Source organism: Phyllobates terribilis, unplaced genomic scaffold, assembly GCF_046119375.1.
Source record: "Phyllobates terribilis strain yellow unplaced genomic scaffold, ASM4611937v1 Scaffold_1__5_contigs__length_1240528914, whole genome shotgun sequence".
NCBI lineage: Eukaryota > Metazoa > Chordata > Amphibia > Anura > Dendrobatidae > Phyllobates > Phyllobates terribilis.
This window is the reverse complement of record NW_027362761.1, coordinates 1233362859-1233651216: the sequence shown is the minus strand read 5'-3', so window position 1 is coordinate 1233651216 and position 288358 is coordinate 1233362859. Positions and strand designations below refer to the sequence as shown.

Below are 288358 nucleotides of genomic sequence, written 5' to 3'. Positions count from 1 at the left end.
AAGGGACAGGGGCAATCGTGGAAAAGGGACAGGAGCAATCGTGGAAAAGAGACAGGGGCCAATCGTGGAAAAGGGACGGGGCAATCGTGGAAAAGGGACGGGGGCAATCGTGGAAAAGGGACAGGGGCAATCGTGGTAAAGGGACAGGGGCAATCGTGGGAAAGGGACAGGGGCAATCGTGGAAAAGGGACAGGGGCAATCGTGGAAAAGGGACAGGAGCAATCGTGGAAAAGAGACAGGGGCCAATCGTGGAAAAGGGACGGGGCAATCGTGGAAAAGGGACGGGGGCAATCGTGGAAAAGGGACAGGGGCAATCGTGGTAAAGGGACAGGGGCAATCGTGGAAAAGGGACAGGGGCAATCGTGGAAAAGGGACAGGGGCAATCGTGGCAGAGGAACAGGGGCAATCGTGGCAGAGGAACAGGAGCAATCGTGGAAAAGGGACGGGGGCAATCGTGGAAAAGGGACGGGGGCAATCGTGGAAAAGGGACAGGGGCAATCGTGGAAAAGGGACAGGGGCAATCGTGGCAGAGGAACAGGAGCAATCGTGGAAAAGGGACAGGAGAAATCGTGGAAAAGGGACAGGGGCAATCGTGGAAAAGGGACGGGGGCAATCGTGGAAAAGGGACGGGGGCAATCGTGGAAAAGGGACGGGGGCAATCGTGGAAAAGGGACGGGGGCAATCGTGGAAAAGGGACGGGGGCAATCGTGGAAAAGGGACGGGGGCAATAGTGGACAAGGGACGGGGCAATCGTAGACAAGGGACGGGGGCAATCGTGGACAAGGGACGGGGGCAATCGTGGACAAGGGACGGGGGCAAGCGTGGAAAAGGGACGGGGGCAATCGTGGAAAAGGGACGGGGCAATCGTGGAAAAGGGACGGGGCAATCGTGGAAAAGGGACAGGGGCAATCGTGGCAGAGGAACAGGAGCAATCGTGGAAAAGGGACAGGGGCAATCGTGGCAGAGGAACAGGGGCAATCGTGGAAAAGGGACAGGGGCAATCGTGGAAAAGGGACAGGAGAAATCATGGAAAAGAGACAGGAGCAATCATGGAAAAGGGACAGGAGCAATCATGGAAAAGGGACAGGAGCAATCATGGAAAAGGGACAGGAGCAATCATGGAAAAGGGACAGAAGCAATCATGGAAAAGGGACAGGAGCAATCATGGAAAAGGGACAGGAGCAATCATGGAAAAGGGACAGGGGCAATCATGGAAAAGAGACAGGAGCAATCATGGAAAAGAGACAGGAGCAATCATGGAAAAGAGACAGGAGCAATCATGGAAAAGGGACAGGGGCAATCATGGAAAAGGGACAGGGGCAATCATGGAAAAGGGACAGGAGCAATCATGGAAAAGGGACAGGAGCAATCATGGAAAAGAGACAGGGGCAATCATGGCAGAGGAACAGGATATGACATAAGACACTCACAAATTCACAGTAAGGCCACGGCCCCTCTATCAGTATTTGGTCAGTATTCGGTCAGTATTTTTCTCAGGAGTGGGTGATAAATGCAGAATTGGTGACTTGTTTCTATTAGACCTTTCCTCTGATTGTTCCTCACCTGGTTTTAGCTCCGACTCCGGAGAAAAAACACTGACCGAATACTGACCAAATACTGATAGAGGGGCCGTATCCTGATACTGATAGTGGGGCCGTATCCTGATACTGATAGTGGGGCCGTATCCTGATACTGATAGTGCGGCCGTATCCTGATACTGATAGTGGGGCCGTGGTCTGATACTGATAGTGGGGCCGTATCCTGATACTGATAGTGGGGACGTGGCCTGATACTGATAGTGGGGCCGTATCCTGATACTGATAGTGGGGCCGTATCCTGATACTGATAGTGGGGCCGTATCCTGATACTGATAGTGGGGCCTTATCCTGATACTGATAGTGGGGCCGTATCCTGATACTGATAGTGGGGCCGTATCCTGATACTGATAGTGGGGCCGTGACCGGATACTGATCGTGGGGCCGTGGCCTTATCTGTAATGACTGAAGTCAGCAGTCTGAAACGTGTTTGCTTTCTTAGAGCGGGTTCTGGACCCGCAATTTTTTAATCAATAAAGAGAGTCTTTTTGAAGATTCGGACACTGGAATATCTTTTCTCCGATTGTTTTGTGCGGCCCCTCACGTTTCCGTACATTAATCCTTCATATATGGATGAGCTGACGTTCCCCCCCCCCCCCTTTCCTTCATTAGCACTACACGACTAGTAAATGTAGTATGGTCCTCCATATTCATGTGGTCTGTATACTCCCACCGTCTGGCAGCTTTCTGCCTATGCACAGGGTACACAGAGCTGTCAATCAGTGGTTTGAGTTTTACAGGGCTCAGCATTCAGAGAACTGGTATTTCTGCAGCAAATAAAACTGATTTTATGTAAACTGCAGCAAGCAGCCCAGTGACTGATACATCGCAGGAATCAGGGTCTCTGCCTCTACATCGTGCTGCTCTCAGATGGGGAAGCAAAAACCTGGTGAAAGATTCCTTTTAAGTCCTTCATACATATTAATGTCACCTTCCTCTAACCCTGGATAGAGTTGGAGGACTTTGTTTACCAGTGGGGCCGCTCTTGCCTGTTGGGGTCACTCTGGAGTGTGGGGGTCACCCGAGCACCGCTGTTTGAGTAGCCCCCTTGTAAGGATATTGCCAGCTTCCCTCATTTCCTTCCCTTACACTCTATTATTGTAGACCCCCCACCGCACCGCGCAGCTCTTGACCCCGGCTCCCAAGAGAGATTCTCATAAACTTTTATCAATTATCAACATTTATGGCTACAAGTAATTAATGGTGTCACCCGGTTACTCCTCTCCTGCCGAGAGCTCGTGAAGAAGAGGTCCGGTGAGGTGCCAGCTTTGGACCCTTCCATCTCTCTGAATAGGTCCGGTTGGTACAGACGTACAGGCAAAAAAATGTGGGTGGGTTTTCTCAGTGACAGGGCCATGAAAAAGTATTCATACCTGTGAAATTTTCCACATTTTTTTCCAGTTACACCGTCCTGTACCAACACAATGTAGCGAGTATTTGTGACGTGTAAAGGAAAGGATACAAGCTTTTCTAATTAATAAATATAAATATGATAATTGTGCCGTGCATTAGTATTCAGCCCCCAGTAGTCTGATGCCCCTAAATAAAATCCTGAGTGACCAATCACCTCCAAAAGTCACATAATTAGTACATTGCGTCCACCTGGGTGTGATACTACTCAATATATCTACAGCTATTCTGTGAAGGTCTCAAGAGTTTTTGTGAGAACATTAGGGATCAAACAGAATCATGAAAACCAAGGAGCCCACCAGACAGGTGTGGGATAAAGCTGAAAACCAAGGAGCCCACCAGACAGGTGTGGGATAAAGCTGAAAACAAAAAGGAGCCTACCAGACAGGTCAGGGACAAAGCTGTGGCAAAGAGGAAAGCAGGGTTAGGTCCTAAAAAATAGCCCAAGCTCTGAACATCTCACGGAGCACTGGGCAATCCATCATCTAAAAATGGAAGGAGTATGGTACAACTGCAAACCTACCGAGACATGGCCGTCCAGCTAACCTGACATCCCAAACAAAGAGAGCGCTAATGAGATAAGCAGCCAAGAGGCCCATGGTTATTGGAGGATCTGCAGAGATCCACAGCTCAGTGGGAGAATCTGTCCACAGGACGACTATTCGTCATATACTCCACAAATCTGGCCTTTATGGGAGAGTGGCAAGAAGAAAGAAAGACATAAGTTTCATGTAGGGGACACAGCGAGCATGTGGAAGAAGCATCTCTGGTCAGATGAGAACAAAGAACTTTTTCGGCTAAATGCAAAACCCTATGTGTGGCGGAAAACTAGCACTGCACATATCCCTGAAAACACCATCCCTACCATCATACATGGTGGTGGCAGCATCCTGCTGTAGGGAGGCTTTTCTGCAGCAGGGGCAGGGAAGTTGGTCAGAGGTGATGGAAAGATGGATGGAGTTAAAACCAGGGCAATCCTGGAGGAAAACCTGTTAAGAGTCTATAAGAAACTTGAGACTGGGGCGTAGGTTCACCTTCCAGCAGGACAACGACCCTAAACATCCTGCCAGAGCCACAATGGACAAGATGTGAAAAATTGCTGCTCACAGACATCTCCATCCAATCTCACTGAGCTAGAACGAGCGTGCAAAGAAGAGGGGACAAAATGTCACTTCTAGATGTGCAAAGCTGGAGAGACAGACCCCAAAAGACTGCAGCAGTAATTGCAGTGACAGGTGGTCCTACAGAGTACTGACTCAGGGGGGGCTGAATACAAATGCACAAATGTGACAATTTTCAGATTTATATTTCTAAACTAATTAGTAAACCTCGTATCATTTCCTTTACATGTCACAAACTCTTTGCTACTTTGTGTCGGTGTCACATAAAATCCCAATAAAATACATGTAAGTTTGTGAGTGTAACGTGAAAAATGTGGAAAAGTTCACGGAGTATGAAAACTTTTTTCCAGGCACTGTATGAGATACAACCACAGGTCATGTCTTGGCACCACCCGGTTCAGTTTAACCCCTTAATAACATCTGACGTACTAATACGCGTCTGTGCCCTGGGACTTAAGAGCCAGACCCGTATTAGTACGTCATCGCGATCGCGCGCGCACACAGGCTGTGCGGGCGCGATCGCCGCCGGGTGTCAGCTGATTGTCACAGCTGACACCCGGTACTATGTGCAGGGAGCGGTCCTGCACCGCTCCCAGCACATTAACCCCCGCGATGCTGCGATCGAAGTCGATCGAAGTCGATCGCGGCATTGCGGGGGCAAGGGGAGGTGATCGCAGATACTCACCTCCTCTTCCGGCTTCCAGCGCAGTCTGCAAAGGCTTCCCGGGTGTTGCCATGATGACCCGATGTCGTCATGACAACATCCGGGTCACCAGAGAGCAGGAAGATTGCTTGGACATGCGCAGTGCATCTCCAAGCAATCTTCACACTGTGCACTTCTGACAGCCTTCATGGCATAGGGATGGTGCTGCATTCCTGTGCCATGCAGGCGATCAGAAAAAAAAAAGTGAAAGTCCCAGAGTGGGACAAAGTAATAAAGTGTATAAACTGTGTGAAAGTGGGAAAAAAAAAAAAGTGCAAAAATATTATAAAAAAATAAAAAAAATAATACACCAAAAATAAAAATATAATGTACCCATCAATAAATATTATTATAAAAAAAATAAAAAAAAAACAATAAAAGTACACATATTTGGTATCGCCGCGTCCGGAACAACCTGACCTATAAAACTGTCCCACTAGTTAACCCCTTCAGTGAACACGGTAAAAAAAAAAAAAAAAAAACGAAGCAAAAAACAATGCTTTATCACCATACCGCCAAACAAAAAGACGCATATAAATAAAAATGATACCGCTGAAAACGTCATCTCGTCCCGCAAAAAACAAGCCGCCACACAGCTCCATCAGCCGAAAAATAAAAAAGTTATAGCTCTCAGAATAAAGCGATACTAAAAAATATTTTTTTCTATAAAATAGCTTTTATTGTGTATAAGCGCCAAAACATAGAAAAATGATATAAATGTGGTACCGCTGTAAACGTACTGACCCGAAGAATAAAGCTACCTTATCAATTTTACCACACGCGGAACAGAATAAAAAAAAAAAAAAACAATTCCTGAATTGTTGGTTTTTGTTTATTCTGCCTCCCAAAAATCGGAATAGAAAGCGATCAAAAAATGTCACATGCCTGAAAATGGCACCAATAACAACGTCAAGTCATCCCGCAAAAAACGAGCCGTCACATGACTGTCTGCCAAAATCTGGAAAAATTATAGCTCTCAAAATATGGCGATGCAAAAACTAGATTTTACAAAAAAAGCGTCTTTTAGTGTGTGACCGCTGTCAGTCATAAAAACCCCATATGATTCTGGCATTGCGTAATCACACCGACCCGAAGAATAAAGTCGTCTAATCACTTATACCGCACGAGGAACGGCGTCAAAAATAAACTCTAGGGTTAGGATTGGGCTAGGTTTGGGGCTAGGGTTGTGCTGGGGCTAGGGTTGTACTAGGGCTAGGGTTGTGCTGGGGCTAGGGTTGTACTAGGGCTAGGGTTGTGCTGGGGCTAGGGTTGTGCTGGGGCTAGGGTTGTGCTAGGGCTAGGGTTGTGCTGGGGCTAGGGTTAGGGTTGGGATTTTTTTCAAAAGTAAAAAAAAAAGATGACGATATGGCGACTAGTGTTGAGAGCAAGTGCTCGCTACTTGAGTGTGTATCGGGTGCTCTGGTATGCATTGAGTATCGTGGGTATTTGAGTGACATGCTCGAGTCTCTGCCCCATATGCTTCGCGGCCAAAAAACTTTACGGGGATTGCCTGCCATGCACGAGCGATCCCCGCATGTTTTTTTTTTGGGTGTCTAATAACCGTGAAACATGCGGGGCGGGGACTCGAGCATGTCACTCGAGCACACGCTGTACATGGTGCATACCTGAGTACCCGATGCAAACTCAAGTAGCGAGCACTTGCGCTCAAGAATAATGACAACTTATTCAATATGATGACCTAATGTAAACAAATTCTGTGCCGTACCTCTGGGTTCAAAATGTTCACTATACACCTTAATAAAATCCTTGAGGGGTATAGTTTCCAAAATGGGGTCACTTGTGGGGGAGCTCCACTGTTTAGGCACATCACGGGCTCTCAAAACGCGACATGGTGTCCGCTAACAAATTGAATGGAAAACCGGCTCAAATTGTTAGCGGACGCCATGTTGCGTTTGGAGAGCCCCTGTGTGCCCAAACATTGGAGCTCCCCCACAAGTGACCCCATTTTGGAAACTAGACCCCCCAAGGCACCTATCTAGATGCATAGTGAGCACTTGGAACCCCCAGGTGCTTCACAAATTGATTCGTAAAAATGAAAAAGTGAAAAAAAAAACACTTTTTCATTTTTATGAATCAATTTGTGAAGCACCTGGGGTTCCAAGTGCTCACTGTGAATCTAGATAGGTGCCTTGGGGGGTCTAGTTTCCAAAATGGGGTCACTTGTGGGGGAGCTCCAAAGTTTGGGCACACAGGGGCTCTCCAAACACAACATGGCGTCCGCTAATTATTCAAGCAAATTTTACAATCAAAAAGTCAAATGGCGCTCCTTCCCTTCCGAGCCCTGCCGTGCACCCAAACAGTGTTTCTTCCCCAAATATTGGGTATCTGTGTGCCCAGGGGAAATTGCACAACAAATTTTGGGGTCCATTTTTTCTTGTTACCTCTGTGAAAATAAAAAAAATTGGGTCTGAAGTAACATTTTTGTGAAAAAAGTTAAATGTTCATTTTTTTCTTCCATATTCAAAAAATTCCTGTGAAGCACCTGAAGGGTTAATAAAGTTCTTGAATGTGGTTTTGAGCACCTTGAGGGGTGCAGTTTTTAGAATGGTGTCACTTTTGGGTATTTTCTGTCATAAAGACCTCTCAAAGTGACTTCAAATGTGATGTGGTCCCTAAAAAAATGGTTTTGTAAATTTTGTTGGAAAAATGAGAAATTGCTGGTCAACTTTTAACCCTTATAGCTCCCTAACAAAAAAAAATTTGGTTCCAAAATTGTTCTGATGTAAAGTAGACATGTGGGAAATGTTATTCATTAACTCTTTTGTGTGACAGATCGCTCTGATTTCAGGGCTTAAAAATTCAAATTTTGAAAATTGCAAAATTTTCAAAATTTTCGCCAAATTTTCGTTTTTTTCACAAATAAACGCAAGTGATATCGAAGAAATTTTACCACAATCATGAAGTACAATATGTCACGAAAAAACAATCTCAGAATCAGGGGGATCCATTGAAGCTCCAGAGTAATTACCTCATAAAGTGACAGTGGTCAGAATTGTAAAAATTGGCCTGGTCATTAACGTGTAAACCACCCTCGGGGCTTAAGGGGTTAAGCAGATAACATCCCAAGATTGAGAACAAGACATGCTCAGTAGGGTTGAGCGAGTATGTTCTATTAACCCTTTCGGTGAGTATGCTCGGGCGAGCACCGAGTATTTACAGCTGCTCGGTGATATGGTTGAATCGCTCCCCATGATTTCCAACTGTTTGACAGTTTTAATACATGTGAGGAATGTGTAAGAAGTAGACATCTGCATTATGGGGATTAATGTAGGATATCATATAATCCTTGTGACTGCTCATATAACCTTGAAGATTTATTAAAAGTAAGTGAACCCTACGACCTGCAGGTGCACTCCATGAGAGATCCCCCGTTTACTGTACGTCAATACTAAAACTGAAAAACACAACTAAAAAGGGGCAGCAGTGTTACCCGTCCAGGTCTCCGAACTACCGGGATGCAGGAAACCCATATAATAAAGACGGCGGCGGCAACACCGGTGCAAAATACTGATGAGACAACCACTCACGACCCGCCAGGACATGGAGGAGGCGATTGCGAAGTATTAAAATTACACACAAAAAAAGCTGGTATAGGGCGCTGGTCACACACAGGTAGTGCACAGTGTTTGGCTTACAGTCTATTAGAGACACTATTTTGCACCTGTGTTGCCGTCGTCTTTATTATATGGATTTGCTGCATCCTGATAGATCTGAGACCTGGACGGGTAACAACGGCTGACATTTTTTGCTGTTTTTTCTTGAATCTCAGGGGAATTTTAATTCCTCTTACTGCGGCTTTTGCTTTTAGTTTAAAACTAAAACTGCTCTAAGACTGCCCCCTATGTACAAGAATATAACTACTATAATACTGCCCCCTATGTACAAGAATATAACTACTATAATACTGCCCCCTATGTACAAGAATATAACTACTATAATACTGCCCCCTATGTACAAGAATATAACTACTATAATACTGCCCCCTATGTACAGGAATATAACTACTATAATACTGCTCCTATGTACAAGAATATAACTACTATAATACTGCCCCCTATGTACAAGAATATAACTACTATAATACTGCTCCTATGTACAAGAATATAACTACTATAATACTGCCTCCTATGTACAAGAATATAACTACTATAATACTGCCCCCTATGTACAAGAATATAACTACTATAATACTGCTCCTATGTACAAGAATATAACTACTATAATACTGCCCCCTATGTACAAGAATATAACTACTATAATACTGCCCCCTATGTACAAGAATATAACTACTATAATACTGCCCCCTATGTACAAGAATATAACTACTATAATACTGCCCCCTATGTACAGGAATATAACTACTATAATACTGCTCCTATGTACAAGAATATAACTACTATAATACTGCCCCCTATGTACAAGAATATAACTACTATAATACTGCTCCTATGTACAAGAATATAACTACTATAATACTGCCTCCTATGTACAAGAATATAACTACTATAATACTGCCCCCTATGTACAAGAATATAACTACTATAATACTGCCCCCTATGTACAAGAATATAACTACTATAATACTGCCCCCTATGTACAAGAATATAACTACTATAATACTGCTCCCTATGTACAAGAATATAACTACTATAATACTGCCCCCTATGTACAAGAATATAACTACTATAATACTGCCCCCTATGTACAAGAATATAACTACTATAATACTGCCCCCTATGTACAAGAATATAACTACTATAATACTGCCCCCTATGTACAAGAATATAACTACTATAATACTGCCCCCTATGTACAAGACTATAACTAATATAATACTGCCCCCTATGTACAAGAATATAACTACTATAATACTGCCCCTATGTACAAGGATATAACTACTATAATACTGCCCCTATGTACAAAGATATAACTACTATAATACTGCTCCCTATGTACAAGAATATAACTATTATAATACTGCCCCCTATGTACAAGGATATAACTACTATAATACTGCCCCTATGTACAAGAATATAACTACTATAATACTGCTCATATGTACAAGAATATAACTACTATAATACTGCCCCTATGTAAAAGAATATAACTACTATAATATTGCTCCTATGTACAAGAATATAACTACTATAATACTGCCCCTATGTACAAGAATATAACTACTATAATACTGCCCCCTATGTACAAGAATATAACTACTATAATACTGCCCCTATGTACAAGAATATAACTATAATACTGCTCCTATGTACAAGAATATAACTACTATAATACTGCTCCCTATGTACAAGAATATAACTACTATAATACTGCCCCTATGTACAAGAATATAACTACTATAATACTGCTCCTATGTACAAGAATATAACTACTATAATACTGCCCCTATGTACAATGATATAACTACTATAATACTGCTCCTATGTACAAGAATATAACTACTATAATACTGCCCCCTATGTACAAGAATATAACTACTATAATACTGCCCCTATGTACAAGAATATAACTACTATAATACTGCCTCCTATGTACAAGAATATAACTACTATAATACTGCCCCCTAAATACAAGAATATAACTACTATAATACTGCTCCTATGTACAAGAATATAACTACTATAATACTGCCCTCGTGTACAAGAATATAACTACTATAATACTGCCCCCTAAATACAAGAATATAACTACTATAATACTGCTCCTATGTACAAGAATATAACTACTATAATACTGCCCTCGTGTACAAGAATATAACTACTATAATACTGCCCCCTATGTACAAGAATATAACTACTATAATACTGCTCCTATGTACAAGAATATACATACTATATTACTGCCCCCTATGTTACAGAATATAACTACTGTAATACTGCCCCCTATGTACAAGAATATAACTACTGTATTACTGCCCCCTATGTACAAGAATATAACTACTATAATACTGCCCCCTATGTACAAGAATATAACTACTATAATACTGCTCCTATGTACAAGAATATAACTACTATAATACTGCTCCTATGTACAAGTATATAACTACTATACTGCCCCCTATGTACAAGAATATAACTACTATAATACTGCCCCTATGTACAAGAATATAACTACTATAATACTGCCCCTATGTACAAGAATATAACTACTATAATACTGCCCCTATGTACAAGAATATAACTACTATAATACTGCTCCTATGTACAAGAATATAACTACTATAATACTGCCCCCTATATACAAGAATATATCTACTATAATACTGCCCCCTATATACAAGAATATCTACTATAATACTGCTCCCTATGTACAAGAATATAACTACTATAATACTGCCCCCTATGTACAAGAATATAACTACTATAATACTGTCCCCTATGTACAAGAATATTACTACTATAATACTGCCCCCTATGTACAAGTATATAACTACTATAATACTGCCCCCTATGTACAAGTATATAACTACTATAATACTGCCCCTATGTACAAGAATATAACTACTATAATACTGCCCCTATGTACAAGAATATAACTACTATAATACTGCCCCTATGTACAAGAATATAACTACTATAATACTACCCCTATGTACAAGAATATAACTACTATAATACTGCTCCCTATGTACAAGAATATAACTACTATAATACTGCTTCTATATACAAGAATATAACTACTATAATACTGCTCCTATTTTACAAGTATATAACTACTATAATACTGCTCCTATGTACAAGTATATAACTACTATAATACTGCCCCTATGTACAAGAATATAACTACTATAATACTGCTCCTATGTACAAGAATATAACTACTATAATACTGCTCCTATGTACAAGAATATAACTACTATAATACTGCTCCTATTTTACAAGTATATAACTACTATAATACTGCTCCTATGTACAAGTATATAACTACTATAATACTGCCCCTATGTACAAGAATATAACTACTATAATACTGCCCCTATGTACAAGAATATAACTACTATAATACTGCCCCTATGTACAAGAATATAACTACTATAATACTGCTCCTATGTACAAGAATATAACTACTATAATACTGCTCCTATGTACAAGAATATAACTACTATAATACTGCCCCTATATACAAGAATATAACTACTATAATACTGCCCCTATGTACAAGAATATAACTACTATAATACTGCCCCCTATGTACAAGAATATAACTACTATAATACTGCTCCTATGTACAAGAATATAACTACTATAATACTGCCCACTATGTACAAGAATATAACTACTATAATACTGCCCCCTATGTACAAGAATATAACTACCATAATACTGCTCCTATGTACAAGAATATAACTACTATAATACTGCCCCCTATGTACAAGAATATAACTACTATAATACTGCCCCTATGTACAAGAATATAACTACTATAATACTGCCCCTATATACAAGAATATAACTACTATAATACTGCTCCCTATGTACAAGAATATAACTACTATAATACTGCTCCTATGTATAAGAATATAACTACTATAATACTGCCCACTATGTACAAGAATATAACTACTATAATACTGCTCCTATGTACAAGAATATAACTACTATAATACTGCCCACTATGTACAAGAATATAACTACTATAATACTGCCCCCTATGTACAAGAATATAACTACCATAATACTGCTCCCTATGTACAAGAATATAACTACTATAATACTGCCCCCTATGTACAAGAATATAACTACTATAATACTGCCCCTATGTACAAGAATATAACTACTATAATACTGCCCCTATATACAAGAATATAACTACTATAATACTGCTCCCTATGTACAAGAATATAACTACTATAATACTGCTCCTATGTATAAGAATATAACTACTATAATACTGCCCATTATGTACAAGAATATAACTACTATAATACTGCTCCTATGTACAAGAATATAACTACTATAATACTGCTCCTATGTACAGGAATATAACTACTATAATACTGCTCCTATGTACAAGAATGCACTATTATACCGCCTGTATGGTTAAGTCTATGATGTGTGAATCTTCTTAGATGGTAGAAGTCTTTCGGGCGCATGAAGTAGTAGAGAAGTGACGGCACACGTAGATAACCATAGAAAAGTTTATTTGTGTTTGCAGGCAGCTGGAGGCAGATCTCTGTTACTATCGATCATGTAGAAAGGTTGCATCAATATAAAACACAAAACATTACAAACAGCCCTTATTTTAGGAAAAAAAGTTCTCTACCCCCTCAGCTCCACCAGCCATGAGAAGGTGAGGGAGAAGTCACATCCTCCGGCCATGCTCATCCCCGCGCAGCACGCCACAGGTCTGCCCTTCACAACACCACAGTCGTCATGCAGCATATCCTCCACCCTTCCAGAAGGAGCCTCTGTGGGGGGAACCAAGCGGACCCCAACACCAGAGCAAGCGCTGGACATACAATGCACCATCCATCTCTATCTGATGGGGAAGCAGAGGAAATGGATTGCACCAATACATCCAATCTGATGGGAGAGACTCCTCGTAGTGCCGAACCCTCAAGAGAAAGAGTGATGCGGACCATTGTGTTCTACCCAGGTGGATCGAGGCACGGAGCTCATCATTCAAGAGGCACTATATCATCTATTCCAAGATTTGTCCTGAGAAGTGATGGACACGTAATAAGGCCATCATCCCAAGTAATGCTGTCATTGTACGCCTTGCCCCATATCACATCTCATGAAAAGCTCAGGTCCTACCACGCAGTCCGAGGCGCAGGAGCTTCTACAGAACATCACATTCAAAGGCACCGAAAACACACGGAGGAGAAGAGTGGAGCCATCAGGTTGTCCTGTCACCAATGACTGAGAAATTAAAGCTGAAATCTGATCTACTACTCCACCATACTCTAGCTCAAGCTTTCATACATCGCTCTGGGTACGCAGCGTGGACCAGGCAGACCGGGACCATACAATTGTCACTAAGGCGGTACAGGGGGACGCACAGGAAATCATGACTATCTCTACGATCAGCCCGATGAGAGGAACGAGAAAGCAATCCAATCACGACACTCAGCCTGACGAGAGAAACGGGAAACCCAGCCCATATCGACACTCAGCCTGACAAGAGGAATGGGAAACCCATCCCATAACGACACTCAGCCTGACGAGAGGAAAGGGAAACCCATCCCATAACGACACTCAGCCTGACGAGAGGAAAGGGAAACCCAGCCCATAACGACACTCAGCCTGACGAGAGGAAAGGGAAACCCAGCCCATATCGACACTCAGCCTGACAAGAGGAACGGGAAACCCAGCCCATATCGACACTCAGCCTGACAAGAGGAACGGGAAACCCATCCCATAACGACACTCAGCCTGACGAGAGGAAAGGGAAACCCATCCCATAACGACACTCAGCCTGACGAGAGGAAAGGGAAACCCATCCCATAACGACACTCAGCCTGACGAGAGGAAAGGGAAACCCAGCCCATATCGACACTCAGCCTGACGAGAGGAACGGGAAACCCAGCCCATAACGACACTCAGCCTGACGAGAGGAAAGGGAAACCCAGCCCATAACGACACTCAGCCTGACGAGAGGAAAGGGAAACCCAGCCCATAACGACACTCAGCCTGACGAGAGGAAAGGGAAACCCAGCCCATAACGACACTCAGCCTGACGAGAGGAACGGGAAACCCAGCCCATAACGACACTCAGCCTGACGAGAGGAAAGGGAAACCCATCCCATAACGACACTCAGCCTGACGAGAGGAACGGGAAACCCAGCCCATAACGACACTCAGCCTGACGAGAGGAAAGGGAAACCCAGCCCATAACGACACTCAGCCTGACGAGAGGAAAGGGAAACCCAGCCCATAACGACACTCAGCCTGACGAGAGGAAAGGGAAACCCAGCCCATAACGACACTCAGCCTGACAAGAGGAACGAGAAACCCAGCCCATAACGACACTCAGCCTGACGAGAGGAAAGGGAAACCCAGCCCATAACGACACTCAGCCTGACGAGAGGAACGGGAAACCCAGCCCATAACGACACTCAGCCTGACGAGAGGAAAGGGAAACCCATCCCATAACGACACTCAGCCTGACAAGAGGAACGAGAAACCCAGCCCATAACGACACTCAGCCTGACGAGAGGAAAGGGAAACCCAGCCCATAACGACACTCAGCCTGACGAGAGGAACGGGAAACCCAGCCCATAACGACACTCAGCCTGACGAGAGGAACATGCAACCGATCCCATAACGACACTCAGCCTGACGAGAGGAATGGGAAACCCAGCCCATAACGACACTCAGCCTGACGAGAGGAACATGCAACCGATCCCATAACGACACTCAGCCTGACGAGAGGAACGGGAAACCCAGCCCATAACGACACTCAGCCTGACGAGAGGAACATGCAACCGATCCCATAACGACACTCAGCCTGACGAGAGGAACGGGAAACCCAGCCCATAACGACACTCAGCCTGACGAGAGGAACATGAAACCCAGCCCATAACGACACGCAGCCTGACGAGAGGAACGGGAAACCGAGCCCATAATGACACTCAGCCTGACGACAGGAACGGGAAACCGAGCCCATAACGACACTCAGCCTGACGACAGTAAAGGGAAACTGAGCCCATAACGACACTCAGCCTGACGAGAGGAACGGGAAACCCAGCCCATAACGACACTCAGCCTGACGAGAGGAACAGGAAACCCAGCCCATAACGACACTCAGCCTGACGAGAGGAAAGGGAAACCCATCCCATAACGACACTCAGCCTGACGAGAGGAAAGGGAAACCCAGCCCATAACGACACTCAGCCTGACGAGAGGAACGGGAAACCCAGCCCATAACGACACTCAGCCTGACGAGAGGAAAGGGAAACCCAGCCCATAACGACACTCAGCCTGACGAGAGGAAAGGGAAACCCATCCCATAACGACACGCAGCCTGACGAGAGGAACGGGAAACCCATCCTATATCGACACTCAGCCTGACGAGAGGAAAGGGAAACCCAGCCCATAACGACACTCAGCCTGACAAGAGGAAAGGGAAACCCATCCCATAATGACACTCAGCCTGACGAGAGGAAAGGGAAACCCATCCCATAACGACACTCAGCCTGACGAGAGGAAAGGGAAACCCATCCCATAACGACACTCAGCCTGACGAGAGGAACGGGAAACCCAGCCCATAACGACACTCAGCCTGACGAGAGGAACGGGAAACCGAGCCCATAACGACACTCAGCCTGACGAGAGGAAAGGGAAACCCAGCCCATATCGACACTCAGCCTGATGAGAGGAACGGGAAACCCAGCCCATAACGACACTCAGCCTGACGAGAGGAACGGGAAACCCAGCCCATAACGACACTCAGCCTGACGAGAGGAAAGGGAAACCCATCCCATAACGACACTCAGCCTGACGAGAGGAACGGGAAACCCAGCCCATAACGACACTCAGCCTGACGAGAGGAACGGGAAACCCAGCCCATAACGACACTCAGCCTGACGAGAGGAAAGGGAAACCCAGCCCATAACGACACTCAGCCTGACGAGAGGAACGGGAAACTCAGCCCATAACGACACTCAGCCTGACGAGAGGAAAGGGAAACCCAGCCCATATCGACACTCAGCCTGACGAGAGGAAAGGGAAACCCAGCCCATAACGACACTCAGCCTGACGAGAGGAAAGGGAAACCCAGCCCATATCGACACTCAGCCTGACGAGAGGAAAGGGAAACCCAGCCCATATCGACACTCAGCCTGACGAGAGGAACGGGAAACCCAGCCCATAACGACACTCAGCCTGACGAGAGGAAAGGGAAACCCAGCCCATATCGACACTCAGCCTGACGAGAGGAACGGGAAACCCAGCCCATATCGACACTCAGCCTGACGAGAGGAACGAGAAACCCAGCCCATAACGACACTCAGCCTGACGAGAGGAACGAGAAACCCAGCCCATAACGACACTCAGCCTGAAATGGGATCGGTTTGCTGTTCCTCTCAGCGACGCTCAGTGTGATGAGAGGAACAGGCATCTGATCCCATCACAACAAGCAACCAGATGAGAGGAACAGGAGTCCAACTCTTACACAACAAACAGTTTGATTAAATGGAACAGAGCTTCTATGAGAATAAAAGAAAAATTGGCGCCTTTTCCAGTTTCAAGGCCCTTCTGGAACTAAATTTGTGTTAGAGCTTAGCACTACTCAAATGGATACCAAACCCATCCCATGGGCAAGAGTGGTGCCATTTGTAGTGAGGCAGACTTTTGCGCTTTCAAGGTGGATCATACTACCCACACCACGTGGTTATTGGTAGTACAGAGGTGGTGGGGGGTCCGTGACATGCAGTCAGGATATAGTAGCTGAGCAGAATTAGCAGAAACAATGGACCATACCATTCATGCAGTCAACAAGGGGTAACATGTGAGATTGGTGGAGCTCGAGGGGTTGAGTCAGGATTTTTTGCTATCAGAATACAACAGTGACAGGATACTACTTGTCCAGATCCCATTGGGTTGGTAAAGGCACAAAAGGTTGTGAAGCAGGTTAGGTTTTTTTTTGCAGGACAGGTTTTGTGCTGTAAACATGTGAGATTAGCCGTGATGGAAGAGCCTCCCTACATGGCTCCCTCACGACCAGGAGAAGGACCCCTCACGACCAGGAGAAGGACCGTGGCTGCTGTTTTGGCATCTTGGGTGAAGGACTGAGGCAATTAGCATATAAAAGTCCAAACAACAATAGAAATAAAAGTGTCCCATTTCCCTTGCGTGCTGGGAAGTCAGGCTTCTGGTGAGAGTTGTAGCACGGAGACTGAAGAAGTTTCCCAACGTGTGCGTGAAAGATAGAGGCTGCAGGAATGGGAGTAAAGGCCGAGGCAACTTCTAAAATCCCATCGAGCAAAGATGATAAAAAATAAAATAATGTCACTGAAACGTCTCCATCTGACGTTCACCGCATGCTACAATGACACCGGAGTCAGGCCTCCATCACGTGACGTGACTGGAGGTCACAGTTGTGGAGTCACTCATCGTACACTGGACTGTATCCTCCATGCTTCAAGACTGGACCATCCAAAAAAATACATGGTGATGGCAGGCTGGACCTCACAGGAGAGATGTTCACTGGCTGGAGGTCACCATAGATTAGAATCTGATGGAGGACTTTGACCATTAGAAGAAATGCTGAGCAGTCCAGGAAATCGCTGCCCTGTCCATCAAAGAGTCACTGGTGCATCGCGTGACACATTCTGGATGTAAGGCTGCACCGGGAAGATGTAAACATTGCGTCGCCACTCTCCTCCACATCCCACGGAGAAGACCCCAATACTGAATACGAGAGCTAAGACCTTTTAAAATTGGCCCACATTTGGTGTAAGGCATCACAACGTGGAGTGGTATGGCGTGCGGCGTCACAACGTGGAGTGGTATGGCGTGCGGCATCACAACGTGGAGTGGTATGGCGTGCGGCGTCACAACGTGGAGTGGTATGGCGTGCGGCGTCACAACGTGGAGTGGTATGGCGTGCGGCGTCACAACGTGGAGTGGTATGGCGTGCGGCGTCACAACGTGGAGTGGTATGGCGCGAGGCGTCACAACGTGGAGTGGTATGGCGCGAGGCGTCACAACGTGGAGTGGTATGGCGTGCGGCGTCACAACGTGGAGTGGTATGGCGTGCGGCGTCACAACGTGGAGTGGTATGGCGTGCGGCGTCACAACGTGGAGTGGTATGGCGCGAGGCGTCACAACGTGGAGTGGTATGGCGCGAGGCGTCACAACGTGGAGTGGTATGGCGCGAGGCGTCACAACGTGGAGTGGTATGGCGTGCGGCGTCACAACGTGGAGTGGTATGGCGTGCGGCGTCACAACGTGGAGTGGTATGGCGTGCGGCGTCACAACGTGGAGTGGTATGGCGTGCGGCGTCACAACGTGGAGTGGTATGGCGTGCGGCGTCACAACGTGGAGTGGTATGGCGCGAGGCGTCACAACGTGGAGTGGTATGGCGCGAGGCGTCACAACGTGGAGTGGTATGGCGTGCGGCGTCACAACGTGGAGTGGTATGGCGTGCGGCGTCACAACGTGGAGTGGTATGGCGTGCGGCGTCACAACGTGGAGTGGTATGGCGTGCGGCGTCACAACGTGGAGTGGTATGGCGTGCGGCGTCACAACGTGGAGTGGTATGGCGTGCGGCATCACAGAGGGTGGTACGTTAGGCAGCATCATGAAGAGGGTGGTACGGAGTGTGGCATCACGAACACAGGTGGTACAGCAGGCAACATCACAATGTGGGATGGTATGATATAGAGTAATGATGAAAGTACAGAGTGAGGCATCACGACAAGGTGCCACACGGTGTTGTATTATGACGGTTTAGAGTTCATGTCTCAGGCTTGGGATTTCGTTATTTTAGCCATTCCCTCCTGTTCTGTAATATCCAATCATAATGCGATTACCGGAATTATTGAGCAACACAGCGCGGATACTGAGCGTGCTACTGAAACGCCACACACCAAATCACCCCTGGCGCCACACACCAAAATCACCCCTGGCGCCACACACCAAAATCACCCCTGGCGCCACACACCAAACCACCCCTGGCGCCGCACACCAAACCACCCCTGGCGCCGCACACCAAATCACCCCTGGCGCCGCACACCAAACCACCCCTGGCGCCACACACCAAATCACCCCTGGCGCCACACACCAAATCACCCCTGGCGCCACACACCAAACCATCCCTGGCGCCACACACCAAACCACCCCTGACGCCACACACCAAATCACCCCTGGCGCCACACACCAAATCACCCCTGGCGCCACACACCAAACCACCCCTGGCGCCACACACCAAATCACCCCTGGCGCCACACACCAAACCACCCTTCGGCGTGATGCCATAATCAGGATCACCCTTGGTAAAAAGTCATGTAATGTCGCCCCCATCATTGTGACAGCAGTATACTGTCTCACGTAGCACCTGTCATCTTGACGCCATAATGTGTCCCCATTCTCATAATCACGGCACCAGTACGGCACAGCATGGTCATCACGTGGCCATTAGTGCCAGGCACATCCTGCATTATTCCCGCTTTGCTTTAAGTCCTAGTGGGGTTGGTGCCCGCACAGCCTGAAATGTAAGACCCGGCTAAAATTGTTAATACTGAAATCTCACCGTACAAAATAATAACGCCAAGCGAGAAATCGATCTCACCCGAGCGCCGTCCATCACAGCAAAACCTCCGGTAATGCTACGAGGTACCACCATGATGCCAACCTAATACATAAAAGAATCATGAAATGTGGCACAATCCTAAAGTGCGTGCACATGCGTGTAACACCGCGGCATACATGCATGTAATGATGTAATGGGGGAAATGTTCTGACTGTTCCAAGGGCGTACATGTAACCCAAGAAAGCCCCTCACGGAGCCGGCTACGTGTAGCATGTAAGCAGGTCACGACCCCACGTCCACCCCTGGTCACAGCCCTCCTCCACTATATCCCCAATCACAGCTAATACTGACAGTGTAACAGGTGCCATCGCTCCAGGCCCCGCACTCCACCACCAGGGGGCAGGTCATCACACTCCACCATCTACAATCCTGGGCAGACGCTCAGTGGTCAGGATTTTACTTGTGACGTCTCCCGGTTTTGGAAGTTTCCAAGTGGCTAATATTGTCATGGTCTTGTGTGGTGCAACAGCAATTCAGAACAAGGCTCTGCGGAAGCAGAGCAATAACCTAGCCTCAGACTAAGTGGAACACGTTCATCTTCTCCACCAAGAAGGCACAGGAGCCGCCGGCCTCAGGACACAGACGATGAGGAGGATGAGGGGCGCCAGAAGCACCATTTACTCTTGCTGTGCTGTTTACGGATCACCTCCTCTTCGCGCTCGCGCTCCTTCTTGCAGCGCAGGTAGCGATCTTCCTCCTTCAGGTACCAAACAGGTGGCCAGCGACAGCGCTCAAAGTGGCTCTTGTTATCTGAGGAGAGAGCAGAGAAAACCTCGTCATAGAGAACCAGACGCCCGAACTAGTGCTCCTGTGCCACAGTGCAACAGTCACCTGGTGACATGTACTTCATTTCCCGGGGGAACTTCCGGCACACAGAATTGTAGTTGGTGCAGATGTAGTGTAGGCACCAGTCCGTCAGCTGCTTGGCGTTGTGAAACTAGGAAATAAAAAAAGGACACGGCGGCTGAGAGTCATCCAAAAACGGCCCACAGAAGAAGACGACCCACCAAGGAAGACAGACCACCAAAGAAGGCCCACTGAAGAGGATGACCTACTATAGAAGCCCCACCGAAGATGACTCACCAAGGAAGACGGCCCACTGAAGAGGATGACCTACTATAGAAGCCCCACCGAAGAGGATGACATACCATAGAAGGCCCACCAAAAAAAGACGGCCCACCGAAAGTAGATGGTCCACCAAAGACAACCCACCAAGGAAGACAGCCCACCAAAGAAGGCCCACCGAAGACGGCACACTGAAGAGGATGACCTACTATAGAAGCCCCACCGAAGAGGATGACATACCATAGAAGGCCCACCAAAAAAAGACGGCCCACCGAATGTAGACGGTCCACCAAAGACAACCCACCAAGGAAGACAGCCCACCAAAGAAGGCCCACTGAACAGGATGACCTACTATAGAAGCCCCACCGAAGATGACTCACCAAGGAAGACGGCCCACCGAAGAGGATGACATACCATAGAAGGCCCACCAAAAAAAGACGGCCCACCGAAGGTAGACGGTCCACCAAATACAACCCACCAAGGAAAACTACTTTGGTGGGCTGTTTCCTTGGTGGTTAGACGACCCTCCAAGGAAGACAACCCACCATAGCCGGCCCGCCGAAAGAAGACGACCCGCCTGCCAAGGAAACAGCTTACCAAAGTAGACGCCTAAGAAGATAGCCCATCAAACAAACAGCCCACCGAAGTAGATGGCCTGCCCAAGAAGATGGCTCACCTGTGCTATGTCCAGATACATGAGGACTTGTCCATCGATATCTGCTCCCTGTACATAAGACGCCAGGAGCTCGTCCACAGCGTGTTGTTCTAGAACAGGACACCGACATGTGACAAGTAAACGACTGCACGGAAGAAACCTCCACCCCAGAGAGACTGCCCAGGGGGCAGTAATGGGGCCAATATCAGGGGGGGTGTATTATTAATATAGCGCCATTCATTCCATGGCGCTCTACATGTGAAAGGGGTATACATAGCAAATACAATTACAATACATTGTTAACAATACAAGTCAGTGACTGATACCGGAGGAGCGAGGACCCTGAGCGCGAGGACTCCCAATATTATACAGGTATTATACTACACATATATTATAAAGGGTACGTACGCCCACCACCACCACCTCCGGGGGCTTCTCTGTCCTCATCTACATCCATAGACATTAATATGGAGGAAAGTATGTGCCCCCCACATCCACCTCCAGGGGCTTCTCTGTCCTCATCTACATCCATAGACATTAATATGGAGAAAAATATGTGCCCCCCACATCCACCTCCAGAGGCTTCTCTGTCCTCATCTACATCCATAGACATTAATATGGAGAAAAGTATGTGCCCCCCCACATCCACCTCCAGGGGCTTCTCTGTCCTCAAATACATCCATAGACATTAATATGGAGAAAAGTATGTGCCCCCACATCCACCTCCGGGGGCTTCTCTGTCCTCAAATACATCCATAGACATTAATATGGAGGAAAGTATGTGCCCCCCACATCCACCTCCAGGGGCTTCTCTGTCCTCATCTACATCCATAGACATTAATATGGAGAAAAGTATGTGCCCCCCACATCCACCTCCAGGGGCTTCTCTGTCCTCATCTACATCCATAGACATTAATATGGAGAAAAGTATGTGCCCCCCACATCCGCCTCCGGGGGCTTCTCTGTCCTCATCTACATCCATAGACATTAATATGGAGAAAGTATGTGCCCCCCACATCCACCTCCAGGGGCTTCTCTGTCCTCATCTACATCCATAGACATTAATATGGAGAAAGTATGTGCCCCCCACATCCACCTCCAGGGGCTTCTCTGTCCTCAAATACATCCATAGACATTAATATGGAGGAAAGTATGTGCCCCCCACATCCACCTCCAGGGGCTTCTCTGTCCTCATCTACATCCATAGACATTAATATGGAGGAAAGTATGTGCCCCCCACATCCACCTCCGGGGGCTTCTCTGTCCTCATCTACATCCATAGACATTAATATGGATGAAAGTATGTGCCCCCCACATCCACCTCCGGGGGCTTCTCTGTCCTCATCTACATCCATAGACATTAATATGGAGGAAAGTATGTGCCCCCCACATCCACCTCCAGGGGCTTCTCTGTCCTCATCTACATCCATAGACATTAATATGGAGGAAAGTATGTGCCCCCCACATCCACCTCCGGGGGCTTCTCTGTCCTCATCTACATCCATAGACATTAATATGGAGGAAAGTATGTGCCCCCCACATCCACCTCCGGGGGCTTCTCTATCCTCATCTACATCCATAGACATTAATATGGAGAAAAGTATGTGCCCCCCACATCCACCTCCGGGGGCTTCTCTGTCCTCATCTACATCCATAGACATTAATATGGAGAAAAGTATGTGCCCCCCACATCCACCTCCGGGGGCTTCTCTATCCTCATCTACATCCATAGACATTAATATGGAGGAAAGTATGTGCCCCCCACATCCACCTCCGGGGGCTTCTCTATCCTCATCTACATCCATAGACATTAATATGGAGAAAAGTATGTGCCCCCCACATCCACCTCCGGGGGCTTCTCTATCCTCATCTACATCCATAGACATTAATATGGAGAAAAGTATGTGCCCCCCACATCCACCTCCGGGGGCTTCTCTGTCCTCATCTACATCCATAGACATTAACCCCTTCCCGACCCGTGTCACACCGTTTGTGACATGGAAAACAGTTCGTTCCCGACCCATGTCACAGCGTCTGTGACATGGAGGGAAAGACCCCCTGCAGCGCCTGCGAGCGGGGTCGCTCAGGTGTCACAGTTGCTACTGCAACTGGACATCCTGAAGTCGACCCCCCGGGGGGTGGATTAACCCCCCCGTGCCTGGGACCCCTCCGATTGGCTGTTTCATTTTCACTTTTAATGAAACTGCCAATCGGTATGAATTAAATATTTCACCAATGAAAATTGGTGTAATATTTAAATCTGGGCATGGCCTGATGCTTACAGCATCAGCCATTGGCTGGGGGGAGTGTCACCTCTGTCCCCCCCTCCCCCCAGATCTGATTGGGGGGCTAGCGTCACATGGATACTAGCCCCAATCAGATGTGGAGGGAGTTTTTAATGATGGCCGCAACTGCCCGTCCATGGATCGGGTGCCGGCCGTTGTGGACCCTCTGCTGCTGCCTCCTGTGGACCCTCTGCTGCTGCCCCCCCGTGGACCCTCTGCAGCTGCCCCCCCGTGGATCGCCTGCTGCCGCCGCTGATCGCCTGCTGCCGCCGCTGATCTGCATCAGGTAGTATTGCCCCCGCTCCCCCCTCCACTCCACCCTGCCCCCCCCTCCACCCCCGACCCCCCCTCCACTTTCATACCTGCACCCCGACCTCCGCTCCCTCTCCCACGTCTTCATCCACCGGCTGCTGCTCTCCTTCTGACAGCCGGTGGACTGTGATCACAGCAGCAGCAGGCTCAGTGTAAATGCCCTGCTCCTGTGATCAAACCCACCATCCCCCAGTCCCAGTGATATCACCCCCCACCTCCCAATAATCACCCCTCCCCCAGTGTTCACCCCCCCTGTCCCCAGTGTTCACCCCCCCTGTCCCCAGTGTTCACCCCCCCTGTCCCCAGTGTTCACCCCCCCTGTCCCCAGTGTTCACCCCCCCAGTGTTCACCCCCCCTGTCCCCAGTGTTCACCCCCCCTGTCTCCAGTGTGCACCCCCCCATCCCAGTGATCATCCCCCCCCCCCGCAAACCCAGTGATCACCCCCCTTGCTGCTGCCGGCTCCTGCCCCAGTGATCACCCCCCTTGCTGCTGCCGGCTCCTGCCCCAGTGATCACCCCCCTTGCTACTGCCGGCTCCTGCCCCAGTGATCACCCCCCTTGCTGCTGCCGGCTCCTGCCCCAGTGATCACCCCCCTTGCTGCTGCCGGCTCCTGCCCCAGTGATCACCCCCCTTGCTGCTGCCGGCTCCTGCCCCAGTGATCACCCCCCTTGCTACTGCCGGCTCCTGCCCCAGTGATCACCCCCCTTGCTGCAGCTGCTGGCTCCTCCATCTCTTCAGCCCCCCCCCTACGCCTGACAGCCCCGTACGCCTGACAGCCCCCGTACACCTGACAGCCCCCGTACGCCTGACAGCCCCCCTACGCCTGACAGCCCCCTACGCCTGACAGCCCCCTACGCCTGACTGCAGAAGGTTACACCAAGCACACACACACACACACACACGTACACTCACACTATAATAAAGTTTCGATTTTTTTTTTTTTTTTTTTTTTTTACACACGCACACAGCACACAAAATGTCCCGCCCGTCCCACTCATCCCAGTCTAGGGCGTACTCAGCTTAGTAGGCTATGTCAGGTTGGTGTGTGTGTTGTAGTGTGTGTGTGTGTGTGTGGTGTATACACTACAATATACCACACCGCACACCAACCTGACATACACTACACAATGGTGTCCACTAACAAATTGGAACCATGTTGCGTTTGGAGAGTCCCTGTGTGCCCAAACATTGGAGCTCCCCAACAAGTGACCCCATTTTGGAAACTAGACCCCCCAAGGCACCTATCTAGATGCATAGTGAGCACTTGAAACCCCCAGGTGCTTCACAAATTGATTCATAAAAATGAAAAAGTGGAAAAAAAAACACTTTTTTATTTTTACGGATTAATTTGTGAAGGACCTGGGGGTTCCAAGTGCTCACTATGCATCTAGATAGGTGCCTTGGGGGGTCTAGTTTCCAAAATGGGGTCACTTGTGGGGGAGCTCCAATGTTTGGCCACACAGCGGCTCTCCAAACGCAACATGGTGTCTTCTAACAATTTGAGCCGACAATTTGTTAGCGGACACCATGTTGCTTTTGGAGAGCCGCTGTGTGCCCAAACATTGGAGCTCCCCAACAAGTGACCCCATTTTGGAAACTAGACCCCCCAAGGCACCTATCTAGATGCATAGTGAGCACTTGGAACCCCCAGGTGCTTCACAAATTGATTCATAAAAATGAAAAAGTGGAAAAAAAAACACTTTTATTTTTACGGATTAATTTGTGAATGACCTGGGGGTTCCAAGTGCTCACTGTGCATCTAGATAGGTGCCTTGGGGGGTCTAGTTTCCAAAATGGGGTCACTTGTGGGGGAGCTCCAATGTTTGGCCACACAGCGGCTCTCCAAACGCGACATGGTGTCCGCTAACAAATTGTCGGCTCAAATTGTTAGAAGACACCATGTTGCGTTTGGAGAGCCGCTGTGTGGCCAAACATTGGAGCTCCCCCACAAGTGACCCCATTTTGGAAACTAGACCCCCCAAGGCACCTATCTAGATGCATAGTGAGCACTTGGAACCCCCAGGTGCTTCACAAAATGATCTGTGAAAACAAAAAAGTACTGCCCAAACAGTGGTTTATGACCACATATGAGGTATCAGTGTACTAAGGAGAAATTGACCAACAAATTTTAGGATGCATTTTATCCTGTTACCCATGTGAAAATTAAAAAATTTAGGCTAAAAGAAAATTTTTGTTAGAAAAATAAAAATGTTCATTTTTTTCTTCCATGTGGCTTTAGTTCCTGTGATGCACCTGAAGGGTTAATAATCTTCTTGAATGTAGTTTTGAGTAGCTTGAGGGGTGCAGTTTTTGGAATGGTGTCACTTTTGGGTGTTTTCTGTCATGTACACCCCTCAAAGGGACTTCAAATGTGATGTGGTCACTAAAAAAAATGGCTTTGCAAATTTTGCTGGAAAAAAGAAAATTTGCTGATGAACTTTGAACCCTTCTAACTTCCTACCAAAAATTTTTTTTTTTTCAAAAATTGTGCTGATGTAAAGTAGACATGTGGGAAATGTTATTTATTAACTATTTTGTGTCACATCACTCTCTAGTTTAGCAGAATAAAAATTCAAAATTTGAAAATTGCAAAATTTTCAAAATTTTTCCCATATTTTTGATTTTTTCACAAATAAACGCAAATATTATCGACCTAAATTTAATACTATCATGAAGCCCAATATGTCACGAAAAAACAATCTCAGAATCGCTAGGATCCGTTGAAGTGTTCCAGAGTTTTTACTTCGTAAAGGGACACTGGTCAGAATTGACAAAAATGCCAAGGTCTTTAGGGTCAAAATAGGCTGGGTCCTGAAGGGGTTAATATGTCCTCATCTACATCCATAGACATTAATATGGAGAAAAGTATGTGCCCCCCACATCCACCTCCGGGGGCTTCTCTGTCCTCATCTACATCCATAGACATTAATATGGAGGAAAGTATGTGCCCCCCACATCCACCTCCGGGGGCTTCTCTGTCCTCATCTACATCCAGAGACATTAATATGGAGGAAAGTATGTGCCCCCCACATCCACCTCCGGGGGCTTCTCTGTCCTCATCTACATCCATAGACATTAATATGGAGAAAGTATGTGCCCCCCACATCCACCTCCGGGGGCTTCTCTGTCCTCATCTACATCCATAGACATTAATATGGAGAAAGTATGTGCCCCCCACATCCACCTCCGGGGGCTTCTCTGTCCTCATCTACATCCATAGACATTAATATGGAGAAAAGTATGTGCCCCCCACATCCACCTCCGGGGGCTTCTCTGTCCTCATCTACATCCAGAGACATTAATATGGAGGAAAGTATGTGCCCCCCACATCCACCTCCGGGGGCTTCTCTGTCCTCATCTACATCCATAGACATTAATATGGAGGAAAGTATGTGCCCCCCACATCCACCTCCGGGGGCTTCTCTGTCCTCATCTACATCCAGAGACATTAATATGGAGGAAAGTATGTGCCCCCCACATCCACCTCCAGGGGCTTCTCTGTCCTCATCTACATCCATAGACATTAATATGGAGAAAGTATGTGCCCCCCACATCCACCTCCGGGGGCTTCTCTGTCCTCATCTACATCCATAGACATTAATATGGAGAAAGTATGTGCCCCCCACATCCACCTCCGGGGGCTTCTCTGTCCTCATCTACATCCATAGACATTAATATGGAGAAAGTATGTGCCCCCCACATCCACCTCCAGGGGCTTCTCTGTCCTCATCTACATCCATAGACATTAATATGGAGAAAGTATGTGCCCCCCACATCCACCTCCGGGGGCTTCTCTGTCCTCATCTACATCCATAGACATTAATATGGAGAAAGTATGTGCCCCCCACATCCACCTCCGGGGGCTTCTCTGTCCTCATCTACATCCATAGACATTAATATGGAGAAAAGTATGTGCCCCCCACATCCACCTCCAGGGGCTTCTCTGTTCTCATCTATATCCATAGACATTAATATGGAAGAAAGTATGTGCCCCCCACATCCACCTCCGGGGGCTTCTCTGTCCTCATCTACATCCATAGACATTAATATGGAGAAAGTATGTGCCCCCCACATCCACCTCCGGGGGCTTCTCTGTCCTCATCTACATCCATAGACATTAATATGGAGAAAGTATGTGCCCCCCACATCCACCTCCAGGGGCTTCTCTGTCCTCATCTACATCCATAGACATTAATATGGAGAAAGTATGTGCCCCCCACATCCACCTCCAGGGGCTTCTCTGTCCTCATCTACATCCATAGACATTAATATGGAGAAAGTATGTGCCCCCCACATCCACCTCCGGGGGCTTCTCTGTCCTCATCTACATCCATAGACATTAATATGGAGAAAAGTATGTGCCCCCCACATCCACCTCCGGGGGCTTCTCTGTCCTCATCTACATCCATAGACATTAATATGGAGGAAAGTATGTGCCCCCCACATCCACCTCCAGGGGCTTCTCTGTCCTCATCTACATTCATAGACATTAATATGGAGAAAGTATGTGCCCCCCACATCCACCTCCAGGGGCTTCTCTGTCCTCATCTACATCCATAGACATTAATATGGAGAAAAGTATGTGCCCCCCACATCCACCTCCGGGGGCTTCTCTGTCCTCATCTACATCCATAGACATTAATATGGAGAAAAGTATGTGCCCCCCACATCCACCTCCGGGGGCTTCTCTGTCCTCATCTACATCCATAGACATTAATATGGAGAAAAGTATGTGCCCCCCACATCCACCTCCGGGGGCTTCTCTGTCCTCATCTACATCCATAGACATTAATATGGAGAAAAGTATGTGCCCCCCACATCCACCTCCAGGGGCTTCTCTGTCCTCATCTACATCCATAGACATTAATATGGAGAAAAGTATGTGCCCCCCACATCCACCTCCAGGGGCTTCTCTGTCCTCATCTACATCCATAGACATTAATATGGAGAAAAGTATGTGCCCCCCACATCCACCTCCGGGGGCTTCTCTGTCCTCATCAACATCCATAGACATTAATATGGAGGAAAGTATGTGCCCCCCACATCCACCTCCGGGGGCTTCTCTGTCCTCATCTACATCCATAGACATTAATATGGAGGAAAGTATGTGCCCCCCACATCAACCGCCGGGGGCTTCTCTGTCCTCATCTACATCCATAGACATTAATATGGAGAAAAGTATGTGCCCCCCACATCCACCTCCAGGGGCTTCTCTGTCCTCATCTACATCCATAGACATTAATATGGAGAAAAGTATGTGCCCCCCACATCCACCTCCAGGGGCTTCTCTGTCCTCATCTACATCCATAGACATTAATATGGAGAAAAGTATGTGCCCCCCACATCAACCGCCGGGGGCTTCTCTGTCCTCATCTACATCCATAGACATTAATATGGAGAAAAGTATGTGCCCCCCACATCCACCTCCAGGGGCTTCTCTGTCCTCATCTACATCCATAGACATTAATATGGAGAAAAGTATGTGCCCCCCACATCCACCTCCAGGGGCTTCTCTGTCCTCATCTACATCCATAGATATTAATATGGAGGAAAGTATGTGCCCCTCACATCCACCTCCAGGGGCTTCTCTGTCCTCATCTACATCCATAGACATTAATATGGAGAAAGTATGTGCCCCCCACATCCACCTCCGGGGGCTTCTCTGTCCTCATCTACATCCATAGACATTAATATGGAGAAAGTATGTGCCCCCCACATCCACCTCCAGGGGCTTCTCTGTCCTCATCTACATCCATAGACATTAATATGGAGAAAGTATGTGCCCCCCACATCCACCTCCAGGGGCTTCTCTGTCCTCATCTACATCCATAGACATTAATATGGAGGAAAGTATGTGCCCCCCACATCCACCTCCAGGGGCTTCTCTGTCCTCATCTACATCCATAGACATTAATATGGAGGAAAGTATGTGCCCCCCACATCCACCTCCAGGGGCTTCTCTGTCCTCATCTACATCCATAGACATTAATATGGAGGAAAGTATGTGCCCCCCACATCCACCTCCGGGGGCTTCTCTGTCCTCATCTACATCCATAGATATTAATATGGAGGAAAGTATGTGCCCCCCACATCCACCTCCAGGGGCTTCTCTGTCCTCATCTACATCCATAGACATTAATATGGAGAAAGTATGTGCCCCCCACATCCACCTCCAGGGGCTTCTCTGTCCTCATCTACATCCATAGACATTAATATAGAGAAAGTATGTGCCCCCCACATCCACCTCCGGGGGCTTCTCTGTCCTCATCTACATCCATAGACATTAATATGGAGAAAGTATGTGCCCCCCACATCCACCTCCAGGGGCTTCTCTGTCCTCATCTACATCCATAGACATTAATATGGAGAAAGTATGTGCCCCCCACATCCACCTCCGGGGGCTTCTCTGTCCTCATCTACATCCATAGACATTAATATGGAGGAAAGTATGTGCCCCCCACATCCACCTCCAGGGGCTTCTCTGTCCTCATCTACATCCATAGACATTAATATGGAGGAAAGTATGTGCCCCCCACATCCACCTCCAGGGGCTTCTCTGTCCTCATCTACATCCATAGACATTAATATGGAGAAAGTATGTGCCCCCCACATCCACCTCCGGGGGCTTCTCTATCCTCATCTACATCCATAGACATTAATATGGAGGAAAGTATGTGCCCCCCACATCCACCTCCAGGGGCTTCTCTGTCCTCATCTACATCCAGAGAAATTAATATGGAGGAAAGTATGTGCCCCCCACATCCACCTCCAGGGGCTTCTCTGTCCTCATCTACATCCATAGACATTAATATGGAGGAAAGTATGTGCCCCCCACATCCACCTCCGGGGGCTTCTCTGTCCTCATCTACATCCATAGACATTAATATGGAGAAAGTATGTGCCCCCCACATCCACCTCCAGGGGCTTCTCTATCCTCATCTACATCCATAGACATTAATATGGAGAAAAGTATGTGCCCCCCACATCCACCTCCAGGGGCTTCTCTGTCCTCATCTACATCCAGAGACATTAATATGGAGGAAAGTATGTGCCCCCCACATCCACCTCCAGGGGGCTTCTCTGTCCTCATCTACATCCATAGACATTAATATGGAGGAAAGTATGTGCCCCCCACATCCACCTCCAGGGGGATTCTCTGTCCTCCATCTACATCCATAGACATTAATATGGAGGAAAGTATGTGCCCCCCACATCCACCTCTGGGGGCTTCTCTGTCCTCATCTACATCTATATACATTAATATGGAGGAAAGTATGTGCCCCCCACATCCACCTCCGGGGGCTTCTCTGTCCTCATCTACATCCATAGATATTAATATAGAGAAAAGTATGTGCCCCCCACATCCACCTCCAGGGGCTTCTCTGTCCTCATCTACATCCATAGATATTAATATAGAGAAAAGTATGTGCCCCCCACATCCACCTCCGGGGGCTTCTCTGTCCTCATCTACATCCATAGACATTAATATGGAGGAAAGTATGTGCCCCCCACATCCACCTCCGGGGGCTTCTCTGTCCTCATCTACATCCATAGACATTAATATGGAGAAAAGTATGTGCCCCCCACATCCACCTCCGGGGGCTTCTCTGTCCTCATCTACATCCATAGACATTAATATGGAGAAAAGTATGTGCCCCCCACATCCACCTCCAGGGGCTTCTCTGTCCTCATCTACATCCATAGACATTAATATGGAGAAAAGTATGTGCCCCCCACATCCACCTCCAGGGGCTTCTCTGTCCTCATCTACATCCATAGACATTAATATGGAGAAAAGTATGTGCCCCCCACATCCACCTCCGGGGGCTTCTCTGTCCTCATCTACATCTATAGACATTAATATGGAGAAAAGTATGTGCCCCCCACATCCACCTCCGGGGGCTTCTCTGTCCTCATCTACATCCATAGACATTAATATGGAGGAAAGTATGTGCCCCCCACATCCACCTCCGGGGGCTTCTCTGTCCTCATCTACATCCATAGACATTAATATGGAGAAAAGTATGTGCCCCCCACATCCACCTCCAGGGGCTTCTCTGTCCTCATCTACATCCATAGACATTAATATGGAGAAAAGTATGTGCCCCCCACATCCACCTCCGGGGGCTTCTCTGTCCTCATCTACATCCATAGACATTAATATGGAGGAAAGTATGTGCCCCCAACATCCACCTCCGGGGGCTTCTCTGTCCTCATCTACATCCATAGACATTAATATGGGGAAAGGTATGTGCCCCCCACATCCACCTCCGGGGGCTTCTCTGTCCTCATCTACATCCATAGACATTAATATGGAGGAAAGTATGTGCCCCCCACATCCACCTCCGGGGGCTTCTCTGTCCTCATCTACATCCATAGACATTAATATGGAGAAAGTATGTGCCCCCCACATCCACCTCCAGGGGCTTCTCTGTCCTCATCTACATCCATAGACATTAATATGGAGAAAAGTATGTGCCCCCCACATCCACCTCCGGGGGCTTCTCTGTCCTCATCTACATCCATAGACATTAATATGGAGGAAAGTATGTGCCCCCCACATCCACCTCCGGGGGCTTCTCTGTCCTCATCTACATCCATAGACATTAATATGGAGGAAAGTATGTGCCCCCCACATCCACCTCCAGGGGCTTCTCTGTCCTCATCTACATCCATAGACATTAATATGGAGGAAAGTATGTGCCCCCCACATCCACCTCCAGGGGCTTCTCTGTCCTCATCTACATCCATAGACATTAATATGGAGAACTGTTCCCACAAGGCTGAAGATGTAGATTTCCCTTCTCTGGAGCTGAGGGTCCGCGGCCGCCCCCTGATAACAGCCCATAGCATTATCCCCCTCACCATCTGTACAGGGGGCACAATGCAGTCAGGGGGTAACGTCCTGGAATCACCAGACTCCTCCATCAGACGCAGATAGAGAAGTGCGATCCGTCACTGCACAGGACACGTCTCCTCCAGAGTCCAGTGGTGGCGGCTTTACACCACTCCATCCGACGCTCGGCATTGTGCTTGGTGATGTACGGATGCTATGAAGCTCCCGGTGAGGGCACAGTGTTTCTGCTGATACCAGAGGTCTGGACTCTGCAGTTATGGGGTCAGCAGAGCGGTGGTGATTTTTTCTGCCCTCTGCAGTCACCCACTGCTCTGTAACGTTATGGGGTCTTCACTTTGTGGCTGAGTTGCTGCGGTTCCTTCCACTCCCAGTTGCCACGGTGGGTCCTAGTACAGGACCACTCTGGTATCGGTGAGCTCTTTACCAGCAGTTATGTGAAGTCAGTAAAGGCAGACAGCATGGTTTCTCAGGCCCCCAAGTAAATACCCGAGGACCGCAGGGCTCGGCCGGCAGCTGCGTTTTGAAGGCTGCCAGCCCTTTCATTTCTTCTTGCTCTGCTGAACGCTGCCGTGCGTGCAATGAAAGATTACGCCGTGGCCAGAGTTCAGGACTTACTCTGGGGGCCAAGTTAGCGAGTGCGCTACTGTCCCATAGAAGACTGCAGCGGCAGCCCCCGTGTCATGCGCATACACAGCAGGCTCGGGGGTCTCCTGTGTGCCGCGCATACACACCAGTCTCGGTTCTCCTATACACACATTACATAACAGTTTTGGTGTCTCTTCTGCGATGTACACACACGTGGTCAAAATGGTTGATGCCCCTCGTTTAATGAAAAAAACCCACAATGGTCACAGAAATAACTTGAATCTGACAAAAGTAATAATAAATCTATGAAAATGAACAGATGAAGGTCAGACATTGCTTTTCTGCCTCCACAGAAGTTTTATAAAAATTACCGTATTTTTCGGACTATAAGACGCACCTAGGTTTTAGAGGAGGAAAATAAAAATGTAAGCAAAAAATGTGGTCATGATGCACTTTTAAGGGGGTCTTCTGATGACACTGGTATATATGCTGCCCCCCTTCCTTTTATATGTGGTCCCCATCCCCATCCTGGTATGCGTGGCACCCCTCATCCTTATCCTGGTATGCGTGGCACCCCTCATCCTTATCCTGGTATGCGTGGCACCCCTCATCCCTGTCCTGGTATGCGTGGCACCCCTCATCCTTGTCCTGGTATGCGTGGCACCCCTCATCCCTGTCCTGGTATGCGTGGCACCCCTAATCCCTGTCCTGGTATGCGTGGCACCCCTCATCCTTGTCCTGGTATGCGTGGCACCCCTCATCCCCAATCCTGGTATGCATGGCACCCCTCACCCCCAATCCTGGTATGCGTGGCACCCCTCACCCCCAATCCTGGTATGCGTGGCACCCCTCACCCCCAATCCTGGTATGCGTGGCACCCCTCACCCCTGTCCTGGTATGCATGGCACCCCTTATCCTGGTATGCATGGCACCCCTAATCCCCATCCTGGTATGCATGGCACCCATCATCCCTGTCCTGGTATGCATGGCACCCCTCACCCCTGTCCTGGTATGCATGGCACACCTTATCCTGGTATGCATGGCACCCCTAATCCCCATCCTGGTATGCGTGGCACCCCTCACCCCTGTCCTGGTATGCGTGGCACCCCTCATCCTTGTCCTGGTATGCGTGGCACCCCTCATCCTTGTCCTGGTATGCGTGGCACCCCTCATCCCTGTCCTGGTATGCGTGGCACCCCTCATCCCTGTCCTGGTATGCGTGGCACCCCTCATCCCTGTCCTGGTATGCGTGGCACCCCTCATCCTTGTCCTGGTATGCGTGGCACCCCTCATCCTTGTCCTGGTATGCGTGGCACCCCTCATCCCCAATCCTGGTATGCATGGCACCCCTCACCCCCAATCCTGGTATGCGTGGCACCCCTCACCCCTGTCCTGGTATGCGTGGCACCCCTCACCCCTGTCCTGGTATGCATGGCACCCCTCACCCCTGTCCTGGTATGCATGGCACCCCTTATCCTGGTATGCATGGCACCCCTAATCCCCATCCTGGTATGCATGGCACCCATCATCCCTGTCCTGGTATGCATGGCACCCCTCACCCCTGTCCTGGTATGCATGGCACCCCTAATCCCCATCCTGGTATGCGTGGCACCCCTCACCCCTGTCCTGGTATGCGTGGCACCCCTCACCCCTGTCCTGGTATGCATGGCACCCCTTATCCTGGTATGCATGGCACCCCTAATCCCCATCCTGGTATGCATGGCCCCCTCATCCTTATCCTAGTATGCACGGTCCCCCTAATCCCCATCATGCTGCACATATAAACACTCCTACTCACCTTTCTTCTCTCCTCCAGCGCTGCGTCCGGTCTGCCTGCACTGATCTCTCCATGTGAGCCGCGCATGACGTCACTGCCATGCGCGGCTCACAAGGAGAGATCAGCTGCCAGAAGGCACTGCTCCCCACGCCGGGTCTGTGTGCGCAGGGAGCAGTGACTTCACTCTCCTTCATAGCCGGCACACAGCGGAGCCGCGCTGCGGCTGCTGCTGGCTATCTCCTGTGCCCGCTCATTAAATGGCATGAATATTTACCCCCTCCCCACGCCCATGGGCGTGGAGAGAGGTTGAATATTCATGCCCTTTAACAGCAGGCACAGGAGATAGCCAGCAGCAGCAGCAGCAGCGCGGCTACACTGTATACCGCTATTAAGGAGCATGAATATTCAGTTCTCCCCACACCCCATGGGCGTGGGGAGCAGTGAATATTCATTTTCTTTAGCAGCGGGGACAGTGTAGGCTGCAGAAGGCGGCTGCTGCCTCCTGTGCCCCGCTCCTCCACCGATACCGCTCCCCCCCACACCACACATAAATATACACACCCCCCCCCCCCCCCCCCCGCAACATTCGGACTATAAGACGCACCCCCCATTTTCCTCCAAAATTTTGGAGGAAAAAAGTGCGTCTTATAGTCCGAAAAATACGGTAACCTCAATAAATCAGCCTGGACAGAAATGAGGGTTCCTCTTGACTGAATATTTTGTTGAACCTTTTGAGGCGATCACTGCAATCAGACGATTCCTGTAACTGTCAATGAGACTTCTGCGCCTCTCGACAGGTATTTTGGAGACTCCTCATGAGCAAACTGCTCCAGTTGTCTCGTGGTTGAAGGTTGCCTTTTCCAGACGGCATGTTTCAGCTGTTTCCAAAGATGCTCCATAGGATTTAGGTCAGGGCTCATAGAAGCCACTTCAGAATAGTCCAATGTTTTCCTCTTAGCCATTCTTGGGTGTTTTTAGCTGTGTGTTTTGGGTCATTATCCTGTTACAAGACCCATGACCTGCGACTGAGACCAAGCTGTCTGACACTGGGCAGCGCATTTCTCTCTAGAATCCCTTGATAGTCTTGAGATTTCATTGTACCCTGCACAGATTCAAGACACCCTGTGCCAGATGCAGCAACGCAGCCTCAGAACATAGAGCCTCCACCATGTTTCACAGTAGGGACAGTGTTCTTTTCTTAATATGCTTCATTTTCCCATCTGTGAACATAGAGTTGATGTGCCTTGCCAAAAACTTCCATTTCTGTCTCCAGTCTGTTTTTTTTTATGATTTTTTTTTCCAACAATGGTGTTCTCCTTGGTTTTTGCCCATGAAGTCCACTCTGGATCAAACAATGACGGATGGTGCGATCTGACACTGATGTTCCTTGAACTTGAAGTTCACCTTTAATCTCTTTAAAAGTTTTCCTGGGGTCTTTTGTTACCATTCGCATTATCCTTCTCTTTGATTTGTCATCAATTTTCCTCCTGCAGCCATGTCCAGGGAGGTTGGCTACAGTCCCATGGATCTTACATTTCTGAATAATATGTGCAACTGTAGTCACAGGAACATCAAGCTGCTTGGAGATGGTCTTATAACCTTTACCTTTAACATGCTTGTCTATACTTTTCTTTCTAATCTCCTGAGACAACTCTTTCCTTTGCTTCCTCTGGTCCATGTTGAATGTGGTACACACCATGTCACCCAACAGCACAGTGAGTATCTGTAGCCCTATATACAGCACAGTGAGCATCTGTAGCTCTATATACAGCACAGTGAGTATCTGTAGCCCTATATACAGCACAGTGAGTATCTGCAGCCCTATATACAGCACAGTGAGTATCTGTAGTCCTATATACAGCACAGTGAGTATCTGTAGTCCTATATACAGCACAGTGAGTATCTGCAGCCCTATATACAGCACAGTGAGTATCTGTAGCCCTATATACAGCACAGTGAGTATCTGTAGCCCTATATACAGGCACAGTGAGTATCTGTAGCCCTATATACAGGCACAGTGAGTATCTGTAGCTCTATATACAGCACAGTGAGTATCTGTAGCTCTATATACAGCACAGTGAGTATCTGTAGTCCTATATACAGGCACAGTGAGTATCTGTAGCCCTATATACAGGCACAGTGAGTATCTGTAGCTCTATATACAGGCACAGTGAGTATCTGTAGCCCTATATACAGGCACAGTGAGTATCTGTAGCTCTATATACAGGCACAGTGAGTATCTGTAGCTCTATATACAGGCACAGTGAGTATCTGTAGCTCTATATACAGCACAGTGAGTATCTGTAGCTCTATATACAGCACAGTGAGTATCTGTAGTCCTATATACAGCACAGTGAGTATCTGTAGCTCTATATACAGGCACAGTGAGTATCTGTAGCCCTATATACAGCACAGTGAGTATCTGTAGCTCTATATACAGCACAGTGAGTATCTGTAGCTCTATATACAGGCACAGTGAGTATCTGTAGCCCTATATACAGCACAGTGAGTATCTGTAGCCCTATATACAGCACAGTGAGTATCTGTAGCTCTATATACAGCACAGTGAGTATCTGTAGCTCTATATACAGCACAGTGAGTATCTGTAGCCCTATATACAGCACAGTGAGTATCTGTAGCCCTATATACAGGCACAGTGAGTATCTGTAGCTCTATATACAGCACAGTGAGTATCTGTAGCTCTATATACAGGCACAGTGAGTATCTGTAGCCCTATATACAGGCACAGTGAGTATCTGTAGCCCTATATACAGGCACAGTGAGTATCTGTAGCTCTATATACCGGCCACTGACTGATTACAAGATTGTAGACACCTGTGATGATGATTAGTGGACACAACTTGATTTAACATGTCCCTTTTGTGACATTATTTCTGTCCAGGCCTATTTCATGAGTTTAATTTTTGTGGAAGCAGAAAAGCAGTGTCTGACTTTCATTTGTTCATTTTCATAGATTTTTAATTTATTATTGCTTCTGTCAGATTCAAGTTATTTCTATGACCATGGTGGGGTTTTCTTTCATTAAACGGGGGGGACCAACAATTTTGACCAAGTGTGTATACGGCAGTCTCGGCGTCTCCTATGTGATGCATATACGGCAGTCTCGGCGTCTCCTATGTGATGCATATACGGCAGTCTCGGCGTCTCCTATGTGATGCATATACGGCAGTCTCGGCGTCTCCTATGTGATGCATATACGGCAGTCTCGGCGTCTCCTATGTGATGCATATACGGCAGTCTCGGCGTCTCCTATGTGATGTATATACGGCAGTCTCGGCGTCTCCTATGTGATGTATATACAGCAGTCTCAGTGTCTCCTATGATGTATACAGCAGCCTCGGTGTCTCCTATGTGATGTATATACGGCAGTCTCGGCGTCTCCTATGTGATGTATATACAGCAGTCTCAGTGTCTCCTATGATGTATACAGCAGCCTCGGTGTCTCCTATGTGATGTATACGGCAGTTTTGGTATCTTCTCATGAGCAGTGAGGAGACCTGCAGTGTCATATACATCTGTGTTTGCAACATCTTACGGCTGTGAGTTCACAAAACTTATCGCAGAGAGTGAGTGACCTGTGCTCCAGATCAATGCAAATCTGGAAGAGCAGCTGTGAGTGCAGTGGCATGTAAAAGTTTGTGCACCCCTGGTCAAAATCCCTGTTATTGTGAACAGTTAAGCAAGTTGAAGATGAAATAATCTCTAAAAGGCCTAAAGCTAAAGATGACACATTTCCTTTGTATTTTAGGCAAAAAACCCCCCACAAAATAATAATATACATATTGTCAGGGAGATATTGATGTCAGGAAAATGTTCTCCCATATTTCCCTGACATGGATATTGACCATTTCTCCCTTTTGTCAGTACCAAGAGGTCTCCATAAAAATCTCAGCATAAAGCCCCAATTAACACAGTCCAGAGATGACAATCTACAGTGTCTTCCTGCAAATTATCACCCACAGCCAAAAGGCCTTACACAAAACAAACTGCGGGCAGCCGAGAAGTGTTATAACTTCGTTAAGATGCAAGCATCTTGTCCCTGGCACATGCAGGGGGGGGAATTAGTGGCAGGATCACACTAATTTGCGCGTATCTGGGAAAACTTGTTTCCTGAGCTTCAAAAAGAAGTTTATAGACACTTCCGACTCCGAAACGAAATATGAAATATTGTAAGTTTCATACGTCCGACAATAACGAGACCTATATTTTTAGTGGTAGGGACAGCTGAGGAACGTATACATAGTTTTTCATTGCTGTAAGCAAAATCAGGGAGCTGTAGCACAAAAACACCACAATAGCAGACTGCAGCTATGCAATGTGTGGTCTCTAAACGCAGGTAAAATCATAATGGAAAAAATGTCGTAGTTTGCAAGATTCCTGCGATAACTCATCGTTCGTTGATCGCAAAGTTAGTGTTTTTAATAAAAATGTGCAGGCTGGAAACCGGCCCACATGATGTCACCACAAGGGGCGTGTGGCCAGATCTCCCCTTAGGTATAAGAGAATCCATGGAGAAGACAGGAACACTCATTGCCAGGGGGGGGGGAATAAGGATTATAAGCAACGGGTCGCGTTCGATAACGCTCAAATCAAACTGGGGAGCCCCTCCTCCACCTATATTGAATCGTATCCGCGATCGTATAGTGTAAGTTTTTGTTCTTTTATCCTGTTTATTTCATGTAACTGCTTATGTATTTTAATGTCCCCTTTGTAACATCCTTGTTTATATATTTTTCCTAAACACTGCCTTCCTTTTGGATTAAATATAAAATTTAATAGTCCTGTTTCTTTTGTCCTGTAATTGTTCACTTCCCCAGAAGCCATATACGCTACTAAAACTCAGGCGTCCAGCCAGGCCTGTATTATATTTCAAACTCGGACGGTGGTAGCAGAGAATAATAATAATTGGGCTATCGTGAAGCTGACAATGAAGGTACGGGGGCGTAAACCCTGATTCCAGGCTTTGGAACCCAGAGGTGTGACGCCATACTCTCCCTGGTCGCTTGCCGATACCTACGTAGTGAGTAGTCTGGATCGTGTGCTCGCGTTTCCGGACGAAATACTGACAGCGTGACGGCAAGATATTGCATGATCTCCCCGGTGTCGTCGCTGTGGGAGTTCCTGACACATAGTGTAATTTTTTGCCATTTTAAAAATTACAAAAAGGAAGATGTGACAATGCAAATGGGTACCCTTGGAGGTTTGTGTGCTCAAGTAACTTTGACCGAGATTTCAGACCTCAACCCCTTAAGGACTGAGACGCTTTGTAGGTTAATGACTGGGCCTCATTGTTTAAATCTGACCAGAGTCACTTTATGAGATAATAACTCTACAAAGCTTCAACGGATCCCACTGATTCTGAGAAGGTCGTGTCATATTGTACTTCATGATTGTGGTAAAATTTCTGCGATATCACTTGCGTTTATTTGTGAAAAATTTGAAATCCTGGCAAAAAATTTAAAAATTTTCAAAAACTTTGAATTTTCATGCCCTGAAATCCAAGATATGTCACACAAAATAGTTAATAAATAACATTTCCCCCCCTCAAGTGACCCCATGTTGTAAATTCTACCCCTGCCAAACATGTGGGTGCTAAATGTGGTTTAAGCCCACTGGGGCTCAGAAGGTGGGGAAAGGATTTGGATCTGGGAGAGTAGAATTTGCTAAACTTGTTTTGGAGGGCGAGGAGCCAGTTTGCTTTTCCAGAGTTTTTGTACTACCAGTAATGGGGAAAGCCCCCTATATTTCCGATAACACATGACGGACCTCAGTGGGGATTTGCTTTTTTTGTGGATTGAGTTGAAGCTTTTATTGGGAAAATTTTACATAACATTTTGGATCACATTTATCCTGCGCTCTACGCTGAGCACTTATATCGGGGTTTCCATCTAAATCTCTGAGTGAAGTGATTTTGATGAAACCCATGAGGGATCCATTCACTATGAGGCAGCAGAGTTACTCTGGACTCCGTGTGGCCTCTGTTCGGTGGTGTTCTTTTCAAAAGTGCACAAAAAACTGTGGCCGACTGCACTTTTATGCACTCCTAATAGACGGACACTGCTGGATCACAAGTCAGAGTCCACAATGCCTCATTACAGGAAATCCCGTATTTCAGAGATTTACACGGAAATCCCGGTGGAAGCGCTCAGCGCAGAGTGCAGGATAACTGAGTCAAGCCTTACTGCGATCTTTGGGAGGCAGAATGAACAAATCAGCAGCCGGTGAAGAATTGGATTTATTTATTTTTTTTACGCCGTTTCTCATGTGGTATAAGTGATTAGGAGACTTTGGGCTGGTGCGATTACAGCGATACCAGATTTATATCGTGTTTTTAGGTTTATGTTTGGCAGCTGTCACATACAAAAAGACGCTTTTTATTGCAAAAAAAGCATCACCATATTTTGAGAGCTATAAATTTTTCCATATTTCGGCCGACAGTCATGTGACGGCTTGTTTTCTGTGGGACGAGTTGACGTTTTTATTGGTGCCATTTTTTGATCGCTTTCTATTCTGATTTTTGGGAGGCAGAATGAACAAAAAAAACAGCAATTCAGGAATTGTTTTTCAGGTTTTTTTTTTTTATGCTGTTCCGCGTGTGGTAAAGTTGATAAGGCAGCTTTAATTCTTCGGGTCAGTATGTTTACATCGGTACCACATTTAAATAGTTTTTTTTACGTTTTAGCGCTTTTTACACAAACTTTTTTTTTTCCGAAAAAAAAAAAAAAATTTTGCATCGCTTTATTCTGAGTTCCAACTTTTATTTTTCGGCTGATGGAGCTGTATGGTGGCTTTTTTGCAGGACAAGATGAAGTTTTCAGTGGTACCATTTTTATTTACATTTGTCTTTTTGACGCGTTTTATTCCACTTTTTTCGTGTATGACGATAAAGCATAATTTGCTACCTCTTTTATTCTTTACGGCGTTCACTAGGGTGACACTTTTATAGATTGGGTTGTTCCGGACGAGGCAATACAAAATAAGTGTAGTGTTTGTTTATTTTACTGTGCGCAATCACAGCAATCTGGGTGCAGGAACCCAACGGCGTGGGTCCCCGCACCTCTTCCCGTGCCGTTGAGCTGTCGGCACTGAACTGTCATTGTGAGTTTACACGTAGTGACAGTTTAGAGTAATGAGGGACATAGCATGACAAGGAATGGGAACTGACACCCACTCATGACGTGCCACGTCCATCAATGGCTTGTTCACCATAGCGCCGGCTTCTCTGCCTTCTGCCTCTCCCCGGCAGAGACATCGATCCCCTTACCGCTGTGGTCCCGGTCCTGTGCGCGCCACTCCTCCATCGGGTCTCCACGCTGTGCCTGCCCGGGGTGCGCGAGCCACGCGCGGATCCCCGGGCACTGTGCTTAGGGCGAGCGCTCCCTGTCTATAAAAGGGGCCATGCGTGCACCATCTTAAGATGTCCCCAGCCAATGGCCGGAGGGCATCTATTATATAAGGCACCTTCCCCAACATGGAGGTGCCTGAGCAACGCTGTAAGTTTGTTGCTCAACTTTCTTGTTAGTTCCCAGTGCTGCTCGCCAGCCTGTCTACCAACCGTGCCAATCTGCCGTGCCAGTCAGCACCTGTCATCAGTCCCGTGGGAGTCGCTTGCTCTCACACGAGGTTGGTTGCAGAGTAGCACCTGGTCCACCTTCCTGGTCCTTCCTTGGTTCAAGGAGTCGACTAAGCCATCGTATAGCTAAGGCCGGTATAGGGTGAGGTCCCTAGTTACGCCCCTCCGGTCCCTCCTTGTACTACGGCACAGTGGTTTCACCACCCGGCATCGTAACATTCACTATCATCATTAGGTTTTTATAAAGCTGGGAAATTTGCACCTAACTCTAACCTTGTGCCAAAACCAGCAGCCATGGGTTCTTCTAAGCAGCTGCCGAGCTCTGAAAATGGTGGATGAGACAAAGCAGGAGAAGCTACAAGAAGAGAGCAAAGCGTTTACAAGTTGCCCTTTTCTCAGTTCGAATTGCCATTTTTTAAATTAAAGTTACCAGGAACAGTGGAGGTCAAGGTAAGGTCGGGAAGACCAAGCAAAATTTCAGTGAGAGCTACTAGTAGGATTGCTAGACCGGCAACTCAGAAACCCGCGTGACTGCAAAAGACCTTCAGAAAGATTTAGCAGACTCTGGATTTGCGGTACATTGTTCTACTTTTCAGAGAAACCAACACAAATATGGCCTTAATGGAAGAGTCATCAGAAGAAACACTCTCCTGAGATCGCACCATAAATTGCAGCATCAGAAGTGCAAAAGAACATCTAAGCAAGCCGGATGCATTGTGGAAACAAGTCCTGTGGACCGATGAGGTAAAATAGAAGTCTGTGGCCACAATGATGAAAGGTATGTGTGGAGAAAAAAAAAAGTGAACAGAAAATCTCGCCAACCATTAAGCATGGTGGAGGATCAATCATGCTTTGGGGTTGTGCTGCAGCCAATGGCACGGGGAATATTTCACAGTAGAGGGAAGAATGGATTCAATGAAATTTCAACAAATTGTTGATGCAAACAACACCATCTGTAAAAAAGCTGAAGATGAAAAGAGGAGGATTCTACAAATGGATAATGATCCTAAACACACGTCACAATCCACAATAGACGACCTCTAAAAGGTGCAAGCTGAAGGTTTTACAATGGCCCCCACAGTCCCCTGATCTGAACATCATTGAAAATCTGTGGCCTCAAAATAGCAGTGGATGCAAGACGCCCCAGGAATCTCACAGAGATTTGTATTTTGCCTAAAATACAAAGGAAATGTGTCATCTGTAACTTTAGGCCTTTTAGATCATTTCATCTTCAACTTGCTTAACGGTTCACAATAACAGGAATTTTGACCAGGGGTGCACAAACTTTTACATGCCATCAATACCAATTAATATCGCTCCTCACCAAAGATAAGCAGCTCCAGCCGTTACATTACGGCAAGGTAATTAAATTTTTGACACATATAACAGGGTAATTTTTCAAGTGGATAATGTTGCACAACCCCAAAATATGTTATAAATATACAAATGGCCCCGGCAGAAAAAAAAAAATGTTCCCCTCCCTGATGTAGAGCATGTGCTGCCAGGAGGTTTGCATTGATCCTGATCTCATTCTGGAGGTCACATTGATAATCTATAGAGGACGGGGAGCATCGCGTCCTTCACGCGTCATCCCACGTGAAGAGCAAGGACACAGCTCGGTGCAGATCGGGGGGGGGGGGGGGGGAACTCTCTGCGGCCGCCTGTCCTACACAAGAAGACCCAAGACTCAGCCGACTGACCACACTGGCTGAGGGTGTCCTGACTTCAGTGTCACCACAACCGGCCCTTACTACTTTTGGGGCCGGTTGCGTGGTTCGAGGTGGCCTCTCGGGGCGCCATTTTTCCCAATTTGGTGTTACACCCCAGTAACTGTATGGTGTGACCCAGCGTGTCTATAGTATGTGAACCCCCCCCCTTTTCGTCTTAGGTCATGCATGGTCAAGGGCGGCTTGACTGCTCACCGGTCAGGGCCTGCAGATGCGGAAGACACAGCCGGTTGCTCAGGATGAGGAGGTCCATACAGTCCAGCTCAGGTTTTGGAGAGAAGTGTCCCAGATACAAATACTCCAGGACCGCCCGTAGGCAGGAGGACGACGTGCCCGGCAGGGAGACCTGTGGGAGAGGGACAGAGAGCTCCGTGATTACGTCTTGGTGGACACTGCTAAATCAAATCAGTGAGAATCCACCTGTCTGAGATACAGAAGCCACTAGAAAAGTCCCAGCAAGCCCCGCAGTGACCATCGGCCACACCGAGAACTAAGGGCCGATTCATCAAAGCTTTCAAGTCAACATTCTGCTCTAAAAAAATATATATTAAAAGTTGCTAAATGTTGGCACAACGTGAGGCTGTGGAAAACTTTACAACTTTTGGTGTTTTCATGACATTTTCGCCCAACTCCAAGAGGGTGAGCAAAGCTGGGGTTGGGATGAGGGCATGGTGACCCCCCACTCCTCAAATTCATGACGGTCAGCGTAAGACATGATACAACAGCAGAATAGTGAGCGCAGCTCTTGAGGTGTCTCAAGATCAGGACGAGATCTGTAAAGCACAGATTTCACCTATCTTCTCTGTGTGGAGCAGAGCTGTATGAATGAGATCTCCTGATGGCTGGAGCTGTCATTCACATCATCAACCCCCCCCACCCTCCCTGTCTGACTACAAACACACACATCCTCCAGGTAATACACACTAAAAGCACAAGATGTTACCCCTCGGGTGCAGCTCTCCCGGAACGAGCCCCGGAACATGGCCACCATCCAGTCACAGTTTGCAATCAGAAGCGGCTTGTGTGCCGGCACAGGCCCATCATCCACTGTAAACACCACATCTGACGGGAGGACAGAGCCATATTTAGTGGAGGAGACGACCTAACCCCCCCCCACCACCACCACTGGAACTAAATCCAGTTCACCCCTGGGAATTCAGTCCTCCATTCCAAACCCCAGGAACCCAATCCTTCTATCAACCCATTCCCCGGGGAAATCCAATCCTCTAATCCAGGCCCAGGAACCCAATCCTTCCATCAACCCATTCTCCCCAGGAATCCAATCTTCCGATTCACCCTACCCCCCCCTCAGAATCCACCTCCACTTCCCCCTGGAAATCCAATTCACCGTGCCACCCTCCCTTCCCTCTGGAATCCAATCCTCCCCATTTACCCTCGGAAGCCAATCCTCCAATCAACCCCTCTCCCAGGAATCCAGTCCTCCCAACCAACCAACCCACCCCCAGGAAATCCAATACTCCCTCCACCCCGGGATCCAATCCTCCAATCCACTCCGCCTTCCCTGATGGAGTCCATACCAGAGAAGAGACCTCGGTTCAGACACTCCCGGATCCGGTTGGCTCTCCTGACATGGAAGGCTTTTGTGATCTCCTGATTCATGAAGCCTTCTTTGTTCAGCAGGTTGGAGACCATCATACGAAGGTCGAAGACTTCTAGGGCCTCTGCTATGGTGGCGATCTGCATGAGCTCTGCCCTGCTCTGGTTCAGGTGTCCTGTATATAAGTACTCCAGTACTGCCCGCAGCGGCTGCTCCTGAATCAGGGCATCCATCTGGACAACCATCATTGGTCTCCTGCGACGTGTTAGTGGATCGTCTACAATATCTATCTGTACACTGACAAAGCCTCTGCCCCAATCTGATAACTTCCTACCCCAACCAAGAGGCATACTGCCCCCACTACCCACATCAACACAACAATCATCATCATCCTCCCCTTCGCCTGGAGTCCTAACAGAAAGCAGATGTCTACTTAAGGCCTCATGATTCTCATCCTTGATGAGGCTCCTGGTCCATAAAGGTTCAGTCACCCTCGAAAGCCGACATGTTGCCGTCGCATCAATCATCTCTGCAGGAAGCAATTCCAATGTGAAGAGGTCGTAAAATTTGGAGCAGGCAGTGGCCAGATAAACCTTATGGGCAAAGATCTTCTGACCACTCAGCAGCAGGAACACCACATCAGCACATAGCGGAGTGCAGAAAAGGGCGGCCGGGCCTTGGCCATTACATTGTGGAGTATCTGGGAGGTGAATGATGGGTGGTGGCGGCTTCGGAGGTAAGAACGGGGCTTGGAGTAATGGACGTTGAACTTTCTTCAGGTGAGACTTCCAGAACTGCAAGTGTCTTCTGGAAATGAGGGCAGCTCGGATGGCATTGTCAAAGACGTCCTTCACCCCAAACTGTGCCACCACGCTGGTTTCATAGTATGGGATGCCCAGCTCCTTGGCCACCTCGTGACCATTCTCTGGAGACAGGATGTCAGTCGGCTTTATAGGTCTGAGACAAAATAGACAAATAGTGTTAAGACTTGGACTGTAGGTAATAGATGGCAAGTGGCCGTCAAATCACTCACTTGGCCAGGGGCCGACGGGCTCGGTTCACAGCATCCAAATCAGCGTATCTCAGGTCCAGCTGACATCCCACAAGCACCACGGGTGTCCGGGGGCAAAAGTGTTTGATTTCCGGCAGCCACATGCTCTGGACGTGACGCAGAGAATGAGGGTTAGCCAACGAGAAGCAAAGCACCACCACGTCGGACCTGCGAAAAGACAACTCAGAGCATCAGGGCAAGAGACAAAGTCTGAGTATCAATGTGTGGATACCACCCCTCACACCTGCTAAAATCTCCATACATTCACAACCCTCCGCTCAGATTCATATGCATCTCCTGAAGCCCTCCCTGTGAGCGCGGCCGTCTCCACCGCGCGACAAGACAACGTGTGGCTACCACCCCTCAAACATTTACAAATCTCCATCTACACCCGACCCTCCTCTCACATCTACCTCCTCCATGTACCCAGCACAAGGCGGTCGTCTCCTACCATGGCCGGTACACAGTATACAATGCTGTACAGTGGACGAGTCTGATAAGTAATCACCACAGTCCTCGACAGTAGATACCCACAGGAAGCCATGACCCAAGTCAGAACGTGACTGAGGAAGCCACAGTGTCCTGCGCGGTGCAGGTGTCAGTACAGCATTGTGTGGGGCTCATGCAATATGACGAACTATAGGTGCTGGTAGGAGGAGCTGTGTCTATGGTGGGGTCCGGAGAGGAGTCACCTCCTGGAGAAAACAAACAAACTTCAAGCACTTCACAAAGTCAGAACTTTATCGACACCAGGGAGGGTGTGATACATAGGTCACTTCACATCACACCCTGCAGAGTCACCCCCATACACCACACCCGGCGAGGCCACCAGCTTGTACAGTGGCTTGTGAAAGTATTAGCCCCCCCCCATCCTTGGCTTTTTACACACAGGTTGCAATGTATTTTTGTCGTCATCCGATTTGTGTGTGATGCATCAGCACTAAATAGTCTAAAAGGTGGAGAAGTGAAATACAGGCAAGAATTACTGCTTTTGCGACTAAGCCCCTAAAAATTTCTGGTGCAAGCAATTACCTTCATAAGTCACACGCTTAGTGACAGGACGTCCCGCAGTGTGCAACCTAATGTCACATGTCTGTCACTATACACACTTTACCTTTTCTGAAAGGCCACAGAGCCTGCAACACCATTAACAAGAGGCACCACTAACCAAACACCACCGAAGACCGAGGAGATCTGCAAACACCACCGCGAAGACCGAGGAGATCTGCAAACACCACCGCGAAGACCGAGGAGATCTGCAAACACCACCGCGAAGACCGAGGAGATCTGCAAACACCACCGCGAAGACCGAGGAGATCTGCAAACACCACCGCGAAGACCGAGGAGATCTGCAAACACCACCGCGAAGACCGAGGAGATCTGCAAACACCACCGCGAAGACCGAGGAGATCTGCAAACACCACCACGAAGACCGAGGAGATCTCGAAACAAGTCAGGCACAAAGTTGTTGAGAAGTACAAGTCAGAGTTGGGTTATAAAGTAATCTCCCGGAGATCTATCAAATCCATTATCATCATATGGAAAGAACAAGGTACCACTACAAACCTGCCAAGAGCAGACTGCCCACCAAAACTCTCAGCCTGGGCAAGGAGGGCATTAATCAGAGACAGGCAGCACAGAGACCAAAGGTAACCCTGAAGGAGCTGCAGAGTTTCCAAGCAGAGACGGGAGTATCTGTCCATACGACCACAAAAAGCTCCATAGAGGTGGTCTTTACGAAAGAGTGTCCAGAAAAAATAAAAGCCATTTTTCCGTTTAATCAGGGTTTTAAGGGAGTCTCTAACCTCGGTTTTGATTATAGATATTAAATCCATGGCAAAAGTGGGGGTTTCTTCTGATATGCTCTTTTGATTACACCCAGGGCAGAGTCTCTAGGTGCATGTGCTGGGTAGATTAACCCCACACAGCGCACATTCTTTGTTTTTGTTTGGCGCTACATTTCGTGGGCCTTCCCGTAGATGGAGGCTGGATCAGTTCACATGATCGCTCTCTCCTGGAGGTGGAGGACTAATGACCTGCCCTGTTCCTCTGGCCGGCCTTGGTGCCGCTTATCCACACTATTGATCAGGAGCAGCAGTCGGATAACAAGTGCAGGCACCGCCATTCCGTGGCTGCCCCTCCATTTTATATCTAAGGGACGCCATTCCACCACCAGTCCGACCCTCCCCCGGATATCCGGGTCAAACGGTGGAAATGTCACAGCCCAGACCTTAGCTCATAGAGACTTATCCCAAGCGAATTGCAGCTGTAACTGCCGCAAAAGGAGGCTCCACAAAGTACTGACTTTAGTGGGGTGAATAGTTATGCACACTGAAGTTTTCAGTTATTTTGTCCTATTTGTTGTTCGCTTCACAATAAGAAGAAAACAAATGTTCACAATTGTCGGCATGTTCTCTACATGGACTGATGAAAATCCTCAAAAAAACAGTGAAATCCCAGGTTGTGATGTAGCAAAGCACGAAACATGCGAAGGGGGTGAATACTTTTGCAAGCCACTGTATATATACTTTACACAGCTGCCATCATCAGAGAAGCCCCCCTCTTTTTTGCAATCTGCTTACCATCGCACCATGCTTTCCTCACCCACCATGCCTCCATCTTCTGCTCTCTTGTCGGACCGCGCTCCCCCACATTCTCCTCCCGTGCTCTGCTCTCCTGAACCCCTGCATGAGAGTGGGAGCCCATAAAAGCTTCTCACCTTCCATAGGCAAAACGTCTGTCCTTGTGGTGGTCTCCAAATGTGTCCCACAGGCGTAGGGAGATGCTGACCTCGTCCACCACATCACGGGAACGCTCCAGAACCTGCAGGCGATAGAACGGGACTATGTGATGACACCCATCATTAACTCTTGGTAGGATGCCATATGATCCACCACTAGTTTAGGCAACCCCTCCGCCCAGCCTTCCTCCACTGCCACCTACTTCTTGGCAAACTCTGTACTGGTCAATGGCCCACACCGTGGGGACGTGGGTGGCGAGGAGCTGGTACTGGGTGAGCGTGGCGTTGCAGGCTCGAGCACAGATCAGTCTGGTCTTCCCCACGGCGTTGTCTCCCACTACCACACATTTAATAGTTTCCACATTAGGCCGCTCATAATCCAGGTCAGTATCCATGAAGATGAGTCTGCGGAGAGATGAAGAGTTACACATGTACCCGGGAGGCTGAGGACCCCTAAGCTGCTCTACTGGAGGCCTACAAGAGCGCCCAAGTCTTCTTCTGGATCACACGTGGCCCGGCGCTCCCATGAATTGTCAGTGGCGGCGGTCTGCCAGCTCGGTGCGTTAGCTCCGGGTCTATCTCAGAATGGAGGATGTGAGGAGCCGGCACAGAAGATCTGGCTCCACCGATTCTGCAAGTCTGGTGCGCCGGAGACCGGATGAGGCCACCTGTCAGAGGAGGAGCCGGACGCCACAGTGGTGGGAGACTACTGAGAGGTGGATTGGGGGACCCCTGGATGTCGGCCACTGCTTCCGGTGACTTCTTTGGAAAAGCTTGGGTTATAATTATACCCGTAATGGGGGCTTTGGTTGCCACTAATGTGAGGGGGCGGGAGATGGATGCGTTTCCCACAGTCAGAAAGGTTGGGGACCACCATCATAGGGGGGGGGGGGGGGGGGAGCAACCAGACGCCCCCCCCCCCCCGGACAAACGGGGAAAGCGATCAGAACCCCCCCACCGGACAAGCGGGGAAAGCGACCAGACGCCCACCCTGGACAAGCGGGGAAAGCGACCAGACGCCCCCTACTCCGGGGAAGAGGAGGCGCCTCTTTTACACGTGCCCGGCTCCTCCTCCCCCGGGGGCCCCCTGTACACGTGCCCGGCTCCTCCTCCCCCGGGGGCCCCCTGTACACGTGCCCGGCTCCTCCTCCCCCGGGGGCCCCCTGTACACGTGCCCGGCTCCTCCTCCCCCGGGGGCCCCCTGTACACGTGCCCGGCTCCTCCTCCCCCGGGGGCCCCCTGTACACGTGCCCGGCTCCTCCTCCCCCGGGGGCCCCCTGTACACGTGCCCGGCTCCTCCTCCCCCGGGGGCCCCCTGTACACGTGCCCGGCTCCTCCTCCCCCGGGGGCCCCCTGTACACGTGCCCGGCTCCTCCTCCCCCGGGGGCCCCCTGTACACGTGCCCGGCTCCTCCTCCCCCGGGGGCCCCCTGTACACGTGCCCGGCTCCTCATCCCCCGGGGGCCCCCTGTACACGTGCCCGGCTCCTCCTCCCCCGGGGGCCCCCTGTACACGTGCCCGGCTCCTCCTCCCCCGGGGGCCCCCTGCACACGTGCCCGGCTCCTCCTCCCCCGGGGGCCCCCTGCACACGTGCCCGGCTCCTCCTCCCCCGGGGGCCCCCTGCACACGTGCCCGGCTCCTCCTCCCCCGGGGGCCCCCTGTACACGTGCCCGGCTCCTCCTCCCCCGGGGGCCCCCTGTACACGTGCCCGGCTCCTCCTCCCCCGGGGGCCCCCTGTACACGTGCCCGGCTCCTCCTCCCCCGGGGGCCCCCTGTACACGTGCCCGGCTCCTCCTCCCCCGGGGGCCCCCTGTACACGTGCCCGGCTCCTCCTCCCCCGGGGGCCCCCTGTACACGTGCCCGGCTCCTCCTCCCCCGGGGGCCCCCTGTACACGTGCCCGGCTCCTCCTCCCCGGGGCCCCCTGTACACGTGCCCGGCTCCTCCTCCCCCGGGGGCCCCCTGTACACGTGCCCGGCTCCTCCTCCCCCGGGGGCCCCCTGTACACGTGCCCGGCTCCTCCTCCCCGGGGGCCCCTTGTACACATTCTCGCCTGTATCGGTGCGGCGTCCTCCTCCCGGGGCTCCTGCCGGCTCTTCCGCCGCCTTCCCGTCCGGCCGCTCGCTCTCATCGTCCCCGGGCTCCGGGCTGTGTGTAGCATCCAGCAGCCGCAGCCCCGTTACAATCGACGACCAACCAATCACAGCGTTCCTTTCACGAAGGACGTACCTTCTGCCAATCACAGGACGCCCAGATGACTTATGCCCCGCCCTCCAGCTGCGGATACGCCCTCAAATTAAATGCTAAGGAAAAGCTCCGCCCACCTTCTGACGGAAGCCAATTAGCTGGCGGTAAATTTCTGACAGGACGCCCGGGAGTTTCCTGGCCCCTCCCTCTCCTAACACAATTCTGACGCCACCTTTAAAGTGTTAACTACGCCCACTCACGTGACCTCCGTCTTAAAGGGCCCACGACCCCCTTTTATAGTGTGCTTTACCTGGAGGCGCAGCATTGTGCGGACGGAGTGTGAGGGAGTGGAGAGGGGCGGCACTGCTCTGCTACTGTGGCCGCTATGGGTCACCGCTGCCCGGTGCGTGGCCTGTCTCCTGGTTACTATGGTTACCTCGTTATGTAAACATTACGGTAATGTTATTATATGTGAGCGGTGTGCGAGGAGTGGGGGGCCGTCTGCGGGAGACCGGGGCATCCTGAGGCGCGAGGTGACCCCAGAAGGAGGGGAACATGGCTGCCACACAATCGTCACCGCCAGGCGCCACCCCGGGACCGCAGACGTCACCGCCAGCCGCCACCTCCGGGACCGCAGACGTCACCGCCAGCCGCCACCTCCGGGACCGCAGACGTCACCGCCACCTCCGGGACCGCAGACGTCACCGCCAGCCGCCACCTCCGGGACCGCAGACGTCACCGCCAGCCGCCACCTCCGGGACCGCAGACGTCACCGCCAGCCGCCACCTCCGGGACCGCAGACGTCACCGCCAGCCGCCACCTCCGGGACCGCAGACGTCACCGCCAGCCGCCACCTCCGGGACCGCAGACGTCACCGCCAGCCGCCACCTCCGGGACCGCAGACGTCACCGCCAGCCGCCACCTCCGGGACCGCAGACGTCACCGCCAGCCGCCACCTCCGGGACCGCAGACGTCACCGCCAGCCGCCACCTCCGGGACCGCAGACGTCACCGCCAGCCGCCACCTCCGGGACCGCAGACGTCACCGCCAGCCGCCACCTCCGGGACCGCAGACGTCACCGCCAGCCGCCACCTCCGGGACCGCAGACGTCACCGCCAGCCGCCACCTCCGGGACCGCAGACGTCACCGCCAGCCGCCACCTCCGGGACCGCAGACGTCACCGCCAGCCGCCACCTCCGGGACCGCAGACGTCACCGCCAGCCGCCACCTCCGGGACCGCAGACGTCACCGCCAGCCGCCACCTCCGGGACCGCAGACGTCACCGCCAGCCGCCACCTCCGGGACCGCAGACGTCGCCGCCGCCTCCGGGACCGCAGACGTCGCCGCCAGCCGCCGCCTCCGGGACCGCAGACGTCGCCGCCGCCTCCGGGACCGCAGACGTCGCCGCCAGCCGCCGCCTCCGGGACCGCAGACGTCACCGCCAGCCGCCACCTCCGGGACCGCAGACGTCACCGCCAGCCGCCACCTCCGGGACCGCAGACGTCACCGCCAGGCGCCACCCCGGGACCGCAGACGTCGCCGCCAGCCGCCGCCTCCGGGACCCCAGACGTCGCCGCCAGCCGCCGCCTCCGGGACCCCAGACGTCGCCGCCAGCCGCCGCCTCCGGGACCGCAGACGTCGCCACCAGCCGCCGCCTCCGGGACCGCAGACGTCGCCGCCGCCTCCGGGACCGCAGACGTCGCCGCCAGCCGCCGCCTCCGGGACCGCAGACGTCGCCGCCAGCCGCCGCCTCCGGGACCGCAGACGTCGCCGCCTCCGGGACCGCAGACATCACCGCCAGCCGCCAGCCTGGCGTCACTGGGACCGCAGACGTCACCGCCAGCCGCCACCTCCGGGACCGCAGACGTCACCGCCAGCCGCCACCTCCGGGACCGCAGACGTCACCGCCAGCCGCCACCTCCGGGACCGCAGACGTCACCGCCAGCCGCCACCTCCGGGACCGCAGACGTCACCGCCAGGCGCCACCCCGGGACCGCAGACGTCGCCGCCAGCCGCCGCCTCCGGGACCCCAGACGTCGCCGCCAGCCGCCGCCTCCGGGACCCCAGACGTCGCCGCCAGCCGCCGCCTCCGGGACCGCAGACGTCGCCACCAGCCGCCGCCTCCGGGACCGCAGACGTCGCCGCCGCCTCCGGGACCGCAGACGTCGCCGCCAGCCGCCGCCTCCGGGACCGCAGACGTCACCGCCAGCCGCCGCCTCCGGGACCGCAGACGTCGCCGCCGCCTCCGGGACCGCAGACGTCGCCGCCAGCCGCCGCCTCCGGGACCCCAGACGTCGCCGCCAGCCGCCGCCTCCGGGACCCCAGACGTCGCCGCCAGCCGCCGCCTCCGGGACCGCAGACGTCGCCACCAGCCGCCGCCTCCGGGACCGCAGACGTCGCCGCCGCCTCCGGGACCGCAGACGTCGCCGCCAGCCGCCGCCTCCGGGACCGCAGACGTCACCGCCAGCCGCCGCCTCCGGGACCGCAGACGTCGCCGCCGCCTCCGGGACCGCAGACGTCGCCGCCAGCCGCCGCCTCCGGGACCGCAGACGTCACCGCCAGCCGCCACCTCCGGGACCGCAGACGTCACCGCCAGCCGCCACCTCCGGGACCGCAGACGTCGCCGCCAGGCGCCACCCCGGGACCGCAGACGTCGCCGCCAGCCGCCGCCTCCGGGACCGCAGACGTCGCCGCCAGGCGCCACCCCGGGACCGCAGACGTCGCCGCCAGCCGCCGCCTCCGGGACCGCAGACGTCGCCGCCTCCGGGACCGCAGACATCACCGCCAGCCGCCAGCCTGGCGTCACTGGGACCGCAGACGTCGCCGCCTCCGGGACCGCAGACGTCACCACCACCCTGGGACCGCAGATGTGACCGCCAGCCGCCACCCCGGGACCGTAGACGTCACCGCCAGCCGCCACCCCGGGACCGTAGACGTCACCGGCAGCCGCCACCCCGGGACCGCAGACGTCACCGGCTGCCACCACCCCGGGACTGCAGACGTCACCGGCTGCCACCACCCCGAGACCGCAGACGTCACCGCTAGCCGCCACCTTGCAAATAGGCACATGTTACCACCCGCCGTCACACCGTGAGGACACGACACCGCCTGCCACCACACTGCGAGGAGACACATCACCGCCACACGAGGAACACAGACTTCACTGCCCGCTGCCACTCGGCAGCATGAGGAACACAGACATTACCGCCCGCCGTCACACCACGAGGAGAGGGACATTAACGCCCGCCGTGACCCCATGATAAGAAACACATTATCGCCACTGCGACACGAGGAACACAGACTTCACCACCCGCCTGCACGTCGTGATGAGGCACGTCACCGCGACACGAGGAACACAAACGTCACCACCTGCTGCCACACCGCGAAGAGACACTTCCCTGCCACCTTGAAGAGAGAGCCGCCACCGCGACACGAGGAACACAGACTCCTGCTGAGGAGAGACGTCACCCCCACCAGGACCAAAGACATCACCGCTGCCACACCGTGAGGAGACGTCACCGCCACTGCAACATGATTAACACAGATGTCACCACAACTGCAAAGAGAGAGACATTACTGCCCTATGCCACATTGGGAAGAGAAACGTTATCACCACCTTGAATAGAGTTATGACCACCCAACACCACACTGGGAAGAGAGACGTGACCGCCACCTCGACACTAAGAAGAGAGATGTCACCACCATCGCAAGGAGAGAGACGTCACCGCTCTATGTCACACTGAGAAGAGACGTCACCGCCACCGTAACACTGGGAAGAGAGACTTTGCCGCTAGAAGACACCTCACCGCCACTAGGAACACTAGAAAGAAAGATGTCACCATATCCATGAGGAGAAATGTCACCGCTCAACGCCGCAGCGGGAAGAGAGACGTCACCACCACTGCGGCACCAGGAAGAGGGAAACATAGAAAGGTAGAGTTGGAAGGGACCTCTAGGGTCATCGTGTACAACCCGGTGCTCAATGCAGATGTGAAGAACCGGGGTCTTCCGTGGGCATATTACTTCTCAGACAACACAGGGTGAGGGTAAAACAGTGTGGCAATACTTTATTGAACCACAAAACGGACAATAAACAGATGGAACAGTCCCAGCGAATACCCAAGATGGTGCAACATTACACAGTTCTCATCCTTCCACTGGCCCACCTGGAATAGAACAGCTGCGACTCTGGGACTTCCAGGGCCAACTACCTAAACCAGTGGCCCCTCGCTTCTGGCGGTCCCCCACAGAGAGAAGGTAGCGGCAAGCTTTGGAAGCTAGCAGTCCATCGAGGAACAAGGCCAGGAGACCCGAGTGTCCCACCCTGGCCTCTCCGAGAGTTTCTGTGAGGCCAAATGACCGGCTGGTCTCAATCTGGCTTCTCCAAATGTCTCCATGGGTTCCAGGTGACCGAAGGGTCCTGCCTGGCAACCCCAAACAACATATCCATGGGGCCAGGTGACTTCATCATCCCAACCTGGTCTCCCAAAATGTATCCATGGGCTCTCTGATGGTCAATGGAGCAGATCCGTATCTTTCCAGTCAGGGCCATATACCCTTAGGCTGGAATCATGTAGAATCCAAATCTGTGTCTCTTTGGATGGAGCTGCCATGCTACCCACCTACTGTCCTGAAGGATGTCTCTCATTCTCCTTGTAAAGTCTTTACGATTCTCTCTTTCAAGTCTGACTGCTACAGAAGCATATCTCCTTTTTAAGTACACATCCACAGGTCAAGGGTTAGGGATGATATCATTTCACAGGGCTCAGGTCTCATTGTTTGTGCATTTAATCAATTTACATAGTTGGTATAAGAGGAGGGGGCTCTTTAAATCAACATCTAGCTGGCTTTTAGTACAATAAGTCATTAGCATATTAACAAACATTGTTTCCAAATGAAGAGAAGTCAACATTCAGTTTTATACAAATAATAGTATGTCCTTCTTGACCAGCCACAGATATACACATACATTTACAAGTCAACACAAAGATAATAGTGTATTTCTCTTGGATTAACAAATCTAAACGTCTGGCTGATTAAGATTATAAGATGTATCGTCACAGCAGGATTCACTAATCATCTCAGACAGATGTCTGTCCAGCTTCTGTTTGAAGACTTCCATTGAAGGAGAACTCACCACCTCTCATGGCCGCCTGTTCCACTCATTGATCTCTCACTGTCAAAAAGTATCTTCTAATATCTAATCTGTATCTTCTCCCTTTCAGTTTCATTCCATTGTTTCTCGTGTTTCCATGTGCAAACGAGAATACGGATGATCCCTCTACAGTTTGACAGCCCTTCAGATATTTGTACACAGCTATTAAGTATCCTCTCAGTCTTCTCTTTTGCAAGCTAAACATTCCCAGATCCTGTCTTTTCAGGAGTGAAGCATTCCAGCACCACACCATATATCCCATATGCTGATCACCAGGCAGTGTCTCAGTATTTATATGCTCTTGTGCTTCTTATGGTGGTGCATATAGCCAAGTCCACACAATGACAAAGATAAGGAAATATTGAAAGGCAGCACTCACCTAATCCTTAGTAAAACAGTCCTTTATTTCTCAGCGATGGGACTCCATAGTGGTCAGCAGGATTACGGGAATGATACACGGGGGAGAAGTGTACGGCCGTTTCTCAACTTTCCGGTGCTTCAGCAGGTGCAAGGACCCGTTGATATTTCCTTATCTTTGTCATTCCCAGATCCTGTAACTGTTCCTCATAGGACATTGTTTGTAGACCGGTCACCATTCTGGCCGCTCGTCTCTGAACTTGCTCCAGCTTCTTCATGTCTTTTTTAAAACGTGGTGCCCAGAACTCAACACAGTATTCCAGATGAGGTCTGACCAAAGAGGAGTAGAGGGGGATAATTACTTCATGTGATCTAGACTCTACGCTTCTGTTAACGCAACCCAGAATTGTGGTTTGCCTTTTTTGCTGCTGCATCACATGGTTGACTCATGTTCAGTCTGTGATACAGTGGGTACGGAAAGTATTCAGACCCCTTTAAATTTTTCACTCGTTTCATTGCAGCCATTTAGTAAATTCTATAAAGTTCATTTTTTTTTCTCATTAAAGTCCACTCTGCACCCCATCTTGACTGAAGAAAAAAAACGAATGTGGAAATTTTTGCAAATTTATTAAAAAAGAAAAACTGAAATATCACATGGTCATAAGTATTCAGACCCTTTGCTCAGTATTGAGTAGAAGCCCCTTTTGAGCTAGTACAGCCATGAGTCTTCTTGGGAATGATGCAACAAGTTTTTCACACCTGGATTTGGGGGTCCTCTGCCATTCTTCCTTGCAGATCCTCTCCAGCTCCGTCAGGTTGGATGGTGAACGTTGGTGGACGGCCATTTTCAAGTCTCTCCAGAGATGCTCAATTGAGTTTAGGTCAGGGCTCTGGCTGGGCCAGTCAAGAATGGTCACAGAGTTGTTCTGAAACCACTCCTTTGTTATTTTAGCTGTGTGCTTAGGGTCAATTGCAACCAGTCGTCCTGTCCCTGCAGCTGAAAACCACCCCCATAGCATGATGCTGCCACCACCATGTTTCACTGTTGGGATTGTATTGGGCAGGTGATGAGCAGTGCCTGGTTTTCTCCACACATACCGCTTAGAATTATCACCAAAAAGTTCTATCTTCGTCTCATCAGACCAGAGAATCTTATTTCTCATAGTCTGGGAGTTCTTCATGTGTTTTTCAGCAAACTGTGCGGGCTTTCATATGTCTTGCACTGAGGAGAGGCTTCCGTCGGGCCACTCTGCCATAAAGGCCCAGCTGGTGGAGGGCTGCAGTGATAGTTGACTTTGTGGAACTTTCTCCCATCTCCCTACTGCATCTCTGGAGCTCAGCCACATTGATCTTGGAGTTCTTCTTTACCTCTCTCACCAAGGCTCTTCTCCCACAATTGCTCAGTTTGGCTGGACGGCCAGGTCTAGGAAGACTTCTGGTGGTCCTAAACTTCTTCCACTTAAGGATTATGGAGGCCACTGTGCTCTTAGGAACCTTGAGTAATGCAGAAATTCTTTTGTGACCTTGGCCAGATCTGTGCCTTGCCACAATTCTGTCTCTGAGCTCCTTGGGCAGTTCCTCTGAGCTCATGATTCTCATTTGGTCTGACATGCACTGTGATCTGTGAGGTCTTATATAGAGAGGTGTGCGCCTTTCCAAATCAAGTCTTATCAGTTTAATTAAACACAGCTGGACTCCAATGAAGGAGTAGAACCATCTCAAGGAGGATCACAAGGAAATGGACAGCATGTGACTTAAATATGAGTGTTTGAGCAAAGGGTCTGAATACTTATCACCATGTGATATTTCAGTTTTTCTTTTTTTAATAAATTTGCAAAAATTTCTACATTTGTTTTTTTTCAGTCAGGATGGGGTGCAGAGTGGACTTTAATGAAAAAAAAATTACTTTTTAGAATTTACCAAATGGCTGCAATGAAACAAAGAGTGAAAAATTTAAAGGGGTCTGAATACTTTCCGTACCCACTGTATATCGGTATACCTAAGTTTTTTTCACACGTGCTGTTGCTTAGCTCTATTCCTCCCATTCTGTATATGCTTTTTTCATTTTTGTTGCCAAGATGTTGAACTTTGCATTTCTCCTTGTTCAAAAACCATTCTGTTAGTTGCTGCCCACAGTTCCAGTCTGTTTAGTTCTTTTTGAATCCTCTCTCTTCTCTGGTATTAGCTATCCCTCCTGGCTTTATGTCCTCAGCAAATGTAATCAATTTACTCTCAATTCCTTCACCTAAATCATTGCATACATGTTGTTTAATAATTTGTTCAAATATCTTTCCTGGTATAGAAGTAAGGCTCACAGGCCTATAGTCCACCTTCTTCCCCTTTTTGAAGTTGGGGACTCTTTCCCAGTCTTCTAGGACTTCTCCTATTTTCCAAGAATTTTCAAAGATTATGGAGAGCGGTTCAATAATTTCCTCTGCTATCTCCTTCAGTACTCTGGGGTGTAATTCATCTGGACCTGGAGACTTGAATTCATTTGTTGGCTAAGTTTTCCCTCACTATCTCTCTGTTTATAGATAGTGTGGATTCTTCTATTCCTTCAATAGTACAGTGAAGATCAATTAATGTTACATATACTTTCTGAGAGGAAACAGATGCAAAATTGGAATTTAATAGTTCGGTCTTCTCAGCATTATTTTTTACCACTTTACCATTTTCATCCTGTAAAAATCCGATAGCATCTTTGACTTTTCTTTTACTTTTGACATATCCCCAAAATCCTTTCTTATTCCTTTTGACATCTCTTGCAAGCCTTAATTCATTATCAGCTTTAGCTAATCTGATGCGTGCCCTACAGGTTCTGCAGACAGCATTATATTCTTTAGCTATTCCTCCCTCTTTCCATTTGATAAATATTTATTTTAAGCATGTTTTTGAGTTCTGTGTTCATCCATCATGGTTTCCTCAAATACCTCCTATTCTTCCCTCCTTTAGGGATTGTTAACGATTGTGCTTTGACAATCTCATTTTTCAAAATTTCCCATCCTTCCTGGACATTTTTGTCCTTAAGGACATCCAGCCATTGGATCCCTCCTATCCTCTTTCTGAGTCCCTGAAAATCTGCCTTTCTGAAATCTAACCTTGAAGTCTGACTCTTCCTCCTCTAGTTATCCAGAATTCTATAATCGCATGATGGCTGTCTTCTCAACCATTACCTCCCTGTTTGAGGATTAGATCCAAGGTAGCAGATTCCCTTGTTCTCTCTTCTACCTTTTCGAAGATTAAGAAAAAACACAAAATTTGAGCTTGGTTTAAGTTGGTATACATACAGCACATAAATGCATGTTTGCAATGGCCATAAATCAGAAACAAACCTACAAGAAGCAAAATGAGCATAAGCCCTGCTGTAAATAAAAAGCAAAAGTGCATTTAAATAAAATAGAGTTCTTTGTAACACTGTTTTTGATCAAAAATAGTATGAAAACTATCCCACCACAGCAAGGTGCACCCATCTTGGATAGTCCTACGCTGTCTAATATTAAAAACCTTACCATGTGTCAAAGTTGACCTCAGTGTGTGAATAAGAGCAGACAAAGGACACATGTCCAGCTCACAGTGACCCAACCTATTGCCCTGCTGGGAGTACAGCCAGTTTACTATCCCGAATGGGATCACCGTGCTGTGGTGGGATGGCATTTATGCTATTTTTGATCAAAAACAGTGTTACTAAGAACGCTATGTTATGTAAATGCACTTTTGCTTTTTATTTACAGCAGGGTTTATGTTCATTTTGCTTCTTCTGTTTTTTTTCTGATCTATGGCCATTGTGAACATGCGTTTATGTGCTGCAAGGTTACCAACTTAAACCGAGCTCAAATTTTGTGTTTTTTCTTTGTATTTTTTGCATTCTGTGCAAGCGAGGGTGTGGCTTCCCTTCCTAGAGCTGGATAATACATTTAAGAAGCTTCCCTTGGCTGGTGTCCACAGTTCAGGACCCGGTCCTTGGCTGTCCTTATTCACACACTGAGGTCAACTTTGACACATGGTAAGGTTTTTAATATTAGACAGTAGGACTATCCCAAATGAGTTCACCTTGCCGTGATGGGATAGCTTTTGTGATGATACAGCTTCTTATCTTAATCAGCCAGATGTCTAGATTTGTTAAACCCAGAGACATACCCTATTGTGTTTCTGTTGACTAGTGAATGTATGTGTATTTCTCTGGCTGGTCAAGAAGGACAGACCAGTATTTGTATAACCCTGAATGTTTACTTCTCTTGGTTGTGAAGCAATGATGTTTGTTACTATGTGTGAAGGAATGGCACCAGAGGGACCCCGCAGAATCCCGCTGTCGCCTCTTCTTACGGTGGTTCCATACCATGCCACCCACCTGATGTCACACTATGCCACACGGAGCACGTTATACTTATCTACCCTTTGCACCAACATGACGTTCCGCACCCCCTCAAGGACGCGTAAGGTCAGATCGGCACAATTCTACACAGTCACCTCCTGTCCACGCTGGTACAGAGAGGCACCAGGGGGTGAGACAAGGTGGTCCACTCAGACACTGATGTGGCCCCACACTCTTCCACACTCCTGACAGGCTGAGAGGCTCCTTCACTACTCCAGTGAAGCAGTTCCTTGTCGGCTTGGATAGAGCTGCCACCACTTTCTGTTTCATTTAAAAGACTTATATCGGGCTAGAAACCAGCCCGGTAGCGTATCATTGACCGAACAACAGACGTGAGATTCGTGGTTCGAGAGAGAAGACCAGCCCAAGATTAAATTATATGTTTAATCGCCATAAGGGCTCACTAGACAATCTACTATATACAGTGGTCAGAGTTACAAATACAAAAGCATGGTACATCAAGCATAACAGATCTTAAAGTCAATTACCGGTTAGTGGAAAGCATGGCTCGGGGGTTTGGCGACCACACGGGGAAAAATGTGTGCCCTGCTTGCTTGCTGGACTTGTCCCTCACGTCTGCATGTCACAAGCTTCCCCAGGGAAAAGACAATAGGCTTTTGCTACACAGACCTTCCAACTCTCTGGGAACTCCCACTACCTGCCCCCTGTTCAGCCCAAGTCTCCACCCACTATTCCTTCCTGGCTAAGAGACTCCCAGAACTAATGTCGCCCATACTCCTTACTGGATGGTCCCAGCGAACCAGTTTTGGTGTCAACGGACTCGGCCGGGCCCCTGCTACGTGTGGCTACACGCTAGAGTGGGCTAGGATGCAGTCTGGCGTTCGCTATCTTCCCCCTGAGGTAGAAAATCCATTTTGTGAAGAGCTGGGACATATAGTTCTTTTACAGCTCGGTATTGAAGTATAGTACCTTACACAACATAGCACATGTTGAGAACAAAGAGAGGATCTCAGCAGGGGGCTTGCCTGTCAGCTCAGCTCACGCTGCATAGGGACACTCACACTGAAGCCCCCCTCCCTTCTCTCTTACAGCTGGGAGTCGGGTTACGCTGTGCTCGGAGACCTGACAACCAGGGAACATGTGATTATTCTAGAATATTCTTCACACTATTCTAATTATATATTGTACTAAAGCCAGCTAGATGTTTATTTACAAGAGCCCCATGCTATACCAACTATGTAAATTGATTAAATGCTCAAACAATGAGAACTGAGCCCTGTGGAATAATACCCTCCCTAACCCTTACCCTGTAGATGTGTACTTGAAAGAACAAATGGATACATGTTGGGACGATGAAGTCACCTGGCTCCATGGATATGTTGTTTGGGGTTGCCAGGTGGGACCCTCCGGTCGCCTGGAACCCATGGAGACATTCGGAGAAGCCAGATTGGGACTAGCTGGTCATCTGGCCCAATGGAAACTCTCGGAGAGGCCAGGATGGGACCCTCGGGTCTCCTGGCCTTGTACCTCGATGGACTGTCAGCTTTCTAAGCTTGCTGCTACCTTCTTTCTGTGGGGGCCCGCCAAAAGCGTGGGGCCACTGGTTGAGTTAGGTGGCGCTGGAAGTCCCAAAGTTGCAGCTGTTCTATCTCAGGCGGGCCAGCAGAAGGGTGAGACTGTGCAATGTTGTACCATCTTGGGTATTTGCTGGGACTGTTCTGTTTGCCTGTTTTATGGTTCAATAAAGTATTACCACACTGTTTTACCCTCACCCTGTGTTGCCTGAGTAGTCTTATGCCCTCGGAAGACCTTGTGTCTTCACAGCTTTCATACTATTTTGATCAAAAACAGTGTTAATAAGAATCCTATTTTATTTAAAGGCACTTTGCTTTTTATTTATTTACAGCAGGGTTTATGCTCATTTTGCTTCTTGTAGGTCTTTTCTAAGATAAAGTTGTCAACAAGAGAGGATAAGAATTTCCGTGGCTTGTTACTTTTGCCTGAGAGAGATTCCCAACAAATGTCTGGATAGTTAAAATCTCCCATGATCACTATGTCATGTTTTTTTTGATAACTTGGCCATCTGATGCATAATGAGTTCATCCATATCTTCAGCTTGCCCAGGTGTCCTATAGTAATTGCCTACAATGGTGTCCTTTCCGTTGTTCTCTCCTTTCATTCTTACCCAGTTTCCACAGAACTCCCAGTCTCCGAAGCTTCAATCTCTGTGCAGATATACGCTTTTCTAACATCTAATGCGACACCTTCTCCCCATTTATTAAGTCTTTTTCTTGCAAATAAATTGTATCCTTCTAGCCTTGTGTGAAGACATCGCTTCTAATCTTAATCAGCCAGACTTCTAGATTTGTTAAGCCAGGATGTCTGGATCGACACCGGCAAGATTATACAATATCCCACCGCTGCCACCAGTTTGTCGGGGATTATGCACACACACAATCCCGATTACTCACTACGTAGCTATCGGCAAGCGAGCAGTGAGCGTATGGCGTACACACCTCCAAATTCCAGCACATGGAATATGTGTATATGCCCCCGTATGATCACTGCCAGCTTCACGATAACCCAATTAAGATTATTCGCTGCCACCACCAAACAGTTTTAAAATATTCAAATACACGACATGCCTGATTGGACATGTGTTTCTGGTAGCATATATGGCTTCGGGGATTACAGAGCACAAGAAACAACTATTAAATTTTATATTTAATCCAAAGGGAGGCAGTGTTTATGAAAAAATATACAAAAGATTTTACAAAGGGGGATAAAATAGTACAGCATATACAGTTACACAAAATTAAAGGGATTAATAGAGGAAACTGACTAGACCAATTGCAGAGACGATTCAGTTTAGCTGGAGGGAAGCACTCCAATTATGGCCATTATGTAACGGGACCCCTGCTTACACAAATATATGTATCTCTCGACATGAGTATAGACCAATGTTCGGCTTGATATTTTATGCTTAATGGGGCCCTGCCCACACACTACCCTGTGGTGACCTCGCGTGGGCTGGTCTCCACCCTTCATGGTTTTATTAAACTTCTAATTTCTGCAATAACTCCTCGCTGGTTGATCGCAGAAGTTAGCAAGTGATGCCATATTTTTTATTGTGAATTTACCTTTTTTTAGAGGCCAGACATGACCTGGTTGCTGTCCGTTATTTTTGTACTTTTATAGCTCACCGGGAGGGCTCACAGATACGGAAAAATATGCATATTGTTCCTTAGCTAACCCTGCCGCTAAAAATGTGTCCCATGGGAATTATAGAACTTCCGATATTTCATGTTGGTGCCTACGAGACTGCAGATTAAACATACATGCAAATGTGTCAGTATTTTTGAATGCATTTGTGGCTCCCCGAGGGTTCGGTTGCCACAGGGGTATTGCACCTCAACCAGAGGTGTGATATTCCACTCCCAGGTAAGGATGGAGTGTGGACCTGGGCTCAGTTAGCTGCATACACACACTCACCCCATTTCCGGGGGACAGCTCGACGGTGCTCCCATTTATGCAGGCACGATTGACTAGGCTCGACGGTGCTCCCATATAATTGCAGGCACAACTGACTATGTCCCTGGCTGGAGTGGGGAGGGGAGAGAGAACCCAGTGATGTAGGAGCAGGAGGGGACGGTTTCTGGAGCACAAGAAGGAGCTCATTGGGTGCTGGTCACCTGAGCTCAGACACAGAAAAGTAGATAAAAGGTGGGAGCCATCTTAGTCTAGCGTGAAGTTCAGAGAAGAAGTTCAGTCAGAGCTGACAGGGAGCTGTGGCTCAGCCTGAGCTCAGCTCCACGAGGCAGGCCTAGAGAAAAGGCCGGGCCAGAGAGGAGAAGAGGAGAAGGAGAAGGAAGGAAAGAGGAGAGACAGAGGAGTAGAAAGGCTCCAGAAACAAGAAGGCAGAAGGGACCCTAAGAGAGCAGAACTGACAGCAACCGTTGCAAGCCCGCGTTATATCGGGTGAAGGGTCAGGCCGTGGAAGGGTACCGGATTCCCAAGTTGGTGGAGGTAAATCATCCCTCAGCCAAAAACTGGAGGTCGTGATCATCTATTGGTGCGACCCCCTGCTACACCCGCTAGGAAGGCACCACATAGGGTCAAGGAAACTGGCGCCATGTTTTACCAGAGAAGGCCCGAGGCAGCCAGACAGAAGCGTGGTCACTGGTGGGGCACGAGAGGCCAGAGAAAGGATAGAAAGGGGTCCTGTGCCACACTCCTGAATTGCCTGGGGGTTGACCGAGCCCCTCACCTGGTGGACGCAGCACGGCTTGGGCAGTCATTGCTGACGGAAGTGACTTGGATATCAACTGTGAGTAAAAGGCCTGAACTGCACCATTGTGTGATTTATGCTGCGCCTGCACCATCACCCTCAGCATCCACCTACATTGCCCTGAGGCTATACTCTTCCCGTGGGGAGTTATCCTATCCCTGTGCTGCCCACCAACATCAGCCTCAGCGGTCTGCCTTGCAGCGGCGGTCATTCCTGACCGCAATCCACGGGTGGCGTAGTCAGACATTCAAAACACCTATAAATAGACTGCCACAGCATTTGGTCTGACCACCCTGAGCCACGGGATCGGGTTGCCACTACTACCCCCCAGCATCGCACAGAAGCCCGGTTCCGGGTGCCCCACGGTCCAGGGGGCGAGTCACATTTTTCAATAAAATTTCTTATTTTATGGTATCTTCGAAGCTGGATTTTTCTACAATGCATTCCATGATCCAGAAATCCAAATCTTTGCTGATGGCACTATCGACCTAGCCAGTTGTTTACCTCTAGAATCTTGTTCCATCACCTTATTCCATGGCCATCCACTGGGAGGATGGATGAGAAGACCACCTGCGCTCCTAGGCAAAAAAGTAAAAGAACTAAGTCTTCAAAGTCACTGCAGATGGTTTCCAGGTCCTTTCTTGCGGTGTCATTTGTGCCCACATGTATTAGCAGAAATGGGTAGTCAACTGAAGAGTCCTGATATCCTAACAGACACAGCTTTGATTTTTGCACCTGGAAGACAGCACATTTCTCTTGAGATTAAAACTCACATGGTTTTCTGATGTCATCCTTTCCGCTGCAACGGCCAAAATCCGGTGTTCCTTGAGATCGCGGGGACTCTTCATTTATCGCAGAATGCACTGGGAATGTTAAACAAAAAACAAATTTCTGTGGAATAACCATACTGATGGCGCGCGGTTTGACGATTGCCTTCAAGCAGTTTGATCCAGCTACACCCAAAGATTATCAGACTTGCGGTGAGTCTTCACTCTTCCCAGAATGCACCAGGAATATGTAAATTATCTCCCTTGAGCTTCAATTCCTGGTTTGGCGATTGCCTTCAAGAGAGACTTCACCATGAGGAGAGGCATCACCGCGACACTAGGAAGAGAGATGTCACTGCCCGATATCAAAAAGCGATTAGAAACATCACCGCCCGATGCCACCTAGGTAAAAAAGATGTCACCGGGACACCAGGAAAAGATACTTTGCTGCTACCGTGACACCAGGAAGGGAGACGTCACTACCTGACACCACACCGCGAGGAGAAACGTCACTGCTTGCCGCAACACTGTGAAGAGAGACCTCACTGCTACTGAGACACTAGGAAGAGAGTTGTCACCACCACCGCAACACTAGGAGGAAAGACGCCGTGAGGAGAAACGTCACCACCACCACCAGGAACAGAGAAGTCTCTGTCACTGCACCATCATGCGAAGAGAAGAGACATCGCCACCCGATGCAAGTAAAAACTTCACCGTCTGACGCGAGGAAAGAGAAATCACTGCCCTATGTGAGGAAGAATGTCAGTCTGATGCGAAAAGACAGACAGCGTCCAAAAATGGGTGAAAAATTTCAAAGCTTCTTTATTCTGCCATAAAATGCATTTTTGACCTTTGGTAGGTCGAAACGTTGCAGTTGATGGCAGAATAAAAAAGCTTTGAAGTTTTTCACCCATCTTTGGACGCTGTCTAATTCTCACCAAGTGGGCTCCTTGGGGCTTCTTTGACAGTGCATCCATATAAGGGCAACTGCCCTTTTTAGCAAGTGTCCATACTGGAGTGCTGCAAGCAATTTTCCCTACTTATATGCTGCAAAAAGGAGACATCATTGGCAATGGGAGGAGAAACTCTACTGCCTGATGCAAAGACAGAGACGTCATCACCCAATTCGAGGAGATAGTCCTCACCGCCCGGTGTGAGGAGAAACCTCACTGCCTGATGTGAGGAGAGAGATGTCACCGCCCGACTTGAGAAGAGCGAAGTCACCCCCCCCCCCCGTAGCGAGGAGAAACGTCACCGATACCGGAAAAGAGGTCACCGATCGCCATAAAGAGGAGAGACGTCACTGCCCCATGAGAGCAGATATGTCACCGCCTGATGTGAGGAGAGAGATGTCACTGCCCAATGTGAGGAGAAACATCACCACCCGACACGACGAAGAGAAGAGATGTCACCTGCCGCAGCGAGGAGAAGAGTCACTGCCATCAAGAAGGGAGATGTTACACTGGGAAGAGAGCCATCACCTTTCCACGAGGTGAGAGACGACGCTGCGAGTGAGAGACGACACGAGTTGTTAGATGTCACCTCCCAAGGCAAGGAGAAACATCAATACCTGACTCGAGGAGAGATGTCACCACCACCTCAATACCGAGAAGAAAGAAGACACCACCCACCATGAGGAGAAATGTCACCGAGAACAGAAACGTTACTGCCACAGCGACACTGGCAAGAGAGTCACCACTAGTGATGAGCGAGCATGCTCGTTACTCGAGATTTACGAGCATGCTCGGGTGTTTCCCGAGTATCTTCAGCGTGCTTGGACGTTATGTTTGAGTGGAGCTGTGTGCATGATTTCAACAGTTTGACAGCTTTAATACATGTGAGGAATGCCTTTTTCTTAGGCATTCCTCACATGTATTAAAGCTGTCAAGCAGTCACAAATCATGCACACAGCGTGACTCAAACATACAGTGAAGGAAATAATTATTTGATCCCTTGCTGTTTTTATAAGTTTGCCCACTGACAAAGACATGAACAGCCTATAATTTTAAGAGTAGGTTAATTTTAACATTGCGAGATAGAATATCCCCAAAAAATCAAGAAAATCATATTATATAAATTAGATCAATTTATTTTGTATTTTGCAGTGAGAAATAAGTATTTGATTCCACTGGCAAACAACACTTAATACTTGGTGGCCAAACCCTTGTTGGCAGCACAGCAGTCAGAGGTTGTTTGTAGTTGATGATGAGGGTTGCGCACATGTCAGGAGGAGTTTTGGTCCACTCCTCTTTGCAGATCATCTCTAAATCATTCAGATTTTGAGGCTGTCGCTTGGCAACTCGGATCTTCAAATCCCTCCATAAGTTTTTTATGGGATTAAGGTCTGGAGACTGGCGAGGCCACTCCATGATCTTAATGTGCTTCTTTTTAAGCCACTCCTTTGTTGCCTTAGCTGTATGTTTTGGGTCATTGTCTTGCTGGAAGACCCAGCCACGACCCATTTTTAATGTCCTGGTGGAGGGAAGGAGGTTGTCACTCAGGATTTTACGGTACATGGCTCCATCCATTCTCCCATTGATGCGGTGAAGTAGTCCTGTGCCCTTAGCAGAGAAACACCCCCAAAACATAATGTTTCCACCACCATGCTTGACAGTGGGGATGGTGTTCTTTGGGTCATAGGCAGCATTTCTCTTCCTCCAAACACGTCTACTTGAGTTAATACCAAAGAGCTCAATTTTTGTCTCATCTGACCACAGCATTCTCCCAATAACTCAAGAATCATCCAGGTGTTCATTGGCAAGCTTCAGACGGGCCTCCACATGTGCCTTCTTGACAGGGGGACCTTGCGGACACTGCAGGATTTTAAACCTTTAAGGCGTAATGTGTTACCAATGGTTTTCTTGGTGACTGTGGTCCCAGCTGTCTTGAGATCATTAACAAGTTCCCCCCGTGTAGTTTTAGGCTGATCTCTCACCTTCCTCATGATCAAGGATACCCCACGAGGTGAGATTTTGCATGGTTCCCCAGATCGATGTCGATTGACAGTCATTTTGTATTTCTTCCATTTTATTACTATTGCACCAACAGATGTCTCCTTCTCACCCAGCGTCTTACTTATAGATTTGTAGCCCATTCCAGCTTTGTGCAGGTCTATGATCTTGTCTCTGACATCCTTAGAAAGCTCTTTGGTCTTGCCCATGTTGTAGAGGTCAGAGTCTGACTGATTGAGTCTGTGGACAGGCGTCTTTTATACAGGTGACTATGTAAGACAGTGGTCTGTAATGCAGGTAGTTGATTAGGAGCCAGAACTCATAATGGTTTGTAGGGGATCAAATACTTATTTCTCACTGCAAAATGCAAATACATTTATCTAATTTATACAATGTGATTTTCTTGATTTTTTTTGGGGGGTATTCTATCGCTCAATGTTAAAACTAACCTACCCTTAAAATTATAGACTGTTCATGTCTTTGTCAGTGGACAAACTTACAAAAACAGCAAGGGATCAAATAATTATTTCCTTCACTGTAACACCCGAGCACGCTGAAGATACTCGGCGAAAGGGTTAACAGAACATACTCGCTCATCACTAGTCACCACCTGAGGAGAGAGACTTCAGCGCTTGATGCAAGGAGAGATGTCACTGCCACTGCAACACTGGGAAGAGAGATATCACTGCCCACTGAAAGGAGAAACATCACCACCACTAGGAACAAAAACACCACAACACCGGGAAGAGACGTCCCTGCACGCTGCAAGGAGGTGAGACATCACCGTCTAATGCGAGGAGAAATGTCACCACCGGACGCGACACTGAGAGATATCAACAACACTGGGAAGAGAGATGTCACCACGAGGAGAAACATCACTGTGACCAAGAAAAGAGACCTCTCTAACACCGCCATCCACTCTGAGGAGCACAGACGTTACTGCCCTCACAAGGAGAGAGATGTCCCGCCACTGCGATACCGGGAACAGAGATGTCGTTGCCACTGTGACACAGGGAACAGAGACGACACTGTGAGGAGATGGGTCACCACCCTACGCGACACTGGGAACAGAGATGTCACTGCCTGCCGCGACACTGAAAACAGTTGTCACCGCCTGCCATGACACTGGTAACAGAGCTATCACCTCCACTGCAAGGAAAAAGTCACCTCCTGACAAGAGAAGAGAGACGTCACCACCCAATGCAACACTGCGAGGGTGGGAAACGGCCTTGCCACCATGAACAAATACCCGCCGCGACACTGCAAGGAGAGATGTCACCGCCATCGCAACACCGGAAACAGAGACGTCACCGTGAGGAAAGATGTCATTTTCACCTCAAGGAGAAACATCACTGCCCGATGCGAGGAGGAGAGATGTCATCGCTTGACGTGAGGAGAGAGATGTCACCACCCGCCGTGACACTGGAAACAAATGTCACTGCCTACCTCAACACGATGGGGAGCGAGACGTCACCGCACCCTGTGACACTGGGAATAGAGATGACACCACCCGACATGACTTTGTGAGAAGAAAAATGTTACTGTCCGCCTTGAGGGGAGAGATGTTGCCACCTGCCGTGAATCTGGGAACAGAGAACAGAGACATCACTGCCCGCCGTGACACCATCTAAAGAGATGTCACCGCCTGTATTGACACCTGAAACCTATCCTATGTTATTCCGCCGCGACACCATGAGGAGCGAGATGTCACTGCCTGCTGCAAAACTGGGAACAGAAATGCCAATGCCCACTACGACACCACAGAGAAAGAGATATTACTGCCTGCCCTCACTCTGGCAACAGAGATGTCACCGCCTGCCTCGACACCAGGAATAGTGACATCACCATCCCCACGACACTGCGAGGAGAAAGAAGTCATCGCTCGCCATGACACTGGGAACAGAGTCGTCATTGCCGACGCGACACCAGAAATAGATGACACCACCCGACATGACTCTGCAAGGAGAGAGATGCCATCGTGACATCAGCAACAGAGATGTCCCTCCCCACCGCGACACCGGGAACACTGTGAGGAGAGAGGCGTCGCAGCGAGGAGATTTGTCATAGCCTGCCACAACACTGTGAACAGTAACGTTGCCGCCCGCTGTAACATTGGGACCAGAGATGTAGTCTCCCGGGGTGGGAGGGAGTGTTTGTATTACACTGTGATATTAGACGGGTGGGGTGTCTTTATTACATGGGGGTGGAGTTTCACATTCTGTATTACACGAGGTGATAATACACGGGGGTGGAGTTTCTGTATCACACGTGATATAGTGGCCCCTAGTCAAAATAGTTTGGGCACCCCTGGTCAAAAGTACTGTTATTGTGAACAATTAAGCAAGTTGAAGATGAAATGATCTCTAAAAGTGCTACAGTTAAAGATGACACAATTAGAGTACTTTGTATTTTGGGCACAAAAAAAATGAAATTTTTTACATTTTTAAAAATTGCAAAAAGGAAAATGGGCCTATGCAAAAGTTTGTGCACCCTGCATGGTTAGTACCTAGTAGCGTCCCCTTTTGTAAGTATCACAGCTTATAAATGCTTTTTGTAGCCAGACAAGAGTCTTTCAATTCTTGTTTTAGGGAATTTCATCCATTCTTCTTAGGAAAATTTTTCCAGTTCTGTGAGATTCCTAGGTCGTCTTGCACGCTCTGCTATTTGAGATCTATCCACAGATTTTCCATGATGTTCAGATCTGGGGACTGTGAGGGCCATTGTAAAACCTTCATCTTGTGCCTTTTGAGGCCGTCTATTGTGGATTGTGACGTGTGTTTAGGATTATTATCCATTTGTAGAATCCTCCTTTTTTCAACTTCAGCTTTTTTACAGATGGTGTTATGTTTGCATCAAGAATTTGTTAACATTTAATTGAATTCATTTTTCCCTCTACTCATGAAATGTTCCTTATGCTATTGGCTGCAACACAACCCCAAAGCATGATTGATCCCCCACCATGCTTAATGGTTGGTGGGATGTTCTTCTCCTTACATTCTGTGCCCTTTTTCTTCACACATACCTTTGATCATTGTGGCCACAGAGTTCTATTTTACCTCATCGGTCCACAGGACTTGTTTCCAAAATGTATCAGGCTTGTTTAGATGTTCTTTTGCACTTCTGACACTGAATTTTATGGTGAGGACGCAGGAGAGGTTTTCTTCTGATTACTTTTCCATGAAGGCCATATTTGTGCAGGTGTCTCTGAACAGTAGGACAATGTACCACAAATCCAGAGTCTGCTAAATGTTTCTAAAGGTCTTTTGCAGTCAAGCAGGGGTTCTGACTTGCCTCTCTAGCAATCCTGTGAGCATCTCTCACTGAAATTTTGCTTGGTCTTCCAGACCTGATCTTGACCTCCACTGTTCCTGTTAACTGCCATTTCTTAATTACATTTCGAACTGAGGAAAGGGCAACTTGAAAATGCTTTGCTATCTTCTTCTAGCCTTCTCCTACTTTGTGGGCCGCCACCATTTTCATTTTCTGAGTGCTAGGAGGCTGCTTAGAAAAACTCATGGCTGCAGTTTTTTGGCACAGGGTTAGAGGAGGTTTTTATAAAGCTGGAAAATTTGTATCAGCTGGCCTGTCCTAACGATGATAGTGAACAAGCCATAACCCTAACAGGCTAATTAAGGTCTGAAACCATTGTCAAAGTTACCTGAGCACACAAATCTCCAAGGGTACCCAAATTTTTGAATGGGCCCATTTTCCTTTTTGTAATTTCTAAAAGGTAAAAAATAACTATATGTATTTTTTTTGCCTAAAATACAAAGGAAATGTTTCATCTTTAACTTTAGGCCTTTTAGAGATTATTTCATCTTCAACTTGCTTAACTGTTCACAGTAACAGTAATTTTGACCAGTGGTACCCACATTTTTACATGCCACTGTATTACATGGGGGTGTGTCTGTATTACTCTTGTGATATCAATAGATGTATTGGCTTCCTATGAGACAGGCTGAGAGATGACTGTGGGCTCCTGGGGACAATGTACAATGAGCTTGTGTAGACGGTTATGGCACAGATCCGAAGGTAGGGAGATTTCTTCCAGTAGAGAGTTAATTATAGACAGTTAGTTCTCTGTGTATGTGATGGCAGATCTCCAGCAGAAGATCACTTGTCATAGAGAAAAAATGAAAATCCATAAAAACATCTCCGGAGAGGGGACTTATCTCCCTTACATTGAACATATGGGATTAATTGTGGCAGGGGAAAACAGAAACTAATCATAACAGTGGAAGTGAGAGAGCTGAAACTTACATCTCCATTGAAGCAAGGGCCTTCTGAAATGATCAGGTTATTACAGAGGGAGATTTGCTGGGAAGAAGACACCAAAGCTGAGATTTGTTTACACAGAGGCGGGGAAGTATGCTTCTTCTGATCAAAGAATATTTCTGAGATACTTTGGAGTCAGTGATGAATATAGGGGTCTGCATCAATCCGATATTTATGGGAGACATATTTTCAGCATCGTAGAAAAATCCTTAAATTGGAGTAAAAGTGGGACACCATTGTTCTCAGCAGCGATCTGGACGTCAGAGATGCTTCCAGGGGTTTTCCCCATGCTGTTCTCCTTCCATTCAGCAATTTTTCCATCCATTTCAACATCCCTACCTCCTTGTAGGGTCTGCTGGAAAAATGCTTGGATTTCCCATTGACTCCCATTATATTCGTCACTCAAAACGAGCACCCGAGCATTAGGAATTGGTCAGTTCGAGCAACAGGCATCCGAGCATTTTAGTGCTCGCTCATCTTTAATACACACCTTTTCTGAAAGGCCACAGCGACTGGAACGCTATTAAGCAAGAGGCACCACTAATCAAACAACACCATGAAGACCAAGGACATCTCCAAAAAGTCAGGGATAAAGTTGTTGAGTAGTACTGTACAAGTCAGGGTTGAGTTATAAAAAAAAATATTCCAATCTCTGATGATCTCCTGGAGCACCATAAAATGGAAAGAACATGGTACAACAACAAACCTGCCAAGAGAGGGCGCCCACCAAAACTCTCAGCCCGGCCAAGGAGGGCACTAATCAGAAAGGCAGCACAGAGACCAAAGGTAATCCTGAAGGAGCTGCAGAGTTCCCAAGCAGTGGCTGGAATATCTGTCCATATGACCACAATAAGCCGCACACTCCATAGAGTTGGCCTTTATGGAAGAGTGGTCAGAAAAAACATTTACTTGTAGACAAAAATTGTAAGGCTCATTTTGAGTTTGCCAAAAGACATGGGAGATTCACCAAATGCATGGAAGAAGGTGCTATAGTCAGAGGAGACCAAAATGTAACTTTTTGGCCACTATGGTAAACACTCTGGCGCCAAACCAACCCAGCTCATCACCTCAAGAACACCATCCCCACAGTGAAACATGGTGGTGGCAGCATCATGTGGTGGAGGTGTTTTTCGGAAGCAGGGACAGAGAAAATGGTCCAAGTCGAAGGGAAGATGGATCGTTTAAGGTGGCTGCCGGATACATAGTTGATGGGAGGTATGTATCACGGAGGTGGTTGTCCTCTGTGATGTAAACCTGGGGTAATTCTCTAGTGCATAGTACTAAAAGGCTTGTTTTGTGCATCTTGGCCAGGTTTTTACGGGCAGCCTGAGAGATGGACGGGTCTTTCTGCCCATATACCCACCCCTGGGTGTGTTACACAAGGTAAAATGAAGTCTGTTTGTTTGACACATGGAATGTGTCTGGAGGTAAGAAAACCTCCTGTTTAATATCTCCAGACTGAGCCGATATACTGGATGCTATCCAGCCTGTGTGTCCTGGACTGTCTCTAAAGTGACTGTGTTGGAACTGTTTACTTTTTTTGCCTGCACTGAAAGGCCGTTTATATTCCTTTGCTTGTGGCATGTGTGAAGACACATGCCACAGTCCATCGAGGTACAAGGCCAGGAGACCCGAGGGTCCCACCCTGGCCTCTCCAAGAGTTTCCATGGGGCCAGATGACTGACTGGTCCCAATCTGGCTTCTCCGGATGTCTCCATGAGTTCCAGGTGACCAGAGGATCCCACCTAGAAACCCCAAACAACATATCCATGGGGCCAGGTGACTTCACCGTCCCAACCTGGTCTCCCCAAATGTATCCATGGGTTCTCTGATGGTCAATGTAGCAGATCTGTATCTTTCCAGTCACGGCCGTATACCCTTAGGCTGGAATCATGTAGAATCCAAATCTGTGTCTCTCTGGATTGAGCCATGCTACAACCTACTCTCCTGAAGAGTCTGTCTGATCTTTGATTCTCCTTGTAAAGTCTGCCTGCCACAGAGGCCTTATTCCTTAAATATTTCACATTTGTTTTTTCAAGTGCACATCAACAGGGCAAGGATTAGGGAGGGTATTATTCCACAGGGCTCAGGTCTCATTGTTTGTGCATTTAATCAATTTACATAGTTGGTATAGCAGGGGGGACTCTTTATATCAACATCTAGCTGGCTTTAGTACAATATGCAATTAGCATAGTAACAAACATCATTGTTTCACCTGGAGTCACTGTCCTTGACCAGCCACAGAAATACACATTCACAAGTCAACACAAACACAATAGTGTTTTTCTCTTGGCTTACCAAATCTAGACGTCTGGCTGATTAAGATAAGAAGCTGTTTCATCACAGCATGGTTTATGAAGCACTAATAAACCAGCCTGGACATTTAAATGGAAACAGTTCCTGTGTTACCTCACCACGCACCCAAGTAAGTAGCATTGCCACAGGGAAAACGTGTAAATGTTCTGGAGTGGTCTAGTCAAAGCCCAGACCTTAATCCCATTGAGAATCTGTGGTCAGGCTTGAAGATTGCTGTTCACCAGAAGAAACCATCTAACTTGAAGGAGCTGAAGCAGTTTTGCCTTTCTTGTTTTGGAAGTGCCGTCAGTCTTTTCTGTTTCTATGTTTAAGCTTTGACTGAGCACTCCGCCTTTATGCCACAGGTGGTTTTAATTGCAATAGGATATCTTACTTTCCCACGCATAAGCAGATGGATGCCCCTTAGAGAGGTATTCACATTGGTAGGGTCCTGGTATTTTGAGAGATGCCTTAACGTGGCTACCAGGTACACATGAATTGGCCAATTTATGCGCTAAGAATTCTCATTTATTTCTATTTTCTACAGCAGTAATGCTGTTCATATTTCATATATTTCATGTTCGAATACCTAGGGTTACATTGTGCTGCTTTGTTTGTTATTTATTTATGTTGATCTCTAGCAGTCATCAGAGTAAAAAGAGAGAAAAATAATCACTATTACATGAGAGAAGAGTAAATTACCAGCAAGGGCTAGGGTGAAGGGCTATAAAAGAAGAGAGGAAACAGCAAGGGCTAGGGTGAAGGGCTATAAAAGAAGAGAGGAAACAGCAAGGGCTAGGGTGAAGGGCTATAGAAGAAGAGAGGAAACATTGATCAGGAAATATCACAAGTGAAGGTTTCAGTCCGTGATCTCTGGTATCACATCAGAGAAGAGTGATACACACGTAGTGGAACAATAGATCTCTATCAGGAAAGGGTGATCTTCAGCATTGGATCAGGGAAGAGATGTCTGACAGGGAACAGATTTCTGGCAGATGTAGACCAGCAGATTCACCCTGATCGCAGACCTCAAGCCAGTGGACAGTGCTGACTGTCATGGGAATCACAGAAAGGCAGCGCACTCAGCAGGTTCTAGTGCTGAATATCTGGACATGAAGGCTAAATCCTGCATGACTGTGGCCTGTCAATAGGGCACTTATTGGTGATAGACGATGGTCTTTCGATGGGGAAGTTACCTGGCAGTGGACGATGGCCCATACATAGGGCAATTATCTGGTGATGGACATTGTCTCATGTATAGACCAATTACCTGGTGGTGAACAATGGACCATTCATGGGGTTTTTGCCTGGCGGTGGACATAGGATTATAGATGTGTCAGTTACCTGGTGGTGGACATTGGTCTGTAAATGGGGCTATTACCTGGTGGTGGATCTTGGCCTGTAAATGCGTGGTTACTGGTGGTGGACATTGGTCTGTACACGGGGCAATTACCTGTTGGTGGACGTTAGTCTATAGATGGGGCCGTTGCCTGGTGGTGGATGGTTGTCTGTAAATGCAGTAGTTCCATGGTGTTGGATGATAGACTGTACATAGGGCAGTTACCTGGTGGTGGATGTTGATCTGTAGATGGGGCTGTTACCTGTTGGTGGACGTTAGTCTGTAGATGGGGCTGTTACCTGTTGGTGGACGTTAGTCTGTACATGAGGCAGTTACCTGTTGGTGGACGTTGGTCTGTAGATGAGACAGTTATCTGGTGGTGGATGTTGGTCTGTAAATGAGGCAGTTACCTTGTGGTGGATGTTGGTCTGTAAATGGGCAGTGTGAAGACACTGAGTCTTCCTTGGGAATAATACTACTCAGACAACACAGGGTGAGGGTAAAACAGTGTGGAAATACTTTATTGAACCACCAAATGGACAATAAACACATAGAACAGTCCTAGCAAATACTCAAGATGGTACAACATTATACAGTCTCACCCTCTCGCTGGCCCACCTGGGATAGAACAGCTGTGACTTTGGGACTCCCAGGACCAATTACCTCAACCAGTAGCCCCCCCGCTTTTGGCAGGCCCCCACAGAGAGAAGGTAGCGGCAAGCTTAGGAAGCTGACAGTCCATAGAGGTACAAGGCCAGGAGAACCGAGGGTCCCACCCTGGCCTCTCCGAGAGTTTCCATGGGGCCAGATGACCGGCTGGTCCCAATCTGGCTTCTTTGAATGTCTCCATGGGTTCCAGGCGACCGGAGGGTCCCACCTGGCAACCCCAAACAGCATATCCATGGGACCAGATGATGTCATCGTCCCAACCTGGTCTCCCCAAAATGTATCCATGGGCTCTCAAATGATCAATGGAGCAGATCTTTATCTTTCCAGTCAGGGCCATATACCCTTAGGCTGGAATCATGTAGAATCCAAATCTGTGTCTCTTTGGATAAAGCCATGCTACCAAGCTGATGGTTTGAAGAGAGTCTGATCTTTGATTCATTCTCCTTGTAAAGTCTCTTTCAATTCTCTGTTTCAAATCTGCCTGATACAGAGAGATATGTTCCTTAACTAGTTCACATTTGTTCTTTCAAGTACACATCCACAGGGCAAGTGTTAGGAAGGGTATTATTCCACAGGGCTCAAGTCTCATTGTTTGAGCCTTTAATCAATTTACATAGTTGGTATAGCTGGGGGCTCTTGTAAATAAACATCTAGCTGGCCTTAGTACAATATGCAATTAGCATAGTAACAAACATCATTGTTTTAGAACCAAGAGAAGAAAGAAATTCAGGGTTATACAAATACTGGTCTGTCCTTCCTGACCCACCAAAGAAACACACACAAGATCTAAAGTCAACACAAACACAATAGTGCATTTCTCTTGGCTTAACAAATCTAGACATCTGGCTGATTAAGATTACAAGCTGTTTCGTCACAGGTAGTGGATGTTGGTGTTTAGATGGGGCAGTTACATGGTGGTGGATGTTGGTCTGTAGATGAGGCAGTTACCTGGTGGTGGATGTTGGTGTGTAGATGGGGCAGTTATCTGGTGGTGGATGTTGCTCTGTAGATGGGACAGTTACCTGGTGGTGGATGTTGGTCTGTAGATGGGGCAGTTACCTTGTGGTGAATGTTGGTGTTTACATGGGGCAGTTACCTGGTGGTCGATGTTGGTCTGTAAATGGGGCAGTTACCTGGTGGTGGACGTTGGTGTTTAGAAGGGGCAGTTACCTGGTGGTGGATGTTGGTGTTTAGATTGGGCAGTTACCTGGTGGTGGACGTTGGTCTGTAGATGGGGTAGTTACTTGGTGGTGGATGTTGGACTGTACATGGGGCAGTTACCTGGTGGTGGATGTTGGTATGCAGATGGGGCAGTTACCTGGTGGTGGATGTTGGTCTGCAGATGGAGCAGTTACCTGGTGGTGGACGTTGGTCTGTTGATGGGGCAGTTACCTGGTGGTAGATGTTGGTGTATATATGGGGCAGTTACCTGGTGGTGGATGTTGGTGTTTAGAAGGGGCAGTTACCTGGTGGTGGATGTTGGTGTTTAGATTGGGCAGTTACCTGGTGGTGGACGTTGGTCTGTAGATGGGGTAGTTACTTGGTGGCGGACGTTTTTTCTGTACATGGGGCAGTTACCTAATGGTTGTTTTTTGTCTGCAGATGGGGCAGTTACCTGGTGGTGGATGTTGGTCTGCAGATGGGGCAGTTACCTGGTGGTGGATGTTGGTCTGTAGATGGGGCAGTTATCTGGTGGTAGATGTTGGTGTATAAATGGGGCAGTTACCTGGTGGTGGATGTTAGTCTGTAGATGGGTCAGTTATCTGGTAGTGGATGTTGGTCTGTAGGTGAGGCAGTTACCTGGTGGTAGATGTTGGACTGTAGATGAGACAGTTACCTGTTGGTGGACATTGGTCTGTAGATGGGGCAGTTACCTGGTGGTGGATGTTGGTCTGTAGATGGAACAGTTACCTGGTGGTGGATGTTGGTCTGTAGATGGGGCAGTTACCTGGTGGTGGATGTTGGTCTGTAGTTGGAACAGTTACCTGGTGGTGGATGTTGGTCTGTAGTTGGAACAGTTACCTGGTGGTGGATGTTGGTCTGCAGATGGGGCAGTTACCTGGTCGTGGATGTTGGTCTGCAGATTGGGCAGTTACCTGGTGGTGGACGTTGGTCTGTAGATGTGGCAGTTATCTGGTGGTAGATGTTGGTGTATAAATGGGGCAGTTATCTGGTGGTGGATGTTGGTCTGTAGATGAGGCAGTTACCTGGTGGTAGATGTTGGACTGTAGATGAGACAGTTACCTGTTGGTGGACATTGGTCTGTAGATGGGGCAGTTACCTGTTGGTGGACATTGGTCTGTAGATGGGGCAGTTACCTGGTGGTGGATGTTGGTTTGTAGATGGGGCAGTTACCTGGTGGTGGATGTTGGTCTGTAGATGGAACAGTTACCTGGTGGTGGATGTTGGTCTGTAGTTGGAACAGTTACCTGGTGGTGGACATTGGTCTGTAGATGGGGCAGTTATGTGGTGGTGGATGTTGGTCTGTAGATAGAACCGTTACCTGGTCGTGGTTGTTGGTCTGTAGATGGGGCAGTTACCTGGTGGTGGATATTGGTCTGTAGATGGAACAGTTACCTGGTGGTGGATGTTGGTCTGTAGTTGGAACAGTTACCTGGTGGTGGATGTTGGTCTGTAGATGAGGCAGTTCCCTGGTGGTAGATGTTGGACGGTAGATGAGGCAGATACCTGATGGTGGAAGTTTAATTATAGATTGGGTAGTTACTCGGTGGTAGGCGATGGTCTTTCAATGTGACAGCTATCTAGTAGTGGACGTTGGCCTGTTAGTGGGGCAGTTACCTGGCGATGGACATAGGATTGTAGATGTGACAGTTACTTGGCGGTAGTCGATGGCCCGTAGATGGGGCAATTACCTGGCAATGGACGATGGACTGTGCTGTCCAAGTGACTCCAGGCAGACAAGGCCCTGGCTTATGATGTCTCTGTCCTGCAGATCCCCCTCATTTATAGCAATCAGCTGATAATGGGATCATGTCGTGTGATTCTCTGTCCCAGGTCCAGAACTTGATCCACATACACAAGGGAAGTGAGCGCTCAGCATATCCCAGGGGTCACAAGCAAGCGCAAGAAGAAAATACATGGGTAGAATTTAGTGGACACACAGCGAGCTCTACAGCTCTGCTACATCAGCAGCTCCTATTATATACCAGTGCTACACATTCATTATATTAACCCTTTCTAAATCAGACACTATAAGGACTCAATGTATATTTTGCAAACAAAAGAGATAAGAATATAGGAATATAGAGAAAGCAGATATAGGATGAGGCCGGATATCTGTACATTATAGGATGTAGGATATAGAATGAGGCCCGATATCTGGACATTATAGGATGTAGGATATAGAATGTGACCGGATATCTGGACATTATAGGATGTAGGATATAGAATGTGGCTGGATATCTGGACATTATAGAATGTAGGATATAGAATGAGGCCGGATATCTGGACATTATAGGATGTAGGATATAGAAAGTGGCCGGATATCTGGACATTATAGGATGTAGGATATAGAATGAGGCCGGATATCTGGACAATATAGAATGTAGGATATAGAATGAGGCCAGATATCTGGACATTATAGGATGTAGGATATAGAATGAGGCCGGATATCAGGACATTATAGAATGTAGGATATAGAATGTGGTCGGATATCAGGACATTATAGAATGTAGGATATAGAATGGGGCCGGATATCTGGACATTATAGGATGTAGGATATAGAATGAGGCCGGATATCTGGACATTATAGAATGTAGGATATAGAATGTGGCCGGATATCTGGACATTATAGGATGTAGGATATAGAATGTGGCCGGATATCTGAACATTATAGGATGTAGGATATAGAATGAAGCCGGATATCTGGACATTATAGGATGTAGGATATAGAATGAGGCCGGATATCTGGACATTATAGGATGTAGGTTGTAGAATGAGGCCGGATATCTGGACATTATAGGATGTAGGATGTAGAATGAGGCCGGATATCTGGACATTATAGGATGGAGGATATAGAATGAGGCTGGATATCTGGACATTATAGAATGTAGGATATAGAATGTGGCCGGATATCTGGACATTATAGGATGTAGGATATAGAATGAGGCCGGATATCTGGACATTAAAGGATGTAGGATATAGAATGTGGCCGGATATCTGGACATTATAGGATGTAGGATATAGAATGTGGCCGGATATCTGGACATTATACAGTCATGGCCAAAAGTTTTGAGAATGACACCAAAATTATATTTTCACATGATCTGCTGGCCTCTGGTTTTTATTAGTGTTTGTCTGATGTTTATATCACATACAGAAATATAATTGCAATCATATTATGAGTACCAATAGGTTACATTGACAGTTAGAATGAGTTAATGCAGCAAGTCAATATTTGCAGTGTTGCCCCTTCTTCTTCAAGACCTCTGTAATTCTCTCTGGCATGCTCTCAATCAACTTTTGGACCAAATCCTGACTGATAGCAGTCCATTCTTGCATAATCAATGCTTGCATTTTGCCAAAATTTGTTGGTTTTTGTTTGTCCACCCGTCTCTTGATGATTGACCACAAGTTCTCAATGGGATTAAGATCTGGGGAGTTTCCAGGCCATGGACCCAAAATCTCTATGTTTTGTTCCATGAGCCATTTAGTTATCACCTTTGCTTTATGGCAAGGTGCTCCATCATGCTGGAAAAGGCATTGTTTGGCGCCAAACTGCTCTTGGACGGTTGGGAGAAGTTGCTCTTGGAGGACATTCTGGTACCATTCTTTATTCATGGCTGTGTTTTTAGGCAAGACTGTGAGTGAGCCGATTCCCTTGGCTGAGAAGCAACCCCACACATGAATGGTTTCAGGATGCTTTACAGTTGGCATGAGACAAGACTGGTGGTAGCGCTCACCTCTTCTTCTCCGAATAAGCTGTTTTCCAGATGTCCCAAACAATCAAAAAGGGGATTCATCAGAGAAAATGACTTTGCCCCAGTCCTCAGCAGTCCACTCCCTGTACCTTTTGCAGAATATCAGTCGGTCCCTGATGTTTTTTCTGGAGAGAAGTGGCTTCTTTGCTGCCCTCCTTGAAACCAGCCCTTGCTCAAAGAGTCTCCGCCTCACAGTGCGTGCAAAAGCACTCACACCAGCCTGCTGCCATTCCTGAGCAAGCTCGGCACTGCTGGTAGTCCCATCCCGCAGCTGAAACAGTTTTAAGATACGGTCCTGGCGCTTGCTGGTCTTTCTTGGGCGCCCTGGAGCCTTTTTGACAACAATGGAAGCTCTCTCCTTGAAGTTCTTGATGATGCGATAGATTGTTGACTGAGGTGCAATCTTTGTAGCTGCGATACTCTTCCCTGTTAGGCCATTTTTGTGCAGTGCAATGATGGCTGCACGTGTTTCTTTAGAGATAACCATGGTTAACTGAAGAGAAACAATGATACCAAGAACCAGCCTCCTTTTAAAGTGTCCAGTGATGTCATTTTTACTTAATCATGACTGATTGAACGCCAGCCCTGTCCTCATCAACACCCACACCTGTGTTAATGGATCAATCACTAAAATGATGTTAGCTGCTCCTTTTAAGGCAGGACTGCAATGATGTTGAAATGTGTTTTGGGGGTTAAAGTTCATTTTCTGGGCAAATATTGACTTTGCAAGTACTGTAATTGCTGTTAAGCTGATCACTCTTTGACATTCAGGAGTATATGCAAATTGCCAATACAAAAAATAAAGCAGTAAACTTTGGAAAAATTACTATTTGTCTCATTCTCAATACTTTTGGCCATGACTGTAGAATGTAGGATATAGAATGAGGCCAGATATCTGGACATTATAGGATGTAGGATATAGAATGAGGCCGGATATCTGGACATTATAGGATGTAGGATATAGAATGAGGCCGGATATCTGGACATTATAGGATGTAGGATATAGAATGTGGCCGGATATCTGGACATTATAGGATGTAGGATATAGAATGTGGCCCGATATCTGGACATTATAGAATGTAGGATATAGAATGAAGCCGGATATCTGGACATTATAGGATGTAGGATATAGAATGAGGCCGGATATCTGGACATTATAGGATGTAGGATATAGAATGAGGCTGGATATCTGGACATTATAGGATGTAGGATATAGAATGTGGCCGGATATCTGGACATTATAGAATGTAGGATATAGAATGTGGCCGGATATATGGACATTATAGGATGTAGGATATAGAATGAGGCCGGATATCTGGACATTATAGGATGTAGGATATAGAATGTGGCCGGATATCTGGTCATTATAGGATGTAGGATAAAGAATGAGGCCGGATATCTGGACATTATAGGATGTAGGATATAGAATGTGGCCGGATATCTGGACATTATAGGATGTAGGATATAGAATGAGGCCGGATATCTGGACATTATAGGATGTAGGATATAGAATGAGGCTGGATATCTGGACATTATAGGATGTAGGATATAGAATGTGGCCGGATATCTGGACATTATAGAATGTAGGATATAGAATGTGGCCGGATATCTGGACATTATAGAATGTAGGATATAGAATGTGGCCGGATATCTGGACATTATAGAATGTAGGATATAGAATGTGGCCAGATATCTGGACATTATAGGATGTAGGATATAGAATGAGACCGGATATCTGGACATTATAGGATGTAGGATATAGAATGTGGCCGGATATCTGGACATTATAGGATGTAGGATATAGAATGAGGCCGGATATCTGGACATTATAGAATGTAGGATATAGAATGAGGCCGGATATCTGGACATTATAGAATGTAGGATATAGAATGAGGCCGGATATCTGGACATTATAGAATGTAGGATATAGAATGAGGCCGGATATCTGGACATTATAGGATGTAGGATATAGAATGAGGCCGGATATCTGGACATTATAGGATGTAGGATATAGAATGAGGCTGGATATCTGGACATTATAGGATGTAGGATATAGAATGAGGCCGGATATCTGGACATTATAGGATGAAGGATAAAGAATGTGGCCGGATATCTGGACATTATAGGATGTAGGATATAGGATGAGGCCGGATATCTGGACATTATAGGATGTAGGATATAGGATGAGGCCGGATATCTGGACATTATAGAATGTAGGATATAGAATGAGGCCGCATATCTGGACATTATAGGATGTAGGATATAGAATGAGGCTGGATATCTGGACATTATAGGATGTAGGATATAGAATGTGGCCGGATATCTGGACATTATAGGATGAAGGATAAAGAATGTGGCCGGATATCTGGACATTATAGGATGTAGGATATAGGATGAGGCCGGATATCTGGACATTATAGGATGTAGGATATAGGATGAGGCCGGATATCTGGACATTATAGAATGTAGGATATAGAATGAGGCCGCATATCTGGACATTATAGGATGTAGGATATAGAATGAGGCCGGATATCTGGACATTATAGGATGTAGGATATAGAATGAGGCTGGATATCTGGACATTATAGGATGTAGGATATAGAATGTGGCCGGATATCTGGACATTATAGAATGTAGGATGTAGAATGTGGCCGGATATCTGGACATTATAGAATGTAGGATATAGAATGTGGCCGGATATATGGACAATATAGGATGTAGGATATAGAATGAGGCCGGATATCTGGACATTATAGAATGTACGATATAGAATGAGGCCGGATATCTGGACATTATAGAATGTAGGATATAGAATGAGGCCGGATATCTGGGCATTATAGGATGCAGGATATAGATTGAGGCCGGATATCTGGACATTATAGGTTGTAGGATATAGAATGTGGCCGGATATCTGGACATTATAGGATGCAGGATATAGAATGAGGCTGGATATCTGGACATTATAGGATGTAGGATATAGAATGATGCCGGATATCTGGACATTATAGAATGTAGGATATAGAATGAGGCTGGATATCTGGACATTATAGAATGTAGGATATAGAATGAGGCCGGATATCTGGACATTATAGAATGTAGGATATAGAATGAGGCCGGATATCTGGACATTATAGGATGTAGGATATAGAATGAGGCCGGATATCTGGACATTATAGGATGTAGGATATAGAATGAGGCTGGATATCTGGACATTATAGGATGTAGGATATAGAATGAGGCCGGATATCTGGACATTATAGGATGAAGGATAAAGAATGTGGCCGGATATCTGGACATTATAGGATGTAGGATATAGGATGAGGCCGGATATCTGGACATTATAGGATGTAGGATATAGGATGAGGCCGGATATCTGGACATTATAGAATGTAGGATATAGAATGAGGCCGCATATCTGGACATTATAGGATGTAGGATATAGAATGAGGCTGGATATCTGGACATTATAGGATGTAGGATATAGAATGTGGCCGGATATCTGGACATTATAGGATGAAGGATAAAGAATGTGGCCGGATATCTGGACATTATAGGATGTAGGATATAGGATGAGGCCGGATATCTGGACATTATAGGATGTAGGATATAGGATGAGGCCGGATATCTGGACATTATAGAATGTAGGATATAGAATGAGGCCGCATATCTGGACATTATAGGATGTAGGATATAGAATGAGGCCGGATATCTGGACATTATAGGATGTAGGATATAGAATGAGGCTGGATATCTGGACATTATAGGATGTAGGATATAGAATGTGGCCGGATATCTGGACATTATAGAATGTAGGATGTAGAATGTGGCCGGATATCTGGACATTATAGAATGTAGGATATAGAATGTGGCCGGATATATGGACAATATAGGATGTAGGATATAGAATGAGGCCGGATATCTGGACATTATAGAATGTACGATATAGAATGAGGCCGGATATCTGGACATTATAGAATGTAGGATATAGAATGAGGCCGGATATCTGGGCATTATAGGATGCAGGATATAGATTGAGGCCGGATATCTGGACATTATAGGTTGTAGGATATAGAATGTGGCCGGATATCTGGACATTATAGGATGCAGGATATAGAATGAGGCTGGATATCTGGACATTATAGGATGTAGGATATAGAATGATGCCGGATATCTGGACATTATAGAATGTAGGATATAGAATGAGGCCGGATATCTGGACATTATAGAATGTAGGATATAGAATGAGGCCGGATATCTGGACATTATAGAATGTAGGATATAGAATGAGGCCGGATATCTGGACATTATGCGATGTAGGATATAGAATGAGGCCGGATAATTGGACATTATAGGATGTAGGATATAGAATGTGGCCGGATATCTGGACATTATAGGATGAAGGATATAGAATGTGGCCGGATATCTGGACATTATAGAATGTGGCCGGATATCTGGACATTATAGAATGTAGGATATAGAATGAGGCCGGATATCTGGACATTATACGATGTAGGATATAGAATGAGGCCGGATATCTGGACATTATAGAATGTAGGATATAGAATGAGGCCGGATATCTGGACATTATAGAATGTAGGATATAGAATGAGGCCGGATATCTGGACATTATTGGATGTAGGATATAGAATGAGGCCGGATATCTGGACATTATAGAATGTAGGATATAGAATGAGGCCGGATATCTGGACATTATAGGATGTAGGACATAGAATGTGGCCGGATATCTGGACATTATAGAATGTAGGATATAGAATGTGGCCGGATATCTGGACATTATAGGATGAAGGATATAGAATGTGGCCGGATATCTGGACATTATAGGATGTAGGATATAGAATGTGGCTGGATATCTGGACATTATAGGATGTAGGATATAGAATGAGGCCGGATATCTGGACATTATAGGATGTAGGATATAGAATGAGGCCGGATATCTGGACATTATAAGATGTAGGATATAGAATGAGGCCGGATATCTGGACATTATAGGATGTAGGATATAGAATGAGGCCGGATATCTGGACATTATAGAATGTAGGATATAGAATGAGGCCTGATATCTGGACATTGTAGGATGTAGGATTTAGAATGAGGCCGGATATCTGGACATTATAGGATGTAGGATATAGAATGAGGCTGGATATCTGGACATTATAGGATGTAGGATATAGAATGTGGCCGGATATCTGGACATTATAGGATGTAGGATATAGAATGTGGCCGAATACCTGGACATTATAGAATGTAGGATATAGAATGAGGCTGGATATCTGGACATTATAGGATGTAAGATATAGAATGAGGCCGGATATCTGGACATTATAGAATGTAGGATATAGAATGAGGCCGGATATCTGGACATTATAGAATGTAGGATATAGAATGAGGCCGGATATCTGGACATTATAGAATGTAGGATATAGAATGAGACCGGATATATGGACATTATAGGATGTAGGATATAGAATGAGGCCGGATATCTGGACATTATAGGATGTAGGATATAGAATGTGGCCGGATATCTGGACATTATAGAATGTAGGATATAGAATGAGGCCGGATATCTGGACATTATGGAATGTAGGATATAGAATGAGGCCGGATATCTGGACATTATAGAATGTAGGATATAGAATGAGGCCGGATATCTGGACATTATAGGATGTAGGATATAGAATGAGGCCGGATATCTGAACATTATAGGATGTAGGATATAGAATGAGGCCGGATATCTGGACATTATAGGATGTAGGATATAGAATGAGGCCGGATATCTGGACATTATAGGATGTAGAATGAGGCCAGATATCTGGACATTATAGGATGTAGGATGTAGAATGTGGCCGGATATCTGGACATTATAGGATGTAGGATATAGAATGAGGCCGGATATCTGGACATTATAGGATGTAGGATATAGAATGAGGCCGGATATCTAGACATTATAGGATGTAGGATATACGATGAGGCTGGATATCTGGACATTATAGGATGTAGGATATAGAATGAGGCTGGATATCTGGACATGATAGGATGTAGGATATAGAATGTGGCCGGATATCTGGACATTATAGGATGTAGGATATAGAATGAGGCCGGATATCTGGACATTATAGGATGTAGGATATAGAATGAGGCCGGATATCTGGACATTATAGGATGCAGGATATAGAATGAGGCCGGATATCTGGACATTATAGGATGTAGGATCTAGAATGAGGCCGGATATCTGGACATTATAGGATGTAGGATATAGAATGAGGCTGGATATCTGGACATTATAGGATGTAGGATATAGAATGAGGCCGGATATCTGGACATTATAGGATGTAGGATATAGAATGAGGCTGGATATCTGGACATTATAGGATGCAGGATATAGAATGAGGCCGGATATCTGGACATTATAGGATGTAGGATATAGAATGAGGCTGGATATCTGGACATTATAGGATGTAGGATATAGAATGTGGCCGGATATCTGGACATTATAGGATGTAGGATATAGAATGAGGCCGGATATCTGGACATTATAGGATGTAGGATATAGAATGAGGCCGGATATCTGGACATTATAGGATGCAGGATATAGAATGAGGCCGGATATCTGGACATTATAGGATGTAGGATATAGAATGAGGCCGGATTTCTGGACATTATAGGATGTAGGATGTAGAATGAGGCCGGATATCTGGACACTATAGGATGTAGGATGTAGAATGAGGCCGGATATCTGGACATTATAGGATGTAGGATGAGGCCGGATATCTGGACATTATAGGATGTAGGATGTAGAATGAGGTCGGATATCTGGACATTATAGGATGTTGGATATAGAATGAGGCCGGATATCTGGACGTTATAGGATGCAGGATATAGAATGAGGCCGGATATCTGGACATTATAGGATGCAGGATATAGAATGAGGCCGGATATCTGGACATTATAGGATGTAGGATATAGAATGAGGCCGGATATCTGGACATTATAGGATGTAGAATGAGGCCGGATATCTGGACACTATAGGATGTAGGATATAGAATGAGGCCGGATATCTGGACATTATAGGATGCAGGATATAGAATGAGGCCGGATATCTGGACATTATAGGATGTAGGATATAGAGTGAGGCCGGATATCTGGACATTATAGGATGTAGGATGTAGAATGAGGCCAGATATCTGGACATTATAGGATGTAGGATATAGAATGAGGCCGGATATCTGGACACTATAGGATGTAGGATGTAGAATGAGGCCGGATATCTGGACATTATAGGATGTAGGATGTAGAATTAGGCCGGATATCTGGACATTATAGGATGTAGGATATAGAATGAGGCCGGATATCTGGACATTATAGGATGCAGGATAAAGAATGAGGCCGGATATCTGGACATTATAGGATGTAGGATATAGAATGTGGCCGGATATCTGGACATTATAGGATGTGGGATATAGGATGAGGCCGGATATCTTGACATTATAGGGTGTAGGATATAGAATGTGGCCGGATATCTGGACATTATAGGATGTAGGATGTAGAATGAGGCCAGATATCTGGACATTATAGGATGTAGGATGTAGAATGAGGCCGGATATCTGGACATTATAGGATGTAGGATATAGAATGAGGCCTGATATCTGGACATTATAGGATGTAGGATATAGAATGAGGTCGGATATCTGGACATTATACGATGTAGGATATAGAGTGAGGCCGGATATCTGGACATTATAGGATGTAGGATATAGAATGAGGCCGGATATCTGGACATTATAGGATGCAGGATATAGAATGAGGCCGGATATCTGGACATTATAGGATGTAGGATATAGAATGAGGCCGGATATCTGGGCATTATAGGATGTAGGATATAGAATGAGGCCGGATATCTGGACATTATAGGATGTAGGATATAGAATGAGGCCGGATATCTGAATATTATAGGATGTAGGATATAGAATGAGGCTGGATATCTGGACATTATAGGATGCAGGATAAAGAATGAAGCAGGATATCTGGACATTATAGGATGTAGGATATAGAATGAGGCCGGATATCTGTACATTATAGAATGTAGGATATAGAATGTGGCCGGATATCTGGACATTATAGGATGTAGGATATAGGATGAGGCCAGATATCTGGACATTATAGGATGTAGGATTTCGAATAATTCCAGATATTTGGACATTATAGGATGTAGGAAATAGATTGAGGTGGATATCTGGACATTATAGGATGTAGGATATAGAATGAGGCCGGATATCTGGACATTATAGGATGTAAGATATAGAATGAGGCCGGATATCTGGACATTATGCGATGTAGGATATAGAATAAGGCGGATATCTGGCCATTATAGGATGTAGGATATGGAATAAGGCCGATATCTGGCCATTAAAGCATGCAGGATATAGAGTGAGGCCAGTTATCCGCACATTATACTACGTAGGTGTAGCATCGGCGTCTCTGCCCCTGCCCGGCAGAGACGCCGTCCCCCTTACCGCCGTGGTACTGCACCGGCGTCTTCTGACCTCCCTGCAGCTGCTGCTGGTGCACGCAACCTCCTCGGCTCTTTGCTTAAGGCGCGCACGCTCCCTCCCTCTTAAAGGCCCCGGCCAATGGGGAGGGCTTCCCCTATAAAGGGCACCTCCTTCAATATGGAGGTGCCCGTGCAAGGTTATAACTTTGTGTTTGATACTCTGCTTCAGCCCTCTGGTCCCGCTGCTAGCCTGACTACTTGTCCAGCCCGCTAGCCAGACTACAAGTCCTGCCCGCCAGCCAGACTACAAGTCCAGTCCGTCTGCTTGTCTACTCTCGAGCCCGACAGTCTGTCTGCAGTCCAGTCCGCCAGTCTGTCTATGGGCTTTGTCCGCCTGCTTACCTGGAAGCACCTGCCTGTTACCTGCCGTGCCTACCAGCCAGCCTACCTGGAGGCGCCTGCCTGTGTCCTGCCGTGCCTGCCAGCTCGCTTACCTGGAAGCACCTGCCTGTTACCTGCCGTGCCTACCAGCCAGTGTGGCGCCCTGCTGCGCATTGGTGCCACAGATCCCGGATAGATGCATGGATGGATTTCTCCACAAGAGGCCCTCATAGCATTCACACACCTCCACCCTACCACCTCAGACCACCAGAGGGAGCCCGGATAGGGATATATATACTGGAGTGTGGAGTTAGGCAGGCAGTCTAGAGAACAGTTTCCTCAGGGGACAGAGTTAGTTCCAGTTCCTGCAGAAGACGAGCCTGAGAGAGGTCAGTCTGCAGTGGAGCTCAGCTAGTTCCTCTAGAGAGAGTTCAGACTCAGTGAGCTCAGATTAGTGAGCCAGGAGCGTGCCGATGCTCAGAGAGCGGCGAAGAGTAGCGAGGCCTACTGCCCGTGTGTAGCCTAGTGTAGGCCCCGAGCGTGGCCGAAGGTGAGTGGAGTAAACAAGCAACATAGGGGGCAGAGGAGCTTAACCAGCTCACCCCAAAACCATTTACCGGACACCGGGTCCGCGCCTAAGGGGGGCCTATATCCCCAGCAGGAATAACCGGAACCCCTGGAGAACTATACTTCCCAGTTTCACCAGAAGCTGACTGTAATACCAGGGTCAGGAGTCACGGAGGCCCCAGAGACCAGGGAGTGTGAACTCCAACAGAAGGCCCTACCACCAGGTCAGCAGGTGCAAGACAGAGACCAACTTAGGCCTAGCTCCAGGCAGATCAGAAACTTATCAAGGAAAGGCAAGGAACAGAAGGCACCACACCCGCTCACTGGGGAGAGTCCTGATATGCACCCTCCACCCTGAAGTACCCTGGACCGTGCCAGAAACACCACCAGTAAAGGTACTGAAGTGAACTGTTGTGTGTGTGCCTATTCTTCCTCTGACCCGGCTGGGTCCCCTCTGTCCTGCATCCTTCACCTACACTGCCCTGAGGCCCCGCTCCACCTGTGGGGAGTCGTACCAACTAAGCTGCCTAAACACCGGCCTCAGAGGACTGTCGCAGCCACAGGTGGCGTCACGAACATCCCTATCCCATACAACTTCCCTCCTTCTTTTAAGAGTGACCCCAGGGTACAGGCCCGGGAGCCGACCACCGTGACATCCCTCAAGATCAGGCAACAACAAGGCCCGGGCGCCGAGTCGTCCCCATCCCCCGGGCGCATCATCTCTTCCTGGCGTCACGAACAGGATTCCGTGCCCGCTGCAACGACGGAGTGTTGTGCCCGTTGCAACCGGGTACTGTGCGCCTTTAATCAAAACTATGTATTTAACTGTGGTGAAGATCGCCGCCATTGTTGTGCCGCCGAGCGGGAAGAAGGGCGTAACCACGGGAAACTGAGAGGCGTACCTGCTGAAGCGCGCGAAGCCCCGGACACGCCCCACGCCTCGACGTCAAACCAGGAAGTGCCAGGTCCTGGAAGGAGCCCCAGTGAGCGATCTGACGTAGGACGCAAGCGACGCAAGGTCCTGAAGGAAGACCGTCACCTGCGGAGCTGCGGCCTACCGGAAGAAAAGAAGGTAGGCCACGGTTCACTAGGGGGGCGCCAGAATGTTCGGAGAACAGCACAACGCCGGATACCGGTTAACGACCCTGATCAACCCGCGCCCGGCGCCGAGCAGGCCGGAGCAGCCGCTCCACCAGCAGGGCTTGTAACCCCTGTCATACCCATGGCCCTACCGTACATCCCTGGAGCGAAGTGGCTCCCCCAGTACAGCGGCAAACCAGATACCCTGTCTGGATTTAAAGGGAAAATATGCGGTATACTGACCATGTACTCTATGACGGGCAAGCAAAGAGCCGCTGTTGTATTGGGACAATTGACTGGTGCTGCGGAGCGAGAAGTAGAAACCTGGTCGGCCGCAGACCAGGTGTCAGTGTCCGCAATCTTTAAAAAGTTACAGACTGTCTTTGAGAATCGTACTGAGACAGACCTCCAGATGAGGTTCTACAACTGCTCTCAGCAACCGGGGGACAGTGTTCGGGACTATGCCTGGCGTTTACAAGGGGCCCTGCGAGCTCTGAAACAGGTTAGCCCAACCAGCATCAATGATGAAAATAGAATGCTGAAGGAACAGTTTATCCGGGGACTGAGGTCCCAAGAGGAGAGCAGGACTGTGCGTTGGTGGTCACTGGATCATGGCTATAAGGACATGGCTATAAAAGGACTGCAGCCCCTGGAAACAACTGCTACCCAATGTTACCAGGGTGGAGCCACCCCAGTGCCCGCAGCGTCCACCTTTTCCCCGGTGGATGTGACTCGCCCCCTGGGCCGTGGGGCACCCGGAACCGGGCTTTAGTGCGATGCTGGGAGTAGTAGTGGCGACCCGATCCCGTGGCTCAGGGTGGTCAGACCAAATTGTGGCAGTCTATTTGTAGAGCTATGAATGTCCGACTACGCCACCCGTGGATTGCGGTCAAGGATGACCGCCGCTGCAAGGCAGACCGCCGAGGCTGGTGTTAGTGTGCAGCACAGGGATAGGATAACTCTCCACGGGAAGAGTGTAGCCTCAGGGCAGTGTAAGAGGATGCTGGGGGTGATGGTGCAGGCGCAGCATAGATCACACAGAGTCCAATGGTACAGTTCAGGCCTTTTACTCACAGTTGAAATCCAAGTCACTTCTGTCAGCAATGACTGCCCAAGCCGTGCTGCGTCCACCAGGTGAGGAGGTGAGGGGCTCGGTCAACCCCCAGGCAGTTCAGGAGTATGGCACAGGACCCCTTTCTATCCTTTCTCTGGCCTCTCGTGCCCCACCAGTGACCACGCTTCTGTCCAGCTGCCTCGGGCCTTCTCTTGGTGAAACTTGGCGCCAGTTTCCCTGACCCTATGTGGTGCCTTCCTAGCGGGTGTAGCAGGGGGTCGCACCAATAGATGATCATGACCTCCGGTTTTTGGCTGACGCATGATTTACCTCCACCAACTTGGGAATCCGGTACCCTTCCACGACCTGACCCTTCACCCGATATAATGTAGGTTTGCAACGGTTGCTGTCCGTTCTGCTCTCTCTTAGGTTCCCTTCTGCCTTCTTGTTTCTGGAGCCTTTCTACTCCTCTGTCTCTCCTCTTTCCTTCCTTCTCCTCTTCTCCTCTCTGGCCCGGCCTTTTCTCTAGGCCTGCCTTCTGAGCAGAGCTCCTACAGAGCCCCTGCTCCCTGTCACTTCTCCACTGTACTGAACCGACTGAACTGAACCCTGACTAAAGATGGCTCCCACCTTTTATCTGCTTCTCTGTGTCTGAGCTCAGGTGACCTGCACCCAATGAGCTCCTTCCTATGCTCCAGAAACCATCCCCTTCTGCTCCTACATCACTGGGTTCTCACCCCCCTCCCCACTCCAGCCAGGGACATAGTCAGTTGTGCCTGCAATTATATGGGAGCACCGTCGAGCTGTCCCCCGGAAATGGGGTGTGTGTAAGTGTATGTATGCAGCTAACTGAGCCCTGGTCCACACTCCATCCTTACCTGGGAATGGAATATCACACCTCTGGTTGAGGTGCAATAACCCTGTAGCAACCGAACCCTCGGGGCACTACAGATGCTGAAGGCAAGGTGCAAGCAACGTCCCCTAGTGAGCTGGACAGCCTGCGCTCTGAAGTGCGTCAGTTGAGCAAAACCCTGACCACTGTACTGAGTGCCCTGCAGCTGCGGACGGAGCCCAGGGAGGAAGGAAGGATCCTGCTAGCCGACAGCCCTGAGGATGTCCCCTGGATGAGAAGGAGGAGGACAACGCCACCCCCTGGGAGGACCAGCGACCAACGCCGCTCGCGGAAGGACCCTGTCTGCCACCGCTGCCACAAGACAGGTCACGCCGTCCGGAGCTGTCCTTTAAATGAGCAAACCCTGGGGCCGAGGGCCAACACCCAGGAGTAGACCCCTCAGGCCCATCAAACTGATACCATCGGTTCGTGGGAGGAAGACCTTTCCTGTCCATCGTGCTGGACGGCATCGCGACACCCGGTCTGCAGGACACAGGATCTCAGGTAACCATAATGCCTGATGTCCTCTACAAAAGGTTTTGGTCCATAGACGAACTTCACCCACCAGATCCAAACCTTTCCGTGTATGCCTCAAACGGCCTCCCCCTTAACCTAGTCGCGGTTAAGGATGTGACAGTAAAGGTGGGAAGAGTGGAACTGAAGGACCAGGGACTAATTGTAGTAGAGACTAATCCTGATGATACAGACTTGTATATGAAACTTGGTACAAATATTGTTGGTAACTGTTTGGTAGAAGTGTTGTTCTTGCTCCAACAGATGGCTGACACCGCCAGACCAGGGCAGAGAAGGGCGCTCCAGAGAGAGATCCGAGCCCTTATGTACCAGCAACAGGTAAAGCTAACAGGCGCTGAAATTGGTAATGTACGGGTGACAGACCAGGTATCCATTGTGATTCCCCCGATGAGTGAAATGCTGATTTGGTGTAGAGCAGCAATAGCTCTCAAGGGACAGAGCTACCAGGCGGTAGTAGAGCCCATTAGCTCAGAGCATAGACCTAAACTCTTGACTGCCAGAGGGGTAGTGGATGAACGCAATGGGCGGGTGCCCGTACGCCTCCTAAACTATGGGGAGGACGAGGTTAGATTACCACGCTACGCCACTGTTGCCAAACTGTACACAGTAAATAACAACTCCATACACACGGCGGAGTCCTTAACCTCACCAGATGAAGTGGAGGATAATGACCCGGGAACCCAGGTGGAGGACTGGTGTCAACAGCTCCATGTTAGGACAGACACCACCCCTGCCCATCAGAAACAGGGTGTACACCGGGTGGTTCAGGAATACGAGCAGGTATTCAGTAAACACCCACTTGACTTTGGGAGGATTAAGGGAGTTCAACACCATATCCCCACAGGTGACCATCCACCCATCAAAGAACGTTACAGGCCTATACCACCAGCACACTACCAGAAGGCGAAGGAGATGTTGCACGACATGAAGAAGGCAGGGGTAATAAGAGATAGCTGTAGCCCCTGGGCAGCTCCCCTGGTCCTGGTCAGGAAAAAGGATGGAAGCATGAGGATGTGTGCAGATTACAGACAAGTAAATCGCATAACACATAAAGATGCATACCCTTTACCACGTATAGAGGAATCCCTGGCTGCCTTAAAGTCTGCAAATTACTTTTCCACCCTTGACCTCACTAGTGGGTACTGGCAAGTAGCTGTTGCTGAGGAGGATCGGGAGAAGACGGCCTTCACCACCCCGATGGGACTCTGCGAGTTCAACATCATGCCGTTCAGACTCTGCAACGCACCCGGAACGTTCCAGAGATTGATGGAGTGCTGTTTGGGACACTGCAACTTCAAGACCGTATTACTATACCTGGATGACGTGATAGTGTACTCCAAAACGTACGAGGACCATTTGAAGCACCTGGCAGAGGTATTTGAGTCATTGTCCCGGTATGGGATGAAGCTGAAGTGCCACCTGCTCAAGCTAAAGGTACAGTACCTGGGGCACATCGTCAGTCCAGAAGGAGTAGCACCAGACCCGGAGAAGGTCACTGCCATCCAGAAATGGCCGGAGCCGAAGAGCCTCAAGGAGGTACGTCAGTTCCTGGGACTAGTCGGGTATTACCGGAGGTTTGTGAAGGACTATGCCAAGAAAGCGGCGCCTTTGCAAGATCTCCTGGTAGGAGAGTCCGGGAGAGGCAGAAACCCCCCGTTCCAGTGCGGTAAGGAGCAAGCTGAATCCTTTGAGGTGATGAAGGAGATCCTGACCAGTGAAGAGATCCTAGCCTACCCTGACTTCAGCCAACCGTTCCTGCTGTACACTGATGCCAGCAACGAGGGATTAGGAGCTGTGTTAAGTCAGAAGCAGAATGGCCGAGAGAAGGTGATCGCCTGTGCAAGCAGGAAGCTCCGCCCGACCGAGAGGAATCCAGAGAACTATAGCAGCTTCAAGTTGGAGTTCCTGGCCCTGGTCTGGGCCATCGCCGAGCGGTTCAAGCAGTACCTAGCCTCCAGTAAGTTCACTGCCTTCACTGATAATAACCCCTTGACTCATCTGGAAACAGCCAAGTTAGGAGCCATGGAACAACGATGGATGACTCGGCTGTCAAACTACCAGTTCACCATTAACTACCGGGCAGGCCGCAAGAATACCAACGCCGATGCCCTGTGCAGGATGCCTCACCAGTCGGACACTGAAGAAGAAGTGGATGACTTGGAGGAGATTGAGCTACCTGCCTTCCACCTTAATGGAGTGGTCCACGAGCAACGAGCCTCCAGGAGGCATCGCGGTAAAACGTTAAACCCTTTGCCTCACCACAGCTGGAAGGAGACCGAGGACAGCGACCCGGTTGTCAGCCGTATCAAAGAGCTGATTGCCCAGGAAGGTTCCTCCCTAGAGAAGGACGCGTCTCCACAAGCCAAGCAACTGTGGATTGAGAGAAGCCGGCTGTTCATCTATAGAGAGAAGCTGTGCCGAAGGTACGTCAACCCGAGGACCCATGAGATGGTATGGCAAATAGTAGTGCCCAGGACGGACATCCAGATGGTGTTGGATGCCTACCACGATCAAGCAGGGCACTTTGGCTGGAAGAAGCTAGAAACCCTGCTGAAAGATCGGTTTTATTGGGTTGGAATGCGCAGTTCCATAGAGAGATGGTGGCGGGATTGTGGACCCTGTAGCCTCAGAAGAAGGGACTACAGCAGCCAGAAGGCACCCCTGCAACCCATCAAGACAACTCGACCCTTGGAGATCGTGGCCCTGGATCATGTCAAGCTGTCACCCAGCAGGTCACGATATTCCTATGCCCTGACCATGGTGGATCACTACTCCCGGTTCCTGGTGGTCGCCCCGTCAAGTATCTGACGGCAGAAACAGCGGCGAAGACGTTTCAGGCGTACTTCTGCAAGCCCCATGGATACCCGGAGCAGGTGCTGACAGATCAAGGCTCAGCCTTTGAAGCCAAATTATTCAAGGAGGTCTGCCATCTGTACGGGTGTAAAAAGATCCGGACTACACCGTACCACCCCCAAACCAATGGTCTCTGTGAAAAGATGAATAACATCGTCATCGACTTGCTGAAGACCTTACCACTAGAGGAGAGAAATCAGTGGCCAGACCTACTACCTGACCTGGTAGATCTGCACAACCACATACCTGTGAGTTCCACCAATTATACTCCAGCATATCTCATGCGAGCAAGACCCGGGAAGTTGCCCATGGACCTGGAGCTTGGTGTAGTAGAACCAGAAGCAGATATGTCCACTGAGGACTGGGACACGACCAGACAGGAGCAGTACAGAAGAGTACAGGCCTGTGTCGAAGACAGTCTCACTCGGGTGAGTGACAAGCAGGAAGCCCACTACAATAAAAGTGCGCCCGCAGAACCCTTCACACCCGGAGAAGTGGTGTTAAAGAGGAAAAGGAGAAACCACAAACTTGATGACCAGTGGGAGAGAGAACCCTACACTGTATTAAATTCAAGATTTGATAACAAGAAGACCTGTTTGATTAGGAAAGACGGAGGAATAACGACTGCAACGGTATCTAGAGACCATCTGAAGTTGTGTCCAGACCTGCTAAAGCCCCAAGAAGAAGTGCCTCTCACCGTACCGGAGGAGCCTAAAGAAGCAGTACTCCATACTGACTTAGGAGATTTCCCGGCAGATTGGCCTCAACTAGGAGGAGCAGTAATAATACCTGTGATCCACTTCTTCCAACAGCCAGAAGACCCTCCACAGCAAATAGAACCTGTAAGTGCTTCAGAAGAGCCTGCTCAAGAAGAATTCCCGGAAGAAGGATCCCCGGTTAGAGCAGAGCAAGAAGGCCCAGCCAATGGTATACTTGCCAGTCCCGTAGAGAGGTTAAGGCAACCCTGCAGTCCCCCAACACTTAGAACTGACAGAATGGGAGGTAGTACAAACACCAGTACCACACGCATCCCAGTACCACGTAGGTCGACACGTAGCACACGAGGTCAGACCCCTGTCAGATACAGAGAATAGAGAAGGAAACTCTGACAGTGTAGATAGTTGCCCCTGGGGTATTGTCTTGTGTATTTTTCATGTATGTGTATCTTGATATGTGCATTGCCTTACTAATGGACAATTTAAGTGATATGAACACTTTCCTTGTTATCTCTAGTTACCCTTAAGGGTACATAAAGAACTTTGTGGCTGACGACTGTGTGCAGCCCAAAAACTGTTTGCTGTAAATAATTGCACTCCCTGGAGTGCCCCTTTAGGTGACCTCAGAACAAAAACCTGTCTGGCGTGGCAGAAGTGGAGGTCCAACTCAGGATCGCCATGCCCTGCAGCCACCCCAGGTCCTACGTTGAGGGTTTGCTTTGGACAGGTCCCTCAAGCTACCTTGTACTTTACCCGTGAGATGGACGGGGGACCTCACCGGAACAGACTTAAATTCTGAGGTTTCTTATTGTATGTATGTATATATTTATCATTTATAATGTTTTATTATGCAACGTTCAAGCAAAGTGCCTGCCATAAAGGGAAGAGTTATTGTTGTTACCTGTTATAAAAATTACTTCAGTCCGGGAGTACTGAGCTTTGCTAGGGGGGAATGTGGCGCCCTGCTGCGCATTGGTGCCACAGATCCCAGAGGGGTGCATGGATGGACTTCTCCACAAGAGGCCTAGCATTCACACACCTCCACCCTACCACCTCAGACCACCAGAGGGAGCCCGGATAGGGATATATATAGTGGAGTGTGGAGTTAGGCAGGCAGTCTAGAGAACAGTTTCCTCAGGGGACAGAGTTAGTTCCAGTTCCTGCAGAAGACGAGCCTGAGAGAGGTCAGTCTGCAGTGGAGCTCAGCCAGTTCCTCTAGAGAGAGTTCAGACTCAGTGAGCTCAGATTAGTGAGCCAGGAGCGTGCCGACGCTCAGAGAGCGGCGAAGAGTAGTGAGGCCTACTGCCCATGTGAAGCCTAGTGAGGGCCCCGAGCGTGGCCAAAGGCGAGTGGAGTAAGCAAGCAACATAGGGGGCAGAGGAGCTTAACCAGCTCACCCCAAAACCACCAGGTCAACAGGTGCAAGACAGAGACCAACTTAGGCCTAGCTCCAGGCAGGTCAGAAACTTATCAAGGAACAGGAGGCCCCACACCCGCTCACTGGGGAGAGTCCTGATATCCACCATCCACCCTGAGGTACCCTGGACCGTGCCAGAAACACCACCAGTAAAGGTACTGAAGTGAACTGTTTTGTGTGTGCCTATTCTTCCTCTGACCCAGCTGGGTCCCCTCTGTCCTGCATCCTTCACCTACACTGCCCTGAGGCCCCGCTCCACCTGTGGGGAGTCGTACCAACTAAGCTGCCTAAACACCGGCCTCAGAGGACTGTTGCAGCGCTGGTGATCCTCACCAGACACCACAGGTGGCGTCACGAACATCCCTATCCCATACAACTTCCCCCCTTCTTTTAAGAGTGACCCCAGGGTACGGGCCCGGGAGCCGACCACTGCGACATCCCCCAAGATCAGGCAACAACAAGGCCCGGGCGCCGAGTCGTCCCCATCCCCTGGGCGCGTCACCAGCATACCTGGAGGCTCCTGCCTGTTACCTGCCGTGCCTGCCAGCTCGCTTACCTAGAAGCACCTGCCTGTTACCTGCCGTGCCTACCAGCCAGCCTACCTGGAGGCTCCTGCCTGTACCTGCCGTGCCTGCCAGCCCGCTTACCTAGAAGCACCTGCCTGTTACCTGCCGTGCCTACCAGCCAGCCTACCTGGAGCCTCCTGCTTGTTACCTGCTGTGCCTGCCAGTCCGTCTGCCCGGATTACCCGTCAGCCTGCCTGCCGTGCTCATCTGCTGTACCGGTCAGTCCCTGCTTTCTGACCCGTGGGAGTCACCTACTCTCATACAAGGTCGGTCCCCAGAGTAGCACCTGGTCCCTCTGCTCGGTCCTTCCCTGGTCACGGAGTCGATTGAGCCGCCGTACGGCCTTGGTCGGTCCGAGTTGATACCTAGTTACGCCCCTCTAGTCCCTCCTTGCACCGCAGCACAGAGGTTCCACCACCCAGATCCGTAACAGTTTGCACGGGCCATGGAACCCGGTGGCCCCCAGGCCCCTTCGCTTGCTGACCTCTACCAGGAGGTTTCTAGTCAGAGATCCCAACCGGAAACCATCCTGACCTACCTGCGGTCTGTCAACACTCGCCTGGAGACGCTGCCTGTCCCACCTGTGTCCGCCTCAAGTCGAGCGACACCCGCTCCGGTAGCGCCGCTACCTACCAATACCACGGCATCCAGCTTAGGACCCCGGCTTTCTGCGCCTCCCCATTTTGGAGGTGACCCCGTCCTATGTCGGGGCTTTCTGAACCAGTGCACGCTGCAGTTTGAACTTCTGCCACATCAGTTTCCCTCCGACCGGGCCAAGGTGGCGTTCATCATGTCTCACCTCACTGGGGAAGCATTGGCCTGGCTAAACCCTCTATGGGAGAGAGGGGATTCCCTGGTGTCCGATCTTCCGGCCTTCCTCACTGCCATCCGGAGGGTCTTCGATGAACCCGGACAAAGGATCTCTACTGCCTCCTCATTGCTCCTTTTCCACCAAGGGAGTCTCACCGTGGCCCAGTATGCCATACGGTTCCGTACCCTCGCTTCTGAGCTTGCCTGGGACAACGAGGCCCTGGTGTCCACCTTCTGGGAGGGCCTTTCCGGTCAGATTAAGGACGAGTTAGCCGTCTGGGACGTTCCTACCACCCTGCATGACCTGGTGTTGCTAGCAACCCGAATTGACCTCCATTTCCTAGAACGTGCTATGGAGACTACCCGGGAGAGAAGATTTCTTTGTCTTGCTCCTGCTTTCCAGAAACCGGTCTCCCAATCAGCAGCTCCCGGTCACGCTCGCCCGAACCTATGCAGATCGACCAGACCAAGATGGTCAAATCTCGCCAACAGACACGCCGAGTCGAGGGGAGCTGTTTCTACTGTGGTAATAAGGAGCACCTGATCCTTTCCTGCCCGGTGAAGCCGGGAAACTTCAGTGTCTAGGACTGCTCCGAGAGGTCGTCCTAGGCAAAAGTAAATCCTCTCCGTTCTTGACTTTATCCGTCTCTATTTCCTGTGGAGAGAACTGCTTCTTCGAAACCGCACATCTGGATTCCGGAGCCGCTGGGAATCTCATATCCCAGTCCCTTGTAGAGAAGTATCAGATTCCTACCAAACCTCTGGCCGAACCATTGGCAGTCGCTTCCGTGGATGGAAGACTCCTTCCGGTGACCATTTTGCTCGTCACAGAGCCCGTAACCCTGCAGGTGGGAATGCTGCACTCAGAGAGGATTTCCTTCCATGTGCTTTCCGGACTCTCTCACCCCCTTTTGCTAGGTCTACCCTGGCTACAGAAACATGAACCCGTTCTGAATTGGCAATCCGGTGAGGTGCTCCATTGGGGGCAGGATTGCCATGAGACCTGTCTGATTCCGGTTCTCCCGGCTCGACCCCCATCGACTCCGACTAATTTACCCGGTCTACCGGCACCCTACTGGTCCTATGCTGATGTCTTCGACAAGAAGGAGGCAGAGACTCTGCCACCCCATAGGCCATATGATTGCCCTATCGACCTGATACCCGGTGACACTCCACCCCGTGGGCGTATCTACCCGTTGTCGTTGGCCGAAACCCGGGCCATGTCGGAGTACATCGAAGAAAATGTGGCTAGGGGATTCATCCGGAAATCTTCCTCCCCGGCTGGAGCTGGATTCTTCTTCGTTAAAAAGAAAGACGGTTCACTACGTCCATGTATCGATTATAGAGGACTCAACCAAATCGCTGTAAAAAACAAATACCCCCTGCCGCTCATCTCTGAGCTGTTCGACCGCCTTAAAGGCGCGAAGATCTTCACCAAGCTTGATCTTCGTGGGGCGTACAACCTGGTCCGGATCCGCCAAGGAGATGAGTGGAAGACGGCATTCAATACCCGGGACGGTCACTATGAATACCGTGTGATGCCCTTCGGTCTCTGTAATGCTCCCGCCGTCTTCCAAGAATTAGTTAATGACATCTTCCATGACCTCTTATATTCTTGCGTGGTGGTGTACCTGGATGACATCTTGGTCTTCTCTCCGGATCTTCCCTCACATCGGAGGGATGTTCATCAGGTCCTGCTTAGGCTCAGGCAGAATCACCTATATGCAAAGTTTGAGAAGTGCCTCTTCAAGCAGACCTCTCTTCCGTTCCTGGGCTATATTATCTCTAAGACAGGTCTACGGATGGACCCCGAGAAGGTCTCTGCCGTCTTAAAGTGGCCCCGTCCGGAGGGATTGAAGGCTATTCAGCGATTCCTGGGCTTCGCCAACTATTACCGTCTCTTCATCCCACATTTCTCTTCCCGGACTGCTCCCCTCTCTGCGCTCACCCGAAAGGGAGCAAATCCTAAGGAATGGCCGTCCGAAGCGGAGGAGGCCTTCCTCTCCTTAAAACAAGCCTTCTCTTCTGCCCCTGTGCTGCACCGTCCGGATAGCAACAAACAGTTCTTTCTGGAGGTTGATGCTTCCTCTTCCGGAGCCGGAGCGGTGCTCACCCAGAAATCTCCATCCGGGAGAATGGTAACCTGCGGCTTCTTCTCCAAGCTCTTCTCCTCGTCTGAGTGTAACTACTCCATAGGAGACCGAGAACTGCTAGCCATCAAATTGGCGCTGGAGGAGTGGTGTTACCTGCTCGAGGGGACTCTGCACCCGGTGGTCATCTATACTGACCACAAAAACTTGGCTTATCTTCAGAATGCCCAAAGACTCAATTCGCGTCAGGCCCGGTGGTCTTTGTTCTTCGCCCGCTTTAACTTTACCCTACATTATCGCCCGGCGGACAAGAATGTTAAAGCTGACGCCTTGTCCCGATCCTTTCTGTCTTCTGATCAAGAGGAGGAGCCTATGCATATCATCGATCCCTCCAAAGTGATGAATGTGGCCCCCTTGGATCTGTTTCGTCTCCCACCCGGTAAGACATTTGTAGCGGTTCCGGATCGTAAGAAGGTTCTTCACAGGGGTCATTCATCCAAATTAGCCGGCCATGCTGGCCAGAAGAAGACCTTCCTGCTCATTACCCGGCATTGCTGGTGTCCTACCCTGCGCCAGGATGTGGTAGACTTCGTCACGGCCTGTTATTCCTGTGCCCGCAACCCGGTTCCCAGACATCTGCCTGCCGGCCGTCTCCTGCCTCTTCCCGTACCTGCTGCCCCATGGCAACACATTGCTATGGACTTTATTACGGATCTCCCTGTTTCTGCCGGTTGTACGGTCATTTGGGTGGTCGCTGACCGCTTTTCTAAAATGGCCCACTTCATCCCTCTGCCTGGTCTCCCGTCTGCATCTGTGCTGGCTAAGGACTTCATCCATCACATATTTCGTCTCCACGGCCTACCCCTCCACATTGTGTCTGATCGAGGGGTCCAGTTCACTTCGCGTTTCTGGAGAGCTACGTGTAAGCTGCTGGATGTCACCCTGGATTTCTCCTCCGCTTATCATCCACAGTCCAATGGCCAAGTGGAGCGTATCAACCAGATCCTTACCAGCTACCTCCGGCACTTTGTCAACGCCCACCATACCGATTGGGTGGAGCTCCTACCATGGGCCGAGTTCTCCTACAACAACCATGAGAGCGAATCTTCTTCCAAGTCCCCGTTCTTTGTGGTCTATGGTCATCATCCCCAGATTCCGTTTCCCGTCTCCGCTTCAGTGGACAATCCTGCCGCGGAGTCTCTGATCAGCAAATTTTCCACTATTTGGGAGGACACTAGATCCGCACTTCTTCAATCCTCCGAGCGGATGAAGAAGCATGCTGATAAGAGATGTCTGGATCCACCTCAATTCCATCTAGGAGACAATGTTTGGCTCTCCTCCAAACATGTTCGTCTCAAATACCCTCCTATAAGTTGGGTCCACGGTTCATCGGTCCGTTTGAAGTTCTCAAGCAAATCAACCCAGTAGCCTACAAGTTAAAACTCCTGGCCACCTTACGGATTCCCAACTCCTTCCACGTACTCTCCTCAAACCAGTTGTGCTTAATTCTTTTTCCGACAATCCTGGTACCTCCCCTGCTCTGGTATCCGCTGAGGACGTCTATGAGGTAGAGAACAATCTGGCCACCAAGAGGGTAAGAGGAAAAAACTTTTTTCTGGTGGATTGGAAGGGGTTTGGCCCAGAGGAGAGAACTTGGGAACCCAGGGAAAACATTCACGCCCCGCTTCTCCTTAAAAGATTTCTTGCTGGCCTGAAAAAGAGGGGGCATAAAGAGGGGGGTACTGTAGCATCGGCGTCTCTGCCTCCTGCCCGGCAGTGACGCCGTCCCCCTTACCGCCGCGGTCCTACTCCGGCATCTTCTGGCCTCCCTGCAGCTTCTGCTGGTGCACGCTGCCTCCCCGGCTCTGTGCTTAGGGCGCGCACGCTCTCCCTCCCTCTTAAAGGGGTCGAGCGCGCCGTCCTATAGAGTCCCCGGCCAATGGCCGGAGGACTTCCCCTATAAAAGGCACCTCCTCCAATATGGAGGTGCCCGTGCAAGGTTGTATCTTTGTGTTTGATACTCTGCTTCAGCCCTCAGGTCCCTCTGCTAGCCTGACTACTTGTCCAGCCCGCCTGCCTGACTACCAGTCCAGCCCGCCTGCCTGACTACCAGTCCAGCCCGCCAGCCAGACTTCAAGTCCAGTCTGTCTGCTTGTTTACTCTCCAGCCCGACAGTCTATCTGTAGTCCAGTCCGCCAGTCTGTCTATGGGCTCTTATATTATTAAGAGTGAAGCTGTGCTCTACCGATAATGTACTGGTGCTCAGGGAAAAAGGAAAATCCAATATATAATAAGTAATCCCGGCACACAAATTGAGAGAACAAGAAAATGAAGTGAAAAAAGAAAAAATTCTTTTATTGATTGAATCCCAGAAAATTATCAATAAATTAGATCCAATGAACATCCGACGATCGTTTCAATCATATCATGACTTTCATCAGGGATAAGGATCTACATAGAAAGATAATATCATATTTACTGATGCATATCAAATTATTACACAGCAAGGTACATGAACCGTTGAAGAAAAGACATTGTACTGTTGTTATAATTGTTCACGTGCTGTAAGGCACAAAAAGTAGGTGAAACACTGAAGTTAATATCTCAAATCAAGCTGGTTCAGAAAAAGCCATTTATGTAGCTTAATAGGACAAACCCATATATCAGGGTCCTATAATAAGAAAATAGGAATATGCAGTAGTCATTTTAGTCATGTTAGACAACAAATAGTAAAGAGTGAATAATAATCAAATACCTGATAGCCCGGAAAAAATAGGCTCAATAGTGCTCTAATATATTGCACAAATGTGCGCACAAAAGAGTATAAAGAAGTTATAACATATAATTCGGCTGGGTCTTTATGGGCAAAATCACCCTAAACAAGAGGACCTATGTATGTAGGCCGTTCGGTTAGAAGTAGGAGTTGTGTTCCCTTGACCCAGAGTCAGAAGTATGCGGAAAATATCGGGCTGCAAGAAAACGAGAAAAAGAGAAAGGAGCAGTTGTAATCCATATGGCAACATGCTAATGCTCTAACCAAGTGCATCAAGAGTGAGGGGACAACTGGTGCCTACCTTAGTTGAGTATCATATGAGATATGTGAGCCGGCGTGCCGTCAGGTGTATAGCGATTGCCGCGCATCGCGGTTAAATACGCTCCCCAGTGTAATAATTTGATATGTATCAGTAAATATGATATTATCTTTCTATCTTTGCCCCCTGAAGAAGGCTGCGTCCGAAACGTGCGTAGGGGTGGATCCCCCTTCCCCTCTGGTACGTTATGACTATGACTACACTTTATTAAGTCATCACCTCCTGACCTTTTTGCCATGCGGTCTATTTCTAGTATTTAGGCTTTGCCTAGCCTATTATCGCAACAGCCCTGTCTACCTTATATGATACTTTGTTTTCTTTATACTGGCTCGGAGATCAGTGTCTTAAAGAATCTATATCCTTACCTGCTGGCCTATACTATGTTTCCACTATTGTGAGGGTTTTTGGTGGGGTCCCTTTGTCTATTGTACACATGGCACTCTGTGCCTAAAAGCTCCATGTATTTTAATGTGTTATCTTTAATAAACATTTTGTATTTTTTCATTACTTGGGTCCTATGTCGTATGTTCTTTTTTTCTTTTTTTCTTCAGATATTATCTTTCTATGTAGATCCTTATCCCTGATGAAAGTCATGATATGATTGAAACGATCGTCGGATGTTCATTGGATCTAATTTATTGATAATTTTCTGGGATTCAATCAATAAAAGAATTTTTTCTTTTTTCACTTCATTTTCTTGTTCTCTCAATTTGTGTGCCGGGATTACTTATTATATATTGGATTTTCCTTTTTCCCTGAGCACCAGTACAATATCGGGGCTCTGTCCGCCTGCTTACCTGGAAGCACCTGCCCGTTACCTGCCGTGCCTACCAGCCAGCCTACCTGGAGGCGCCTGCCTGTGTCCTGCTGTGCCTGCCAGCTCGCTTACCTGGAAGCACCTGCCTGTTACCTGCCGTGTCTACCAGCCAGCCTACCTGGAGGCTCCTGCTTATTACCTGCCGTGCCTGCCAGTCCGTCTGCCCGGATCACCCGTTAGCCTGCCTGCCGTGCTCATCTGCTGTACCGGTCAGTCCCTGCCTTCTGACCCGTGGGAGTCACCTACTCTCATACAAGGTCGGTCCCCAGAGTAGCACCTGGTCCCTCTGCTCGGTCCTTCCCTGGTCACGGAGTCGATTGAGCCGCCGTACGGCCTTGGTCGGTCCGAGTTGATACCTAGTTACGCCCCACTGGTCCCTCCTTGCACCACAGCACAGAGGTTCCACCACCTGGATCCGTAACAGTAGGATATAAAAAAGGTCGACAATCTGGGCACTTTAGGATGTAGGATATAGAATAAGTCCAGATATGTGGACATTATAGGGTGCTGATAAAGAATGAGGCCGGATATCTAGACATTATAGATTGCGGATATAAAATGAGGCCGGATTTCTGAACATTATAGGATTCTGATATAGAATGAGGCCGGATATCTGGACATTATAGTATATAGGATATAGAATGAGGCTGGGTATCTGGACATTATAGTATATAGGATATAGAATAAGGCAGATATCTGTAGATTTTAGGTTGCTGATATAGAATGATATAGAATCTGGACAATATAAGATGTAGGATATAGAATGAGGGGGATATCTGGAGATTGAGATCCATTACCTCTTGGACCTCTTACTCTTCTATCTATATGATAGACATGAGTACATCATTAGAGGTACTTTACTTTATCACTGGAACCACTGTCAGTACATGAATACATCAGCAGAACCATCATCAGTATATGTATACAGTACTAGAACCAATATCACTATATAAATATAGCATCAGAATCATCAAAAGTACATGAATACAGCATGAGAATTGCCATCAGTACATGAATACAGCACCAGAACTATTATCAGTACAGGGATACATAATCAAAGCCACCATCATTACATGAATACATTGGCGGAATCTTCATACATGATTACATAACTGGAACCAACATCAGTACATGAATACAGCACCAGTAACTGCAACAATACAAGAATACATTTCCAGAACCAATATCAATACATGAATACATCACCAGAACCATCAGCAGTACAAGAAAATATCATTGGAACCACCATCTGTACATGAATACATAAGTGCAACCACCATCAATAAATGAATATATTAGCAAACCCACCATCATTAAAGAAAAATTATTATTATTTATTTATATAGCACCATTGATTCCATGGTGTTTTACATAAGAAGGGGTTACTTACAAAATACAGATATCACCTACAGTAAATGAATTAACAATGATAGACTGGTACAGGGGGAAGAGGACCCTGCCCTTGCAGGCTTACATTCTACAGGATGGGGAAGGAGACAGTAGATGGAGGGTTGCAGCTGCTCTGGTGGTGGTGATGCAGCAGCGTGGTCATTCCAGGTTGTAAGCTTCCTTGTACAGATGGGTTTTCAGGTTCCGTCTGAAGGATCCAAAAGTGGCAGATAATCGGACATGTTGAAGCACAGAATTCCAGAGGATGGGGGATATTCGGGAGACGTCTTGGAGGCGATTGGGTGAGGAACAAATAAGTGTGGAGGAGAGGAGGTGGTTTTATGAGGACCAGAGATTACGTGAGGGAATGTATTGGGAGATTAGTTCAGAGATGTATGGAGGAGAGAGGTTATGGATGGCATTGTAGGTCAGTGTTAGTAGTTTGAACTGGATACGCTGGGCAATTGGGAGCCAGTGAAGAGATTTGCAAAGAGGGGTAGCAGAGGAGTAGCGAGGAGAGAGATGAACCAGTCGGGCAGCAGAGTTAAGGACAGACTGGAGGCGTGCGAGAGTGTTAGCAGGTAGACCACAGAGGAGGATGTTGCAGTAGTCGAGGCGGGAGATGATGAGGGCATGCACAAGCAGTTTAGTAGATTTAGGATTATGGAAAGGACGGATTCTGGAAATATTTTTGAGCTGGAGGCGACAGGAGGTGGCGAGAGCTTGGATGTGTGGTTTGAAGGACAGGGCAGAGTCGAGGGTTACACCGAGGCAGCGGATTTCTGATACAGGGGAAAGAGTGATGTTGTTTATTGTGATAGAATAATCAGGTGGGAAAGATATGCGAGATGGAGAAAAAATGATGAAATACAGTACAGTACTTTTGGACACACCTTCTCATTTAAAGATTTTTCTGTATTTTCATGACTATCAAAATTGTACATTCACACTGAAGGCATCAAAACTATGAATTACCACATGTGGAATTATATACTTAACAAAAAAGTGTGAAACAACTGAAAATATGTCTTATATTCTAGGTTCTTCAAAGTAGCCACCTTTTGCTTTTGATGACTGCTTTGCACACTCTTGGCATTCTCTTGATGAGCTTCAAGAGGTCGTCACCAGAAATGGTCTTCACTTCACAGGTGTGCCCTGTCAGGTATAATAAGTGGGATTTCTTGCCTTATAAATGGGGTTGGGACCATCAGTTGTGTTGTGCAGAAGTCTGGTGGATACACAGCTGATAGTCCTACTGAATAGACTGTCAGAATTTGTATTATGGCAAGAAAAAAGCAGCTAAGTAAAGAAAAACGAGTGGCCATCATTACTTTAAGAAATGAAGGTCAGTCAGTCCGAAAAATTGGGCAAACTTTGAAAGTGTCCCCAAGTGCAGTTGCAAAAACCATCAAGCGCTACAATGAAACTGGCTCACATGAGGACCGCCCCAGGAAAGGAAGACCAAGAGTCACCTCTGCTTCTGAGGATAAGTTTATCCGAGTCACCAGCCTCAGAAATCGCAGGTTAACAGCAGCTCAGATTAGAGACCAGGTCAATGCCACACAGAGTTCTAGCAGCAGACACATCTCTTCAACAACTGTTAAGAGGAGACTTTGTGCAGCAGGCCTTCATGGTAAAATAGCTGCTAGGAAACCACTGCTAAGGACAGGCAACAAGCAGAAGAGACTAGTTTGGGCTAAAGAACACAAGGAATAGACATTTGACCAGTGGAAATCTGTGCTTTGGTCTGAAGAGTCCAAATTTGAGATCTTTGGTTCCAACCACCGTGTGTTTGTGCGACGCAGAAAAGGTGAACGGATGGACTCTACATGCCTGGTTCCCACCGTGAAGCATGGAGGAGGAGGTGTGAGGGTGTGGGGGGGCTTTACTGGTGACACTGTTGGGGATTTATTCAAAATTGAAGACATACTGAACCAGCATGGCTACCACAGCATCTTGCAGCGGCATGCTATTCCATCCGGTTTGCGTTTAGTTGGACCATCATTTATTTTTCAACAGGACAATGACCCCAAACACCTCCAGGCTGTGTAAGGGCTATTTGACCAAGAAGGAGAGTGATGGGGTGCTACGCCAGATGACCTGACCTCCACAGTCACCAGACCTGAACCCAATCGAGATGGTTTGGGGTGAGCTGGACCGCAGAGTGAAGGCAAAAGGGCTAACAAGTGCTAAGCATCTCTGGGAACTCCTTCAAGATTGTTGGAAGACCATTTCCGGTGACTACCTCCTGAAGCTCATCAAGAGAATGCCAAGAGTGTGCAAAGCAGTCATCAAAGCAAAAGGTGACTACTTTGAAGAACCTAGAATATAAGACATATTTTCAGTTGTTTCACACTTTTTTGTTAAGTATATAATTCCACATGTGGTAATTCATAGTTTTGATGCCTTCAGTGTGAATGTACAGTTTTCATAGTCAAGAAAATACAGAAAGATCTTTAAATGAGAAGATGTGTCCAAACTTTTGGTCTCTACTGTACATTGTACATGTCATGGAAAGGATGTTCCTTAACATATTTCCCAGGAAAATCCATTTTGGTTTCGTTTTTGTATGTTTTATTGTGAGTCCGTAAAAGTGGTGTAATACTCTGACAACGTTGTTGCCAGCAGTGACCTGGGAGTCAGAGATGCTTCCAGGGGTCTTCCCCATGCTGTCCCCATGTCATTTGAGCATTGTTCCCATCGATTTGGGCAATTTTTAGGCCCTCTGCAGACCGCCGGGGGGAGCCGCCTGAAAAATGCTGGAGTTTCCCATAGATTTACATTGGGCTCGTTGCTCGGGTCGAGCCCCCGAGTATTCCAATGTGCTCAAGCCGAGCAACGAGCACCCGAGCATTTTAGTGCTCGCTCATCATTAATGTACAGTAAGACAAGTCTATATTTTGGTTTGGCAGACAGAGTCCACAAAAGTTATTTTACTGTGGCAAAGGTGATCCAGTGGCGCTGAAGTTCACCTGGTTTCAGAGTCAAAAAATAAATTTTTTCTCTTGCTAGGCACAGTCCAAAAAATATTTTTTCGTGTGACCAAAGTCATACACTGTGCTGTATGCCAGTACGTAAGTGGGGGTCAAATTCAGCTGGACGCAGAGCTTATGCAGAGTAAGAAAAAAATATTTTTGGAGAATATCTTGTATGCTTTATCGGCCTCATCTACACAAAAAAAATTCTTGTGTCTGTTAGTAACGTTATACGGCAGGCCATATCTTACCTTGTCATTTAGTGTCGCTGAAATTCAGGTGTGTGCAGAGCTGGTGCAGAGGAAAAAAACGAATTTATCTTTAGTTAATAGCGTGCTCCTACCACAGTATCTGAGCGACATGAGTGGGAAAAAGAGAGGGCGTGGTGGAAGGGGGAATAGGCTTGGTGTTCAAGGTGTACGTGGGGTAGGTGGTAATGTTAGTGAAAGCACTAGTGAACCAACACAAACAGATCCTATCCAAAGACAACTGACAACTTCTGTTACTGGACGGCCTACTCCACTCCCTTTCTTAGGCAGCTGCGTAGCGATACGCCTTGTTGATAAAGGCCAGAAAGAGCAGGTGCTCCAGTGGATGGCAAGCTCAGTGGCCTCTCCTCTTCTTCCTCCACCTCAACATCACACACAGTACAGTCCACAGAGGTGGCACCCCAATTACCCATGCTTCCCCCCACATCACAACTGGCCAACTGACTGTAGCGAACTACAGATGGGCGAGTCTGTAGAACTCTTCATCCATTCTATATCATGGGCATCAGAAGTGTACTCCAAACAGTCACAGAGTCAAGGGGAGGAGGAAAGCATCTGCACCGATGCCCAACATTTTTTTAGATTGGATTCAGGGCAGGACGAAATAGGGTCCGAGCAGGTTCCTGACCCTCGTCACCAGACGTTAACCACCGGGGAGGGAGGTGATCGGGATGAGACTCAGATACCTGAGGCTCATGGGGACTGTACTGTGCTGTCAGGGCAACAAGAGGAGAAGGGTCACTGTGAGGGTGAGGAATGGGATAACACATTGGATGATGACGAGGTTGAAGATCCTACTTGCTGTGAACCCAGAGTCACGCAGCCGAGTAGCTCATCTGAGGAGGTGGAGGAGGAAGATGAGGAGGTTACATTTCACCCTACGGCGCAGACACGGAGCAATGCAAGCATGAGTACCACTGCATCCTTAGCCACAACCTTGGCTGTGGCCAGCAGCGGTCACGGGACTGCAGCTCGCAGGAGCAGCAAGGGTTGCCTAGCCTGGGCCTTTTTTGTCACCGCAAAAGATGAGCCAACTCACGTTATCTGCAAACTTTGCGATAAAAAAACTCAGTAGAGGGAAAAACTGCAATAATTTGACCACTACATGCATGAACATTTACATGTTCAAACAACATGCGTTATGCTGGGAATCTTACCGCCCTGAAATGCGGACCAGCGGACCCCAACAACCATCAGCTGCCCCATCAAACGCATCCGCTGCTTCTTCCTCCTCCTCTGTTACCGTGCCAAGTATTGTCACGCAGGTCTCCCACCGCAGAACCTCCGGTTCTTTACCTGCTCCAGTCAGACTGAGTGACAGCCCGTCAGCTGTAACGTAAGCGGACACGCCTGCTGTGTTTGTTTCACCGAGCACACCGCATGTTTCTCAATCCACTGTAACATCTGCGCCTGAACCTCACTAACGGTCCAGCAGTTTGTCCGGTTCACTGTACTCCGCACTCTCTCAGCACCGCAGCCAGCCCTCGGTCCTGCAGTTGTGGTCAGTTAAAAGATTGTTTTATCCTATGCATGATAAAGCTAAGAGGTTGAACTCCACCATCTCCAATCTGTTGGCCATGAAAATGCTGCCTTTCCGTCTGGTAGATACAGATGGTTTCCGAAAGCTGATGGCCGTCGCAGTCCCCCAGTACCATTTGCCCAGTCATCATTACTTCTCTAAGAAAGCTGTGCCTGCGCTACACCATCACCCGTTCCTTGTCTAAATCTACGTCTGCCAGGGTGCATTTCACCACAGACACCTGGACGAGTAAGCATGGCCAAGTGCGTTACATCTTGCTGACTGGACACTGGGTGACTCTGGTGGCTGTGGGGGCAGGCGGGGAAGGGGCTGCTCCACAAATCTTGGAATCTCCAAGGCTTGCACAAGAAACCTCTGTATTCCCCACTTCCTCCACTGATTCTGCATCCTCCACCTCCTCTAGGGCCTCCACCTGCGCACTCAGCTTCTGCCTTAACGAGACATAGTTACATAGTTTATAAGGCCGAAAAAAAGACAAGTGTCCATCCAGTTCAGCCTATTTCTTGTGCACTGCAGCTATTCCGCTATTCCTATACCATGCGGTATAGGCCAATTTACATCATTGAGGAAAAATTCACTTCCCGACACCAATCTGGCAGTCACCACGCGTTCCAAGGGTGCGGACCGAATACACACCACCTCCATACTGCGCAGTCAGGGCTCACCGTAATCAGGCAGTCATCAAATTAATATGCCTTGGAGATCGCAGTCATACAGGTGAAGAGTTGTGGGCAGCTCTCCAGGCTCAGTTTGAGCAATGGCTGAACCTAAAGCCAGGGAAGTCCGTGTGTGATAATGGTACGAACCTGTTAGCGGCCCTAGGCCGAGGGAAGCTCACACACGTGCCTTGCATGGCTCACGTCCTCAACCTGGTGGTACAGCGATTTCTCCGCCACTATCCTGGCCTGGATGAGCTGCTTCATAAAGTACGGAAGCTGTGTGCTCACTTCCGCCGTTCGCACCCCTCATGTCCTCGACTTGCATCGATACAGAGGTCTTTGTCCGTGCCAGTTAACAGGTTGATCTGCGATGTGCCGACGCAGTGAAATTCCACCCTGCACATGTTGCAGCGACTGTGGCAGCAGCAACAAGCTCTGATGCAGTACAGTGAGTATGGAAAGTATTCAGACCCCTTTAAATTTTTCACTCTGTTTCATTGCAGCCATTTGGTAAATTCTATAAAGTTCATTGTTTTTCTCATTAAAGTCCACTCTGCACCCCATCTTGACTGAAAAAAACAGAAATGTAAAAATTTTTGCAAATTTATTAAAAAAGAAAAACTGAAATCTCACAATGTCATAAGTATTCAGACCCTTTGCTCAGTATTGAGTAGAAGCCCCCTTTTGAGATAGTACAGCCATGAGTCTTCTTGGGAATGATGCAAAAAGTTTTTCACCCCTGGATTTGGGGATCCTCTGCCATTCTTCCTTGCAGATCCTCTCCAGTTCCGTCAGGTTGGATGGTGAACGTTGGTGGACGGCCATTTTCAGGTCTCTCCAGAGATGCTCAATTGGGTTTAGGTCAGGGCTCTGGCTGGGCCAGTCAAGAATGGTCACAGAGTTGTTCTGAAGCCACTCCTTTGTTATTTTAGCTGTGTGCTTAGGGTCATTGTCTTGTTGGAAGGTGAACCTTCGGCCAAGTCTGAGGTCCAGAGCACTCTGGAAGAGATTTTCATCCAAGATATCTCTGTACTTGGCCGCATTCATGTTTCCTTCAATTGCAACCAGTCGTCCTGTCCCTGCAGCTGAAAAACAGCCCCATAGCATGATTTTGCCACCACTATGTTTCACTGTTGGGATTGTACTGGGCAGGTGATGAGCAGTGACTGGTTTTCTCCACACATACCACTTAGAATTATCACCAAAGAGTTCTACCTTTGTCTCATCAGACCAGAGAACCTTATTTCTCATAGTCTGGGAGTCCTTCATGTGTTTTTGAGCATACTCTATGCGGGCTTTCATATGTCTTGCACTGAGGAGAGGCTTCCGTCTGGCCACTCTGCCATAAAGGCCCAGCTGGTGGAGGGCTGCAGTGATAGTTGACTTTGTGGAACTTTCTCCCATCTCCCTACTGCATCTCTGGAGCTCAGCCACAGTGATCTTGGGGTTCTTATTTACCTCTCTTACCAAGGCTCTTCTCCCACGATTGCTCAGTTTGGCTGGACAGCCAGGTCTAGGAAGACTTCTGTCCCAAACTTCTTCCATTTAAGGATTATGGAGGCCACTGTGCTCTTAGGAATCTTGAGTAAAGCAGAAATTCTTTTGTAACCTTGGCCAGATCTGTGCCTTGCCACAATTCTGTCTCTGAGCTCCTTGGGCAGTTCCTTTGAGCTCATGATTCTGATTTGGTCTGACATGCACTGTGAGCTGTGAGGTCTTATATAGACAGGTGTGTGCCTTTCCAAATCAAGTCCTATCAGTTTAGTTAAACACAGCTGGACTCCAATGAAGGAGTAGAACCATCTCAAGGAGGATCACAAGGAAATGGACACCATGTGACTTAAATATGAGTGTCTGAGCAAAGGGTCTGAATACTTATGACCATGTGATATTTAAATTTTTTTTTTTAATAAATTTGCTGGGTTTTTTCAGTCAAGATGGGGTGCAGAGTGTACTTTAATGAGAAAAAAAATGAACTTTTTAGAATTTACCAAATGGCTGCAATGAAACAAAGAGTGAAAAATTTAAAGGGGTCTGAATACTTTCCGTACCCACTGTATGTCATGTCGTATAGCCAGGGCCAATGCAGTACGGACGTGGGGCATGTCACGTTTACAGAGTGGGAACAGATTAAGGATCTCTGCACCTTTCTGAACGGTTTTGAAATGACTACTAAACTGGTTAGCGCTGGCGAAGCCATCATCAGCATCACTATTCCGGTCATCTACATGCTGGAGCAGACTTTGAATAACCTGCTGCAGAAGGTAGTGGTCCCAGAAGAAGAGGAGGATGCAGAAGGTATGAGAATGTATCAAAGACTCTAGTCACACAGGTGGATGCCAAGTGACGGTGGATTCCTGCGATCGAGGGATTTGGAGATACCAGGCAAACTGTTAGTGAAGGTGCAAGAGCCAAGGAAGTAATGGAAGAGAAAGAGGTGATGGGTGAGCAGCTGTCTGAGGATTAAGAGGATAATCATCCCCTCTCGGTTGAACATAGTTGGCAGGAGGGGACGGAGGAAACAAGCATCAGTGTTACGCAGCTCAGAATACAGCCTGGCTTTGGACCTCCTGGAAGAGCCCGACATATGAGTGCCTTGTTGCTGCACTATCTGCAATATGATCCCCGTATAGTTAGGATTCAAAATAATGCTGACTACTGGGTTGCCACTCTGTTAGATCCAGAGTCAATTTTATAAGAGTCAATTTTGCCAGTTGCTGTCACGGGTGTGTTGCCACGAAGATCGTCACGAGTACACAGCCTGACTTCTCGCAGCTGACTTGTTGGTGCTTTGTGTCTCTCGGCAGTGAGGGAGTTAATTCTCTCTCTCTCTGGGCTAGATGAGGTCCAGCCTCGCCCAGCTGCAATCAATACTTCTGTAGTGAGACTCCTTCATATACCTGCTGGTCTGTTTGGGAGGTGTCGGTGATAGCATTTCATTCAGACTGACAGAGCGGATCGTGGTGTTTGGAGTTGCTGAGATAAGTGTATTTGGAAGTGTTTTTCCCTTTCCTCGCTTTATCATTTATCTCCTTTCCCGTTGGTTTTCCCTCTGTTGTAGTTGAGTAGTTGTTTGTATGCAAGGTGGTTTTGGTTTGTCCCTTGTACTGTCTCGTTCGTCTAAGTATTGTGTTTGGGCATATTATGTCTTGTTCCCTTTGGTTGTGATCGGGGTCCTTCTCAGGACTAGATTACTGTGGTGCAGGGATCTTCAGGAGGTAGGGGTTACGCTGGCGGCCTGGACCTCTGTACCTTTAACAGTACCTCCAGGTTGAGGGATTAGTCAGGGCCCCAGCTTAGGGTCAGCTTAGGCCCCCTACCTCCAGTATACGGAGACAGCGTGACATTTTTCACCGACCCAACTTAGTTTTTCTCCAGCTACCATGGATCCAGTAGCCGGTCTAGCTCGGCAATTGCAGAGTTTGTCCATGGAGCTGGCGGACGTTAGGTCCAAGGTTTGGCATCCTCAGGAGCAAGCCGGACCAGAACCTAAAGTAGCTCTCCCTGATAGGTTCACTGGGGGGCGGGACAAGTTTTTTGTTTTCCGGGAGGCATGCAAATTGTACTTTCGGCTGCGGCCTCGGTCATCGGGGAGTGAAGAACAAAGGGTGGGAATTGTCATCTCGCTCCTACAAGGGGACCCACAATCCTGGGCGTTCTCTCTTCCCCCGGGTTCCCCGGCTCTCCAGTCAGTGGATAGGTTTTTCGCTGCTCTGGGACTCGTATATGATGACCCAGATCGGATCTCCCTTGCTGAGTCTAAGTTACGTAGGATCCAGCAGGGAGATCGTCCGGCGGAGGAATTCTGTTCGGAGTTCCGTAGGTGGGCCACGGACACCCAGTGGAATGACCCGGCTCTTAGGAGCCAGTTTTGTCATGGTTTATCCGACAAATTACAGGATGTGTTGGCACAGTATGACTCTCCCGTGTCACTGGAAGCCGCTATGGCCCTTGCTATTCGCGTGGACAGACGGCTTCGGGAGAGGTGCGGGATAATTCTACCCCCTGTGATGACTCCACCTCCTACAAGGTCCCCTCATATGGTGGTTCCCCTGGTCAGTCCAGAGGAGCCTATGCAATTAGGAGGGACATCATTTCGGGGGAGGGGACCGGTGGTGCGCCATAAGGCAGGAAGGTGTTTCTTCTGCGGGAGAAAGGGACATTTTATTGGGGGGTGTCCATCCCGTCCCTTGCAGAGTGAAGAGTCGTCGGAAAACTGTTAATCCCAGGTTGTGTGGTGGACGGCAATCTGGGAGTAGGTATTTCGTCCCTAGGTTCGTCTCAGTTTCTCGTACCGGCGGAGGTGGTGGTGGGTACGAGAACTGAGAGGATATCTGTTCTTCTGGATAGTGGGGCCGGGGCTAATCTGGTTGATGCTCGGTTTGCCCGGGTCCAAGGTATGCGGTTGAGTGAGTTGGCTAAACCCATCCCCATATTCTCGATCGATGCCAGGCCTCTCGGTCAGGGAAGTTTTTTGCAAGCTGTGCATGACGTAAAACTTCAAGTGGGGGCAATACATAAAGAACTGTTGTCTTGCTACGTGTTGGAGGGACTTCCCACTCCTATTGTGTTGGGCCTTCCTTGGTTAGCTAAGCATAACCCGGTTATTAATTGGCAAACCAGGGAGATAAGCCAATGGAGTAAATTCTGTAATAAAAACTGCATGAACACGGTCATTGGTGCGGTTACTCCTTGGGTCTTACCTCCATTTCTGGCGGACTTTGAGGATGTATTCTCGGAGAAAGGGTGTCAGGAACTACCTCCTCATCGCGTGTATGACTGTTCTGTAAAACTGCTCCCTGAGGCCAAGTTACCTAAAGCTAGGTTGTATAACCTTTCTGGTCCTGAGAGGCAGGCCATGAAGGATTATATCTCAGAAAGTCTGGCTAAGGGGCATATTAGACCTTCATCTTCACCGGTGGCTGCGGGGTTCTTCTTTGTTAAGAAGAAAGATGGAGGCCTACGCCCTTGCCTGGATTTCCGTGAACTTAATCGGATTACGGTCCGAGATCCGTATCCGCTCCCACTTATTCCCGATCTCTTTAATCAGATCGTGGGCGCCAAATGGTTCTCTAAGTTGGATCTCAGGGGGGCGTACAATCTGATTAGGATGAAAGAGGGGGATGAGTGGAAGACGGCGTTTAACACTCCGGAGGGGCATTATGAGAACCTTGTCATGCCATTCGGTCTGACTAATGCCCCGGCGGTGTTTCAACACTTTGTTAATGACATCTTTCGCCGCCTGGTGGGACAGTTTGTTGTCATATATCTGGATGATATCTTAATTTACTCGCCGGATCTGGTGTCTCATCAGGAGCACGTTAGGCAGGTGTTACAGATCTTGCGGGATAATAAACTGTATGCCAAGTGGGAAAAGTGTGTGTTCGCCGTACAGGAACTCCAGTTTTTAGGCTTCCTGGTTTCAGCGTCCGGTTTTCGTATGGACCCTGGGAAAGTGCGGGCAGTTCTTGAGTGGGATCGGCCAGAGAACCTTAAGGCACTACAACGTTTCCTGGGGTTTGCTAATTATTACCGGAAGTTCATTCGTAATTTCTCGTCCATGGTTAAGCCTCTCACAGACATGACTAAAAAGGGGACGGATTTTTCTAGGTGGTCTGACAAGGCTTGTCAAGCATTCTCCTCTTTGAAAAAATGTTTTGCCTCGGCGCCCATACTCATTCAACCTGATGCGTCTCAGCCATTCATTGTAGAGGTAGACGCTTCCGAGGTAGGGGTGGGAGCAGTATTGTCACAGGGTTCGTCCCCTGGTAAGTGGCATCCGTGCGCCTTTTTCTCTAAAAAATTGTCGTCCGCTGAGAGGAATTACGATGTCGGCAATAGGGAACTCTTGGCCATTAAGTTAGCTTTTGAGGAGTGGCGCCATTTTTTGGAGGGGGCAGTTCATCCGATCACCATCATCACCGATCACAAGAACCTGCTATATCTGGAGTCCGCGAAACGTCTGAATCCCAGACAAGCTAGGTGGTCATTGTTTTTTACCAGGTTTAATTTCGTCGTTACATATCGTCCTGGGTCAAAAAATGTAAAGGCGGATGCCTTATCTCGTAGTTTCCCGGGGGCCGGGAATACGGACGACCCGATTCCTATCCTTCAGGAGGGGGTGGTGGTTTCGGCAGTATGCTCTGAGCTGGAGGAGGAGGTATTGGAGGCTCAGGGGGACGCCCCTGTTGGACCTCCAGGGAGACTGTTTGTTCCAGATCAGTTGCGACAAAAGGTGATCGAGGCACACTATAACTCTGTTTTTGCAGGACACCCGGGGAGTAAAGCAACTGTGGATCTCCTCTCGCGTCGGTTTTGGTGGCCTAACTTACATAAGGAGGTGGTAACTTTTGTCGCGTCCTGTGGGGTTTGTGCGCGCTCTAAGACCTCACATACCCGTCCGTCTGGGGCCCTCTTACCTTTGAAGATCCCGGAGCGTCCTTGGACTCATCTGTCTATGGACTTTATTACGGACCTCCCTCCGTCTTCGGGTAAAACGGTCATACTCGTTGTAGTGGACAGGTTCAGCAAGATGGCACATTTTATCGCTCTTCCGGCTCTCCCTAATGCTAAAACTCTTGCGCAAGTGTTCATTGGGGAGATTGTGAGGCTTCACGGGGTACCCTCCGAGGTGGTGTCTGATCGGGGGTCTCAGTTTGTGTCTAAGTTCTGGAAGGCGTTTTGTGCACGGCGGGGGATGCAGTTGTCATTCTCTTCGGCTTTTCATCCTCAGACCAATGGTCAGACGGAACGTATGAACCAGAGCTTGGAGACATATCTCCGGTGTTTTGTGTCAGAGAACCAGGAGGACTGGGCTTCTTTCTTACCTCTGGCAGAGTTTGCTCTTAATAATAGGCGGAGCGAGTCCACTGGTAAGTCCCCGTTTTTTGGGGCATATGGTTTTCACCCCCAGTTTTGTACTTTCAGTAGGGGGGGCTCTTCGGGGGTTCCTGAGGAGGAACGATTTTCCTCATCACTCGCTTCAGTATGGAGAGGGGTGCTGAAGAATCTGAATACTATGGGGAACCGATACAAACGTATGGCTGATAGGAGGAGAGTGTCTGGTCCGGACCTAAGTGTGAACGATCGGGTATGGTTGTCTACCAGGAATATTAAACTTAAGGTTCCCTCCTGGAAATTGGGTCCCAGGTTCATCGGGCCGTACAGAATCAGTTCTATTATTAATCCGGTGGCATTCCGTCTTGATCTTCCCCCTACGTTTAAAATTCACAACGTGTTTCACAGATCATTGCTTAAGAGGTATGTGGCGCCGGTGGTACCGTCACCTTTACCTCCCCCTCCAGTGGTTGTCAATGGTAACTTGGAGTTCCAGGTATCGAGGGTCATTGATTCACGCTTTAATCGCCGGTCCCTTCAGTACCTGGTTCATTGGAAGGGGTATGGTCCTGAGGAGAGGATGTGGGTTCCTGCGTCGGATATTAACGCAGACCGATTAGTTCGGGCCTTCCACACGACTCACCCGGATAAACCTGGCCCTGAGGGTCCGGAGGCCCCTCGTAGAAGGGGGGGTACTGTCACGGGTGTGTTGCCACGAAGATCGTCACGAGTACACAGCCTGACTTCTCGCAGCTGACTTGTTGGTGCTTTGTGTCTCTCGGCAGTGAGGGAGTTAATTCTCTCTCTCTCTGGGCTAGATGAGGTCCAGCCTCGCCCAGCTGCAATCAATACTTCTGTAGTGAGACTCCTTCATATACCTGCTGGTCTGTTTGGGAGGTGTCGGTGAAAGCATTTCATTCAGACTGACAGAGCGGATCGTGGTGTTTGGAGTTGCTGAGATAAGTGTATTTGGAAGTGTTTTTCCCTTTCCTCGCTTTATCATTTATCTCCTTTCCCGTTGGTTTTCCCTCTGTTGTAGTTGAGTAGTTGTTTGTATGCAAGGTGGTTTTGGTTTGTCCCTTGTACTGTCTCGTTCGTCTAAGTATTGTGTTTGGGCATATTATGTCTTGTTCCCTTTGGTTGTGATCGGGGTCCTTCTCAGGACTAGATTACTGTGGTGCAGGGATCTTCAGGAGGTAGGGGTTACGCTGGCGGCCTGGACCTCTGTACCTTTAACAGTACCTCCAGGTTGAGGGATTAGTCAGGGCCCCAGCTTAGGGTCAGCTTAGGCCCCCTACCTACAGTATACGGAGACAGCGTGACAGTTGCTTCCCTCCCTGGAAAGGGACCCGCTTATGTTGGAGTATCGAAACAAGCTTTTAAGCAACCTTAATAGAGCTTTTCCCCTAGATAACAGTGAGGCACACAGTATGCATCACAGCTGTAGTCGTTCAACCTCCGATACGTCTGTTCGTCAACGCCAAAACATTAGCAGCAGCAGAGTAAGTGGCAGAAGCAATTTCTGTGAGTCCTTTCACACATTTTTTAGACCAGCTCGTGCACCAGCACAACAGAGTACAAGTCTGACAAGTGGTGAACGACTAGAGAGGATGGTGGAGGAGTATCTAGAGCTTAATATGAATACCATCAGGGATGATTTGGACTCTTTTGCATTTTGGTCTTCAATAATGGATGAATGGCTTGAGCTCGCCTGTCACTCCTTGGAGGTTTTATCATGCCCGGCAGCCAGCTTTCTCTCAGAACGTGTCTTCAGCGCTTCTGGTGGTGTCTAGACTGATAAGTGCACCCGACTGTCCCATGAAAGTGTAGACCGCCTAACTTTCATCAAGATGAACAAGTCATGGATCTCAAAGGACTTTTGCACCCCAATTGCAGACTGTACAGAGTAGGCGATGTTGTCGTTTTTAGTGTGCTGCATTGATCTCGCGGAATTGCTGTCTGTGATATGGCTTCTATGCCTGCTCTTGCTGTGGCTGCAGGTTTTAGGCCCTAATTTTGGGAAATGTGGAGAATCCAGATTGGGTCTCCATCCATTGGGTTGGCTGTAGTGGGAGAGGTGTCGATCTCCTTTACAATAGTTATACTCTAGTGAAATTGATGCCACTTCGGTGGTGTTAGGCTCTCATTTAAAGAAATGTGAACACTCTTGGTTAGGTCTCCATTTCCTGGGTTGGTCGTAGTGGAAGAGGTTTTGGTCTCCATCTATTTGTATAGTTATACTGTAGTGAAATTAATTATTTGGTGCAGATATTGTTCTCCACAAAGGGGTACACAAACATGATTAACTCAAAATTGGTTTTCAATAAACAACCGTCAGCCGCCCCATCAAACACATCTGCTGCTTCTTCCTCCTCTTCTTTTACTGTGCCAAGTACTGTCACGCAGGTCTCCGACCGCAGAAGCTACGGTTGTATACTCACTACAGTCAGGCTGAGTGAGAGCTCGTCAGCTATAACAGAAGTTGACATGCCTGCTGTGTTTGTTTCACTGAGCACACCACATGTTTCTCAATCCATCGTAACATCTCCTCCTGCACCTCACTCACGGTCTATCGGTTTGTCCGTTTCACCATACTCGCCCTCTCTCAGCACTGCAGCCAGCCCTCAATCCCGCTGTTGTGGTCACGTAAAACATTGATTCATCCTACACATGACAAAGCGAAGAGGTTGAACTCCACCATCTCCAATCTGTTGGCCACGGAAATGGTTGTCTTAGGCCCTAATTTTTTTTAAATGTGAACAGTTCTGATTGTATCTCCATCTGCTGGGTTGGCTGTAGTGGAAATGGTGTCGATCTCCATTGCACTTCTTAAACTCTAGTGAAATTGATGCCACTTTGGTGGTGTTACACCCTAATTTAGGGGAATGTAAACACTTCTGATTGAGTCTCCATGTACTGGGTTGTCATTAGGGAAAGACGTGCCGTTCCTAATTCTACAATTTCTACTGTACTGAAATTGATGCCACTTTGCTGGTGTCTGCAACAAAGTTTTGGAAATGTGGAGAATCCTGATTGGGCATCCGTCTATTGGGTTTGGCTGTAGCGGAAGAGGTTTCTGTCTCCATTAAACTACTTCTACTCTGGTGAAATTGATGCCATTTTGCTGGTGTCTGCCACTAATTTTTGGAAATGTGGGAAATCCTGATAGCGTCTCCATCTATTGGGTTGACTGTAGAGGAAGAGGTGTCGTTCCTAATTCTACAATTTGTACTGTACTGAAATTGATGCCACTTTGGTAGCCTTAGGCCCTAATTTTTGGAAATGTGGAGAATCCTGATTGGGTATCAATCTATTGGGTTGGCTGTAGTTGAAGCGGTGTCGGTCCCCATTATACTACTTAAATTCTAGTGAAATTGATGCCACTTTGGTGATTTTAGGCCCTCATTTATTTAAATGTGAACACTCCTGATTGTGTCTCCATCTATTGGGTTGGCTGTAGTGGAAGAGGTTTCTGTCTCCATTAAACTACTTCTACTCTGGTAAAAATGATGCCACTTTGTTGGTGTCTGCCACTAATTTTTGGAAATGTGGAGAATCCTGATTGGTTCTCCATCTATTGGGTTGGCTGTAGTGGAAGATTTGTCAGTCACCATTATACTAGTTCTACTCTAGTGAAATTAATTCTTTGGAACATGGGTTCACAAGATATAATCAAAATTGGTTTTCTTAGTACCGTGGTATATAAAGCAGGCTATATTTCATCTTTTAATTTTTCAGTGCTGATATTGTTCTCCATACAGGGGTACACATTAGTAATGAGAGAGCACTAAATGTGCTCAACTTAGTGGGTCAGCGGTTTATCAAAACCTACCCAGATCTGCCAGAGCTGCTTGTGAAAGTACAACGCGTGTGTGCCCATTTCAGAAAGTCAGCTACAGCTTCCACCACCCTGGCTGTGCTTTAGCAGCATATGCAGCTTCCAGCTCACCGACTGGTGTGCGATGTCACCACATGTTGGAAATCAACGTTGCAGATGTTGGGAAGGATTTGTGAGCAGCAGAGGGCAGTTGTTGAGTACCAGCTTCAACACGCCCATTGGCATTCAGGTCAGCCTCCGCACATAAGAATTGATGAGTGGGCATGGATGTCTGACATCTGTGCCAGTCTCCAAAACTTTGAGGACTCCACCAAGATGGTGAGCGGAGATGATGCAAAAATTAGCGTCACCATCTCGCTTCTCTGTCTACTGAAACGCTCGGTGCTCACAGTTAAAGAGGAGGCATTGCAGGCGGAGCAAGGAACTATGCAGCCCAGCTTCATCTCATATCAGTGCGGATTGGGTGCTAATGGGAAGGATGAGGAGGAAGAGAACATGGATAGTCGTCCTCTTGGGGAGGTCAGAGAAGCCTTGGAAATCTTGATACTGCTCTTGCAGTCTGTGGGAAAACTGTATGAGTTTCGCTTAATGACATTCAGTGGCCTAAACCGTGGCTTTGCTTATGCACGTTATTTCTCAAAATGCATTGCAGATCAGGCCATTGTCCAACTCTGTAGTCATTAAATTCAAGGCGTAAAGACAGATCTTTGTCTGTGACTAAGCACCAACGAGAAGTGTGAGCTGATGTTGGCCGGGCTGCCATTACTTTATAAAACAAGCCGCATTAGAGGACTTCCTGGGAGAAATCACAGTCGGAATAGATACGGTTTCCATCTATGCCAGTCCTTTCACCAAGCTAAAGAATATGGCTGTGGTGAAATACAACTGTCACCGAGAAGCAGTGTTAGACTGAAGAACATTGGGCCCACCAGAGGATTTGATTCTGAGGGCTCACCTTTCTCCCCTGCTCAAGAGCCCCATAGAAGCTGCAAGGTTTGCGCTAGGAACTCTGCTGAAGGAAAAGCCAGGACCCACCGGAGGATTCTCTGGTAGGCCCGTCCAACCCTGCCGAGAAGCAGCCCTGGCTAAGAAAAGTCTGTGGGAAGGTTCCCAGCTGCTCTATGGCTGCTTTTTTTTACTGTGGACTGTTTTCAGTGAGATGTACCATCCCTGGCCACATTCACTTGTCCACGTGTTTGTGGTTAGGCGGTCCTTCCCACTAAGTGCACTGCGGAGGGCACAGATAATGTTATGGGACCCGTGCTTGTGGATGGCGGAGACGATACCGGGAGAAATAGTGTCGGCTGGGGACCGAGTATGGATACCCTGCCGCCGCCTCCATGAGGTTGTGAAAAGCTTCCGCCTCCACGAGCCTAAAAGGCTATAATAATAATAATAATTTTTTATTTTTATAGCGCCAACATATTCCGCAGCACTTTACAATTAAGCGGGGACATATACAAACAATAAATTCAATACAAGGTGAGACAGTTTAAACAGTTACATCAGGAGTGAGGGTCCGGCTCTTGCTGCTTACCTTCTACAAGGAAATGGGGGGACACAATAGGTGGAAAGTGCTTGTTATTTCAGGTCTGGCAGATATAATAAATCGGGATTATCATATAAAGCTGTATGATCTGGTCATCAGCCTGTATGTTCAAGTGCAATACTCAATTACCGAGTGCAGTTATCGTGTGCATGGAGGGTGTATGTAACATACCTGGCGGCGTCCTAGCATAGTGGTCCATCGCCCACTGTGCAAGAGCGCGCACTTGATCTCCAATCCAGAATGTCTCTCTGGCTTCACTCCATGCTGTCTGCTTGCCTCTGTTTCTGCTGCTTAAGGGCGGCGCCCGATCACTTCCTGCTTCTTGTAGCTGCTGCAGACACACCCCTGATGCGTCCTCAGCCTATTGCTGTCTGTCACCTGGTATTTAACCCAGCTCCTCCCAAGAAACCCTGCCTGAGCATTGTGTTTCATTCAGTGTGCTCTTTCACTCTGAATGTGCCAGGTCCTTTTCTGTGTTTGCTTGCCTGCCTTTCCTGGAGGCTGTATGAACTCGCTGTATGAGGCCTGTCTGAACTCGTTCCTAGCCTGTTCCTTCTGCCCTCTAGGGGCTGCATACCTAGACCCGCTCCTGTATCTCATCTGTCCTGTCTGAACACGCTCCTAGCCTGTTCCTTCCGCCTTCTAGGGGCTGCATACCTAGACCCGCTCCTGTATCTTGCTACTGTGTCTGTTCTTGTCTGAATACTCTTCTAGCCTGTTTACTGTTTTTCTCTATGTCCGTACCTTTCCTTTTTCTGCAGAGTCTGAACTCGTACCTAACTCCTACTGTTGTCCCTGTACTCCCGTTTGTGAGTTTGTGGTCCACTCGCTACTTCACTGCAAGTACCCTGTGGGTATCTGGTTCTGCCTTTCCCTTCCTGTCTGTTCCGTGTGAACAGAGCCCTGTCCCCCCTGCTCTGCCTTGCTCACCGCTCCGGCGGTTCTTGCCTGCTCTGCCTTGCTCACCGCTCCGGCGGTTCTAGCCTGCTCTGCCTTTGCTCACTGCTCGGCAGTCTCGCTCTGCTCTGACCCTTTGCTCGCCGCTCCAGGCGGCCTCGTCCTGCTCTACTCTCGCTCACCGCTCCAGACGGCCTCGTCCTGCTCTACTCTCGCTCACCGCTCCAGGTGGCCTCGTCCTGCTCTACTCTCGCTCACCGCTCTAGGCGGCCTCGTCTTGCCCTGCTCTCGCTCACCACTCTGGGCTGCCTCACTCTGCTGTGTTTGTCCGCCACATCTGTGGTTCTGTTCCTGAGTCCCAGTGTGTACTGGGTCCTATCCCGCCTGTGTTCCAACCTGCTAGTGCCTTCCTGTCTGCACTCTATCCGTGCTTGCCTGTACCCCCCTGCCTGCATACCCGCCTGCCTGCATATCAGTCGTGCCTGCCTATACCCCAAGTCTGTGTGCCAGCCTAACCTTCCAGTTCCTGTATTCCCCGGTGTGGGCCAACAGCCGTGTCCGGAGTCTGACCTGGAGTAGACCCTGGTTCCTCTGCTCGGTTCCTCCCAGGTGCACTGGCGTCGTATGCCGTCGTGCGACCTTGGTCGGATCGGGCAGATACTTAGTTACGCCCCTCCAGGCACTCTCCGGTTCATGGTCCAGTGGAACTACTAAACACGCACACGCCAGTCAGTCCGGGCGTGTGCATTACAGCATGCTCAGGCCATGGTTCCCGTTGAGCCTCACGGCCTTCGCTCTCAGATGTTTTCCAGCGAATACGTGCATTAAAAATTTATAAAAAAAAAAAAAAAATTTCTTTAGCTGAGTTCCAGGCGAATTACGCACCCGTCCAGATGGAACTTTCTGCACTAGTTCCTGCGGATCCGCCACGGTACTATGGGGATCCAAGACAGAGTCGTGCATTTGTAGAGCAATGCTAGCTACACTTCAAGTTCTACCCTCTTTGTTTTCCCACCGATCGGGTTAAGGTGGGATTCATGATGTCTTACCTAGCGGGTGATGCCTTGAAATGGATCACCCCCCTATGGGACGCACAGGATCCTATCGTCCTGGACTTGCAGGCCTTCCTGGTGGCCTTTCTAATGGTCTTCGATGACCCTAACCCGGAGGCTCCTGCTGAAGCTTCACTTCCCAATATCCCGGAGCAGCCACAATGGGTAATGTGTGTGGGTAGCGCACTAGTCCTCCTGCCCGAAGAGACTACTGCCCATCCAGAATCCACACAGGATGACTACATTCTCCTGAATACTTCTCCCAACCTCAAGAGGCAGTCCAGACGTGCTAGGCGTAGAGGCAAGCCGTCACGCCAGGGTCTGTCCTCCCAAAGACCTCCTGATCCCAACCTTGAAGTCCCTGCTGAAGCTTCATTTCCCTGTATCCCGGAGCAGCCCCGACGGGTAATGTGCGTGGGTAGCGCACCAGTTCTCCTGTCCGAAGAGACTTCTGCCCATCTAGAATCCACACAGGAGGACTTCCTGCACCCGGTATCTGATGCTTCACCCACTTTAACCGGTGAGCCTGTCCAAGGGTACTCCGAAGCAGTGATTACCTCAGAGTCTGTGCATCTCTACTACCTGGCAGAGGACCCCCTGTTGCCTCCTGAATCCTCCGGGATACCACCTGATGACAAATGGAGAGAGACTTCCATACACCCGGTACCCGATACTTTGTCCGCTCCGTCCTGTGAGCCTGACAATGGGTACCTCAAAGCGGTAGTTAACCCCGAGTCTCTACACCCCTCCGACCAGGTGGAGGACCTCCAGTTGTCTCCAGAACCCTTCCGGGTGCTACCTGGTAGCGAATGGACTGAGTCTTCCCTATACTCTGTACCTGATACCTCGCCCGCTTCGTCCTGTGAGTCCGACCTAGTGAACTCCGAAGCAGAGGTTATCCCCAAGTCTCTACACCCCTCCAACCAGGCGGAGGACCTCCAGTTGTCTCCCGAACCCCTCGGGGTGCTACCTGATAGCGAATGGACAGAGACTCTCCAATACTCGGTACCTGATACCTCGCCCGCTTCTTCCAGTGAGTCCGACCTAGTGTACTCCGAAGCAGAGGTTATCCCTGAGTCTCTACACCCCTCCGACCAGGTGGAGGACCTCCAGTTGTCTCCTGAACCCTTCTGGGTGCTACCTGATAGCGAATCGACAGAGACTCTCCTATACTCGGTACCTGATACCTCGGCCCCTTCTTCCAGTGAGTCTGACCTAGTGTACTCCAAAGCAGAGGTTATCCCCGAGTCTCTACATCCCTCCGACCAGGCGGAGGACCCCCAGTTGTTTCCTGAATCCTCCGGGGTACCACCAGATAACAAAGAGATAGTAACTTTTCTATACCTTGTACCTGATACCTCGCCCATTTCATTCTGTGAGCTTCACAAGATGTACCCCGAAGCAGAAGTTACCCCGAGTCTCTGCACCCCTCCAACCCGGCGGAGGACTTCCAGTTGTCTTCTGAACCCTCTGGGGTGCTACCTGATAATAAGTGGAGAGAGACTTCCTTGTGTGCTGTTCCTGGTACTCCACCCGTTTCGTCTGTTGCTGAGGATGGCTGGATAGGAGGTAGCATCCTAGCTAACCAGATGAGACGAGTTTTTCCTGTGGACAGTGGAAGTGATCTCCTTGAAGTGAAGGATTGGCCCTCGAATTCCCTGCGGAACATTCTGGCAGGCCTGCAGAAGAGGGGGCGTAAGGGGGAGGTACTGTAACATACCTGGCGGTGTCCTTGCATAGTGGTCCATCTCCCACTGTGCAAGAGCGTGCACTTGATCTCCAGTCCAGTCTGCTAGCCTGGCTTCCCTCCATGCTGTCTGCTTGCCTCTGTTTCTGCTGCTTAAGGGCGGTGCCCGATCATTTCCTGCTTCTTGTACCTGCTGCAGACACACCCCTGATGCGTCCTCAGCCTATTGCTGTCTGTCACCTGGTATTTAACCCAGCTGCTCCAATGAATCCTTGCCTGAGCATTGTGTTTCATTCAGTGTGCTCTTTCACTCTGAATGTGCCAGGTCCCTTTCTGTGTTTGCTTGCCTGCCTTTCCTGGAGGCTGTATTTCCAGGCCTGTCTGAACTCGCTCCTTGCCTGTTCGTTCCGCCTTCTAGGGGCCGCATACCTAGACCCGCTCCTGTATCTCGTCTGTCCTGTCTGAACACGCTCCTAGCCTGTTCTTTCCGCCTTCTAGGGGCTGCATACCTAGACCCACTCCTGTATCTCGTCTGTCCTGTCTGAACACGCTCCTAGCCTGTTCCTTCCGCCTTCTAGGGGCTGCATACGTAGACCCGCTCCTGTATCTTGTGTGTCCTGTCTGAACACGCTCCTAGCCTGTTCCTTACGCCTTCTAGGGGCTGCATACCTAGACCCGCTCCTGTATCTTGCTACTGTGTCTGTTCTTGTCTGTATACTCTTCTAGCCTGTTTCCTGTTTTTCTCTATGTCCGTACCTTTCCTTTTTCTGCAGAGTCCGAACTCGTACCTAACTCCTGTTCGTTGTAACTGTACTTCCGTTTGTGAGTTTGTAGTCCACTCGCTACTTCACTGCAAGTACCCTGTGGGTATCTAGTTCTGCCTTTCCCTTCCTGTCTGTTCCGTGTGAACAGAGCCCTGTCCCCTCTGCCCTGCCTCGCTCTCCGCTCCTGCAAGTCTCGCTCTGCTCTGACCCTTTGCTCGCTGCACTGGCAGTCTCGCTCTGCTCTGACCCTTTGCTCGCTGCTCCGGCAGTCTCGCTCTGCTCTGACCCTTTGCTCGCTGCTCCGGCAGTCTCGCTCTGCTCTGACCCTTTGCTCGCTGCTCCGGCAGTGTCGCTCTGCTCTGACCCTTTGCTCGCTGCTCCGGCAGTGTCGCTCTGCTCTGACCCTTTGCTCGCTGCTCCGGCAGTGTCGCTCTGCTCTGACCCTTTGCTCGCTGCTCCGGCAGTCTCGCTCTGCTCTGACCCTTTGCTCGCTGCTCCGGCAGTCTCGCTCTGCTCTGACCCTTTGCTCGCTGCTCCAGCAGTCTCGCTCTGCTCTGACCCTTTGCTCGCTGCTCCGGCAGTCTCGCTCTGCTCTGACCCTTTGCTCGCTGCTCCGGCAGTCTCGCTCTGCTCTGACCCTTTGCTCGCCGCTCCAGGCAGCCTCGTCCTGCTCTACTCTCGCTCATCGCTCCAGGCGGCCTCGTCCTGCTCTACTCTCGCTCACTGCTCCAGGCGGCCTCGTCCTGCTCTACTCTCGTTCACCGCTCCAGGCGGCCTCGTCTTGCCCTGCTCTCGCTCACCACTCTGGGCGGCCTCACTCTGCTGTGTTTGTCCGCCACATCTGTGGTTCTGTTCCTGAGTCCCAGTGTGTACTGGGTCCTATCCCGCCTGTGTTCCAACCTGCTAGTGTCTTCCTGTCTGCACTCTATCCGTGCTTGCCTGTACCCCCCTGCCTGCATACCCGCCTGCCTGCATACCAGTCGTGCCTGCCTATACCCCCAGTCTGTGTGCCAGCCTAACCTTCCAGTTCCTGTATTCCCCGGTGTGGGCCAACAGCCGTGTCCGGAGTCTGACCTGGAGTAGACCCTGGTGTTAGAACTCTCCTGTTAGGTTTTTTTGAGTTTGCTGGTCACATGACCATTTTTGCCTATTTAATCCGGCTCCGCCCTCCTTGCCTTGCTGGACTTCATTGTATTTACTACTCTTGAGCTAGCTTGGTGCTCTGTTGCCGTTCTCTGTTAGTTTTGCTAGGTCTTCTGACCTCTATGCTTTTTGTTGTGTGTTTGTCTTTGACTGCTACTATTTCTGCTAGCAGGTGTCCAACTTATCCCAGTCCCTAGTTCTTGTAGGGATACCTCCCTCACATCTATAGGTCTTCGTACAGACTAGCCGAGGACTTTAGCGGGTCTGATCGCAGGATCAGGTTCCCCGTTACATCGTAGGGATCTAGTTTAGTTCTATTGTAGGGACAGATCTCCTGTCTTTCCTTAGTCTCTGTAGCAGATCATAACAGTAAGTCCAGCCCTAAAAGAAAAAAAAAAAAAAAAAAATTTTCTCTAAGGAAAGACCTCCAGTTTTCCATCATGGTCTCGGTTCAAGATTTGGCTCAACGCTTGCAGGGACTCTGTCTGGAGGTGGTCAAGCTCCAACAACACGTGAGTAGCTGTTCTGGAGCACATTTTGTTGAACCAAAGGTACGTCTGCCTGATTTATTTTTTGGCGAACAACAAGATTTTTTTTCTTTTAAAAATGCTTGTTTATTGTATTTTCGTTTGAGACCCGGATCCTCTGGTGATGAATCACAGCGCATAGGGTTCATAATGTCACTTTTGCGCAAAGATCCTCAGGGATGGGCCTTCTCTCTCCAACCTAGTGATCCGTGCTTTAGATCAGTGGATAGTTTTTTTTCTGCTTTGGGTTTGTTGTACGATGATCCTGATCGTGTCTCATCTGCTGAGTCTGAATTAAGACGTTTGAGGCAGGGATCGGGTAATGTGGAAAAATATTGTTCTCACTTCCGTCGGTGGTCTGCCCAGGTGGGGTGGAACGATTCAGCTTTGAAAAGCTTGTTTCTTGCAGGGCTAGGTGAAAGGGTTAAGGATTTACTGATTGCTTATCCCACACCTGGAAACTTGCAGGAGGCAATGCAATTAGCTATACGGGTGGACAGGAGACTGCGTGCAAGGGTTAATGATAGCAAATCCTCTGCTATGTCAGCTTTGAGTCCTGAGAGGTTCAGTGCTGACAATGGTGAGCCGATGGAGATTGGGGCGATGACACCCCGCTCTCAGGAAAAAGACCGCAGGCTTTCTGAAGGCTTGTGCTTCTATTGCGGAAATTCTGGTCATTTTATTAAGAGCTGTGTGCTTCGTATGAAGAAAGAAAAAAAAAAGGTCAGTCATGCCCGTATTGCCTGTTTAAATTCTAAGTGAGTATTCCTATCTGCTACTACTGCTGCTCAGGATGAATTAATTGAATTTCGGGTATTTGTGGATTGTGGATCTACTCTGAATGTGATTGATGGGGGATTCTTGGAAAAACTTAGATTAGAACCTAAAACTTTGTCATCCCCTATTGCTGTGGTTTCTGTCGATGGCTCTCCCTTGAAGAGTGTTACTCATAAGGTCTGTGAATTTCCCCTCACTATTAATGGTATTCACCAAGAGAATTTGGATTTGGTGGTATTGGATAATTTGCCTTCTCCAGTAATATTGGGGTTACCCTGGTTAAAATTGCACAATCCTGTACTGGATTGGTCTACCAATGAAATTAAGTCCTGGAGCCCTAAGTGTTATGACAAGTGTTGTAACGGGCGCATTGCTGCTGTGGATAAAGGGGAATTACCTGTACCTATTCAGGATTTTTGGAGAGTTTTTTCTGAGGAGGAGTCGCAGGTTTTGCCTCTCCATAGAGACTATGATTGTTCTATTGAATTTGTCCCTGGAGCGACTCTTCCTAAAAGTCGTTTATTTAATCTGACTATTCCTGAGAGAAAGGCTTTGGAGGAATACATACAGACAAGCTTGGCCGCCGGTCACATTAGGCCTTCCAAGTCTCCTGTGGCTGTTGGATTTTTTTTTGTTAAAAAAAAGGAAGGCGGTTTACGTCCTTGTTTGGACTTTCGCGAGATTAATAAAATTACTGTACGCAATCCTTACCCACTGCCATTGATTCCTGATTTATTTAACCAGTTAGTGGGGGCCAAGCGGTTCTCTAAAATTGATCTCCGGGGGGCATACAATTTGTTGCGCATGAAGGAGGGTGATGAATGGAAGACTGCTTTTAACACTCCTGTGGGTCATTTTGAGAATCTGATGATGCCTTTTGGTCTCACCAATGCTCCAGCATTTTTTCAGAATCTTATTAATGACATCCTTAGACCTTTAATCGGCAAAAATGTGGTTGTGTATTTGGATGACATTTTGATTTATTCACCGGATCTGAAATCTCATTGGCGGAGCGTACGTGAGGTATTACAGTTATTAATTGACAATTCGCTTTTTGCTAAGCTGGAGAAATGTGAGTTCGCTGTACAGAGAATTAGTTTTTTGGGCTACATTGTCTCCAGTGAAGGTTTTGAGATGGACCCGGTTAAAGTTCAAGCTGTGCTGGAATGGCCTAGGCCTATTGGTTTGAAATCGATACAGAGGTTTTTGGGTTTCGCCAATTATTACAGAAAATTCATAAAAAAAATTTCTATTATTGTCAAACCACTGACCGATCTCACCAGGAAAGGTGCTAATGCGGTTCAGTGGACTTCTGAGGCCATTGAAGCTTTTGTGTATCTCAAGGAGAGGTTCACCTCTGCTCCCATCCTTATGCAGCCTGATGTGACTAAGCCGTTTTTGGTTGAGGTTGACGCTTCTTCGGTGGGGGTCGGTGCGGTGTTGTCTCAGGAAAACAAGGATGGAGTACATCCCTGTGCCTTTTTTTCAAAGAAATTTTCTGAGACTGAACTTAATTACGATATTGGTAATCGGGAATTGCTGGCGATTAAACTCGCATTTGAACACTGGCGTCATCTCTTGGAAGGTGCTGAATTTCCCATTCAGGTTTTCACTGATCATAAAAATCTGATCTATCTTGATGCTGCCAAGCGCTTGAATGCCCGTCAGGCTAGGTGGGCACTTTTTTTCTCGCGGTTTAATTTTTCCGTTACTTACATCCCGGGTACCAAGAATGTTAAAGCGGATGCTTTGTCTCGCAGCTTTTCTCCCATGGTCGGTGTTGAGGAGGAAGAGGAGACCATTTTACAAGAAGGTGTTGTGATAGCTGCTTTAGACTCCGTTTTGGAGGATGAGATTCTTAAAGCTCAGGAGAATGCCCCATCTAACACTCCCCATGGGAGGTTGTTTGTGCCTAGGACCTTTAGGAGAGATTTGTTTGTTGAGTGTCATGAGTCTCGGTTGGCAGGTCATCCTGGAATTTCTGAGACCAAGAGACTTGTGGGTCGCAGTTTTTGGTGGCCTGGATGGCAGAAGGAAGTCATTAAGTGGCTGCGCCAATGTACTGTGTGTGCAAGATCCAAGTCTTCGCATGCTCCTGCTGCGGGGTTGCTTTGCCCTCTGGAGGTTCCTAGTGCACCTTGGACACATCTGGCTATGGACTTTATTACTGACCTTCCCCCCTCTGAAGGTTTCACGGTCATCTGGGTGGTCGTGGACCGTTTTAGCAAGATGTGTCACTTGGTTCCCTTCATCAAACTGCCCTGCGCTAAGACACTCGCTAAGGCCTTTGTCAAGGAAATTGTCAGACTACATGGTGTTCCTACTGACATTGTTTCTGATAGGGGACCTCAGTTCGTGGCTCGTTTTTGGCGTGCCTTTTGTGACAGGTTGGGAGTTCATTTGTCGTTTTCATCCGGATATCATCCTGAGTCTAATGGCCAGACAGAAAGGAAGAACCAGGATGTTGAGCAGTTCTTGCGTTGTTTTGTGGCAGACAATCAAGAGGGGTGGTCTGAGTTTCTGCCACTTGCTGAATTTGCTCTTAACAACCATACATCCTCTTCTGCTGGGTGTTCGCCTTTTTTTTGTTGTTCTGGGAGACATCCGTCTTTTGGGTCATTCTCCAAATTGGTTTCGGCTGTGCCTGAGGAGGAGAGTTTTTCCGGTGATTTGGAGAGAGTTTGGACGGATGTGCGCGGTATTCTTCAGGAGGCTAACAAAAAATCTAAGAGGTACTTTGATAGGAAACGGCAAGAGGTTTTCTTTGCTGTTGGTGACATGGTTTGGTTGTCCTCTAAGAATCTGCGGTTGAGGATTCCTTCTAAAAAATTGGGTCCCAAGTTCGTAGGGCCCTTTAAGGTGCTTCAGATAGTTAACCAATCTGCTGTTAGGTTGGAGGTTCCTACGTCCTGGAAGATTAACCTGGTGTTTCATGTTTCTCTATTGAAAAAAGCTGATGTGTCGGATGGTGACGCCTCTGCCACTGTTCCTCCAGTGGTGGAGGACGGGGAATATGAAATCTCCCGCATCCTAAATTCTAGACGGTATAGAGGGAGTTTGCAGTATCTCGTCGCTTGGAAGGGTTTCGGACCTGAGGATAACTCATGGGTGAGGGCGGATGATGTTTCTGCTTCCAGACTTGTCAGAGCGTTTCACAGGAGGTTTCCTGGTAAGCCTGGGCCTAGGGGATCCGGAGGATCCTCTTAGAAGAGGGGGTACGGTTAGAACTCTCCTGTTAGGTTTTTTTGAGTTTGCTGGTCACATGACCATTTTTGCCTATTTAATCCGGCTCCGCCCTCCTTGCCTTGCTGGACTTCATTGTATTTACTACTCTTGAGCTAGCTTGGTGCTCTGTTGCCGTTCTCTGTTAGTTTTGCTAGGTCTTCTGACCTCTATGCTTTTTGTTGTGTGTTTGTCTTTGACTGCTACTATTTCTGCTAGGAGGTGTCCAACTTATCCCAGTCCCTAGTTCTTGTAGGGATACCTCCCTCACATATATAGGTCTTCGTACAGACTAGCCGAGGACTTTAGCGGGTCTGATCGCAGGATCAGGTTCCCCGTTACATCGTAGGGATCTAGTTTAGTTCTATTGTAGGGACAGATCTCCTGTCTTTCCTTAGTCTCTGTAGCAGATCATAACACCTGGTTCCTCTGCTCGGTTCCTCCCAGGTGCACTGGCGTCGTATGCCGTCGTGCGACCTTGGTCGGATCGGGCAGATACTTAGTTACGCCCCTCCAGGCACTCTCCGGTTCATGGTCCAGTGGAACTACTAAACTACTAAAAGTTAGTTTACTGGGTATTTGAGGTGGTAGGCTTGTTTAAAGAGATGGGTTTTTAAAGCGCGCTTGAAGACATTGGGGCTAGGCATCAATCGGATCGTCTGGGGTAAAGCATTCCAGAGAACTGGTGCAGCACGAGAGAAGTCTTGGAGACGGAGGTGCGAGGTTTGGATTATGGGGGATGTTAGTCTTAGGTCATTTGTGGAACGGAGGGCACGTGTAGGACGATAGACTGAGATGAGAGAGGAGATATAAGGCGGTGCAGAACTGTGGAGACCTTTGTGGGTGAGAGCGATGAGTTTATATTGGACTCTGTAGTGAATGGGTAACCAGTGTAATGACTGGCACAAGGTGGAGGCATCGGTGAAGCGTCTGGACAGAAATACGACCCTGGCTGCCGCATTCAGGACGGATTGGAGAGGAGAGAGTTTGGTAAGAGGGAGACCGATCAGAAGAGAGTTGCAGTAGTCCAGACGAGAGTGAATAAGAGCGACAGTCAGAGTTTTAGCAGTTTCAAAAGTGAGAAAAGATTGGATTCTGGAGATGTTTTTAAGATGCAGGTGACAAGAGCGAGTGAGTGATCGGATATAGGGAGCAAAGGAAAGGTTAGTGTCGAATATGACCCCCAGGCAGCGGGCGTGCTGCTGGGAGTAATGGTTGAACCCTCCAAGGTAATTTTGATGTTAGGTTAGTAGAGGGGGAAAACACAAGAAGTTCAGTTTTGGAGAGATTCAGTTTAAGATGTCCTATGAGAAACGATTGCAGGATTTGGGAATGTTTAGCTTGCAAAAAAGAAGACTGAGAGGAGACTTAATAGCTGTCTACAAATATGTCAAGGGCTGTCACATTGTAGAAGGATCATCTTTATTCTCATTTGCACAAGGAAAGACTAGAAGCAATGGGATGAAACTAAATGGGAGGAGACACAGATTAGATATTAGAAAAAACTTTTTGACAGTTAGGGTGATTAATGAGTGGAACAGGCTGCCACGAGAGGTGGTGAGTTCCCCTTCAATGGACGTCTTCAAACAGAGGCTGGACAGACATCTGTCTGAGATGATCTAGTGAATCCTGCTTTGAGCAGGGGGTTGGACCAGATGATCCAGGAGGTCCCTTCCAACTCTACCATTCTATGATTCTATGAAGATAGAGGGAGGACATGATGTTAGACACAGCAGACAAACAATCCTTGGTATTTCGAGTTCAAGCAGCTGTCCAGAAATGTGGCGGTTTAGTATTGCGGCCTGTGGCCATTGCCTCGCTGCCACCTCACCTCAACACCACCGGAGCTAATGCAACTCCCCCCACCTACTGTCTCTTTCCCCACCATGCTGTAGAATGTACTGGGTGCTAATACCAAACCGTGGCGTGCCTTTCACTGGATATTCCTGGCTGGTTTGAGACAAGCTCATTCCCACAGAAAAGTACCAGCAAGCTAAGGAAATAGTGGCCTCTATTATCATGAAGGAGTTTGCTCGTTGTCTAGTAGTCTGGCTTTTATACTAAAGATCCTGCTCATTTTTATAGTTTTAAGTGAGCAGGCAGAGACCGTGGTTTCTGCAGCAGCACATCCAGGCCGGGAGAGTGGCGGAGAAATTGCTGTACCATCAAGTTGAGGATTCGAGCCATGCAAGGCACGTGTCTGAGGTTGCCCCGCCGTAGGGCCGCCACCGGGTTTGCACCGTTATCGCACATGGCCTTCCATTGCTCCAGGTTCAGTGGAGACAGCCATTGCTCAAACTCGGCCTGGAGATCTGTCCACAACTCTTCAGCTGTATGACTGTGATCTCAAAGGCATATTAATTGTAACTGCCTGATTGCGGTGAGACCTAGCTACGCAGATGGCGGGGATTCTCTCTGCACTGTTGGAACATGTGTCTCAGTAAGACAGAGGTCGAGGGCACAGTTGGAAGCCCTAGAGGAGGTGGAGGATGCAGAAGCACTAAGGGAAGTGTTAGATACAAAGGTTTGTCCAGCAAGCCTTGAGGATTACAACACTTGCTGTCTAGTGACACCTTGGTGTCTAGTGGTTTAGTTCTCCATCCCCTGATGTGCAGTGGTTTAGTTCTGCAACCCTAGCTGTTAGTAGGTTAGTTTTCCAACCCCTGTTGTCTTATTAGTTTAGTTCTCCAACCCATGTTGTATATTAGTTTAGTTCTCCATGTTCTGTGGTGTATTTATTTCTTTCTCCAACCCATCCATGCCCACCCCCAGGGGTTAACGTCTTGTGACTAGGGTTTGGATTCTTCTCGGACGCCACTTCGTCCGGGCCCGGTTAAACTGAAAAAAAATTTGGGCATCGCTGCGCATGCTTTCCCCCTCTTGAGTCTGTGAAGCTTTGGATCAGACCTCTGATGCCCCGGAATAGAATGTGTGAACAGCTCTGCAGACTCGCCCTTCTGTGCTTCCCCATAGTCAGTTGGCCGGTTGGAGAGTTGTGACATGGGTAAAAACAAGGGTAATTGGGGTGGCACCTCTGAGGACTGTACTATGTGTGATGTTAAGGTGGAGATAGAGGAGTAGAGGCCACATGATGCAGCGCTTGTCATCTACTGGAGCACATGTTCTTCCTGCCCTTCATCTATAAGGTGTACCGCTGTGCGACTGCCAAAGAATGGGAGTGGAGTCCAGTAACAGAAGTTTTCAAAAATGTTGCACAATTGCTCACTGCAGCAAAACAGACCTACTTCTCATCGCTCATATCATACATGTCTCAGAACCCTAAACAGCTATTCAGTACTTTCAAGTCCCTCCTCTGTCCACCAGCTCGCCCTCCCTCTCCTCTCCTCTCATCTCAGCTGAAGACTTAGCCTCATTCTTCAAGCAGAAGATTGACAACATAGGGCAAAGCATTTGCTTAAAGTCCCAACACCCCCTTCACATAACGACTCAACTCTCCTCCTCCAAAATCAGCTTCTCCACAATCATCATCTTTACTCTCCAATTCACATCTCACCGCCTGTGAACTTGAGCTAATACCATCCCACCTCATTCCAAACCGTACCACATTCTTCATCCCAAGCCTAACCCTCCTCTTCTACCTGTCACTAACAACTCCCCAGTCCTGCAAGCATGTAAAGCGCCACGGAATAAATGTCGCTGTTACAGTAATAATAATTATAGTACTTGTACTGTGTGTCAATTGATGGCACTTCCCTGGTGTCTACACCTACTTTGCTGTGTTTTGGCAGCTTTTGGTCCTGTTTCTAGGTGTTGTATATGGATTTTTTTGGTCTCCCCATTGACTCCTATGGGATTCAGAAATGTTCGTCGAACATTCGACGAACAAATTTGGTGAATGCCTATTTGTTCGCCGAACTTTCTCGAACCAAACATTGAAATGTTCGCTCATCTCTAGTCAGTACCCCTGTGCTGCACAACCGACAGGTTCAGGATGTACTAACAGAAGAACTATAATTTGCCTACCCAGTGGTTCCACCTAGTGTGGTAACCGTGTGCTACCCAGAGCAATGATGTAATCAGATGGATGCACAAGGTCCGTGCAGTGGTGCAGCACAACAGTTAACAAACTTAACAACTTTCTACTTTTACAAAACTGTTATCCTAACTATACATAATCTCACCACTGAGGGGAGTCTCTAGCTTAAGTTCACCCAATCCTGCCTACAATCAATGTCTTTAATTGAGAACCTGTGTTTGGCACCAAACTCTTCCTGCTATTTGCATGCATGCATCCACCGAGGTCCCTGTGGTGGAGCCTGAGCTCAGGACTTACCGGCCGTTAACTGTTCTCTGTAGAAGGTGTCTTATCGTCTGATCGGGCACTTAGCTGGGAGAATGAGGAGAGGGTCCTGACCTCATCACAGGAGTACAGTTTTCAGTCTTTCAGACTAGCAAAGGGCCCTTCACATCACTCAGATGCCTTGGGGGGAATCCAACTCTGCATCCAACCGTGGTCGCCCCCCCAAAGTGATTCTTTCTCTCTGGCCAGAGTCACAGGCAAGGCTTCACCTTCACTCAAAGTCCTGTTACACTTCCAGCACGCTGCACACACCGGCACTTAGGATGCAGCTCACCACAATCTCTTTCCTCTCCTCACAACTACTTGTTTTTTGCTGACTCACACACCAACAAGTTTACCATGGAGTCCCTTTTTTTAGAGGCAACAGAGACCTCTTCTGGCTGGAGGCTGATACTGAAGCAATGTCCACACATCTCCCTGTCACACTTTTGTGGAGCTCTCTAGCTTCCACACACAGCCTGGAGACTTCACTCTCCAGTTCACACTGACTGAAAAAAAAATAGTGACTGAGCATTTAAGCTTGTTCAGCCACACCCTGAGGGAAGGTAGGGTGAAGGACTTCCCACCCGATCTCTATGCCATTCACACAAAACCACTCCCTTTTTAGGTGAATTAACCCCCAACATATAACATGCTGGAGAAAAGTGGTAGGTTTAGTTCACACAGGCTAGCAGTCGGAGTGACACATACTTCCCCTCACATATAACACCAGTGACTCTGTCACGAGGGCACACAGGAGGCTACATGTCATTGATGGGATCATGAAGTCACAGATGTCCTGCTCTATAGTGACAGAGAAGATGCTGCCATCTCTCCAGCCCTCGGTGGACGGCACTTCTCCAACATGATAATGATACAAAACATCTGCTGCATTTTTTAACAAGATCAGGTGACAGTGGCTCAGTGGTCAAGTGTCTCCTGACAACAGGACCCCTATGGGGAGTTCTGGAGACAAGTTGTCACCACTCTCCATCCGGCGCCCAGGGTCTAGAGCTCGTTCTGAAGGTGGAGAAAGATGGACGCTGTAATATGTCGCCAATTTGTCGATTCCAGGCCTAGAAGACTCGATGTATAAAATGTCACTTTCCAAATGGGGTGTACTCATTTATGCTGCGCACAAAGATGATGGGGGGTGAACTCATTCTTGCTGAACACTGTGTTATCCATAAAGTCATCAATAACATATAATGCACCCCAAAATCATACATAAAGTATAATGCACCCCCATAGTGATCCATAAAATATAATGCACAGCCCATAGTCATCCATAAAGTATAATACACAGGCCATAGTCATCCATAAAGTATGACTATAGGGTGCATTACACTTTATGGATGGCTATGGGAAGCATTATACTTTATAGCAGGGGTCCCCAACTACCGGTCCGCGGACCAGGACCGGGCCATTGGGGGGCTTTTGCCGGTCCGCGGCGCCGCCGCAGACAATCACTAAACATTGACAGTGTGCTCTGCGGCGGTACAGAGCACACTGTGTGAGGTGGATGCTGCCTGCTGTTCTAGACTCCTGCAGGGAAGACTGGTAGAGGACCTGTGATGACATCAAGGTCACATGACTGATGTCACCACAGGTCCTGAAGCAGGATGAAGTGAATGCAGCTGAATAGCAGCTGTCAGGACACAGCTGCCCCATCTTGCTGCAGGTCATGATGGGGCCTCAGTGACACGGCTCCCGGCACAGAACATTATGTGGGGCTCCTGGCATGGCTCCTGGCGGGGACCTAGTCTACACTGTATGATAAGTATGCACTAAACTCCAAATCCCTCCATAACCCTGCCCCCATATGACCAAAGCCCCGCCCATGCCACACCCGCACCCTGCCTTGCTGGGCCTTGAAAAAATGGTCTTGCTTGAAGCCAGTCCCTGGTGCAAATAAGGTTGGGGACCACTGCTTTATAGGATGACTATGGGGATGCATTATACATTACGGATGACTAAGGGCTGTGCATTATACTTTATGGATGACTATGGGTGTTGCATTATACTTCTGCTATGGGGCCCCATGACTTGTATATACGCCCCTGGTGAGTATAATGGTTTATCTTTTCCTATACATGAAAGAACAGCGGCAGAACGGGGGACATAAAACAAGATGGAAGATATATATACCAAGATGGGGGACAGATATACCAGGATGAAGGATGCATATATATATATACAGTGGGGGAAATAAGTATTTGATCCCTTGCTGTTTTTGTAAGTTTGCCCACTGACAAAGCCATGAACAGTCTATAATTTTAGGGGTAGGTTAATTTTAACATTGAGAGATAGAATATCCCCCCAAAAAATCAAGAAAATCACATTGTATAAATCAGATACATTTTTTTTTGTATTTTGCAGTGAGAAATAAGTATTTGATCCCTCTGGCAAACAACACTTAATACTTGGTGGCAAAACCCTTGTTGGCAGCACAGCAGTCAGACGTTGTTTGTAGTTGATGATGAGGGTTGTGCACATGTCAGGAAGAGTTTTGGTCCACTCCTCTTTGCAGATCATCTCTAAATCATTAAGATTTTGAGGCTGTTTCTTGGCAACTCAGAGCTTTAACTCCCTCCATATGTTTTCTATGGAATTAAGGTCTGGAGACTGGCTAGGCCACTCCATGACCTTACTGTGCTTCTTTTTGAGCCACTCCTTTGTTGCCTTGGCTGTATGTTTTGAGTCATTGTCGTGCTGGAAGACTCAGCCATGACCCATCTTCAATGCTCTTACTGAGGGAAGGAGGTTGTTGGCCAAAATCTCATGACCCCATCCATCTTCCCTTTAGTACGGTGCAGTCGTCATGTCCCCTTTGCAGAAAAGCACCACCAAAGTATAATGTTTCCCCCACCATGCTTCATGGTTGGGACGATGTTCTTAGGGTTTTGTACTCATCCTTCTTCTTCCTTCAAACACTGCGAGTTGAGTTAATGCCAAAGAGCTCAAGTTTTGTCTCATCTGACAACAGCACCTTCTCCCAATAACTCACAGAATCATCCAGGTGTTCAGTGGCAAACTTCATACGGGCCTGCACATGTGCCTTCTTGAGCAGGGGGGCCTTCCGGGCACTGCAGGATTTTAAACCTTTAAGGCGTAATGTGTTACCAATGGTTTTCTTGGTGACTGCAGTCTCAGCTGGCTTGAGATCATTAACAAGTTCCCTCTATGTAGTTTTAGGCTGATCTCTCATCTTCCTCATGATCAAGGATACCCCACGAGGTGAGATTTTGCATGGTGCCCCAGATCGATGTCGATTGACAGTCATTTTGTATTTCTTCAATTTTCTTACTATTGCACCAGCAGTTGTCTCCTTCTCACCCAGCGTCTTACTCACAGCGTCTTACTTATGGTTTTGTAGCCCATTTCAGCTTTGTGCAGGTCTATGATCTTGTCCCTGACATCCTTAGAAAGCTCTTTGGTCTTGCCCATGTTGTAGAGGTTAGAGTCTGACTGATTAATTGAGTCTGTGGACAGGAGTCTTTTATACAGGTGACTATGTAAGACAGCAGTCTGTAATGCAGGTAGTTGATTAGGAGCGTCTAACTGGTCTGTAGGAGACAGAACTCATAATGGTTTGTAGGGGATCAAATACTTATTTCTCACTTCAAAATGCAAAAAAAAAATATCTAATTCATACAATGTGATTTTCTTGATTTTTTTTTTGGACATTCTCTCAATGTTAAAATTAACCTTCCCTTAACATTATAGACTGTTCATGCCTTTGTCAGTGGGAAAACTTACAAAAACAGTAAAGGATCAAATAATTATTTCCCCTACTGTATATATACAGTTCAGCCCAAAAGTTTGGACACACCTTCTCATTTATAGATTTTTCGGTATTTTCATGACTATGAAAATTGTACATTCACACTGAAGGCATCAAAACTATGAATTACCACATGTGGAATTATATACTTAACAAAAAAGTGTGAAACAACTGAAAATATGTCTTATATTCTAGGTTCTTCACAGTAGCCACCTTTTGCTTTGATGACTGCTTTGCACACTCTTGGCATTCTCTTGATGAGCTTCAAGAGGTAGTCACCGGAAATGGTCTTCACTTCACAGGTGTGCCCTGTCAGGTTTAATAAGTGGGATTTCTTGCCTTATAAATGGGGTTGTGACCATCAGTTGTGTTGTGCAGAAGTCTGGTGGATACACAGCTGATAGTCCTACTGAATAGACTGTTAGAATTTGTATTATGGCAAGAAAAAAGCAGCTAAGTAAAGAAAAACGAGTGGCCATCATTACTTTAAGAAATGAAGGTCAGTCAGTGCGAAAAATTGTGCAAACTTTGAAAGTGTCCCCAAGTGCAGTTGCAAAAACCATCAAGCGCTACAAAGAAACTGGCTCACATGAGGACCGCCCCAGGAAAGGAAGACCAAGAGTCACCTCTGCTTCTGAGGATAAGTTTATCCGAGTCACCAGCCTCAGAAATCGCAGGTTAACAGCAGCTCAGATTAGAGACCAGGTCAATGCCACACAGAGTTCTAGCAGCAGATACATCTCTACAACAACTGTTAAGAGGAGACTTTGTGCAGCAGGCCTTCATGGTAAAATAGCTGCTAGGAAACCACTGCTAAGGACAGGCAACAAGCAGAAGAGACTTGTTTGGGCTAAAGAACACAAGGAATGGACATTAGACCAGTGGAAATCTGTGCTTTGGTCTGATGAGTCCAAATTTGAGATCTTTGGTTCCAATCACCGTGTCTTTGTGCGACGCAGAAAAGGTGAACGGATGGACTCTACATGCCTGGTTCCCACCGTGAAGCATGGAGGAGGAGGTGTGATGGTGTGGGGGGGCTTTGCTGGTGACACTGTTGGGATTTATTCAAAATTGAAGGCATACTGAACCAGCATGGCTACCACAGCATCTTGCAGCGGCATGCTATTCCATCCGGTTTGCGTTTAGTTGGACTATCATTTATTTTTCAACAGGACAATGACCCCAAACACCTCCAGGCTGTGTAAGGGCTATTTGACCAAGGAGGAGAGTGATGGGGGGCTACGCCAGATGACCTGGCCTCCACAGTCACCAGACCTGAACCCAATCGAGATGGTTTGGGGTGAGCTGGACCGCAGAGTGAAGGCAAAAGGGCCAACAAGTGCTAAGCATCTCTGGGAACTCCTTCAAGATTGTTGGAAGACCATTTCCGGTGACTACCTCTTGAAGTTCATCAAGAGAATGCCAAGAGTGTGCAAAGCAGTCATCAAAGCAAAAGGTGGCTACTGTGAAGAACCTAGAATATAAGACATATTTTCAGTTGTTTCACACTTTTTTGTTAAGTATATAATTCCACATGTGGTAATTCATAGTTTTGATGCCTTCAGTGTGAATGTACAATTTCCATAGTCATGAAAATACAGAAAAATCTTTAAATGATATATATATATATACTGTACATACATACAGTTAAAAAAAGAAGTTTCCATCCACTATATATACAGACACATCTGCAGGTTTTTCTCAATATCTGACATGAAATCAGAATAAACCTTTCCCGTTTTAGGTCAGTTAGGATTACTAGCCCCACTTCACCCCTCCCTTATCCACCATTTGTCTGTATACAATTAACACACGCCTGATACGCAAAAGTAACAAAATAGCAGGTCGCAGCTATGCCATGAGTGGTCTCTAAATGAAGGTAAAATCATAATAGAAAATATGGTATCACTTTTGGGCTTCTGCAAGCAACCAGGGATAAGTTAACGCGGAAATTAGTTATTTTAGCAAAAACATGAAGGGTGGAGCCCGATCCCACATGATGTCTGTGTGGGCAGATCTCCCCTTAGGCATAAAAGAGCCAATTGAAGATTGATCCATATTCATTGCGGGAGATATATTTACTATATGCAATGGATCCTGTTCAATAACAGTCTAATCAAGCGGAGTTTCTCCCCTCCACCTATATTGAATCGTCTCAGCGATCGTATAGTAAGTTTCTGCTTTAATCCTTATTATTCTGTGTAACTGCTTATGTATTGTAATGTCTCCTTTGTAAAATCCTTGTATATATTTTACCTAAACACTGCCTCCCTTTTGGATTAAATATAAAATTTAATAGTTCTGTTTCTTTTGTCCTGTAATCGTTCTCTCCCCCGAAGCCATATATGCTACCAGAACGCAGGCGTCCGGCCAGGCCTGTATTATATTTCAAACTCGGCCGATGGTGGCAGCAAATAATAACAATTGGGCTATCGTGAAGTTGACAGTGACCGTACGGGGGGCATATACACATATTTCATGCGTTGGAATCCGGAGGTGTGACGCCATACGCTCACTGGTCAGTTGCCGATACCTATGAAGTGAGTAGTCTGGATCGTGTGCTCACGTATCCCTGACGAAATCCTGACCGAGTGATGGCAACGGTGAGATATTGCGTGGTCTCCCCGGTGGCGTCACTGTGCGTTCCCTGACAATTATCATCATTTTTAATATTTACCAAATGCCAAAATAATGAGAGAGAGAGTATTTTTAAGGCATTTTTATTACTTACTGCAAAGTCAAAAGTTTACATACATTTCATTAGTATTTAGTACCATTACCCTTAAACTGAATGACTTGGGTCAAACGTTTGGAATATCCTTCCACAAGCTTCTCACAATGGTTGGTCGGAATTTGGGCCCATTCCACCTGACAAAACTGGTGTAAATGATCCAGGTTTGTAGGTCTCTTTGCTCGGTGCTCGCAGCCTTTTCAGCTTTGCCCATAAATTTTCAATAGGAAAGAGATTAGGGTGTTGTGATGGCTCCAAAACATTGACTTTGTTATCCTTAAGCCACTTTGTTACCGTTTTGGCAGTATGCTTCGCATCATTGTCCATTTGGAAGACCCATTTCTGCCCAAGCTTTAACCTCCTGGCTGATGTCTTGAGATGTTGCTTCAGTATTGCCACATCATCTTCTTTTCTCATGATGCCATCTATTTTATGAAGTGCACAAGTCCCTCCTGCAGCAAAACATCCCCACAACATGATGCTGTAACCCCCGTTGTTTCACAGTTGGGATGGTGTTCTAAGGCTTCCAAGCTTCTCCCTTTTTCCTCCAAATGTAACGATGGTCATTATGCCCAAAAAGTTACATTTTAGTTTCATCTGACCACAAGACATGTCTCTAAAAATTAAGGTCTTTGTTCTTGTGTGCATTTGCAAACATTAATCTGGCTTTTTTATGTTTCTTTTGGAGTAATTTCTTCTTCCTGGCAGAGTGGCCTTTCAGCCCATGTTGATACAGTACTCGTTTCACTGTGGATATTGACACAATTTTACCAGATTCCTCCATCATCTTCACAAGGTCTTTTGCTTTTGTCCTTGGGTTGTTATGCACATGTCGGACCAAAGCATGTTCATCTCCGGGAAACAGAACCCGTCTCCTTCCTGAGCAGTATGATGGCTGGACATTCCCATCTTGTTTGTACTTGCGTATAAATGTTTGTACAGATGAACGAGGCACCTTCAGGTATCTTGAAATTGTACCCAAGGATGCGCCAGACTTGTGCTAGTCCACAATTCTCTTCCTGATATCTTGGCTGATTTCTTTAGACTTTCCCATGATGCTAGACAAAGAAGCAGTGTGTTTCAGGTGTGCATTAAAATACAAATACATCCACAGGTGTGTCTCTAATTAACTCAGATGTTGCCAAAAAAACTATCAGAAACTTCCAAGCACATGACATCATCATATGGGCCGTCCAGAATTGTTTAAAGGCACAGTAATCTTAGTGTATGTAAACTTTTGACTTTGCAGTAAGTAATAAAAATGTCTTAAAACATTCTCTCTCTCTCTCATTATTCTGGCATTTGGCAAATATTAGAAATGATGGTATAATCCTAATTGACCTAAAATGGGAAAAGTTTATTCTGATTTTACGTCAGATATTGAGAAAAACATGGAGATGTGTCTTTATATATAGTGGATGGAAACTTCTGGTTTCAACTGTATATATATATATAACATTTATTCAGGATGTGGGGGGGCCACGGTCCAAATCTTGCACTGCACATTTTATCTGTCAAAATGTTGATATCTCACAAAGTATTTGATTGTTTATTGATTTTACATAAAACTTATCTGTAAAACGTGAATCATTGTCAAGAGAAGGAGAATGGAGCGTTATTCCCAGAATTACATTATTCACAAATCACAGTAAATTCATACTTAATGTTAATATACAGACCGGGCCCAACATAAGGTTTCTTTCTAGTACCTTTGCTTCTTTCTTCCTCTCTTTCTGACCCTTCAGCATCACTGAGCTGAACGTCTGATTCTATTCTTTCTTAAACCCTGGAGAACAAATGGTTAACAACTTTATGGACATTGGGAACCAGAGACTGGTTGTATCTTCTGAGTGTTTGATCTCTGATCAGATGTTCCTGGGGCATGTTTGGCCTCCTGGACCTTGTGCAGTGGAAGGTAATGGCCACATTTTGGGGAAGGTTTCTTGATGTTCCTTTGAGTTTTAGAACTGAATGGATTGATGTCTGAAACACGTGCCGGGGGTTCACAATCAGTTTACGATCATTGAAGACGGTCTTATCGATGGGTTCTCTGAACAGATGCTTGAGGATATTGGTCCCAGGAACATCGTTCCAAAGGTCAAATCTGGATTCTTTAATATCTGTGGGGAAGACGTGGTTCTCAATGCAGAAGACACTTGTGCTTGGCAATTGGTTCTGGAGGTCTGCCATCATTGAAGTCCAGTCCCAATGTTTGATGGGAATAATGATTTCATCCATGTCATTCAGGAGAACATACCTACTCCTGTACATGTTCCTATATATGCAATCATTCAGGGTTGCAGTCTGCCCAAAGTAACCAAGCTGACTGGTAAGACCCGCAGCGTAACGCCATTCAGAAGACGTTAGAAGATGCTGGTCTATTGGCCATTGGATGACCTCTACAATCCCTTGTTGGCTGTAGTATCTTAGGACTTTATCCACAGCCGGGGAACAGCTGGTGTTATAAATGGTGACTCTTGATGCTCCCAGCAGTCTGTACATCTCAATGCCCTGCATCATCTGGAGGACATTATTGTACTGTCCAAATAGCGTAGAGATGCACACCGTGAAGTTGACTGTGTACGACTCAGGGTGATGATTCCTGACCTTGAACATGATGTTGTTCCCTTCTCTTGTAGAATTAGACTCCTGGATGGATATGTAATTATACTCACAATTTCTAGGTTCCATGCACAAGATGTCAGCCGTTCCATACTGGAAACCAAACCTGTCACTGTGGATATCTATCTGTCCTCTGACGAGTACTGTCTGTTCCTGCAAACAGTGGAACGAGCAGTAAAGCCTCGTCACAGACACGTGGACGATGGCGAGGACGTGGACAGTTTTGTCTTCTCTGGGGTCATAGTAGGGGGCTATGATGAACGTTCTGTTTCCCACAGCCGTTATGGGCTCCGTGGAGACGTTCCGGTCCGGTCTTATTATCCTTGGGTTCTTCCATTCTGGTTGGTTTATATAAAATGACAAGATTATGACAGCAGCACATAGGCCGCACACGTACAACTTGTATCCCAGAGAGGCTTTCATGGTTCTGCCAAACGTTCACCACTGTAATAGGACAGAAAGCATTCATTATTAATAATCTCATCACCCCCTGCATCTTCTAGTCCCCAGGCCCCTACTTAACTTCTGCAATGTATAACATTGGTGTAGCCCGATGGACTCTATTCTACCCCAGCACCCGGTGTGACTCTGACATCCTCACCCCATGTAATTACCGCCTCTCCTCCACACATAAGATTACAGGTTAACAATATTGAATAGTGACTTCTACTTACCTGGACCACCCGTCAACTACACAATATGAAGGAATGATCACCCGAACTACAGCAGTTTTATCAGCCATCGGTATACGACATGAGCTCATCCATAGACAGTAGCATAAAACAAAGAAATGGTCATTCTTCTCCTTCCTGATCAGAATCCCCAAAATCTACATCCTTTAGATACCACTAAAATGGTGAACACTAGTAACCTTCATACTGGAAAGATTATAACGAGAGTAGTGTTGAGCGAGCATGCTCGACACTGCTGGTTACTCACCCGAGCATCTCACTACTCGGGATGTTCGGCGAGCACCGAGCATTTCCGGGTTACTCGGGCGGGAGCTCGGGTCTCCGCCCTGCGCGTTTACCGCTCTTTACAGAGCCAATGAACATGCAGGGATTGCCAGCCAGTCACTATAATGCCGCAGCCATGTTGTTTGTGGGCATTACAGTGATTGGCTGGCCGCACAGCGTCACCTCGAGTATTTAAAACCGGGCGCCGCCATCTTGGACACAGTCGCTCCGGATCAGACAGTGTAGGGACAGCGCTGCTGAGCTAGGGAGAGATTTATAGTGCGAAATAGTTAGTGTAGGGTCTGTAAAGGCTGCCAGATCAAACAAACAGTCCTTCTCAGGACTAATATCCATCCCAGATATCAGGCAGGCAGGCAGGCAGGCTGTATAGGAGACGCAGTGGTTATACCAGGGGTCTCAAACACGTGACCCGCAGGCACAGACTCCGTAACGATCGTGGCTCCCTCCAGCAGCCGCCGACATCAGCGCTGTAGTGCAGAGTATTGCCGCGCAGAGACCGGCTCTCTGCACAGCAATACCAGTGTCAGCCGCCGGCCTATCAGAGGCCAGCAGCTGAGCTCTGCGTCCCAGCGCAGCGGAGTATAACGTCACTGCCATGCGCAGATGTCAGCGCAGTATGAGGGGGACGGGGAACCTGAGTGCTGTATGGGGGGATGGGGACGGGGACCCTGAGCGCTGTATGGGGGGGACTGGGACGGGGACCCAGAGCGCTGTATGGGGGGGGACGGGGACCCTGAGCGCAGTATGGGGGGGACGGGGACCCTGAGCGCTGCATGGGGGGGGACGGGGACCCTGAGCGCTGTATGGGGGGACGGGGACCCTGAGCGCTGTATGGGGGGACTGGGACCCTGAGCGCAGTATGGGGGGGACGGGGACCCTGAGCGCTGTATGGGGGGGACGGGGACCCTGAGCGCTGTATGGGGGGGACGGGAACCCTGAGCGCAGTATGGAGGGGGACGGGGACCCTGAGCGCAGTATGGGGGAGGATGGGGACCCTGAGCGCAGTATGGGGGAGGATGGGGACCCAGAGCGCAGTATGGGGGGGACGGGGACCCTGAGTGCAGTATAGGGGGGGCACTGTGCGCAGTATGGGGGGGGACAGGGACCCTGAGCGCTGTATGGGGAGACGGGGACTGGGACCCTGAGCGAAGTATGTGGGAACGGGGACCCTGAGTGCTGTATGGGGGGGACGGGGACCCTGAGCGCAGTATGGGGGGACGGGGACCCTGAGCGCAGTATAGGGGGACGGGGACTGGGACCCTGAGCGTAGTATGGGGGGGACGGGGATCCTGAGCGCAGTATGGGGGGACGGGGACCCTGAGCGCAGTATGGGGGAGACGGGGACCCTGAGTGCAGTATGGAGGGGGACGGGGACCCTGAGCGCAGTATGGGGGGGACAGAGACCCTGTGCGCAGTATGGGGGGGGCGGCCCTGTGCGCAGTATGGGGGGGGGCCTGGATGGGGGACATGTCTGCAACATGGGGATCTGGATGGGGGACATGTCTGCAACATAAGGACCAGGATGGAGGACCATGTCTGCAATATGGGGGACCTGGATGGGGGACCATGTCTGCAATATGGGGGACCTGGATGGGGGACCATGTCTGCAATATTGAGGACCTGGATGGGGGACCATGTCTGCAATATGGGGACCATGTCTACAATATGAAGACCATGTCTGCAATATGGGGGACCTGGATGGGGGACCATGTCTGCAATATGGGGGATCTGGATGGGATACCATGTCTGCTGGATGGGGGACCTGGATGGGGGACCATGTCTGCAATATGGGGGACCTGGATGGGGGACCATGTCTGCAATATGGGGGACTTGAACGGGAGACTGTTCCTGCAATATGGGGGACCTGGACGGGAGACCATGTCTGTAATATGGGGGACCTGGATGGGGGACCATGTGTGCAATATGGGGGACATGGATGGGAGACCATGTCTGCAATATGGGGGACCTGGGCGGGAGACCGTGTCTGCAATATGTGGGACCTGGAGGGGAGACCGTGTCTGCAATATTGGGGACCTGGAGGGGAGGCCATGTCTGCAATATGGGGGACCTGGAGGGGAGACCATGTCTGCAATATGGGGGACCTGGAGTGGAGACCATGTCTGCAATATGGGGGACCTGGAGGGGAGACCATGTCTGCAATATGGGGGACCTGGAGTGGAGACCATGTCTGCAAGATGAGGACCAGTTCAAAAGGTGTATAGAAAATAAAATGGTATCACTAAAAATGTCACTTTGTCATGCAAATAATGCGGCCCCCCAAATGAAATGTTTTCCGTGTGCGGGCCATATGCCCAGCTGAGTTTGAGAACCCTAGGTTAAACCAACAAACACTGCATTACAATCCTGTGTGCTGCTGCTGCTCGAATTGCTAGACTTAGCCCCAGGTCTCAGGGGCCTGGAAAAATCCTTTTTTTTTCATCTAAATCCTCTATTTTTTTTCCCTCAGTCAGACTGTACAAATACCCGTCTTATTAACCTTTTTGGTATCCCCTCCCCCCCCAAAAAAAATTGAGTGTGTCTGTGAGTGTTCAGACACAAATATATCTGTTTAAAAGAGTCTGGTTTCGGCCAGATAACTAGAACTGTGGTTTTCCTCTTCCACTGTTCAAATCTCTGTATTATCCACTTTTTTGCCTTTTTTCCTTAAAAAAAAACATTTTGAGTGTCTCGCTGACTGTTCACACACAAATATATCTGTTTAAAAGATTCTGGTGTAGGCCAGAGAAATATAACTGTGGTTTTCCTCTTCCACGGTTCTAATCTACTCTTTATTACCCTTTTTCCATTGATAGTGCGAGTGTAAGCTATTTTACTTAATTTACAATGGGCAAGGCGCGTGGCAAGGGACGTGGAAGTGGACGTTCTGGTGATGGTGCGTGCAGAGGACGGGGCCGTGGCCAAGGTGAAAATGTACCACAACCAACAGCCACATCTTCTCGCTCCCACTTCTTGACCGAATTACTAGGGAAGCACAGAACAACACCAGTATTGAGAACTGATCAGTGTGAACAGGTTATTAATTGGATAGCAGATAATACTTCCAGTTACCTGGGCACCACCACCTCCGGTCTGTCTTCCACACGGTCAAGTTTTAGTAGCCGTGAGTATCCTTGATCATGCACATAATGGCGCCCGTTCTTCTGGGGCGGGCTCCACATTCAGTTTTGAACACAGTCTCTAGGCGCACAATACCCAGTGATAATGGGTGGGTTCATATCCTGTTCTTGACGCCAAAGATGACGCGCCCCCTGGGCCGTGGGGTACTCGGTGCCGGGCCGGTCTTTGCTAGGGGAGATGTCACAGTGGCGGTGACCCGGTCCGTGACCCAGGGAGGTCAATCAAAAGGGGAATATTTACAGGGGATTTATAGCTCTTGTATAGAGTTCGTGATGCCACCTGTGGTATGCGGCTAAGGGGAGCCGTCGCTGCGGAGCAGGTCCTCTGGAGCTGGTGTGAATGCAGCAGAGTTGGTTTAGCTCTCCACAGGTAGAGCTTAGCTCCAGGGCAGTGTAGATGTTGCTGTTATGGTGTAGTGCAGAAGATGGCGCAGATAATGATCACAGAGACAGTAAGGTGCAGTCCTCAGGGTTTACTCACGGTTTCTTAGACTTCCAGTTACCAGTACTAGAGTAACTTCCCACGGCGTCCTGTGCTTACTCAGGGAGGGGTTCATCAAACTCCCAGGTCTCTCCGGAGTACGTAACGGGACCCCCTTCTGTGTATTCCCTCTGCCCGTCTCCCTGCACCTCACACCTAGTGTCCCAATCCAGTGACCTTGCCGGGCGACATCTTCTCTGTCCCCTGGATCCTCTATGGCCACCTTCTTGGTGAGACACATGTGGCTTGTGGCTGCAGTACCTGAAATACTGCAGTCTCCGGTTTCCTAGTTGAGGCTTAAGAACTCTGCTAGTTTAGGGACCGGTCCCCGCTGTGCGACCTGACCCCTCCACCCCCTGGTAGATTCGGGTGTACGGGTGGCCTCCAGCACTACCCGTACCCCTGGGGTCCCTTCCACATTCCTGGAGCCTTTCTCCTGCTCCTCTCTCTCTCTTCAGTCTTGGGCCTCTCTGGCTAGGCCCTCCTCCTGAGCAGAGCTCCGGCAGAGCTCCTGCTCCCTCTACTTCTCTCAGACTGTCTTTCTCTGACTGAACTCACCCAACTGACAAGATGGCTTCCCTCTTTATACTATCCCTAACAAGTGCTCCCCTGATTTACTTCCTCCACCCACACCCACTACATGGTTCCCCCTCTCTTGGTTCCCCCCACTCCAGCCAGGGACAGGGCTCAGCCGTGACCAAGTGTATCTTGCCCCTCCTGCTGGTCTGGAGCAGTGTAGTGTTGGATGCAGGTGTTAGGGTCCCGGGCAGTACTCCTTCCTTACCTGAGAGTGAGATACCACACCTCTGGGTGAGATGCAGTACCTCTGTTGCGAGTGAACCTGCAGGGGCACCACATACCCCCCTGGTAATACACAGCACGTCCACGGGCTGGAACAGAGTAAAAAACACATTTTAGACATACAATTTTTTTTTTAATGCATTCACATAGAAGATAATGAACAAACTCTTTCTTCCCTTTATGGGAGGCACATTACTTAAACGTTACAGGTTACTATATAAAACTTTTTTAAAGAACACATTTTTCTTCTTCACACTTATAAAACATTTCTCAATCAACCACAGTGAAATTTACAGCCGAATGTCCTTTTCACTGGTAAAGGTGCAATTCTGATGAACATAAGGGACCCATCCGAAAAACCCCAACGTAGGCCCTGGGCGTCGCTGCAGGGCATAGGTGATCCAGATGTTGGACCACGTCTTCGGCCACGCCTAACGGGTTTTTGTTCTGAGGTCAGTCTTGTTGTATAAAACCAATAAGGGGCACTTTAAGAAGTGCAACTATTTACAAGTTAAGCTTTTGGCTGCTCACAGTCCTCAGCCTGTCAGTTCTTTTTGGTACCCTTACCGGGTAATTATGCACACAAAAGCAAACTTTTTAAACGTGAACTTGAGCAGTGTTGTACCCTTCCGGGTAACTATATACAGTCCGTTAACTAAACAGTTCAACAGTGGTGCTCCCTCCGGGGAAACACCTGATTTCTGCAGGCTGACCCAGCCGGGTCATCAGCCTCGCACTGCGGGGGCATGTCCTTTCTCTCCTTCACCACTCTGTACACCTGGAGGGCATACCACCCGCATTCTCCCTTGGGTCGGGTAAAGGTGACATAGTCACCGGGGTAGAGGTCTCGGCCGGGATGTGACGCGCCCCCTGGGCCGTGGGGGATACCCGGAGCCGGGCCTTGTAGAAGCTGGGGGTTGTAGTCACCGTGGCGGTGACCCGGTCCATGAGGGGTAGTCTATGTGTATAGGTTTATATAGTCCGACTACGCCACCTATGGATTGCGGTTATGGAGAACCGCCGCTGCGGAGCAGTCCACTGAAGCTGGTGATATGCGCAGCAAGTGTAGTATAACTCCCCACAGGAAGAGTGTAGCTTCAGGGCAGCGCAGGTGAATGATGGTGGTTGTGCAGGGCGTCCGAGTGCAGTGAGTGCTGGCGCGGTAAGAAACTCGGAGACAAGGTGATGCAGTCCCAGGGTCTTTACCCACGGTTATCAGTTTCCAAGTTACACTGCAGATCATAACTTCCCCCGTCGTGCTGTGCGTACTCAGTGAGGGGCTCAGTCCACCCTCAGATATCTCCAGAGCATTTATCAGGACCCCGTTCTGTGTACCTTTCTCTGGCCTCTCTCCTTGTACCTCACACCTAGCGGCACCTCTGTCCAGTGTCCTCGGGCCTTGGCGGGTGACGTGTGTTCCGTCCCATGGCCCTATGTGGCTACCTTCCTGATGGCTGGTGTGGGCGGCCTGCTGTACTTAACCCCTTAATAACATCTGACGTACTAATACGCGTCTGTGCCCTGGGACTTAAGAGCCAGACCCGTATTAGTACGTCATCACGATCGCGCGCGCACACAGGCTGTGCGGGCGCGATCGCCGCCGGGTGTCAGCTGATTGTCACAGCTGACACCCGGTACTATGTGCAGGGAGCGGTCCTGCACCGCTCCCAGCACATTAACCCCCGCGATGCTGCGATCGAAGTCGATCGCAGCCGATTGCAGCATTGCGAGGGCAAGTGGAGGTGATCGCAGATACTCACCTCCTCTTCCGGCTTCCAGCGCTGTCTGCAAAGGCTTCCCGGGTGTTGCCATGACGACCCGATGTCGTCATGACAACATCCGGGTCACCAGACAGCAGGAAGATTGTTTGGACATGCGCAGTGCATCTCCAAACAATCTTCTCACTGTGCAGCGCTGATAGCCTGCATGGCACAGGGATGGTGCTGCATTCCTGTGCCATGCAGGCGATCAGAGAAAAAAAAGTGAAAGTCCCATAGTGGGACAAAGTAATAAAGTATAAAAACACCCAGAAAATGAAAAAAAAAAAAAAAAAATTGCAAAAATATAAAAAATAAATAAATAAAACAATCCACCAAAAATAAAAATATAATGTACCCATCAATAAATATTATTATAAAAAAAAACAAAAAAAGCAATAAAAGTACACATATTTGGTATCGCCGCGTCCGGAACAACCTGACCTATAAAACTGTCCCACTAGTTAACCCCTTCAGTGAACACGGTAAAAAAAAAAAAAAAAAACTAAGCAAAAAACAATGCTTTATCACCATACCGCCAAATAAAAAATGGATAACACGCGATCAAAAAGACGAATATAAATAAAAATGGTACCGCTGAAAACGTCATCTCGTCCCGCAAAAAACAAGCCACCATACAGCTCCATCAGCCGAAAAATAAAAAGTTATAGCTCTCAGAATAAAGCTTTGCTAAAAAATATTTTTTTCTATAAAATTGCTTTTATTATGTAAAAGTGCAAAACATAAAAAAACGATATAAATGTGGTACCGCTGTAAACGTACTGACCCGAAGAATAAAGCTGCCTTATCACTTTTACCACACGCGGAACAGCATAAAAAAAAAAAAAACAATTCCTGAATTGTTGGTTTTTGTTTATTCTGCCTCCCAAAAATCGGAATAGAAAGCGATCAAAAAATGTCACGTGCCTGAAAATGGCACCAATAACAACGTCAACTCATCCCGCAAAAAACGAGCCGTCACATGACTGTCTGCCAAAATCTGGAAAAATTATAGCTCTCAAAATATGGCGATGCAAAAACTAGATTTTACAAAAAATGCGTCTTTTTGTGTGTGACAGCTGTCAGTCATAAAAACCCCATATGATTCTGGTATTGCTGTAATCACACCGACCCGAAGAATAAAGTCGTCTAATCACTTATACCGCACGAGGAACGGCGTCAAAAATAAACTCTTGGGTTAGGATTGGGCTAGGGTTAGGGCTGGGTTTGGGGTTAGGGTTGTGCTAGGGTTAGGGTTGTGCTAGGGTTAGGGTTGTGCTAGGGTTAGGGTTGTGCTAAGGTTAGGGTTGTGCTACGGTTAGGGTTGTGCTACGGTTAGGGTTGTGCTACGGTTAGGGCTGGGGTTGGGGTTAGGGTTGGGGTTAGGGTTGTGATGGGGTTGGGATTTTTTTCAAAAGTAAGAAAAAAGATGACGATATGGCGACTAGTGTTGAGCGCAAGTGCTCGCTACTTGGGTTTGCATCGGGTGCTCTGGTATGCATTGAGTATCGTGGGTATTTGAGTGACATGCTCGAGTCTCTGCCCCATATGCTTCGCGGCCAAAAAAACTTTACGGGGATTGCCTGCCATGCACGAGCGATCCCCGCATGTTTTTTTTTGGTTGTCTAATAACCGTGAAACATGTGGAGCAGGGACTCGAGCATGTCACTCCAGCACCCGTGATACATGGTGCATACCTGAGTACCCGATGCAAACTCAAGTAGCGAGCACTTGCGCTCAAGACTAATGACAACTTATTCAATATGATGACCTAATGTAAACAAATTCTGTGTCGTACCTCTGGGTTCAAAATGTTCACTATACACCTTAATAAAATCCTTGAGGGGTATAGTTTCCAAAATGGGGTCACTTGTGGGGGAGCTCCACTGTTTAGGCACATCACAGGCTCTCTAAACGCGACATGGTGTCCGCTAACAAATTGAATGGAAAATCGGCTCAAATTGTTAGCGGACGCCATGTTGCGTTTGGAGAGCCCCTGTGTGCCCAAACATTAGAGCTCCCCCACAAGTGACCCCATTTTGGAAACTAGACCCCCCAAGGCACCTATCTAGATGCATAGTGAGCACTTGGAATCCCCAGGTGTTTCACAAATTGATTCATAAATATGAAAAAGTTTTTTTTTTTCACTTTTACGAATCAATTTGTGAAGCACCTGGGGGTTCCAAGTGCTCACTATGCATCTAGATAGGTGCCTTGGGGTGTCTAGTTTCCAAAATGGGGTCACTTGTGGGGGAGCTCCAATGTTTGGGCACACAGGGGCTCTCCAAACGCAACATGATGTCCGCTAACAATTTGAGCCGACAATTTGCTAGCGGATACCATGTTGCATTTGGAGAGTCCCTGTGTGCCCAAACATTGGAGCTCCCCCACAAGTGACCCCATTTTGGAAACTAGACCCCCCCAAGGCACCTATCTAGATGCATAGTGAGCACTTGGAACCCCCAGGTGTTTCACAAATTGATTCATAAATATGAAAAAGTGTTTTTTTTCACTTTTTCATTTTTACGAATCAATTTGTGAAGCACCTGGGGGTTCCAAGTGCTCACTATGCATCTAGATAGGTGCCTTGGGGTGTCTAGTTTCCAAAATGGGGTCACTTGTGGGGGAGCTCCAAAGTTTGGGCACACAGGGGCTCTCCAAACACAACATGGCGTCCGCTAATTATTCAAGCAAATTTTACAATCAAAAAGTCAAATGGCGCTCCTTCCCTTCCGAGCCCTGCCGTGCGCCCAAACAGTGTTTTTTCCCCACATATTGGGTATCTGCGTGCCCAGGGGAAATTGCACAACAAATTTTGGGGTCCATTTTTTCTTGTTACCTCTGTGAAAATAAAAAAAATTGGGTCTAAAGTAACATTTTTGTATAAAAAGTTAAATGTTCATTTTTTTCTTCCACATTCAAAAAATTCCTGTGAAGCACCTGAAGGGTTAATAAAGTTCTTGAATGTGGTTTTGAGCACCTTGAGGGGTGCAGTTTTTAGAATGGTGTCACTTTTGGGTATTTTCTGTCATAAAGACCTCTCAAAGTGACTTCAAATGTGATGTGGTCCCTAAAAAAATGGTTTTGTAAATTTTGTTGGAAAAATGAGAAATCGCTGGTCAAATTTTAACCCTTATAGCTCCCTAATAAAAAAAAATTTTGATTCCAAAATTGTGCTGATGTAAAGTAGACATGTGGGAAATGTTGTTTATTAACTCTTTTGTGTGACATATCTCTCTTATTTAAGGGCATAAAAATTCAAATTTTGAAAATTGCAAAATTTTCAAAATTTTCGCCAAATTTCCATTTTTTTCACAAATAAACACAAGTGATATCGAAGAAATTTTACCACAATCATGAAGTACAATATGTCACGAAAAAACAATCTCAGAATCAGGGGGATCCGTTGAAGCGTTCCAGAGTAATTACCTCAAGTGACCTCAAGTGACAGTGGTCAGAATTGTAAAAATTGGCCTGGTCATTAACGTGCAAACCACCCTCGGGGCTTAAGGGGTTAAAGTGCTGCAGCCTCCGGTTCCCAGTTGAGTCTTGTAGTCTCTGCTGGCTGAGGGATCCGGTTCCCTTCTTCTGGCCTGTCCCCCCTACCTCCTGGCAGCGGCGGGCGTACGGGTGGCGGCTGCACGGCCCGTACCCCTGGGGTCCCTTCCGTTCCTTTCCTGGAGCCTTCCTGCTACCTCTTTCCTCTCCTTCCTCCTTCAGGCTCAGGCCTCTTGATTAGGCCTGCCTGTGGAGCAGAGCTCGTACAGAGCCCCTGCTCCTACACTCTCCACACTCTGACTGAACTCCTCTTCTCTGAACCAAAATGGTTCCTTACTTTTATACCTCCTACTCCAGTGCTCCCAGGATCTGCATCCTCCACCCATCCACTACCTAGTTCCCCCTCTCTAGTGGTTCCCCCCCACTCCAGCCAGGGATCAGGGACAGTTGTGCTTCCCCACAGTAGCATTGTCGCCCTGTCCCCCGGAAATGTGGTGTAGTGGATGTAGTGTTAGGGTCCTGAGCCATACTCCTTCCTTACCTGAGAGTGAGATACCACACCTCTGGATGAGGTGCAATACCTCTGTGGCGACCGAACCCTCAGGGGCACCACAGATGCCCCTGTTGGAGATGGGGCTCGACGTCCCGTCGATTTACAAAGACGTCCCGATCCATCTGCGGCTCTCTGACGAAACCCCACCCGGCGTCCAGGTCGAATTTCACCACTATCCCCTCCAGACGGGGACTGGGTGTGGTTGATCTTGCCTTGCGGGCCCAGGTTTTGGCCGCCATGTTCCGGGCCTCCATCTGCTCCCACCGCACCTGCCGGTCATGACGCTCCTTCTCCAGCTGCAGGAGCTCCCGTCTGCAGTACTCCTCCCTCCTGAGGGCCTGGGTCTGGGTCTCCCATGGGAACCCCATGAGGTCCCCCTCCCGGTTGTCCCACCGAAAGTCCTCTACTCCTTGGCAGGTAACTGGGGGTGCAGGTGTGGGCGTCAGGGGGAGTCCCTGCTGGTCCTTGAACTTGGCGGACCAGTCATAGACCGGGCTTCCGTACACCCACTCGGCTGCGGGGGCAGGTGGCACTGGTAGGGGGCCTAGGAGCAGGTCGGCGGAGCAGGCGCCCGGGATCGGAGGCTCTGCCAGGGGGCCCAGGAGCAGGTCAGCACTCTCAGCGCCCGGGACAGGGAGACTCCTCTTACCTGCTCCCGCGGCCGCGCCTGTGCCATTCTCTGCCTCCTGGCTCTGTTCAGGCTCCTCCGGGGCTGGGGCGCTGCTGGTGGAATGCAACGCTGGCTGCTGCCGGGTCACAATCTTTCCCAGCAGCTCCTCCTTCCAGCTGGCGATGGCATCCTGCTGGGTCCTCTCCATCCTCCAGCCTAACTCCTGGATCTCGGCATGGAGGAATTCGGTATCCTCCAGGGATAGTTTAGCCATTGCCTCCTCCAGGGTGAGAGGCATTTCTGGTTGCTGCAGGCCATGGACGGGAGCTTTCTCCGGACTCTCCTCCATGTTGCCTCTGGGTGCTTTCTGTCTAGACTGCTGGAGACTCCGCCCTGTCTCCCAGGTTTCTTCTCTCCTCTCCCCTTTTGGGGGCGGTTCCATGGCTGCTTGCTGTTGGACACACCTAAGGGCTGCCCCGCCAGCTTGATTGACACATCCACATACATGGTCACTGCTGCTTGGGGCAGGCCTCGCTTTTGGCGCCATTCTGGAACCCGGCCCACGATGGGTGGTGGTTTCTTGTAGTCTTTGGTCTCGCACATAATGGCGCCCATTCTTCTGGGGCGGGCACCACATTCAGTATAGAACACAGTCTCTAGGCGCACAATACCCGGTGATAACGGGTGGGTTCATATCCTATTCATGACACCAAAGATGACGTGCCCCCCTGCGCCGTGGGGTACTCGGTGCCGGGCCGGTCATTGCTAGAGGAGATGTCACAGTGGTGGTGAACCGGTCCGTGACCCAGGGAGGTCAATCAAAAGGGGAATATTTACAGGGGATTTATAGTTCTTGTATAGAGTTCGTGATGCCACCTGTGGTATGTGGCTAAGGGGAGCCGTCGCTGCGGAGCAGGTCCTCTGGAGCTGTTGTTAATGCAGCAGAGTTGGTTCAGCTCTCCACAGGTAGAGCTTAGCTCCAGGGCAGTGTAGATGTTGCTGTTATGGTGTAGTTCAGAGGATGGCACAGATAATGATCACAGAGACAGTAAGGTGCAGTCCTCAGGGTTTACTCACGGTTTCTTAGACTTCCAGTTACCAGTACTAGAGTAACTTCCAACGGCGTCCTGTGCTTACTCAGGGAGGGGTTCAGCAAACTCCCAGGTCTCTCCGGAGTACATAACGGGACCTCCTTCTGTGTATTCCCTCTGGCCGTCTCCCTGCACCTCACACCTAGTGTCCCAATCCAGTGACTGCGGACCTTGCCGGGCGACGTCTTCTCTGTCCCCTGGTTCCTCTATGGCCACCTTCTTGGTGAGACACATGTGGCTTGTGGCTGCAGTACCTGAAATACTGCAGCCTCCGGTTTCCTAGTTGAGGCTTAAGAACTCTGCTAGTTTAGGGACCGGTCCCCTCTGTGCAACCTGACCCCTCCACCTCCTGGTAGATTTGGGTGTACGGGTGGCCTCCAGCACTACCTGTACCCCTGGGGTCCCTTACACGTTCCTGGAGCCTTTCTCCTGCTCCTCTCTCTCTCTTCAGTCTTGGGCCTCTCTGGCTAGGCCCTCTTCCTGAGCAGAGCTCCGTCAGAGCTCCTGCTCCCTCTACTTCTCCTCTCAGACTGTCTTCCTCTGACTGAACTCACCCAACTGACAAGATGGCTCCCCTCTTTATACTATCCCTAACAAGTGCTCCCCTGATTTACTTCCTCCACCCACACCCACTACATGGTTCCCCCTCTCTTGGTTCCCCCCACTCCAGCCAGGGACAGGGCTCAGCAAGAAAGTGACGCATCTTGCCCCTCCTGCTGGTCTGGAGCAGTGTAGTGTTGGATGCAGGTGTTAGGGTCCCGGGCAGTACTCCTTCCTTACCTGAGAGTGAGATACCACACCTCTGGGTGAGATGCAGTACCTCTGTGGCGACTGAACTTGCAGGGGCGCCACAAAAGCACATTTATAAACATGGGGGCTAGATATTAGTCGCATAGTTTGGGGTAGTGCATTCCAGAAAAGGTTGAATTCTGGAGATGTTTTTAAGGTACAGGTGACATGCGCGAGTGAGTGACTGTATATGGGGAATAGAGGAAAGTTGTGTGTCAAATATGACTCCAAGACAGCGAGCGTGCTGCTTGGGAGTTATGGTGCTGTGACACCCCAGGGGTCTGGTTGCCACAGTGATAGAGATATTACGTCTGAGAGCAGGTGGGAGGTCCTTTGGTCAGGGATCCTGTGCATGCCACACCTCCTGCCCAGTCTTGGGAGGGGAAGGACTTCCCCTATATAAACCCGGGGCTGAGGCAGGGTTAGGGAGAAAGAAGACAGAACAAGAGTAGAGAAGAGAAGCAGCATAGCAAGAAACATCAGGAGCTCTGTGGGGAGCAGCGTTACAACGAGTCAGGGGCTGGCAGCTGCAGAGCTCGCCCTGACTGAGAAGATTTCTAACCGGACCCGGAGTCCGAGGCTGTGGGAACTAACTCCTACCCAGCAGCAGAAACCGTCCGGCAGAGGATTTCAGGTCCTCTGGCCCAGAAGCCCGAAGGCACGGTCACACGCGTGGGACCAGCACCGCCATCGTGGAGCGGAAGCCATTAGAAGGCCCCGAGTCACCGGCCATACGGGTGAGCACCACACGGTACACTCAGGGACGTGGGCTACTTATTCCCGCCTCTAGCAAGGTAGCCAGAAGAGTACAGTTAGTTGGGAAGGCCTACAACTCCGCCTGGCCAGGGGAAATCCCATCTGCTCAAGGACTGACCAGGCCCCTATCACTAGCAAGTACTCCGGGAGGGTCTATCTTTGTCACCAGTAAAGACCCTGAACTACACCGCACCGTCTCTGAGTGGTTCCTGCTACCCCCATCATCCACGTCGGCTGCCCTGAGGCCATACCCCTCCCGTTGGGGGTTATACCATCCACGCTGCACCATCCTTCCACCGGCCTCAGCGGTCTGCCCTGCAGCGGCAGCTCCATAGCTGCATTCAACGGGTGGCGTAGTCACCAACCATCTACTGCTAGTACATCGCCGCTCAGTTTGACTCCCTGGGCACGGACCGGGTCGCCGCCACGAGACTACAACCCTCAAGAGATCCGGCTCCGGGTAAGCTCCCGCGTGCGCAACGCAGCGCGACACAGGCCCAGGGGCGCGTCAACTTTGGCGTAGTCGGCAGGATTTCGTGCCCGCAACCACCGGGTACTGCGTGCCTGAAAAGCAAAGACTGTTCAAACTTACCAGTGGTGAAGATTCCCGCTATCCGTGGAGGTTTCCCGCCATCCGGCGCCATCTTCTACCTTCTTCCCGCCATCCGCGAAGTTTTCCCGCCATCCGGCGCCATCTTCGACCTTCTTCCCGCCATCCGTGGAGTTTTCCCGCCATTGGACGCCATCTTGAGGACGCCGCGCGGGAAGAAGAGGGGCGTGGACTCCGAAAGCGCGCGAGAACTGAAGCCCCGCCTCACGTCCGGACGTTGCGTAAGGTCCTGGAAGGAGCCCAGCAGACGCCGACGTCACCGGAGCGCGACGGAAGGTCCTCAACCCTGACGATCCACTGCGGAGCCGCGGCCTACGGAACAGGATCATCGCAAGGTAGGCCACGGTCCACTAGGGGGGAGGAAGATGTCGGATACGGAGGAGAGTGTAACATACCTGGCGGCGTCCTTGCATAGTGGTCCATTTCCCACTGTGCAGGAGCGCGCACTTGATCTCCTGTCCGGAATGTCTCTCTGGCTTCCCTCCATGCTGTCTGTTTGTGTCTGTCTCTGCTGCTTAAGGGCGGCGCCCGATCACTTCCTGCTTTTTGTACCTGCTGTGGGTCACTCCCCTTGTGCGTCCTCAGCCTATTGCTGTCTGACACTTGGTATATAGCTCAGCAGCTCCCTTCTATCCCGGCCTGAGCATAGTGTTTTCCTTCAGTGTGTGCTTGCACTCTGAAGGTGCCAGGTCCCGTCTTTGTTTCCTTGTCTGCCTTTCCTGGAGGCTGTATTTCCAGGCCTGTCTGAACTAAGTCCTGTATGTCTCCTGCTTTTCGGTATTAGTTCCCGTGTCTGAACTGAGTCCTGTATGTCTCCTGCTTTTTGTATCAGTTCCCGTGTCTGAACTGAGTCCTGTATGTCTCCTGCTTTTTGTATCAGTTTCCGTGTCTGAACTGAGTCCTGTATTTCTCCTGCTTTGCGGTATTAGTTCCCGTGTCTGAACTAAGTCCTGTATGTCTCCTGCTTTTCGGTATTAGTTCCCGTGTCTGAACTGAGTCCTGTATGTCTCCTGCTTTTTGTATCAGTTCCCGTGTCTGAACTGAGTCCTGTATGTCTCCTGCTTTTTGTATCAGTTTCCGTGTCTGAACTGAGTCCTGTATTTCTCCTGCTTTGCGGTATTAGTTCCCGTGTCTGAACTAAGTCCTGTATGTCTCCTGCTTTTTGTATCAGTTCCCGTGTCTGAACTGAGTCCTGTATGTCTCCTGCTTTTTGTATCAGTTCCCGTGTCTGAACTGAGTCCTGTATGTCTCCTGCTTTGCGGTATCAGCTCCCGTGTCTGTACTGTGTCCTGTATGTCTCCTGCTTTGCGGTATTAGTTCCCGTGTCTGAACTAAGTCCTGTATGTCTCCTGCTTTGCGGTATTAGGTCCCGTGTTCGAACTGAGTCCTTTCTGTGTTCTCTTGTCTGTCCTGTCTGAACACGCTCCTTGCCTGTTCGTTCCGCCTTCTAGTGGCCGATTTCCTAGACCCGCTCCTGTTTCTGGTCTGTCCTGTCTGAACACGCTCCTTGCCTGTTCGTTCCGCCTCTCTGGGGGCCGTATTCCCAGACCCGCTCCTGTATCCCGCTGCAGTGTCGGTCTCCTCCGTACACTCAGTTCCAGTCTGAACACTCTCCAGTCCTTTACCTGTTTTGCCTCTATGTCCGTTCCCTTCCTTTTTCTGCAGAGTCTGAACTCGTACCTAACTCCTGCTTGTTTTCTCTGCAAGTACTGTGTGAGTATCTGGCTCTGTCTTTCCCTTCCTGTCTGTTCCGTGTGAACAGAGCCCTGTCCTCCCTGCTCAGCCTTGTCTGCACTCTAGCAGTGCTTGCCTGTAACCCTCTGCCTGTATTGTTCCTGAGTCCCGGTGTGTACTGGGTCCTATCCCGCCTGTGTTCCTACCTGCTAGTGCCTCCCTGTCTGCACTCTAGCTGTGCTTGCCTTTACCCCCCTGCCTGCATACCCGCCTGCCTGCATACCAGTCGTGCCTGCCTATACCCACCAGTCTGTGTGCAGCCTACCAGCCTGTTCCTGTATTCCCCTGTGTGGGTCAACAGCCGTGTCCGGGGTCTGTCCTGGAGTAGCACCTGGTCCCTCTGCTCGGTTCCTCCTTGGTGCACTGGCGTCGTATGCCGTCGTGCGACCCTGGTCGGATCGGGTGAATACTTAGTCACGCCCCTCCAGGCATTCACTCTCCGGCACGGTCCAGTGGAATCACTACCAATCCCACGCACACGCCGCTTAGCCCGGGCGTGTGCATAACAGCATGCTCAGGCCATGGTTCCCGTTGAGCCCCACGGCCTTCGCTCTTTGAGAAGTTTTTCCAGCGAATACATGCATTAAAATAAAATAAATAAATTTTTTTCCCCCTTTAGCTGAGTTCCAGGCGAGTTACGCACCCGTCCAGATGGATCTATCAGCCCTCGTTCCTGCGGATCCGCCACGTTACTATGGGGATCCAAGACAGTGTCGTGCATTTGTGGAGCAATGCATGCTACACTTTAAGGCCTACCCTCTCTACTTTCCTTCCGATTGGGCTAAAGTGGCCTTTATGATGTCTTACCTGGCGGGTGATGCCTTGGAATGGATCAACCCCCTATATGAAACACAGGATCCGATCCTCCGGGACCTAATGGCCTTCCTGGTGGCCTTTCTAATGGTCTTCGATGATCCTAACCCGGAGGCTCCTGCTGAAGCTTCACCTCCCAATATCCCGGAGCAGCCCCGATGGGTAATGTGTGTGGGTAGCGCAATAGTCCTCCAGCCCAATGAGACTACTGCCCACCCAGAATCCTCACAGGGTGACTACGCTTTCCGGAATACTTCTCTCAACCTCAAGAGGCAGTCCAGACGTGCTAGACGTAGAGGCAAGCCGTCACGCCAGGGTCTGTCCTCCCTGAGACCTCCTGACCCCAACCTTGAAGTCCCTACTGAAGCTTCATCTCCCTGTATCCCGGAGAAACCCCAATGGGTAATGTGCGTGGGTAGTGCACCAGTTCTCCTGCCCGAAGAGACTTCTGCCCATCCAGACTCCACACAGGAGAACTTCCTGCACCCGGCATCAGATGCTTCTCTCTCTTTAACCGGTGTGCATGTCCAAGGATGCTCCAAAGCTGTGGTTACCTCTGAGTCTGTGCACCTCTACTACCTGGCGGAGGATCCCCTGTTGCCTCCTGAATCCTCCGGGATACCACTCGATGACAAATGGAGAGAGACTTCTCTACACCCGGTACTCAATACTTTGTCCGCTTCGTCCTGTGAGCCTGACAATGGGTACCCCAAAGTGGTAGTTACCTCCGAGTCTCTACACCCCTCCGACCAGGCGGAGGATCTCCAGTTGTCTCCTGAACCCTTCGGGGTGCTACCTGGTAACGAAAGGACAGAGACTCTCCTATACTCTGTACCTGATACCTCGCTCGCTTCGTCCAGTGAGTCCAACCTAGTGTACTCCGAAGCAGAAGTTACTCCCGAGTCTCTACACCCCTCCGACCAGGCGGAGGACCTCCAGTTGTGTTCAGAACCCTTCGGGGTGCCACCTGGTGGTGAATGGACAGAGACTTTCCTATACTCGGTACCCGATACCTCGCCTGCTTCCTCCTGTGAGTCCAACCTAGTGTACTCCGAAGCTGAGGTTACTCCCGAGTCTCTACACCCCTCCGACCAGGCGGAGGACCTCCAGTTGTGTTCAGAACCCTTCGGGGTGCCACCTGGTGGTGAATGGACAGAGACTTTCCTATATTCGGTACCCGATACCTCGCCTGCTTCCTCCAGTGAGTCCGACCTAGTGTACTCTGAAGCAGTTGTTTTCTCTGAGCCTCTGCACTCCTCTGACCCGGCGGAGGACCTCCAGTTGTTTCCTGAATCCTCCGGGGTACCACCAGATAACAAAGAGACAGTGACTTTTCCTCATTATGTACCTGATAACCCGTCTATTTTTTCCTGTGAGCTTGACAAGATGTACCTCGAAGCAGAGATTACCCTCAAGTCTCTGTCCCCCTCCAACCCAGTGAACGACTGGTCCTCGAATTCCCTGCGGAAGATTCTGGCAGGTCTGAAGAAGAGGGGGCGTAAGGGGGGAGGTACTGTAACATACCTGGCGGCGTCCTTGCATAGTGGTCCATTTCCCACTGTGCAGGAGCGCGCACTTGATCTCCTGTCCGGAATGTCTCTCTGGCTTCCCTCCATGCTGTCTGTTTGTGTCTGTCTCTGCTGCTTAAGGGCGGCGCCCGATCACTTCCTGCCTTTTGTACCTGCTGTGGGTCACTCCCCTTGTGCGTCCTCAGCCTATTGCTGTCTGTCACTTGGTATATAGCTCAGCAGCTCCCTTCTATCCCGGCCTGAGCATAGTGTTTTCCTTCAGTGTGTGCTTGCACTCTGAAGGTGCCAGGTCCCGTCTTTGTTTCCTTGTCTGCCTTTCCTGGAGGCTGTATTTCCAGGCCTGTCTGAACTAAGTCCTGTATGTCTCCTGCTTTTCGGTATTAGTTCCCGTGTCTGAACTGAGTCCTGTATGTCTCCTGCTTTTTGTATCAGTTCCCGTGTCTGAACTGAGTCCTGTATGTCTCCTGCTTTTTGTATCAGTTTCCGTGTCTGAACTGAGTCCTGTATTTCTCCTGCTTTGCGGTATTAGTTCCCGTGTCTGAACTAAGTCCTGTATGTCTCCTGCTTTTCGGTATTAGTTCCCGTGTCTGAACTGAGTCCTGTATGTCTCCTGCTTTTTGTATCAGTTCCCGTGTCTGAACTGAGTCCTGTATGTCTCCTGCTTTTTGTATCAGTTTCCGTGTCTGAACTGAGTCCTGTATTTCTCCTGCTTTGCGGTATTAGTTCCCGTGTCTGAACTAAGTCCTGTATGTCTCCTGCTTTTTGTATCAGTTCCCGTGTCTGAACTGAGTCCTGTATGTCTCCTGCTTTTTGTATCAGTTCCCGTGTCTGAACTGAGTCCTGTATGTCTCCTGCTTTGCGGTATCAGCTCCCGTGTCTGTACTGTGTCCTGTATGTCTCCTGCTTTGCGGTATTAGTTCCCGTGTCTGAACTAAGTCCTGTATGTCTCCTGCTTTGCGGTATTAGTTCCCGTGTTCGAACTGAGTCCTTTCTGTGTTCTCTTGTCTGTCCTGTCTGAACACGCTCCTTGCCTGTTCGTTCCGCCTTCTAGTGGCCGATTTCCTAGACCCGCTCCTGTTTCTGGTCTGTCCTGTCTGAACACGCTCCTTGCCTGTTCGTTCCGCCTCTCTGGGGGCCGTATTCCCAGACCCGCTCCTGTATCCCGCTGCAGTGTCGGTCTCCTCCGTACACTCAGTTCCAGTCTGAACACTCTCCAGTCCTTTACCTGTTTTGCCTCTATGTCCGTTCCCTTCCTTTTTCTGCAGAGTCTGAACTCGTACCTAACTCCTGCTTGTTTTCTCTGCAAGTACTGTGTGAGTATCTGGCTCTGTCTTTCCCTTCCTGTCTGTTCCGTGTGAACAGAGCCCTGTCCTCCCTGCTCAGCCTTGTCTGCACTCTAGCAGTGCTTGCCTGTAACCCTCTGCCTGTATTGTTCCTGAGTCCCGGTGTGTACTGGGTCCTATCCCGCCTGTGTTCCTACCTGCTAGTGCCTCCCTGTCTGCACTCTAGCTGTGCTTGCCTTTACCCCCCTGCCTGCATACCCGCCTGCCTGCATACCAGTCGTGCCTGCCTATACCCACCAGTCTGTGTGCAGCCTACCAGCCTGTTCCTGTATTCCCCTGTGTGGGTCAACAGCCGTGTCCGGGGTCTGTCCTGGAGTAGCACCTGGTCCCTCTGCTCGGTTCCTCCTTGGTGCACTGGCGTCGTATGCCGTCGTGCGACCCTGGTCGGATCGGGTGAATACTTAGTCACGCCCCTCCAGGCATTCACTCTCCGGCACGGTCCAGTGGAATCACTACCAATCCCACGCACACGCCGCTTAGCCCGGGCGTGTGCATAACAGAGAGCTTCACTGCCTCAACCCCCGCCAGCGCCACCGCTGCTGCAGTTATGCCCTTCACCATGCCCTATATCCCGGGAGCAGCTTGGCTACCCCAGTACTCAGGGGAGTCACATACCCTGCATGACTTTAGAGAAAAGCTGGATAGCCTCTTCCAGGTGTACCCCCTCACAGAAGAGCAAAAAGTGAGCATCCTGGTGGCCCAACTAACTGGGGCAGCCAAAAGGGAAGTAAAATCCTGGCCACCTGGGAGGAAGACTGTCGCAGGGATACTAACCCGGCTGAAGGACACCTTTGATACCCGCACCTCAGCCGAGATTAAGCTTAGATTCTACGGGTGCAAGCAGCGAGCGCATGAGAGTATAAGGGACTATGCACTAAACCTACAAGAGGCCCTGAGGGCCATAAAGCAGACCGACCCTGATGGGGTGGGAAACGAGGACAGGCTGTTGACTGAACAATTTATAGAGGGTTTATATTGCAATGCCCACCGAACCGAGTTGCGGGCAATGGCCTTACAGGATCCCCATCTGGACTTTGCACAGTTCAAGGACAGAGCCATCCGGGTGCTCCGAGAACCGGCACCGGGTGGCGTTGTGACCCACAGGCGCCCAGCTATCACTTACCACCAGGAGGCGGCGCCCTTTTCGGCAGGGCCTGTGGGAGCTGATGCGCAGGCTTTGGACAATGACCCGGCTCCAGACCTACGCCATCGGGTCCAAGAGCTAGCTAAGAGCGTTGCTGCGCTAACCCGAACTGTGCAGTCTTTACAGGTTTCCACCCCAGGGAAGATCCAGCTGGCATCCGGACCGGAGGACATCCCGTGGCGTCGACCAAGGAGGACCCCACCGGCCAGAGGAAGACCCAGTGACCGATACAGCGAGGACGGACGACCCATCTGCCGCCGCTGCAATCAACCCGGACATATGGAAAGGTACTGTTCTTTAAACGGGCACAACCTGGGGTAGAGGGCCAACCCCCAGGAAAAAGATCACCAGGCCCATCGAACTGGCGCGACAGATATGTGGGAGGACGTCCAGTCTTGCCTGTGGTACTGGATGGCATTCCCATGAGTGCCCTACTGGACACTGGGTCACAGGTCACCACCATCCCGTACGTGCTCTTTAAGCAGTACTGGAATGACTCGGATATTACCCGCTACCCTGACGACGACTTGAGTATCATCGCCAGCAATGGCCAGCCCGTGCCACAGATCGGATTTAAAGAGGTGACCATCAAAATCGGTAGAGTCGAACTGGCAGCACAGGGACTGATCATTGTAGACATTGACAAACATGAGAGCCACCCAAAAATAACTCTAGGAACTAATGTAATTGAAAATTGTCTTGCAGAGGTGATTTTCCTTCTACAGCAGGTTGCCAAGAACGCCAGCTCCGGCGAGCAGCGAGTGCTCCAGAAAGAGATCCGGGCACTAATGCGACGGCAACAGGTGGAACTCTCCGGCGGTGAGATTGGTAGCGTAAGAATGTGTGACCCTTTCCCTATTGCCATGCCCCCAAAAAGTGAAATGATGATTTGGTGCCGGGCAGCTATTGGTCTGAGAGGTAGAGATTACCAGGCAATGGTAGAACCAGTTTACTCAGACAGTAGGCCCACCATTTTGACAGCACGGGGGGTGGTCAATGTACGCCATGGGAGGGTGCCCGTTCGCATAATCAATATCGGGGAGAGGGAAGTGTACCTGCCCCGGTATGCCACGCTAGCAAAATTATATACCATCAACCAAAACTCTATACAGTCTGTGGAACCCTTGCCTCCATCTCACCCGGAGGAAGGTAACGGCTCTAAGAAAGTAATGGAGGATTGGTGTCAGCAACTACACTTGGGAACTGACTCCACTCCCTCCCATCAGAAACAGGGAGTCTACCGGGTGGTTCAAGAGTATGAGAGAGTGTTTAGTAAACACCCGTTAGACTTCGGGCGAGTCAAGGGGGTAGAACACCGCATCCCCACGGGAGATCATCCTCCCATAAAAGAGAGGTATCGACCCGTACCCCCTGCACATTACCAACACGCCAAGGGGATGCTTAGAGACATGAAGGAGGCTGGGGTAATCCGGGATAGCTGTAGCCCCTGGGCAGCTCCACTAGTCTTAGTCCGAAAGAAAGACAACACCATGAGGATGTGTGTAGATTACCGGAAAATCAATCGTATCACACACAAGGATGCGTACCCCTTACCAAGGATAGAGGAGTCATTGGCTGCTTTAAGATCTGCTAACTTCTTCTCTACCTTGGATCTCACTAGCGGGTACTGGCAGGTTCCTGTAGCAGAGGCGGACCGGGAGAAGACCGCATTCACCACCCCGATGGGACTTAGCGAGTTCACCTGCATGCCGTTCGGACTCTGCAACGCACCAGGAACCTTCCAACGACTAATGGAGTGTTGTCTGGGCCACAGAAACTTCGAGACGGTCCTGTTGTACCTGGACGATGTCATCGTATACTCCAAAACTTATGAGGACCACCTGAAACACCTGGCGGAGGTGTTCGAAGCTCTGGCGAGTTACGGCCTAAAGGTGAAACCCTCCAAGTGTCACCTCCTGAAACCAAAGGTGCAGTACCTGGGACACGTGGTGAGCGCTGACGGAGTGGCTCCCGACCCCGATAAGATCACCGCAATTAAGGGATGGCCAAGCCCCTCCAGCGTAAAAGAAGTGCGGCAGTTCCTCGGGTTGGTAGGCTACTACCGAAGGTTTATTCCCGGTTTCACCAAAAAGGCAGCGCCTATGCAGGACCTCCTGATAGGCCAGTCCAGGAAGGCCAAGAACCAGAAGCCGCCCTTCAAATGGGAAGAGCTAGAAGAAGAGTCCTTCCGCCAGCTGAAGATGGCCCTCACGGGGGATGAAATCTTGGCGTACCCGGATTATAGCCAGCCCTTCATCCTCTACACCGACGCCAGTAATATCGGGCTAGGAGCCGTACTGTCCCAGATCCAGCAGGGGAAAGAACGAGTAATCGCCTACGCCAGCCGAAAACTGCGACCCACCGAAAGGAACCCCGAGAATTATAGCTCATTTAAGCTAGAGTTCCTGGCCGTGGTATGGGCAGTCACTGAGCGCTTTAAGCATTACCTTGCTTCTTCCCGGTTCACCGTGTACACGGATAACAACCCGTTGACACACCTGGACACGGCAAGACTCGGTGCCCTGGAGCAGAGGTGGATGGCCCGTCTGTCCAACTACGAGTTCATAATCAAATACCGGGCAGGGCGCTCCAATACTAACGCGGACGCCCTGTCCAGGATGCCCAACCTGCCGGACGAAGGAGAAGATCCGGAGGGACTGGAAGAGATTGAACTCCCTGCGTTCCACCGTCATGGGACTATCCAGTATTCCCACCGGGTAAGGAGTAAGCAGGCTGCTACGTTGAACCCCTTACCTCACTACAACTGGGCGGAAACGCAAGACAGCGACCCTGCCGTCCGACTGGTGAAGGAGATGCTGACTCGGCCGGAGGCTCGCCTTGAACCAGACGCTCCGGAGGAAGCCAAACAACTATGGGCAGAGAAGAGTCGACTGTTCCTTTACAAAGGGAAGTTGTGCCGCAGAATGGTTAACTCCCGGACGCATGAATTACTCTGGCAAGTAGTGGTGCCACGAAGAGACGCAGCCATGGTGATGGAGGCATACCACGACGGAGCTGGACACTTCGGGTGGAAGAAGCTGGAGTTCCTGCTGCGCGAGCGATTCCACTGGGTAGGCATGAGGGGAACCATTGAGAAGTGGTGCAGAGACTGTGGCCCGTGCAACCTGAGAAGGAAGGACCGCGCCAGCCAGAAGACTCCCCTGCAGTCCATCGTCACCCGGCAACCGTTGGAACTGGTAGCCTTGGATCATGTAAAACTGACCCCAAGCAGAAGTGGCTACGTCTACGCGTTAACCATCGTGGATCATTACTCCCGGTTTCTGGTTGTCGTCCCCGTCAAGGACTTAACAGCTCAAACAGCAGCTAGAGCCTTCCAGCAGCACTTTTGCCGTCCACACGGGTACCCGGACCAAGTGCTGACGGACCAGGGACCTGCCTTTGAAGCGGAGGTCTTCCAGGAATTCTGCAATCTGTATGGCTGCCGGAAGATAAGGATGACACCCTACCATCCGCAGACTAATGGACTTTGTGAAAAAATGAACCAGGTGGTAATGGATCTTCTAAAAACGTTGCCCCTGGAAGAACGCAGTCTGTGGCCTGAAAAGTTGCCCGATCTGGTGGACCTATACAACCACATCCCGGTAGGTTCCACCAACTGTACCCCGGCTTACCTAATGAGGGCAAGACCTGGTAAGTTACCTGTTGACCTGGAAATGGGAGTCCTGACACCCGAGGACACTTCACCAGAAACAGACTGGGACACAGAGAGGCAGCAGCAGTACCGGAGAGTACAGGAGAGCGTGGAGCGAAGTCTCTGTCAGGCTAGGGAAAGACAAGAGAAAACTTACAACCAGTATGCTCCCGCTGTTCCCCTGGTACCCGGAGAGCAGGTCTTGAAGAGGAAGAGGCGGCTCCACAAGTTGGACGACCAGTGGGAGAAGGACCCGTACACCGTACTGCCCTCAAGCCACGAAAACCCGAAGGTCTGTACCATCAGTAAAGACGGAGGGGAAACCACAGCCATTGTATCCCGGGACCACCTGAAGAAGTGTCCCGAACAACTGAGGAACCCTGAAGAGGAACAAGAAGACCATCGACCCGTAGAGGAAAGGGAAGATATGGTTAGTACCGTGCTCGGGGACTTCCCTCGGTCTTGGACTCAAGTCAATGGTGCAGTTGTGGTACCCGTACTCACCTTCCTCCAACCATCATCCCAAGAACCTACGGAGCAACCGGTAGAGCTGGAAGAACAGCCGGTCCAGGAGGCAGAAGACTCTACACAAGCAGACCCGGAAAATCAACCCTCTGCTTATAGTGAGCCTGCCATACCCCTAGTGAGCCAGAGGGCCCATAGACAGCTGCCCAGTTTACCCTTGACAGCTCCTACACCCTGTAGTTCAGGGCCAGACAGTCAGCTCCGTAGGTCCACTAGGGCCACTAGAGGCCAGCTACCCGCACGTTGGAGGATCTAAATGTTTAAGCTATCTTATAATGTTTACTTGTTTATAGTTGCTTGTGTATAATTTTGTGTTTCTAGTTCTTTTTAGGAGTCCTTGGTGGATTTACCGGGAATCCTTGTACATAGTTGGAGCGTAACCCAGGATGGACTAAAGACTGTTAAGGACTCGGGGCAGGACAGGCCCCTACCTGGTTACGTCTCCCTGTTTTGGTGAAATGGACACCTTGCTTTTCAAAACTGCACCCGGTTGCGGACACGCCGTAACCATCTTATGTGTTTTTCTTATTGTATTGTTATTGTTATACCTTGTTATGTTTTTCTAAAAAAAAAAAAAAAAAAAATATGTTTAGTCCCGGAGTACTAAATTTCACTAGGGGGGAATGTGACACCCCAGGGGTCTGGTTGCCACAGTGATAGAGATATTACGTCTGAGAGCAGGTGGGAGGTCCTTTGGTCAGGGATCCTGTGCATGCCACACCTCCTGCCCAGTCTTGGGAGGGGAAGGACTTCCCCTATATAAACCCGGGGCTGAGGCAGGGTTAGGGAGAAAGAAGACAGAACAAGAGTAGAGAAGAGAAGCAGCATAGCAAGAAACATCAGGAGCTCTGTGGGGAGCAGTGTTACAACGAGTCAGGGGCTGGCAGCTGCAGAGCTCGCCCTGACTGAGAAGATTTCTAACCGGACCCGGAGTCCGAGGCTGTGGGAACTAACTCCTACCCAGCAGCAGAAACCGTCCGGCAGAGGATTTCAGGTCCTCTGGCCCAGAAGCCCGAAGGCACGGTCACACGCGTGGGACCAGCACCGCCATCGTGGAGCGGAAGCCATTAGAAGGCCCCGAGTCACCGGCCATACGGGTGAGCACCACACGGTACACTCAGGGACGTGGGCTACTTATTCCCGCCTCTAGCAAGGTAGCCAGAAGAGTACAGTTAGTTGGGAAGGCCTACAACTCCGCCTGGCCAGGGGAAATCCCATCTGCTCAAGGACTGACCAGGCCCCTATCACTAGCAAGTACTCCGGGAGGGTCTATCTTTGTCACCAGTAAAGACCCTGAACTACACCGCACCGTCTCTGAGTGGTTCCTGCTACCCCCATCATCCACGTCGGCTGCCCTGAGGCCATACCCCTCCCGTTGGGGGTTATACCATCCACGCTGCACCATCCTTCCACCGGCCTCAGCGGTCTGCCCTGCAGCGGCAGCTCCATAGCTGCATTCAACGGGTGGCGTAGTCACCAACCATCTACTGCTAGTACATCGCCGCTCAGTTTGACTCCCTGGGCACGGACCGGGTCGCCGCCACGAGACTACAACCCTCAAGAGATCCGGCTCCGGGTAAGCTCCCGCGTGCGCAACGCAGCGCGACACAGGCCCAGGGGCGCGTCAGTGCCATCACCTAAGGAAATTGCAAAGTCAGGTATAGGTAGGTTAGTAGAGGGAGGAAACGCAAGGAGTTCAGTTTTGGAGAGATTAAGTTTCAGGCCCTTGTTGAAGAATTATTAAAAAAATTCCCACCTGAAAACGCTGGCGGCAGAGATCACAGGTCGTTGGACAACCAAGGAGTACAGGCGAGAGAGACACAACTTCAATCCAGCAGAGGCAGGGGAACACTGTCAAAGGTCTGGTACAGTTTTCTCAGACCCTCCCAGCGCCCAGGCCCTGATACATGAGGTAATCTGACAAGGAGGGAAAGGTTTTGGAAGATGCCGAAGGAATTCCTTGGCGACCGTACCAACGTCCTCCGTGATTCCTCTGTGCCTTACAACTGTTGGGTATTCAAGCTGGACACGTGGCATGAACTGTCTCTCTAGGCCTTGGAGGTCCTGTCCTGCCCTGCCGCTAGCGTTTTAGCAGAGATGGTTTTTAGTGCCGCCGGGGGTATTATAACTGATAGGCGCATTCGCCTGTCAACTGAAAATGCTGACAGGCCGACTCTTATCAAAACGAACAAGGGCTGGATTTGTCCAGACTTCTCAACACCACCGGATGAGAGCAGCGGAACATAAAGTCAAATCCAGTGTTTATTTTTTTGGAGTCTATTCCCATGCACCCCTTGATACCCAGACATGAGTATGCGCTTCAGGATTTCTTCTATTTTATGTCGCCCTGCTCCTTCTCCTTCGCCTCATTCTCCCCCACCATATCACCAGGGTGACCACCATGCAACACCCACATAATTTTTTAAGGGTGTTTATGATTCCCGTAGGAACTATTTTTAGAGGCCTACCTCTAACTTCATGTATAATATATATGTATACCCCCCAGGGGTCAATGTTTTTCAGCCCAAGCACTTGGCATTACCAGTCTAGGAGACCCACTGTTTAATAATAATAACTTTTTAACTGAGGCCCTCCACTACTTCTCTTCGAATGTATTTGTATTTGAGTGCATCCTAATTATTGGCAGCCTTTGAACTTTCTGCATATGCAATAACAGTATAGGAGACCCACACCTTAATAATGGGAAGGCCAATTCAAATCGATTCTATATTTTACAACATTACCTCTCTTATCTGAAATTAGTTTACGGGTGAGCTATCGCCGTATGGATAGCGTATTACATGGATCCAGCCAGGTATTATTGCCTTATACTGCGTTCTGCAGAAAAAAACTAAAAATCGATTCTATTCCCTATTGCTACCACTGTTGGCTGCATTTACAATAGGGACAGGTGATAGGTGGTATCATCAGCTGGAGATGAGTGTTCATTCTGGTCACATATATTTCTTCCACAGTCCATAGCTTGATTGTTTTCCATGCACTCATTGACCGATTCATAATTTTTCTGTATCTGTACTCAGAAATTAATCAAGGTTGACAGAAATTTATCATAGTTGACAGAAATTAATCGAAGTTGGCAGACATTTTTCAGATTTGACAGAAATTATTCAAAGTTTGAAAAAATTACTGATTTAATGTGTCCATTCACAGTTTCTCTGTAGCTTCTGAATGTAAGATTTAGTGGTGGGAGACTTGAAGCTACTAGATCTGGAATTATCACTTCTTCTTGAAGTATCTTTGCTGAAAGACCCATAACCTAGGATGCAAACCCAGCTTTATGACACTGGGCACTACATTGCGACTCAAAATCCTTTGTGAATCTTCACATTTCATAATGCTGTGAACATAGTCAAGGCACTCTGTGCCAGAGGCAGCAAGACAACCCCTAAATATCTTTGAACCTCCACCATATTTGACTGTAAGTACTGTGTTCTTTTATTTGTCGGCCTCATTCCAATTACAGTAAACAGTTGAATGATGTGCTGCTTTACCAAAAAGCTCCATATTTGTCTCATCTGTCTCCAAGATGCCTGCTGGCCCTATAAAAATAGTGGTGGCCGCCTGCTGGCACTCTATAAATAGTGAGGCCGCCTGCTGAACATCCATAAATTGTGACAGCTGCCTGATGGACATCCAAACTTCAAACTTTACAGAATATATACGAAAAAGAAAATGTGACCAACTCAGATGGATATATTTTATTGCAGTAGCAATATGCGGCTATGAAAAGCATATCTGGTTGATGACCCTCTAACAATAGCGAGGGCTGACTGCTGGCCCATTAACAATAGTAAGAGCCGCCTGATGGCCCTGTAAAAGTAGGCTTTGTGACTTTCAGAGTCTCTCCTTCATAAATGAAACAGGACGTGTCTGATCATGTCTCACACACCGCATACCCAGATAAGGTAGTAAAATGTTAAGATTACATTTACTGGTGAATGTATTTTCTACCGTTGAAAGCAATGCGAAAGTGCAAAAAAAGCATCAAAAACACTACGTGTGAACATAGCCCAAGGTGTGGAGGAGCATGTTTTTTGTTATTTATTTGGCCTTATACAAGTCATGACCCTGGAAAGAATGGCTCTTAACATTTCTTCCAGGAAAATCCATTTTATCTTCGCTTTTGTATGTTTTAGTGTAAGTCTGTAAAAGTGGCGTAATGCTCTGACAACATTGCTGACAGATATGCTATTGGTCAGCGACCAAGTGTGAATGGGTTTGAACACACAACTGGCAGACTTTAAATGGAGTGTAATATTTGTCACATTCCCAAAAATGTCAGTATTATTACCACAGTAATATCTGATCACGTCTGATGATGGACAAGTTTCTCTGCTTCCACAATACAGCAATGCGAATAAAATCAACCAAATCTGGCTGTATTCTGCTAACAAGCAAATGGAGCAGTAAAGTGGTGTACTGTATTGGTTTTCACCAAAATAATCAGGATTAAGAGCAAAATGACTATTAGCCCTGATATCTCGGGCTATGGATATGAGGGACAGCAGCAGAAAGAACGTGCAATGGACCCTATTCTACTGTATACACTCTCCACAAACTCTGCCTAACTCCTGCTATCACCAGGATTAATATTCAGTAGAATTAGTCCTTAGAAGGACTGTTAGTTTAGATGTATATTGCTGTGGAATACCTCACTAAAACTACCTCCAATACTCTCCCTCGCTCAGCTGCAGCTCTCCCTACTCTGTGTCTATGACCAGCAGACTGTGATGAGCATAGGATCCCGGGTCTTCTATAGACCCGATGACGCCAGCCAATCACTGTAATGCCTCAACCAACATGGCTACAGCATTATAGTGACTGTAACGCAATCCCTGCATGGTAATTGGCTGCCTAATATGCGCCAAACATGAGGGGCGGGGACTCGAGCTCCCGCCCGAGCATCCCGGTAGTACTCACCGAGCGCCGAGCCTATCGAGCACTGTGATGCTCGGGAGAGTACCGACTGGCGAGCATGCTCTCTCACCTCTAGTAATAAACTTTAATATTCATAACTGTTTATCCCGTCCATGCCTCTCCTTGATTCTACCTTACTATTTGAGTGTCATTACTCTTACTGTATAGACTACCTTTTCAGGTTTACTATATTTCTCTCTTTTGAGGCATATTACCACACTTAATTAGTGGAGACTTTTTGTCGATTGTCATGATATGCAGTATCTCTGCACAGTTTTCCGCACTGATCACAAATAATAACTAAGTACAGTTCCCGTCACTGCACCGATCAGTAAATATATTCACCACACCGATAATACACAATCAGCCACTGTGTGACCCACCATTCAAGATATAAGCTGATAAGCCAGTGTCCCCCCCACCATTAACTGCAAATAGCCACTTTTATCCCACCGAAAAAAATATAAATGAATTATTGAATGTACTGTTCACCCTCCATTCACTGCCAGTCCTTGTCCTGTGTCCCCGCAGAGTTAATTACTATTCCATGTCCTCTCTCCATCCCTAAATTAACACTAAATATCCCCCTCAATTCATTATAATTCCATGTATTCTCTTTCCCTTAATTTATTATCTGTAAAGTCTTCTCTCCCCCAATTAATTACAATTCCATTTCCTGTCTCCACCCCCCACTTCATTACAATTCCATTTCCTCTCTCCACCCCCCAATTAATTACAATTCCATTTCCTCTCTCCACCCCCCAATTAATTACAATTCCATTTCCTCTCTCCACCCCCCAATTAATTACAATTCCATTTCCTCTCTCCACCCCCCAATTAATTACAATTCCATTTCCTCTCTCCACTCCCCACTTCATTACAATTCCATTTCCTCTGTCCACCCCCCAATTAATTACAATTCCATTTCCTCTCTCCACTCCCCAATTAATTACAATTCCATTTCCTCTCTCCACCCCCCAATTAATTACAATTCCATTTCCTCTCTCCACCCCCCCACTTCATTACAATTCCATTTCCTCTGTCCACCCCCCAATTAATTACAATTCCATTTCCTCTCTCCACTCCCCAATTAATTACAATTCCATTTCCTCTCTCCACTCCCCAATTAATTACAATTCCATTTCCTCTCTCCACCCCCCAATTAATTACAATTCCATTTCCTCTCTCCACCCCCCCACTTCATTACAATTCCATTTCCTCTCTCCACCCCCACTTCATTACAATTCCATTTCCTCTCTCCACCCCCCACTTTATTACAATTCCATTTCCTCTCTCCACCCCCCACTTCATTACAATTCCATTTCCTCTCTCCACCCCCCACTTCATTACAATTCCATTTCCTCTCTCCACTCCCCAATTAATTACAATTCCATTTCCTCTCTCCACCCCCCAATTAATTACAATTCCATTTCCTCTCTCCACCCCCCACTTTATTACAATTCCATTTCCTCTCTCCACCCCCCACTTCATTACAATTACTTCTCTCTCCCTCTCCCATTTCATTATAAATACAAGTCTTTTCTTCCACAACGCAATTCATTACAATTTAATGTAATCGCTCTCCCAGTTCAATACAATTACATATCCCCCTCAATTCATTTTACATCCATGTATTCGCTTTCCCTTAATTTATTATTTTTAATGTGTTTTCCCCCTCTATTTATTGCAATTTGTTCTCTTGCATCCACACCCCCAAATTCATTCCTATTCCACATCCTCGGTTCACTATTACACAGACACATTGTTATATTAACAATATTCTCTAGCAGTATTTTATAATTTACTTGCTATAGATTATTATTTTTTTAATTCCCGACTCTCAGCTTCAGTGTTTTATAACTGATAAACTTGAACTTTGTATTATTGTTTTATAATCTTATGCTCGGTAACAATGTTTTATAACTGTCACGGGGTCCTACTCCAGTATCACACAGTCAACAGAGCGAGAGATGAGTGAACAATCCCAAGACCTTTACTACATGCAAAAACCGAAAGGTTAATAAGCAATCCACCACACAGAGAATAAAATAGTCCAGAAACACAAATGCAGTAACGGGAAAAATGCCCCAAAAGATGAGAGTCAAACAATCCAGCAGATGGAGGATAAAATAGTCCATATGCTTCACTGAATTTACTCCTCCAGCAGTATTTCCAGGGCAATCCAGGTTTCTCCAATTCTCTCTGACGTGCTGTCCTTCACATCATTGTCCCACATAGGATCTACCACCCTCCTCTCTTTTGCCTGTGATTTTTACAAGTCTCTCTGATACAGAGGCATATGCCCCTTAAATAGTTCTCATCTGTCCTTTCAAGCACACATCCACAGGTCAAGGATAAGGGATGATGATATTAACCAGCGCTGCCTGAGCATCCACAGTTCATCCCCAAATGTTGAAGGATCAATACTAATGATGAGCGAGTGTATTCGTTACTATTTGCTATTCGCACGAATAGTACGGTATTCGGGTTACTCGTTATATCGCGAGTATTTGTGTACTCGCCTCGCTATATTCGGATGTCCCGCCCTGCAGTTTTTGCGCCTCCTTTGCAGCCACTAAACATGCTGGGTTTCTTAACCAATCACAGTAATGCTGCAGACATCTTGGTTGTGGCATTACTGTGATTGGCTGCCCAGCGTCATAGGGTCTATTTAAGCCCTGCCGCCATTTTGTGCACATTGCATCTGCAGCCTGCGTTCTATAAGCATAGGGAGAGATCGCTGAGCTGCTGGGGAGAGATCGCTGAGCTGCTGGGGAGAGATCGCTGAGCTGCTGGGGAGAGATCGCTGAGCTGCTGGGGAGAGATCGCTGAGCTGCTGGGGAGAGATCGCTGAGCTGCTGGGGAGAGATCGCTGAGCTGCTGGGGAGAGATCGCTGAGCTGCTGGGGAGAGATCGCTGAGCTGCTGGGGAGAGATCGTTGAGCTGCTGGGGAGAGATCGCTGAGCTGCTGGGGAGAGATCGCTGAGCTGCTGGGGAGAGATCGCTGAGCTGCTGGTGAGAGATCGCTGAGCTGCTGGGGAGAGATCGCTGAGCTGCTGGGGAGAGATCGCTGAGCTGCTGGGGAGAGATCGCTGAGCTGCTGGGGGGAGATCGCTGAGCTGCTGGGGAGAGATCGCTGAGCTGCTGGGGAGAGATCGCTGAGCTGCTGGGGAGAGATCGCTGAGCTGCTGGGGAGAGATCGCTGAGCTGCTGGGGAGAGATCGCTGAGCTGCTGGGGAGAGTGTTTAGGCCTCTTGATCAAACAAAGACCCTTTTCAGGGCTACCTGCAGTGTATACTAGTTCTGTGTTTAAAGGAGCCGCTCACTAGTTCCATAATACCACCAAAAAATAGCTCTTTTCAGAGCTGAAGACTCACAACAAAGTCAGAGTACAGGGAGGGAGAACTTGTGTATTAGGTAGGGAGAGGATAAAGTGTTCTTCCAGTGTCCATCTGAAACCAGCTCTTGTCAGAGGTAAAGCAATATTTTTCCTGCACACAGAGTATTAGCATTTTGTGCTGCCTTTTTTTAGCCCTGGTCTATTTCCCCCCGCTGTTTTAGGGGTCAGAGCCTGCCATCTGTTCATATTAGTGTACGTAAAAAATCCCTGATTGCCCTGCACAAAGCAGTAGTCCAAACATTTCCTACTGCCTGCTAGAAAGCAAGCACCAGGCCATTTTAACCACTATTTTGGAAGCCACCATCCCAAGGGTCTCCAATCACAAATAGTTGTTAGGTTGGAGTAGGAATACTGTCCTGGTTTGTCCACTGCACAATCTGCATAGGGTTTGTAAAAATTACCCCTATGGGCTGAGTCATGGTTGATGCAGGAAGGAAACGGGCTCTTATGGGAAGGGGGTGACGTTAGCAGCAGTGCATGAATCTGCATTTTTGGTGAATTTAGGTTGGCTTGCTGTCATCTGGAGGGATTACAAACTGTGGAGATATCCAGTCCTTGTTGAATTTAATCAGAGTAAGTCTGTCTGCATTTTCCGTGGAGGCGTATGTGCGCCTATCAGTGATGATTGCCCCAGGGGAACTGAAAATACGCTCAGACACCACACTAGCAGCCGGGCCGGCCAGCACCTCCAAGGCCTATAAGGAGAGGTCGGGCCAAGTGTTCAGCTTAGACAACCAATAATTAAAGGGAACTGAAGCGTCAGAAAGGACGCACGTATGGTCAGGTAAGTACCCCTTGACCATGTTCTGCAACTTATCCCCCCTTGGCATTGTTACAGGCACAGATAGCCCTTGCTATTGTGCTGGTTTATTGAAGATTGCCCAATTTGTGCACCTTTTCCCCCCACCTCTGTTGGAGCTGGTGTTCGTGTCTCTCCCCATTATCCCTTGGTGTTGAAAAGAGCCGGTACCTCTGCCACCAGCATTGTCTGAGGGTGATGTTTTCAGCATCTGATCTACAATGGCCCTCGTGAACGATTCCATTGTAAAACTCTTTGTTGACTCCAAAAGGAGAGAAGGAAATTTCTCCTTCTACCGTGGATCGAGAAAGGTGGCCAACTAGTATAGGTCGCTCTTGTCACCTGCACCTTAAAAACATCTCCAGAAACTCCTTTTCTCACCTTTGAAACTGCTAAAACTCTGACTGTTGCTCTTACTCACTCTCGTCTGGACTACTGCAACTCTCTTCTGATCTGTCTCCCTCTTACCAAACTCTCTCCTCTCCACTCCGTCCTGAATGCGGCAGCCAGGGTCGTATTTCTGTCCAGCTGCTTCACCGATGCCTCCACCTTGTGCCAGTCATTACACTGGTTGCCCATCCGCTACAGGGTCCAATATAAACTCATCACTCTCACCCACAAAGCTCTCCACAGTTCTGCACCGCCTTTTATCTCCTCTCTCATCTCTATCACCCTACATGTGCCCTCCGTTCTACAAATGACCTAAGACTAATGTAGCACCCTGAGGATTCGGCTGCTACAGGGGTATTGCACCTCAACCCAGAGGTGTGATATTCCATTCCCGGGTAAGGAAGGAGTGTGGAACTGAGCTCGGTAGGCTGCATGCACTACACACATCCCATTTCCGAGGAGCAGACCGACGGTACTCCCACTTAGAAATGTGCAGGTATGACCGAGTCTGTTCCTGGCTGGAGTGGGAGGGGGGTGGTACATCCCAAGTAGTGTAGGGGCAGATAGGGGGAGCAGCCTGGGTAAAGATAGGAGCTCATTGGGTGCTGGTCACCTGAGCTCACACATAGAGGGTGTATATAAGGTGGGCACCAACTAAGAACAGGGTCAGTTGCAGAGAGAAAGTCAGCGAGCTGAGGAGAAGAGAGACCCAGAGTGAGAGAGGAGAGAGAGAGACCCAGAGGGGGAAACAGAAGAAAAGGACTCCAAGAACCCAAATTAAATCCCCGGGTGAAGAGTCGGCACAGGGTACCGGAACCCAAGCTGGTGGGGGCAAAAACACACCCCAGCCAGAGACCGGAGACCGTGGGCAGCGTTTGCCACGGTCACCCACCACATCCACCACGAAGGCATACCACGAGGAGGGTCAGGGAACCCAAGGCCAAGGGTCTCCCAACAGAAGGCCCGAGGGAGCTGGACCTGGGTGGATCAATAGTGGGGACGGCCAGAGAAAGGACAGAAGGAGAGCTCAGGGTCACGCTCCGGACTTATTTGGGGGTTGGCTGGATCCGGAACCTGGTGGACGCAGCACGGCTCGGGAGGTCACTCGAAGCTGGAGTGACCAGAACATCAGCAGTGAGTAAACATCCTAAACTGCATAACCCGACTCTGTCTCTGATTGCCGTCTACACTGCATCACCACAACTCCCATCCTCTGCACCTGATCCCCCTGAGGCTATACCCCTCCCGTTGGGGGTTATCCTATCAAGCTGCACCAACACCACCAGCCTCAGCGGACCCTGCTGCAGCGGCGGCCACAGTGACCGCAACACAACGGGTGGCGTAGTCGACATTAAGAACTTGATAACATCTGTAGGACTGCCACATACAACTGAGTTTGACACCCTGGGCACGGACCGGGTCACAGCCACTCGGAAGACTACAACCCCCATCTGATCCGGCTCCGGATATTCCCCTTGAAAGAAAGGAATATGTCCCAGGGGGCGCGTCAACTTTGGCGTAGTCGGCAGGATTACGTGCCCGCAACACCCGGGTACTGCGTGCCTGAAGAAAAGAACAAGTTTACCTCAAAAAGAAGTCTCCCGCCGGTTCCGGAGGGTCCCCGCCATCGGACTCCATCACAGATCGATTCCCGCCGGTTGTCCGCCATTAACAACTTTTTCCCGCCATCTGCAGAGTTTCCCGCCACTGGGAAGCGATTCCCGCCATTTCCAAAGGTTTCCCGCCTTGCCAGAGCGGACGCCATTATGGGCGTGCCAGAGGGTGGCGAGAGGCCACCTCCCATCGTGGGCCAGGACCGAAAATGGCGCCAAAAGTGGAAACCGCCCCCACCAACAGAGACTGTGATGCTAGAGGTGTCTGTCAGCGTGAAAGAACCGCCCCTGGAGCTGACAGTCACCAAGTGGCCCCGGGACCGCCCTCGAAGTGGGAGGAGACGAAAGAAAAGAACAAAGATGGGTGCCGCCTGGAGCAGTCTGGAGCGAGCGCACCCGGAGGCAAGAAGCCTGGAGAAGAGTAGCAGAGAAGCTCACCCGGAGATGGCGAGAGAGCAGAGCAGCACCGGCCCGCTGGCCAGGAGCCTGCTGGAAGAAGAGCAGAGCAGCACCGACCCGTTGGTCAGGAGCCTGCTGGAAACCACGACCCCACTAGGCCTAGTGGAGGTCCTCGCACAGCTCCCCCGAGACCGGGAGTGTGCACAGACCGCTCTGGAGGGCCTCGCACGGAGGATGGCCCGGGTACAGCGAGAGACATTGGCGGAGTGGAGCCGAGAGATGGCCCAGCAAACCAAGACCCGGAGCACGCCAGCCAGGATGAGGAGACAGACCGCCTCTGAGGATGGCGCGGGAGGACCCAAGGCCGGAGACGGCGCCGAGAAGGGAGCCGAACGCATGGAGGCAGGTAAAGGGGACGTTTATACCCCAAACCGGGACACCGCTTACCTGCCCCAGCTCCCCGTCGCAGAGCCCGAAAGTCCCCCTGCTGTGCCCGAAAACGCCATGTCACCGACGCAGACTAGGCCCCAACCGAAAGCCGCCGCCGCGACCCCTGTGACGCCATGCGCACCGACCCCGAGCGTGGCAAAACAGGAAGTAACACCAGCCTGGTCGCAGGGCCTAGAATTCCCGGGCGTCGCATCACCAACAGCGCCCCCTACCTCCGCGGAGCCTCCGGCCTGGCCGCAAGGCCAGGTAGCCCAGGGCGCCGCCGTCCTAACGGGGCCCTTCACCTTCCAGGTGCCCCAGGCCTGGCCGCAAGGCCTGGGCAACCCGGGCGCCACCACCACCGCGCCCGCACCCGTAAAACCAAGGGTGCCGCGTCTGGGAGAGGACTTGTTTGCCCAGCACACGTGGCCGGACGGGCAGCCTTTCATCTGGCCCCAGAAATATTATGAACTGGAGCACCAGAGGAGAGTTGGGGCCATGTGTGCACCCCTGATTCCGGCTCCGAAGCCCGTGATAAGGATCTCGCCCCCGCTTGAAGAGACCCAATTTGAGTGGGATCCCACCGGAGAAGACCTAATGGGGTTCACTCAAGAAACCAGGGCAGCTGCAGCGGAGCGTGCTGAGTGCTGCCGACAGCAGCTCGAGGAGTTTGCGAGGGAGCGGAGAGAGAGGCGGGTCCGGGAACAACAGGCCCAAATAAGGAGCGCCGAGCAGAAGAGCCGAACCAGGAGGGACCCCCGTGCAGCGCACAGTCCCCGCACCACCGGGACTGTAATTAAGTTCAACATGCAGCATGGGTGGGGCTTCATCAGAGACCACAACACCCCCGGCGACGTCTTTGACACGCGCAGAGATGTGGAGTCCCATCTGCCGGAGGGGCACAGAGGTCGTGACCTTTATATCGGGGACGAGGTCACCTTTACCCGGCACAAGTGTGCCAAAGGACCTTACGCCCTCCATGTGCATCGCCTGACAGAAGAGGAGCTGCGATGTGAGGAGGAAGAGCAAGAGGATCCGGACGGGTCTGAAGCTGAGATCCCCAAAGAAGGAGCAGGAGGAAGACGTTGTTGAGTACAGCGGAGCAGGTGCTGTAAATAGTTACCCGATCGGGGTATAAAGAAACTGTTACTGCAAATATAGTCCCCGTTGGGACCAGCTGAGTGAACTGTTCACCCGTTTACCCTTAATCCCACAGGCTGAGGACTGTGAGCAGCCATTCCCTTTCCCTCCTTAACTGGCCGAGGACTGAGAGCGGCCATAATCCTTGTATATAGTTGCGCGTCCTAAAGCGCCCCTACCGGTTTTATAGGAAAGCCAGTTTTCCAGAGAGACTGTCGCACTTTACCCGGTCACGCGTTGCACAGTGACCGGAGGAGGAGCCAGAGGCGACGAGAATGTTATCTGAAAAGTTTTATATATATATATAATGTTTTATATGTTTTATATGTTTATGCAAAAATTTGTATGTTTTTGGTGTTTATGTCTTACAGCCCGAGGACGTGCTGTGATTTACCAGGGGGGAATGTAGCACCCTGAGGATTCGGCTGCTACAGGGGTATTGCACCTCAACCCAGAGGTGTGATATTCCATTCCCGGGTAAGGAAGGAGTGTGGAACTGAGCTCGGTAGGCTGCATGCACTACACACATCCCATTTCCGAGGAGCAGACCGACGGTACTCCCACTTAGAAATGTGCAGGTACGACCGAGTCTGTTCCTGGCTGGAGTGGGAGGGGGGTGGTACATCCCAAGTAGTGTAGGGGCAGATAGGGGGAGCAGCCTGGGTAAAGATAGGAGCTCATTGGGTGCTGGTCACCTGAGCTCACACATAGAGGGTGTATATAAGGTGGGCACCAACTAAGAACAGGGTCAGTTGCAGAGAGAAAGTCAGCGAGCTGAGGAGAAGAGAGACCCAGAGTGAGAGAGGAGAGAGAGAGACCCAGAGGGGGAAACAGAAGAAAAGGACTCCAAGAACCCAAATTAAATCCCCGGGTGAAGAGTCGGCACAGGGTACCGGAACCCAAGCTGGTGGGGGCAAAAACACACCCCAGCCAGAGACCGGAGACCGTGGGCAGCGTTTGCCACGGTCACCCACCACATCCACCACGAAGGCATACCACGAGGAGGGTCAGGGAACCCAAGGCCAAGGGTCTCCCAACAGAAGGCCCGAGGGAGCTGGACCTGGGTGGATCAATAGTGGGGACGGCCAGAGAAAGGACAGAAGGAGAGCTCAGGGTCACGCTCCGGACTTATTTGGGGGTTGGCTGGATCCGGAACCTGGTGGACGCAGCACGGCTCGGGAGGTCACTCGAAGCTGGAGTGACCAGAACATCAGCAGTGAGTAAACATCCTAAACTGCATAACCCGACTCTGTCTCTGATTGCCGTCTACACTGCATCACCACAACTCCCATCCTCTGCACCTGATCCCCCTGAGGCTATACCCCTCCCGTTGGGGGTTATCCTATCAAGCTGCACCAACACCACCAGCCTCAGCGGACCCTGCTGCAGCGGCGGCCACAGTGACCGCAACACAACGGGTGGCGTAGTCGACATTAAGAACTTGATAACATCTGTAGGACTGCCACATACAACTGAGTTTGACACCCTGGGCACGGACCGGGTCACAGCCACTCGGAAGACTACAACCCCCATCTGATCCGGCTCCGGATATTCCCCTTGAAAGAAAGGAATATGTCCCAGGGGGCGCGTCACTAACATCCCCCATAATCCGAACCTCGCACCTCCGTCTCCAAGACTTCTCCAGTGCTGCGCCAGTTCTTTGGAATGCTCTACCCCAGACGATCCGACTGATGCCTAGACACCACGTCTTAAAGCGCGATTTAAAAACCCATCTGTTTAGACAAGCCGACCACCTCAACTACTCAGTAACCTAACTTTCCCCTGTCCCCTCCTTCTAAATATTATTCAGAATCTGCACCCTCCTCTTCATCGGTCTCCACACCCTCCATTTACACGATAACTACACGCGATACTTGATTATTGCACTTATACATACAGGCTGATGACCGGATCATGCAGCTTTATATGAAAATCCCTATTTATTATAATTGCCTGACCTGAAATAACAAGCACTTTCCACCTATTGTGTCCCCCCATATCCTTGTAGATTGTAAGCAGCGAGCAGCCGGACCCTCGCTCCTACTGTAACTGTTTAAACTGAATTTATTGTATGTTCATGTCTCCTCTTAATTGTAAAGTGCTGCGGAATATGTTATAATTACACCCAGTATACAGGACAGGAGAAGTGGTGGAAACATTATGTTTTGGGGGTGTTTCTCTGCTAAGGGCACAGGACTACTTCACCGCATCAATGAGAGAATGGATGGAGCCATGTACCGTAAAATCCTGAGTGACAACCTCCTTCCCTCCACCAGGACATTAAAAATGGGTCGTGGCTGGGTCTGCCAGCAAGACAATGACCCAAAACATACAGCCAAGGCAACAAAAGAGCGGCTCAAAAAGAAGCACAGTAAGGTCATGGCGTGGCCTAGCCAGTCTCCAGACCTTAAAGGGAATCTGTCACCACTTTGGAGTTATCAGACCCCTACTATGGCCGGGGGACGCCAAGCAATCCCCGCCTATATGCTTAATTATCATATTCCCCCCTCCCCTGCACAGGGCCCTGTGCACTGTGCTCCCTGACTTCTGGGCATGCGCAGAGTGCCGCTCACATAGAGCTCACATAGAGCGCTTTGCTTCATCCCGGCCCCGTCTGCCTGTGCACTGCGCTGCAGGGTTCTATTGCGCAGGCGCCGGGGAGTCAGGGAGCACAGTGCACGTCACAGGGCAGAGGAGGGGGGGAATATGATAATTAAGCCTATAGGTGGGAATTTAGGGGAATAATAAGCACATAGACCGGGATTGCTTGGCTTCCCCCGGACACCATGCCTGTACAAAATAGAATTGGTTAAAGCGCTTTTCTCTGCACTCAGACCTCTACTATTGACCATACTGGTATGTGTAGATTTACTCTTCTATATCCTGTGTGCCCATAGTAGAGGTCTGATAACTCCAAAGTGGTGACAGATTCCCTTTAATCCCATAGATAACTTATGGAAGGAGTTGAAGCTCCGAGTTGCCAAGCGACAGCCTCAAAATCTGAATGATTTAGAGATGATCTGCAAAGAAGAGTGGACCAAAACTCCTCCTGACATGTGCACAACCCTCATCATCAACTACAAACAACGTCTGATTGCTGTGCTACCAACAAGGGTTTTACCACCATGTATTAAGTGTTGTTCGCCAGAGGGATCAAATACTTATTTCTCACAGCAAAATGCAAAAAAATGTATCTGATTCATACAATGTGATTTTCTTGATTTTTTGGGGGATATTCTATCTCTCACTGTTAAAATTAACCGACCCTTAAAATTATAGACTGTTCATGGCTTTGTCAGTGGGCAAACTTACAAAAACAGCAAGGGATCAAATACTTATTTCCCTCACTGTATAATCTATATAAATACAAATTAACGTTGCATTTGAATACACGCATGCTCAAAAAAATAAAGGGACCCCTGAAATCCCCCCTCCTAGATCTGAATGAATAAAATCTTCTCATGAATACTTTGTTCTGTAGAAAGCTGAATGTGCTGACACCAAAATCACACAAAAATCATCAATGGAAATCACATTTATTAACCAATGGAGGCCTGGACTTGGAGTCACCCCCAAAATTAAAGTGGAAAAACCCACTACAGGCCGATCCAACTGTGATGTAATGTCCTTAAAACAAGTCACAATGAGGATGAGTATTGTGTGTGGCCTCCACGTGCCTGTATGACCTCCCTACAATGCCTGGGCATGCTCCTGATGAGGCTGAGTATTGTGTGTGGCCTCCACGTGCCTGTATGACCTCCCTACAATGCCTGGGCATGCTCCTGATGAGGCTGAGTATTGTGTGTGGCCTCCACGTGCCTGTATGACCTCCCTACAATGCCTGGGCATGCTCCTGATGAGGCTGAGTATAGTGTGTGGCCTCCACGTGCCTGTATGACCTCCCTACAACGCCTGGGCATGCTCCTGATGAGGCTGAGTATTGTGTGTGGCCTCCACGTGCCTGTATGACCTCCCTACAATGCCTGGGCATGCTCCTGCTGAGGCTGAGTATTGTGTGTGGCCTCCACGTGCCTGTATGACCTCCCTACAACGCCTGGGCATGCTCCTGATGAGGCTGAGTATTGTGTGTGGCCTCCACGTGCCTGTATGACCTCCCTACAACGCCTGGGCATGCTCCTGATAAGGCTGAGTATTGTGTGTGGCCTCCACGTGCCTGTATGACCTCCCTACAACGCCTGGGCATGCTCCTGATGAGGCTGAGTATTGTGTGTGGCCTCCACGTGCCTGTATGACCTCCCTACAACGCCTGGGCATGCTCCTGATGAGGCTGAGTATTGTGTGTGGCCTCCACGTGCCTGTATGACCTCCCTACAATGCCTGGGCATGCTCCTGATAAGGCTGAGTATTGTGTGTGGCCTCCACGTGCCTGTATGACCTCCCTACAACGCCTGGGCATGCTCCTGATGAGGCTGAGTATTGTGTGTGGCCTCCACGTGCCTGTATGACCTCCCTACAACGCCTGGGCATGCTCCTGATGAGGCTGAGTATTGTGTGTGGCCTCCACGTGCCTGTATGACCTCCCTACAACGCCTGGACATGCTCCTGATGAGGCTGAGTATTGTGTGTGGCCTCCACGTGCCTGTATGACCTCCCTACAACGCCTGGGCATGCTCCTGATGAGGCTGAGTATTGTGTGTGGCCTCCACGTGCCTGTATGACCTCCCTACAACACCTGGGCATGCTACTGATGAGGCTGAGTATTGTGTGTGGCCTCCACGTGCCTGTATGACCTCCCTACAACGCCTGGGCACGCTCCTGATGAGGTTGAGTATTGTGTGTGGCCTCCACATGCCTGTTTGACCTCCCTACAACGCCTGGGCATGCTCCTGATGAGGCTGAGTATTGTGTGTGGCCTCCACGTGCCTGTATGACCTCCCTACAACACCTGGGCATGCTCCTGATGAGGTTGAGTATTGTGTGTGGCCTCCACGTGCCTGTATGACCTCCCTACAACACCTGGGCATGCTACTGATGAGGCTGAGTATTGTGTGTGGCCTCCACGTGCCTGTATGACCTCCCTACAACGCCTGGGCATGCTCCTGATAAGGTTGAGTATTGTGTGTGGCCTCCACATGCCTGTTTGACCTCCCTACAACGCCTGGGCATGCTCCTGATGAGGCTGAGTATTGTGTGTGGCCTCCACGTGCCTGTATGACCTCCCTACAACACCTGGGCATGCTCCTGATGAGGTTGAGTATTGTGTGTGGCCTCCACGTGCCTGTATGACCTCCCTACAACGCCTGGGCATGCTCCTGATGAGGCTCAGTATTGTGTGTGGCCTCCACGTGCCTGTATGACCTCCCTACAACGCCTGGGCATGCTACTGATGAGGCTGAGTATTGTGTGTGGCCTCCACATGCCTGTATGACCTCCCTACAACGCCTGGGCATGCTCCTGATGAGGCTGAGTATTGTGTGTGGCCTCCACGTGCCTGTATGACCTCCCTACAATGCCTGGGCATGCTCTTGATGAGGCTGAGTATTGTATGTGCCCTCCACGTGCCTGTATGACTTCCCTACAATGCCTGGGCATGCTCCTGATGAGGCTGAGTATTGTGTGTGGCCTCCACGTGCCTGTATGACCTCTCTACAACACCTAGGCATGCTCCTGATGAGGCTGAGTATTGTGTGTGGCCTCCACGTGCCTGTATGACCTCTCTACAACGCCTGGGCATGCTCCTGATGAGGCTGAGTATTGTGTGTGGCCTCCATGTGCCTGTATGACTTCCCTACAACGCCTGGGCATGCTCCTGATGAGGCTGAGTATTGTGTGTGGCCTCCACGTGCCTGTATGACCTCCCTACAACGCCTGGGAATGCTCCTGATGAGGCTGAGTATTGTGTGTGGCCTCCACGTGCCTGTATGACCTCCCTACAACGCCTGGGCATTCTCCTGATGAAGCTGAGTATTGTGTGTGGCCTCCACGTGCCTGTATGACCTCCTTACAACGCCTGGGCATGCTCCTGATGAGGCTGAGTATTGTGTGTGGCCTCCACGTGCCTGTATGACCTCCCTACAACGCCTGGACATGCTCCTGATGAGGCTGAGTATTGTGTATGGCCTCCACGTGCCTGTATGACCTCCCTACAATGCCTGGGCATGCTCCTGATGAGGCTGAGTATTGTGTGTGGCCTCCACGTGCCTGTATGACCTCCCTACAATGCCTGGGCATGCTCCTGATGAGGCCGAGTATTGTGTGTGGCCTCCACGTGCCTGTATGACCTCCCTAAAACGCCTGGGCATGCTCCTGATGAGGCTGAGTATTGTGTGTGGCCTCCACGTGCCTGTATGACCTCCCTACAATGCCTGGGCATGCTCCTGATGAGACCGAGTATTGTGTGTGGCCTCCACGTGCCTGTATGACCTCCCTACAACGCCTGGGCATGCTCCTGATGAGGCTCAGTATTGTGTGTGGCCTCCACGTGCCTGTATGACCTCCCTACAATGCCTGGGCATGCTCCTGATGAGACCGAGTATTGTGTGTGGCCTCCACGTGCCTGTATGACCTCCCTACAACGCCTGGGCATGCTCCTGATGAGGCTCAGTATTGTGTGTGGCCTCCACGTGCCTGTATGACCTCCCTACAACGCCTGGGCATGCTCCTGATGAGGCTGAGTATTGTGTGTGACCTCCACGTGCCTGTATGACCCCCCCTACAACGCCTGGGCATGCTCCTGAGGAGGCTGAGTATTGTGTGTGGCCTCCACGTGCCTGTATGACCTCCCTACAACGCCTAGGCATGCTCCTGATGAGGCTGAGTATTGTGTGTGTGGCCTCCACGTGCCTGTATGACCTCCCTACAACGCCTGGGCATGCTCCTGATGAGGCTGAGTATTGTGTGTGGCCTCCACGTGCCTGTATGACCTCCCTACAACGCCTGGGCTTGCTCCTGATGAGGCTGGGTATTGTGTGTGGCCTCCACGTGCCTGTATGACCTCCCTACAACGCCTGGGCATGCTCCTGATGAGGCTGAGTATTGTGTGTGGCCTCCACGTGCCTGTATGACCCCCCCTACAACGCCTGGGCATGCTCCTGATGAGGCTGAGTATTGTGTGTGGCCTCCACGTGCCTGTATGACCTCCCTACAACGCCTAGGCATGCTCCTGATGAGGCTGAGTATTGTGTGTGTGGCCTCCACGTACCTGTATGACCTCCCTACAATGCCTGTGCATGCTCCTGATGAGGCTGAGTATTGTGTGTGGCCTCCACGTGCCTGTATGACCTCCCTACAACGCCTGGGCATGCTCCTGATGAGGCTGAGTATTGTGTGTGGCCCCCACGTGCCTGTATGACCCCCCCTACAACGCCTGGGCATGCTCCTAAGGAGGCTGAGTATTGTGTGTGGCCTCCACGTGCCTGTATGACCTCCCTACAACGCCTGGGCATGCTCCTGATGAGGCTGAGTATTGTGTGCGGCCTCCACGTGCCTGTATGACCTCCCTACAACGCCTGGGTATGCTCCTGATGAGGCTGAGTATTGTGTGTGGCCTCCACGTGCCTGTATGACCTCCCTACAACGCCTGGGCATGCTCCTGATGAGGCTGAGTATTGTGTGTGGCCTCCACGTGCCTGTATGACCTCCCTACAATGCCTGGGCATGCTCCTGATGAGGCTGAGTATTGTATGTGGCCTCCACGTGCCTGTATGACTTCCCTACAATGCCTGGGCATACTCCTGATGAGGCTGAGTATTGTGTGTGGCCTCCACGTGCCTGTATGACCTCTCTACAACACCTGGGCATGCTTCTGATGAGGCTGAGTGTTGTGTGTGGCCTCCACGTGCCTGTATGACCTCTCTACAACGTCTGGGCATGCTCCTGATGAGGCTGAGTATTGTGTGTGGCCTCCACGTGCCTGTATGACCTCCCTACAATGCCTGGGCATGCTCCTGATGAGGCTGAGTATTGTGTGTGGCCTCCACGTGCCTGTATGACCTCTCTACAACACCTGGGCATGCTTCTGATGAGGCTGAGTATTGTGTGTGGCCTCCACGTGCCTGTATGACCTCTCTACAACGCCTGGGCATGCTCCTGATGAGGCTGAGTATTGTGTGTGGCCTCCACGTGCCTGTATGACCTCCCTACAACGCCTGGGCATGCTCCTGATGAGGCTGAGTATTGTGTGAGGCCTCCACGTGCCTGTATGACCTCCCTACAACGCCTGGGCATGCTCCTGATGAGGCTGAGTATTGTGTGTGGCCTCCACGTGCTTGTATGACCTCCTTACAGTGCCTGGGCATGCTCCTGATGAGGCTGAGTATTGTGTGTGGCCTCCACGTGCCTGTATGACCTCCCTACAATGCCTGGGCATGCTCCTGATGAGGCTGAGTATTGTGTGTGGCCTCCACGTGCCCGTATGACCTCCCTACAACGCCTGGGCATGCTCCTGATGAGGCTGAGTATTGTGTGTGGCCTCCACGTGCCTGTATGACCTCCCAACAACGCCTGGGCATGCTCCTGATGAGGCTGAGTATTGTGTATGGCCTCCACGTCCCTGTATGACCTCCCTACAACGCCTGGGCATTAACCTGATGAGGCTGAGTATGGTGTGTGGCCTCCACGTGCCTGTATGACCTCCCTACAATGCCTGGTCATGCTTCTGATGAGGCCGAGTATTGTGTGTGGCCTCCACGTGCCTGTGTGTCACCCTACCTGGATGCCACAAGTGTAATAAAGCTGTGTCTGAGAGCAAGGGGGAGGTTCTCTGGTCAGGGGAACATTAGCATGCAATGCCTCCTGTCTCAGGCCAGTAGGGGGAGCAGGCTGCCCCTATAAAAGCTGGTACTGGGGACAGGGTTAGAGAGAACTGGACGACCTATCTGAGGATTCAGGTCCCAGAGCAGAGAGGGACAGTTGCATTGTAACCTAAGAGGAAGTGTGACACCCCAGGGGTCTGGTTGCCACAGTGATAGAGATATTACGTCTGAGAGCAGGTGGGAGGTCTCTTGGTCAGGGATCCTATGCATGCCACACCTCCTGCCCAGTCCTGGGAGGGGAAGAACTTCCCCTATATAAACCTAGGGCTGAGGCAGGGTTAGTGAGTAGAGAAGAAGTAGAGACAGAGAAAAGAAGCAAATATAGGAACAGAACATCAGGAGCTCTGTGGGAGCAGTGTTACAAGGAGTCAGGGGCTGGCAGCTGCAGAGCTCGCCCTGACTGAGAAGTATCACCGGACCCGGAGTCCGAGGCTGTGGGGACTAATCTCTACCCAGCAGCAGAAACCGACCGGCAGGGGATTGCAGGTCCTCTGGCCCAGAAACCCGAAGGCACGGTCACACGCGTGGGACCAGCACCGCCATCGTGGAGCGGAAGCCATTAGAAGGCCCCGAATCACCGGCCATACGGGTGAGCACCACACGGTACACTCAGGGACGTGGGCTACTTATACCCGCCTCTAGCAAGGTAGCCAGAAGAGTACAGTTAGTTGGGAAGGCCTACAACTCCGCCTGGCTAGGGGAGATCCCATCTGCTCAAGGACTGACCAGGCCCCGATTGCTAGCAAGTACTCCGGGAGGGTCTATCTTTGTCACCAGTAAAGACCCTGAACTACACCGCATCGTCTCTGAGTGGTTCCTGCTACCCCCATCATCCACGTCGGCTGCCCTGAGGCCATACCCCTCCCGTTGGGGGTTATACCATCCACGCTGCACCATCCTTCCACCGGCCTCAGCGGTCTGCCCTGCAGCGGCAGCTCCATAGCTGCATTCAACGGGTGGCGTAGTCATCCACCATCTACTGCTAATAGACTGCCACTTAGTCTGACTCCCTGGGCACGGACCGGGTCACCGCCACGAGACTACTACCCCCATCTGATCCGGCTCCGGGTAGGCTCCCGCGTGCGCAACGCTGCGCGACTCAGGCCCAGGGGCGCGTCAGAAGTGTGGCAGGAGAAGAGCCACAAGCCAGAGACAAGAGGCGCAGTGAGCCTGTCTTGGCAGAGAAAAGACTTACTTAACCAGACTTTGGTGTCGGAGGCTGGAAGGATTCCACATCCCCCAGCAGAGAACCAGTCCGCAAGGGACTGTACATTCCTTGGCCTAAGAAGCCTGGAGGCTCTGCCACAACAGAAGGGACCAGCACAGCCGTACAAGGCTGGGAGCAGAAAGGAACCCACGTCGCAGGCCATACAGGCGAGAAAGCACGGAAAGCTCGGAAACGTGGGCTGTTATCCTATCAGGAGGAGATAGTCAGAAGGAGCGCAGAAAGCACGGTAGGCCTACACCCTCACCCTGACCAGGGCCAATTTCCCCGTTGCTCTCAGACATCCAGGTCCCCTCCTAGCCGGGACTGTTTAGGGGTCAGTTTACCTGTTTCAGTAAAGACCCTGGACTACAACCTATTGTCTGTGTGCTCCTTGCTCCTCCAGCACTATCATCACTGGGACTCTCACTACCATCACTCCCACCATCCACTATACTGCCCTGGGGCCGCACTCTTCCCGTGGGGAGTCACATTACCCTAGCTGCACACCTCATCAGCCCCAGCGGTCTGCATGCAGCGGCGGTTCCTAATAACCGCAAATCCACGGGTGGCGTAGTCGGACATTATCAGCAGAACATAGCAGACTACCATTGGCCTGACCACCCTGAGCCACGGAACCGGGTCGCCACTACTACTCCCATCGCTCCCTATTGCCCGGATCCGAGTGCCCCACGGCCCAGGGGGCGAGTCACCTGTATGACCTCCCTACGACGCCTGGGCATGCTCCTGATGAGGCTGAGTATTGTGTGTGGCCTCCACATGCCAATATGACCTCCCTACAACGCCTGGGCATGCTCCTGATGAGGCTGAGTATTGTGTGTGGCCTCCACATGCCTGTATGACCCCCCTACAATGCCTGGGCATGCTCCTGATGAGGCTGAGTATTGTGTGTGGCCTCCACGTGCCTGTATGACCTCCCTACGACGCCTGGGCATGCTCCTGATGAGGCTGAGTATTGTGTGTGGCCTCCACGTGCCTGTATGACCTCCCTACAACGCCTGGGCATGCTCCTGATGAGGCTGAGTATTGTGTGTGGCCTCCACGTGCCTGTATGACCTCCCTACAACGCCTGGGCATGCTACTGATGAGGCTGAGTATTGTGTGTGGCCTCCACGTGCCTGTATGACCTCCCTACAACGCCTGGGCATGCTCCTGATGAGGCTGAGTATTGTGTGTGGCCTCCACGTGCCTGTATGACCTCCCTACAACGCCTGGGCATGCTCCTGATGAGGCTGAGTATTGTGTGAGGCCTACACGTGCCTGTATGACCTCCCTACAACGCCTGGGCATGCTCCTGATGAGGCTGAGTATTATGTGTGGCCTCCACGTGCCTGTATGACCCCCCTACAATGCCTGGGCATGCTCCTGATGAGGCTGAGTATTGTGTGTGGCCTCCACGTGCCTGTATGACCTCCCTACGACGCCTGGGCATGCTCCTGATGAGGCTGAGTATTGTGTGTGGCCTCCACGTGCCTGTATGACCTCCCTACAACGCCTGGGCATGCTCCTGATGAGGCTGAGTATTGTGTGTGGCCTCCACGTGCCTGTATGACCTCCCTACAACGCCTGGGCATGCTACTGATGAGGCGGAGTATTGTGTGTGGCCTCCACGTGCCTGTATGACCTCCCTACAATGCCTGGGCATGCTCCTGATGAGGCTGAGTATTGTGTGTGGCCTCCACGTGCCTGTATGACCTCCCTACAACGCCTGGGCATGCTTCTGATGAGGCTGAGTATTGTGTGTGGCCACCACGTGCCTGTATGACCTCCCTACAACGCCTGGGCATGCTCCTAATGAAGCTGAGTATTGTGTGTGGCCTCCACGTGCCTGTATGACCTCCCTACAACGCCTGGGCATGCTCCTGATGAGGCTGAGTATTGTGTGAGGCCTCCACGTGCCTGTATGACCTCCCTACAACGCCTGGGCATGCTCCTGATGAGGCTGAGTATTGTGTGTGGCCTCCACGTGCCTGTATGACCTCCCTACAACGCCTGGGCATGCTCCTGATGAGGCTGAGTATTGTGTGTGGCCTCCACGTGCCTGTATGACCTCCCTACAATGCCTGGGCATGCTCCTGATGAGGCTGAGTATTGTGTGTGACCTCCACGTACCTGTATGACCTCCCTACAGCGCCTGGGCATGCTCCTGATGAGGCTGAGTATTGTGTGTGGCCTCCACGTGCCTGTATGACCTCCCTACAACGCCTGGGCATGCTCCTGATGAGGCGGAGTATTGTGTGTGGCCTCCACATGCCTGTATGACCTCCCTACAACGCCTTGGCATGCTCCTGATGAGGCGGAGTATTGTGTGTGGCCTCCACGTGCCTGTATGACCTCCCTACAATGCCTGGGCATGCTCCTGATGAGGCTGAGTATTGTGTGTGGCCTCCACGTGCCTGTATGACCTCCCTACAACGCCTGGGCATGCTCCTGATGAGGCTGAGTATTGTGTGTGGCCTCCACGTGCCTGTATGACCTCCCTACAATGCCTGGGCATGCTCCTGATGAGGCTGAGTATAGTGTGTGTGTGACACCCCAGGGGTCTGGTTGTCACAGTGATAGAGATATTACGTCTGAGAGCAGGTGGGAGGTCCTTTGGTCAGGGATCCTGTGCATGCCACACCTCCTGCCCAGCCTTGGGAGGGGAAGAACTTCCCCTGTATAAACCCGGGGCTGAGGCAGGGTTAGTGAGTCCAGGAAGAGTAGAGACAAGAGCAGCATAGGAAGCAGCAGAGTCACAAGGAGTCAGGGGCTGGCAGCTAAAGAGCTCGCCCTGACTAAGAAGATTCTTTACCGGACCCGGAGTCCGAGGCTGTGGGGACTAACTTCTACCCAGCAGCAGAATCCGTCAGGCAGGGGATTTCAGGTCCCCTGGCCCAGAAGCCCGAAGGCCCGGTCACACGCGTGGGACCAGCACCGCCATCGTGGAGCGGAAGCCATTAGAAGGCCCCGAGTCACCGGCCATACGGGTGAGCACCACACGGTACACTCAGGGACGTGGGCTACTTACATCAGCTTCTAGCAAGGTAGCCAGAAGAGTACAGTCAGCTTGGGAGGCCTACAACTACGCCTGGCCAGGGGAGATCCCATCTGCTCAAGGACTGACCAGGCCCCGTTCGCTAGCAAGTACTCCGGGAGGGTCTATCGTTGTTACCAGTAAAGACCCTGAACGCTACCATACCGTCTCTGAGTGGTTCCTGCTACCCCCATCATCCACGTCGGCTGCCCTGAGGCCATACCCCTCCCGTTGGGGGTTATACTATCACGCTGCACCATCCTTCCACCGGCCTCAGCGGTCTGCCCTGCAGCAGCAGCCCCCCTGGCTGCATTCAACGGGTGGCGTAGTCATCAACCATTTTCTACCGCTAACAGACTGCCGTCCAGTTTGACTCCCTGGGCACGGACCGGGTCACCGCCACGAGACTACAACCCTAAACAGATCCGGCTCCGGGTAAGCTCCCGCGTGCGCAACGCAGCGCGACACAGGCCCAGGGGCGCGTCAGCTTTGGCGTAGTCGGCAGGATCACGTGCCCGCAACCACCGGGTACTGCGTGCCTGAAAAGCAAAGACTGTTCAAACTTACCAGTGGTGAAGATTCCCGCCATCGGTGAAGATTCCCGCCATCCGGCGCCATCTTCAGCCTTCTTCCCGCCATCGGTGAAGTTTCCCGCCATCCGGCGCCATCTTCAGCCTTCTTCCCGCCATCCGTGGAGTTTTCCCGCCATTGGACGCCATCTTGAGGACGCCGCGCGGGAAGAAGAGGGGCGTGGACTCCGAAAGCGCGCGAGAACTGAAGCCCCGCCTCACGTCCGGACGTTGCGTAAGGTCCTGGAAGGAGCCCAGCAGACGCCGACGTCACAGGAGCGCGACGGAAGGTCCTCCACCCTGACGATCCACTGCGGAGCCGCGGCCTACGGAACAGGATCATCGCAAGGTAGGCCACGGTCCACTAGGGGGGAGGAAGATGTCGGATACGGAGGAGAGCTCCACTGCCTCAACCCCCGCCAGCGCTACCGCTGTTGCAGTTATGCCCTTCACCATGCCCTATATCCCGGGAGCAGCTTGGCTACCCCAGTACTCAGGGGAGTCACATACCCTGCATGACTTTAGAGAAAAGCTGGATAGCCTCTTCCAGGTGTACCCCCTCACAGAAGAGCAAAAAGTGAGCATCCTGGTGGCCCAACTAACTGGGGCAGCCAAAAGGGAAGTAAAATCCTGGCCACCTGGGAGGAAGACTGTCGCAGGGATACTAACCCGGCTGAAGGACACCTTTGACACCCGCACCTCAGCCGAGATTAAACTTAGATTCTACGGGTGCAAGCAGCGAGCGCATGAGAGTATAAGGGACTATGCACTCAACCTACAAGAGGCCCTGAGGGCCATTAAGCAGACCGACCCTAATGGAGTGGGAAACGAGGACAGGCTGTTGACCGAACAATTTATAGAGGGTTTATATTGCAATGCCCACCGCACCCAGTTGCGGGCAATGGCCTTACAGGACCCTCATCTAGAATTTGCACAGTTCAAGGACAGAGCCATCCGGGTGCTCCGAGAACCGGCACCAGGTGGCGTTGTGACCCACAGACGCCCCACTACCACTTACTACCAGGAGGCGGCGCCCTTGTCAGCAGGGCCTGTGGGAGCTGATGCGCAGGCTTTGGACAATGACCCGGCTCCAGACCTACACCATCAGGTCCAAGAGCTAGCTAAAAGCGTTGCTGCGCTAACCCGAACTGTGCAGTCTTTACAGGTTTCCACTCCAGGGAAGATCCAGCTGGCATCCGGACCGGAGGACATCCCGTGGCGTCGACCAAGGAGGACCCCACCGGCCAGAGGAAGACCCAGTGACCGATACAGCGAGGACGGACGACCCATCTGCCGCCGCTGCAATCAACCCGGACATATGGAAAGGTACTGTTCTTTAAACGGGCACAACCTGGGGTAGAGGGCCAACCCCCAGGAAAAAGATCACCAGGCCCATCGAACTGGCGCGACAGATATGTGGGAGGACGTCCAGTCTTGCCTGTGGTACTGGATGGCATTCCCATGAGTGCCCTACTGGACACCGGGTCACAGGTCACCACCATCCCGTACGTGCTCTTCAAGCAGTACTGGAATGACTCGGATATTACCCGCTACCCTGACGACGACTTGAGTATCATCGCCAGCAATGGTCAGCCCGTGCCACAGATCGGATTTAAAGAGGTGACCATCAAAATTGGTAGAGTCGAACTGGCCGCACAGGGACTGATCATTGTAGATATTGACAAACATGAGAGTCACCCAAAAATAACTCTAGGAACTAATGTAATTGAAAATTGTCTTGCAGAGGTGATTTTCCTTTTACAGCAGGTTGCCAAGAATGCCAGCTCCGGCGAGCAGCGGGTGCTCCAGAAAGAGATCCGGGCACTAATGCAACGGCAACAAGTGGAACTCTCCGGCGGTGAGATTGGTAGCGTAAGAATGTGTGACCCTTTTCCTATTGCCATGCCCCCAAAAAGTGAAATGATGATTTGGTGCCGGGCAGCTATTGGTCTGAGAGGTAGAGATTACCAGGCAATGGTAGAACCAGTTTACTCAGACAGTAGGCCCACCATTTTGACAGCACGGGGGGTGGTCAATGTACGCCATGGGAGGGTGCCCGTTCGCATAATAAATATCGGGGAGAGGGAAGTGTACCTGCCCCGGTATGCCACGCTAGCCAAATTATATACCACTAATCAAAATTCTATACAATCTGTGGAACCCTTGCCTCCATCTCACCCGGAGGAAGGTAACGGCTCTAAGAAAGACATGGAGGACTGGTGTCAGCAACTACATCTGGGTACTGACTCCACTCCCTCACACCAGAAACAAGGAGTCTATCGGGTGGTTCAAGAGTATGAGAGAGTGTTTAGTAAACACCCGTTAGACTTCGGGCGAGTCAAGGGGGTAGAACACCGCATCCCCACGGGAGATCATCCTCCCATAAAAGAGAGGTATCGACCCGTACCCCCTGCACATTACCAACACGCCAAGGGGATGCTTAGAGACATGAAGGAGGCTGGGGTAATCCGGGATAGCTGTAGCCCCTGGGCAGCCCCACTAGTTTTAGTCAAAAAGAAAGACAACACCATGAGGATGTGTGTAGATTACCGGAAAATCAACCGTATCACACACAAGGATGCGTACCCCTTACCAAGGATAGAGGAGTCATTGGCTGCTTTAAGATCTGCTAACTTCTTCTCTACCTTGGATCTCACTAGCGGGTACTGGCAGGTTCCTGTAGCAGAGGCGGACCGGGAGAAGACCGCATTCACCACCCCGATGGGACTTAGCGAGTTCACCTGCATGCCGTTCGGACTCTGCAACGCCCCAGGAACCTTCCAACGATTAATGGAGTGCTGTCTGGGCCACAGAAACTTCGAGACGGTCCTGTTGTACCTGGACGATGTCATCGTATACTCCAAAACTTATGAGGACCACCTGAAACACCTGGCGGAGGTGTTCGAAGCTCTGGCGAGTTACGGCCTAAAGGTGAAACCCTCCAAGTGTCACCTCCTGAAACCAAAGGTGCAATACCTGGGACACGTGGTGAGCGCTGACGGAGTGGCTCCCGACCCCGATAAGATCACCGCAATTAAGGGATGGCCAAGCCCCTCCAGCGTAAAAGAAGTGCGGCAGTTCCTAGGGTTGGTAGGCTACTACCGAAGGTTTATTCCCGGTTTCACCAAAAAGGCAGCACCTATGCAGGACCTCCTGATAGGCCAGTCCCGGAAGGCCAAGAACCAGAAGCCGCCCTTCAAATGGGAAAAGCTAGAAGAAGAGTCCTTCCGCCAGCTGAAGATGGCCCTCACGGGGGATGAAATCTTGGCGTACCCGGACTATAGCCAGCCCTTCATCCTCTACACCGACGCCAGTAACATCGGGCTAGGAGCCGTACTGTCCCAGATTCAGCAGGGGAGAGAACGAGTAATCTCCTATGCCAGCCGAAAACTGCGACCCACCGAAAGGAACCCCGAAAATTACAGCTCATTTAAGCTAGAGTTCCTGGCCGTGGTATGGGCAGTCACCGAGCGCTTTAGGCATTACCTCGCTTCTTCCCGGTTCACCGTATACACGGATAACAACCCGCTGACACACCTGGACACGGCAAGACTCGGTGCCCTGGAGCAGAGGTGGATGGCCCGTCTGTCCAACTACGAGTTCACAATTAAATACCGGGCAGGGCGCTCCAATACCAACGCGGACGCCCTGTCCAGGATGCCCAACCTGCCGGACGGAGGAGAAGATCCGGAGGGACTGGAAGAAGTTGAACTCCCTGCGTTCCACCGTCATGGGACTATCCAGTATTCCCACCGGGTAAGGAGTAAGCAGGCTGCTACGTTGAACCCCTTACCTCACTACAACTGGGCGGAAACGCAAGACAGCGACCCTGCCGTCCGACTGGTGAAGGAGATGCTGACTCGCCCGGAGGCTAGCCTGGAATCAGACGCTCCAGAGGAAGCCAAACAACTATGGGCAGAGAAGAGTCGACTGTTCCTTTACAAGGGGAAGTTGTGCCGCAGAATGGTTAACTCCAGGACGCATGAACTACTCTGGCAAGTAGTGGTGCCACGAAGAGACGCAGCCATGGTGATGGAGGCATACCACGACGGAGCTGGACACTTCGGGTGGAAAAAGCTGGAGTTCCTGCTGCGCGAGCGGTTCCACTGGGTAGGCATGAGGGGAACCATCGAGAAGTGGTGCAGAGACTGTGGCCCGTGCAATCTGAGAAGGAAGGACCGGGCCAGCCAGAAGACTCCCCTGCAGTCCATCGTCACCCGGCAACCGTTGGAACTGGTAGCCTTGGATCATGTAAAACTGACCCCCAGCAGAAGTGGCTACGTCTACGCGTTAACCATCGTGGATCATTACTCCCGGTTTCTGGTTGTCGTCCCCGTCAAGGACTTAACGGCTCGAACAGCAGCTAGAGCCTTCCAGCAGCACTTTTGCCGTCCACACGGGTACCCGGACCAAGTGCTGACGGACCAGGGACCTGCCTTTGAAGCGGAGGTCTTCCAGGAATTCTGCAATCTGTATGGCTGCCGGAAGATAAGGACGACACCCTACCATCCGCAAACTAATGGACTTTGTGAGAAAATGAACCAGGTGGTAATGGATCTTCTAAAAACGTTGCCCCTGGAAGAACGCAGTCTGTGGCCTGAGAAGTTGCCCGATCTGGTGGACCTATACAACCACATCCCGGTAGGTTCCACCAACTGTACCCCGGCTTACCTAATGAGGGCAAGACCTGGTAAGTTACCTGTTGACCTGGAAATGGGAGTCCTGACGCCCGAGGACACTTCACCAGAAACGGACTGGGACACAGAGAGGCAGCAGCAGTACCGGAAAGTACAGGAGAGCGTGGAGCGAAGTCTCTGTCAGGCTAGGGAAAGACAAGAGAAGACTTACAACCAGTATGCTCCCGCTGTTCCCCTGGTACCCGGAGAGCAGGTCTTGAAGAGGAAGAGACGGCTCCACAAGTTGGACGACCAGTGGGAGAAGGACCCGTACACCGTACTGCCCTCAAGCCACGAGAACCCGAAGGTCTGTACCATCAGTAAAGACGGAGGGGAAACCACAGCCATTGTATCCCGGGACCACCTGAAGAAGTGCCCCGAACAACTGAGGAACCCTGAGGAGGAACAGGAAGACCATCGACCCGTGGAAGAAAGGGAAGATATGGTTAGTACCGTGCTCGGGGACTTCCCTCGGTCTTGGACTCAAGTCAATGGTGCAGTTGTGGTACCCGTACTCACCTTCCTCCAACCATCATCCCAAGAACCTACGGAGCAACGGGTAGAGCTGGAAGAGCAGCCGGTCCAGGAGGCAGAAGACTCCACCCAAGCGGAACAGGAGAATCCACCCTCTGCTTATAGTGAGCCTGCCGTACCCCTAGTGAGACAAAGAGCCGGTAGACAGCTGCCCAGTTTACCCTTGACAGCTCCTACACCCTGTAGTTCAGGGCCAGACAGTCAGCTCCGTAGGTCCACTAGGGCCACTAGAGGCCAGTTACCCGCACGTTGGAGGATCTAAATGTTTAAGTTGTTTTACAATGTTTACCTGTTTATTGTTGCTTGTGTGTAATTTTGTGTTTCTAGTTGTTTTTAGGAGTCTTCGGTGGATTTACCGGGAATCCTTTGTATATAGTTGGAGCGTAACCCAGGATGGACTAGAGACTGTTAAGGACTCGGGGTAGGACAGACCCCTACCTGGTTACGTCTCCCTGTGTTGGTGAAATGGACACCTTTGCTTTTCTTCAAAGACTGCACCCGGTTGCGGACATCCGTGACCATCTTATTGTGTTTCCTTATTGTATTTTATTGTTCTTTGATATACCTTGTTATATTTTTCTAAAAAGTGTTTAGTCCCGGAGTACTAAATTTCACTAGGGGGGAGTGTGACACCCCAGGGGTCTGGTTGTCACAGTGATAGAGATATTACGTCTGAGAGCAGGTGGGAGGTCCTTTGGTCAGGGATCCTGTGCATGCCACACCTCCTGCCCAGCCTTGGGAGGGGAAGAACTTCCCCTGTATAAACCCGGGGCTGAGGCAGGGTTAGTGAGTCCAGGAAGAGTAGAGACAAGAGCAGCATAGGAAGCAGCAGAGTCACAAGGAGTCAGGGGCTGGCAGCTAAAGAGCTCGCCCTGACTAAGAAGATTCTTTACCGGACCCGGAGTCCGAGGCTGTGGGGACTAACTTCTACCCAGCAGCAGAATCCGTCAGGCAGGGGATTTCAGGTCCCCTGGCCCAGAAGCCCGAAGGCCCGGTCACACGCGTGGGACCAGCACCGCCATCGTGGAGCGGAAGCCATTAGAAGGCCCCGAGTCACCGGCCATACGGGTGAGCACCACACGGTACACTCAGGGACGTGGGCTACTTACATCAGCTTCTAGCAAGGTAGCCAGAAGAGTACAGTCAGCTTGGGAGGCCTACAACTACGCCTGGCCAGGGGAGATCCCATCTGCTCAAGGACTGACCAGGCCCCGTTCGCTAGCAAGTACTCCGGGAGGGTCTATCGTTGTTACCAGTAAAGACCCTGAACGCTACCATACCGTCTCTGAGTGGTTCCTGCTACCCCCATCATCCACGTCGGCTGCCCTGAGGCCATACCCCTCCCGTTGGGGGTTATACTATCACGCTGCACCATCCTTCCACCGGCCTCAGCGGTCTGCCCTGCAGCAGCAGCCCCCCTGGCTGCATTCAACGGGTGGCGTAGTCATCAACCATTTTCTACCGCTAACAGACTGCCGTCCAGTTTGACTCCCTGGGCACGGACCGGGTCACCGCCACGAGACTACAACCCTAAACAGATCCGGCTCCGGGTAAGCTCCCGCGTGCGCAACGCAGCGCGACACAGGCCCAGGGGCGCGTCATGTGGCCTCCACGTGCCTGTATGACCTCCCTACAACGCCTGGGCATGCTCCTGATGAGGCTGAGTATTGTGTGTGGCCTCCACGTGCCTGTATGACCTCCCTACAATGCCTGGGCATGCTCCTGCTGAGGCTGAGTATTGTGTGTGGCCTCCACGTGCCTGTATGACCTCCCTACAACGCCTGGGCATGCTCCTGATGAGGCTGAGTATTGTGTGTGGCCTCCACGTGCCTGTATGACCTCCCTACAACGCCTGGGCATGCTCCTGATGAGGCTGAGTATTGTGTGTGGCCTCCACGTGCCTGTATGACCTCCCTACAATGCCTGGGCATGCTCCTGATAAGGCTGAGTATTGTGTGTGGCCTCCACGTGCCTGTATGACCTCCCTACAACGCCTGGGCATGCTCCTGATGAGGCTGAGTATTGTGTGTGGCCTCCACGTGCCTGTATGACCTCCCTACAACGCCTGGGCATGCTCCTGATGAGGCTGAGTATTGTGTGTGGCCTCCACGTGCCTGTATGACCTCCCTACAACGCCTGGACATGCTCCTGATGAGGCTGAGTATTGTGTGTGGCCTCCACGTGCCTGTATGACCTCCCTACAACGCCTGGGCATGCTCCTGATGAGGCTGAGTATTGTGTGTGGCCTCCACGTGCCTGTATGACCTCCCTACAACACCTGGGCATGCTACTGATGAGGCTGAGTATTGTGTGTGGCCTCCACGTGCCTGTATGACCTCCCTACAACGCCTGGGCACGCTCCTGATGAGGTTGAGTATTGTGTGTGGCCTCCACATGCCTGTTTTACCTCCCTACAACGCCTGGGCATGCTCCTGATGAGGCTGAGTATTGTGTGTGGCCTCCACGTGCCTGTATGACCTCCCTACAACACCTGGGCATGCTCCTGATGAGGTTGAGTATTGTGTGTGGCCTCCACGTGCCTGTATGACCTCCCTACAACACCTGGGCATGCTACTGATGAGGCTGAGTATTGTGTGTGGCCTCCACGTGCCTGTATGACCTCCCTACAACGCCTGGGCATGCTCCTGATAAGGTTGAGTATTGTGTGTGGCCTCCACATGCCTGTTTGACCTCCCTACAACGCCTGGGCATGCTCCTGATGAGGCTGAGTATTGTGTGTGGCCTCCACGTGCCTGTATGACCTCCCTACAACACCTGGGCATGCTCCTGATGAGGTTGAGTATTGTGTGTGGCCTCCACGTGCCTGTATGACCTCCCTACAACGCCTGGGCATGCTCCTGATGAGGCTCAGTATTGTGTGTGGCCTCCACGTGCCTGTATGACCTCCCTACAACGCCTGGGCATGCTACTGATGAGGCTGAGTATTGTGTGTGGCCTCCACATGCCTGTATGACCTCCCTACAACGCCTGGGCATGCTCCTGATGAGGCTGAGTATTGTGTGTGGCCTCCACGTGCCTGTATGACCTCCCTACAATGCCTGGGCATGCTCTTGATGAGGCTGAGTATTGTATGTGCCCTCCACGTGCCTGTATGACTTCCCTACAATGCCTGGGCATGCTCCTGATGAGGCTGAGTATTGTGTGTGGCCTCCACGTGCCTGTATGACCTCTCTACAACACCTAGGCATGCTCCTGATGAGGCTGAGTATTGTGTGTGGCCTCCACGTGCCTGTATGACCTCTCTACAACGCCTGGGCATGCTCCTGATGAGGCTGAGTATTGTGTGTGGCCTCCATGTGCCTGTATGACTTCCCTACAACGCCTGGGCATGCTCCTGATGAGGCTGAGTATTGTGTGTGGCCTCCACGTGCCTGTATGACCTCCCTACAACGCCTGGGAATGCTCCTGATGAGGCTGAGTATTGTGTGTGGCCTCCACGTGCCTGTATGACCTCCCTACAACGCCTGGGCATTCTCCTGATGAAGCTGAGTATTGTGTGTGGCCTCCACGTGCCTGTATGACCTCCTTACAACGCCTGGGCATGCTCCTGATGAGGCTGAGTATTGTGTGTGGCCTCCACGTGCCTGTATGACCTCCCTACAACGCCTGGACATGCTCCTGATGAGGCTGAGTATTGTGTATGGCCTCCACGTGCCTGTATGACCTCCCTACAATGCCTGGGCATGCTCCTGATGAGGCTGAGTATTGTGTGTGGCCTCCACGTGCCTGTATGACCTCCCTACAATGCCTGGGCATGCTCCTGATGAGGCCGAGTATTGTGTGTGGCCTCCACGTGCCTGTATGACCTCCCTAAAACGCCTGGGCATGCTCCTGATGAGGCTGAGTATTGTGTGTGGCCTCCACGTGCCTGTATGACCTCCCTACAATGCCTGGGCATGCTCCTGATGAGACCGAGTATTGTGTGTGGCCTCCACGTGCCTGTATGACCTCCCTACAACGCCTGGGCATGCTCCTGATGAGGCTCAGTATTGTGTGTGGCCTCCACGTGCCTGTATGACCTCCCTACAATGCCTGGGCATGCTCCTGATGAGACCGAGTATTGTGTGTGGCCTCCACGTGCCTGTATGACCTCCCTACAACGCCTGGGCATGCTCCTGATGAGGCTCAGTATTGTGTGTGGCCTCCACGTGCCTGTATGACCTCCCTACAACGCCTGGGCATGCTCCTGATGAGGCTGAGTATTGTGTGTGACCTCCACGTGCCTGTATGACCCCCCCTACAACGCCTGGGCATGCTCCTGAGGAGGCTGAGTATTGTGTGTGGCCTCCACGTGCCTGTATGACCTCCCTACAACGCCTAGGCATGCTCCTGATGAGGCTGAGTATTGTGTGTGTGGCCTCCACGTGCCTGTATGACCTCCCTACAACGCCTGGGCATGCTCCTGATGAGGCTGAGTATTGTGTGTGGCCTCCACGTGCCTGTATGACCTCCCTACAACGCCTGGGCTTGCTCCTGATGAGGCTGGGTATTGTGTGTGGCCTCCACGTGCCTGTATGACCTCCCTACAACGCCTGGGCATGCTCCTGATGAGGCTGAGTATTGTGTGTGGCCTCCACGTGCCTGTATGACCCCCCCTACAACGCCTGGGCATGCTCCTGATGAGGCTGAGTATTGTGTGTGGCCTCCACGTGCCTGTATGACCTCCCTACAACGCCTAGGCATGCTCCTGATGAGGCTGAGTATTGTGTGTGTGGCCTCCACGTACCTGTATGACCTCCCTACAATGCCTGTGCATGCTCCTGATGAGGCTGAGTATTGTGTGTGGCCTCCACGTGCCTGTATGACCTCCCTACAACGCCTGGGCATGCTCCTGATGAGGCTGAGTATTGTGAGTGGCCCCCACGTGCCTGTATGACCCCCCCTACAACGCCTGGGCATGCTCCTAAGGAGGCTGAGTATTGTGTGTGGCCTCCACGTGCCTGTATGACCTCCCTACAACGCCTGGGCATGCTCCTGATGAGGCTGAGTATTGTGTGCGGCCTCCACGTGCCTGTATGACCTCCCTACAACGCCTGGGTATGCTCCTGATGAGGCTGAGTATTGTGTGTGGCCTCCACGTGCCTGTATGACCTCCCTACAACGCCTGGGCATGCTCCTGATGAGGCTGAGTATTGTGTGTGGCCTCCACGTGCCTGTATGACCTCCCTACAATGCCTGGGCATGCTCCTGATGAGGCTGAGTATTGTATGTGGCCTCCACGTGCCTGTATGACTTCCCTACAATGCCTGGGCATACTCCTGATGAGGCTGAGTATTGTGTGTGGCCTCCACGTGCCTGTATGACCTCTCTACAACACCTGGGCATGCTTCTGATGAGGCTGAGTGTTGTGTGTGGCCTCCACGTGCCTGTATGACCTCTCCACAACGTCTGGGCATGCTCCTGATGAGGCTGAGTATTGTGTGTGGCCTCCACGTGCCTGTATGACCTCCCTACAATGCCTGGGCATGCTCCTGATGAGGCTGAGTATTGTGTGTGGCCTCCACGTGCCTGTATGACCTCTCTACAACACCTGGGCATGCTTCTGATGAGGCTGAGTATTGTGTGTGGCCTCCACGTGCCTGTATGACCTCTCTACAACGCCTGGGCATGCTCCTGATGAGGCTGAGTATTGTGTGTGGCCTCCACGTGCCTGTATGACCTCCCTACAACGCCTGGGCATGCTCCTGATGAGGCTGAGTATTGTGTGAGGCCTCCACGTGCCTGTATGACCTCCCTACAACGCCTGGGCATGCTCCTGATGAGGCTGAGTATTGTGTGTGGCCTCCACGTGCTTGTATGACCTCCTTACAGTGCCTGGGCATGCTCCTGATGAGGCTGAGTATTGTGTGTGGCCTCCACGTGCCTGTATGACCTCCCTACAATGCCTGGGCATGCTCCTGATGAGGCTGAGTATTGTGTGTGGCCTCCACGTGCCCGTATGACCTCCCTACAACGCCTGGGCATGCTCCTGATGAGGCTGAGTATTGTGTGTGGCCTCCACGTGCCTGTATGACCTCCCAACAACGCCTGGGCATGCTCCTGATGAGGCTGAGTATTGTGTATGGCCTCCACGTCCCTGTATGACCTCCCTACAACGCCTGGGCATTAACCTGATGAGGCTGAGTATGGTGTGTGGCCTCCACGTGCCTGTATGACCTCCCTACAATGCCTGGTCATGCTTCTGATGAGGCCGAGTATTGTGTGTGGCCTCCACGTGCCTGTGTGTCACCCTACCTGGATGCCACAAGTGTAATAAAGCTGTGTCTGAGAGCAAGGGGGAGGTTCTCTGGTCAGGGGAACATTAGCATGCAATGCCTCCTGTCTCAGGCCAGTAGGGGGAGCAGGCTGCCCCTATAAAAGCTGGTACTGGGGACAGGGTTAGAGAGAACTGGACGACCTATCTGAGGATTCAGGTCCCAGAGCAGAGAGGGACAGTTGCATTGTAACCTAAGAGGAAGTGTGACACCCCAGGGGTCTGGTTGCCACAGTGATAGAGATATTACGTCTGAGAGCAGGTGGGAGGTCTCTTGGTCAGGGATCCTATGCATGCCACACCTCCTGCCCAGTCCTGGGAGGGGAAGAACTTCCCCTATATAAACCTAGGGCTGAGGCAGGGTTAGTGAGTAGAGAAGAAGTAGAGACAGAGAAAAGAAGCAAATATAGGAACAGAACATCAGGAGCTCTGTGGGAGCAGTGTTACAAGGAGTCAGGGGCTGGCAGCTGCAGAGCTCGCCCTGACTGAGAAGTATCACCGGACCCGGAGTCCGAGGCTGTGGGGACTAATCTCTACCCAGCAGCAGAAACCGACCGGCAGGGGATTGCAGGTCCTCTGGCCCAGAAACCCGAAGGCACGGTCACACGCGTGGGACCAGCACCGCCATCGTGGAGCGGAAGCCATTAGAAGGCCCCGAATCACCGGCCATACGGGTGAGCACCACACGGTACACTCAGGGACGTGGGCTACTTATACCCGCCTCTAGCAAGGTAGCCAGAAGAGTACAGTTAGTTGGGAAGGCCTACAACTCCGCCTGGCTAGGGGAGATCCCATCTGCTCAAGGACTGACCAGGCTCCGATTGCTAGCAAGTACTCCGGGAGGGTCTATCTTTGTCACCAGTAAAGACCCTGAACTACACCGCATCGTCTCTGAGTGGTTCCTGCTACCCCCATCATCCACGTCGGCTGCCCTGAGGCCATACCCCTCCCGTTGGGGGTTATACCATCCACGCTGCACCATCCTTCCACCGGCCTCAGCGGTCTGCCCTGCAGCGGCAGCTCCATAGCTGCATTCAACGGGTGGCGTAGTCATCCACCATCTACTGCTAATAGACTGCCACTTAGTCTGACTCCCTGGGCACGGACCGGGTCACCGCCACGAGACTACTACCCCCATCTGATCCGGCTCCGGGTAGGCTCCCGCGTGCGCAACGCTGCGCGACTCAGGCCCAGGGGCGCGTCAGAAGTGTGGCAGGAGAAGAGCCACAAGCCAGAGACAAGAGGCGCAGTGAGCCTGTCTTGGCAGAGAAAAGACTTACTTAACCAGACTTTGGTGTCGGAGGCTGGAAGGATTCCACATCCCCCAGCAGAGAACCAGTCCGCAAGGGACTGTACATTCCTTGGCCTAAGAAGCCTGGAGGCTCTGCCACAACAGAAGGGACCAGCACAGCCGTACAAGGCTGGGAGCAGAAAGGAACCCACGTCGCAGGCCATACAGGCGAGAAAGCACGGAAAGCTCGGAAACGTGGGCTGTTATCCTATCAGGAGGAGATAGTCAGAAGGAGCGCAGAAAGCACGGTAGGCCTACACCCTCACCCTGACCAGGGCCAATTTCCCCGTTGCTCTCAGACATCCAGGTCCCCTCCTAGCCGGGACTGTTTAGGGGTCAGTTTACCTGTTTCAGTAAAGACCCTGGACTACAACCTATTGTCTGTGTGCTCCTTGCTCCTCCAGCACTATCATCACTGGGACTCTCACTACCATCACTCCCACCATCCACTATACTGCCCTGGGGCCGCACTCTTCCCGTGGGGAGTCACATTACCCTAGCTGCACACCTCATCAGCCCCAGCGGTCTGCATGCAGCGGCGGTTCCTAATAACCGCAAATCCACGGGTGGCGTAGTCGGACATTATCAGCAGAACATAGCAGACTACCATTGGCCTGACCACCCTGAGCCACGGAACCGGGTCGCCACTACTACTCCCATCGCTCCCTATTGCCCGGATCCGAGTGCCCCACGGCCCAGGGGGCGAGTCACCTGTATGACCTCCCTACGACGCCTGGGCATGCTCCTGATGAGGCTGAGTATTGTGTGTGGCCTCCACATGCCAATATGACCTCCCTACAACGCCTGGGCATGCTCCTGATGAGGCTGAGTATTGTGTGTGGCCTCCACATGCCTGTATGACCCCCCTACAATGCCTGGGCATGCTCCTGATGAGGCTGAGTATTGTGTGTGGCCTCCACGTGCCTGTATGACCTCCCTACGACGCCTGGGCATGCTCCTGATGAGGCTGAGTATTGTGTGTGGCCTCCACGTGCCTGTATGACCTCCCTACAACGCCTGGGCATGCTCCTGATGAGGCTGAGTATTGTGTGTGGCCTCCACGTGCCTGTATGACCTCCCTACAACGCCTGGGCATGCTACTGATGAGGCTGAGTATTGTGTGTGGCCTCCACGTGCCTGTATGACCTCCCTACAACGCCTGGGCATGCTCCTGATGAGGCTGAGTATTGTGTGTGGCCTCCACGTGCCTGTATGACCTCCCTACAACGCCTGGGCATGCTCCTGATGAGGCTGAGTATTGTGTGAGGCCTACACGTGCCTGTATGACCTCCCTACAACGCCTGGGCATGCTCCTGATGAGGCTGAGTATTATGTGTGGCCTCCACGTGCCTGTATGACCCCCCTACAATGCCTGGGCATGCTCCTGATGAGGCTGAGTATTGTGTGTGGCCTCCACGTGCCTGTATGACCTCCCTACGACGCCTGGGCATGCTCCTGATGAGGCTGAGTATTGTGTGTGGCCTCCACGTGCCTGTATGACCTCCCTACAACGCCTGGGCATGCTCCTGATGAGGCTGAGTATTGTGTGTGGCCTCCACGTGCCTGTATGACCTCCCTACAACGCCTGGGCATGCTACTGATGAGGCGGAGTATTGTGTGTGGCCTCCACGTGCCTGTATGACCTCCCTACAATGCCTGGGCATGCTCCTGATGAGGCTGAGTATTGTGTGTGGCCTCCACGTGCCTGTATGACCTCCCTACAACGCCTGGGCATGCTTCTGATGAGGCTGAGTATTGTGTGTGGCCACCACGTGCCTGTATGACCTCCCTACAACGCCTGGGCATGCTCCTAATGAAGCTGAGTATTGTGTGTGGCCTCCACGTGCCTGTATGACCTCCCTACAACGCCTGGGCATGCTCCTGATGAGGCTGAGTATTGTGTGAGGCCTCCACGTGCCTGTATGACCTCCCTACAACGCCTGGGCATGCTCCTGATGAGGCTGAGTATTGTGTGTGGCCTCCACGTGCCTGTATGACCTCCCTACAATGCCTGGGCATGCTCCTGATGAGGCTGAGTATTGTGTGTGGCCTCCACGTGCCTGTATGACCTCCCTACAATGCCTGGGCATGCTCCTGATGAGGCTGAGTATTGTGTGTGACCTCCACGTACCTGTATGACCTCCCTACAGCGCCTGGGCATGCTCCTGATGAGGCTGAGTATTGTGTGTGGCCTCCACGTGCCTGTATGACCTCCCTACAACGCCTGGGCATGCTCCTGATGAGGCGGAGTATTGTGTGTGGCCTCCACATGCCTGTATGACCTCCCTACAACGCCTTGGCATGCTCCTGATGAGGCTGAGTATTGTGTGTGGCCTCCACGTGCCTGTATGACCTCCCTACAACGCCTGGGCATGCTCCTGATGAGGCTGAGTATTGTGTGTGGCCTCCACGTGCCTGTATGACCTCCCTACAACGCCTGGGCATGCTCCTGATGAGGCTGAGTATTGTGTGTGGCCTCCACGTGCCTGTATGACCTCCCTACAACGCCTGGGCATGCTCCTGATGAGGCTGAGTATTGTGTGTGGCCTCCACGTGCCTGTATGACCTCCCTACAACGCCTGGGCATGCTCCTGATGAGGCTGAGTATTGTGTGTGGCCTCCACGTGCCTGTATGACCTCCCTACAACGCCTGGGCATGCTTCTGATGAGGCTGAGTATTGTGTGTGGCCACCACGTGCCTGTATGACCTCCCTACAACGCCTGGGCATGCTCCTGATGAAGCTGAGTATTGTGTGTGGCCTCCACGTGCCTGTATGACCTCCCTACAACACCTGGGCATGCTCCTGATGAGGCTGAGTATTGTGTGAGGCCTCCACGTGCCTGTATGACCTCCCTACAACGCCTGGGCATGCTCCTGATGAGGCTGAGTATTGTGTGTGGCCTCCACGTGCCTGTATGACCTCCCTACAACACCTGGGCATGCTCCTGATGAGGCTGAGTATTGTGTGTGACCTCCACGTACCTGTATGACCTCCCTACAGCGCCTGGGCATGCTCCTGATGAGGCTGAGTATTGTGTGTGGCCTCCACGTGCCTGTATGACCTCCCTACAACGCCTGGGCATTCTCCTGATGAGGCGGAGTATTGTGTGTGGCCTCCACGTGCCTGTATGACCTCCCTACAATGCCTTGGCATGCTCCTGATGAGGCTGAGTATTGTGTGTGGCCTCCACGTGCCTGTATGACCTCCCTACAACTCCTGGGCATGCTCCTGATGAGGCTGAGTATTGTGTGTGGCCTCCACGTGCCTGTATGACCTCCCTACAACGCCTGGGCATGCTCCTGATGAGGCGGAGTATTGTGTGTGGCCTCCACGTGCCTGTATGACCTCCCTACAATGCCTTGGCATGCTCCTGATGAGGCTGAGTATTGTGTGTGGCCTCCACGTGCCTGTATGACCTCCCTACAACTCCTGGGCATGCTCCTGATGAGGCTGAGTATTGTGTGTGGCCTCCACGTGCCTGTATGACCTCCCTACAACGCCTGGGCATGCTCCTGATGAGGTTGCGGATGGTCTCCTGTGGGATCTCCTCCCAGACCTTTACTAAAGCATCCGCCAACTCCTGGACAGTCTGTGGTGCAACGTTAGTGGATGGAGCGAGACATGATGTCCCAGATGTGCTCAGTCGGATTCAGGTCTGGGGAACGGGCGGCCAGTCCATACCTTCAATGCCTTCATCTTGCAGGAACTGCTGACACACTCCAGCCACATGAGGTCTGGCATTGTCCTGCATTAGGAGGAACCCAGGGCCAACCGCACCAGCATATGGTCTCACAAGGGGTCTGAGGATCTCATCTCGGTGCCTAATGGCAGTCAGGCTACCTCTGGCGAGCACATGGAGGGCTGTGCGGCCCTCCAAAGAAATGCCACCCCACACCATTACTGACCCTTCCAAACCAGTCATGCTGAAGGATGTTGCAGGCAGCAGATCGCTCTCCACGGTGTCTCCAGACTCTGTCACGTCTGTCACATGTGCTCAGTGTGAACCTGCTTTCATCTGTGAAGAGCACAGGGCGCCAGTGGCCACTTTGCCAATCCTGGTGTTCTGTGGCAAATGCCAAGCGTCCTGCATGGTGTTGGGCTGTGAGCACAACCCCCATCTGTGGACGTCGGGCCCTCATACCACCCTCATGGAGTCGGTTTCTAACCATTTGTGCAGACACATGCACATTTGTGGCCTGCTGGAGGTCATTTTGCAGGGCTCTTGCAGTGCTCCTCTTGTTCCTCCTTGCACAAAGGCGCGGGTAGCGGTCCTGCTGCTGGGTTGTTGCCCTCCTACGGCCCCCTCCACGTCTCCTGGTGTACAGGCCTGTCTCCTGGTAGCGCCTCCAGCCTCTGGACACTACGCTGACAGACACAGCAAACCTTCTTGCCACAGCTGGCATTGATGTGCAATCCTGGATGAGCTGCACTACCTGAGCAACTTCTGTGGGTTGTAGAGTCCGTCTCATGCTACCACGAGTGTGAAAGCACAACCAACATTCAAAAGTGACCAAAACATCAGCCAGAAAGCATTGGTACTGAGACGTGGCCTGTGGTCCCCACCTGCAGAACCACTCCTTTATTGAGGGTGTCTTGATAATTGCCAATATTTTCCATCTATTGTCTATTCCATTTGCACAGCAGCATGTGAAATTGATTGTCAATCAATGTTGCTTCCTAAGTGGACAGTTTGATGTCACAGAAATTTCATTTACTTGGAGTTATATTCTGTTGTTTAAGTGTTCCCTTTATTTTTTTGAGCAGTGTATATACAGTACAGACCAAAAGTTTGGACACACCTTCTCATTTAAAGATTTTTCTGTATTTTCATGACTATGAAAATTGTACATTCACACTGAAGGCATCAAAACTATGAATTACCACATGTGGAATTATATACTTAACAAAAAAGTGTGAAACAACTGAAAATATGTCTTATATTCTAGGTTCTTCAAAGTAGCCACCTTTTGCTTTGATGACTGCTTTGCACACTCTTGGCATTCTCTTGAAAGGTCCGTCGTTTCCCAACTGCAAGAACTTCTTCATGAAAAAAATAATTTAGTGCGTTTGTTCAAAGCAGCAATTGACATGATGCCATCTGATGCGCACAAGATTGTTATTCATGCTGACAAAACGCCTACTGGAGAAGATTCAATGCTCCGACTAAAGACAAAGTGGCAATTGTTATAGTAGGAGATAAATTCCAACCTAGAGATATTGTTCTTCATCGGAGAAACGATCAATTGACAAAAGTTGCAGAAACTCATCGATGCTACGATGCCCTGCAATATCCAATAATTTTTTGGGACGGTGCCGATGGATATCACTTCAACGTTAAGATGATAAATCCAGTTAGTGGCGAAGAAACAAGTAATAAATGCAGCGCAATGTTATTCATACCGATTAATGATTCGAGAGAATGAAGACAATCACATTTTGAAATGCCGTCAATTGTTTCACCAATACATCGTAGATATGTCTGCAAAAATCTAAACAGAACGTTTGATGTTCATCCGTTTGAATCAGACCAAGCTTTGCTCGGAAGAATACGGTCACTTGCGAGATGCAGTTGTAAATGACGGTAATACAACCAACATTGGAAGACTAACGATATTGCCATCTTCATATCCAGGCAGTCCACGGCATATGCATGAGTACGCTCAAGATGCAATTGAGTATGAGCGTCACTACATTCACATGCAATCCAGCTTGGGAAGATATACAACAGCTCTTACTTCCTGGGCAATCGCCGGTGGATAGGCATGGCATCACAGCACGTGTTTACAGACAGAAGCTGTGATCGCTGATGGATTTCATGGTAAAACATGAAGTGTTTGGGTCTGTGTGCTGCTGGATGTGCTCACTGGAATGGCAAAAGACAGGATTGCCACACGCACATATACTAATCTGACTTTATAACAAAATTACTTCAAAGAAAATCGAAGATGTACTATGCGCTGAAATATCCGATGCCGACGTCGATAAGGATTTGCATGAAGCTGTGATGAAGAATATGATACGTGGACCTTGCGGTACACTAAATCCAAATTCAGCATGCATGATAGACGGAAAATGCTCTAAGCGATATCCTCAAGTGTCCAGGATTCGACACACAGACGATCCCTATTACTCACTATATAGCTATCAGCAAGTGAGCAGTGAGCATATGGCGTACACACTTCGGAATTCCAACGCATGAAATATGTGTATATGCCCCTGTGACACCCCAGGGGTCTGGTTGCCACAGTAATAGAGATATTACGTCTGAGAGCAGGTGGGAGGTCTCTTGGTCAGGAATCCTATGCATGCCACACCTCCTGCCCAGTCCTGGGAGGGGAAGAAATTCCCCTATATAAAACTGGGGCTGAGGCAGGGTTAGTTAGTTAAGAAGAGGAGCAGCTATAGGAAAGAGAGATCAGGAGCTCAGTGGAAGCAGTGCTAAAAGGAATCAGGGGCTGGCAGCTGTAGAGCTCGCCCTGATTGAAGAGTTACCACCGGACCCGGAGTCCGAGGCTGTGGGGACTAATCCTTACCCAGCAGCAGAAACCGACCGGCAGGGGATTTCAGGTCCTCTGGCCAAGAAACCCGAAGGCACGGTCACACGCGTGGGACCAGCACCGCCGTCGTGGAGCGGAAGCCACTAGAAGGTCCCGAGTCACCGGCCATACGGGTGAGCACCACACGGTACACTCAGGGACGTGGGCTACTTTTACCCGCCTCTAGCAAGGTAGCCAGAAGAGTACAATTAGTTGGGGAGGCCTACAACTCCGCCTGGCCAGGGGAAATCCCATCTGCTCAAAGACTGACCAGGCCCCGATCGCTAGCCAGTACTCCGGGAGGGTCTATCTTTATCACCAGTAAAGACCCTGAACTACACCGCATCGTCTCTGAGTGGTTCCTGCTACCCCCATCATCCACGTCGGCTGCCCTGAGGCCATACCCCTCCCGTTGGGGGTTATACCATCCACGCTGCACAATCCTTCCACCGGCCTCAGCGGTCTGCCCTGCAGCGGCAGCTCCATAGCTGCATTCAACGGGTGGCGTAGTCGTCCAACATCTACTGCTACTACTCAGCCACACAATTTGACTCCCTGGGCACGGACCGGGTCACCGCCACGAGACTACTACCCCCAACAGGCCCGGCTCCGGGTAGTCCCCGCGTGCGCAACGCTACACCAAGTAGGCCCAGGGGCGCGTCAACTTTTGGCGTAGTCGGCAGGATTTCGTGCCCGCAACCACCGGGTACTGCGTGCCTGAAAAAGACTGTTCAAACTTACCAGTGGTGAAGATTCCCACCATCCGTGGAGGTTTCCCGCCATCCGGCGCCATCTTCTACCTTCTTCCCGCCATCCGCGAAGTTTTCCCGCCATCCGGCGCCATCTTCTGCCTTCTTCCCGCCATCCGTGGAGTTTTCCCGCCGTTGGACGCCATCTTGAAGACGCCGCGCGGGAAGAAGAGGGGCGTGGACTCTGAAAGCGCGCGAGAACTGAAGCCCCGCCTCACGTCCGGACGTTGCGTAAGGTCCTGGAAGGAGCCCAGCAGACGCCGACGTCACAGGAGCGCGACGGAAGGTCCTCGACCCTGACGATCCACTGCGGAGCCGCGGCCTACGGAAGAGGATCATCGCAAGGTAGGCCACGGTCCACTAGGGGGGAGGAGGATGTCGGATACGGAGGAGAGCTTCACTGCCTCAACCCCCGCCAGCGCCACCGCTGCTGCAGTCATGCCTTTCACCATGCCCTACATGCCGGGAGCAGCCTGGCTACCCCAGTACTCAGGGGAGTCACATACCCTGAATGACTTTAAAGAAAAGCTGGATAGCCTCTTCCAGGTGTACCCCCTCACAGAAGAGCAAAAAGTGAGCATCCTGGTGGCCCAACTAACCGGGGCAGCCCAAAGGGAGGTAAAGTCCTGGCCACCTGGGAGGAAGACTGTCGCAGGGATACTAACCCGGCTGAGGGACACCTTTGATACCCGCACCTCAGCCGAGATTAAGCTTAGATTCTATGGGTGCAAGCAGCGAGCACATGAGAGTATAAGGGACTATGCACTAAACCTACAAGAGGCCCTGAGAGCCATTAAGCAGACCGACCCTGACAGCGTGGGAAACGAGGACAGGCTGTTGACCGAGCAATTTATAGAGGGACTAAATTGCAATGTCCACCGAACCCAGTTGCGGGCCATAGCCTTACAGGATCCCCATCTGGACTTTGCACAGTTCAAGGACAGAGCCATCCGGGTGCTCCGAGAACCGGCACCGGGTAGCGTTGTGACCCACAGGCGCCCAGCTATCACTTACCACCAGGAGGCGGCGCCCTTGTCGGCAGGGCCTGTGGGGGCTGATGCGCAGGCTTTGAACAATGACCCGGCTCCGGACCTGCACCATCAGGTCCAAGAGCTAGCTAAAAGCGTTGCTGCGCTAACCCGAACTGTGCAGTCTTTACAGGTTTCCACTCCAGGGAAGATCCAGCTGGCATCCGGACCGGAGGACATCCCGTGGCGTCGACCAAGGAGGACCCCACCGGCCAGAGGAAGACCCAGTGACCGATACAACGAGGACGGACAACCCATCTGCCGCCGCTGCAATCAACCCGGACATATGGCAAGGTACTGTCCTTTAAACTGGCACAACCTGGGGTAGAGGGCCAACCCCCAGGAAAAAGATGACCAGGCCCATCGAACTGGCGCGACAAATATGTGGGAGGACGTCCAGTCTTGCCTGTGGTACTGGATGGCATCCCTATGAGTGCCCTACTGGACACCGGGTCACAGGTCACCACCATCCCGTACGTGCTCTTCAAGCAGTACTGGAATGACTCGGATGTAACCCGCTATCCAGATGACGACTTGAGTATCATCACCAGTAATGGTCAGCCCGTGCCACAGATCGGATTTAAAGAAATGACCATTAAAATCGGTAGAGTCGAATTGGCGGCACAGGGACTGATCATTGTGGACATTGACAAGCGCGAGAGTCACCCAAAGATAACTCTAGGAACTAATGTGATTGAAAATTGTCTTGCAGAGGTGATTTTCATTTTACAGCAGGTTGCCAAGAACGCCAGCTCCGGCCAGCAGCGAGTGCTCCAGAAAGAGATCCGGGCACTGATGCGACGGCAACAGGTGGAACTCTCCGGTGGAGAGATTGGTAGCGTAAGAATGTGTGACCCTTTCCCTATTGCCATGCCCCCGAAAAGTGAAATGATGATTTGGTGCCGGGCAGCTATTGGTCTGAGAGGTAGAGATTACCAGGCAATGGTAGAACCAGTCTACTCAGACAGTAGGCCCACCATTTTGACGGCACGGGGGGTGGTTGATGTACGCCATGGGAGGGTGCCCGTTCGCATAATAAATATCGGGAAGAGGGAAGTATACCTGCCCCGGTATGCCACGCTAGCCAAATTATATACTATCAACCAAAATTCTATACAGTCTGTGGAACCCTTGCCTCCATCTCACCCGGAGGAAGGTAACGGCTCTACGAAAATAATGGAGGATTGGTGTCAGCAACTACATTTGGGTACTGACTCCACTCCCTCCCACCAGAAACAGGGAGTCTACCGAGTGGTTCGAGAGTACGAGAGAGTGTTTAGTAAACACCCGTTAGACTTCGGGCGAGTCAAGGGGGTAGAACACCACATCCCCACGGGAGACCATCCTCCCATAAAAGAGAGGTATCGACCCGTACCCCCTGCACACTACCAACACGCCAAGGGGATGCTTAGAGACATGAAGGAGGCTGGGGTAATCAGGGATAGCTGTAGCCCCTGGGCAGCTCCACTAGTCTTGGTCAAAAAGAAAGACAACACCATGAGAATGTGTGTAGATTACCGGAAAATTAACCGTATCACACACAAAGATGCGTACCCCTTACCAAGAATAGAGGAGTCTTTGGCTGCTTTAAAATCTGCTAACTTCTTCTCCACCTTGGATCTCACTAGCGGGTACTGGCAGGTTCCTGTAGCAGAGGCGGACCGGGAGAAGACCGCATTCACCACCCCGATGGGACTTAGCGAGTTTACCTGCATGCCGTTCGGACTCTGCAACGCACCAGGAACCTTCCAGCGATTGATGGAATGCTGTCTGGGACACCGAAACTTTGAGACGGTCCTGTTATACCTGGATGATGTCATCGTCTATTCCAAGACCTACGAGGACCACCTGAAACACCTGGCGGAAGTGTTCGAAGCTCTGGCAAGTTACGGCCTAAAGGTGAAACCCTCCAAGTGTCACCTCCTGAAGCCAAAGGTGCAGTACCTGGGACACGTGGTGAGTGCTGACGGAGTGGCTCCCGACCCTGATAAGATCACCGCAATTAAGGAATGGCCAAGCCCCTCCAGCGTAAAGGAAGTGAGGCAGTTCCTCGGGTTGGTAGGCTACTACCGAAGGTTCATTCCCGGTTTCACCAAAAAGGCAGCTCCTATGCAGGACCTCCTGATAGGCCAGTCCAGGAAGGCCAAGAACCAGAAGCCACCCTTCAGATGGGAGAAGCTGGAAGAAGAGTCCTTCCGCCAGCTGAAGATGGCCCTCACGGGGGATGAAATCCTGGCGTACCCTGATTATAGCCAGCCCTTTATCCTCTACACCGACGCCAGTAACATCGGGCTAGGAGCCGTACTGTCCCAGATCCAGCAGGGGAAGGAACGGGTAATTGCTTACGCCAGCCGAAAACTGCGACCCACCGAAAGAAACCCTGAGAATTACAGCTCATTTAAGCTAGAGTTCCTGGCAGTGGTGTGGGCAGTCACCGAACGCTTTAAGCACTACCTCGCTGCTTCCCGGTTCACCGTGTACACGGATAACAACCCGTTGACACACCTGGACACTGCAAGACTCGGTGCCCTAGAGCAGAGATGGATGGCCCGCTTGTCCAACTATGAGTTTACAATCAAATACCGGGCAGGACGCTCCAATACCAACGCGGACGCCCTGTCCAGGATGCCGAACCTACCGGACGTAGGGGAAGATTCAGAGGAACTGGAAGAAGTTGAACTCCCCGCGTTCCACCGTCATGGGACTATCCAGTATTCCCACCGTGTAAGGAGTAAGCAATCCGCTACGTTCAACCCATTACCTCATTACAACTGGGCGGAAACGCAAGACAGTGACCCTGCCGTCCGACTGGTAAAGGAGATGCTGACCCGGCCCGATGCACGCCTTGACCCAGACGCTCCGGAGGAAGCCAAGCAACTGTGGGCTGAGAAGAGTCGACTGTTCCTTTACAAGGGGAAGTTGTGCCGCAGAATGGTTAACTCCCGGACGCATGAACTAATCTGGCAAGTAGTGGTGCCAAGAAGAGACGCAGCTATGGTGATGGAGGCATACCACGACGGAGCTGGGCACTTCGGATGGAAGAAGCTGGAGTTCCTGCTGCGCGGGCGGTTCCATTGGGTAGGCATGAGAGGAACCATCGAGAGGTGGTGCAGAGACTGTGGCCCATGCAACCTAAGAAGGAGGGACCGTGCCAGCCAGAAGACTCCCCTGCAGTCCATCATCACCAGACAGCCGTTGGAACTGGTAGCCTTGGATCATGTAAAACTGACCCCAAGCAGAAGTGGCTACGTCTACGCGTTAACCATCGTGGATCACTACTCCCGGTTCTTGGTTGTCGTCCCCGTCAAGGACTTAACGGCTCAAACAGCAGCTAGAGCCTTCCAGCAGCACTTCTGCCATCCGCACGGATACCCGGAGCAGGTGCTGACGGACCAGGGGCCTGCCTTTGAAGCGGAAGTCTTCCAGGAGTTCTGCACCCTGTATGGCTGCCGGAAGATTAGAACAACACCCTATCACCCGCAAACTAATGGACTTTGTGAGAAAATGAACCAGGTGGTGATAGATCTTCTGAAAACATTGCCCCTGGAAGAACGTAGTCTGTGGCCTGAAAAGTTGCCCGACCTGGTGGACCTATACAACCACATCCCTGTAGGTTCCACCAACTGTACCCCGGCTTACCTAATGAGGGCAAGACCTGGTAAGCTTCCTGTTGATCTGGAGATGGGAGTCCTGACACCCGAGGACACTTCACCAGAAGCAGACTGGGACACAGAGAGGCAGCAGCAGTACCGGAAAGTACAGGAGAGCGTGGAGCGAAGTCTCTGTCAAGCTAGGGAAAGACAAGAGAAAACTTACAACCAGTATGCTCCCGCTGTTCCCCTGGTGCCCGGAGAGCAGGAAAAGACGGCTCCACAAGTTGGACGACCAGTGGGAGAAGGACCCGTACACCGTACTGCCCTCAAGCCACGACAACCCAAAGATCTGTACAATCAGTAAAGACGGAGGGGAAACCACAGCCATTGTATCCCGGGATCACCTGAAGAAGTGTCCTGAACAGCTACGGAACCCTGAAGAGGAACAAGAAGACCCTCGACCCGTAGAGGAAAGGGAAGATATGATTAGTACTGTGCTCGGAGACTTCCCTCGGTCTTGGACTCAAGTCAATGGTGCTGTTGTGGTACCCGTCCTCACGTTCCTCCAACCAGCATCCCAAGTGCCTACGGAGACACAGGTAGAGCTGGAAGAACAGCCGGTCCAGGAGGCAGAAGACCCCACACAAGCAGACCAGGAGATTCAACCCTCTGCTTATAGTGAGCCTGCCATACCCCTAGTGAGCCAAAGAGTCCGTAGACGGCTGCCCAGTTTACCCTTGACAGCTCCTATACCCTGTAGCACAGGACCAGTCAGCCAGCTCCGTAGGTCCACTAGGGTCACTAGAGGCCAGTTGCCCATACGGTGGAGGATCTAAATGTACAAGCTATTTTATTAATGTTTACCTGTTTATTGTTGCTTGTGTATAATTTTGTGTTTCTAGTTATTTGTAGGAGTCTTTGGTGGATTTACCGGGAATCCTTTGTACATAGTTGGAGCGTAACCCAGGACGGACTAAAAGACTGATAAGGACTCGGGGCAGGACAGACCCCTACCTGGTTACGTCTCCCTGTTTTGGTGAAATGGACACCCTTGTTTTCTTGAAAAACTGCACCCGGTTGCGGACACACCGTGACCATCCTAATGTTTTTCTTTATTGCGTTGTTTCTGTTTGTAATTTGTTTTGTTTTACAAAAATATGTTTAGTCCCGGAGTACTAAATTTCACTAGGGGGGAATGTGACACCCCAGGGGTCTGGTTGCCACAGTAATAGAGATATTACGTCTGAGAGCAGGTGGGAGGTCTCTTGGTCAGGAATCCTATGCATGCCACACCTCCTGCCCAGTCCTGGGAGGGGAAGAACTTCCCCTATATAAAACTGGGGCTGAGGCAGGGTTAGTTAGTTAAGAAGAGGAGCAGCTATAGGAAAGAGAGATCAGGAGCTCAGTGGGAGCAGTGCTAAAAGGAATCAGGGGCTGGCAGCTGTAGAGCTCGCCCTGATTGAAGAGTTACCACCGGACCCGGAGTCCGAGGCTGTGGGGACTAATCCTTACCCAGCAGCAGAAACCGACCGGCAGGGGATTTCAGGTCCTCTGGCCAAGAAACCCGAAGGCACGGTCACACGCGTGGGACCAGCACCGCCGTCGTGGAGCGGAAGCCACTAGAAGGTCCCGAGTCACCGGCCATACGGGTGAGCACCACACGGTACACTCAGGGACGTGGGCTACTTTTACCCGCCTCTAGCAAGGTAGCCAGAAGAGTACAATTAGTTGGGGAGGCCTACAACTCCGCCTGGCCAGGGGAAATCCCATCTGCTCAAAGACTGACCAGGCCCCGATCGCTAGCCAGTACTCCGGGAGGGTCTATCTTTATCACCAGTAAAGACCCTGAACTACACCGCATCGTCTCTGAGTGGTTCCTGCTACCCCCATCATCCACGTCGGCTGCCCTGAGGCCATACCCCTCCCGTTGGGGGTTATACCATCCACGCTGCACAATCCTTCCACCGGCCTCAGCGGTCTGCCCTGCAGCGGCAGCTCCATAGCTGCATTCAACGGGTGGCGTAGTCGTCCAACATCTACTGCTACTACTCAGCCACACAGTTTGACTCCCTGGGCACGGACCGGGTCACCGCCACGAGACTACTACCCCCAACAGGCCCGGCTCCGGGTAGTCCCCGCGTGCGCAACGCTACACCAAGTAGGCCCAGGGGCGCGTCACCCCGCTTCACGAAAGCCCAATTAGGATTATTCGCTGCCACCAGCAATCAGTTTTAAATATTCAAACATAATACAGGCCTGATCGGACGCCTGCTTTCTGGTAGTGTATGGCTTCGGGGAAGGAACGATTACAAAACAGAAGAAACAGAACTATTAAATTTTATATTTAATCCAAAAGGTAGGTAGTGTTTATGAAAAATATACAAAGATTTTACAAAGAGGGACAAAACAATACAGAATATACAGTTACACAAAATTAATGGGATCAGCAAAAAAAACTTACTAGACCGATCGCAGAGACGATTCAGTGTAGCTGGAGGGAAGCACTCCAATAGACCGTTATCAAACGGGACCTCTGCTTGTAGAATATATAACTCCCGGCATGAGTATAGATCCATCTTCAGCTGGAACTTTTATGCCGAAGGGGGGCCCTGCCCACACACTCCCCTGGCATGACCTCACGTGAGTTGGTCTCCGCCCTTCATGGTTTTATTAAAAACTCTAATTTCTGTGATAACTTCTCGCTTGTTGATCGCAGAAGTTCGCAAGAGACACCATATTTTTTATTGCGAATTTACATTTCTGTAGAGACCAGAGAATATATGGCTGCTGTCCCTTATTTCGGTTCACCGCCCGTTCCTTAGCTAATCCTGCAGCTAAAAATATGTGTCCCATTACAATCGGAAGTACAGAACCTCCGATATTCCATATTTCATGTTGGTGCCTACGAGACTGCAGATCGCACATATGTGCAAATGAGAATGTCCTGGCTATTGTGGAGAGTGACATGGATTTCCTTTTGAAGCTTAATGAACGGTTTCCTCTTTCTTTTAATTTCTGGCCCCTGTTCAGGTGTCTATTTATCACAGGTCTCTGCCACTAGGTGCTATATTCGTATGGTAATTAGCCTGGACAATGGAGTTTGCCACCTCTCCTGTGTACTGCGATTTACATAGAGACAGCTCCCTAGATTGCAAGCTCTTCTACTCTGACAAAGGGTAGATAGGGGAGGGGGGAGAGAGTGAGAGGGATTCCAGAGAGAGAAAGTCTTACTATTTTCTATGACATCGAGCATTAGTATCCAACACAGTTACAGGAAACGATCGATATCCTTTATACAGAATACGATCAGCAGAAGATGGCGGTAAATCAGCAACCATACAAACAGTGACATCGAAGTAGATAACCGGTTCGTTGTTCGATATTCGCCTTTGCTATCAAAAACATACAAAGCATACATGAACGTGGAATACTGTAACTCTGTTAAATCAAGCAAATACATTTGTAAGTACGTGAATAAAGGCAGCGACTTGGCAGTTTTTGGCGTGCAACCAGAAAGAAGTGATAGGAATGCGGTCATACATATCGATGAAATCGCACAGTATCAGTCTGGAAGATACATAAGCACTAGTGTTGAGCGAGCATGCTCGACACTGCTCGTTACTCACCCGAGCATCTCACTACTCGGGATGTTCGGCGAGCACCGAGCATTTCCGGGTTACTCGGGCGGGAGCTCGGGTCTCCACCCTGCATGTTTGGCGTTCTTTACAGAGCCAATGAACATGCAGAGATTGCCAGCCAGTCACTGTAATGCCGCAGCCATGTTGGTTGTGGGCATTACAGTGATTGGCTGGCCGCACAGCGTCACCTCGAGTATTTAAAACCGGGCGCCGCCATCTTGGACACAGTCGCTCCGGATCAGATGGTGTAGGGAGAGTGCTGCTGAGCTAGGGAGAGATATATACTGCGAAATATATAGTGTAGGGTCTGTAAAGCCTGCCAAATCAAACAGTCCTTCTGAGGACTAATATCCATCCCAGATATCAGACAGGCAGGCAGGCAGGCTGTATAGGAGACGCAGTGGTTACACCAGCAAATGCTGCATTACAGTCCTGTGTGCTCCTGCGGGTCAAATTGCTAGACTTATCACCCCGGTCTCAGGGGCCAGGAAAATTTTTTTTTTTTTCATCTAAATCCTGTATTTATTTATTTTTTCCTCAGTCAGACTGTCCAAATACCCGTCTTATTAACCTTTTGGTATCCCCCCCCCCCTAAAAAAAAAATTGAGTGTGTCTGTGACTGTTCAGACACCAATATATCTGTTTAAAAGAGTGTGGTGTAGGCCAGAAAAATAGAACTGTGGTTTTGCAGTTCCACGGGTGAAATCTCTGTATTATCCTGTTTTTGGCATTTTTTGAGGTAAAAAAAAACTGTAATAGTGTCTCCCTGACTGGTCAGACACCAATATATCTGTTTAAAAGAGTCTGGTGTAGGCCACATAACTATAACTGTGGTTTTGCAGTTCCACGGGTCAAATCTCTGTATTATCCACTTTTGGGCCTTTTTTACATAAAAAAAACAGTTTGAGTGTGTCGCTCACTGTTCAGCCCCAAATATATCTATTAAAAAAAGTGTGGTATACACCAGTAAATTAGAACTGTGGTTTTGCAGTTCCACGGTTCAAATCTCTGTATTATCCAGCTTTTTGCCTGTTTTACGTAAAAAAAAAAAAATAGTGTCTCCATGTCTGTTCAGACACAAATATATCTGTTTGAAAGATTCTGGTGTATGCCAGAGAATTAGAACTGTGGTTTTCCTCTTCCACGGTTCTAATCTACTCTTTATTACCCTTTTTCCATTGATAGTGCGAGTGTAAGCCATTTTACTTCCTTTACAATGGGCAAGGCGCGTGGCAAGGGACGTGGAAGTGGACGTTCTGGTGATGGTGCGTGCAGAGGACGGGGCCGTGGCCAAGGTGAAAATGTGCCACAACCAACAGCCACATCTTTTCGCTCCCACTTCTTGACCGAATTACTAGGGAACCACACTACAACACCAGTATTGCGAACTGATCAGTGTGAACAGGTTATTAATTGGATAGCAGATAATACTTCCAGTTACCTGGGCACCACCACCTCCGGTCTGTCTTCCACATGGTCAAGTTTTAGTAGCCGTGAGTCTCCTCCTCACCCTGATGCTACTTCCTCCCACCATGCCGAGTGTCGTCAGACAGCAACTGATCCCACAGTTGGACACTCTGAAGAGCTGTTCACTGGTCCATTTCCAGATTTGTGCCCCTCGCCTGCACCGCTTGAAGTGGTGGAAGAGGAGATCCCATGTAGCGATGCCCAAATATTTGAACAGCCACGGCCACAGGAGTAGATGCTGGCAATTTGTCACAAGAGGTGGACGATGACGAGACACAATTGCCATGAAGTGAGGAGGAGGATCGTGGTGCGCAAGTGGAAGAGGAGGAAGTGGTGGATGATCTAGTAACTGACCCAACGTGGCAGGAGGACACGCAGAGCGAGGCCAGCAGCACACAGGGGGAGGGAGGCAGAGTACCCCAACAGGCAGGAAGAAGCAGTGTGGTGGCCTCACACAGAAGGCGGGCAACAGTCCCCCGTAACACCAACATGAGGGACGTTGCCAGTACAACCGGTAGGTCTTCCAGAGTCTGGAATTTTTTTAAAGAGTCTGCTGATAACCCCAAAAAGGCCATTTGTACCACCTGTCATGCCAGCATCAGCAGGGGTGACAAAACTACCAGCCTGACCACCACCAGCATGATCAGGCACATGGCAGCAAAGCACCCGACTTTGTGGGGCGAACCCCAGGGTCCACGACCAGTGTCAGCGGGTGTCACCACTGCTTCTTCCACTGTTGTGCGTGCAATAGAACCCCCTGTTGTGTGTGCAAGGCAATCCCCTGTCCATACTGCATGTAAAGATGCCCCCTCCTCTCAGTCTTCACTTGTTATGGCAGTTTCTCAAGAAACAGCATCAACGTCCACGTCCCACCGCAGCGTTCAATTGTCCATATCCCAGACCTTTGAATGAAAGCGCAAATTCGCAGCCAACGCCCCACAGGCCACAGTCCTAAATTCGCACATTTCACGACTGCTTGCGTTGGAAATGCTGCCTTTTAGGCTGGTGGAGACGGAATCCTTCCACAACCTTATGGCGGTGGCCGTCCCTCGGTACTCGGTCCCCAGCCGACACTATTTTGCCCCGTGTGCCATCCCCGCACTACACAAGCACGTGTCCCAAAACATCTGCCGTGCCCTCAACAACGCAGTTACTGGGAGAGTCCACCTGACAACGGACACGTGGATGAGTGCTTGTGGCCAGGGATGGTACATCTCCCTGACGGCACACTGGGTAAACATAGTGGAAGCCGGGACCCAGCTGGACCTTGGGACGGAACACATCCTCCCCACACCGAGGATTGTGGGCCCTATGTCAGTCAGAGTTGCCCCCATAGTGTACAGCTCCTGCACCTCACCCTCCTCCTCCTCCTCATGTTCAGCCTCCATCTCAGATATCACCACATCAGTTACAAGCTGGAAGCACTGCAGTACTGCCTCAGCCAAGCGGCAACAGGCTGTGCTGAAACTCATAAGCTTAGGTGATAAACCTCACACTGCTTGTGAGTTGTGGACAGCTGTGAAAGAGCAGGCAGATCTGTGGCTGAGACCGCTGAACCTACATCCAGGCATGGTCGTGTGTGACAATGGCCGTAACCTGGTGACGGCTCTGTGGCGAGACGAGATCACACACGTACCATGCATGGCTCATGTGCTTAACCTCGTGGTTCAGCGGTTTCTTAAATCGTACCCCGAGTTGCCAGATCTGCTCGTCAAAGTACGCAGCCTGTCAGCTCATTTTCGCAAGTCGGCTACAGCTTCTGCCGCCCTTGCTGTGTTGCAGCAGCGTTTGCAGCTTCCGGCACACCGACTGGTGTGTGATGTCACCACATGTTGGAACTCTACCCTCCACATGTTGCAAAGGATTTGTGAGCAGAAGAGAGCAGTTGTGGAGTACCAGCTGCTACAAGGCCGTCGATATTCAGGTCAGACTCCACACATAAGACCTCAGGAGTGGACCTGGATGTCTGATATATGTACCATCCTGAGAAACTTTGAGGAGTCCACCAAGATGGTGAGTGGCGATGATGTCATCATTAGCATCAGCATCCCACTTGTCTGTCTTTTGCAATGTTCTCTGCAGAGAATTAAAGAGGAGGCATTGCAGCCAGAGTATGATGAGATGGATCAAGAAGCCGTAGAGGGCGATTACACACAGCCCAGCCTCATCTCATCCCAACGTGCATTGGGGGACAATGAGGGAGAGGAGGAGGAGGAAGAACAGGAGCTGGTATCATGCGCTGTAGACGGTAGTACCTGTACAACTGTCATACCATCGGTTCAGCGTGGGTGACCTGAGGACAGGGGGGAGGAGGAGGAGGAGGAGAGTATGGTCAGTCGTTATCTTGGTGAGGACACGGAAGTCTTGCCCGTTACCAGTCTGGCACGCATGGCTGACTTTATGTTATGCTGACTTAACCGTGACCCTCGCGTTGTAAAAGTGTTGGGTGACAGTCATTACTGGTTGGTGACACTTTTAGACCCTCGCTACAAGGAGAACTTTCCCTCTCTTATTCCTGAGGTGGAGAGGTCTACAAAAATGGGGCAGTACCAGAAGGTCCTTGCTGCAGAACTGTTAAAACAATTCCCATCTTAACACGCTAGTGGCAGAGGTCACAGTTCGTTGACCAACCAAGGCGTACAGGCGAGAGAGACGCAACTCCAATCCAGCAGAGGCAGGGGAACACTGTCAACATTCTGGGACAGTTTTCTGAGACCCGCCCAGCTTACAGGCCCTGAGGCGCGGGGTACTCTCACATGGAGTGGAAAGTTTCAAAAGATGGTGAGGGAGTACCTTGCCGACCGTACGAGCCTCCTCCGTGATTCCTCTGTGCCTTTTAATTATTGGGTATCCAAGCTGGACACTTGGAATGAACTCGCTCTGTACGCCTTGGAGGTCCTGGCCTGCCCTGCCGCTAGCGTGTTATCGGAGCGTGTTTTTAGTGCCCTTGGGGAATTATACAGTAACTGATAAGCGCACTCGCCTGTCAACTGACAATGCTGACAAGCTGACACTTATCAAAATGAACAAGGGCTGGATTGGGTCAGACTTCTCATCACCACCAAATGACAGCAGAGTAACATAAAGTCAAATCCACTGTGTTATTTCGGGAGGTGTATTCCCATGCACCGCTTCACACCCACACATGGGTATACGCTTCCTCATTTCGGCTGTATTTTGCTCTTCTCCTTATCCTCAGCCTCCATCACCACTATACCACCAGGGTGACCTTGGTCCGTGTTGCCAGCATTGCAAGTTCCTCCCTCCTAATTTTTGGCAGCTTTTGCTTGGAAGGCATAGGCAAAGACTATGGGAGACCCACTCCCCAATAATGGAAATAATGTTTTTAAGATGCTGTACTGCATGGCTCTTCCAAGGGGCATTAAAACCATCTTGTTAAGCTACTGCAACCTCCACGTCTCTTCCAAGGGGCATTAAAACCATCTTGTTAAGCTACTGCGACTTCCACGTCTCTTCCAAGGGGCATTAAAACCGTCTTGTTAAGCTACTGCAACCTCCACGTCTCTTCCAAGGGGCATTAAAACTGTCTTGTTAAGCTACTGCGACCTCCACTACTTTTCCAAGGGGCATTAAAACCGTCTTGTTAAGCTACTGCGACCTCCACCACTTTTCCAAGGGGCATTAAAACCATCTTGTTAAGCTACTGCGACCTCCATGTCTCTTCCAAGGGGCATTAAAACCGTCTTGTTAAGCTACTGCCGCCTCCACGTCTCTTCCAAGAGGCATTAAAACCGTCTTGTTAAGCTACTGTGACCTCCACATCTATTCCAAGGGGCATTAAAACCGTCTTGTTAAGCTACTGCGACCTCCACGTCTCTTCCAAGGGGCATTAAAACAGTCTTGTTAAGCTACTGCGACCTCCACATCTCTTCCAAGGGGCATTAAAACCGTCTTATTAAGCTACTGCGACCTCCACCGCTCTTCCAAGGTGCATTAAAACCGTCTTGTTAAGCTACTGCGACCTCCACCACTTTTCCAAGGGGCATTAAAACCGTCTTGTTAAGCTACTGCGACCTCCACGGCTCTTCCAAGGGGCATTAAAACCGTCTTGCTAAGCTACTGCGACCTCCACGGCTCTTCCAAGGGGCATTAAAACCATCTTGTTAAGCTACTGCGACCTCCACCACTTTTCCAAGGGGCATAAAACCGTCTTGTTAAGCTTCTGTGACCTCCACCACTTTTCCAAGGGGCATTAAAACCGTCTTGTTAAGCTACTGCAGCCACCATGTCTCTTCCAAGGGGCATTAAAACCGTCTTGTTAAGCTGCTGCGACCTCCACGTCTCTTCCAAGGGGCATTAAAACCGTCTTGTTAAGCTACTGCTACCTCCACGTCTCTTCCAAGGGGCATTAAAACCGTCTTGTTAAGCTACTGCGACCTTCACCACTTTACCAAGGGGCATTAAAACCGTCTTGTTAAGCTACTGCGACCTCCACCACTTCTCCAAAGGGCATTAAAACCGTCTTGTTAAGCTACTGCGTCCTCCACCACTTTTCCAAAGGGCATTAAAACCGTCTTGTTAAGCTACTGCGACCTCCATGTCTCTTCCAAGGGGCATTAAAACCATCTTGTTAAGCTACTGCGACCTCCACCACTTTTCCAAAGGGCATTAAAACCGTCTTGTTAAACTACTGCGACCTCCACGTCTCTTCCAAGGGGCATTAAAACCGTCTTGTTAAGCTACTGCGACCTCCACCACTTTTCCAAGGGGCACTAAAACTGTATTGTTAAGCTACTGCAACCTCCACGTCTCTTCCAAGGGGCATTAAGACCATCTTATTAAGCTACTGCAACCTCCACGTCTCTTCCAAGGGGCATTAAAACCATTTTGTTAAGCTACTGCGAGCTTCACGTCTCTTCCAAGGGGCATTAAAACCGTCTTGTTAAGCTACTGCGACCTCTACATCTCTTCCAAGGGGCATTAAAACCGTCTTGTTAAGCTACTGCGACCTCCACCGCTCTTCCAAGGGGCATTAAAACCGTCTTGTTAAGCTACTGCGACCTCCACCACTCTTCCAAGGGGCATTAAAACCGTCTTGTTAAGCTACTGCGACCTTCACCACTTTTCCAAGGGGCATGAAAACTGTCTTGTTAAGCTACTGCAACCTCCACGTCTCTTCCAAGGGGCATTAAACTGTCTTGTTAAGCTACTGCGACCTCCACGTCTCTTCCAAGGGGCATTAAAACTGTCTTGTTAAGCTACTGTGACCTCCCCGTCTCTTCCAAGGGGCATTAAAACTGTCTTGTTAAGCTACTGTGACCTCCACGTCTCTTCCAAGGGGCATTAAAACTGTCTTGTTAAGCTACTGTGACCTCCACGTCTCTTCCAAGGGGCATTAAAACCGTCTTGTTAAGCTACTGTGACCTCCACATCTCTTCCAAGGGGCATTAATACCGTCTTGTTAATCCATTCTGAACTCCACAGCTCTTCCAAGGGGCATTGAAATGTTGTTTTTAATTACCTCTAACCTCCATGACTCTTCCAACGGGCATTGCATTTCCTCCTAATTTTAGTCAGCTTTTGCTTTTCAATGCATAGGCGAACACTAAGGGAGACCCACTTCCCAATAATGGGTAGAAGGTTTTTAGTATGCTGTAATCCACGTCTGTTTCAAGGGGCATTGCAGTTCCTCATAATTTTTGGAAAGCCTTCCATTCACTGCTTAGGCCAACAGTGCACAGGAGACACAGTTGCTATAAATGGAAAAAACGGTTTAGTTAAGGTCCTCTGACCTCCATGTCACTTCCAAGGGGCATTGGAGTGCCTCGAAATTTTTGGTAGGCATTGCACTCACTGTATACCCTATAACTGTGTAGCCGAACCACTCCTTTTGGTACAGAAACATATCCTACAAGACATGTGTGGTTGACTGGCCTGATATTGATGTGAATGGTCCCTGTTCCTCCTGCTCTTTCTCCTTTGCCACCACCTCATCCATCATTTATCACCTGAAGCTTTGTTTTAACGGGAGTCATAGAACTGGGATAGTAGCAGGAAAACATCCAGCAATCCTCGGAGGAGGTAGGATATGCGCAAAAACACTGACCACCTCAGGCCTAGCCGCTACTACATACATGCGCTTGCATTCCAAGGATCAGAAAGCTAAGGAGATGGATGGCCTCATGATCATGAATAATTTACTCGATGTGTAGGAGGCCGACCACTGCTGCTGTCTACCTTTTGAACTTTGTGTTGAAGCCTGATTGACCCAGGACCCGCAATCCTCTATGTCTGGAGGACGTGTTGCATCCCAGTGTCCAACTGTGTCCCGGGTCCACAATATTAACCCAGTGTGAAGGCGTGAGATGGACCATCCCTGGCCACAATCATTTGTCCACGTGTTTGTGGTTAGGCTGTCAAATAGGGGCGGCTGGGGACCGTTTATGGACACCCGGCCGCCCCCCGGCGGCTGGGGACCGTGTGTGGACACCTGGCCATGGGGCGGCTGGGGACCGAGCGTGGACAACCGGCCGCCGGGCGGCTGGGGACTGAGTATGGATACCAGGCCGCCGATGCAGCCATGATGTGGTGGCCAGATTCCACCTCCACATGCCTAAAAGGCCCAATTTCAAGTGCAAGCAAGCAGTATGGTATTTCAGCCTTGGGGTGGGTGGGTGGCAGGCTGCATACTTGCGCTTGTGTGGCGCCCCTGAGGGTTCGACCGCCACAGGAATGCTGCACGTCTTCAATGGAATGTGGTGTTCCTCCTCTGAGGTAAGGCCGGTGTGAAGGTAGTGACCTAACCTTTTGCATCCAACACCACATTTCCACCAGAGGGAGCTAGTATGCACTAGGTGCTGCTCCCCTGGTTACAGGGAGACTGGGGAACACAAAGTAGTAGGAACCAGTTAGTGGGTGTGGGTGGAGGAACAACTAGTTGGTTACACTTCAAATCTAGTACTTAATAGAATGCCATCTTTGATCTTGGTTCTTCTCTGGTCTTTTGGTCGTTTTCTGTCTCTTTGGTCCACCTTTAATCTAGCCTTTTCTAGTCTGTCGGCTGTCACTGTGCTGTCAAACTACTGTGTATAATGTGACTTCCCTCCAGGAGTGCAGATCCTGTGTGGGCCTGCACCGGCATGGGACACAGCCCTCGTACCCTGATATTGGGACGAGTGGTAGGTTACAGACAAGGAATGTCTCAACCCGGCGGAGGACCAGGATCAAGAAGGCCCGGGAGCTTTAGAGTGTGGCTCCCTAGCAAATGGGTCCCGGGGAGACGGAGCGGAGCACGCCACCTGTCCTCGCCTACCTGATCTATTCAGAGGGATTCCAGCTGCAAGAGGGGTACCGGTCCCTGACACCCGACCTTGTACTCTATGTCCAGGACGGGAAAGCCCAGTTAGGCCCTGAGGATCCCACCGGGCGTCGGATGGAGAGGAATTGCCACCCGACCCCTACACCTGAGAGGAGCTCAGAGGGAGACCCAGCCTATCTACATACGCACAGACGGGAAAGGGTGAAGTCCGTAGTGCAGGAACACTCTGTTGAAAGGTCGCTACCGAACATTGGACTTCCTCGGAGGTAGTCAGACTCCCGTCCCTGGTGGCCGCAGGACTCCGCGAGGAGCAGGGAGTCGCCTTCCCGCTAACATCTCTGAGTGAGTAAAGCCTTGGAAGTTCACCCCTATGGCCTCTAGACTGTTCATTACGCGCCATACCACGCGACGCTGTGCCCGTACTCCTCGCGCTACTGCTACCCCCCTTCGTCCTGTTTGACTGCCCTGAGGCCTTGCTCCGCCTGTGGGCAGCAGTAATAACTTTAGCCGCCATGACATCGGGCCTCAGCGGACTGCTAGCGGTGCTGGTGACCCTTCACCAGACACCACAGGTGGCGTAGTCGTTAATCAGCCACTCAACCCGGACAAGCCCACACCATCTCTTTCTAATGTGGCGGCCCTGAGCACGGGTCGGGCCCGGGCCACGGCTGCATCCCATCTCTCCAACAGGGCCCGACACCGAGTCCCCCCAACACCCAGGGTAAAACACAGGCTTTCTGAGTAGAGGCGTCACACTTGCATTGCAAGGAATGGGGGAGGTACAATTGAACACTGCCCTGGGACAAGGACTTGCACGGGGATAGTTGCAAGTCTGCATCTTCTGATGCGGCAAGGATCACTTCTGATGGGCACACTTTTAGGCAGTGACCTGGGTGTCAGAGATGCTTCCAGGGGTCTTCCCCATGCTGTTCCCATGTCTTTTCAGCACTGTATGCATGTGTCACACAGCACATGGCCAGATGAGATTGTAAAATGTTAAAATTACATTTCCCGGTGAATGCATTTGTCACGGTTGAAAGCAATACAAAAGTGCAAAAACGCATAAAAAATGCTACTTGTGAACATAGCCCAAGGTGTGGAGAAGTATTTTTGTTTTTGGTTATTTTACCTTATACACAAGTCTTTACCCTGGAAAGGATGTTCCTTAACATATTTCACAGGAAAACAGTTTCAGTTTCGTTTTTGAACATTTTATTGTGAGCCCATAAAAGTGGCTTAATACCTCTGACCACGTTGTTGACAGCAGTGACCTGGGGGTCAGAAATGCTTCCTGGGGCGATGCCCATGCTGTCCCCATGTCTTTTGAGCACTGTCACTATCGTTTTGGGCACTTTTTAGGCTTTCTACAGGTGCTCAGGTCTCCCATAGACTAACATTGGGCTCGTTTCTTGGGTCGAGCACCCGAGTATCAGGGCGAGCTTGGCCCGAGCTTCGAGCACCCGAGCATTTTAGTGCTCGCTCAACACTAATAAGCACCAATGAAGCTGTATGGCGAATTCTTTCATTTCCCATACATTAACAAAGTCCAGATGTTGTTCACTTAGCAGAACATCTAGAAAATGGACAATGCCTGTATTTCACAGCTGCAAATGTGCAACAAATAGCCCTGAATCCACCGGCTACAACGTTAACTGCTTTCTTCAAGTTATGTCAAAAATGACACGTTTGCGAAAACTCTACTGTATTCGGAAGTGCCTTTGCTTTACACATGGAAGAGATAGGGAGAAAAAGCGCGCTATGTGAAGGACCTGATAGATAGATGTGACGGAAACAGCCAAAAGGCCACTCACCTGTTGGAGTTGTGCACCCCTGCACAACTCCAGTGTTAGTGTGAAAATGGAAGGAGCAGGCACGTCTCACCGCAAGGTATAGGTAGCTTGGCACACCAAGTGCCGTGTGCTGCAGACCGCCGCTCGTGCTCACCGCTTCCAGGTTCCAAGTGGAATGTGAGTACAAAATCATTTTAACGACGCAAATCAGGAGAGCGAGTCGATGAACAACCTGGCTGTCATGAAGATATTAAGAAAATATTAACAATTTCTCCCTGGAGCCCCTCTCACCCCTCCCCTATAGTATTTGTCACAAGGGGAGAGCTAACAGTCCAGCATCTGTCTCTCTGCAAATTATCACCCACAGCAGAAGTAGCTTAAACAAAGCTGGCACACAAGAGGTGCCACCAACCCGATTAAAATGCGAGGGTGTTTCCCCCTGGCAGAGGCAGGGGACAATTAGACACAGACTGCGATCAATTTACGTGAGGTCAACCACACACCAGAAGTCACCAGAAGTCAGCCGTCGCCAGCAGTAGAGGGGGTAAGTCTACACCCACCCCGAGTGCTCCAGCCAGCCGGCCATCAGCGGGTTTTGACCCATCTTCCAGCATTTGACTCACGTAAGTGTTATACTTGTGACCAAACGGGTCACATCAGCCTTGTCTGCCTGGAGATGCAGAAGATGGACCCCACACCTGAGGCCTCAGGGCCTACTGCAGCCATTCTTTTTGTGGGTGGGGCGGTTGGCCGGGCCCGGGAGAACTTACAACCTGTTACTGTGGGCAACACCGTTACTGTTGGCCTTAAGGAGACTGGGAGACTGGCGCAGAACATACCTTCATCTGCCCTGAGTTCGTGTTACCGGAGGAACTCATTCCTGGGAAGGCCCTGACTGTCACCGGCTTTGGGGGTGTTCTCTGTCCCATACTGATGGCCCAGCTTTTCCTGGACTGGGGTGCGGGGAGGGGGTTAAGGGAAGTGGGGGTGTTGGAGAATCTCCCCACTAATGTGCTATTGGGAACCGATCTGGGACAGCTGGTTGCCCGATACATTCCTGACCACCCTCCCAGATCTGATATGTCATGTGATGTAATTGTCTATAATGTCAATGTCGATGTGATGTATAATAAAAGTGTGTGTTGTGGGAAAGGGGAACTCAGCCACATCACCTCGCGGGGAGATGCTGCTGAGGATCCCCAAAAATGAGCCAGCATAAGTGCTATGGGCAATGGGAGTGTGGCGCCCCAGCTTCGCATTGGTGCCACAGAACCTAGAAGGGTGCATGGACGGACTTCTCCACAAGAGGCCCTCACTACATTCATACACCTCCACCTACCACCTCAGACCAGCAGAGGGAGCCCGTTAGGGACATATATAGGGAGGGTGGAGCTAGGCAGCTCAGTTAGAGTTCAGTTACAGTACAGTCTAGTCAGAGGCTAGAGATTAGTCAGTGTGTTCAGAGAGGAACAGAGCTCTGAGTGAGCAGAGAGCGTGCCGACGCTCAGAGAGCGGTGAAGATGCAGCACGCCAGCTGCCAAGTAGTGAGGGCCCCGAGTGTGGTCGACGACGAGGAGAAAAGGAGAGTGGAACTCAGGGGGCAGAGGAGCATATTAAGCTCACCCCGATATATAAATACCGGACACCGGGTACGCGCCTACAAGGATTCCTTATACCCAGTAGGAACCACCGGAACCCCTGGAGAACTACAGGTCCCAGGTCCACCTAATGCTGATTGCAGTACCAGGGCTAGGAGTCACAGAGGTCCCAGCGTCCAGGGAGAGTGATCTCCAAAGAGAAGGCCCTACCACCAGGTCAGCAGGTGCAGAGAGAGATAGTAACTAGTGTTGAGCCACCCCCGTAGTGTTCGAGTTCGGTTCGGTTCGTCGAACACCCGTGTGTTCGCCGAACTGTTCGTCGAACTGTTCGTCGAACACCTTCGAACACCGTTAAAACCAATGGCAGGCAAACAAAAACACATAGAAACACATAGAAAACACCTTCAAAGGTGTCCAAAAGCTGACAAACTGCTCAGAAGACACAACTAACACATGGAAAAGTGACAAGTACATATAGTCATGCGAAAAGAAAAGAGGTGGAGGAGTAAAAGGAGGGGGAGACACAGATATAGGCATGTCATGCCCTTCTAAAATCCAAAAAGTGAGAAGCCGAGACGGCCAGTCCGCTCCTGCCCGTGCCACCTCCGTGTCGCCGGGTTTGTGCCAGAGCCGCGGTGAACCCTGACGGCCAGCCCCCCTCTCCCAATACTGGTGCCTGTCCGCTGGTGGGTCGAGAGAGCCCCCCTGTGGTGGAGGCAGCTCTAAGCTTTTTAATTTAAATTGTCCCTCTAATTTGAATGAATACACTTTAAATCCATTTACAAGGATCTATTGGAGGGCAAGTCTCATGCCAGCAGCCGCGTAATTCCAGCTCCAGTAGCGTCCACTAAAGCTGCTGCAGTTAAAAAGCTTTTATAAGGATCGAGCTCGGCTGTCCACCGCAAGGCATCCTAGTGCCAGTCCCAGCCCCTATGCCTTGGGGTGCCTCCTGATGCTCTTCACTAAGTATCCCGTGGTCCCGAAGCATTTCCTTTGAAAAAATTAAGTGTCCAAACTACAGGTGGTGTAGCTTGCTTAACAGCCGGGATAATCCGCTGACTAGCAGACACTGCTACTAGGCACAAAGTATTTCCTGGGCTAGATGCAGTTAAAAATTTGTAAGTAGATACTCTCGTTGGATGCTGAGAAAGCATTCCATAGAGTCTCCTGGCACGCCATATATGATTCTCTTAAAAAGCTTGGGGTAGGGGTCTAGGGGACCCTTTTATAGCCAAAATCACGGCCCTGTATCACAATACGTCACCTAGGCTGAAGATAAATGGAACTGTAGCACCGAGGGCTCGGTTGCTACAGACGTATTGCACCTCACCCAGAGGTGTGATATCTCACTCTCAGATAAGGATGGAGTGTGGATCAGGACCCGACACCTGCATGCATTACACCACATTGCCGTGGGGCAGGGCGACCAATATGCCCCTGAGATGGGCACGACAGTCCCTGTCCCTGGCTGGAGTGGGGGGAGGGAACACTGAGGAAGGGGAACCCTGCAGTGCAGGAGCAGGGAGGAAGCAGTTCCTGGGTGCATTGAGAAGGGAGTATAAAAGGTGGGCACCATCTTAGTTCAGTGCAGAGAAGTCTGAGCAGAAGGGGCAGGGAGCAGGGGCTCTGCATGAGCTCTGCTCCGGAGGCGGGCCTAGTAACAGAGGCCCAGGCCTGCAAGAGGGAGAAGGAAGGAAGAGGAGCGGAGAAGGCTCCAGGAACGAGGAATGAAGGGATCCCAGGGGTGCGGACGGGCGAGTCGCCACCGCACGCCCGAATCCACCTGCGTGGAGGGGTCAGGCCAAAGGGGGAGACCGGTCCCCGAACTAGTGGAGGCAGGAAACGACCCTCAGCTAGAAACCGGAGGCTCTGACATTTTATGTGGCGCAGCCCCTTGCTCCACCCGCTAGGAAGGCACCACATAGGGTCAGGGAAACTGGCGCCAAGTTTACCAAGAGGAGGCCCGAGGCAGCCGGACAGAAGTGTTGGTAAGAAAGGCCAGACAAAGGACACACAAAGGGGGTCCTGTGAAGCGCTCCAAAGTTATCTGGGAGTTGTCTGAGCCCCTCACCTGGTGAGCACAGTACGACGTGGGCAGCCGTTACCTGCAGACGTGGTCTGGATAATAAGAACTGTGAGTAAAGGCCCTGAACTGCATCACTGACTCCGTGTCGTTACTGCTGCTGCCCTGCACCATCACCCCCATCCTCCGCATACACTGCCCTGAGGCTATACTCCTCCCGTGGGGAGTTATGCTACGCTCTGCTGCACCCACAACACCAGCCTCAGTGGTCTGCCCTGTAGCGGCGGTTCACTCTGACCGCAATCCACGGGTGGCGTAGTCGGACATTTAAACATCAAAACCACATAAATAGTTCCACCACTGGTTTGATCGCCCTGAGCCACGGAACCGGATCGCCGCCACGAAGACTACAACCACCAGCATCCACCAAAAAGGGTCCGGCTCCGGGTGTCCCAAGGCCCAGGGAGCGCGTCAGAACATTTTCATCACCTTTCACAATCACCAATGGGACAAGGCAGGGATGTCCTCTGTCCCCTCTCTTATACATCCTAGTGACGGAGCACCTGCTCTCATCAATTCGCCATAACCCCAATATTAGGTGGATTGAGGTGGGAGGCACCGAGTACAAGTGCTCTCTATTTGCTGATGATGTCCTAGTATATATCACTCAATCACATATATCCATCCCTGCTGTTATGGCTGAAATAGATCACTTTGTTACATGGTAAAATTTTAAAATCAATGCAGCGAAGTCTGAGGCCCTCGATGTCTCCCTCCCCAAATCCATATAGGATTCCATCCAGTCCAACTTTCCCTTTGCCTGGCCCTCACAGGGTATCAAATACTTAGGAATTCCTATTCATAGAGACCTCTCCCATCTATGTTATCTTAATTTTGGGCCCTTTATTGAACAATTCCATACAGACCACGGTTGGCAAGTTAGAACTGTAAGATTCACTACGTGAACCACTGGTGTTTTGTGGAAAAGCACATGTAAGATTCTGCAACAGTCTCTGCTGATACTCCTGCATGCGTGCATCCCTTTCTATGGCAGGAATAATTTCTGCAAATTTACTTTTGTACCGGGGATCTAACAGTGTGGCAACCCAGTAGTCAGGATTATTTCTAATTCTCACAATTCGAGGGTCATGTTGCAGGTAGTGCAGCAAGAAGGCACTCATGTGTGTTGCGCATCCAGGAGCACCAAGTCCCTGTTGTGTTGGTGGCGAGGTAACAATCATGCTTCCTTCCTCTGTCCTCTCCCCCCAACCTCGCACAACAGAAATGTGATCAAGGTCTCCCTCATCTGATGAGTCTTCCATCAGTTCGTCCTCCACTTCTTCCTGGGCTCCTGCACCTTCCTCACTAGTTTGGCTGCTACCATGCGCCCTGGTAAAATCATCTCCCCCACCCTCACATGCCTGCCGCCCTGGTGCTGCCGACCGTCTGGACCTTGCAGATGTTAGCCCTTCCGCATACAACTCCTCCTCCTCTACTTCCTCCACCTCCTCTTGTGCCACCACCTGACTCCGAATTCTGTTTAACATGTGCTCCAGCATGTAAATCACCGGAATAGTCATGCTGATAATGGCATCGTCAGCACTAAACATCTTCGTCGCCATTTCAAAACTGTGCAGAAGGGTGCATAGGTCCCTGATCTGAGACCACTCCTCCAGCGTGATTTGCCCCACCTCTGAATCTCGTTGGCCCAGGTTATACGTCAAAACGTATTGCACCAGGGCTTGTCGGTGCTGCCACAGTCGCTGCAACATGTGCAGAGTTGAATTCCACCGGGTAGGCACATCGCATTTTAGCCGGTGAAGTGGCAGGCCCAACGACTGCTGTAGAGATGTAAGTCGCTGAGCTGCGGGATGCGAACGGCGGAAGTGAGCACACAGCGACCGTGCCCTCTGCAGAAGGCCATCTAGTCTGGGATAGTGGGCTAAAAATTGCTGGACAACCAGGTTCAACACGTGAGCCATACAAGGCACGTGTGTGACATTGCCCCGGCGAAGGGCCGCACCCAGGTTTGCAGCATTGTCGCACACGGCCTTCCCTGGTTTCAGGTCCAGTGGAGACAACCATTCATGAAATTGGTTCTCCAGAGCTGACCACAACTCCTCAGCTGTGTGACTCACATTTCCCAGACATTTCAATGTAAAAACCGCCTGATGACGTTGAGCCCTACTGCCAGCATAGTAAGGAGGTGTGCAGGATCCCTTCTGCGCAGTTAGAAAGCTTGTGGCATGACCAGACAGGCTTTGGGTGCAGGTGGAAGACCGAGAGGAGGTTGAGGAGGCAGAAGCAGTGGAGGAACTTTGACATAAAGAGGATTGACGCACAACTCGTGGGGACGGCAAGACTTGGACAGCAGCCCCTTGTCCTGCTGTCACCATAGTTACCCAGTGCCCAGTCAGCGACATGTAACGCCCCTGTCCATGCCTACTCGTCCAAGTGTCTGTGGTGAAATGCACCCTGTCACACACAGAGTTTCTCAAAGAAGCGGTGATGTTGTGTGCGACATGCTGGTGGAGCGCAGGCACACCTTTCTTTGAGAAGTAGTGCCGACTGGGCATCTGGTACTGGGGCACTACGACGGACATAAGGTCTCGAAAATCCTCTGTGTCCACCAGGCGGAAAGGCAGCATTTCTGTAGCCAAGAGCTTGCAGATGGTGAAATTCAACCTCTTAGCTTTCTCATGGCTAGGAGGAAATGGTCTTTTACTTGTCCACATCTGAGGGACCGAGGGCTGGCTATTGTGCTTAGACGGGGTTGATAAGGGTGTCCCCGGCAAACTGCCGGTCTGTGAGGAAGGTGCAGGCGGACATGTTAGGTTGCCTTGATCCAAAGGTGGTGCTATCGATGTCGGACAGCGCTCAACACCAGCTGGTGTTACCACCTCCAAAGAAAATGATGACCTGCCAATCACGCTGGCTGTTGCGGGTAAAGAGGTGGCAGGTCTGCGCCCCAAAACAGGTGTGACTGCTGTCCCCCCAGTCACAGAGGATGAAGAGGCCGCGGATGCACAAGATATGGCAGACGGTGATTGGCCCGGCCGGCTAGGCCGCATTGTAGCACACTGAGCTTCCCACTGCAACTTATGCTTCATGTCCATGTGCCGGTTCATGCATGAAGTACTCAAACTATGTATTTTTTGGCCTCTACTTAGCTTTTGCTGACAAATGTTACAGATAACACGAGTTGGGTCATCTTTATCAATCTGAAAAAATGCCCAGGCTATGCAAGGCTTAGCACCCATGCGACCTGAAGAGCCACCACGACTTGTGGTGAGAGGCAGAGTTGTGTTTGAGGATGCAGTTGTTGACGTGCTTCCAGTACTACGTCTCTGTCCAGGAAGGCGCAACCTGACCTCGTCGTCACTAGCATCTTCCTCCACCTCCTCTGCTGACCTCATCTCTTGGCTGACTGTGGGTTGACAGTAAGTGGGATCTCCGACCTCATCATCATCACCCTGTGCGTTATCACACCCGTCGTCCTCAGAGCCAACCTGTTCCTGCCCTGACAAAAAACTAAAGTTGTCGCTCCAATCAGGTATTTGAGTCTTATCATCGTCTTCCTCATTGTCTCCACCAACAGGAGTGACAGTTTGGGAATGAGGGTCTACATTATGGTCAGAACCTTCTGCGTCTGGTCCTGGATCCGACTCATAAAGATTCTGGGCATCAGTGCAGATCATTTCCTCGTCTGGATTCACAGAAGCGCTGGAGTCGACCTCTGATTCCCAGGCTATAGTATGAGTAAACAGCTCTGCAGACTCAACCATCTGTTCTACCTCATACTCAGACGGGCAGCTGGAGATTTGGGAGCTGTGAGGAAGCAAGTGCGATTTGGGTGACACCTTTGAGGACTGGAGTATTTGTGATGTTGAAGTTGAGGTGGAGGAGAGCCCACTTAAAGGAGCACTTGATATCCGTTGAAGCACCTGCTGTTTTTGTGCCTCATCTGGAATTTGTAGCGATTGGCGTGGCCGTAAGAAAGGGATCTTATCACATTGTCCGCTAAAAGAAGTAGACATTTTAGTTTGGCTGGAAGATGGTCTTTCTTCTGCACCTACCCCACGGACACAACCTTTTTTCCCCTTCCCAACACGCCTATTCCCCTTTCCACCAGCAGCAGGCCTTTTTCCACTCATTTTGGTGGTTAACTAATTCACAACTCTGGAGTTGTTTGCACAAAAAAACAATGGATGGTAACCGAGCAGAGCTGAGTGGCCAAACTGTGGTATTAGGCCAAAACTATTGGCTGGGCTAGATGCAGAAAAAAAATATTTTTAATTTGCAACCTGATGGAGGTCAGTATAGATGGACTAATAGACCAAGTCCCACACACTGCTAGAAGCCCAAATATTTTTTCAGAGCTAGATGCAGAAAAAAATTATTTTTAATTTGCAACCTGATGGAGGTCAGTATAGATGGACTAATAGAATGATGCTATGCCCAAAAGATTTTACTTCACTAGGTGCAGTAAAAAAAATTGGTATTCTATACACAGGTGGTATATCTTGCAACACAGATAGGCTACTCCACTGACTAACACACTCTGCAATAGGCCAAAAAGGATTAGCTTTGCTAGATTCAGCCTAATGCTGTGAAAAAAACTTGCACAGCACTGGCACAGACCTGCCTGGCAAAAACTGATAGGAACTGATGTAACCTAGTCCTGAAAAGGACTGCAATTACAATTAGTCTTTACTCCCACAACCTATCTATTTAAGAGCACAGACCTGCCTGATAAAAGTCGTAGGAAATGCTGTAACCTAGTCCTTAAAAGGACTGCAATCACAACTATTCCCTACTCCCAAGCTATCTGTATATTTGTGCGAAAATTGGCTTGAAATTAACAAGGTATAGCGCACACAGCAACAGCGGTGCCGTCTAACACGCAGCTGCAGCAGTGAGAAAATGGTGGCGACGGGGAAAATGGCTTGGTCTTATAGGGCAAGGACATGTGACATACACTGCCAATCACACATGCCCTTGCTTGTGTGAAAAAAAGCACTTTGCTCCGTGTGTGCGCTGCTGATAGGCTGACAGATTGCACCTCCCCACTGTAAATGCGGGAAAGAGAAAAAAAAATGGAGATCTTCATTGTTCCTGCAGAGATCCATCCCCTGCCCCTCCCCCCGCCCCGCTGTACACTCAAACTGTGGATTAACATTAATTTTCATCATTACTGAGAAAAAATCCAGTTATGATTTTGGTGCACGAACAGTTATCGAACATAACCTCGAACAGCCGAATTTTTCTCAAATTGTTCGTGTTCGCCGACCGGCTCGAACACCGCCCAAAACAGCTCGAATTTGAGATTGGCGAACAGTTCGAGTAGAACAACGCTCATCTCTAATAGTAACCAAGCTAGGCCCAGCTCCAGGCAGGCCAGAAGCTTAGAGAATAGAGCAACGGATCAGGAGGCCCTATACCCGCTCACTGGGGAGAGTCCAGAAGTGCGCCCTTCACCTGGAGTACCCTGGACCGTGCCTGCAGCATCATCAGTAAAGGTACTGAAGCTTACTCCTGTGTGAGTGTCCATCCTTCCTCTGGACCGTCCTGCCGTCTCTCCCCTGCACAACTATCCAATATTATCCCCCCCACGCTGCCCTGAGGCCCGCTCCACCTGTGGGGAGCCATTCCATCACAAGCTGCCCTACCGTCTGCCTCAGAGGACTGCTCCGCAGCGGCGGCATCCCACAGGTGGCGTCACAAATAACCCCAAAATCCCCATTTAATAGAAGTTTCCCTTTTCACTGACCGCCCTGGGTCACGGACCGGGCCAGCCATCGTGATATCCCCCGGCAACCAGAGACCCGGCTGCCCAGTACCCCACGGCCCTGGGGGCGAGTCAGGAGCAGGCACGGGCACCAGGAAGCAGGTCGTCCCGTGCAGGTGACCAGTGTCACGCCAGATAGTGACATCGTCAGTGTTAGCTGCCCCGTGACTAGCACGGCTCCAGAGGTAATGAGAAGGGATGGGGAGAAACGCGGGGGTCATAGGGAAAGTGGTCCCGTGCCACCGACCGGTGTCACGACGGACTGTGACATGGCTGGTCAGAGCTCACCCAGAGTGAGCACAGCTCTCAAGGTAACAATGACAGGTGAAAATTTAGGCCCCACAACTGGGCAAGGTAAAAAGGTGTGTCCCCCTTTCTGTCAGGAGTATGGGAGGAAAGTACCCATAGCCTGTCAGAGGTGTGGGGAAAATGTATCCCGAACTGGTCAGGGTGATCAGAGAGCTGGATCCCCAGTCGGTCAGAGTGGTGGGCAAGTTGGGTCCACAGCTTGTCGGATCAGCAGGAAGGGTGGGCCAGGAGGTGGGCTTAAGGGACGATCTGTAAATCAACCACTATGCCACTTCAAAGAGGGGGAGATGTCATGGAGATATTAAGAAAATATTAACAATTTATCCCTGAAGCCCCTCTCACCCTTCCCCTATAGTATTTGTCACAAGGGGAGAGCTGACAATCCAGCATCTGTCTCTCTGCAAATTATCACCCACAGCTGAAGTAGCTTAAACAAAGCTGGCACACAAGAGGTGCCACCAACCCGATTAAAATGTGAGGGTCTTTCCCCCTGGCAGAGGCAGAGGACAATTAGACACAGGCTGCGATCAATTTATGTGTAGCCAAGGAAATTCTATTCCCAGGACGTCAAAGGGAATTGAATAGGGAGTCCCAGGCCATCCGGCACCGATATGAAATATGGAATAGCTTAAGTTCCATAATTCCGATAATAATGGGACCTATATTTTTAGTGACGGGGTCAGCTAGGGAACAATATGGATATTTTCCCATTGCAGTAAGCCCCTCTGTGGAGCTGTAGCGCAAAAGCACCAGAATAACGGATCGCAGTTATGCCATGTGTGGTCTCTAAATGAAGGTAAATTCATAACGGAAAATATGGTATCACTTTTGGGCTTCTGGGATCAATCTGCGATAAGTTATCCCAAAAACCAGATATCTTACTAAAAATGTGCAGGCCAGAGCCCAGCCCCTGTGATGTCAGGATAGGGGGTGTGTGGGCAGGTTCCCCCTTCAGCATAAAAGAATCTGCTGAGGTTGGAGTAGTATTCTTTGCCGGAGGGGTGTAGATACTATAAGCAACGGATCATGTTTGATAAAGCTCAAATCAAATCAGGGAGCCCCTCCTCCAGCTATACTGATTTGTCTCTATGAACTCTATAGTAAGTTTCTTCTGTGATCCTGTTTATTTTATGTAACTGTCTATTCTGTATTGTAAATGTCATTTTGTAAAATCTTGTATATTTTTCATAACACTGCCTCCCTTGTGGATTAAATATAAAATGTAATAGTCCTGATTCTTTTGCTCCATAATCGTTCCCTCCCCCGAAGCCATATACGCTACCAGACGGCAGGCGTCCGGCCAGGCCTGTATTATAGTTCAAACTCGGCCAGTGGTGGCAGCGAATAATATTAATTGGGCTATCGTGAAGGTGGCAGAAACGTATGGGGCGTATACACATATTCCATGCGTTGGAATCCGGAGGTGTGACACCATACCCTTTCTGCTCGCTTGTCGATAGCTGTGAAGTGAGTAGTTGGGATCCTGTGCTCGCGAATCTCTGATGAAATCCTGACAGAGTGACGGCAACGGTTAGATATTGCGTGATCTCCCCTGTTGTCTCTGTGAAACCCTGACACTGGCATATTCAAAGAAACTACGATAGGTAGACTGTACTCCATGCATCCCAACCAAGATGAATGCTTCTTTATTGGCATGCTGTTGGTAAATGTGGCTGATCCAATGTCTTTCCAGCAATTGAGGATTGTCAACGGCGTTACACATGCTACTTTCCGCAGTGCATGTCAAGCTCTGAATTTATTGGAGAACGACCGACACTGGGATGTATGCATTAATGACGCGTGCAACATGTCCCATCCACATCAAATTCGTGCATTGTTTGAAATCATATTGACCGCCTGCTCTCCTTCATCTCCAACAGAGTTATGGGAGAAATATAAATCGCACGTGACTGAAGATATTTTCCGTCGAATACGCAAGGAAAATTCAAATATGAACATGGATTTTACAGCAGAAATCTACAACAACGCGTTGATAAGGATTGAAGATTTGTGCTTAGAAATCACGGACAAAGTTCTCAATCAATTGGGAATGCCACCGAATCCATCTGCTGCTGCTTCATTCGATGTAGGGTTGCGTCGTGAACAAAATTACAACACGGGTGATCTTTTGTTGTATGTGCAATAGTGATGAGCGAGCACTAAAATGCTCGGGTGCTCGAAGCTCTGGTCGAGCACATTGGAATACTCGGGTGCTCGGCCGAGAAACGAGCCCAATGTAAGTCTATGGGAAACTCGAGCATTTTTCTGGTGGTCCCCCCCCCCCCCCGGCGGTCTGCAGAAGGTCAAAAATTGCCCAAATCGATGGGAACGGTGCTCAATTAAACGTCAGGCAGGCAGAATATATAGGCAGACAGGCAGGGTATATAGGAGGGTGCATGAAAAACATAACAGGGCACTTGGAACACACTAGTGCCCTCCGATTTTCATGCACCTGTCTCTTTAAAAAAGCCGGCAATTCAGCAGCGGCATGCACCGATAACCGACAATTTAGAATAGAAAGAATAGAGCATCACACATAGATTAGATAGATAGAAACATGTCAGTCACATATATAAGAAGTACAGTGACAGTGTTGCTTACTGTACTTGTCATTTAGTGTTAAAATAAAGGATTTATTAAAAAAAAAAAATTGGCGTGGGGTTCCCCGTAATTTTAGTCTCTAGCGGAGGTTAAGCAGACGGCTGGGGCAGATGTTTGAAGCCTGGGAAGGGGGTAATACCCACGGAGCTTCCCAGGCTACTAATATCAGCCCCCAGCTGAATACCTAGCCTTTACTAGCTATTAAAATGGGGAACCCCCCCAAAAAATGACGTGGGGTCCCCCCTATTTTAATAGCTAGCAAAGGCTAGGCAGACAGCTGGGGGCTGATATTAATAGCCCAGGAAGGGTGCCATGAATATTGGCCCCCTCCCAGGCTAGAAACACCAGCCGTCAGCCGCCCCAGAAATGGCGCATCCATAGTTTTTGTGTTTTATTTTAACTTTGATTATGGGGTTAGTAATGGGGGTGTCTTATAGACGCCTCTCCATTACTAACCTGGGCTTGATGTCAGCTGGCATTATAAGCTGACATCAACCCCAGCCCTATTACCCCACTGCCACCGCTACAGGGCAGTGGGAAGAGCGAGGCTAAGTGCCAGAATTGGCGCATCCTATGCCACCATGGCTGCGGCATTACAGTGAGTGGCAGACAATCCCTCCATGATTGGTGCTCTAAATAGCGCCAAACATGCAGGACGGGGACCCGAGCTCCCGCCCGAGCATCTCAAAAGTACTCAGCGAGCTCCGAGCATCTCGAGTACTGAGATGCTCGGGCGAGTACCGAGCAGTGGCGAGCATGCTCGCTCATCACTAATGTGCAATCAAATATTCCTAAACTAAGGTTGGAGCAAAAAGGCATTTATGATCAAATAATGCAGATTATTAATAACGGGACTTGGAGAAATCTTCTTCTTAGATGCGCCAGGAGGAACCGGTAAAACGTTCTTAATTAGATTGATTCTGGCAGCAATTCGATCCCAAAATGAAATAGCCTTAGCTCTTGCATCGTCCGGAATAGCTGCGACATTGCTGGAAGAACTGCTCATTCTGCTTTGAAATTCCCATTGAACATGCAATTCATTGAAACTCCCACATGCAACATTTCCAAATCATCCGGCATGGGAAAAGTATTACAGAAATGCAAACTTATTGTTTGGGATGAATGCACAATGGTGCACAAAAAATCGCTCAAGGCTCTTGATCGATCATTGCAAGATTTACGTGGAAACATCAGAGCATTTAAGAAGGCATTAATATTGCTTGCATGAGATTTCAGGCAAATATTACCTATAATTCCTCGATCGACAGCAGCGGGCGAAATAAATGCTTGCCTGAAATACTCTACTTTGAAGAGACTACCTCCTGAAGCTCATCAAGAGACTGCCAAGAGTGTGCAAAGCAGTCATCAAAGCAAAAGGTGGCTACTGTGAAGAACCTAGAATATAAGACATATTTTCAGTTGTTTCACACTTTTTTGTTAAGTATATAATTCCACATGTGTTAATTCATAGTTTTGATGCCTTCAGTGTGAATGTACAATTTTCAAAGTCATGAAAATACAGAAAAATCTTTAAATGAGAAGGTGTGTCCAAACTTTTGGTCTGTACTGTAGGTGGTAATTCGATTATACACAGCATTCTATATACATTATATAGGTGATGCATACAGTTATATGAAAAAGTTTGGGCACCCCTATTAATCTTAAGCTTATTGTTTTATAAAAATTGGTGTTTTTGCAACAGCTACTTCAGTTTGATATATGTAATAACTGTTGGACACAGTAATGTTTCTGCCTTGAAATTAGGTTTATTGTACTAACAGAAAATGTGCAATCTGCATTCAAACAAAATTTGACAGGTGCATAAGTATGGGCACCCTTATCATTTTCTTGTTTTAAATACTCCTACCTACTTTTTACTGACTTGCTAAAGCACTTTTTTTGGTTTTGTAACCTCATTGAGCTTTGAACTTCATAGCCAGGTGTATGCAATCATGAGAAAAGCTACTTAAAGTGGCTACTTGCAAGTTGTTCTCCTGTTTGAATCTCCTCTGAAGAGTGGCATCATGGGCTCCTCAAAACAACTGTCAAATGATCTGAAAACAAAGATTATTCAACATAGTTGTTCAGGGGAAGGATACAAAAAGCTGTCTCAGAGATTTAACCTGTCAGTTTCCACTGTGAGGAACATAGTAAGGAAATGGAAGAACACAGGGACAGTTCTTGTTAAGGCCAGAAGTGGCAGGCCAAGAGAAACATCAGAAAGGCTGAGAAGAAGAATGGTGAGATCAGTCAAGGACAATCCTCAGACCACCTCCAGAGAGCTGCAGCATCAACGTGCTGCAGATGGTGTCACTGTGCATCGGTCAACTATACAACGCACTTTGCACAAGGAGAAGCTGTATGGGAGAGTGATGCGAAAGAAGCCGTTTCTGCAAGCACGCCACAAACAGAGTCGGCTGAGGTATGCAAAAGCACATTTGGAGAAGCCAATTTCCTTTTGGAAGAAGGTCCTGTGGACTGATGAAACCAAGAGTGAGTTGTTTGGTCATACAAAAAGGCGTTATGCATGGCGGCAAAAAAACACAGCATTCCAAGAAAAACACTTGCTACCCACAGTAAAATTTGGTGGAGGTTCCATCATGCTTTGGGGCTGTGTGGCCAATGCCGGCACCGGGAATCTTGTTAAGGTTGAGGGACGCATGGATTCCACTCAGTATCAGCAGATTCTTTACAATAATGTTCAAGAATCAGTGATAAAGTTGAAGTTACGCAGGGGATGGATCTTTCAGCAAGACAATGATCCAAAACACTGCTCCAAATCTACTCAGGCATTCATGCAGAGGAACAATTACAATGTTCTGGAATGGCCATCCCAGTCCCCAGACCTGAATATCATTGAACATCTGTGGGATCATTTGAAGAGGGCTGTCCATGCTCGGCGACCATCAAACTTAACTGAACTGGAATTGTTTTGTAAAGAGGAATGGTCAAAAATACCTTCATCCAGGATCCAGGAACTCATTAAAAGCTACAGGAAGTGACTAGAGGCTGTTATTTTTGCAAAAGGAGGATCTACTAAATATTAATGTCACTTTTCTGGTGAGGTGCCCATACTTATGCACCTGTCAAATTTTGTTTGAATGCAGATTGCACATTTTCTGTTAGTACAATAAACCTCATTTCAAGGCAGAAACATTACTGTGTCCAACAGTTATTACATATATCAAACTGAAATAGCTGTTGCAAAAACACCAATTTTTATAAAACATTAAGCTTAAGATTAATAGGGGTGCCCAAACTTTTTCATGTAACTGTATACAGCAGTAGCACCAATATAATGTATATATAGCAGTAGCACCTGTATAATGTATCTTGACTACTGTATATACATTATATAGGTGATGTATATACAGCAGTAGCAAGGGATGTGTTTGTCCTCAACCTGCAGTTCTCGGTTTGTCCTGACGGCAGAGGTGGCGCTAGAGAGCAAGACTGAGAAAATTCCTGTGTTTGTAGGCAGTGGAGCCGGAGTCAGCATGGTTGGTGCTGAGTTTTTGAGAACTCATGGTCTCGCTTGCTGTACTTTAGCTAAGCCTATTCATATTTTTGCCATCGACTTGGCGCCACTTGCACAGAAGGCTCTGACTCAGATTGTATATAATGTAAAACTGAGGGTGGGGTCAGTTCATTGTGAAATAATTCCTTGTTATGTACTGAACGGCCTTCCCACTCCGATTGTACTGGGTCTACCCTGGTAGGTGAAATATAATCCGATAGTGGACTGTCAATCCAGAGAGACCATTGAATGGGGAGGTTACTGCCATGAGAACTGCTTAAACATTTCCCTTTCTACAATCTCTACGGAGACATTACCTGCTTTTCTGTCTGGTTTTGAGAACGTATTTTCTGAGAGGGGATGTCAGGATTTGCCTCCTCATTGTGGTTATGACTGTCCTATTAACCTGAAACTACCGAAGTCCAGACTGTATAATCTTTCTGGCCCTGAGAGACAAGCCATGAAGGATTTTATTGCGGAAAGTCTGGAGAAGGGACATATCAGACCCTCATCTTTGCCTGTGGTGGCAGGGTTCTTCTTCGTGAATAAGAAAGATGGTGGTCTCTGTCCTTGTTAGATTTCCGGGAATTGAATGAAATTACCGTCCAAGATCCATACCGTCTTCCTCTGATTCCAGATCTATTCAACCAGGTTGGGGGAGCTAAGGTGTTCTCCAAGTTAGATTTAAGGGGAGCCTACAATCTGGTGAGAATCAGAGAGGGGACGAATGGAAAATGGCATTCAATACCCCTGAGGGACATTTTGAGAGTCTGGTTAATGCCTTTCGATCTGACCAATGCACCTGTGGTATTCCAGCATTTCATAAATGATATTTTCCATTATTTGGTGGGGAGGTTTGTGGTGGTCTATCTGGACGATATTTTGGTTTACACATCATTTTGAGACACATCGGGGGCATGTTAAGCAGGTGCTCCAGATATTAAGGGATAACAAACTTTATGCCAAACTAGAGAAATGTGTTTTCGCCGTCCAGGAGATGCAGTTTTTGGGGTACCTGTTGTCATCTTCGGGTTTTCGGATGGATCCGGAGAAGGTCCGTGCAGTCCTTGATTGGGACCGTTCCGAGAACCTGAAGGCATTACAGCGCTTTCTGGGCTTTACTAATTTTTACTGGAATTTTATTCAAAATTATTCGTTAGTTGTGAAACTCCTTACTGACATGACAAAAAAGGGGTCTGATTTTTCTAAATCGTCGAGTGCCTCCCAGCAGGCTTTTTCCTCCCTAAAGAGTTGTTTTGCCACTTCACCTATGTATACTATGTAGTCAAACCGATGTTTCTCAATCTTTTATTGTAGAAGTTGATGCCTCTGCGGTCGAGGTTGGGGCTGTGTTGTCTCAAAGTCCGTCCCCTGGTAAATGGTTTCTGTGCACTTTCTTTTCCAAAAAATTATCTTCGACTGAGAGAAATTATGACGTGGGTAATAGGGAGCTTTTGGCAATTAAATTGGCATTCAAAGAATGGCGACATTGGTTGTAGGGGGCTGTCCATCCTATTACTGTTATTACTGACCATAAGAACCTGTTATATCTCCAGTCAGCTAAACGTATTAACCCTAGGCAAGCCAGATGGTCCCTGTTTTTTACTAGGTTCAATTTTGTTGTCACTTTCTGTCCATGGGGTTAAAAACATCTAGGCTGATGCTTTGTTCCAGAGCTTCCCTGGTGGTGGTGACCATGAGAACCCTGCTCCTGTTTTGCAGAAGGGGGTAGTCATTTCGGCTTTATACCCTACCCTGGAGGGTGAGGTGTTCGAGGCTCAGGGAGACGCTCCTGTCTTCTGCACTTTGGGGAGGTTATTTGTACCATCTAATTTGCAGCATAAAGTAATTAAGGAACATCATAACTCTGTGCTTGCTGGTCATCCTAGTGGTAAGGCAACCACGGACCTTCTTTCCCGTCGTTTTTTGTGGCCGGGTTGCATCGGGATGTGATTGAACAGGTGTCTGCTTGCAATGGAGTCAAACTGAAAGGGAGAAGATACATATTAGAAAAAACTTTTTGACAGTGAGGTGATCAATGAGTGGAACAGGCAGCCACGAGAGGTGGTGAGTTCCCCTTCAATGGACGTCTTCAAACAGAGGCTGGACAGACATCTGTCTGAGATGGTTTAGTGAATCCTGCATTGAGTGCGGGGTTGGACACGATGACCCTGGAGGTCCCCTCCAACTCTTAACAGTCTAGGATTCTATGATCGTCCTGCTGATGCCCCATACACAGTTGTTAAAAGTGGGTGGCCATGTTCAATTACACCACGCTTAAAAACACGGGAGCTAGATATTAGTCGCATCGTCTGGGGTAATGCATTCCAGAAAACTGGCGCAGCATGAGAGAAGTCTTGGGGACAGAGGTGCGAGGTTCGGATTATGGAGGATGTTAGTCTTAGAACAGTTGCAGAACGGAGGGTGCGGGAAGGGTGATAGACAGAGATGAGGGATGAGATATAAGGTGGGGCAGAACTCTGGAGAGCTTTGTGGGCGAGAGAGATGAGTTTGTATTGTATGTTGTAGCAAATGGGTAACCAGTGCAATGACTGGCACAGGGTAGAGGCGTCAGTGAAGCAGCTGGACAGAAATATGACCATGGCTTCTGCATTCAGGACGGATTGGAGAGGAGGAATTTTGTCAGGGATTCCACACACACACAGGGGGACAACACCGGGGAGATCACGCAATATCTCGCCGTTGCAGACACGCTGTCCGTATTTTGTCCGGAGTCGCGAGCACACGATCCAGACTACTCTCTACGTAGGTATCGGTAAGCGACCAGTGAGCGTATGGCGCAACACCCTGGGTTCCACAGACTGGAATCCGTGTTTAACGCCCTCCGTACGGTCACTGTCAGCTTCACGATATGCCAATTATTAAGATTCTCTGCCACCACCGGCCGAGTTTGAAATATAATACAGGCCTGGCCGGACGCCTGCGTTTTGGTAGGTATATGGCTTCGGGGAAGGGAACGATTACAGAACAAAAGAAACAGAACTATTAAATTTTATATTTAATCCAAAAGGGAGGCAGTGTTTAGGAAAAATATATACAAGGATGTTACAAAGGGGAAATTAAAATACATAGGCAGTTACATAAAATAAACAGGGTAAAAAGAAGACAACTTACACATAATCTCCAGATTATGCTGTTATTGAACAGGACCCGTTGCTTATACTTCTTATTCCCCCCTGGCAATGAGTACTCTTGTCTTCTCCATGGGTTCTCTTATACCTAAGGGGAGATCTGGCCCCACGCCCCTTGTGGTGACATCATGTGGGCCGGTCTCCAGCCTGTACATTTTTATTAAAAACGCTGACTTCTGCGATAACTCATTGCCCGTTGATCGCAGAAGCTTGCGGACTATGCCATTTTTTCCCTTATGATTTTATCTTTATTTAGATATCACACATCCCATAGCTGCAGTCTGCCATTCTGGTGTTTTTGCGCTGCAGCTCCCTGATTTTGGTTACAGCCCTGGAAAACTACCTATACATTCCTGGGCTGATTTGGTCACTACACATATGGGTCCCGTTATTGTCGGACCTCTGGAACTCACAAGATTTCATATTTCATATCGGAGTCAGTGCGTCTAGAAATTTTCCTTTGAGGCTTGGGAAGCAGCTTCAACAGTTACACGCAAATTAGTGCCAGCCTGCGTTTTAATTACCTCCTGCGTCTTTCAGAGAAAAGATACGTGCTTCCTAACGAAGTTATAACACTCCTTGGCTGGCCTTGTTTGCATAAACTATTTACCAGGCGTGGGCTAATTCGGGCTTTTGTGCTGAGCAGAAGGGGAATAACGGAGGGGGGTGAACATCTATGTCAGGCAGATAAGGAAGAACATTTTCCTGATATTAATATGTTCCTGACAGAGACCGATCAGTAAAGAGTTACAGTAGTCCAGACGAGAGTGAATAAGAGCGACAGGAAGAGTTTTTGCAGTTTCAAAGGTGAGCAAATATTGGATTCTGGAGATATTTTTAAGGTGCAGGTGATATGAGCGAGTCAGTGTTTGGATATGGGGAATAAAGGAAAGTTCTGTATCAAATATGACCCCAAGGAAGCGGGCGTGCTGCTTGGAAGTTATGGTTGAAGTACCCAAGATAATTGCAATACAAGGTACAAGTTCAGTTTTGGAAAGATTCAGTATCAGATAGAGGGAGGCCATGATGTTAGAGACAGTGGACAGACAATCCCTAGATGTTATGCGGTTCGCAGAGGGACCCATCTAGACTGGCACCAAACCAGCAAAGGCGCAGCCACAGATGCACTTGGCACAAGCTGCCCAGCTAGGCGAGCCCTTCAGGGCCGGGAATACTCTTCACCCAGCTCCCTGTAAATGGAAGGGGGACTTTGGCAGAGCACTCCCCAGGCCCACAGTCGCCAGACAGCTGGCGTCTTGTGATGCAGCTGGTGCCTAGTCAAGGACCTGGTGTGTACCTCTGCAAGAACCCCAGGAAGTGTAACCACAAGAGAAAATGAGAAAATGCAGCCCCCATATAGTATAATGCAGCCCCATAGAGTTTAATGCAGCCCCCATAGAGTATAATGCAGCCGCATCGAGTATAATGCAGCAGCATAAAGTATAATGCAGCCCCCATAGAGTTTAATGCAGCCCCATGGAGTTTAATGCTGCCCCCTCATAAAATATAATGCGGCCCCATAAAGTATAATGCCGACCCATAGAGCATAATGCAGTTCCCATATAGTATAATGCAGCCCATAGAGTATAATGCAGCCTCTTATAAAGTATAATGCAGCCACTTATACAGTATAATACACCCCCATAGAAGTATAATGCAGCTCCATAAGAATATAATGCAGCCCCATAGAGTACATATAGTATAATGCTGCCCTATAGAGTATAATGCAGCTTCATAGAATATAATGTAGCCCCCGTAGAGTATAATGCAGCCCCCATAGAGTATAATGCAGCCCCATAGAGAACAATGCCGCCTCATAGAGTTTAATGCTGCCCCTCTATTAAAGTATAATGCAGCCAGTCATAGAAAATATTAAGAATTTCTCTCTCCCCCCAAACCCCTCTTCCCCTCCCTATACTGTTTGTCAAAGGAACAGGAGCTAAAGTTCTAGAGAAATGGCTTCTATGCATGTAAAATGGAGAGACAGGGGTGGTGAATAGACACCTGGGTGAGCAGGATGCAGCTCCTAAACTTCAAAGGAGTTCTACCTCACACCAAGACATCTCCATTTGCACATGTGTGGAATCACCAGTCTCGTAGGCACCGACACGAAATATGGAATGTCAGAAGTTCTATACTTACGATAATAATGGGACACATTTTTAGCGGCATGGTCAGCTAAGGAACAAAACACACATTTTTCTGTATTTGAGAGCCATGCCGGTGAGCTACAACGCAAAAGTACCAAAATAACGGACAGCAGCCATGTCATGTCTATAGAATGGTAAATTTGCAATAAAAAAATATGGTGTCATTTGCAAACTTCTGCGATCAACCAGCAAGAAGTTATTGCAGAAATTAGGGATTCTAATAAAAACATGAAGGGTGGAGCCCCGCCCACGAGATGTCATCACATGGGGTGTGTGGGCAGGTCCCCCAAGCTGAAGATGGGTCCATACTCATTGCAGGGAGGTATATATTCTATAAGCAAGGGGTCCCGTTCGATAACGGTCAAATTGGAGCGCCTCCCCTCCAGCTAAACTGAATCATCTCTGCGATCTGTATAGTATGTCTTCTATTAATCATTTTTATTTTGTGTAACTGTATATTCTGTACTGTAATGTCTCCCTTTGTAAAACCTTTTGTATATTTTTCATAGACACTGCCTCCCTTTTGGATTAAATATAAAATTTAATAGTCCTGTTTCTTGTGCTCTGTAATCGTTCCTTCCCCAAAGCCATACGCTACCAGAAAACAGGCGTCCGATCTGGCCTGTATTACACTTTAAAACTGATCGGTGGTGGCAGTGAATAATTATAATTGGGCTATCGTGAAGCTGGCAGTGACTATACGAGGGCGTATACACATATTCCAGACGTTGGAATCCGGAGGTGTGTACGTCATATGCTCACTGCTCGCTTGCCGATAGCTACATAGTGAGTAATCGGGATCGTGTGTGCGCGAATCCCTGACAATTCTGACGTTCCTGACAAAGTGACAGCAGCAGTGGGATATTGTGTGATCCTGCCGGTGTCATACCTAACACAGACCTATAGAGAATAATGCTGCCCTCCTCATAGAGTATAATGCAGCCCCATAGAGTATAATGCTGCCCCCCTCATAGAGTATATTGTCGCCCATAGAGTATAATGCAGCCGCATAGAGTATAATGCAGCCCCCATATAATATAATGCAGCTCCCCATAGAGTATAATGAAGCCCCCATAGAGTATAGTGCAGCACCATATAGTATAATGCAGCCCATAGAGTATAATGCAGCCCATTATAGAGTATAATGCAGCCCCCATAGAGTACAATGCAGCCCCATAGAGTACAATTCAGCCCCATAGAGTACAATGCAGTCCCCTCAGAGTATAATGCAGCCCTATAGAGTATACTGCAGCCCCATATAGTATAATGCAGCCCCCTTAGAGTATAATGCAGCCCCTTCAAGTATAATGCAGCCCCATACAGTTTAATGCAGTACCCATATAGTATAATGCAGCCCCCATATAGTAAAATGCAGCCTCCATATAGTATAATGCAGCCCCATAGAGTTTAATGCGGCCCCCCTTAGAGTATAATGCAGCCGCATAAACAATAATGCTGCCCCCCTCAAAGAGTATAATACAGCCCCATAGAGTATAATGCTGCCCCCCTCATAGAGTATATTGCCGCCCCATAGAGTATAATGCAGCCCCATAGAGTATAATGCAGCCCCCATAGAGTATAATGCAGCCCCACAGGAGTATAATGCAGCCCCAAAGCATAATGCAGCCCCATAAAGTACATATATTATAATGCCACCCCATAGAGTACAATGCAGCCCCATATGATATACTGTAGCCCCCGTAGAGTATAATGCAGCCCCATAGAGTACAATTCAGCCCCATAGAGTATAATGTAACCCCATACAGTATAATGCGGCCTCCATATAGTATAATGTAGTCCCATAGAGTTTAATGCAGCCTCATTGAGTTTAATGCAGCCCCTATATAGTATAATGCAGCCTCCATATAGTATAATGCATCCCTATAGAGTATAATGCAGCCCCAAAGAGTACATATATTATAATGCCACCCCATAGAGTACAATGCAGCCCCATATAATATGCTGTAGCCCCCGTAGAGTATAATGCAGCCCTGTAGAGTACAATGCAGCCCCATAGAGTATAATGCAGCCCCCCATAGAGCATAATGTAACCCCATACAGTATAATGCGGCCTCCATATAGTATAATGTAGCCCCATAGAGTATAATGCAGCCTCATTGAGTTTAACGCAGCCCCATAAAGTACAATGCAGCCCCATAGAGTATAATGCAGTCCCATAGAGCATAATGTATCCCCCTCAGAATATAATGCAGCCCCCCATAGAGCATAATGTAGCACCATAGAGTATAACGCAGTCCCCATATAGTATAATGCAGCCACAATAGAGTATAATGCAGCCCCATAGAGTATAATGCAGCCCCATAGAGTATAATGCTGCCCCATAGAGTATAATGCAGCCCCATAGAGTATGCTGCCCCATACAGTATAATGCAGTACCATAGAGTATAGAGTAGCCCCCTCAGAGTATAATGCAGTACCATAGAGTATAATGTAGCCCCCTCATAATGCAGCCCCCCCATAGAGCATAATGTAGCCCCATAGAGTATAATGCAGCCCCCATATAGTATCACGCAGCCCCATAGAATCATAGAATCATAGAATGGTAGAGTTGGAGGGGACCTCCTGGGTCATCTGGCTCAACCCCCTGCTCAAAGCAGGATTCACTAAATCATCTCAGACAGATGTCTGTTCAGCCTCTAAAGACGTCCATTGAAGGAGAACTCACCACCTCTCGTGATCTCCTCACTGTCATACAGTGTCTTCTAATATCTAATCTGTGTCTCCTCCCATTTAGTTTCATCCCATTGCTTCTAGTCTTTCCTTGTGCAAATGATAATAAAGATGATCCCTCTACAGTGTGACATCCCTTGAGATATTTGTAGACAGCTATTAAGTCTCCTCTCAGTCTTCTTTTTTGCAGCTAAACATTCCCAAATCCTGCAACCGTTCCTCATAGGACATGGTTTGCAGACCGGTCACCATTCTGGTCGCTCTTCTCTGAACTTGCTCCAGTTTGTCGATGTATTTTTTAAAATGTGGCGCCCAAAACTGTACACAGTATTGCAGATGAGGTCTGACCAAAGAGGAGTAAAGACCGATAATGACTTCACGTGATCTAGACTGTATGCTTCTGTTACTACATCCCAGAATTGTATTTGCCTTTTTTTGCTGCTGCATCTGACGCGCCCCCTGGGCCGTGGGGTACTCGGTAGCCGGGCCGGTCGGTGCTGGGGATGTCACGGTGGCAGTGACCCAGGGCGGTCAATTAAAGGGGAAAAAGTAAAGGGGGAATAAAGTTTTTATAGATAATGTTCGTGACGCCACCTGTGGTATGCGGCTATTTGGGGCCGCCGCTGCGGTGCAGATCCTCTGGAGCTGATGGTGACGCAGCAGAGTTGGTTCAGCTCTCCACAGGCAGAGCTTAGCCCAAGGGAAGGATGAAGTGATGTTATGAGGTAGATGTTGATGGTGCTGTGTAGTGCAGGGCTGGTGATGGCACAGCAATAATTCTAGGACTCAGTGGGGTGCAGTCTTTAAGGTTTACTCACAGTTATCACGCTGCTCCAGGTTACAACGGCCAAATTATAACCACCCACGTCATCCTGCGTTCACCAAGGAAGGGGTTCAGCAGCTCTCAGGTATTTCAGGAGTACTTAAAAGGGACCCTTTTCTATGTTCCTTCCTCGGTCGTCTTCCTGCGCTGGCTCTCACCCTCCTGCCCTGCGCCTCACAATCAGTGTCCCAAGCCGGTAGCCTCGGATCTTGTCGGGCGACCTGCAGTCCTCTGGACCCTATGCGGCTACCTTTTCGGTGATATAATTGTGGTAGTGGGCAGCTGCACCTTGAAAGTACAGTAGCTTCCGGTTATCTAGCTGAGCCTGATTCTCAGGTCCCCTCTGCGGCATGATCTCTCCATGTCCGTGTAGATTCGGGCGCCTGGGTGGCTTCCTGCACTCACTGTGTCCCTGGGATCCCCTCTGTTTCTCTGGAGCCTTCCCTCTGCTCCCATTCTCTCTCAGTCTGTCCTGGGCCTCTTTCACTGGGCCCTGCTCCTTTCTCCACTCCTCCTGAGCAGAGCTCCTCTTGAGCTCCTGCTCCCAGCTCTCTCTCCTCTGTACTCTCTCCTCAGACTGACTGATCTGCTTCTAGATGTTTCCCTCTCTTCTTATACTCCTACTGAAGGTGCTCCCCTGATCTACTTCCTCCACCCACATCCACTACATGGTTCCCCCTCTCTCGGCCCCCCCCCTTCCAACCAGGGACAGGGCTCAGCATTGTACACGTGCATCTTTCCCCTGCCTGCTAGTCTGGAATGGTGTAGTGTTGGATGCAGGTGGGTGGGTCCCGGGCAGTACCCCATACTTAATTCAAATGTAGTCCAAAACCATGAGGTCAGACAGCTTCCAAACTATAATAACACAAAAGAGGTCTGCTGCGGCACGTAACCGCCAGTCAAGAAGAGATTCTGACAAGATATGAAGAATAAAACCAATATTTATTCAGTTCAAAAATAAAAGATACATTAAAATTAGACAAGGGAAAAACCTCCAAAAAATGGGGGAATGGAAAACACTAAAAGGTCCACTGCTAGCAAAAGTAATACATGAATATGTTAACAGGATAACACACCTCAAGTAGAGGATACAGATGATAAAGAGATGTATTTATAAGAGGACTACAATGTCCTAGTATAGCGCAAGTGCGACAAGGGAAGTAGTCATTACTAAATGCATCTCAAATCTCCATAAGGTTTAAATAGATCAAAGCAACAGTAAACTATACGTGGATCCAGACTATAAGGCCACAGCAAAAACTGAGGTAACACAGGAACCTAGTCAGAAAAAGTGATTACCTGATACCGGAAGAGGATCCTGACAAGCAGAGAGCAACGTGTCCTCCCCCTACACCTCATCCTTACCTGAGAGTGGGGTACCACACCTCTGGGTGAGATGCAGTACCTCTGTGGTGACTGAACCCGCAGGGGCACCACACATCACACTGTTGACTCATGTTCAGTCTATGATCTATTAGTATACCTAAGTCTTTTTCACATGTACTGTTGCTTAGCTCTATTCCTCCCATTCTGTATATGCTTTTTTCATTTTTATTGCCCAGATGTAGTACTTTGCATTTTTCCCTGTTAAAAACCATTCTGTTGGTTGCTGCCCACTGCTCCAGTTTATTTAGGTCTTTTTGAATCCTCTCTCTCTCTTCTCTAGTATTAGCTATCCCTCCTAGCTTTGTGTCATCAGCAAATTTAATCAGTTTACCCTCAATTCCTTCATCTAAATCATTGATAAAGATGTTGAACAATACAGGTCCCAGGACGGAGCCCTGTGGTACCCCACTTGAGACATTCATCCAGCTGGATGTGAAGCCATTTACAACCACCCTTTGAGTCCGATCACTAAGCCAGTTATGAATCCACCTAACAGTTGCCTGGTCCATTGCATACTTGGTCATTTTTTCAATAAGGATGGTGTGAGATACTTTGTCAAATGCTTTGCTGAAGTCAAGATATACTATATCTACAGCATTTCCCTGATCCACCCAGTCAGTGATTCTGTCATAGAAGGAAATTAAGTTAGTCTGACATGACTTGTTAGTTACAAACCCATGCTGACTCTGGTTAATCACTTCATTCTTATCCAGGTACTTACATACATGTTGTTTAATAATTTGTTCAAAGATCTTTCCTGGTATAGAAGTCAGACTAACCGGCCTATAGTTCCCTAGGTCCACCTTCTTCCCCTTTTTGAAGATAGGAATATTTGCTCTTCTCCAGTCTTCTGGGACTTCTCCTGTTCTCCAAGAATTTTCAAAGATTATGGAGAGTGGTTCTAAAATTTCTTCTACGATCTCCTTCAGTACTCTGGGGTGTAATTCATCTGGACCTGGAGACTTGAACTCATTTATGTTAGCTAAATATTTCCTCACAATCTTTCTGTTTACAGATAACCTGGATTCTTCTATTCCTTTAATAGGACAGTGAAGATCAGTTGATGTTACATTTTCTTTCTGAGAGAAAACTCTCAACATCCTTTCTTACCATTTCACCATTTTCATCCTGTAAAACTCCTATAGCATCTTTGACTTTTCTTTTACTTTTGACATACCCCCAAAATCCTTTTTTATTGCTTTTGACATCTCTTGCAAGCCTTAATTCATTGTCAGCTTTAGCTAACCTGATACGTGCCCTGCAGGTTCTGCAGACTGCATTATAATCTTCTTTAGATATGCCTCCCTCTTTCCATTTGATAAACATTTCTTTCTTTCTTTTTAGCATGTCTTTAAGTTCTGTGTTCATCCATCCTGGTTTCCTTAAATGCTTCCCAGTCTTCCTACTTTTCGGGATTGTTAACGATTGTGCTTTGAGAATCTAATTTTTAAAAATTTCCCATCCTTCCTGGACATTTTTGTCCCTAAGGACATCCAGCCATTGGATCCCTCCTATTCTCTTTCTGAGTCGCTTAAAATCTGCCTTTCTGAAATCTAACCTTGAAGTTTGAGTCTTCACATGTCTTCCTCCTCTAGTTGTCCAAAATTCTATAATAGCATGAGAGTATAATAGAGTATAATTCATCCCCCATAGAGTATAATGCAGCCGCATCGAGTATAATGCAGCTGCATAAAGTATAATGCAGTGCCATAGAGTTTAATGCAGCCCCATAGAGTTTAATGCAGCCCCATAGAGTTTAATGCAGCCCCCATATAGTATAATGTGGCCTCCATATAGTATAATGCAGCCTCCAAAGAGAATAATGCAGCCCTCATAGAGTATAATGCAGCCCCACAGGAGTATAATGCAGCCCCATGGAGTATAATGCAGCCCCATAGAGTATATATATTATAATGCCACCCCATAGAGTATAATGCAGCCCCATAGAGTACATATATTATAATGCCACCCCATAGAGTACAATGCAGCCCCATATAATATACTGTAGCCCCCGTAGAGTACAATGCAGCCCCACAGAGTACAATGAAACCCCATAGAGTATAATGCAGCCGCCCATAGAGCATAATGTAGCCCCATACAGTATAATGCAGCCTCCATATAGTGTAATGCGGCCCCATAGAGTATAATGCAGCCCCATAGAGTTTAATGCAGCTCCCATACAGTATAATACAGCCTCCATATAGTATAATGCAGCCCCATAGAGTTTAATGCAGCCCCAAAAGAGTATAATGCAGCCCCCATGGAGTATAATGTAGCCCCACAGAGTATAATGTAGCCCCCTCAGAATATAATGCAGCCCCCCTTAGAGCATAATGTAGCCCTATAGAGTATAATGCAGCCTCCATATAGTATAATGCAGCCCCATAAAGTATAATGCATCTCCATAGAGTTTAATGCAGCCCCCATATAGTATAATGAAGCCTCCATATAGTATAATGCAGCCCCATAGAGTTTAATGCAGCCCCAATAGAGTATAATGCAGCCCCCACAGAGTACATTGCAGCCCCATAGAGTATAATGCAGCCCCATAGAGTATAATGTTGACCCATAGAGTAAAATGCAGCCCCATAGAATATGCTGCCATATAGAGTATTATGCAGTACCATAGAGTATAATGTAGCCCCCTCAGAGTATAATGCAGCCCCCCATAGAGCATAATGTAGCCCCATAGAGTATAATGCAGCCCCCATATAGTATCATGCAGCCCCATAGAGTATAATGCAGCGCCATAGAGTTTAATGCAGCCCCATAGAGTTTAATGCAGCTCCGATATAGTATATTGCGACCTCCATATAGTATAATGCAGCCCCCATAGAGAATAATGCAGCCCCCATAGAGTATAATGCAGCCCCATGGAGTATAATGCCGCCCCTTAGAGTATAATGCAGCCCCATACATTATAATGCAGCCCCATAGAGTATAATGCAGCCCCATGCAGTATAATGCCACCCCATAGAGTATAATGCAGCCCCATACATTATAATGCAGCCGCATAGAGTATAGTGCAGCCCCATAAAATATAATGCAGCCCCATAGAGTATAATGCAGCCCCATGGAGTATAATGCTGCCCCATAGAGTATAATGCAGCCCCATACATTATAATGCAGCCACATAGAGTATAATGCAGCCCCATAAAATATAATGCTGACCCATAGAGTATAATGCCGCCCCATAGAGTATAATGCAGCCCCATACAGTACATATAGTATAGTGCAGCCCCATAGTCCTCTACTATTATGACCACTCACTGATTTAAAAAAAAAAAAATACAATACTCACTTCTCCTCGTTCCCCCGCTGCTCCGGCCTCTGCAACGTGTCTATTTGGCAACTCCACTACCCAGCACAGCGTGGCGCCTGATGAAGTGACATCATCGCGTCCAATGCGTCAGATGTTAGACTCAGAGGGGGATTGATGGAAGAGGGAGCATCACAGGGATACAGTTGAATGCGCAATGCAGGGGGGTTTTGGACTCAGGGGCCCCATAGCGGCCGCATGGTGTGCCACTGTTAGCGGGGGAAATGCCTAATTTGTCTGCCCCTAATGCTGGCCCTGTATAACATTGTGGGTTACAGCTAAATTAGACAAAATGTACAAATGGGGGAGGAAGGTTGAACTTGATGGACCTAGGTCTTTATTCAACCTATGTTACTATACAACCCTGAACAAAATGGTGTAGCAGAAAGAAGGTACGGGACACTTTGTGAAAGTGGAAGTAGTATGCTTTTTGATGCAGATTTGCCAAAAACATATTCTGGTGAAGCAATCACAACGGCTTGCTGTCTTCAAAACAGACTAGCAGGTAAAGCTCCTGTGAAAGCTTAATTTGAGCAATAGAACAACAAGAAGCCTGAACTTCAACACATAAGAATATTCAGAAGTAAAACGTACCAAGAGGGAATCTCATGCAAAAGAAGGTATCCTGGTGGGCTACAGTGAAACCCAGAAAGAATATAGAATCCTGCACCCAGAAACAAACAAGGTCACAATAAGCAGAGATGTAATGATTGATGACTACTTCGTGTCGCTCAAGTTTCATGACATCATACCAGTAGTCCAGCTGAAGTAACAACCATCTCAGTCACAATTTCAAAATAACTAGATAAAGGATGTAGAAGTTTTGTTAGGTTCTTCAACCACTGAATAAGCAACAGAAAAATTAGATGAACCTGAAAATCATTGAGATCAAACAAGGGTATACCAGCTAAGCGTCTATCCAACTGTGTCAAAATCCTACCTGATTCAGACCCGCAATCATGAGATGCAACAGCTACCTGTCCATGAAGAACTGAAGTGGATTAATGCTGCTAATGAGGAAATGAAGTCCCTTCATCAACTCCTAACTTGGAAACTCACCAAACCACCACAAGGCAAGAAAGCAATCAAAATGTAAATGATCATTTATGACCAAGTATGACTCTGAAGGCAAAGTTCACAGATTTAAAGTAAGATTAGTCCCAAAAGGATATTTTCAGATATATGGTGAAGATTATGATGCCACATTTTCTCCAGTTCCTAAGCAGACCATATTCAGGACTCGAATGGCTGTAACTGCTGTACAAAACATTTGGACATCAAAACTGCCTTTTTAAATGGTGACATTGAAGAGGACTTGTGCATGACTCAACCTGAGGGTTATATCAGTGAGGGTGAAGGGAATCTTGTTTGCAAACTACAATAATCTGTCTTAGGCTATGTGCCCACGATGCAGAAATGCTCTGGATTTTTTTTAGCATCACTTGGAAAGTGCTTGTCAACTTGGTCACACTATATAAATCCATGCAACCGGCAACCGGCATATATAGTGTGACCTTAAAGAATGGTAAAAAATAAATCTATACTTACCTTATGATGGCCTCCGGAGTCCTTGTCTTGGCTTGGCGGCAGCTCGCGGTAGACTAAAGGACCTGCCGACGTCAGCGGTCGCGTGACCCATCACATGACTAAATAACGTCACCGCAGGTCCTTGAGTCCACCGTGATCTGCCGGCAAGGAAGGACAAGCGCACCGCCATCAGAAGGCAAGTATAATATTTATTTTTTATTTTATTCTTTTTTTTACAGGTTCTATGGTACCCGGGTCCGGAGGAGAGTCTCCTGTCCTCCACACCCGGGTACCATCCGCACATTGGAACGCATGTATTCCGCATGTACAGATGCAGTGATGCGGATGACATGCGTTCCAATGCAAGTTAATGGCGGCGAAAACGCAGCGCTTCCGCAAAATAATTGGTAGTGCTGCAAATTTTTCCGCAATGATAATCCGTAGCGGAAATTTCCGCAGCATGTGCACAGCACATGCGGATTATCATTGGGGAACATGGCTGACCTTCTACCAAGCAGAAACACTTAAAAAACGCATAGTGGGCACACAGCCTTAGATCTTAAGCATTCAGCAAGAGCATGGACCACCAACATGAACAAAGTCTTATTGGAAGAAGGATTTAAAAGAGGTTGAGCAGATCCGTGTTTATACACAAAATGTACAGACGGAAAGTGGATGTATATACTCTTATATGTGGACGATGGGATTATGGTTCATCAAGAGGAAACAGAAATTGCAAAGATGACTAAAATTCTGAATCAGCATTTTGAAAGTAAAGACCTTTGAAATGTGACATATTATCCAGGAATCCAAGTCCAAAGAGAAGAAGATGGAAGCTTTCTACTAAACCAAAGTGCAAAAATCAACTCCATTCTGACTCAGTTTGGGTATATCAATCCCAATGGAACCACCGTACGATAATCTGTTACCTAACAATGAGAAATCCAGACAGGCAGTAGGGGTCCATCTACACATAGCAACTATGACTCCACCGGACATCACCGCAACAATTGGAATTCTTTGCAGATATGTGGAAAAAGCGCACCAAAAATGACTGGAATGCCATTAAGAGGGTTCTTCAATATTTGAAAGAGACTCAAGACATAAATTTAAGGATATCTGCAACAGAAGATCTAAAACTCACAGGCTATGTGGATGCTGACTGGGCTGGTGTCACGGGTGTATCAGTGGTGACAGACAGTCGCCCTGCAGTTGGTTGCAGGAGATCTCTACGTTTAGCATTACAGACATCTTCTTAGATGAGAGGCTGTCTCTAGGACCCAGCGGCTACCTCCCTCTGGTAATTAGCTCCCTGGCCTGGGTGTATATATACCTGGTGTGTCTGATAGGGAAGTGCCGGCGATATTCATTACTACTTGTGAGACTTTAGCAAGAGCAGTACTCTGTTCTCTCTGGAGCTTGAGGCCGAGTTCGCATTTGTCTGGAGTCATTTAAAACTAAGCATTCTCCCCCTGTTTGTCTACCCTTGTTGTCTATAGAGATTAGTGGAGATTGACTAGTGCTCATCTCCTCCCATCCCTAGCCTTAGCCATACGCCTAGTAAAGACAGGGCAATTGCCGAAGAGGCAATATAGGGACGGTAGTTGAGACAGGGTGACACTAGACCATACTAGGAGGTCTCCACTTCCCCCTTTCCTTAGTGTCTGGGCTCCCTTTCCCTCTTACCTCTGAGTTGCACTAAGTCTTTCCCACACCTGGCGTGACAGCTGGTGACTTAAGTGATTATAAATCAACAAGCGGTTATTTGTTCAAGCTTGGAGAAAGGTCAATTTCTTGGTCTAGCAGAAAACAGGTGTCTGTAGCCTTGTCATCTTCAGAGTCAGAGTATTTTTCTGCAGCCCACACAAGTCAAGAGGTCTGTCATGGGGTCCAACTCCGGTATCACACAATTAACAGAGCGAGAGAAGAGTGAATAATCCCAAAACCTTTATTATATGCAAAACCAAATGGTCCATATACAATCCACCGCACAGAAAATAAAATATTACAGAAGCACGAATGCAGTCCAGTAGCTGGACAATCAATCCAGCAGACAGAGGATAAAATAGTCCAGATGCTTCTCTTTCTCTCTGAGGTGCTGTGCTCACATCATCGTCCCACACAGGATCTAACTCCCTCGTCTCTCCTGGCTGTGATATTTTAAAGTCTCTCTCCTCATTCACAGGTCAGGGGAGAAGGTGGTAGTGTGGCACCCCAGGGGTCTGGTTTCCACAGTAACAGCTATGTTATGTCTGAGAGCAGGTGGGAGGTCTCTTGGTCAGGGATCCTATGCATGCCACACCTCCTGCCCAGTCCTGGGAGGGGAAGAACTTCCCCTATATAAACCTAGGGCTGAGGCAGGGTTAGTGTGTAGAGAAGAAGTAGAGACAGAGAAGAGCAGCAGATATAGGAGAAGAACATCAGGAGCTCTGTGGGAGCAGTGCTATAAGGAGTCAGGGGCTGGCAGCTGCAGAGCTCGCCCTGACTGAGAAGCTATCACCGGACCCGGAGTCCGAGGCTGTGGGGACTAATCTTTACCCAGCAGCAGAAACCGCCCGGCAGGGGATTTCAGGTCCTCTGGCCAAGAAACCCGAAGGCACGGTCACACGTGTGGGACCAATACCGCCGTCGTGGAGCGGACGCCACTAGAAGGCCCCGAGTCACCGGCCATACGGGTGAGCACCACACGGTACACTCAGGGACGTGGGCTACTTATACCCGCCTCTAGCAAGGTAGCCAGAAGAGTACAGTCAGTTTGGGAGGCCTACAACTCCGCCTGGCCAGGGGAGATCCCATCTGCTCAAGGACTGACCAGGCCCCGATCGCTAGCCAGTACTCCGGGAGGGTCTATCTTTATCACCAGTAAAGACCCTGAACTACACTGCATCGTCTCTGAGTGATTCCTGCTACCCCCATCATCCACGTCGGCTGCCCTGAGGCCATACCCATCCCGTTGGGGGTGATACTACCACGCTGCACAATCCTACCACCGGCCTCAGCGGTCTGCTCTGCAGCGGCAGCTCCTTCGCTGCATTCAACGGGTGGCGTAGTCGTCCAACATCTACCGCTAATACAACGCCACTTAGTCTGACTCCCTGGGCACGGACCGGGTCACCGCCACGAGACTACAACCCTCAACAGATCCGGCTCCGGGTAAGCTCCTGCATGCGCAACGCTGTGCGACACAGGCCCAGGGGTGCGTCAACTTTTGGCGTAGTCGGCAGGATTTCGTGCCCGCAACCACCGGGTACTGCGTGCCTGAAAAAGACTGTTCAAACTTACCAGTGGTGAAGATTCCCGCCATCCGTGGAGGTTTCCCGCCATCCGGCACCATCTTCTACCTTCTTCCCGCCATCCGCGAAGTTTTCCCGCCATCCGGCGCCATCTTCTGCCTTCTTCCCGCCATCCGTGGAGTTTTCCCGCCGTTGGACGCCATCTTGAAGACGCCGCGCGGGAAGAAGAGGGGCGTGGACTCCGAAAGCGCGCGAGAACTGAAGCCCCGCCTCACGTCCGGACGTGGCGTAAGGTCCTGGAAGGAGCCCAGCAGACGCCGACGTCACAGGAGCGCGACGGAAGGTCCTCAACCCTGACGATCCACTGCGGAGCCGCGGCCTACGGAAGAGGATCATCGCAAGGTAGGCCACGGTCCACTAGGGGAGAGGAAGATGTCGGATACGGAGGAGAGCTTCACTGCCTCAACCCCCGCCAGCGCCACCGCTGCTGCAGTCATGCCTTTCACCATGCCCTATATCCCGGGAGCGGCCTGGCTACCCCAGTACTCAGGGGAGTCACATACCCTGCATGACTTTAGAGAAAAGCTGGATAGCCTCTTCCAGGTGTATCCCCTCACAGAAGAGCAAAAAGTGAGCATCCTGGTGGCCCAATTAACCGGGGCAGCCCAAAGGGAGGTAAAGTCCTGGCCACCTGGGGGGAGGACTGTTGCAGGGATACTAACCCGGCTGAGGGACACCTTTGATACCCGCACCTCAGCCGAGATCAAGCTTAGATTCTACGGGTGCAAGCAGCGAGCACACGAGAGTATAAGGGACTATGCCCTGAACCTACAAGAGGCCCTGAGAGCTATTAAGCAGACCGACCCTGACGGCGTGGGAGACGAGGACAGGCTGTTGACTGAACAATTTATAGAGGGCTTATATTGCAATGCCCACCGAACCCAGTTGCGGGCAATGGCCTTACAGGACCCTCATCTGGGATTTGCACAGTTCAAGGACAGAGCCATCCGGGTGCTCCGAGAACCGGCACCAGGTGGCGTTGTGACCCACAGACGCCCCACTACCACTTACCACCAGGAGGCGGCGCCCTTGTCGGCAGGGCCTGTGGGAGCTGATGCGCAGGCTTTGAACAATGACCCGGCTCCAGACCTGCACCATCAGGTCCAAGAGCTAGCTAAAAGCGTTGCCGCGCTAACCCGAACTGTGCAGTCTTTACAGGTTTCCACTCCAGGGAAGATCCAGCTGGCATCCGGACCGGAGGACATCCCGTGGCGTCGACCAAGGAGGACCCCACCGGCCAGAGGAAGACCCAGCGACCGATAAAACGAGGACGGACAACCCATCTGCCGCCGCTGCAATCAACCCGGACATATGGCAAGGTACTGTCCTTTAAACTGGCACAACCTGGGGTAGAGGGCCAAACCCCAGGAAAAAGATCATCAGGCCCATCGAACTGGCGCGACAAATATGTGGGAGGACGTCCAGTCTTGCCTGTGGTACTGGATGGCATCCCTATGAGTGCCCTACTGGACACCGGGTCACAGGTTACCACTATCCCGTACGTGCTCTTCAAGCAGTACTGGAATGACTCGGATATCACCCGCTACCCTGACGACGATTTGAGTATCATCGCCAGCAATGGTCAGCCCGTGCCACAGATTGGATTTAAAGAGGTGACCATTAAAATCGGTAGCGTTGAACTGGCGGCACAGGGACTGATCATTGTAGACATTGACAAGCACGAGAGTCACCCAAAGATAACTCTAGGAACTAATGTAATTGAAAATTGTCTTGCAGAGGTGATTTTCCTTTTACAGCAGGTTGCCAAGAACGCCAGCTCCGGCCAGCAGCGAGTGCTCCAGAAAGAGATCCGGGCACTGATGCGACGGCAACAGATAGAACTCTCCGGTGGTGAGATTGGTAGCGTAAGAATGTGTGACCCTTTCCCTATTGCCATGCCCCCAAAAAGTGAAATGATGATTTGGTGCCGGGCAGCTATTGGTCTGAGAGGTAGAGATTACCAGGCAGTGGTAGAACCAGTTTACTCAGACAGTAGGCCCACCATTTTGACAGCACGGGGGGTGGTCAATGTACGCCATGGGAGGGTGCCCGTTCGCATAATAAATATCGGGAAGAGGGAAGTGTACCTGCCCCGGTATGCCACGCTAGCCAAATTGTATACCATCAATCAAAATTCCATACAGTCCGTAGAACCCTTGCCTCCATCTTCCTCGGAGGAAAGTAACGGCTCTAAGGAAACAATGGAGGACTGGTGTCAGCAACTACATTTGGGTACTGACTCCACTCCCTCACACCAGAGACAGGGAGTCTATCGGGTGGTTCAAGAGTACGAGAGAGTGTTTAGTAAACACCCGTTAGACTTCGGGCGAGTCAAGGGGGTAGAACACCACATCCCCACGGGAGACCATCTTCCCATAAAAGAGAAGTATCGACCCGTACCCCCTGCACACTACCAACACGCCAAGGGGATGCTTAGGGACATGAAGGAGGCTGGGGTGATCAGGGATAGCTGTAGCCCCTGGGCAGCTCCACTAGTCTTAGTCAAAAAGAAAGACAACACCATGAGGATGTGTGTAGATTACCGGAAAATCAACCGTATCACACACAAGGATGCGTACCCCTTACCAAGGATAGAGGAGTCTTTGGCTGCTTTAAGATCTGCTAACTTCTTCTCTACCTTGGATCTCACTAGCGGGTACTGGCAGGTTCCTGTAGCAGAGGCGGACCGGGAGAAGACCGCATTCACCACCCCGATGGGACTTAGCGAGTTTACCTGCATGCCGTTCGGACTCTGTAACGCACCAGGAACCTTTCAACGATTAATGGAGTGCTGTCTGGGCCACAGAAACTTCGAGACGGTCCTGTTGTACCTGGACGATGTCATCGTATATTCCAAGACTTATGAGGACCACCTGAAACACCTGGCGGAAGTGTTCGAAGCTCTGGCAAACTACGGCCTAAAGGTAAAACCCTCCAAGTGTCACCTCCTAAAACCAAAGGTGCAGTACCTGGGACACGTGGTGAGCGCTGACGGAGTGGCTCCCGACCCTGATAAGATCACCGCAATTAAGGAATGGCCAAGTCCCTCCAGTGTAAAGGAAGTGCGGCAGTTCCTCGGGTTGGTAGGCTATTACCGCAGATTCATCCCCGGTTTCACCAAAAAGGCAGCTCCTATGCAGGACCTCCTGATAGGCCAGTCCCGGAAGGCCAAGAACCAGAAGCCGCCCTTCAAATGGGAGAAGTTAGAAGAAGAGTCCTTCCGCCAGCTGAAGATGGCCCTCACGGGGGATGAAATCCTGGCGTACCCTGATTACAGCCAGCCCTTTATCCTCTACACCGACGCAAGTAACATCGGGCTAGGAGCCGTACTGTCCCAGATCCAGCAGGGGAAAGAACGAGTAATCGCTTACGCCAGTCGAAAACTGCGACCCACCGAAAGAAACCCTGAGAATTACAGCTCATTTAAGCTAGAGTTCCTGGCAGTGGTGTGGGCAGTCACCGAACGCTTTAAGCACTACCTCGCTTCTTCCCGGTTCACCGTGTACACGGATAACAACCCGTTGACACACCTGGACACGGCAAGACTCGGTGCCCTAGAGCAGAGATGGATGGCCCGTCTGTCCAACTACGAGTTCACAATCAAATACCGGGCAGGACGCTCCAATACCAACGCGGACGCCCTGTCCAGGATGCCAAACCTACCGGACGTAGGAGAAGATCCAGAGGGACTGGAAGAAGTCGAACTCCCCGCGTTCCACCGTCATGGGACTATCCAGTATTCCCATCGGGTAAGGAGTAAGCAAGCCGCTACGTTTAACCCCTTGCCTCACTACAACTGGGAGGAAACGCAAGACAGTGACCCTGCCGTCCGACTGGTGAAGGAGATGCTGACTCGGCCAGAGGCTCGCCTTGACCCAGACGCTCCGGAGGAAGCCAAACAACTGTGGGCTGAGAAGAGTCGACTGTTCCTTTACAAGGGGAAGTTGTGCCGCAGAATGGTTAACTCCCGGACGCATGAACTAATCTGGCAAGTAGTGGTGCCACGAAGAGACGCAGCCATGGTGATGGAGGCATACCACGACGGGGCTGGACACTTCGGAGGGAAGAAGCTGGAGTTCCTGCTGCGCGGGCGGTTCCACTGGGTAGGCATGAGGGGAACCATCGAGAGGTGGTGCAGAGACTGTGGCCCGTGCAACCTAAGAAGGAAGGACCGTGCCAGCCAGAAGACCCCCCTTCAGTCCATCGTCACCAAGCAGCCGTTGGAACTGGTAGCCTTGGATCATGTAAAACTGACCCCAAGCAGAAGTGGCTACGTCTACGCGTTAACCATTGTGGATCATTACTCCCGGTTCTTGGTTGTCGTCCCCGTTAAGGACTTAACAGCTCAAACAGCAGCTAGAGCCTTCCAGCAGCACTTCTGCCGTCCACACGGGTACCCGGACCAAGTGCTGACGGACCAGGGACCTGCCTTTGAAGCGGAGGTCTTCCAGGAATTCTGCAATCTGTATGGCTGCCGGAAGATAAGGACGACACCCTATCATCCGCAAACTAATGGACTTTGTGAGAAAATGAACCAGGTGGTAATGGATCTTCTGAAAACGTTGCCCCTGGAAGAACGCAGTCTGTGGCCTGAGAAGCTGCCCGACCGGGTGGACCTATACAACTACATCCCTGTAGGTTCCACCAACTGTACCCCGGCTTACCTAATGAGGGCAAGGCCTGGTAAGCTACCTGTTGACCTGGAGATGGGAGTCCTGACACCCGAGGACACTTCACCGGAAGCAGACTGGGACACAGAGAGGCAGCAGCAGTACCGGAAAGTACAGGAGAGCGTGGCGCGAAGTCTCTGTCTCGCTAGGGAAAGACAAGAGAAAACTTACAACCAGTATGCTCCCGCTGTTCCCCTGGTACCCGGAGAGCAGGTCTTGAAGAGGAAGAGACGGCTCCACAAGTTGGACGACCAGTGGGAGAAGGACCCGTACACCGTACTGCCCTCAAGCCACGACAACCCAAAGGTTTGTACCATCAGTAAAGACGGAGGGGAAACCACAGCCATTGTATCCCGGGATCACCTGAAGAAGTGTCCCGAACAGCTATGGAACCCAGAAGGAGAGCAAGAAGACCCTCGACCCGTAGAGGAAAGGGAAGATATGGTTAGTACTGTGCTCGGAGACTTCCCTCGGTCCTGGACTCAAGTCAATGGTGCAGTTGTGGTACCCGTCCTCACGTTCCTCCAACCAGCATCCCAAGTGCCTACGGAGCAACAGGTAGAGCTGGAAGAGCAGCCGGTCCAGGAGGCAGCAGACTCCACACAAGCAGAACAGGAGGATCAACCCTCTGCTCATAGTGAGCCTGCCGTACTCCTAGTGAGCCAAAGAGCCCGTAGACAGCTGCCCAGTTTACCCTTGACAGCTCCTACACCCTGTAGTTCAGGGTCAGACAGTCAGCTCCGTAGGTCCACTAGGGCCACTAGAGGCCAGTTACCCGCACGTTGGAGGATTTGAAGTGTTTAAATTGTTTTATTGTGGTCACCTGTCTGTTACTTGTAAATAATTATGTGTTTCTAGTTATCTTTAGGAGTCCTTGGTGGATTTACCGGGAATCCTTGTACAATTGGTTGGAGCGTAACCTAGGAATGGACTAAAGACTGTTAAGGACTCGGGGCAGGACAGACCCCTACCTGGTTACGTCTCCCTGTTTTGGTGAAATGGACACCTTGCTTTTCTTCAAAACTGCACCCGGTTGCGGACACGCCGTAACCATCTTTATGTGTTTTTCTTATTGTATTATTATTGTTTATACCTTGTTATGTTTTTCTAAAAATATGTTTAGTCCCGGAGTACTAAATTTCACTAGGGGGGAATGTGGCACCCCAGGGGTCTGGTTTCCACAGTAACAGCTATGTTATGTCTGAGAGCAGGTGGGAGGTCTCTTGGTCAGGGATCCTATGCATGCCACACCTCCTGCCCAGTCCTGGGAGGGGAAGAATTTCCCCTATATAAACCTAGGGCTGAGGCAGGGTTAGTGTGTAGAGAAGAAGTAGAGACAGAGAAGAGCAGCAGATATAGGAGAAGAACATCAGGAGCTCTGTGGGAGCAGTGCTATAAGGAGTCAGGGGCTGGCAGCTGCAGAGCTCGCCCTGACTGAGAAGCTATCACCGGACCCGGAGTCCGAGGCTGTGGGGACTAATCTTTACCCAGCAGCAGAAACCGCCCGGCAGGGGATTTCAGGTCCTCTGGCCAAGAAACCCGAAGGCACGGTCACACGCGTGGGACCAGCACCGCCGTCGTGGAGCGGACGCCACTAGAAGGCCCCGAGTCACCGGCCATACGGGTGAGCACCACACGGTACACTCAGGGACGTGGGCTACTTATACCCGCCTCTAGCAAGGTAGCCAGAAGAGTACAGTCAGTTTGGGAGGCCTACAACTCCGCCTGGCCAGGGGAGATCCCATCTGCTCAAGGACTGACCAGGCCCCGATCGCTAGCCAGTACTCCGGGAGGGTCTATCTTTATCACCAGTAAAGACCCTGAACTACACCGCATCGTCTCTGAGTGATTCCTGCTACCCCCATCATCCACGTCGGCTGCCCTGAGGCCATACCCCTCCCGTTGGGGGTGATACTACCACGCTGCACAATCCTACCACCGGCCTCAGCGGTCTGCCCTGCAGCGGCAGCTCCTTCGCTGCATTCAACGGGTGGCGTAGTCGTCCAACATCTACCGCTAATACAACGCCACTTAGTCTGACTCCCTGGGCACGGACCGGGTCACCGCCACGAGACTACAACCCTCAACAGATCCGGCTCCTGGTAAGCTCCTGCATGCGCAACGCTGTGCGACACAGGCCCAGGGGTGCGTCAGTAGGAGCTCAGGTCTCATTGTTTGAGCATTTTATCAATTTGCATTGTTGGTGTTCCATTGCTCTACAAATAAACAGAAAGCCTGGTTCAATATGTAATTAGCATATTAGCAAACAGCATTATTCACTGACCCTGTGCAAAGATAGCGGTACAGTAAGCTGTAGGAGCTGATATCAGATGATAAATAACAGCTATTCATCAATGAACAAATATAAACTCATGCTACATGAGAAGTCAACATTAGAGGGAAAGACACACAGCAAGAAGGACACACAGCAAGAAGAGAACACTCTGAAAATCGGCAAAATATAAATATAGACAAAAAGATACCACATACCATATCACACCATCACAACCTCTCCCCCTTCTTAATAAGTGTTATGTTCTGCTACCAGAGCTAAGGAAAGAGAGGAGATCTGTCCCTACGATAGAACTCAGCTGAATCCCTACGATGTAACAGGGAACCTGATCCTGCGATCAGACCTGCTAAAGTCCTAAGCTAGTCTGTACGGAGACCTATAGATGTGGGGAAGGAATCCCTACAAGTACTAAGGACTGGGAGGAAAATGGGACACCTCCTAACAGAAATAGTAGCAGACAGACGAACAAACAAAATATATAGAACATAGAGGTCCGTAGACCAAGCAAACTAACAGAGTTAGATACAGAGCACAGGCTAGCTAGAAAGTAGTTATACAATGAAGTCCAGCAAAGCCAGAAGGGCGGAGCAGGATTAAATAGGCCAACAAGGTCATGTGACCAGCAAAGGAAAAAACCTAAGAGCAAGGTTCTAACAGTACCCCCCCTTCTAAGAGGATCCTCCGGATCCCCTAGGACCAGGCTTATCAGGAAATCTCCTGTGAAACGCTCTGATAAGTCTGGACGCGGAAACATCATCTGACCTCACCCAAGAGTTATCCTCGGGTCCGAAACCTTTCCAGGCCACAAGATACTGCAGACTACCTCTATACCGTCTAGAGTTAAGGATGCGAGAAATTTCATATTCCCCGTCCTCCACCACCGGAGGAACAGAGGCAGAGGCGTCACCATCCGACACAACAGCTTTTTTTAACAGAGAGACATGAAATACCGGATTAATTCTCCAGGAGGTTGGAACCTCCAACCTAACAGCAGATTGGTTGACAACCTGAAGCACCTTAAAGGGCCCTACAAACTTGGGACCCAATTTCTTAGAAGGAATCCTCAACCGCAGATTCCTAGAGGACAACCAAACCATGTAACCAACAGCGAACAAAACCTCCTGTCGTTTCCTATCAAAGTAGTCTTTAGATTTTCTGTTGGCCTCCTGAAGATTACCACGCACATCCGTCCAAACTCTCTCCAAATCACCGGAAAAATTCTCCTCCTCAGGCACGGCAGATCCCAACTTGGAGAACGACCCAAACGACGGATGTCTCCCAGAACAACAAAAAAAAGGCGAACAACCAGCAGAAGAAGATGTATGATTGTTCAGAGCAAATTCAGCAAGTGGCAGAAACTCAGACCACCCCTCTTGATTGTCTGCCACAAAACAACGCAAGAACTGCTCAACATCCTGGTTTTTCCTTTCTGTCTGGCCATTAGATTCAGGATGATATCCGGACGAGAACGACAAATGAACTCCCAACCTGTCACAAAAGGCACGCCAAAAACGAGCCACGAACTGAGGTCCCCTATCAGAAACAATGTCAGTAGGAACGCCATGAAGTCTGACAATTTCCTTGACAAAGGCCTTAGCGAGAGTTTTAGCGCAGGGCAGTTTGACGAAGGGAACCAAGTGACACATCTTGCTAAAACGGTCCACGACCACCCAGATGACAGTAAAACCCTCAGAGGGGGGAAGGTCAGTTATAAAGTCCATAGCCAAATGTGTCCAAGGAGCACTGGGAACCTCCAAAGGACAAAGCAACCCCGCAGCAGGAGTATGTGAGGACTTAGATCTAGCACATATAGTACATTGACGCACCCACTTAATGACCTCCTTCTGACATCCAGGCCACCAAAAACTGCGACCCACCAGTCTCTTGGTCTCAGAGATTCTGGGATGACCTGCCAACTGAGACTCGTGACACTCAACAAACAAATCTCTCCTAAAGGTCCCAGGCACAAACAACCTCCCATGAGGAGTGTTAGATGGGGCATTCTCCTGTGCTTTAAGAATCTCATCTTCCAAAACGGAGTCCAAAGCAGCTATCACAACACCTTCTTGTAAAATGTTCTCCTCTTTCTCAGCACCGACTATGGGAGAAAAACTGCGAGACAAGGCATCCGCCTTAACATTCTTAGTACCAGGGATGTAAGTAACGGAGAAATTAAACTGCGAGAAAAACAGTGCCCACCTAGCCTGACGGGCATTCAGGCGCTTGGCAGCATCAAGATATATCAGATTTTTATGATCCGTAAGAACCTGAACGGGAAATTCCGCACCTTCCAAGAAGTGGCGCCAGTGTTCAAATGCGAGTTTAATAGCCAATAATTCCCGATTACCAATATCGTAATTCAGTTCAGTCTCCGAAAATTTTTTTGAAAAAAAGGCACAGGGATGTAATCCATCCCCGTTATCCTGAGACAATACTGCGCCAACCCCCACAGAGGAAGCATCAACCTCAACCAAAAACGGCCTAGTAACATCAGGCTGCATAAGGATGGGAGCAGAGGTGAACCTCTCCTTGAGATACACAAAAGCTTCAATGGCCTCAGAAGACCACTGAACCGCATCAGCACCTTTCCTGGTGAGATCGGTCAGAGGTTTGACAATACTAGAAAAATTTTTTATGAATTTTCTGTAATAATTGGCGAAATCTAAAAACCTCTGTATCGATTTCAAACCAATAGGCCTAGGCCATTCCTGTACAGCTTGAACTTTAACCGGGTCCATCTCAAAACCTTCACTGGAGACAATGTAGCCCAAAAAACTAATTCTCTGTACAGCGAACTCACATTTCTCCAGCTTAGCAAAAAGCGAATTGTCCATTAATAACTGTAATACCTCACGTACGCTCCGCCAATGAGACTCCAGATCCGGCGAATAAATCAAAATGTCATCCAAATACACAACCACATTTTTGCCGATCAAAGGTCTAAGGATGTCATTAATCAGATTCTGAAAAAATGCAGGAGCATTAGTAAGACCAAAAGGCATCATCAGATTCTCAAAATGACCCACAGGAGTGTTAAAAGCAGTCTTCCATTCGTCACCCTCCTTCATGCGCAACAGATTGTATGCCCCCCGAAGGTCAATTTTAGAGAACCACTTGGCCCCCATTAACTGGTTAAACAGATCAGGAATCAATGGCAGTGGGTAAGGATTGCGTACAGTAATTTTGTTAATTTCACGAAAATCCAGACAAGGACGTAAACCGCCGTCCTTTTTTTTTACAAAAAAAAATCCAACCGCCACAGGAGACTTAGAGGGCCTAATGTGACCGGCGGCCAAACTTGTCTGTATGTATTCCTCCAAAGCCTTCCTCTCAGGAATAGTAAGGTTAAATAAACGACTTTTAGGAAGAGTCGCTCCAGGGACAAATTCAATAGAACAATCATAGTCTCTATGGAGAGGCAAAATCTGCGATTCCTTCTCAGAAAAAACTCTCCAAAAATCCTGAATAGGAACAGGCAATTCTCCCCTATCCACAGCTGCAATACGCCCGTTACAACACTTGTCATAACACTTAGGGCTCCAGGATTTAATTTCACTGGTAGACCAATCCAGTACAGGATTGTGAAATTTTAACCAGGGCAATCCCAATATTACTGGAAAAGGCAAGTTATTCAAAACTACCAAATCCAATTTCTCATGGTGAACACCATTAATAGTGAGAGGAAATTCACAGACCTTGAGAGTAATATTCTTCAAAGGGGAACCATCCACAGAAACCACAGCAATGGGGGATGATAAAGGTTCGGGTTTTAAATTGAGTCTTTCCAAGAATCCCCCATCAATTACATTCAGAGTAGACGCACAATCAACAAACACCCGAAATTACATTAATTTTTCCTGAGCAATCGTGGAAGCAGCTAAAAATACACCCTTGAAATTTAGACAGGCAATACGGGCATGACTGACCATTTTTTTTTCTTTCTTCATACGAAGCTCACAGTCTTTAATCAAATGACCAGATTTTCCGCAATAGAAACACAAGCCTTCAAAAAATCGACGGTCTTTTTCTTGAGAGCGAGGTGCCAC

At 49.5% G+C, this 288358-nt stretch overlaps 2 protein-coding genes across 3 annotated transcripts; both read right to left on the bottom strand.

Moving 5' to 3' along the window:
- Window positions 1-18913: 18913 nt before the first annotated feature.
- On the bottom strand, window positions 18914-52558 carry LOC141164722 (rho-related BTB domain-containing protein 2-like). Its single transcript, XM_073650236.1, has 10 exons — window positions 52381-52558; window positions 50534-50735; window positions 50310-50413; window positions 47573-47758; window positions 46520-47496; window positions 45925-46043; window positions 45177-45327; window positions 21865-21953; window positions 20955-21060; window positions 18914-20873 (listed from the first exon to the last, which is right to left on the bottom strand). Exons 2-10 carry the CDS (start codon window positions 50723-50725, stop codon window positions 20695-20697), a joined length of 2103 nt encoding a protein of 700 aa, XP_073506337.1. The 5' UTR covers window positions 50726-50735; window positions 52381-52558; the 3' UTR covers window positions 18914-20694.
- A 98173-nt stretch (window positions 52559-150731) lies between these two features.
- Window positions 150732-273586, bottom strand: LOC141173617 (uncharacterized). Of its 2 annotated transcripts, none has more exons than XM_073657921.1 (2): window positions 273470-273586; window positions 150732-152267 (listed from the first exon to the last, which is right to left on the bottom strand). In XM_073657921.1, exon 2 carries the CDS (start codon window positions 152244-152246, stop codon window positions 150981-150983), a length of 1266 nt encoding a protein of 421 aa, XP_073514022.1. In that variant the 5' UTR covers window positions 152247-152267; window positions 273470-273586; the 3' UTR covers window positions 150732-150980. The 2 variants fall into 2 exon arrangements, with proteins under 2 accessions (XP_073514022.1, XP_073514029.1); XM_073657928.1 differs by having other exon boundaries at window positions 273507-273586.
- Between the last annotated feature and the right edge of the window lie 14772 nt (window positions 273587-288358).

Excerpts from the sequence above, each read along its gene's own strand:
- LOC141173617 (XM_073657921.1), bottom strand. The coding sequence starts at position 152,246 with ATGAAAGCCTCTCTGGGATACAAGTTGTACGTGTGCGGCCTATGTGCT.
- LOC141164722 (XM_073650236.1), bottom strand. The coding sequence starts at position 50,725 with ATGGATACTGACCTGGATTATGAGCGGCCTAATGTGGAAACTATTAAA. Across the intron at positions 21,061-21,864 it reads TGTATCTGGACATAGCACAG|TTTCACAACGCCAAGCAGCT; the intron begins GTGAGCCATCTT and ends TTTATTTCCTAG. Across the intron at positions 20,874-20,954 it reads AATGAAGTACATGTCACCAG|ATAACAAGAGCCACTTTGAG; the intron begins GTGACTGTTGCA and ends CTCTCTCCTCAG.